We start from the raw sequence: 249,001 nt of genomic DNA, 5'->3' as shown, positions 1-249,001 counted from the left end.
TTCTAGCTGTGTAGACTTGAGAAAGTTCCTTAACCTATTTTAGCCATAATTTGTCTTAAAATGAGAGTAATACTTCACAGGCTGGTATGAGGATTATGGAGATGACACATGTAAACAGTTAGCACAAAATCCAACAATAAATGATAGTTATCGTTGTAGACCCCTGGATGATAAACCCGCTCAGACTTTTGTAGACATATCCACTCATTTCTTAGAATCTCAGAAATTTATCAGGGCTCTTGGCAGCAAGTGATGATAAACCTAACTCAAACTGGGTTAAGCAAAATAAAGATGATTTATCCCCTCATGTAATGAAAAGTCCAGGAGGTAGCCCTGGTTTTAGGTACAACTGGATCTAAATGCTCAAATTATGCCATCAGGATTCTGTCCCTGTCTCTCAGCCTGGTTCCTTTGTGTGGACTTCATGGTTACATGGGCTTTCTAGTTGGTGGCAAACGTGGATAGCAGCACCTCTAACGCGACATCCTACCAGCATTGCTTCTTCCCATTAAATCCAGCCAAAGCCCAAGGACTAATGCTAATTGGCTCCAAGGACAAGCTTTGGTCATTTGTTCATCCCTGAATCAATCACGGCCAGGAGAGACAGCATCCGGTATCCCAGGCTGGCTCACATCCCCTTCCTATGGAGCTAAAGCCTACCCAACCACACAGACTTCAAAGTTGGAAGGGTAGTTGCCTAAAAGAAAATGAAAGTGCTATATCTGGAAGCAAAACAACACATGCTACAAAGGCAAAACAGCTGATGCTTGCGTTAGCCCCCATTACAGTTTTCATTCCTACCAGTTTTCTAATGGGAATACCAGTATTGTTTACCAAAATGGGATATCACCCACCTGCCTGTCAGTTCTCCCCAGGTTATCACTATTATTACCTGCGCATTGTGAATCTCCTTGCCATTAGGTATCTTCTGGTCCAGGTCTCGGTGATGAGTCTGTGTGTGGGGAGGTGTGGGGAGGGAGCATGCATACACTGAAGTGCTTTACAGATAGATACCTGAGCCAGGTAAGGTTCCACCCAGTGAGACAGTCCTGCTTGTCTCCTATTTCTTGGCTTCCATCAAATCCTCTGACATCAAGAAGCACAATGTAGATGAGAAATGAAGGCATCACAGCATATTCACCACATTCTACTGCAATGTACAAATCACAATACAATCTGTCGCAATGTATGAATCACAGTACAATTCAAAATGATTTATTTAGCCTTTTTATAAACGAGACAAAAAGGGAAATGACAAATTATGAAAAATTGCCAGCTTCAACCCAGTCAATAGCACAGAAGTTTGCCTGACCTTGCCAATTAATCATGCATCTTGGATAGAAGGTGTTCAATGTCTGAGGCAGCTCTTGAGAGGGGAGAGCCAAAGTGGGGACCACAAACCCCCAAGTCATAAAACTAGGTGGCAGCAAGAAGAGAGATGGGAGAGTCTCAAATTCTCTCCTGAGCACCTGGAGGTTTAGGTCCGGAGAACTGCCAAGGGCAGTAGGCAGCATAGTAGCCTTCAAAAAGGTGTATCCACCCAGAGCGTCACAATGTGACTTGTTTGGAGTAAGGGTCTTTGCAGATGTAATTAAACTCAGGATCTCAAGATGAGATTATCCTGGATTGAGGGTGGGCCTTACATCCAACGACTGGTATCCTTACTAGAGAAAGTTCCTATTTGCCACAAGGCAAGGAACTTTACAAGCCACCAGAAGCCGGAAGAGGGGAGGAACGATTCTCCCCTGGAGCCTTCAGAGGAAGCGTGGCCTTGCTGACACACCTTGATTTCGGACTTGTGGCCCCCACAACTGTGAAAGATAAATTCCGTTGTTTAAGTTAACAAGTTGTGGCAGGTTTTTTTGCAGCAGCCCTCAAAAACTAATGACAAAATAGGAACTGAATTCGCCTTCGCTGCTTCAAGCTCAAGATGGCGGCCTCATGTTAGCAACTTCTAGCTGGCCATTGGCATTGACTAAGGGCACTGATGGGCCACTGATTCATCAGGTACTCCGCTGGTTTCTAGTCTCTGTGCCATAATGTTTCCTTAAAGGAAACTGGAGATATTTTTACCTAAAGAAGGGAATATATTCTAGGCAGGTAAAATCTTGGAAACAAAAAACAGTAAGTAAAAAGCCTGACAGGGAGTAAAGAGAAATGGATTTTTTTAAGTGTTGTCAAGTGGAAGAAGTTCTTTAATAGTTGTTTAAAATTAGCCATCAAATTTGTTGCCATAGTGCTGCCAGCCTCCTATACATTGCAATTAGATAATTTGTGAATGTATATTTCTAAAGATAATAAGTTGGGGGTTTGGGGGCACCTGGTTGGCTCAGTTTAAGTGTCTGCCTTTGGCTCAGGTTGTGATCCCAGGGTCCTGGGATCAAGTCCTGCACTGGGCTCCTTGCTCATCAGGGAGTCTGCTTCTCCTTCTGCCCCTCACCCTGCTCATGCTCTCTCTCTCAAATAAATAAAATATTAAAAAAAAATAAGGTGGGTTTTTTTTTCTTACATAGGTAACTATTTTTAGAAGAGCTTTGTTTGTACTGCCTCCTAAGCAATTGCACTTCAATGTGGGCAGTAATCACATTAATTTAGGCATTAATAATACAATTTATACTTATTAGAGTATGAGCTTTGAATTCTTACTTATAATGCAGAAAAGGGTTCAGGAGTCATTTAGACCAATGCAGTGTGTAGCTATAGCCAAAATAATAATAATAAGAAGAAGAATCTTTTTAAAGCTAATAGATTATTACATAAGAGAGAAAAGAAATACAAGGAAAAAAAGTGGTGCTACATTTGGAAAACCTATGGTGTGTCCACCTAGAAAACTGTTTCTTGTTCTAATTTCTATACCTCAAGAAAAGACATAGCAGAGGAGGGATGCCTGGGTGGCTCAGTCGGTTACGCATCTACCTTCAACTCAGGTCATGATCTCAGAGTCCTGGGATCGAGTCCCACATTGGGCTCCTTGCTCAGTGGGGACCCTGCTTCTCTCTCTGGCTGCCGCTCCCCCTGCTTGTGTGCTCTCTCTCTCTCTCTCTCTGACAAATAAATAAATGTAAAAAAATGAAACCATAAAAGTACTGGAAGAAAATGTGAGAGAACTTAATTTCATAATCTCAGAATGGGCAAGGACTGTCAAAAGATAATATAACACCTAGAAGTCCTAAAACAAAGCAAGCGTTGATAAACTGGATGATATTAAAGAAAAATTCTGCATAGAAAGTCAAAAGACAAATGAATATTTGCAACTCACATCACAGACAAAAGTGTGATTTCCTTAGCATTTGAATAACTGATAAAAGTCAAAAAGAAACTCAACAACAACAAGGGGCACCTGGGTGGCTCACTTAAGCATCCAACTCTTGAGCTCAACCTCAGATCTTGATCTCAGGTTTGTGAGTTCAAGCCCTGCGTTGGGCTCTATGCTGGGTGTGGAGCCTACTTTAAAAAAAAAAAAAAATTCAACAACAAAAAAGCCAAAAGATAAATGGGCAAAGAGTATGAGCACAATTCATAGAAGCAAAATAGTGTAAGATTAAATATATGAAGAGAATCTCAACCTTGCTTATAAAAAAGACATGCAAATTAAAACTACAATAAGAAATCACTTTTTAATTAATAGGTTAGGAAAAGTAAAAAATATTAAAACAGGGTGGTAGGAAATGTGTTCTTCACATTGTTAGAAGGACTGTACACTGGTGTGGCCTTTTTGGTAATTTGTGAATATTCATAAAAATTACATACAACAGAACAGTAATTCCACTGCTAGGAATTTAGCCTACAAGTATACTCGCACAAGTATAAAATGACATGTCATTTCAAATTGAGTATTGTTTGTAATAGCAAGAGATAAATGCCCATCATAGGGGACTGGCTATAAAGAAATTGCAACACTTTTAAAAGAATGAATCAGTTGTATATATCCTGATATGGAACCATCTTCAAGATATATTAAGTGAAGGGGCGCATGGATGGCTCAGTCAGTTAAGCATCTTACTCTTGATTTCGGCTCTGGTTGTGATCTCAATGGTGAGATTGAGTCCCGGGTTGAGCCCCCCCACACACTCTGTGGAGCCCCATGTGGAGCCCCACGCTCAGCGGGGCATCTGCTTCTCTCCCTCTCCCTCTGTCCCTCCCCCTGTGCATGTGCATGCACATGCACTCTCTCTCTTTCTAAAATAAATAAATCTTTTAAAAAAAATGTTCTTTGAAAAAAAAGTTAAATCTCTAGGCAGACTGTTTTTTTTTTTTTTTAATTCCAAATCCCCCGTTTGCTAGACATCTCCACTTGATGCTCCATAGGACCTTCAAACATACGATCAAATAGAATTCATTATTTGCTTTAAATCGAAATACACTTGTAGAAGCAAAGACTATCTCTGGGAGAATACACAAGAAACCAAGAGCTGAGTCTGCTATGCTCTGACCTCCCCTAGATGCCCTCTTTCTGTGCACAGGCACCACCGTCAACAAAGTCACCCAATCCGGAGCGCGGGGGTCATTCTTGAACTTCGTTATGAACACCGCGCCATACTAACAATCCTTGTAATGCATACATTTGAGTATGTTGCCCCCCTACTTAACGTCTTTCAGTGACTCCATAGCCTTCAGATTAAAGGGTCATCTCTGGGACGCCTGGGTGGCTCAGTCGGTTAAGCGTCTGCCTTCGGCTCAGGTCACGATCCCAGGATGCTGGGATCGAGTCCTGCATTGGGCTCCCTGCTCAGCGGGAAGCCTGCTTCTCCCTCTCCCACTCCCCCTGCTTGTGTTCCCTCTCTCGCTGTGTCTCTCTCTGTCAAATAAATAAAATCTTTAAAAAAAATTTAAAAAGGGTCATCTCTTCCGATTGCTCACAAAGCCTTCCCTGCTGCAGCTGGGGGTGGTGCCTCTAGGCTCACACACGCACCCCACCTTCTGCGCCGTGCACGAGCTGGTCCTTCCAAGAGGTGCCTACCATCTCTGCCCGTAACTGTCAGCCAGTGGTGCTGTGTTGGATTCAGTCTGCTACTGACACCTTCTCGGGTGTTGCCACCAGCCCCGTCTCCTGCTTCTGACTGCCGAGGAGCAAGCACACGGACCCACATAAAGATGGGTATTACTGTGTAGTAGACTCCGCTTCGTTTTGATGACGGAATCCGCTCCTCGATGAAATCATTGTCTTTATTTCATCTTTCAACTTTGAGGGACAGGTTCTTTCTACTTTCGTAGCTGACACGGCTTCCCTGGCAGGTGGGTTCCTACCGCTGTCATTGTCCCATTTGCTCCTATGACTATTCGGAGCTGTTCACTTGCTCCGTCCCTTCCCCACACCTGGATTGTGAGCTCTGTGAAGGCAATACCCGCTTCTTTATGAGTACCTATTTCTAGGGCCTAGCTGAAATGTAATGGATACCCAGGAAAGTTTGTGGGAGGGAAGGAGAGAAGGACGGATACATTAATGCATGGAGAAAGATGCGTTTTTGCTTCCTAAATGCTAGCAGTTAACACCTCGGTTTGGGATTTTTTTCCTGGAGGGTGAGGTAGAACTGGAAACGTCGGAGATACCACAAGGAGGCGCTAGAATTCCACCGGGGCTCTCTCTGCCAAGAAAAGCCAGATCCAACAGAGTGTCTCGACCTGGGCTGGTGCCTGGTGGAGGCAAAATAGGCCAAGAGAGATGATTCGAAAGGACGACAGTGGGGGAAATTAATGCAAGGAGGCTACAGCACCGCTGTGGCAAAGAGATGGATGGCCCCCCAGAGGGACTCTAACATGAAAGAATTCCCTCCTCCTCACCTGGACAACATCCCCTCTGCCCTGGGGAGCCAGATCCAGACAACAATATAGTGCTCCCTGACCCCAGGTTTCCTCCTCTGCTAATTAAGCAAAATACTGAAGCTCGTAATATGGGGATATCTTTCTATTGCCACAATGGGTCCCCACGGAATCCTTCCTTCCTTGTTCAATGATTGATGACAACTGTCATGAATATTGTTACTCCGCCTTTCCTTCCCCAGAGGTCACTGAAACTTTCATCTCAGACCTTCGAACCCTGGATTTCTGTGTAGGCTGGTGAGAGAGGGAAAAAAAAATCTTTTGAAATTTCAAATACATATATCTAACTCCTGCAAGGGACTGGGAAATGTAACCATGGAAACCAGAGCATGCCTGTAACCATGGAGACCCATTTAAACCAGCTGGGCCATTACTGCCTAGAAGCTGGTGGGGCTCAGCTGTTAGGAGAGTTAATATGGTCGAGTGATTTCAATTGTTTAGGTGAGAATTTTACAGACATTTTAAGCAATTTCTAGGTACTACCAACACTTTAAAATGTTCGAGAGAAAGCCTTTTAATAGGACTTCCTCTGGTAGACTAATTTCTAAAGGATCCCCCAAATCTCTTCCCCACCCCCTTACCACCTACAGAGCCATCACTTAATCAGACATTCATTCTGTAAACACATCCTAATCACCGGGATGTGCTGGGCACTCTGCTGGATCCTGCCATATATGTTTTCCAGATAATACACATTATCTGTTCTATTAGCTTTAATGCTGAGCCAAGTCCTTGAATAAAGGTTCTATTTATCAAAAGGCTTCTTGGGATGGGTTAGTCTGGTGATGAGTATTAAAGAGGGCACATTCTGCGTGGAGCACTGGGTGTTATGCACAAACAATGAATCATGGAACACTACATCAAGAACTAATGATGTAATGTATGGTGATTAACATAACAATAAAAATTTTTTTTAAAAAGGCTTCTTTACCAGAATCCATCAGAACTTGGCTTTGTGTTTCCAGTAAGTGACATGTGAAGTAGCCTTTTGTCATTTTGAAGGAAACTTCCCCTAGCCAATGTCCTAGAAGTGCTTCACAAACCCAGATCGTTCTGTTTATCCCATGTGCTTTGTGCTTTCCCAGTGCGAGCTACCCGCAACCTCGGCTTCAAAAGCCTGGTGACAGCGGCGCCTGGGTGGCTCAGTTGGTTACGCGACTGCCTTCGGCTCAGGTCATGATCCTGGAGTCCCAGGATCGAGTCCCACATCGGGCTCCCTGCTCAGCAGGAAGTCTGCTTCTCCCTCTGACCCTTTCCCCTCTCATGCTCTCTCTCTATCTCATTCTCTCTCTCAAATAAATAAATAAAATCTTTAAAAAAAAAAAAAGCCTGGTGACAGTCTGGTTTGTGAGCTGCTTTGTGGTGTATTTTGTACCCCATTATGGTTAAAAGATTGGGCGCTGGAGTCAAAGCACTCGTCCCTGCTGCTGACCAGCACATGCCCCTAGGCAAGTCACTGGAATTCTCCAAACCTCAAGTTTCCTCTTCTATAAAAGGGAAACAAAGCCTATCCCTTTAGGTTGTTTGAGGATAACTTCACATGGGCACGGAGTCCTCACGCATGTAGTCCATGGGCATGGACCCCCTCAAATGTCTCCTGTTCAATCCCTGCACTCGCCACACTAACCAACATCTTGTTCAGCACCTGTCCCAACAGCCTTCCTCAGGGCTTTTGAGGAAAGGATCAACTTTCCTCCCATCGGCCCCCCTCCCCCACGTCAGGTTCCCTGCTCCCCCAATGATTCCCTTTTTCCTGATCTTCAATCCTTCCTCTCCTTTGCACTTTCCTCTAAGCATGTCAGTAGCTCCAAGTCTCTCCCATCTTATTAAAATAAAAAAAAAAATGTGACTCTCTCTGCTTGTCATCCTCTCTCCTTTTCATAGCCAAAGACCTAGAGAGTTTTCTACCTTCACCTTCAGGCTTCCTGACTCAATGCTCTACTGCAACTGTTCTCCCTGTGGCCCCTCCAAATTCTAAAATAAATGACCTTGTGCCCTCCCTTCCTCCCTCCGCTCCCTTCCTTCCTTACTCCCACCTTCCTTTCTTCCTCCCAACACCCTTCACCTCCCCCCCTCTTCCTCCCTCTTCCTCTCTCTCTCTCCCTCTTCCTCTCTCTCCCTCTCCCTCTCTCTCCTTCTCCTTCCATCTCCACTCCTTCCTCCGTGTCTCTCCATCTGTACCTAAATAAATAAACGAATGAATAAACAAAACAAAAGAAAATAAATGACCTTGTTAAGGTACCCAGCCTGCTCCTCTTTGTAGCATTTAACTCCATTGATCGCGTTCTCCCCTGTAATACGTTCACCTTGGCATGACCTCCTGTTCTTCCCACTCTCTGGCTCCCCCTCCTCCATGTCCTCTGCTGGCTCCTCTCTCACTGCCTATTCCTTACATCTGGGTGTCCCTGGAGGTCCTTAACCTGTGTCTCCTCTCCCCAGGCACAGTCAGTGTTGTGTCTGTATGTTTAGCCACAACTTTCTTCCAAGTTTCAGAGCAGTAGATGAAAATGAAGATTAACCATTGTGACCTGAAGGGTCTGCAGGCTCCTTCTCCTCAGTTCACCACTGCCCTTCACCCAGGAGCCCATCACCAAACCAGAAGTTCATCCTCCAGTCTTCGCCTCTCACCCACCTCACCAGGACTCCTTACACATGTATCTTAAATACCACTTCTTCCTGCTCCTCATCCCAGCCCCTCCACCACTGCCTTGGGCCAAGCCCTCATCCTTTTCTGCAATATTAAAATTACCTCCTTACCTTACGCCTCAACCGCTATCAAGCACAATGATATCAGCAAGGTCTTTCTAATATACATATCAATCCTTTGCCCAAAAGTCCTCAAAGATCCTAAATGTCAACATAAAGAAAACGAATTCCTTTGAATAACAAGAGAGGAGTCCCTTCAGGACCTGACCCCTGCCTCTCCCCAGCCTTATCAGCTGCCTCTCTCTCTACCTCCCTAACCTCTGCCTCTCTAGCTCTGCAGGTGTAATACTGAACTCCAGATGTACTAATGGCCCCAAGCATTTCACTCACACTTCTTTGCTCTACACCTTCCGTCCCTTCTTTCTAGAACTGCTGTCTCAACTTGTTCATTGCCGCCATCAACATCAGAAAGCACACACCAAATGCTGTCAATAACTGAACAAAAAGAGTTGACCATCCAGCAGCAGGAGCCACAGGGATGTATTAATATAGAAACCCACACGTATAACCTAAACACACCGGCGTACAGACATCACCAACACCAGGTGGCGGTTGTACTAGGTGCTTTGGAGGGTCTCTTCCAAATACCAACATTCTGTGAACAAAGGCATGAAACCAAGACATCCAGTCAAATCAACCACTGTATGAGTAGCTATTATATGCAAGCTCTTTCACTAAATGCTATAATAAATGGGTAGGAATAGACACTTACCAGTATTTAGATCAAAGATAAATGTAATTAAAGGCCATTTGGATGTGAGATTGGGGTGATTAAAACGGGAAAGACAAAGGAGAACACTCAATTTGTTCAGCTAACACTTGTAGGGCCCAGCTCTGCCAGGTTCTGTGTCAGCAGCTGAAACCATGTGCTCTCTGTCCTTCGTGTGTTCATGGCCCGCGAGTCAGGCAGATAGACAACCAACAAATGCAAAAGGCAGGAGGGGAAACGGTGTGATTAATTCTGCCTGGAGAGAGAACACAGGATGGAGCGCAGACCTCAATAAATTTCCCAGTGGCATTTGGTATGGCTCTTGAAGGGCTAATGATTTTTTTTTCAAGTGGGGAAGGGAAAGTTCCTCAGCGAGAGAACAGAACGAACAGAAGAAGCACATAGAGTTCGCAGCTGAGGCACCTTGGAAACCATTGATTTTCTCCCAGACGCGCACAGCAACAGCTGAGCGACTTGCTCGGAGCCCCATGGGCTCTTCCGGGGCTCAAGCGGGGTGATGTGTAGTCCTGTGCGGCTGGGGCACGCGATGTTGGTTGGGAAGTGGGGAAATACAGCAGAGTCCCAAAAAGTGAACACACATTTCTTGGATATGCAGAAGGAAAAATAATTTTTAATTTAACCTATCACTGCTCTAGTCTTTCTTCTCTGCCCTACCCACACCTTTGCCAAGAATGGAAGTAACTAGCCAGCTAATAGAGCAATTTCACAATCCGTGTAGGTAACATGTGTCTCTCAGATAGCTCACCTTGCCCTCTGTTTCTCTTCCCAAGAGAGTGCTGAGGATCATGGTTTTTACAACCTCACGATGTCCAGAAAGCACTGGGGCCTTAAGAAGCTGTGACAGCCCTCTTTCCCTTTGGGTGCTGTCTACTATGCTGGCATTTGAGGCTGAACGTCTGTGGTTACTTTGGTCTAACTTAGCTGGACCCCGCCAGCCAGCAGCGCTGAGCCCTCACTGGGTCCCCCACAGTCTGAGGTCTGTGACTCCCCATCAACCCTCGCTTGGGCGCTCTTCCCTGCACAGGACTTTGCTATAGAGCAACATCTTCACCACATCTTGAGTTCCTCAGCTGAACCCTACATTTTACCTGTGCCATACTAGAATCAAGGACACCTTTGGCCGTTAAACATCAGAGACTCCCTCTGCCTAACCACGATGGGATGGTTGCACCCAGGAGCAATTCAAAATACTTAAAAGCCCTTGAAGAGATATCTGCACACCCATGTTCATAGCAGCATTTTTCACTCTAGCCAAGATGTGGAAGTGACCCAAGTGTCCGTGGATGGATGGATGGATGAATGAATAAAGAAAATGTAACATATACATACAAGGGCATGTTATTCAGCCTTTAAAAGGAAGGAAATCCTGTCATGTGCTACACAATGAATGAACCTTTAAGGTATCATGCTAAGTGAAATAAGCCAAATGCAGAAGGACAAAAACTCTATGATTCTACTTATATGAGGTATCTAGAGTAGTCAGAATCATAGACACAGAAAGGGGCTACAGGGAGGGAGTGATAAGGAAAATCTGTGTCCTGAGAGGGCCAACTGAGCCAGTCCTTGCCCCGGGGCTCTTCCGGGTTCTTCTCCCTGCCCCGCTTCGCGCACGCGCCAAAAGTGCCAAGTGTGCAGAAGTAGAAGTGTATAAATTGCCCCCTTTGTGCTCAGGGCTCAGACCTTTGGAGACCACTCTCCTCTGAGCCCGCCGTCTAAATAAACCTCCTATCCTCCAAGATCTCCGTGTGCCACTTGGTTCTTCCGTGGGGCGATCCAGTCCAGATTCCATAACATTTGGTTCCCCGACCGGGAAACCCAACCGCACTGGACCATTATTGCCACCGGTTTGGGGGCAACGGTGAGGCAGTGACGGAGCGAGGGATCTTAACAGAGAAGGTGCATCCTGCCTAACTTCGGCAGTCTTCTGCCCCAGTTGCCTCGGGCCGGCCCTGCTCCGCTGTTCCTGCCGGACTCGAGGAGACTTGGCAGGTGAGGACCTGGTCCCAACGTCTGATTCCGGTAAGGCCTGGGGCCCCAGGACCCAGACAGGCCCACCCCCATTGGGGTGGAAGGGGAGCCTGATCACCTCCCAGAGACCTGTTAGAGGTCTCACAGGTAGGGATTCCCGGGGAGGGAATGAAATAACTTCTGGAATGTGAATGTGTGAGTGAATGTGCAGTCCAACCTAGCTTGCTCAAGCGGACTGATTCTGTGACTCCATGGGCGGGCACGCTTAAGGTCCCCAGAAGCCTACGGAGTCTGAGTGGGCCCATCTGTGATTCCGTGGTGAACGGCTTATGGTCTATGGTGGCATCGGTATAGTTTCCGATCGTAAGTCACGACACTGAGACCTCTACGGCTAAACCTCCCCTAAGCTCCTTCGGGACATGGCCAGACAGGCATCTGATTGGTCTCACCTCAGGAAGCATCCCCCCCTTGGTCTGTCTCTGCGCCACCACACATGGGGACATCACCATGGGGTCAGGGCAGAGTAAACCTATGGTTCTAGAGACCACGATCAAAAATTTCAAGAAGGTCTGGCCAAATTGCCTAAGCCCGGTCATGTGTGAAATGCTTCAGAACACTTGATGGAGACAAAGCAGAGCAACCAAAATTGAGATCATGAGACAGGCCTGGGGGTCTGGAATTTGCGGAGGTCAGAGGACCTGGGGGTCAAGTCGGCCTTCTCTAACAAGGCAAGATCTCCAGCTGTTTAGGTCCTTTAGCTTCACAGAGCACATTTCCCTGTCGTCTCTGGGTGGTGGGAGGTTGGGGCGAGCATCCCCCAGGGATGGGACAGGTCTCAGGTAGGGAGAGGCAGGGGACACTGACTCTTCTGGAGAGGACTGGGGCAAGGAAGTCAGTGGAGGAACCCTACTAAAATGAAAACAGAGAAGAAGTCACATCAAAAGCCAAGCTACTACACTGTTCAAAGGCAGATTCCGGTTGTCTGTCTCGGGTAGGGCTGACATTGGCGATTTAAACAAGATACCCCAGGCCATACAGATCCTGCTGGTCCATTGGCCGCACTCTGAACAGCAAGGCTTAGACATTGTTTCCAAACATCCTTTATAAGAGTCACCTGGGGGCGCCTGGGGGCTCAGATGGTTGGGCATCTGCCTTCGGCTCAGGTCATGATCCCAGGGTCCTGGGGTCGAGTCCCGCATTGGGCTCCCTGCTCCTTGGGAGCCTGCTTCTCCCTCTGCCTCTCTCTCTCTCTCTCTCTCTCTCTCTCCCTCTCTCTGTCTCTCATGGATAAATAAATAAAATCTTAAAAAAAAAAAAAGAGTCACCCGGGAGGACCTTGTTAAAAGGCAACTATTTGGGGGATGGGGTAGCCAGGTGATGGGTATTACGGAGGGCACATGTTGTGATGAGCACTGGGTATAATACTATCCGGCCTATGCAAACCCACTGAATCAAAATGGGTGGGATGGGGGGAAATATCCCAGAAGCTGTGTGTTTAAAAAGCAACCCCCGGGGGCACCTAAGTGGCTCAGAAAAAAAACTGCCAGACTCGGGATACCGAGCCTCATGGAAAAAGGCACAAATCTGCCAACAACAGGGCTGATACCTCGGTTTCCTCCTCACCCAAGGGAAAAGAGAACTAGGGCTGGAGAGGAAAAGGGTCATCATCTCCCTGCCAGAGCCCCAGACAAAAAGGGGCCTGTGAGAATTCCTGGGGGCTACAGGATTCTGCCACATCTGGATCCCTGGGTTCTTGGCAATAGCAAGACCCCCTTATGATCTCTTAGTGGGACCAGATCAAGAACCCCATGCCTGGACTGAAAAGGAAAAAATAGCACTCGGGGTACTCACCCAGACTGTTGGACCCTGGCAATGGTCAGTTGCTTACGGGTCAAAGCAGCTGGACCCCGTGGCAGTGTGATGGCCACCATGCCTCAGGGCCCTGGCAGCCACAGTCCTACTCATCAAGGAGGTGGACAAACTTACCCTGGGGCAAGAACTTAACATCAAGGTCCCTCATGCAGTTGTGTCCCTCATGAATGCACAGGGACACCACTTCCTTTCCAACTCTCAGCTAGCACAATACCAAGGGCTGCTCTGCGAAAACCCGTGGGTCACCCTCGAAACAGTAAGGACATTAACCTTTCTCCCCACAGAAGCAGGGGAACCAGACCATGACTGCTCCGAGGTGACTGATGAAGTCTACGTGAGCCATCCAGATCTGTGGGATCAAGCCGTAAAGAATCCAGAGCTCACGCTCTTCAGTGACGGCAGCAGTTACCTACAAGAGCATGCCCGGAAAGTGGGTTATGTAGTAACCACAACCACTGAAGTTCTAGAAGCTAAGGCATTACCAGCTGGATGGTCAGCTCAAGTGGCTGAAGTATATGCCTTAGTCCAAGCCCTTACCCTCAGTGAAGTCAAGCGAGTCAACATCTATACTGACTCTCGGTATGCCTTCACTACTGTACATATACATGGAGACATCTGCAAGGAAAGGGGCCTCCTAACCGCAGCAGGAAAAGCTATCAAGAACAAGGAGGAGATACTGAGACTCCTTGAAGCTGTCTGGCTTCCAAAGGAAGTAGCAATCCTGCACTGGAAGGGACACCAGAAAGGAGATGACCCCATAGCATGGGGAAATTGTCTGGCAGATGAAGCAGCCAAGACTGCAGCCAGTGAGGACATGGACAGAGCCCCTTCCCTCACCATGGCCCTGACACCCCCAGAAGAAGTCCCTCTGCCCAGTTACACTAAAAAGGAAAAGGAATGGGCCGTAGCTGAGGGGGCCACCCAGACTGAAAAGGGATGGTGGATGATGCCAAATGGGTGCATCTTTGTTCCAACAGCAACTGCAGGGCATCTAGTCAAGGAACATCACCAACTCACTCATCTGGGAAAAACTGCATTAGAGGCCCTTCTCAAGAAGCACTACATCAGTCAGCTGCGAGCACTATGCCGAGCAACGAGTGAACGATGCATAACATGTGCTAAAAATAATGCTTGGTCTGCACCATGGCCCCCGCCAGGTGTCCAGAGGATGGGAGAAACCCTCTTCGAAGATCCAGAGGTAGACTTCACAGATGTGCAGCCTAGCAGGGAGTTCAAATATCTCTTAGTAATAGTATGCACATACTCTGGGTGGGTCAAAGCCTTCCTGACCAGGATGGAGCAAAGCCAGGAAGTAGCTAAAGTCCTCTTGCAGGAGATTGTGCCCCAGTTTGGCCTGCCATTAACAATCCATAGTGACAGTGGACCCGCATTTGTGGCAGACATTGTACAGGTCTTGACCAAATCTCTCAACATCACCTAGAGACTCCACACCGCTTACCGGCCCCAAAGTTCAGGGAAAGGGGTTTTCGGGAGCCTATGGAGTCAGGATGAACCCCGGCAAGTTGAGAACCCTATGTGAACTGGAATGGCCCACCTTTGATGTCGGGTGGCCTTCAGAAGGGACATTGGATGTCCCAACGATTCATTGAACATGGTGAGTCATAACAGGAGAACCAGGACACCCTGACCAGTTTCCGTATATTGACTCCTGTACGGAATTGCTCAGACCCTTCCCCCCTGGGTGCAATCTGCTTGCAATAGGCAGGGACAGGCCAGGGTCTTAATGACCTCATCCAAGTGACCTAAAGAAAATCAGCAAAAGCTCCAGTCTCCACAAATCCTGGCCGATGAGAGATGCGGGAACCGAGAGGCATGATGAAGATGGGATGGTCCAACCCAGCCATTCCATGATGTATTATCAGCCCTTCTCCACCACCGACCTCCTCAACTGGAAACATAACACCCGATCCTACTCTGAGAAACCACAGGCCATGGTAGACCTCATAGAATCCCTCTTCCAGACTCACCGGCCAACCTGGGAAGACTGCCAACAAAGTTACTCCGCACCCTGTTTAACACAGGGGAAAGGAGGAGAATAATGAAAGGTGCACAGCAGTACCTGGAAGAGCACGCACCAGCGGGAGTCATCGACCCTGCTCCCTGGGCTAATACAGCCACACCCGAAGAGCGCCCAGCATGGGACTTCACCACAACCGAGGGGCAGGCCCACATCCACCGGTACCAGGAGGCCCTCCTCCGGGGAATCCGGGCAGGAGCTAAGAAACCCATGAACATGACTAAAGTATCCTCGGTCACTCAACAACCAGGGGAGTCCCCCAGGGACTACTAGGAAAGACTATGTGAAGCCTACAGGATATACATTCCATTTGACCCCGAGGCACAGGAAAGCCAACAGATGGTAAACACCTCCTTTGTGGCTCAGGCCGCCCCAGACATCAGAAAAAAACTTCAGAAACTAGAGGGTTTTGCCGGGATGAGAACATTACCCAACTAATAGAGATTGCCAATAAGGTCTACATGAACAGGGAGGTCACAGCCAAACGGGAAGCCAACAAAAAGATGAAAAGGAAAGTCAGCTTCCTCACCGCCACCCTGAAAGAAAAGGACAACACAAAGACAGGGAGACCCCAACCACCGAAAGGGGGGAAGCCCAGAACCCCCTGGGCAAGGGATCAATGTGCCTACTATAAAGAGAAAGGGCATTGGAAAAACGAATGCCCGCCGCCATTAAATAAACCTCCTATCCTCCAAGATCTCCGGGTGCCGTTTGGTTCTTCCATCAGGCGATCCAGTCCAGGTTCCATAACAGGAGGAAAAGGGGAGTTTTGTTTAATAGATACGGAGTTTCATATTTGCAAAACTAGTAAGTTCTGGAGATCTGCCTTACAACAATGTGAGTATTTAATACTACTGAACTACACTAAAAAATGTTAAGATGCTAAATTTTATGCTACATGGGGTTTTTTGGTACCACAATTTAAAAAACCTAAAAAAAGTTAAATAAACCCAAAATATTTTAAAAGCCTGTAGAGCATAAACACAGCACAATCCACATGGACCCTGGTCCTTATAAACCCGATCAGACAACCAGAACAGGCTGTGAACCCCCAGAAGGGCTCGATTAGCGCAAACTGGCACAGGAGCACCCGCTAAGAGGGCCTCCATCCCCCCAGCTTGCCTACATCCTGTCCCCTGTCCAAGCACATTTTTGCCCACTCTGTTCTTTTTTTTTTTTTTTAAGATTTTATTTATTTATTTGACAGAGAGAGACACAGCGAGAGAGGGAACACAAGCAGGGGGAGTGGGAGAGGGAGAAGCAGGTTCCCCGCCGAGCAGGGAGCCCGATGCGGGGCTCGATCCCAGGACCATGGGACCATGACCTGAGCCGAAGGCAGATGCTTAACCGACTGAGCCACCCAGGCATCCCTGGTACTTTCTAGTTCTATAGTAGGTGCAGGCTGCGCTCAAATAGAGAAAAGGGCTTCAAAGCTTGTATGGCCGGTCTGGCTGGCATGCTCTAGACTTCCCTCACATCTTATTTTCCTACTACATAGTATTACTAGCCTGGCTGTCCTGGAAATTAGGGATAGGATTAGGCCAGACTTAGCAAATAAAAATACAAGATGCCCAGTTAAATTTGATTTTCAGATAAATAGCAAATAATTTCTTAGTGTAAGTATGTCCCATGCAATAATGAGAACATACTTATATTTTAAAAGTTTTCATTGTTTATCTGAAATTCAAATTTAACAGGGCATCCTCCATTTTATCTAGCAACCCTCCTTAGGCCTATCTTTTCTGTATGACACCACACTTTCCTATACTATACCAGGGCCTGGTTACTGAGTACACTAAAAATGCTAACGTGCAAAATCCATATTCAAGACAAGAGCATCATTGCCGAATCCTGGCTATAAATGCCCCAAATTGAACTTACCCAGTCTTTCTCTTTGCTTTCCTCCCATAACAGTTTCATCTCCTCCAAATCAGATATATGCCTAGAACCAACTAAGGGGAACATTATGTCTTGGGAAAGCGAAGAGAGAAGCACATTAATATTCTAAAAACAATTACCCAGGGGCGCCTGGGTGGCTCAGTCATTAAGCATCTGTCATCGGCTCAGGCCATGATCCTGGGGTGCTGGGATCGAGCCCCGCATCGGGCTCCCTGCTCCGCGGGAAGCCTGCTTCTCCCTCTCCCACTCCCCCTGCTTGTGTTCCCTCTCCTGCTGTGTCTCTCTCTGTCAAATAAATAAATAAAATCTTTAAAAAAAATAAAAATAAAAACAATTACCCAGTAGCAACAAGGAAAAGTAGAGTAAGCAGTACAGAAAGATTTCATGAATTTTTTATACGGGGCCCTCTCGAATTCTAGGACCTCAAGTTTACTATGACTCACACTTAACAGGGCTTTAATAGCAGGTGAAACGATGAAGTAATGAAATGGATTTTCATGTGCTGTATATGGAAATGAGTTTCTGAGTCAACGATTACTGTAGCTCTCACCTCCCACATGGCAAGGTGGATCCATTACCCAACTGCCAATGTGTTCCTTTGATGTGAAAAGGCAAATGATTTTCAAAGCTACCACATTTCAATGTATTATAGAAAATTATAGGCCTATTTTGTAATGTTACTTAAAATCATAAATAACACAAACAAGGCACACTTCGCCGAATTCTTCTAAGGCAACACACACAAAGACTTTACTCATTTACTCAGGTCTTACGTAAGGAATAGTTCGACTTTCCCAAATCAATGTCAGCTTTCTCTGAGCTGTCAGCTACACCACACTGGGATAGTTCCAAGCCACAGAAAATAAATGGCGTCTTTGAGAGCTGATGTGCACGTTAGAATATATTTCACTAGCCAGCCTCGGGCCCTTGAGAAGAGACCTGATTTATGTATTTGCTTAAATTAAACCTCTTTTCAATTCCTCAAACATGCTCGTCCCTCCCATTTCCGGGCCTCTGTGCACACTGTTCCCTTCTAGAGCCCTCGTCCTTGCTTCATCTAGTTAACTCCCTCGGACCTCTGTTCAAAATCATTGCCTCAGGAAAAGGTCAATTCTCTGTCCTCCCCCTCCCCCCGAATGCATCAGATTCCTCTTTATACTTTCAGAGTTCACTCTCCCATTTTGTCACAGTTTATTAGGATACAGTTCTGAGAGTTTGGGGTAAACGTCTTATCTCCCTGCCTTCCTGAGTAATGAAAGTTTTAGCGGGACACAAACCAGCCAGAGAGCATATTTCCCAGCGTCCCTTGCAGCTAGGTGTGGCCATAGGACTAGCGCCGAGCCAATGGGAAGAGTTCACCTTCTGAGCGTAGCCTTTTGAAGGAAAGAGCACGCCTTCCCCTTTCTTTTTTCTTCCTCTAACAGGCTGGAAGGCAAATACAGTGGTGAATGGCCTTCGTCTTGGCAGGGATGAAGAAATGAAAAGAACTTGAGTCTCCATCACCATAGAGCCATCTTGTCCTTCTGCCATTAACCAAGCATTTCAGAGATGAAGGCCCAGAGCTGAAGAATGGCTCTGAACCTTTACCTGAGGAGGAAACAATTTAGCTTTTTCTACATAATTTTTAACTTAATTTTTTTTCTATGCCACATATAATTTTACATAAATGCAAATCGTATATGCTTTTATTATTTTGGTACAATGTTTTTTCTTTTCTACTTGGTTTCCTCCTTCCTTTCGTCTCTTCCTACTCTCAGACACCAGACATTCCCACACCAGCCCACACACAAGCCGGATCACCAACCAACTGTGCGTTCTCCCAGATTTTCTCCTCCATGCTCACAAACTTGGGTATAGAGATTTGGAGGGCTTTTTATCTCTTTTTTTGCTTTACAGAAATGGGATCACATTATAAATGTTTTCTGCATTTTCTCTTCTCACTTAGCAGCACCTCATGAAAATCTCTCCAGCTCAACTGGTTTAGATTTAATTCAGTCTCTTTAATGCCTGAATAATAACTTATGGTGTTGTGTACTATAAATTATTCAGCCATGAGCTTTGTTTCCAGCTTTTTGTCACAAGTAATGCTATAATAGCATCCATGTACATGGGTCTTCTTGAACGAGTGGCTTTGTCTCTGTGGGATATTCCCAGGTTTAGGCTTTCAAAAGAGAGATGAATTTTTAATTTTAATAAATATTTTCAGTTGCAGTTGTTTGCTTGCCTAGAGCCAGCCTTCTCCCCCCTCCACTCCCTACAGTTCTCCTCCTTCCTCACTTCCCGGTTATATCCTTCCTATCTTTTATTTTTCCTAATTAAAAAGTTGGCATGTTTATTTTAGGTCTAATCTAATAGTCTAAGATGTAAGCTATTTCTGCTAATCTATGAAAATACAATATATTATCTTAAGAATCATCATCATATCAAAAGGCTCAACAGGAAGAAGCCCTCTTCCGCAAGGGACTGAGTGATTAAGAATGTGGCCATACTCTCCTTCTGCCCCTCCCCCAACACCTCCTCTCTCTCTCTCTTTCAAATAAATAAATATTTATTTGAGAGAGACAGACACAGCGAGAGGGGGAGTGGGAGAGGGAGAAGCAGGCTTCCCGCTGAGCAGGGAGCCTGATGCGGGGCTCCATCCCAGGACCCTGGGATCATGACCTGAGCCAAAGGCAGACGCTTAACAACTGAGCCACCCAGGCGCCCCATAAATAGAATCTTTTTTTAAAAAAAAAGTGCCTGGGTGGCTCAGCCAGTTAAGGATCTGACTTCAGTTCGGGTCATGATCTAAGGTTCTGGGATCAAGCCCCACATAGGGCTCCAGCCCCACATAGGTCTCCTGCTCAGTGGGAAGTCCGCTTGTCCCTCTCTCTCTGCCCCTCTCCCCACTCATGCTCTCTCTCTCTCTCTCTCTCTCTCTCAAATAAATAAATAAAATCTTTTAAAAATTAAAAAACTGTGGCTAAACGTATGTAATGTGATACTTATTTTTCTTCTTTTTCTATATTTAATCAAGATATATGTTCACAAATGCCCAAGCACTATGGTAACTAAATACTGTCAGTTGCAAATTATGCAATATCCTGCCAGTGATTCTTAGGTAATTCATTATATGGGGTATTGCTTTCCTGAGGCATACCTTGCTCCCCAAATCCCACTCCCAGGACTATTTATTCATTCGGCAAATATTTATGCAGTTACTGCTACAATCTAGGCACTGTGCTGAATGATGGGCATAGAGCAGTAAATAAGATGGATGAGATCCCACTCTATACAGAGTTTCTCTTCTAGCTGAGGGGAAAGATATTAAACAACTAATTACACACGTGTTTGCATAATATTTTTTTAAGTTTTTATTTATTCATTTAGGCAGTCTCTACACCAAACACGGGGCTCAAACTCACAACCCCAAGATCAAGAGTCACATGCTCCTCCAACGGAGCCAGGCGGGTGCACCCCCTGGATAATATTTTTAATGTGATCAAATATATATAACATAAAAATTAGTTAAGCCACTATGTTGTGTTTCTTATTAAAGTTGCCTATATCCAATGAATGCAGATTTAAACATTTTTAAGTGTACAGTTCAGTGGCAGGAAGTACATCTACATGGTTGTGCAACCATCACCACCTTCCATCTCCATAACTCTTTTCACCTTGCAAAACTGTAACTCTGTACCCATTAACCACAAACTCCCCATTCTCCCCCAGCCCTTGGCAACCACCAATCTGCTTTTTGTCTCTATGTATTTGACGACACTCATGTAAGTGGATCACACAGTATGTCTTTTCATGACTGGCTTCTTTCACTTATCATAATGTTGTCAAGGCTCATCCGTGTTGGAGCAAGGACAGAACTTCCTTTCTTTTTAAGGCTGGACAAATCTTATCATATGTGCAGACCATATTGTGTTTACCTAGTCATCAGTGGACACTTGGGTTGCTTCCACCTTTGAATATTTTTAAACTTTCTTTTAAAGAAGTTTAACTTCCACACTAGACTCAAATAAGCTTCCACACTAGACTGGTAAAGACAGGCAAATTATTTCTCCCACATAACTTTCACTATACATTCCCAGACAGAGTAAATATGTGTTTGAACTACTATTTTAAAAATATTAACCAAATAAACTCTCTTAAAAGAAAAAAAAATGATGCCTGGGTGGCTCAGGAGGTTAAGCATCTGCTTTCAGCTCAGGTCATGATCCCAGGCTCCTGGGATCCAGCCCCGCATCGGGCTCCCTGCTCAGCGGGGAGCCTGCTTCTCCCTCTGCCTGCCGCTCCCCCTGCTTGTGCTCACTCTCTCTGACAAATAAATAAAATCTTTAAAATAAAAATAAAATAAAATAAAAATATATTTATATTAACCAGTATTTTCCCTCTCTAGCTTTCCTTTCCTTGCTTTGTCCCTATTAAAATAGTGAAGCTGTGTTTATTGCTCCAGAGGAGGTGTGGCAAGGCAAAAAGTTTTTCCAAGGGTTTCTCTGGCTTCTGTTGTCCAGTGGCTAAGTATTTAAGGAAATAGAACCAGACTGGACTCTAAGTATCTTAACAAGACGACTTCATGGACAGATAACACTAAAGACAAAGTGATCATCCCCCAATACCTTCTTTTCCTCCTCTTCCTCCCTCCAACTATAGAAACCTAATCCTACATAACTAGAGAACACTTTGGGACCCCAAATATCATTTCTACCACCATGGTTGAAGGGGATCTTGAAGTATAAGTTAAGTTTCACTTCTTGCTCACCTAGGCTGTGGACTACGATCTTTACTTCTCTACACAGTGAATGATGTAACTACAATGGTGTTACATGTTGTCAAAGAAGGACTGATTCTATGAGAGCCTAGGACAGGAGCCTCATCTGGATGGTTGGGGGGCAGGCGGGGAAGGGGATGGCAGATGGCAGGCTAGGCTTCCTTAAATTTGAGCAGAGATCAAGGATGAACGTGAAGAAACTGCATGAAGGCAGTAGGCAGAAGTTGCATCTTCTCTTCAGTGCTGCTAGTCCACAACATTGTCATGTCCTCTTCCTGAAAAAACAATTCCCACCATTGATTTGTTACCAGGAAAACTTGTCCAGCACTCCCCCTTGCAGTAACCCTACTTTCCCAATTCTTATTAATATCGTTGAGGTGTCAGGGGCACCTGGATGGCTCAGTGGTTAAGCATCTGCCTTCGGCTCAGGTCATGATCCCAGGGTCCCATGACTGAGCCCCTGAGTCCGGCTCCCTGCTCAGCGGGGAGTCTGCTTCTCCCTCTGCCTCTACCCCTGCTACTTCTCTCTCTCTCTCCCTCACACTCTCTCACTCAAATAAATAAATAAAATCTTTTTTTTTTAAATATATGCTGAGGTGTCCAAAACTCCATGTGGATGTTATCATTTTCCAGGAGTTTTATATTTAGAACTCTCTAGACATTTTAAGATGCCATCTCAATCTTTGCAGCTTATCTTCTGAACATCCGAGCATTCTTCATATAACACAGACATATCAGCTCACACGTGTTTTCCCTGGCAGTATTCATATTCCATCCTAACACTCTATCCCTTTTCATACAAAACCATCACGTTGAGAAGCAAATAAAGGAAAAATGTCTTCCCACATCATTAATTACTCCATTTTTAAGCAGACACAAACACGCTTCCTCCTTGGATTTGAAACAGCAACTATGGTTGCCAGCTGGGACTCCTGGGGCTTTAAGAGTGTTAATCACCAGACTAAAGCTTTGTTCTTTAAGACTAAATTAAAGGCACACTCAGATATTTTCCCCCTGGTTAGAAAAGGCACAAAATTTGGTGACTAATTTCTCATATACTCACCAGTGATTTTTTTTCCAGTTACTATAATTTTAGTAAATTTCTATTGAAATATAGCCAAATTATAATTTAACTGTTTAGTCTCAATCTATTTTCTAGCTCCAAACTCATATCCAATTATCTATTACCTCTCCCCTTAAATATCTCATGGGCATCTAAAAGGAAAAAAAAACTTGTCTAGACTCAGGATTTTGACACCAAATGTGTGGGGTTTTTTCCACACCAAGAAATGTTTTTAAAAGACTTATTTATTTGAGAGAGAGAGAGAGTGCATGCGAGAGAGCGGGGGGGGGGGTGGGCAGAGGGAGAGAGAATCCTGAAGCAGACTCCCCGCTGAGCAGGGAGCCTGAGGCGGGGCTCCATCCCAGGATCCTGAGATCATGACCTGAGCCGAAACCAATAGTTGGATGCTCAATCGACTGTGCCACCCAGGAGCCCCGTGCCACCTGTATTTCTGACAGAGGGATTCTCATGACCCTCTTCTCTGGTTTGATGACTTGCTAGAATGGCTCACAGAACTCAGAAACATTTCACTCACTATTACTGGTTTGTTATGGAGGGACACAAGTCAGGAACAGCCGCATGGAAGAGATGCACAGGACATGGTATGGGGAGGAGTGTATGAGGGAGCTTCCGCGCCCTCTCTGGGTATGCCATCCTCTCAGCATCTCCATGTATTCGCCCACTCAGAAGCTCTCCAAATCCTGTTGTTTAGGGTTTTATGGGGGCTTCATTACATTGGCATGATTGATTAATTCATTGGCCATTGGTGATAAAGTCAATTTCCTTCTTCCGCGGGTGAGGGGAGATTTGAAAGTGCCAACCCTCTGGCAACCAGCCTCCATCCTCTAAGAGCCACCTCATTAGCATAAAACCAGGTGTGGTTGAAAGGGGCTTCTTATGAATAATAACCTCTCACCCTATCACTCAGGAAGTTACAAGGGTTTTAGAAGCTCTGTGCCAGGAACTGGGAGCAGACACCAAATGCATATTTCTTTTTACGTCACAACATCTCAAAGGAATCATATCCAAAACTGAAGATCGTTTTTTTCTGTTAATTTTTTTTTAAGTGGGCTCCTTGCCCAACGTGGGGCTTGAACTCATGACCCTGAGATCAAGAGTCACACACTCTACCGACTGAGCCAGCCAGGCGCCCCCCAAAACTGAAAATTCTTGATCTTTCTCCCCAAATTAATATTGTCAATATCCACCCACCCACCCAATATCTTGCGGACTCTGGGAGGCATTTATACATGCTGTCCTCCTCACCTAGAATGCTTCTCCCTACTCAATCCCTGATTGGCTTCTACCCAATTTTCAGACTTCTGCTTAAATGTCACTGTGTCCAAAGAGCTTTCCCTGACCCTCTCCCAGTCTAAATGACATTCTCTCCTGTTCCCTACACTTCTTGATAGTGTTTATCACAGTTTTTATTCATGTTTGATGATGATTTGTGTCCTGTCTGGCTCCCCAGCTAGTGTGAAGGTGTCAAGAAACTATGGTCCTTGTAGCCACAGACCTGTGTGCACAGGACCTGTGTGCGCCTCTGTCCTCCTGAGGCTGCTCCCCCTGCCGGGGATGAGAATTCTCACGTCCACAGCCTCTGCTCTCCCACGAAGGCTAGCCGAACAGTGGCCAAGGTTTACAAACATGGAATGTGGGGATGTGGGGGGCAAATTCAGAGAGCTAAAGAGGACCGAAAAACTTAAAGGAAAAAAAAAAGACCCATTTCCTTCAATAAGATAATGGTTAAGTAAACGATGACATATGCCTACAATCATAAACACAAATATAGTATGCTGTTAGTGTTAATGTTACGTTAAGTAAGTCATTCAAAAAAATATAATGCCATCCTAATTTTTAGTAATCAATATATGCATAGAAAAATGTCCACAAGGACATACGTATCATTATTAATAATGTTGATGTCTTGGGACTAAGGATGACTTTAATATTCTTTTTTAGGGTCTACAGTTTATAAAATTTTGACAACAATGCTCATTTTGTAATAAGAAAATTACTTCTAAAAATAAGAAGATGTACAAATAGAAAAAGAAAGAAAGAAAAAAACTCTGGTCCTGACTCTTCCTATGAGTGCCCAACAGAGTACTGCACAGTGACTGCCCTGTATTCATTGGAGAAATGAGCAAATTGTCTATATCTGTGTTTTTTAAAGTAAACCCCCCAGAAATTGTTCTCCTAGATGATAACATATGTTTCCTCAGAATGGTTGTGTGGTCAAATACGTTTGATAAATAACTGATTTAAAGGTAAGCAGGTTTCGGGGCTCCTGGGTGGCTCAGTTGGTTAAGCATCTACCTCCAGCTCAGGTCCTGATCTCTCGGGGTCTTGCGATTGAGCCCCACATTGGGCTCCCTGCTCAGACGGGAGTCTGCTTCTCCCTCTGCCCCTCCCCCAGCTCCTGCACGCTCTCTCTCTCTCTCTCTGCACTCTCTCTCTCCCAATAAATAAATAAAATCTTAAAAAAAAAAAGGTAAGCAGGTTTCTGTACTGCAGGATTTCTCAGAGCCTACAATTTGCTATGCAATACTATGAATATAGTGCTTCAGAGGGGAAATGAATGTGAGGTTTCTCTAACAACTTAAATTGTAGAACCCATACTTCACAAACTGTCTTTCAAGATTAGTGTTTTCTGGACCATATCAGGGGAAATTCTAGCAAACAGTAATTTAACTTAATAAATATTCTTTTTTAAAAGTATACAACTCGCTCATAAATGAAGGTTAAATTGCTAAGTTTGTGGTAATTTGTTACACAGCAATAGAAAACCACTACATGCATTTATTTTTTAAAATTCTTTTATTTTTTATTTTTTTTAAAGATTTTATTTATTTATTCATGAGAGACAGAGAGAGAGAGAGAGAGGCAGAGGGAGAAGCAGTCTCCCAAGGAGCAGGGAGCCCGATGCAGGACTCGATCCCAGGACCCTGGGATCATGACCTGAGCTGAAGGCAGATGCTTAACTGAATGAGCCACCCAGGAGCCCTACTATGTGCATTTAAAGGGAATAATAATAATACAAAAAAGCTTTCATGCCAGACATGCTACTGAATCACATGTGGAGCTGCATCTGTCTCTATGTCAAGATACTATATGTGCAGATAAAGGGCGTCTGAGCGGCTCTTGGTTTCCGCGCAGGTCATGATCTCAGGATCGTGATATCAAGCCCTGCATCAGGCTCTGAGCTCAGCTAGGAAGCTAGGAGTCTGCTTGGGATTCTCTCTTGCCCCGCTCACACACACACACACACACACACACACACTCTCTCTCTCTCTCTCTCTCTCTCTCAAATAAATAAATAAATAATCTTTTTTTAAAAAAAGCTATTTGTATATGCAGATAATGTGGAAGATTCTGCAAGAGTCTGTATTGTTGCATAATAAAGAACTCAGGTTTTGAAATCTAAATAACCACATTTAAATCATGACTTCACCTCTTATAAGTTGTTTGATATTCCATAAATTAGATAACATCTGGGGATACTGTGAAAAGTAAATGAAATGTACACGTGTAGTAGAACGGCCAAAATCTGGAACATGGACAACACCAAACACTGGCAAGGATCTGCAGCAACAGGAACTCTCATTCATTGCTGATAGAAATGCAAAATGGTATACAGCCACTTTGGAAGACAGTTTGGTGGCTTCTTATAAAACTAATAAACGTATTTTTTACCATACAAATCCAACAGTTGCATTTCCTAGTATCTACGCAAAGCAGTTGAAAACTTATGTCCGCACAAAAACCTGTACATGGATGTTTATAGCAACTTTATTTATATTGCCAAGACTGTGAAGCAACCAAGACGTCCTTCAGTAGATGAATGGGCAAATAAATTGTGGTCTGCCCAGATAATGGAATACTGGTCAGCACTAAAAATAAATGAGCTATCAAGCCATGAAAAGACATAGAGGAACCTTAAATGTATATCACTCAGTGAAAGAAGCCAATCTGAAAAGGCTACATACTGTACCATCCCAACTATATGACACTCTGGAAAAGGCAAAATAGTGGAGACAGTAAAAAGATCAGTGGTGCCAGAGTTGAGAGTGAGGGGAGTGATGAATATACATCTGATGACATCAGAGCACAGAGGATTTTTCTGGCAATTAAAATACTCTGTACCTTATAATGATAGATATATGTCATTATACATTTGTCTAAACCCACAAAAAGCACAGTAGACTGAAGCAAGGTGGACATCTTCAGCTTCATCCTGATTCTTGGGGATACAGGTCTATTTTTGTCCTGCTGAGAAATGACAAAGAACATTAATATTTATTGGAGTAGTGGAAGAAGAAGAGTCCGTGGAAGTACCTGAACAAGAATAAACAGGTAGAGGAAAAGCAGTTAAAAAAAATTTTTTTAACTTTAGGAGGAGAGAGAATCTTAAAGAGGGAGTAATTACAGTGTCTAATGCTGCACACCTAATGTGGCCATTGCATTTAGAAATTGCAGCACTACTTTCAGTAAGAAGAAACCACAAGGAAATTAGAAAATACTCTGAGATGAATGAAAATGAAAACAAATTTGAACTCGCATATTTGCTGCGAGGAAAATTAATAGCTCTAAATGCCTTTTCGAAAGAAGAAACCTTATTGAGAAACTTATTAAGCTAAGCTTTCACCTTATAACATTGGAAAAAGAAAAGCAAATTAAACCTAACACAAGCAGGGAAAGGAAATTATCAGAAGTAGAACAAAAATTAATTAAATAGAGAAAAGAAAAACAATAGAGAAAATCAATCAACTCAGAAATTGGTTCTTTGAAAAGATCGACATAGTTGACAAATCTTTAGTGAGGCTGGCCAAGGGAAAAGAAAAGAGATTCAAAGTACTAGAATCAGAAACGAAAGGGGATAGTATGGAGCTCCTGCGTGGCTCAGTTGGTAGAGCATGAGCCTCTTGATCTCGGGGTCGTGAGTTCAAGCCCCATGTTGGGCATAGAACTTACTTAAATAAATAAAAATAAAGACTGACATATTTAAAATTAAAAAAAAAGAAGAAGAAGAAGAAGAAAGAAGGGACTTGGGGCGCCTGGGTGGCTCAGTTGGTTAAACATCTGCTTTCAGCTCAGGTCATGATCCCAGGGTCCTAGGATTGAGTCCCATGTCAGGCTCTCTGCTCAGAGAGCAGCCTGCTTCTCCCTCTTCCTCTGCCTGCCACTCTGCCTACTTGTGCGCGCTCTCTCTCTCTGTCTAATAGATAAATAAAATCTTAAAAAAATAAATAAAATTAAAAAAAAAAGAAAGAGGGGACTTTTCTACTCACCCTCCAGAAATGAAGGATTGTAGGAGAATACTATGAGCAACTATTTTTCAACAAAGGAGATAACTGAGAAGAGATGGACAAACTCCTAGAAACACAGAAACTATCAAAACTGACTCAAGAAGAACTAACAGTGAGGCTAAAAGCCTGATGGGTGCCTGGGAGGTGAGGAAGGGCAGATGTGCATAGACTATTCTTTGAAGAAGTCTGGCTATGAAGGGAAAAAGAGAGATGTGGTTGCTAGTGGGGGTGTGGCCCACAGAGTTAGGGTTTCTTTTTCTTTTTCTTTTTCTTTTTTTCTGGTTCTGTTTTCAGGATGCAGAGCCTTTTTTTTTTTTTATGTTAAGTAGGCTCCACACCCAATGTGGGACTTGAACTCAAGACCCAGAGATCAAGAGTCACATGTTCTACTGACTGCGCCAGCCAGGCACCCTAGGACGCAAAAACTTGACCATTGTTGAACAATAAGGGACCAATGGAGATGAGACGTTGAGCACCTAAGAGGAGAAAGAGGAACAGGAGGTGGCAGGAGAGGGGATGGTATCCAGAAGAAGAAAGTCAGTGTCGTGTCTGCCCTCAGCCACAGGGACCATGGTATGGGAAAATAAATGGCCCCCTGGAAGGTCCACAGGGAGAGACAGGCTTCTGTTAAGGCAAGAAGATGCAGAGGGTACAGGCTGAGACTGTATTTTCAAATGAACAGATGCCTCAGAGCTCATAAAGAGAATGATTAAAACAGAGGCCGGTGGTAGGAGCAGGTGGAGGTACACTCGGGTCTGTCATCATAGAAGCCAAACAGAGCCAAACAGAGTTATATTACATTTCAACCCTGGGCAGAGTACTATTCTCCAAATCTTTCTCTTTCCCGGATACTCCAGACTAGGTGGAGTGACCTTCACCTACACACATACTACCCTGTGATACTTCTATTATAGAAGTTAATTGCATTGTATCATAATTGCATGTTTACTTGCTTATCTCCCCTCCTAGACCATGACAGTAATTAGTACAATCTTTACATAATAGTTTTTGTAGTTTCCTTTTCTTGCTTATGTTTTTAGACCTCTAAGTCAGTAATTATAAAGAATTTTTAAAAAAAATCTTTTATAATAGAAAATTTTAAATATATACAGAGGTATAGGGAATAGTATAATGACCCCCCTCATCATGCAGATTCAACAATTATCAGTTCATTACCATTCTTTCTTCATTTATGTTCCCACCCACTCCCCTACCCTGATTCTCTCTCTCTTAAAGATTTATTCATTTATTTGAGAGAGAGAGAGAGAGTATGCATGTGTTTTGTGCAAGTGAGGGGGGGTGGTAGGGGGCAGATGGGAAGGAGCAGAGGGAAAGAATCTCAAGCAGACTCCCACTGAGTGCAGAGCCCAATGTGGGGCTTGATCTCACAACCCCAAAATCATGACCTGAGCCAAAATCAATAGTTGGACACTTAATCAACTGAGCCACCCAGGCACCCCTCCTCTCCCCTGATTCTTTTGAAGCATATCAGAGACATCATAATCATAGTTCACCTAAAATGTTTTATTTTTTTTTTAAGATTTTATTTATTTGACAGAGAGAGAGAGAGCACAGCAGGAGGAGTGGCAGGCAGAAGGAGAAGGAGAAGCAGGCTCTCTGCTGACTGGGGAGTATGATGTGGGGCTTGATCCCAGGATCCTGGGATCATGACACAAGCTGAAGACAGACATTTAACAGACTGAGCCACACAGGCGCCCCTACCTAAAATGTTTTAGTGTATGTTTCTAAAAGCGAATTCTCTTTTAAAACAAACAAAAAAAACCCCACATGTTATTATTATGTATTTAAAAATTAACAAATTCTTAACATCATCAAATATCAAGTCAATGTTCAGATTTTCTCATCTGGCTCATAATAATGTGAATACTTTGTTTTTAATCACTGCAATTGGTTGATACAGCTTTTAAGTCTCTTTTTAATATAGAAATTCCCTGTCCCTGATACTCTATATAGAAAACCCAAAAGACTCCACCAAAAAATTGCTAAAACTATTACATGAATTGAGCAAAGTTGTAGGATATAAAATCAGTGTGCTGAAATCTGTTGCATTTCTATACACCAATAATGAAACAGTGGAAAAAGAAATCAAGGAAATGATCCCATTAGCAATTGCATCAAAAACAGTGAGATACCTAGGAATACACCTAACTAAAGAGGTAAAAGACCTGTACTCTGAAAACTATAGAACACTTATGAAAGAAATTGAAGAGGACATAAGAAATGGAAAGGCATTCCAGGCCCATGGATGGGAAGAACAAACATTTAAAAAATGTCTGGGGGTGCCTGGGTGGCTCAGTCATGAAGCGTCTGCCTTTTGCTTGGGTCTTGATCCAAGGGTCCTGGGATGGAGCCCTGCATCGGGCTCTCTGCTCCAGGGGAAGCCTGCTTCTCCCTCTCCCTCTCCCCCTGCTCATGTTCCTTCTCTTGCTGTGTCTCTCTCTGTCAAATAAATAAATAAAATCTTTAAAAGAAATGACTATACTACCCAAAGCAATCAACACATTTAATGCAATCCCTATCAAAATGCCACCAACATTTTTCAGAGATAGAACAAACAATCCTACAATTTGTATGGAACCGCAAGAGACCCCAAATAACCAAAGCAACTTTAAAATCGAAAAACAAAGCTGGAGGCACCACAATTCTGGACTTCAGGCTATCTTACAAAGCTGTAGTCATCAAGACAGTATGGGACTGGCACAAAAACAGACACATAGATCAAATGGAACAGAACAGAGAACTCAGAACTGGATCCACAACTCTATGGTCAACTAATCAACAAAGGAGGAAAAAGAATATCCAATGGAAAAAGAGAGTCTCTTCAATAAATGGTGTTGGGAAAACTGGACAGCCACATGCAGAAGAATGAAACTGGACCACTTTCTTACATCATACACAAAAATAAATTCAAAATGAATGAAAGACCTAAATGTGAGACAGAAAACCATCCTAGAAAATCCTAGAGAAGAACGCAGGCTGAAACCTCTTTGACCTCGGCTGGACCAACTTCTTACTAGACACGTCGCCTAGACTAGATTAGAAGATATATTTGAGCAAATCATAGCTGAGAACTTCCCTAATCTGGGGAATGAAACAAACATTCGTGTCCTAGAGGCAGAGAGGACCCCTCCCAAGATCAAGGAAAACAAGCCAACGCCCCAGCATGTAATAGTAAAACTCGCAAATCTTAGAACCAAGGAAACCATCTTAAGGGCAGTTAAGGGGAAGAGATTCTTTATGTACAGAGGAACATCAGAATAATGTCAGACTCATCCACAGAGACCTGGCAAGTCAGAAAGGGCTGGCAAGACATATTCAGGGTACTAAACGAGAAGAACATGCAGCCAAGAATACTTTATCTGGCAAGACTGAAGAATACTTTATCTGGCAAGACTGTCATTTAGAATGGATGGAGTGATGCAGAGCTTCCAAGACCGGCAGAAACTGAAAGAATATGTGACCACTAAGCCAGCCCTGCAAGAAATATTAAAGGGGGTTCTAAAAGGAGAAAGGCCCCAAGAGTGATATAGAACAGAAATTTACAGAGACAATCTATAGAAACAAGGTCTTCACAGGCAACATGATGACAATAAATTCATATCTTTCAATAATCACTCTCAACATGAACGGCCTAAATGCTCCCATAATACGGCACGGGGTTGTAGATTGGATAAAAAGACAGGACCCACCCATATGCTGTCTACAAGAGACTCATTTTGAACCTGAAGATATATCCAGACTGAAAGTGAAGGGATGGAGATCTATCTTCCATGCCAACGGACCTCAAAAGAAAGCTGGGGTAGCAATTCCTATATCAAACAAATTAGATTTTAAGCTAAAAAACTGTAGTTAGAGACACAGAAGGACACTATATCATTCTTAAAGGGTCTATCCAACAAGATCTAACAGTTGTAAATACCTACGCCCCCAACATGGGAGCAGCCATCTACATAAGCCAACTGTTAACCAAAATAGTCATATTGATAACAATATTTTAATTGTAGGAGACCTCAGTACTCCACTCTCAGCAATAGACAGATCACCTAAGCAGAAAATCAACAAAGAAACAAGAGCTTTGAATGACACACTGGACCAGATGGACCTCACAGATATATATATAGAACATTCCATCCTAAAACAACAGAATACTCATTCTTCTCAAGCGCACATGGAACTTTCTCCAGAATAGACCACATACTGGGTCACAAATCAGGTCTCAACCGATACCAAAAGATTGAGATTATTCCCTGCATATTCTCAAACCATAATGCTTTAAAACTGGAACTCAATCACAAGAAAAAATTTGGAAGAAATTCAAACACTTGGAAGCTAAAGACCACTCTGCTCAATAATGTTTGGGTCAACCAAGAAATCAAAGAAGAACTTAAACAATTCATGGAAACCAATGAGAATGAAAACACATCAGTCCAAAACCTATGGGATACTACAAAGGAGATCCTAAGGGGGAAGTACATAGCCATCCAAGCCTCACTCAAAAAAATAGAAAAATCGGGCACCTGGGTGGCTCAGTTGGGCGCCTGGGTGGCTCAGTTGGGCGCCTGGGTGGCTCAGTTGGTTAAGTGACTGCCTTCGGCTCAGGTCATGATCCTGGAGTCCCCGGACTGAGTCCTGCATCGGGCTCCCTGCTCGGCAGGGAGTCTGCTTCTCCCTCTGACCCTCCCCCCTCTCATGTGCTTTCTCTCTCTCTCATTCTCTCTCTCTCTCAAATAAATAAATAAAATCTTTTAAAAAACAGAAAAATCCTGGGGCACCTGGGTGGCTCAGTCGTTGGGCTTCTGCATTTGGCTCAGGTCATGATCCCAGGGTCCTGGGATCGAACCCTGCATCAGGCTCCCTGCTCCGCGGGGGGCCTGCTTCTCCCTTTCCCACTCCCTCTGCTTGTGCTCCCCCTCTCGCTGTGTCTCTCTCTGTCAAATAAATAAATAAAATCTTTTAAAAAAAAATAGAGGGGCGCCTGAGTGGCTCAGTCATTGGGCATCTGACTTCAGCTCTGGTCATGATCCCGGGGTCCTGGGATCAAGCCCTGCATCGGGCTCCCTGCTCAGCAGGAAGCCTGCTTCTCCCTCTCCCACTCCCCCTGCTTGTGTTCCCTCTCTCGCTGTGTCTCTCTCTGTCAAATAAATAAGTAAAATCTTAAAAATATATAAAAATAAAAATAAAATAGAAAAATCCCGAATTCACCAACTAAATTTACACCTTAAAGAACTAGAAAAAAAGCAACAAGTGATGCCTAAGCCACGCATTAGAAGATAAATAATTAAGATTACAGCAGAGATCAATGAATTAGAAACCAGAAACACACTATATCAGATCAACAAAACTAGAAGCTGGTTCTTTGAAAGCATTAATAAGATCAATAAACCACTGTCCAGACTTATCCAAAAGAAAAGAGAAAGGACCCAAATTAATAAAATTATGAATGAAAGGGGAGAGATCATGGCTAACACCAAAGAAATAGAAACAATTACTAGAAATTATTACCTACAACTATATGCCAATAAATTAAGCAACCTGGAAGAAATGGATGGCTTCCTGGAAACCTATAAACTGCCAAGTCTGAAACAGGAAGAAATTGACAACCTGAATAGGCCAATAACCAGTAACAAGATTGAAGCAGTGATCAAAAGCCTCCCAAAAAACAAGAGTCCAGGGCCTGATGGATTCCCTGGGGAATTCTACCGAACTTTCAAAGAAGAAATAATACCTATTCTCCTGAAGCTGTTTCAAAAAATAGAAACAGAAGGAAAGCTTCCAGGCTCATTCTACGAGGCCAGCATTACCTTAATCCTCAAACCAGGCAAACACGCCATCAAAAAGGAGAATTTCAGACCGATATCCCTGATGAATATGGATTCCAAAATCCTCAACAAAATTCTAGCTAATAGGATCCAACAATACATTAAAAGGATCATCCACCACGACCAAGTGGGATTTATCCCTGGGATGCAAGTGTGGTTCAACATTCACAAATCAATCAATGTGATAGAACACTTTAATAAGAGGAGAGAGAAGAAACATACGGGCCTCTCAATTGATGCAGAAAAAAGCATTTCACAAAATACAGCATCCTTTCCTAATTAAAACTCTTCAGAGTATAGGGATAGAGGGAACATTCCTCAAGTTCATAAAATCCATCTATGAAAAACCCACAGTGAATATCCTCAATGGGGAAAAGATGAGAGACTTTCCCTTAAGATCAGGAACACGTCAAGGATGCCCACTCTTGCCACTATTGTTCAACATGGTACTAGAAGTCCTGGCAACAGCAATCAGACAACAAAAAGAAATAAAATGTATTCAAATTGGCAAAGAAGAAGTCAAACTCTCTCTTTTCGCAGACAACATGATACTTTATGTGGAAAATCCAAGTCTCCACCCCCAAATTACTAGAACTCATACAGCAATTCAGTAATGTGGCAGGATACAAAATCAATGCACAGAAATCAGTTGCTTTCTTATACACTAACAATGCAACTGTAGAAGGAGAAATTAGAGAAATGATTCTGTTTACACACACCAAAAACCATAAGATACCTTGGAATAAACCTAACCAAAGAGGTAAAGGATCTATACTCTAGGAACTACGGAACTAAGAAGACACAAAAAGATGGAAAAACATTCCATGTTCATGAATCGGAAGAATAAACATTGTTAAAATGTCTATGCTACCCAGAGCAATCTATACCTTCAACGCCATCCTGATCAAAGTTCCAACGACATTTTTCAAAGTGCTGAAACAAACAATCCTAAAATTTGTATGGAATAAAAAAGATCCTGAATTGCCAAGGAAATGTTGAAAAAGAAAAACAAAGCTGGGGGCATCATGTTCCCAGATTTCAAGCTATATTACAAAGCAGTGATCACCAAGACAGCATGGTACTGGCACAAAAACGACATATAGATCAATGGAATAGAATAGAGAGCCCAGATATGGACCCTCAACTCTATGGTCAAATAATCTTCGACAAGGCAGGAAAAAATATGCAATGGAAAAAAGACAATCTCTTCAATAAATGGTGCTGGGAAAATTGGACAGCTATATACAGAAGAATGAAACTCAACCATTCTCTAACACCATACACAAAAATAAACTCAAAATGGATGAAAGACCTCAATGTGAGACAGGAATCCATCAAAATCCTACAGGAGAACTTAGGCAATAACCTCTTCAACATCGGCCACAGCAAATTCTTTCAAGATACATCTCCAGGGGCGCCTGGGTGGCTCAGTCATTAAGTGTCTGCCTTCAGCTCAGGTCATGATCCCAGGATCCTGGGATCGAGCCCCACATCGGGCTCCCTGCTCTGCAGGAAGCCTGCTTCTCCCTCTCCCACTCCCTCTGCTTGTGTTCCCTCTCTCACTGTGTCTCTCTCTGACAAAAAAAAAAAAAAAAAGATACATCTCCAAAGGCTAGTGAAACAAAAGCAAAAATGAACTTTTGGGACTTCGTCAAGAAAAAAACTTCTGCACAGCAAAGGAAACAGTCCACAAAACAAAGAGGCAACCTACAGAATGGGAGAAGATATTTGCAAATGACGCTACAGACAAAGCACTGATTTCCAAGATCTGTAAAGAACTTCTCAAACTCAACACCCAAAAAACAAATAATCAAGTCAAAAAATGAGCAGAAGACATGAACAGACACTTCTCCAAAGAAGACATACAAATGACTAACAGACACATGAAAAAATGTTCATCATCATTAGCCATCAGGGAAATTCAAATCAAAACCACACTGAGATACTACCTTACAGCAGTTAGAATGGCAAAAATTGACAAGGCAAGAAACAACAAATGTTGGAGAGGTTGTGGAGAAAGGGGAACCCTCTTACACTGTTGGTGGGAATGCAAGTTGGTACAGCCACTTTGGAAAACAGTGTGGAGGTTCCTCAAAAAATTAAAAACAGAGCCACCCTATGACCCAGCAATTGCACTCCTGGGTGTTTACCCCAAAGACACAGATGTAGTGAAAAGAAGGGGCACATGCACCCCAGTGTTCATAGCAGCAATGTCCACAATAGCCAAACTGTGGAAGGAGCTGAGATGCCCTTCAACAGACAAATGGATAAAGAAGATGTGGTCCATATATACAATGGAATATTACTCAGCCATCAGAAAGGATGAATACCCAATTTTTACATCAACATGGATGGGACTGGAGGAGATCATGCTAAGTGAAATAAGTCAAGCATAGAAAGTCAATTATCATATGGTTTCACTTATTTGTGGAACATAAGGAATAGTATGGAGGACATTAGGAGAAGGAAGGGAAAAGTGAAGGGGGGGGAAATCGGAGGGAGAGACGAACCATGAGAGACTCTGGACTCTGAGAAAGAAACAGGGTTTTAGAGGGGAGGGGGTGGGGGGATGGGTTAGCCTGGTGATGGGTATTAAAGAGGGCACATACTGCATGGAGCACTGGGTGTTATACGCAAACAATCGTGGATCACTACATCAAAAACTAATGATGTATGGTGACTAACATAACATAATAAAATTTAATTTAATTAAAAAAAGAAATACTGAAAAAAGAAAGAAAAAAGGGGGAAGCAACTTAAGTGTCTATCCATAGGAAAATGGATAAATAACTTGTGTAATAATCACACAATAGCCTGCTATTCAGCATGGGGTTGGAGGTAAGTAAGTGCAGGTGGAAGGATTGAAGATGAAAGAGAAAAGTAATTAAAACTATAACCAAACCAACACCAGTTCGCTCCTTGGTGAGTCACGGAAAAGGTACCAGGTGAGGTGTCGCACAAAGAAAACTTTATTTGCAGCAAATAAGGAGTCACAGCTTCTAATTAAAGTTTTCTTTGTGCGACACCTCACCTGGTGGTGTTTCTGTGACTCACCAACTCAGGTTGGTTCAGTAACAAATTTGGCGACTCAGGTGGGTGGGGGGATGGGGTAACCAGGTGATGGGCATTAAGGAAGGCACTTGATGTCATGAGCACTGGGTGTTATATGCACCTGATGAATCACTAAACTCTACCCCTGAAACTAAAACATACAAACAAAAACAAAACAAAACAAATTTGGTGACCCAGATGGATCTGCTGTCCTGAGGTTCTGCCCTCTGGTTCCCTGGTTTCCAACAGTCAGAGCGGCAGGCAGCAGAAGTTCGCTTGGGCTAAACCATCCAAGCTAGAAGGACCAGGGGCAGATTCCTCGGAGGGGACTCTCCCTTCTTGGTGCTTGTGACCACCGGCCTGCCATTCCGTCCTCACTTGAAATCCAGTGGCAAACTCAGATTACTTTTACTCAGAGGATGTCTGTTGGTATAAATTAGGCCAGGTCTGTGGCACGGCTTTTAGAGGTAAAACTAGAGTTGTCTCACAAAGTCTGCGCAAGACAGCCTAACAGATACTCTGGGTAAACAGGGCCTCTGGTAAACACCCTGGAGCACTGAACACTTGATTGGGGTCTAGCAGCTAGACATCCCCAGGTGACAAAAGATCACTGAACCCCGGCCATTCAGAGGGTTGCATGCTCCAGCCTGGTGAAACAGGAGTGATCTAACAGATGAGTTTAGGGTCTGGAAGACTGAAAGAAATCTCTGTCCCACCTAGTGGTTTGGTCTATTTGTGGTTGGTTCCTGTTTAGATCTCCACCCGGGCTGTTTGGCTCTTGTGTACCTCCTCCTTCCCTTACAACCCTGGATGAAGGAGACAGCAGCTCTTTGGGTCCCTGGAAGCACATATTGGGAACAGGTAAGAGCTCTATTTAATTGGTTAAAAGACAAGCACTTACAAAAATTGGGCATTCTGGGTGCCTCGGTGGCTCAGTTGGTTAAGCCTCTGCCTTAGGCTCAGGTCATGATCCTGGGGTCCTGGGATCTAGTGGCATCAGGCTCTGGGTTCAGTGGGGAGTCTGCTTCTCCCTCGCTCCCTCCCCTCGCCCCTCTCCTTCCTCCTCCTCCCCCTCCCCCTGCGCGTGCGTGCTCTCTCTCTCTCAAATAAATAAATAAAATCTTTTTTAAAAATTGGGCATACTAAAACTCAGAAAGATAAAAACTAACCCAAATGTTTTTCAGGTTCATGTGATCTAGGATAATCTTGGGTAAATTAAAATAGACAAGTCTTTGGAGTTATCAATATCAAATATAATTGATAACCAACTTTTGATCTACCTGAATTTATTAGTTGAATTCATATTGTATCTGTTGCAATTTGTCAGCAAAAATGACTTAAAACAATGGTTGATTTTTGTCGGTCTCATGAAATTTTCATGGGTAATTGTTAAGAACAAGTAGGTTGGGGGGCACCTGGCTGGCTCAGTCAGTAGACCATGTGACTCCTGATCTTGGGGTTTTGAGTTCAAGCCCTACCTTGGTGTAGAGATTACTCAAAAAAAAAAAAATCTTAAAAAAGAAAAAAAAAGAACAAGTAGGTTGAATAGATAAGAAGGTTTGTAGGTAAAACTTATAAGTAGCTTTCAAAATCTTTGGTAACCTGAAACTTTGAAATTTTGCCAAGTTAAATGATACATTGGGTTGAATTCATCAGATATTTAAGTTTGGGATTTTTTTTTTAAATAAGATAAAATACTACAGCATTAGAAACTGAGGATACTTGGGTCTGTTAGTAAATATGATTTATGCTTTATTGAAAGTTGTGCTATTAAGAAAACATGTTTCTGGAAATTGCAAGATATATTCAAAAAATTTGCCAATCTAAAGAATTCTAGTGTAATAGTTCACAATTGGTTAATACTTAGTTTTCACTACTTAGTTTCACTAGAAACTGAGGTTTCTAAAAGTAAAAATTCTGATCAATGTCACTGAGACTGCTAGAAATGCTAAGGAAAGCAACTCTGCAAGAAAAGATGTGTTTTTGGTAAGAAAGGTATAAGGAATGGGAATACATTTTGTTGAAGGAAAAAGAAAGTACTTTTGTCCTAAAATGAGACTGGTTATTTAGAGAGAAAAGGCTTAGAACAAAATCTGAATGAAAAAGAAACTTGTAGAATGTTTGTAAGGGGAAACTTGGGAAAAGAATTTTATGTGTGATCAGGACTAAGACTGAAATGAATGAATTTTAAAAGTACACTGGTATAAAGGGGCGCCTGGGTGGCTCAGTTGGTTGAGCAACTGCCTTCGGCTCAGGTCATGATCCTGGAGTCCCAGGATCGAGTCCCGCATCGGGCTCCCTGCTCAGCGGGGAGTCTGCTTCTCCCTCTGACCCTCCCCTGTCTCATGCTCTCTATATCATTCTCTCTCTCAATAAATAAAATCTTTAAAAAAAAAAAAGTACACTGGTATAAGATTGAAAATCTGCTTTCTCCCTCTGTTAAAAAGACAAAGTTTTCTTGGATTGTTGGTCAGCTCTTGATAAGATATTGTAAACAAAGTTTTAAAAACGTTCTTTATCTGCCGAGGGGCACCTTGGTGGCTCAGTCGGATTAGCATCAGACTCTTGATTTCGGCTTGGATGTTATCGCTGGGTCATGGGATTGAGCCCCTTCTGTCTCTCCCTCTTTCTCTACCCACCTCCCCCACACACACCCGCCAGGAGGCATGCGTGAGCTCTCTCTTTCTCTCTCTCTCACTGAAATAAATAAAATATTTTTAAATAAATTTTTTTTACCTGACCAAGAAAATCAGTTTTCATGCTTTGTCTTTATCAGGTCTTTGATTACTTAAAAAGGTAAAATTTCTTAATATTAAAGGAGCTAAGTTTTGCTAACAACTGTATAAACCTGGAGAATCTCTTTTGCCAACTTGGGTAAATAGATCATTAAATATTAAGTTTTATAATCATCTGTAATCCAATTTAGGCATGTGCTGAGATTGGGGCGCCTGAGTGGCTCAGTTGGTTAAATGTCTGCCTTTGGCTCACGTCATGATCCTGCATTGGTTACTGAATGTAGATTACTTTTTGGCTTCAAAAGTAATGTGGATCAAGCTCCGATGTGGATCAAGCCCCACATCGGGCTCCCTGCTCAGTGGGGAGTCTGCTTCTCTCTCTCCCTCTGCTGCTCTCTCTCTCTGTCAAATAAATAAGTAAAATCTTTAAAAATAAATAAAGAAATAAATAAAACCTTCTGAGATTTATAACAAAATTCCTAAGATACAAATTCTAAATTAAGTCTTTTTGACTAATTAGGCTTGTTCATATGGTATGTTAAATTAAATGGGAAGCATTGTCAAACAAATGATGGTAAACCTTCTTATATTATGTTGTTTGGGTAAATGCTATAACTGTTCTGGAAATTATACGAAATCCCCAAAGTTTTAATATGTCAAGTTGTCACTTGACATTGTAATTACTGAAATGTTCTATGTCATAGAAATAACTGAATTTCTTTGTCAACTACATTATAATGAACTCTCATCCATATCTGAGGGTTTTTTTTTTTTTTGGTCATTTATAGTTATTGTTCTGATCTCTTACAAAATGTTTCATCTTCAAGGAGATTCATAAAAAGGACTTTTTGACAAACACGTTTTTGATACCTTTAAGATCGTAAAACTAAGCTGAGTAAAAACATCTGAACTCATGGAAAAGCTGCATTCAAACAAACATGAATTAATAACATGGGACTGAATGAACTGAGGAAGATGATTATAGTTTTTGTGACTCTTGTTTGAAACATTGCTGGTTCTCTAATGTCTGCTTTTCCAACTTTAAAGAAACTTTCTTTTAAGATATCCATGATAGGGCACCAATGTCTGGCTCCATCGGTGGAGCATGTGACTCTTGATCTTGGGGTTGTGAGTTTGAACCCTACGTTAGGTGTAGAGATTACTTAAAAATAAAATCTTAAAAAAATAAAGATATCTGTGATGTACAAAAATATGATAAACTATTCCTTTGTGAACAAATTGAAGCATTTAACTTTTCTCCCTACCTAAGCCCTCCAGAATTCAGAAACTCTCATTGAGTATTCTTTCTTTAAGAATCTGTTCTGTTTGTAACAGGACACCATTGGAAACATTGGTTATTTTACCAATGCTTTGACTTGAATATCATATTTGAGAAAGACATGCATAGACTCAGATATGTACAAAGAGCCTTAAAGAATTAAGGTTGACTTTACAATCAGAGAAAAACAGGGTGCCTGGGTGGCTCAGTTGGTTGGGCGACTGCCTTCGGCTCAGGTCATGATCCTGGAGTCCTGGGATCGAGTCCCACATCGGGCTCCCTGCTCAGCGGGGAGTCTGCTTCTCCCTCTGACCCTATCCCCTCTCATGTGCTCGCTCTCTCTCTCATTCTCTCTCAAATAAATAAATAAAATCTTTAAAAAAAAAACAATCAGAGAAAAACATGTATCATATGACCTCACTGATACGAGGAATTCTTAATCTCAGGAAACAAACTGAGAGTTGCTGGAGTGGTGGGGGGTGGGAGGGAGGGGGTGGCTGGGTGATGGACATTGGGTAGGGTATGTGCTATGGTGAGCACTGTGAATTGTGTAAGACTTTTGAATCACACACCTTTACTTCTGAAACAAATAATACATTATATGTTAAAAAAAAAAAAAGAAGAAGATAGCAGGAGGGGAAGAATGAAGGGGGGGAAATCGGAGGGGGAGACGAACCATGAGAGACTATGGACTCTGAAAAACAAACTGAGGGTTCTAGAGGGGAGGGGTTGGGGGGATGGGTTAGCCTGGTGATGGGTATTAAAGAGGGCACATTCTGCGTGGAGCACTGGGTGTTATGCACAAACAATGAATCATGGGACACTACATCAAAAACTAATGATGTAATGTATGATGATTAACATAATAAAAAAAAGAAATAAAATAAAACCCCAAAACTAATGATGTAATGTATGATGATTAACATGATAAAAAAAAAGAAAAAAGAAAACCCATAGGAACACTAAAAAAAAAAAGAGTTAAAGTTGACTTTATGGACACAAAGGAGTCCTTTGGAAATGTTGGCCTGGTAGCTTGCTTACAAAGTTCCCAGCAGCCTTACCAGGTGAGTAAAGAATGTTACCTCCTGGCAGGTGCAAGAACCTCAGGATATTTTGGGGACCTCGAGAAGAGGAATTCGTCCACGTCTATAGATAGTGCAGGCAAATCTGATGGCAAGAATTTGGCTTAGCTTCTGGCCTCAAGAGGCTATTGAATCTAGAAATTCCTTATGAAAAGTTCTAGTAAAGCAAGTTTTAAAAATCTATATGGTCAATCACTATTCTTGCTGAGCTTATGTACATAATCAGGCCAAGGCTGTTAAAACTGGACTTGTTTTACAAACAAATTAGTATTGATTTGGCCATCCTTGGTGGAAATGAGGGTGATTTTAGAGAAAAATTGTGTTTCAATAATATGTCTTTGTGGATGTTAGATTCTAGGTCCGATTGTCTTAGTATTTTTTCTTTGCCTATAAAACTGGCCTAGATCCTGAATTCTAGTTTCCTTGAATTTCTGACTATGACTCGCCAAACTAAGGTTTCCAATTTTCTTTCATTTTCTTGACTTGGAATCAATGAGAACTAACACTGCCCCTCCCCTTTCTTCCTGAAACCCTGCAAATTGAAGCTAGGTAACGTAAAACCCTACTTAGGAAGGCTCCAGCCTTAGCATTTCCTGATTTTGACAAGCTGTTTTATTTGTATGAACATGAAAGACAAGGAATAGCTGTAGTGGTGTTAACGCAAATGCTGGGGCCCTTAAGGAGAACGATAGCTTTTTTTTCTAAACAATTGGACACAGTGGCCAAGGGGAGCTGTAGCAGCTACAGACCTCTTGATAAAAGAAGCAAAAAAACCCAAACAAACAAAAAAAACTATGAGCCAACCTATGCCTGTTTGGATCCCACAACAGGTTTCAAGGGTTTTCGGGAAACCTAGGGACATCTGTGGCTATCCCAAAACAAAATGTTACAACATCAGTCCGGGTTGATAGATACTCCCAGATACAGCTGCCGCTCTACTCCCCCAGTCATGAAGCACTTGATCAAATTTACTCTGGCAACAAAGATCTCCAGAGAGAACATCTGTCCAATGCAGAGGAAATCTGGTTGATGGACAGCAGCAGTTTTATGGGAAATGGTCTAAGAAGGGCAGAGTATGCAGTGATATTCCTAAATGCTTTCACGGAGGCTAAAAGACCAGCCCCAGGAATCTCAGCCCAAAAGACAGAAACAATTGCACTACCCAGGGCATTAGAACTGAGTGAAACAAGGTGGGAACTATTTATACCGATTCTTCAAATGTCTTCTCTGTAATTCATGCCCATGGAGCAATATGGAGAGGAAAGGACTGCTAAATGGTGAGAACAGAGACATTAAACATGGCAAGGAAATCCACAGGCTGCTAGAAGCCATACACCTAAGCCTAAAGATGTGGCAGTGGGTCAGGTTACAAAACCAGGAGGGGGTTTGCACCATCGAATGAAACCTCAGGTGATGTAATCTGCAGCTGAGTGAAATATAAGGTGAAAGGCAAGGATTTATTATGAGGCTGTAGTATTATTTCATGGACTGCAAGAAGAGCAATGTAATTAAGGCCAGCGAAGCTTCCAGGTGTCTTTCTCCATCTGTCATCTCTGCTTCTCCATGTGGGTTTGTTACCCTCTTCTCTCTCCAGGACGTATCTCCTCCGCAGCCTCTGCAACGTTCACAGGGAAGATGGCTGCCTCACAGTTGTTAAATTTTTAAGCTGCACTTCCAGACACATAATGAGGATGACCTAATTCTTCCTGGATCCCAATTAAAAATTTCCAGAAAAGAGAATTTTACAGGGTGTCAAGCACTAGCTCTAAAATCCTCTGATACAAATACAGCTGACAGAAGCCCACTCCTGTATCGACCAAGAAAGAAGTCACTGAAAATTTAATCAAACAAGCATTTATTGGGGCAGTTAGAACTGCAGTCCTGGAGACAAAGATTCAGGGAGAAACCGGACTCTGAGGAAGACAAAGAGGGGCAGGGTTATAAGGGCAAACATTCAGGAGTGCAGCTCTCATTTAAGTCCTCTGCCAAATACCCAATGAAACGAGCCAAACTGGGATTGATTGAGTTAGCGTGCAAACGAGGGGTTGAAACTTGTCAAATCCGGTTGGCTCCTTTAAGAAGTGAAGAATGTTAAGGATTCAGGTGTCCTGGTGAGGAGGGAGTTAAACCCAGGCTGACAGCTGCCGAGGGCGCCAAGTTTATGGTTCCTCCAATGAGGAGGGGGCATAAATTCCTCCTGGTTTATGGCCTCTAGCCCTATTTTATTTTATTTAAAGATTTTATTTATTCATTTGAGGGAACAGAGGAAGAGGGAGAAGCAGGCTCCCCACTGAGCAGGGAGCCCAATGCAGGACTGGATCCCAGGACCCCGGGATCACGACCTGAGCCAAAGGCAGACGCTTGACCGACTGAGCCACCATGGTGTCCTCCTAACCCTATTTTATTTTATTTTTTTAATTTAATTTAATTTTATTATGTTATGTTAGTCACCATACATCATTAGTTTTTGATGTAGTGATCCAAGATTCATTGTTTTCATATAACACCCAGTGCTCCATGCAGTACGTGCCCTCCTTAATACCCATCACCAGGCTGACCCATTCCCTCCACCCCCCTCCCCTCTAGAGCCCTCAGTTTGTTTCTCGGAGTCCATAGTCTCTCATGGTTCATCTCTCCCTCCGATTCTCCCCCCCTTCGCTTTTCCCTTCCTTCTCCTAATGTCCTCCATACTATTCCTTATGTTCCACAAATAAGTGAAACCATATGATAATTGCCTCCTAACCCTCTTTTAAAAGAAACTCTCTTAGCAAGCTTGCTTCTCCATTTTAACATCTCCTGTTACACCTGAGACCTATGGATCAGGGTGGCAGTTCCCAAAAGAGGGGAATCCTTGTGAGCTAGGCAGGTATCTACTTGTAAATGACCAATGACATTCATGAACAGGTCAAAGGGCAGGGAGGTTGGCTCTGACTCCCAAAATCTGGGTTTCCAAGCAGAATCATTTTATCTACAGCCCCAACCAATTCATTAGTTGGAATGATCCAGAAACCTTTTCCAGGCAGAGTGGTAGGGCCGTTTCGACAGGGGAAGCATCATTAGAAACAAGGAGGCACTGAAATGGGCATCCTAAATGAGGACTGGCAGGGCCCCTATTGTGGCTGTTGCAGATTCATATCAAGATCCCAAATGGGGGAAGACAAGCAGGCAGAGCAGGTGGTGTTAGATTGTGAAAAGCTTTGTATGCCAGAGTTTTGAATTTTCTCTTGAAAATAGAGGGAGCTACTGAAGGTTCTAGAGCACAGGAGTGTCATGTGTCATCCACAGCTTAGAAAAATAAATGTGGAGGGCAAAGCATTAGCATTGCCCCCAATGCTAACCTCCTAAAAACAATTATGGTTGCTGATGGAAATTATTTCTCGAATTGATTCTGGTTTTCAAGTTCATGTATATGTATTGGCAGATATCTCCAGGATAAATCAGAGAAGTTGTTAAACAGTCATTGACCCAGGCCAGTAAATATGCAGTTTATTCACAGAATCCTCCTCCTCGCCACCTGCAGAACAGAAGGCAAAACACCGCACCTTCACCCTCAGCGTTGTTGGAGGACGTTATAAATAAAGATTGCATGGAGAGGTTCATTGTGTCCCCCGGGAAGCCAGTGTATTGTGAATTCCAGGCAGCTGGTTGATGGACCATGAGTAGGAGATGCTCTGAAAGTAAGCAATATGAACGAGCCATACTTTACGCGAGATGTTCTAACTGTGCTGGACTTCTCTCTGAATGCCAGCATTTCATCCTAATCCATTTATGAAGGCAGCCTGTCCTCTCTATGCTGCTCCTCTTCCCACACTTCCGTATTTAACTGACATCTGGTTTCAATAAGGTTTCACAGCCCATTGACTTTTGACTGGCTGATCATGCTCCCAGAGGGAGAATACTACTTACGTAGGTATGAACTCTTCTTATAGTCCCTTTTTATCTCAACTAATATCACAACAATTCATGTGCAGTTGCTGAGGCAGAACTTGATTTAATTGTTGTATTCTAAGTAGCTGATGCATAGTCAAGTTTCATCCAAGGGAAAATAACCAGAGTGAAACCAACACACTGGTGGTTGGTGGATGAATATGGCAATTAAGACCCCTTTATACAGTTTGTCTCTTCTGCATGTGAGGCAGGAATGCATCTCTTCATTTCTCTTTCCCGGCTCCCTTATTTCCTCCTGTCATAGGCAGGAGGGCAGCTTATGGCCCCTTACATAGTGAAGAGAGTCAAGACATACAGATGTATTTTAAAAATAGAAGTAACAGCTTCCCTTCCCTCCTTACTGAGTTATTGTGAAGATCCAATGAGAAGTAGTTGAAATTCCTTTGTAAGCTGCAAAGGGCAAAATGGCTGCTGTCACAGCCTTGCCTAAAACCCTCCAATCTCTCCCTCAGGACCTCGGACTAAAGTCCAGAGTCTGTGCGTGGCTTGAAGATTCTTCCTGAGCGGGCTTACCTCTGCAGCCGACTCCTGTCTCTGAGCCACCTCCTGTTCTAGGCTTCACCCGGTTCACATCCCTCACTGGCTGTTCCCCACCGGCCTTTGCTCAGGGCTGCCCCCCCAGCCCCGCTTGCACTCTTTCTTGCCTCATGAGGGCTTGCTGCTCCTCGCTTCAGCAACTTGGGCACCCCCCAAGGAAGCATTTCTCAACGGCTGCACCACTGACGTTTGGGGCTGAATAGTTTTGTTGGGAGGGGAGGGAGCTGTCTTCTTTTTTTTTTTTTTAAGATTTATTTTAGAGATAATTTTATTTTTTTAAAGATTTTATTTGAGGGCGCCTGGGTGGCTCAGTTGGTTAAGTGGCTGCCTTCGGCTCGGGTCATGATCCTGGAGTCCCGGGATCGAGTCCCACATCGGGCTCCCTGCTCAGCGGGGAGTCGGCTTCTCCCTCTGACCCTCCCCCGCCTCATGTGCTCTCTTTCTCTCATTCTCTCTCTCTCTCAAATAAATAAATAAAATCTAAAAAATAGTAATAATAAAGATTTTATTTGAGATTAGTTATTTTAGAGAGAGCAAGCACAAGTGGAGGGGGCAGAGGGAGAAGGAAAGAGAATCTCAAGCAGACTGTGCACTGAGCATGGAACGTGGAGCCAGAAGCAGGGCTCGATCTCACAACCCTGAGATCACAACCTGAGCAGAAACCAAGAGTTGCTCACTTAACTGACTGAGCCACCTAGGCACCCCTTTGTTGGGGGCTGTCTTTAAGATTGTAGGGGATTTAGCAGCATGGATGGCCTTTCTCCACTGATAAAGCAGTAGCACCCCCTCAAGTTATGACAATCACCAATGTCTCTAGATACTACCACATAACTCCTGGGGAGCAAAACGGAACCAGAAAATCACTACTCCAACGTATTGCTTTTTGGGGGTCCAATTATACTCTAGATATAGTCAGATGCTCCAACAACAATAATAAAGCTTTCTTCATTTGCTAATGGGGGTCTGATCTTGCATTCAAGCCACCTTCACACTCATGAGAGATAACCCTTGATCTTGCTAATGAAAACCTATTCTCTTCTTGTCTAAAATCATCTTTCTCATTATGCGTCCATTGTGTGAAACATGAAACACTCTCTGAAACGTGATTTCGTGTTTACTTATGAGCAGCTGCTGCCCACAAGTTGTTCACTTTTGAGTAAATTAATAAGTTTGCCTCAGAACACATAAACATCCTAAAGGTTTATTTTGTTTTGTGCCTCAGGAGAAGAGGATTGGGGCTCCGATCTCAGGTCCGCCCTCTGCTCCGGATCCCTAGATCCACTCAGCTTCCTGCCTCAGCTGGGTAGGTGTTGGACTCGGCATTCTTTTAAGGACACTTGAAAACTTCCCAGTGTCTACCCAAAAAAGAGAGGAACAACATCCCCTTGCTCTAAAATCTCCCTAAAATTTTCCCGGTTAGTTAAAACCTCCTTCCTGGGGCACCTGGGTGGCTCAGTTGGTTTAGCGTCTGACTCTTGGGTTCAGCTCAGCTCATGATCTCAGGGTTGTGAGATTGAGCCCTTCTGCCCGCAGCATGGAGTTTGCTTGAGATTCTCTCCCTCTCCCCCTACCCCTCCCATACACACACCGTGCAGACGCGTGCTCGAGTGCACGTGCGTGTGAGTGCGCGTGGCACGCGTGCTCTCTCTCATTCTCTCCAACATCTTTAAAAAAATAAAATAAAGCCTCCCTCCTCTCCCAACTTAGGGAAGGACGAGGGTGAGGGAAGATAAGCCCATGAGTGTTACCCCCTCTTTCTTCTTCCTCTGCCTCTCCTCTTAAAACAAAATGGGCTTTGTTTTCCCTTTCCTCCCTGCCTGGAAGGAATTCCCCGCTATCATGACCTCCTCCTTCATACATTCTCTGTTTCCTGTCCCTACAAGTATGACAGGAGACCTGCAGTTGGAGAATCATGCTCACTGATGAAGGAGTGGCGAAAGGACTTAGTTCAAAGTACTTAATTCAAGGGCGCCTAAGTGGCTCAGTTGGCTGAGCAGCCAACTCCTGATTTCGGCTCAGGTTATGATCTCGGGGTTGTGAGCTTGAGCCCCGTGTCAGAGCCTGCTTAAGATTCTCTCTTTCCATCTCCCTCTGCATATCCCCCTCGTGCTCTCTCTCTTGAATAAAACAAAAACAAACAAAAAAAAAACCCTCTCAAAGTACTTAATTCAAAAGTACTATTCCTTTATTCATTCATCAGATAATAGTTAGTCATCTATTTCCTTGTTTGTGTTCTAAGCAGGGCAGGGTTGTGCTTGCCCTGTGGACCATTGCATCCCCAGAACTTAGCATGATGCTGCATAACATATTACCTGGAATGTACTAGCTTAAAATAATGCACATTTATTATCTCACAGTTTCCAGGAGTCTTGGCATGGCATAGCCGGGTCCTCTGCTCAGGGTCTCACAAAGCTGCAATCAAGGTATCAGCTCCATGAGATGGGGTCCCATTTGAGGCTCCAGGTCCTCTTCTAACCTTACAAGGTTGTTGGCAGAATTCATGTCCTTGCAGTTATAGAGCTCACAATGGCCTGCTTCAAAGCCAGCAGGAGAATCTTTCTGACACTTTCAAGGCTTTCATCTGGTTCAGATCCACCCAGAATAATTTCCGTTTTGATTAACTCAAAATCCACAGATTTGCAAAATCCCTTAAACTTTGCCATAATATACAACTTCATCACAGAAGTAACACTCATCATAGTCACAGATCCTGCCCACCTTGAAAGGGAGAGATTTTACAGAGTCACAGATCAATGGAGGTTATCTTAGAATTTTGCCTAATGCAGCACCCAAAAATATTGGTTAAGTGAATGCATGAAGGCAGGCATCCCATTTGTCTTCACAATAACTCTGGGTGTAGGTAGTATCACCATTAATTTATGGAGAAAGACATTCAATTCAGAGACAGAAAATGGTTTGCTTTTGTTCAAAGATGTCAAAATTGCAGGATGAGGCTCCAGACTGAAGCCTGAGTCCTAACCCTTAATGCAGTAAAACACTCCCTTACACTTCAGTCCTGCCCCCCATCTCTGGCCAGAGCCCTGGCACAAGCAGGTTCGACCTCTCTGCTTCTACTCAACTCGCAAGAGCAGGCCATGAAGTGGAGACAGAGGCCCGTGGGGCCAGGACACTTCCCATCCTTGCCATAGATGGATTCCCCAGCCACTGGGCAGCCCAACAGACTCCAGAGGCCAGCGCGGGCCACGCTGGGGCTTTGGGGCACTGAGAAAGAACAAAGATCCGTTTGCTCCTGCCCAGATATTTTGCCTCCAGTCCACACCCAAACCGTGGCACCTGTAGGCTCTTTTTGTTCCAACACTCTCCAAGGATGGAGAAAGGGAAGCTGGTGAGGGATGTTTTCTTCATTGCCTCCTTCTGCTTGCTCTAGTAGTAATGGAACATGAACAGTGGTCTCCAGACCACAGAGGATGAGAATCCTGGGAATACCCGGGAGAAGCTATGGGGCTAGTTTGCACAGCAATGATGGTGTTTTATGTAAGTAAAGAATTTGTGGGGCGCCTGGCTGGTTCAGTTGGAAGAGCATGCAACTCTTGATCTGGGGGTCTTGAATTCAAGCCCCATGTTGGGTGCAGAGATTACTTAAATACATAAACTTAAAAAAAAAGAGGGGTGCCTGGGTGGCTCAGTGAGTTGAGCGTCTGCCTTCTGCTCAGGTCATGATCCGGGGATCCTGGGATTGAGCTCTGTATCTGGCTCCCTGCTCAGCGGGGAGTCTGCTTCTCCCTCTGCCCCTCCCAGTGCTCTTGCTCTCTCTCGGTCTCTCTCTCTCTCAGGTAAATAATTAAAACCTTTAAAAAAAGAATTTGTGGGAAAACAGCAACAGATTAGGCTTTTCATTTCTTTCTTTTTTTAAAAAAGACTATTTATTTGACAGAGAGAGAGCACATGCACGGGGAGCGGCAGGCAGAGGGAGAGGGAGAAGCAGGCTTCCTGCAGAACAGGGAGCCCAAGGTGGGGCTCGATCCCAGCACACTGGGATCATGACCTGAGCCAAAGGCAGACACTTAACTGACTGAGCCACCCAGGTGCCCCTTTGGCTCCTCTTTCATCTGCTTCCCATTCAACCCTTCACTATGTACCTTTGACTGTGCACCAAATATTCTACACCTACATTGTGTCTGGCCCACAATGGCTTATTTTCTTCCCTGCCTTTCAATTTTTTTCTAGTCTATTTATGATCTTTAATAAGCAATACCCTTTCATCTGCCTTTGTGTTGACAGACTTATATTTTTGCCTCATGGAAACTCCATATTATGTATTAAAGTCCCTCCATTGTAGTAAAATATGCATAATGCATAAGCAATCATATCCCACCACACATAACCTCACAGCATGCCAGGCATAAATCCAAGGTGGAAGATGTTTGTTTGTATGTTTTCATAATCCACTTTAGGCTTTAATTACAATGAGACAATAAAAGAGAGATATGAATACATTGATCTTGTGGCTGGCACCTTTGTTAATTCACTTCATGTTGACAACTCCCATTGAAATTCAAGCATTTCTCCTCCTTAGCCCTATTCTCCAGTCTACAGAGAGCATTCAAAACAAATTATCTGCCGACTTATGAATATCCAGCTCATTCTGTCCTGCTTCCTTTTCCTGAGACACACAATAAAATAAAACTTCAGGATATTTATGTGCTCAGAGGCAAATTTATAATTTACTCAAAGGTGAACTTTTGCAAGCAGCTGCTACTCATGAGTAAACATGGAATCAAATCTCAGAGAGGAAATTTTTACATTTCACACAAATAAACCTTCTAACTGCTGCTTACATAAAGCCAGACAAAATGGTAAAGGGATTTCCAGAACATAGCTGGATTGTCCAAAAGAAGCTTTTACTGATGAAATACAAACATTTGGAACCAGAGAGCCTGTGTGATCCCCTCAACCTGTTTCCAACAACCACTCTATCCTGCTGATGTCCTTCCAGCATCCAACTTGATTAAAACTGAAAAGGGGGGGTGTCTGGGTGACTCAGTTTTTAAGCGTCTGTCTTCAGCTCAGGTCATGATCCCAGGGTCCTGGGATCGAGCCCCGCATCCAGCCCAAGCCCCGCATCGCATCGGGCCCCCCGCTCAGTGGGAAGCCTGCTTCTCCCTCTCCCACTCCCTCTGCTTGTGTTCCCTCTCTCACTGTCTCTCTCTCTCTCTGTCAAATAAATAAAATCTTAAAAAAAAAAAACTGAAAAGGGGGAGCTGCATATACAAAAGCATGGAGGCCTGGCAAACATTTCATCTGTGGAAATGAAAGCAATTAATCCCAACTTGAGGGCAGAGGAATAATGTAAAAGATGGTGGAGACACCATCAAAGGCCTTCTGTCAGAAAGTTTGTTCTGAATGGGCTGGTGTCCCCCCAAAAAGATATGCTCACATCCTAACCCCGGAATCTGTGAATGGTATCTGATTTTTAAAAGATTTTATTTATTTGAGAGTGAGCAAGAGAGAGCACAAGCCAGGGAGGAGAGGCAGAGGGAGTGGGAGAAGGAGACTCCCCACTGAGCAGGGAGCCCAACACGACATGGGGCTCAATCCCAGGACCCTGAGATCATGACCTGAGCCGAAGGCAAACGCTTAACCAACTGAGCCACCCCGGCACCCCTGCTATCTGATTTAAAAAGAGAATCTTTGCCAATATAATTGATTTAAATACCTTGAAATGAAATCATGCTATGCTATCCCGGTGGGGCCTACATCCAATGACTAGTGTCATTAAAAGCAACCAAAGAGGAGGAGGCCACAGAAAATGGAAGCAGAGATTAGAACGACGGGACACAAGCCAAGGAAGCCAGCAATCATCCGAAGGTGGAAGAAGCAAGGAAGGGCGTCTCCCCCAGAAATTCCAGAGGGGGTGTGGCCCTGCCAACACCTTGATTTCAGTCTCCAGGCCTCCAGCATGGTGAGGGAATAAATTTCTGTTGTAAGCCACCCAGGTGGTGGTCCTTTGTGACCTCAGCCTAGGAAACAGACACACTTGTCCACACTCTGGGCTTCGTGGAACTCTACCTTTCAGACTTAGCTCAGGTGTTGTGCTTTCTGTGAAGCCCCCCTCCCCCTGCTCTGGCCAGGCCAGGTTCTCTCTTGGCGGCAGCGGCTTGGTCACACTCCCCCTGTCATTTCTCCTATTGCTCTTGTTTCATTGTCTGGTGACACCCAGCCATCCTTGGTCTCCTCTTCAGCACTACACCTAGACCTTTCAGGGCCTGTCTGCAAGGACCCCCAGACGGTTTTCCACAAGTGTGAATAAACTCTTGGGATGCAGCTTCACATTTGAAGTGAGGGTAAAAACGGATTTCGCTTTGGTACCTGAAAAACAGTCCCTAGAGCAGGGCTTCGGACAGGCTTTCTCCGCTGTCAGTGGCATCTCCCTTCCCATTCTCCTGTTCCCGCTGTCAGAAACGGGCTTCCTGGCTTCTCTTCACCGTGCTGAAACCACTCCTGACAGCCGCACAGCTGCCTTCCTGGGAGAAGGGCCAGAAATAATTGACTCACAACATCTCTAACAAGAGGTTAAATACATATTCTGAGGCACAATTCACACAAAGAGAATGGAATTTTATGAACTCTAGGAAGTGATACATTCACTTCCAAAACCCCTTTCTACTTGCACTGCGTCTGGAGTTTCCCTCCCTGTCCTTCCCCATCCCAGGCTTATCATCACTGACTTCTGGGGTCTTCCTCTCAGAGGCCCCACCCCACCTGCCAACTTCAAATTCTCCCCCTCTGTAGTGCAGAAGGTTCAGTTCCAAGTCGGGGCTTATTCTGAAATGCAAGTTCAGCCACACCAGAAGCCCATCCTCTCTGGGGCGTTACTCACCTAACATCCCGGATGGTAATTGCCTTTCATCCAAAGCAGCCACCCATGTATGGGATTCAAACATCCACGGTGCCACCTTCCTAGATCAGGTGAAAGACATTTTCTCAATCTCCCAAAACATGTAACTTTTATAATCCGAAAAAAAAAAAAAAAAGAAATAAGATAACAGGTGTGAAAGTATGAATATCCTCCCTAGACAGAAATGAGTGTGATTAAGACATGGCCTCCTATTGATAGAGTTATGGCATCAGAACAATCTTTTAGGGAGTTTGCCGGGATCTATCAGTGTTTGAATATGCTTTCTCTTAGACCTGGAAATCCTCCTCCTAAGACTTAATGCTACAAAAAAATCTCCTCAGAAGTGTACTTGGATAAATGTCCAAGATGCTGGTGTAATAGCAAAATACCACAGAGAGATTCTTTACCCAATAAATAAGAAAATAGTTAAATACACAGCACAAGGCATACTGTCCATGGTGTTGTGATGGCGCTGCCTCGTGGCAGACGGGAGCCTCACTGGGCGGTGAGGACAGCGTAATGTAAAGGCTCGTCCAATCACTGCGCTGTCCACCTGAAACAAATGTAACATTGTGTGTCAACTGTACTTCAGTAAAAAAAAAAAAAAAAGAAAGTAGATAAATGACCGTACACAGACAAAGGGTGTGGCATCTGTGACAAAGAATGCCTTTGATGCATATGATCTCTTCTAAAGAACTCTCAGCATTTGGGGTAGCGAGAGTAAAAACAGTCCCAAGCCACAATTTTAACCCAATCCCATGACCTCCATAACCATTTTAGTTCCTCTTTCTCTGCTTGGGTAACTCAGGCAAATGCTCAGGCCTACTTCTCTCCGAGAGGAGGTCTGGGTCTATGAGGAGCGGTACGTTTTGGGAGACCTCCTGGCACAGGGAGGGGGCACAGGGGCCTGGCTTCCTGCTGGCTCTTGTGGGTTCTCATAGAGTGTCTGCCGAGGTGTGGTGTGTTCATTCCTAATCCCTGGGCCCTCTGCTGGCATCAAAGCCCTTCCCTCCGATCTGTACCTTCAATGCAGCCCCAGTGAGCTTTCCAAAAATGTCAATCTAATGATGCTGTCCCTTTGTATAGGAAAACTTACCCCTCTTCCCCCATTGCCTTAGGAGAAAGACACAAACCTGAACACTATCCAGGAGCCCTTACATGGGTCACCCCTCGCTTTCTCTCCTGCCTCAGCCTGTACAACCCACCCCCACCCCAATGCACATGATCCTTCTTTCAGTTCCTTGAATATATAAGGCTTTTGTACCTGCCATCTTCCCGTGTCCCTTTCGCTTTGTTAATTCCTATCATTCCTCCAGATCCTTTCCCCAGATTCATCTTCCTTGAGCAATCTGATGTCCTCAATTCTCCGGCAAAGCCCTGATCACAGTTGTAATTTTATCTTTGTGACACGCATGGTACCTGAAGCATAGCAGATGCTTGATAAATATTAGTTTCTCCTTCTCCTTCCTGGTTTATCATTTAGGCCTACATAACAGGTTGGTGCTCCCTGAGGAAATGCCTGTTATTCTGCCAGCTATTTCGCATTGCAGTTTAGTAAATTGAAATTTGAGTTTATAAAACAGTTGGTGAATTTGGGTTAGAATGAGTCAGCTTCCCAAAGCTCAGTTGCACAGGATACTGCAATGTTACATTGGTATTCTGGGGCCGTGTAGCAAATTGCCACAAACTTGGATGCTTACAACAACAGAAATTTATTCTCTCACAGTTCTGGAAGCCAGAAGACCAAAATCAATATGTCAGCAGGGCATGCTCTCTGTGGAGGCTGGAAAGGGGGATCCTTCCTTGCCCCCTCCCAGCTTCTGATAGTTCCTTGGCTCGAAGACGAAGACACATCGTGCAGTCTCTGCCTCCATCATCACATGGTGCTCTCCTCTCCCGATGGGTCTGTGTACAAATTTCCCTTTTCTTATAAGGACGCCGGTCATTAGATTACCACAATCCATAATCACCATAATCCAGATGACCTCACTTTAATTTGACTAATTACGTCTGTAAAGACCTTACTTCCAAATATGGTCACATTCTGAGGTTCTGTGTGAATATGATTTAGGGGACACTATTCAACCCAGTACAAATGTCCATAAGTCATCCTTAAATATGTCTCATTTTTAGGCTTTTTAACATGTTTACAACCAAAGGAATGATAACAATTTCTTCCCCCAGGCGCCCAGCATGTGTGAGGTAACAGGAAATAATAAAGCCGTGGAATAAACCCCCAAACAAACTGAACTCTCTTTTGGAACTAACAGCCAGAGCATTTTGTTGACATGAAGGGATGTTTATGAAACATTGCTCAGTGTTTGTTCCCCTGGGTCCAGGCTATAAATTCATTCTCCCTATACTCAGATCTATAAATATAATGTTATTTCATTATGTCCCATTAGTATATCTGGTGTAATGAACTCTCACCTGCTGCCACTATGATATATAAAAAAAGAAAAAAAGAAAATACTGAAAGAAAAAAATGGAAAAATATATCAAAAGAAAAAACATCTTCAGACTGCAGACTTTTTTTCCTTTGTATGAGTTGAATATTCATTATCTAATTCCTATGACTTGAGTTTTCCTGTTTGCTCTATTTTTAAAAAATTTTTAAAGATTTTATTTATTTATTTATTTGAGAGAGAGAGAGAGAGAGAGAGAGAGGGCGCACGCAAGAGCACAAGGGGGGGTGGCAGGCAGAGGGAGAGGGAGAAGCAGGCTCCCCACTGAGCAAGGAGCCTGATGAAGGGCTGGATCCCAGGACCCTGAGATCATGGCCTGAGCCGAAGGCAAATGCTTAAGGAACTGAGCCACCCTGGCGTCCCTCCTGTTTGCTTTAGATGTAATTTTTTATGACAAGCATATTTGTATTTAATACTTTATATTTGATCGATAAAGGACTTTTTCTTACAAACCCCCAGGACTAGTGTTTTCTTATTTGCATTGCAAACGAGAGAATCGAAGCCTAGAGAGGCGATGTGCCTTGGCTGGAGCCTGGCTGGAGAGATCTACCTGAAAAGCCAGGTTCTGAGTCATCTGTCCTGGTCTACACAGTTGAGGGCTTTTATTGCTGACAGAAGAATGACCTCGGGGCCTTTGGAACTTGAGCCAATTATTTCTTCTTGACAGACTCCCAAGGACAACATTAAAGAGTGGTGTTTTCTTACCACACTGTTTCTTATCATTCAACATTATGGACCGCTCAAGATAAAAAAAAATAGTTATGGGACAGAACAACTAGTAACAAAAGTCTGATTCTAGATTGAATCTTGGATATGGACAAATTAACTATAAAGGGCATATCTGGAAAAATTAGGGGAAACTGAATGCAGACTACACGTTAAATAATGTTAAGTTATTTTCGGGGGCACCTGAGGGTTCAGTCGGTTAAGTGTCTGCCTTTGGCTCAGGTCATGATCCCAGGGTCCTGGGATCAAGCCCTGCACTGGGCTCCCTGCTCAGCGGGGAGTCTGCCTCTCCCTCCCTATGCTGCTCCCCCTGCTTGTGTGCTCTCGCTCTCTCTGTCAAATGAATAAAAAAATTATTTTTAATTTTAAGGTGCTGATGTTATTTCAGTCACATAGGAAAATGTTCTTAAACTTTAAAGCAATGCATACTGAAATAAACAAAGAAATTCTTTTTTTCCTTCTTCTTTTTTTTTCTTTGCATAAGCTCTGGGCCCAACATGGGGCTTGAACTCACAACCCCAAGATCAAGAGTTGTGTACTGTACTGACTGAGCCAGCGAGGCACCCCACAAAGCAATCATTTTTAGGCAACATTTTGAAGTTCTAAAACTCAAATATTAACAAGTGTTATTTATGGTGAAGGGAGTAGAGAAGAGGCAAATTTTACCTTTTACTTTATATACTTCTCAGCTTGAATTCTTTGCAACAAATGTGTAATATATATATTTAAAGCTATTCCCTCAAGAAACATCCAAATAAATCCAGATTGAGGGGCACCTGGGTGGCGCAGTCAATTAAGCCTCTGATTCTTGGTTTCAGCTCAGGTCATGATCTCATGGTCGTGGGATCAAGCCCTGCGTTGGGCTCCTCAGTGTGGAGTCTGCTTGAGATTCTCTCTCTCCCTCTGCCCCTCCCACTCATGCTCTCTCTCTCTCTCAAATAAAAAATAAAATCTTAAAAAAATAAAAATAAACCCAGATTGACATTTTAAAAATAACTGGCTTGTATACTTCAAAAATGTTAAGGTTATGGAAGACAAAGACAGACTGAGGAACTATTAAGGGAGACTAAATTGGTTTGACAACGAAATGCAACTTGTGAGTCTGAATTGCATCTGGTTAAAAAAAAATTTTTTTTGTTTTGCTATAAAAAAACATTGGAACAATAGGCAAAATAAAAAGTCTGTAGATTAGAAAATAGTATAGTATCAGTGTTAGATTTCCAACTTCGATCATTGAACTGCAGTTGTGTGAGTAAAAGTCGTTCTTAGGAAATACACATCGAAGGGCATAGAAGGGGCATCATATCTGCAAGGTTACTCTTAAGTGGATTAGAAGAAAAAAATTACCATATGTGTGTGGAAAGACAGGGGAGGGAGAGAGAAAGAAAGACGGAGGGATAAAAGATAAAGCAAATGTGATAAAATGGGTGAAAGGTACACAAGAGTTCTTTGTACTCTTCCTGCAACTTCCTATGATAAAGTGTTATCCCCAGTTTTCCTTCTCTACCTTCAGAAAAGATCAGAAAAGTTTCCTCCTCATCTGGCAATAGATATAAATAATAGTACTTAAGCTCTTGGTCATGTGGTGATTAAATTAGGTCATATAGGTAAAGGCACTACCATGTTACAAGACAAAAATTGAACCGTCAACTTCCAAAATAGTTGAGAATAGAATCCTCTCTAGCTAGTTTAAGTACAAGCAGATTTATTGAGGAGTATAGCGAGCTCACAGAACCATTGAGAGAGGGGAAAAAAGGAAACCAAACCCAAAAAACTCAAAATCGTAGACCCCCAAACCAAAACCACACTAAGCAAACACCTGGTCTGCCAAGATGGCTGCTCCTCCTTGTGGCGACCAGGAACCTGCAGACTCAGGAAGCCACAAACACAGCTGCCGTCGGACTACACTGTCTCGCCATCCTTCAAACCAGCCAAGAGACGACTCCTAAGCCTGCCTCTCTCTCCATCGTCTTCATTCCAAGTCAGCATTTCGTTTGTGTTCATCTAATTTGGGAAGCCTAAAATATATCTAGATCCTACCTGCAAAGGATTCTGGGAATATGTTTTTGGTTTCCAGGCTTGTGGTATGGACAGCCATAGCAGCGGGTGGTTGGAATGGGTGTGGAAAGTACAACTGTAGCTTCTTTACCTCTGAAACGTCTCATACGTCGATGTCCAAACGACAGAGTACCTGCATAACCTAAATCTCTCTCCTTCTCCCCAAAGTGGGAAGCCCAAAGCTACATGAGTCCCTGCCTCTGTCTCTAGGGGATTTGTATTCCTCTTCTAGTTTCATCGCATCCCGTCTTGATATCCTGGGACCTGGGGACTAAATTAAAACTTAACTCAAACCAACACATTTATAAAGCAATAAGGAAAACTGGTGGCAGGAGAGGAAATAGGACAGGGCAGGGGAGGGAAAACCATATTAATACATACGAAAACATATGCCTAACAGAGTGAACAGATACACAAATCGGCTGAATGCTTAGTGGCCAAGTGTTAAAATAAATACTTTGACAAAGGCAAGACCAAAGCTAAATATTGCCAGCATAGGAGGGACTTCTTAGACATAAGAATCAATCCCAAATATTATCAAAATGTTTAAATTATTGTTACAAATTTTAGTGGCCCACTCGAAAGTTACCAAAGTGCACAACAACGTTCTCCAGGCCCTGGGTTACTCTCATGGCCACCATACTGCACATGAAGAATACTAAATCATCACTTGCTCTCAACTGTAGTTGGAAAGGCAGCAAGACTGTTTTTTTCTAGCTCTGCCAGAGGTCTTTGACGGATGGGATGTTACCATTGTAGGATGAAGCTTTCCTTCTTCTCTAATCACAATTGGCTTATTTGCAACTCCTGGCCTTGAAGAGCAGTAGATCATGATAATGCACTTTCCCTAGAGCAGTCTCACAAACTGAAGCTCTGTGCACTGTTTGGATAAGCTTGCTGCATAGTTTTAGAAGTAGAATTATGATTGTAGTCGTGATTCGCGCTCTTCTGTTCCTAATATTTTAGCATGCACTTTCAGCTTCAAACAATCACTCGAGAAAATTTTGTCCTTACATATTGGAAGTAGATATTTTTTAGTGGAAAGTACAATTCTTTGACTCGTGAGAACAAAATGTGTTTTCTCCACCCACCTTCTTCTCTTCTTCATACTTTGTCTATTCTTTATTATTCATGGATCACAAATGACAGTCATGCTCCGTGTGATTTTGGAGGGTTTTTTGCTTGGGAAATTTTGAGGTGGCAAAGTTGATATTCTACTTTAAAATTAAAATGCAGCCTCACAAAATGTGAAGAAATCTCTAATAGAACTTCAAACAAAAACCATGGCCTAAATTTAATTAAATACAAAAAATTATATAAATTCTTAAAGGAGACACGTTTGCCTGCCATTATGCATCAGCCCATTATAGAAGGGTAACATGAGAAAGAGGTAGTAAAGACAGAAGATAGTGAGACAGATGTGGGAGCGGTAGACAAACATCTACCCATGGGGATCTAAATGTTAGGAAGCAATGGGGTGCTGAGCTTGCACTTGAGACTAAGTGCGTCCTTAAATTTCAAGCCCTGAGCACCTTGCTTGCCTCACCCTGTGTTAGCACTTCTGAATTTCCATTAGTATACATTGAGCAAGGACACAGTTGTGAGACAGTGGTCTTCTGTGGGGCTTGCTGTGGTAGGTCAAGGTGACCCTACAGCAGAGTCTAGGGATGTGCTACTGGGAAAGTGTGTAGAACAAAGGACTTTGCAGAAATTCAGAGAATGATGGGGTACCTGGGTGGCTCGGTCATTAAGCATCTGCCTTCGGCTCAGGTCATGATCCCAGGGTCCTGGGATCAAGCCCCGCATTGGGCTCCCTGCTCTGCGGGGAAGCCTGCTTCTCCCTCTCCCACTCCCCCTGCTTGTGTTCCCTCTCTCGCTGTGTCTGTCTCTGTCAAATAAATAAATAAATCTTAAAAAAAAAAAAAAGAAATTCAGAGAATGAGAAGGGAGAGTGAGCCAGTGCTCCCCAAGAGCTCTTTTTTCTCTTAGATTATTCCCTCTAGTAGCCCTCCATCCTCCTGCTCCAATATGGACTAGTCTCAAGCCACATGTACGGTTATTATTGTGTGACTTTCAACACCTTCTCTCCTGTGTGGGGTCCCTTCTAACCTGATCTCATGGGTTTCTTCTTATTGGTGTACTACTAGGCTTTCTGAGAAAATGTTCATGACAGGTTCCTTTTTTTTTTTAAGATTTTATTTATTTATTTGTCTGTTTGTTAGTTTGTTTGTTTAGAGAGCATGTGCAAGCAGGGGAGAGGCAGAAGTAGGGGGAAAGAGAATGCCAAGCAGACTCTGCATTGAGCACAGAGCCCCACTCAGGGCTTGCTCTCACTACCCCGAGATTGTGACCTGAGCCAAAATCAAGAGTCAGACACTCAACTGACTTGAGCCACTGAGGCACCCCAGCAGGTCCCTTTTTGAGACTTTATATGGCTGGAATATTTTTTATTTCATCATCAAATCTTATTGATAATTTGGCTAGGAATAGAACGATGCATTGAAAGTTGTCCATACAGAATGTTGAAAGCAATGCTCTTCTGTTTCCAGTACGTACTTTTTCATATTTATTTTATTGGATAATCTGAGAATATTAATTAAAATATTTAAAGTTTTCTCTTAAATTCCTCTTCAAAAAAGTTATTTGTTTAGGTCTCTGTTTTTTATGTTGGAGACAAATCAAATAACTTGGTGATCCCAAGCTACCCATTTATGATAAAGAGTGGGGCACTAAAAATCTGACTGACTTCCTCTGTTCTGGCCACAGTGCAGTAACAGTGACCAGGTTTACTCCTTTGCTTAAAACAAAGACTTGTATACAAATGTTCATAGCACTTTATTTTTAATATCTCAAATGCCCATCAATCAGTCAATGGATGAACAAAATTAGGTATATCTGTATAATGTACTAGAACCCTACTCTGAGATATAATAAAGCAAATTATTAATATATGCAACAACTTTGTTTGAATCTCAAAATAACTATGGTGGATGAAAGAAGTGAGACTGAAAAAAGTACATACTGTGTGATTCCATATATATAAAATTCTAGAAAGTACAAATCAATTTGGTGGGAATTTGGTGGAAGAAATGGGAAACAAATCTGTAGTTTGATTAGTCCTATAACTTCCCTGCTCCTGGTCTTCCCCACCTGGTCCACATTCTAGTTTTAGAAATTTTTATAAATTGTGGGACGCCTGGGTGGCTCAGTCAGTTAAGCGTCTGCCTTCAGCTCAGGTCATGATCCCAGGGTCCTGGGATCCAGTCCCGCATCGGGCTCCCTGCTCAGCAGGGAGCCTGCTTCTCCCTCTGCCTGCCACTCCCCCTGCTTGTGTGCTCTCACCCTCTCTCTGACAAATAAATAAATAAAATTTTTAAAAAGAGAAAAATCTTTCTAAATTGCAAATCTTAACCATTGTTCTCATCTGATTAAATCTATTTGTTTTTGTTATAGAAGAGTAATAGTGAGTTGCCCTAAGACTTGAAAATAAGAGTTAAACACTACATGGAATGAATGTGATTAGCAATTTAAGATCCTAATATGTTTCGGGCAACCCTCTTGGGTCCCCTCCCTCTTTGAGAGCTTTGTACTATCGCTTAAACTTTGTTTTACTATCCCTCATTAAACCTTGCTTTGCTGCCCACCAAAAAAAAAAAAAAAAAGTTCTTAAAATGTTGCCCTGAAGGGAAGAATGAGCCCATCATCCCAGCATCCCCACCTGTGGAAACTCACAGGTGCAGAAAGCCACCATTGCTAATAGACATGTGTTGTATCCCTGGATGTATTGCAGATGAAATGGTGATTAGGAACCACCTTTTAAAGAGATTTGTGCAAAAGGGGAGAGGAATGGAGCCAAGAAGAGGTGAACAAGTGAAACATGTCAGTAATGAGCTTATTCTTTCACCTGACATGGCAGAGCTGGACAGAGTGGTTTCTCATTTGGGAAGAGTGAAAGGTCATAATAGTGATTGTGACTTTCACTGTGATGTGCTACCAGAGACAGACTTCTGCTCATCAGTTCCTTCCAGAATTACCTAAGCTGCATAGAGAACGGTGATGCCCCTTCTTCAGGAGCCCAGATCCAATAACTGGTTGATGAAGGGTGTCTTAGCCCGGACCATTATAACAAGTGCCATAGACTGAGAGGCTTACACAACAGATGTTTATTTTCTCACACTTCTGGAAGTTGGAAGTCCAAGATCAGTGTGCCACCATGGTCAGGTTCTTGGTGAGAGCTCTCATCCTGAGTTGTGCATGACTGCCCTCTCGTTGTATCCTTACCGGGGTGGGAAAGAGAGAGCTGTGGTCTTTTCTTCTTACTACAAGGACACACTAATCCCATCATGGGGCCCCACCCTCAAGACCACATCTAAACCTAGTTACCGGCCAAAGGCCTCAACTCCAAAACCCACATGCTGGCAGTTTGGCTTCAACATGTGAATTTGGGGAGGACACAAACATTCAGTCCACAACAGAAGGGAAAAAAAGGACTGGCCACACTAGCCCTATTTGGGACAATCCCGAAGGGCCATTCTAGCCTCAGAACTCACCATGGAACCCGCCGCAGTTGTTGTTGCTCTACTCATCCTGCTTCCTTCCGCAGGTGCTGAGCCTCAAGCCTCCTTAATAGACAAGATGGTGGTGAAACTCCTAAAGATGGCCAGGGGGAACCTCCTGTGGAACATTAACTTAGACCTGCTTTGCACTTTACAAGTAGCTTTTGACCACATGTTCCCATTATCTCCTCTAGTTCTCATGAACAACATCATGAGGTATCACTATTTTTCTGCTTTCAGGATAAGGAAACTGAAGGTCAGAGAGAGTACTTGCCTGGGGCCATATGTTAGAAACAGGGCTGGAATATAAGTGTGGCTTCCTGACTCTGACCTTTAGTGACTGGAGTGAGTAGCTCTGAAAAAAAAAAAAAAAAAGAGAAAGGAAGGAAGGAAGGAAGAAAAAAGAAAGAAAGAAACAAAGAAAGAAACAAAGAAAAATAAACTACAAAACAAGCCTTTGTCACAGGCCAGGTCAGAAAACTTGCTACCCACAGCCTGTCTACTCATGCTATTTTCTTTTCCTTTCTTTTTTTTTTTTTTTAAGATTTTGTTTCTTTATTTGAGAGAAAGAGGGGGGAGGGCAGCAGGAGAGGGAGAGGGACAAGCAGACTCCGTGCTGAGCACGGAACCCTACGCGGCCAGATCTCACAACCCTGAGATCATGACCTGAGCCGAAATCAAGAATGGGACACTTAGTTGATTGAGCCACGCAGGTGCCCCACTCATGCTATTTTCTGTAACAAAGCTGCACTGTCATTTCTGAGAGTATACTCATTTAGATGCCAACACGTTCACAAGTTATACTCCAAGGCCAAAGGCACTGAAAATATTAAAGATACCAGCAGAATCTTAAAATGTTGGCTCCCCTGACAAGTTTTCAGGTTTTTTTCTCTGGGAAAGTAACAGGCGAAACTGCTGTAATTCTTTCTAAGCAATATGGCACCTAGGACATAGAGATGCCAATAGTCTCCTTAGCAACCATGAGCTGCTAGAAGATGAAATCCTGATCTCTATTCATGCAGTGGATCACATGGGGTCAGGTACTGTTTATCTCTCTAGCAGAAACCACAAGTCACTGGGATTTTAATTGCATCCTTAAGATCAGTAAGAAAAGAAGTAAACGGGAGAAATGAGAGCAGTTACTAATGAGCATGTAGTGAACATAAAACATTCAGTTAGCTTCTTTGAAGCATGTGCTTTTGTAAAGTATGCTTCAGAAGCCATTGCTTACACACACACACACACACACACACACACACACACACACACTCTTTAGGTCTTCAAACACTGCCTTCTCTTCATTAAAATTCTAAACTCACAAACCAAGCTCATTAAGTGAATGTTTGGTTTGGGAGAATTTTCCAGTTACATAGCCACTTGACCATTATATGTTTGCCTCAGCCAGCATTGCTTTTAACAATCTTGCTTCCCCAAAGACCATAATATTGAGCAATCCCAGAGTCGAACTGAAGCTAAAGGATATAAATCAATGTTATCTCTTTTCATTAAAATAGCCTTGCTGAGGTAGCAGGTGGTGACTGGTCATATAACCAACTGCTGAGTCCTTGACAGATGGGGTCTAAATTACATTTTCTGTTGTCTTTCTGAACTCAATTTCATTTATTTATTTAACAAATATTTATTGATGTGCTCTTGATATTTATATGTATCAGGGCCTCATTAAGACTTAAAAGTTCTATACACAGTAGCATAATTCGTTTAACACAATTTCTCCACCAACAACTCATGTGAGCCGTATTGTTTAATCACATTTATGTAAATTTACAGGACTAGAGATGTTACAGCAGAGTAGCACCCTGTTTCTCATATGCAGAAAAGGAGTAATACTATTTGCAAGGGTCCAAAAAAGAGCGATTTTATAAAGTTGACAAAGTATCTTGCCTTACAAATCAATTTTTTCCTTCAACCTTTAAAAAGAGTTGCTTTGGAAATCTGACCTCTGAGGGAAAGGAAATGACATTTAAAAATAATAGCTGTAGCTTTTTCTTTACTGTCTGCTAAATGAAGGAGCCAGACCAAAGGCAGGCCTGAGGCACCTGGGACCACTAAAAGAAACAGGAGGTTAGTCCTGATGGTATTGTACTTCTCCCTTTTGTCTTTTCCTTTTATATGTTCTTTTATTTTCTTTTTTCCTGCCTAAGTTCCTATTAATGAAAAATTTTTAAAGATTTATTTATTTATTTGAGAGAGAGAATGAGCAAGAGAGAGAGCATGAGTGGGGAGGAGGGGCAGAGGGAGAGGAAGAAGCAGACTCCCCACTGAGCAGGGAGACCAGGAGCCCCGTGCAAGGCCTGGCTTGATCCCAGGACCCCGAGATCATGACCTGAGCCCAAGGCAGATGCTTAACCAACTGAGCCACCCAGGCGCCCCCTTATTAATGGAATTTAAAAGGTAAAAATCTTTCTAACTCCATGGCTGGTGGCAAATATCATTTTAGATGAACCTCTGCCACTTTTTCTAGCATTCTCCATGGGTTATTGTTAGAGATGCAACACTGGAAGACACAATAGTGGGTGCTTGACATGCTGTCAGATTCTTACTGTTTCCAAAATACTGTGAAATTTCCCAGGGATTTGTGGAGCAATTTTGAAAGTCAAGTCAGAGAACCTTGGAATCCTCATGCAGGCAGTTTGTACCGAGTTGTCAGGATGAGCAGTGGATGTTTTAATGTATGTGCACATACTTCTCCCATTTTAGGTATGGGGAGTTCTGATCTTAGGGGAACCCCCCCCTTTATCTGGCACCTGCCTTCCCATGAGAAGTTGAATGATTCTGCAACTACTATCGTATAATCGTAGCAAAAATCCAGAGAACAGTAATCCTACCTGTCAAGGAATTAGATTTAAAAAATATAAAACTTGAGTGCTGGAAGAGAATGGAAAGTGTTTGATTTGCCTTGTTCACTGCTCTATTCCCAGCGCAATGAATAGTCAGGGACTATTTATCGAATAACTTAAGGTATGAATTAACCACCCCCATTCTCAAAGTTTCATGTGCATATGAATCACCTGGAGATGTTAAAGTGTAGACTGATTCAGTAGGTCTAGGGTAGGGCTCTAAATTCTGCATTTCTTTTTTTTTTTTTAAGATTTTATTTCTAAGTGATTTCACAACGTGGGGCTCAAACCTGCTCTACCAACTGAGCCAGTGGGGCCCCCCCTAAATTCCGCATTTCTAACAAAGCTTTGAATTGATGCGATATTGTTCTCGGGAGGACCACTTTGAATAGCAAGATTCTAAACCCTAAATTTCAAACTTCCCATTGGTATGTCCATCTTAAAACATACACCACTGAATTTTTCTGCGGTAGCAGCTCTTTTGTTTTATTCGTTAGACTGGCAACGTAAAAATTGGATTGTGTTATAATTGGCCCAGTTGCATTACAATTTGGGGGTCTGTATCCTAAAGAAACGGACTTACCTAGTTGCTAAGGGCATAGTTAAAAGATAAAAGCATTCATCTGCTTCCATTGGTGAAGTTGTCATTTCTTTCATATACGACAAAATTATGACTGATTTAGTTTCTCAAGGTGCATACTACTCGAGGAGACCAGCTTATTTTCCCAGATGCTATCTCATTCACCTTTTGAGGGTTAAGAAGAGATTTTGAAGAAGCATGGAGCTGGGGGGTGTTTTCACCAACACCAATATGCCTGCGCGTTGAGAGGAGGAGCCTGGATTAGTTATCTATCACTGCCTGCCTCTGCTTTATGATGTCTGGGGTCTCAGCTGGAGAATTCAAAGACTAGAAGGCTGAAGCCTTCTCAATGCTTGACCAAGGCAGGAGGCACTGCTTCCAAGGGGGCTCACTCAGGTAGCTGGCTGCTTGGTGCTGCTCACCTGCGCCTCTTTATACATGAACATCTCTACCCAAGGACAGCCACAGGGCTGCTGCAGTGTTGATATGGTGCTTAGCTTTGCCCAGAATGAGTGAGCTGACAAAGACTAACACAGACCTTTCTCCGGTTTCCTGAGCTTGCTGACAAGGCAGACCTTTCAACACGATTCTTCAGCTTCCCATTCTCTGTCTCATGTTTGATTCGCTATAATTAGAATGGCTTTGTCCCCCTGTTACCAGCTCACCATAGAAAAACTTTTCCTTTTCAGATAACTGACTGAGACTTCTTCTCTTCGCAAAAAAAAAAAAAAAAAAAAAAAAAACCCAAACTCTAAATCTGTATCTCGTTAGCCCTCCCTATGAAAGTCTAAGATAAAATCATCCTGCTGAGACACTCTGATCTCAGATTTAGGGTGCTTCCCCTATTGAATAGCCTGAACAAAATAATTTATGTGTGTGTGTGTGTGAAAGAGAGAGGGAGAGGGAGAGGGAAGGAGGGGAGGAAGAAGGAGGGGAGGAGAGCGAAACAGGTGGAAAGTTATTCTTGTTATGAACTAGCCATGGTAATCATAGAACCACATTCTATTTGTTTAAAGTGAGTCAATAGGTGTAACCTATATCCTATGTCAAGGAAGAGGGGTACTAGGCTTTGCATTTTGAAGGCAAGAGTATCAAAGAATTGGAATATGAGAAAGAAAAGAAAAAAAAAAAGAAGGGAGGGAGGGAGGAAGGGAGGAAAGGAAAGGAAAGGAAAGAAAGAAAGATTTTAAAACCACCCCAGAGTTATAGCCAATGGCATCAGAGGGAGATGTCCAAGAAGATAGGCAGTGACTCATACCCAATAGTAGTTTGTTCAGGCATACTCTCAATGTAAGTATTATGGTTTTAATTTTTCTTGCCTGGTGGAATTTAAATAGCACATAGAAAGTTCATCTAGATTCAAATAGTACTATAGCAGGTGCAACATATTTGCTCTCGTCTGCCTCTTCACACCAGAGGATGTTGGTTACATCTGTCTGGATATGGAGAGGGATTTTTATCGTAGCATTTCTCTTTCCACCACCTGCCAACCCCACCACGACACCCAAGACAGAAAGTCAGGGCTGTGAAGTGTACTTTGTAAATCCTCAGTAACCCACACTTTATGCTGAAAAGAGAGAGGGGGCTTTAGTCATTGAGTGAAGAGATTCTTGGAATAAAGCCTCATATAGTTAACCAACATAATGAATAAGCTGAGTCAAAAGATTTGCAGTAATCACTTCATTTAGAAGATGTCAGAAGAAGAGGGAAAAAATCTATCGAAAACAAATTTGCATCAGAATTAAATAAAAAATTCCCAATTATAACTCTTGTAATACTAACAGTCAATTCTTCCTCTGGGTTCTTAACAGCTATTGGATTCATGATTTACGAAGAGGATGCTTGACCCCAGCGAAAGCAATTAACATCCCTTTCACCACAAAGCATTCATTGCTCAAGGTTTCTGAAAGCTGGGAGGAATTGTAAAAGAATCAATATAATAAAATCAATTTTAAAGTGTGATTTACATAATACTCTTTAGATTCAGGCAATACGAAAAATTCTGATTATCTTATTAATGAGGGGTTACAAAGGAACAAAAGAATATACAATGATAAGTAACTGCTAAGGGTTTTCTCTCCAGCCACAGTTAAATCTGAGCCTTGAAGCCAGAAAAACAGATAGCAATGGAGCAGAAATATCACCACTGTCTCCTCTCAGAAGTCATTCCATCTTTTTCTTTTTAAGATTTTGTTTATTTATTTGACAGAGAGAGACATAGTGAGAGCAGGAACACAAGCAGGGGGAGTGGGAGAGGGAGAAGCAGGCTTCCCGCGGAGCAGGGAGCCGAGCAGGGAGCCCGATCCCAGGACCCCGGGATCATGACCAGAGCCGAAGGCAGACGCTTAACGACTGAGCCACCCAGGCGCTCCAGAAGTCATTCCATCTTGATCAGTTCTGTCCTCCCAAGTCTAGCTTATTTACTAGTCCCGAGGAATTACAGAGATGTGTCCACATGGGCCAGCTAGTTACAGAGCAAAGACTCGTGACCCAGTCTCATTTATCCGCACCCAGAGCTGAAATTGTGTGCACACTGAACAGGTTAACTTGGTACTTAATTCTCTACCAATCACAGAAGAAAGATGGCGCCTTTCTCTCTGGATGCTTGACTGGCAAATGCTGTAGGAATCCATTATATACAGGAGTAAAAACAATTAGGCAATCAGCCAGTTGCAAATTTGGGGGCTCCAATTTTAATGGGCCATGCAGGCTCTTCTTGATGGGTGATCAAAGGATGTTGTGGGGAAAATAAAAAAGACTATGGCTTTGGGCTTGAGGGACAAAGAGCATATGAGCCTGGAAATCAGAGTATTGCAGGTGGATTGCAAGCTGCTCTCCCTGAGGTACTCTTCTAGTACTCAGGATATACGTTTTGTTTTTTTTTTTTTAAGATTTTATTTATTTATTTGACAGAGAGAGAGAGATCGAGCACAAGCAGCAGGTTGAGGGAAAGGGAGAAGCAGACCCCCGGTGGAACAGGGAGCCCAATGCGGGGCTCAATCCCAGGATCCTGGGATCATGACCTGCGCCAAAGGCAGATGCTTAACCGACTGAGCCACCCAGGCGCCCCCAGGATGTACTTTTTAATCCAAGTACTCATTGGCCTATTACCCAACCATCACATGATGAAAACCTCACTCACTGGCCTTCTCTCAGGTCTGTGACAAAATCAAGTTTTTATCTTTCATCTCATGTGAATGATGCTTGGAAATTTTTTTCCAAAGAATAAATGATAGAATTTGAATATAACAGTTTTGTAATCCCTAATGAAATGCTGGGTCTACAAATAATCATTAATGGCTGCCAACATCACACACACCAAAAAGAAAACTGGGCATGATATATCTCATGCTGAAAGTGCACAAGAGCCCATATGAAGGAAATAGTCTTCACCTCCACCAAAATAGAACCTGGGTCTGATTATACTTCAAGATCTAACTACCAATTTGTAGAAAATCAAAGGGAAGGAGAAATATCATAAATGACACCCTGTGGAGGATACAATCAATAAAATACAGAATGTAGAAAAGTGTACAGTTTTTATCTAGTTTTTAAAAATCTAGTTTATAAAAAATTTTTCTTTTTTTTAAAGTTTTTATTTATTTACTTGACAGAGAGAGACACAACGAGAGAGGAAACACAAGCAGCGGGAGTGGGAGAGGGAGAAGCCGACTCCCCACTGACCAGGAACCCGACACAACACGGGGCTCGGTCCCAGGACCCCAGGGGTCATGACCTGAGCTGAAGGCAGAAGCTTAATGAGCCACCCAGGCATCCCTAAAATATTTTCTTTTAAAGTTTATTTATTTTCTTGGTAATCTCTACACCAACGTGGGGCTTGAACTCACAACCCCGAGATCAAGAGTCGCTTGCTCTTCAGACCCAGACAGCCAGGCACCCCTAGTTTTTTTTTTTTTAATAACAATGAGAGAGAAAGAGAGAGAGAAAATGAAAGCTAAAAGACATCTCAACCAATCACAATGCATGACCTTTGGATCTCAATCTAGACTATAAAAATTTTTATTTTTATTTTTTAAGATTTTTTTTAAAAAATGCGTTTTTAAAGTGTTTTTCATAATTGCCGTAAAGGGACGCCTGGGTAGCTCAGTCAGTTGAGCATCTGTCTTCAGCTCAGGTCATGATCCCAGAGTCCTGGGATCAAGTCCCGTGTTAGGCTCTTGCTCAGCAGGGAGCCTGCTTCTCCCTCTCCCACTCCCCCTGCTTGTTCTCTCTCTGACAAATAAATAAAATCTTTTTAAAAATTGCAGTAAAATACATATGACACAAAATTTAATTTACCATCTTAACCATTTTCAGGTATACAATTCAGTGACATTAAGTACATTCACATTATTGTTCAACCATCATCATCCATCTCCAGAATTCTTTCACCTTGTAAAACAGATACTCTGTACTCATTAAATAGTAACTCCTCATTCCCTCCTCCTTTTACTCCTGGCAACCACCATTTTACCTTTTTTTCTACCATGTTTTATGAAGTTGACTACTCTAGGTACCTCATATAAGTGAAATTGCACATATCTGTCCTTTTGTGACTGGCTTATCTTGCTTAGCATAATGTCCTCAAGGTTCATCCATGTTGTAGCATATGACAGAATTTCCTTCCTTTTTTAAGGCTGAATAATAGTCCATCATGGGGTTTGTGTGTGTGTGTGTGTGTGTGTGTGTGTATTTGTGTGTGTCTGTTTATCCTTTCTTCCTCCCATGGACACTTGTGTTGCTTCCACCTTTTGGCTATTGGGAATAATGTTGCTATGAGAAAAAAATTATATTTTTTAAAGATTTTATTTATTTATGTGAGAGAGAGAGTGAGCACAAGCAGGGGGAGAGGCAGAGGGAGAGGGAGAAGTAGACTCCCTGCTGAACAGGAGCCTGATGTGGGACTCAATCCCAGGACCCTGTGATCATGACCTGAGCCGAAGGCAGACGCTTAACTGACTGAGCCACCTAGACGCCCCGAGAAAAAATATTTTTAAGATCTGGCCAAAATGTTGTATAATCTTTTTCCTCTTTCCCTTTTCCTACTGGTTGGAACATGCAGACATTGTGGTCCACCATGTAGAAAAGGGCAACACCCCAGAGATGGTGAAATAGTAAGATGGAAGAACCATTGGCCCCCCAACTACTTCATGGAACAGAGTCAACTCAGCTGTTTACATGGAAGAGAAGAAAAAGTTACGTTGGCAAACAAGCAAGAACTCTCCTTCCAAAAAGGAGCCTTAAACTAAATTTGTCTCCACTTTACCCATTAATGGGGGAAGCAAGTGCTTGCTTTAGCTAAAATTGTCACCTAACCCTCCCTGTGGAAACTACCCTGCCCATAATGTTTATGTATTGGGGGTAGGAAGTCTGATGCATCAATATGGAAACCCCTAGATCTTGCTCTTAGCAGGAATGTGGACATAATTCCTCATTGATATTCAGCACATGTGGCTTCTCTGGCTTTGAAATCTGAACACTAGTGAGGATCCATCTGTTTAATATGGTATTTTAGGACTTACTGTTATTTGAGATTTTTATCTGGGTACTTTGACCAAGTATTTCAGCGCTATTTCTTAAACATAATTTTATTTAATACATAAAGTATGATACAAAAGTTTTGGTAAACCTATATGAAAACAAATTGCATTTCATTAGAGCAATGACAAATTAAATTTTGTCATACTTTATTTAATACTTGATTCCCAGAGTAATCCCTATCGGACAATTAACTTGACTTACTGAGAAGGAGGGCTTCTCGTAGGCCACAGCAGCCGTATGTTACATCACACATGAGGCACTTAACACAAGCAATTCAACTGAATTATGTCATCTGTCAGGCAAAATACATCCAGAGTCTCATCTGAACTCCCAAAAGGAACAATACTTTGTGTGTACTCTGTGTGTTTCATGTTCTGGTACTAAGTTATCACTTGTCAGATGGTCTTATTCTGTTACACAGCAAGGAATCACTAAGCCCCGTCAGTTCTACCTCTTGAATCTATCAATATATGTCCTTATTCATCTATTTCTCTTCATCTCTGCGGCCACCTCCCTAATCCAATCCACTGCCCTCTTCCACTCGGATTAGTGCAAAAATGTCTGAGCTCGTTTCCTGGTTTCCATTCTGGTCCCTTCCAATCCACCTTTTTCCATAGCAGTTCGAGGAATCTTTTTAAACATGTAAATCCAAGGGGTGCCTGGCTGGCTCAGTCGGAAGAGCGTGGGACTCCTGATCTCCAGGTCATGAGTTTGAGCCCCATGATGGGTATAGAGATTATTTAAAAAAAATAAACTTAAGGGGCGCCTGGGTGGCTCAGTCATTAAACGTCTGCCTTCGGCTCAGGTGATGATCCCAGGGTCCTGGGGTCGAGCCCCGCATTGGGCTCCCTGCTCAGTGGGAAGCCTGCTTCTCCCTCTCCCACTCCCCCTGCTTGTGTTCCCTCTCTCGCTGTGTTTCTGTCTGTCAAATAAATAAAATCTTAAAAAAAATAAAAATAAATAAACTTAAAAAATGTAAATCTGACTATTTTGTATTCAAGCTTTAAACTTTTCTCAAGTTTGGGGCACCTGGGTGGCTCAGTCGGTTAAGTTCCCAGTCTTGGTTTTGGCTCAGGTCATGATCTCAGGGTCGTGAAATCGAGCCCCGTGTTGGGCTCCGCGCTCAGCATGGAATCTGCTCGAGGTTTTCTCTCCCTCCACTTCTACCCCCCCCTTCCTCTCTCTCTCTCAAATAAATAAATAAAATCTTTATAAATAAATAAACTTTTCTGCAAGTTTATATTTGATTTGAACAAGGCCTCCAGGGTCTTGCGTTGTCTGATCCCCCCATTCCCTCTCCAATGGTCACTGCCTCCGCACTCAGCCACTGAGCCCTGCCCATGGACATCCTTTCTGTTCCACAGACACAAACACACAGGTCCTTCTCCCGTTAGGGTTTGCAGATACCACTACCTTTTTCCAGAGCACTAAACGATTGAATACATTAACCACCAAGCTAATAAAAAAAACCCAAACTCATCACTTCTGAATGATTTTACTATTATCTGTGCTCTTGAACTTATTTATGTCTCATGGATCCATACGGTGAATACTGTTCAGGGGCATGCTACTATGCATTTCATCCAGCTCTGCACTACAAATCAGGCAAACACAACAAACCAGGGCTTTTTCCGGGGTTTAGGAGAAGCCAGTTGTGAAACTTTCACTGGCACACCACTGCTGTCTTAAATCCTTTTTGTGCTTCCTTTCAGTTATTTGACCCAATATAATTAATGCAGTTACCCAATAGTTTTCACAGTATAGTGTTAAATCCTTTTGATTTGTTTCCTCATTCAGTCATGTAAGAACTCTATCCTCATAATCACCCCATTTTATAAGCTAGGAAATAGGTGTAGAGATGATAAAATAAGTAGGCAAGTAGGCAGCAGAGCTATGACCTGAAAATATGTTTGACTCCAAAGCTCACGTTCAACAATATGGAAACTATTTTAGGGAGTATTTTTTTCTGATTGTGCATAACTGGGGAAACAAGGAATCTCCCAGGGAAGATGGGTATTCTGTGGAAGAGAGAATTGATGAGGTGAAAGGCAGCTCAGGGAGAATTTAGAGATGGGGTTTTAGGAGCAGCTGGCTGTCTCAGTCAGTAGAGAATGTGACTCTTGATCTCCGGGTAGTGACTTCAAGCCCCACATTGGGCATGGAGCCTCCTTAAAAAAAAAAAAACAACAAGAGATGGGGTTTTATAGTTTGGTATGACACTGAAACAAAATTATCTACCCATGACATCACTTTTGTAGGGGAAATCTAATTAATTACCACATTTCAAAATGCATTTGTAAATTTTGAATGAAAATCTTTTTTTTTTGTTTTGATAATTGGAACCACATTTTACCCTCCGCTTTTTTATTTAAATTCCAGCTAGTTAACATCCAGCGCAATATTAGTTTCAGATGTAGAATTCAGTGATTCATCACTTACATACAACACTCACTGCTCATCATATCAAGTGTACTCCTTAATACCCATCACCCATTTAACCTCTAGACTGTTCTCTGTAGTTAAGAGTTTTCTGTTTCTTGGTTTGCCTCTCTCTTTTTCTCCACCTATGTTCATTTGTTTTGTTTCTTAAATTCCACATATGAGTAAAATCACATGGTATTTGTCTTTCTCTATTTCCCTTCGCATACTACTAGTCTCTAGCTCCATCCATGTCATTTCATTGCAAATGGCAAGATTTCATTCTTTTTTATGGCTGAGAAATATTCCATTGCATTTATATATGACATCTTCCTTTTTTTTTAAAGATTTATTTACTTATTTGAGAGAGAGAGCATGAGCAGGAGGGGCAGAGGGAGAGGGAGAGAGAACCTCAAGCAGACTCTGCGCTGAGCACGACCCCACTGCGTAGCTGCATCTCACAACCCTGAGATCTTGACCTGAGCTGAAATCAAGAGTCAGATGCTCAACGAACAGTGCCACCCCAATATACCACATCTTCTTTATCCATTCATCAGTGGATAGACATTTGGGTTCTTTCCATAATTTGGCTATTGTTGATAATACTGCTATAAATATTAGGGTGCATGAAAATCTTAATATTAATAACCAATTCAGGGGCACCTGGTTGACTCAGTAGAGCATTCAACTTTTGATCTCACAGTTGTAAGTTTGAGCTTCATGTTGGGTTGTAGAGATTACTTAAAGAAAATAGGAATCTTAAAAAAAATAACCAATACATAGTAAGTTTAGTTTATTAAGGAGAGTTCTATGGTGGTGTTCTTTGCCTTGCTAGAATGTTTTTGTGTATGAACAAATAGAATCTCTGGCCTGGAAAAACACTGGGCCCATGTGGTATGGCCAGGGACAATATCTGCGAGTGGACTTACAAGCAGAAAGAGTTAGGGTCCCCAGAAAAAGAAAGACTTGAGACATAGCTTTCATGACATAAGCGAAGTCATTTTAGGTCCCCAGCTAGTTTCTGTGATCTATGCCTTAAGGCTCTACTTGCCTTAGCACACTTCTTGCAGAACTTCCTAGGAGGTGTCAGAATTACAAAGAAATGCACAAACCTCAGTAGTTAAGGATTTTTAAGGGAACAAAACAAATGCATAGATGAAGAGTCTCTACCAGGCCAGGAAATAACTTAACCGTATCAGAGACAATACATCAATGGTAAAAGTCCCAGTGCTGTTTCAAAAGTAAGCAAGACCCTGCATTCCTTACCTAGGAAAATGATGAGATGAGCCAAGGCACCATCTAGTTTGTACCACTCTCAGAGCATGTCCAAAGCCCCACAGTTACCTCTGCTTCATTATAGTGTTCAAGTCTCTGCCCAAGGAGGAACACAAGCTTCATTGACATAACATAGGATGCCTGCAGCATAGGCATGTTTTCCTGTGCAAACTTTTCCCGCCTTTACGTGCAATGACAAATCTCCCCTTTCTAAATATTCATCCCAAACCCTAAATAAACAGAACCCATTCACCCCTGCTCCAGGAGTCACAGCTTTGGAAGTTATTCCCCGTGATCTCCATATTTGTTGCTAATAAAGATTACATTGTGTAACAACTCTACCTGGTGTGGTCTCTACCTGTAACTCACCAAGGAACTCAGGTTAGTTTGGTTACAAGACTCAGCTACTGTTAATATTCTAATTCTCTCAACTCACTTGTAGCATCTCCTCTAATGAGAGTGTTGATTAGCTCATTGTAGCTCATGTAGCGCCTACATGATAGAATTGTGATGTTCTGAATTTACAAGGTCTGGCAGAATTCCCTAACTTCTTGGGAAAAATTTCAGCCAGCAGTGAGTTCTTGAGCCTTCCCTCTTTGGCTTGCATTTGTGCCTTAAAAGATTTAACAAGAACTTGACTAGTCAATCATCTGGGAGAGTAAAGGACTTTGGAGTTATCTTTTTTGGGCACTGAACCCTGTATCTCTGATGATCAGTTTTATCTGTCAGCTTGACTGAGCCTAGGATTGCCTAGATATTTGGTCAAACATTATTCTGGGTGTGTCTGTCAGGGTATTAATGAATTGATTAACATTTGAATCAGTAAACTATATAAAATAGATTGTCCTCTCATGTGGGTGGGCCTAATCCAATCCACTGAAGGCCTAATTAAAAAAAAAAATGTTCCGCGGAGGAGAATTCCCTTTCTCTGCCTTTCTTCAAGCTGGGACATTAGACTCAGACTGGAACTTACACCATTAGTTCTCCTGCCTCTCAGGCCTTGGGCCTCAGACTGGAAGTGTACCATCAGCTCTCGTGGTCTCCAGCTTGCCAACTGCAGGTCTTAGAACTAACTCTCGGAGTCCATAATCACATAAGCCAAGTCCTTATAGTAGGTCTCTATCCTTGTCTCTCTGTATAATTTAAATTAAATTTCAGGCCCAACAAGGAGTCACTTTGCCAGGCCAAGTTATCAAACTGGGGCTGAATACGTCACCTAACTGCAGTTTCAAACCCCCTCAGAAATGTAGTTTTAACTGATCAGTCAGGAATTTTTTGGTCAGCACCAATGAGGTAATCTGTCACATGAGCCCTCTCTATCCCCCAAAGTAAGATCAGGTGATAGACCTAATAAGACCTCCCTACCCTCTCCCTAAGGGAAGTGACTCGCCTGGAACCGGAATGATTCTTTTTTCTTTTGCTGGTAACTTCCTTGCTCTACCCTCCTTCCTATAAAAAGCCTTCCATTTTGTGCAACTCCTAGGAGCTCCTCTCTACTTGCTAGATGGAATGCTGCTTAATTCATGAATTGCTTAATAAAGCCAACTGACTTTACTCAGTTGAATTTTTGTTTTTTGTTTTTTGTTTTTTAACCGTGTGCGTGTTTGTTTCTCTGGAAAACCTCAACTTATACAGATTTTGGTATTGAGAGTGGTTCTAGAGGAACTGTATGTTTAGGATGAATTTTCTGAATTGGTTCTGGGTTTCTGGAATTGGCTCTCTAAAGGTTGATTGATTGATTGATTGATTTGGTAAGCTTTATGCCCAACGTGGGGCTTGAACTAAGAACTTGGAGATCAAGAGTCATGCTCTACTATTGAACCAGCCAAGCACCCCACCCTCTGTAATCACTTTACAAACTTGCCCTTTTTCTTCTAGCCTTTTCTTCTTTACCCATTTGTTCTCTCTCATTCCCTGTATACACATACACACACACACACACACACACACTCATTTTAAGTCTTCCCATGACCCACAGATCAAAGGTCTTTAAAAAAAAAAGATTTTTTTAAATTTATTTGAGAGAGAGAGAAAACACAAGCTGGGGGGGGGGAGGGGAGAGGCAGAGGGAGGAGATTCCCTGCTGAGCAGGGAACCCAATGCGGGGCTCCATTCCAGGACCCTGGGATCATGATCTGAGCCAAAGGCAGACACTTAACCGTCTGAGCCACCCAGGCACCCCTAGATCGTAATCCTTTAAAGTCCATTACTAGGGTGCTCCAGGCTACATTAATTCCCTTGTCTCATGGTCTCATATTTCAATTTATTCCTTCTGTTGGATCACAGCTCAAAGCAACTCTCTTCACCCTTTATATGTTTTAAGGCCTTTTTGTAAGCTGTGACACAAGACTGTAACCTTCCTTTTCAACCCAGGCCTGGCCTTCCATCTTTCCTATCAGTTTTCTCAGCTGATCACAGAAACCTGACAACTTTTCCTGGCTCTATGCTGCACAGACATGGAATTTCCTCAATTATGTGTATGGCTCTGATGTTTGATTCATACATCACTTGCCATTCTTACAATATTTTACTATTTGTTTCTCTTTCAGGAAATGTTCATTCAGCTAAAGCCTATTGAAATCTGACAGTGTGTCAAGTAGTGTACTAGCTGTTGTGGTACAACATGAATAAACATGTATTTTATTCATGTGGTCAACATGAATAAAACTGTATTTCCATCTAGGAGGAGCTCATAGTCTAGAAAGCAAAGGCAGCATGTAAACATGTATATAGTAGTGCAGGGTGATAAGTATCACACTGTGATGTGAAAAAAAAGCACTTCCTCTGGGGAATTTAATAAAAGGTTTTCTAGGAAGTGACATTTCCATAAGTCTTGAAACCCAAGTAGGAGTTTGCCAATCAGAGGACAGAGGTGAGAAGGAGGGTAAGGGGGGAATAGGGTATCTATCTATGAGTAAAGGGAGTGTGCAGATCTCTGAAATAATGAGGAAGATCCTGATGTGTTCGGGGAGGTCTGACGGTTCAGTGTGGTTCCATGTGTGATTAAGTGGCAGGGATCAAATGGAGAGGGCCTTCGAAGAGAGGATTGGGAATTTTATGCTAGAGGCAAGAAGACAGAGAGGAAACTGTTTAAGCCCGGGAGTTTGACAATCAGGTTTGTCTTACAGGTCTAAGGTTTGTCGTTGATCTGATTATATGGACTCTTGCGTTTTGGAGTCTGAAAGGGGTGTGCTCTGCTTGTTGAATTGGAAGTGCTCAAGATAGCCTCTCACCTGAGACCCTCCTTTTTTTTTTTTCCGGATCTACGAACACTGAAAATGTTTTCAGTATTCCCAGCGCTGCACTGTCCGATCCCAATGCCCAAGTGTGCTAATTCACTTACTCTTTTTATTATTCCGCACCCCCCCCCCGCCCCGTCCTCGAAAATGTTGTTTCTCTCTTCTTGGCCAGGGATGGACACATACTGACAGCTTTTGTCTCTCTGAACCCCATTTTTCTGTTTTGACGCTGCCTTTCTTCACTTATGCTGACCTGGTCTTTAAATGGATTGTGGACATTTTGTTTCATCCTGGCGGGTGTCTTAATCACTCAGACGCAACCGGCCACCATAACCACGCCCACTCAAGAATGTGCCTAACTAGGACGTTTGTCCATACCGGCGCGCCGTACTGACGGTGGCAGCGCGCAGGCGCAGTTCCCGCCTCCCAGCGGCCTGTTTCTGTTTCCGGGGATTCCCTATATCTTGGCGGGTGGACTCGGTTTCTTCATAGTCGCCGTGGCATACACTGTTCTGCGGTCCTTTGCACCGCAGGCCCCAGCTTCCGGGTCGCTGTTCTCGTCCGCTCGTCTCAACCGGCAACAGACCCATGGCGGAGCGTGGGGAACTCGATCTGACTGGCGCCAAACAGAACACCGGAGTGTGGCTGGTCAAGGTACGTTCGTGCGGCTCCGGCTTGCGCTCCTCCTAGTTTAAGTAGTTTAAGTGACTTGAAACTGTCCCAGTCCGTAAGCCTTTTAAAGTTCTCTACGGCTATCTCGTTAGAGCTACACATGTGCAAACTGGTTTGCAGGCGAGGCAGTTAGTTGAGGGACGCAGTCTTTGAGACAATTAAGAGTCCGAACCTGCCTGGAACGCATTCCTTTCCCCACTGTGTGGTTTTTCTGGGGTCTTGTGATGGCGTTCTCCGACTTGAGCGGTGTATTTTACCCCAGGCTGAAGAATTTCTGTATCTCCTTTTGGTGAAAGTGATTTTAGTCGTGAGTCTATATAAAGAAGTTGAGTATCTGCTTCATGTACAGTATTCTCGGCCAGAAAGTAGAACGGGTCCCTGTGTACCCTTAACGTGTTCTTTTAGGTTGATGGCCCTTATTGGAGTTCTCAGGAGAGCTGAGAGAGCTCTGAACGCACCAGAAGGAGAGGCCATTGAACTGGAGTGTTTTTTAGAGTATTTTTTGTAAAGGCAGCAATCTTGATTAGCCCTGAGTGAGCACAGTATTTGTCTTTAATTTTTCATATCGAGGAGTGTTGCCTCTTAAGGGACTTTCATGAGACCTGTGTACAAAATGTGATTATGGCAGTCTTTGAACTAGGACCTTTGGTTTTTTAATTTTTTTTTAACTTTTATCACATGGCTGAATTCTCATCAGTTAAATCTGAGGGGCGCTTCCTGTCCTCCTCTCTAAAAAAGCTCCCTTATGATCAGTTGCTAGCATTTCAAACCTGTATTATATTTTTCAAAGCACTTGTCACAGTCTAAAGTGATCGTATGTTCATGTGTTCAGTGTTGGTTACCTCCTTCTCTCTAGTGTGGGTGCACTCAAACACATTCTATGAGAATGGGATCCTTGCCTATCCCAACCAGAATTGTGTTTGACACATGGTAATTGCTCAACAGATATGGAATGAATGAATGAATGAATGATCTCTTATCTATTATTCTTCAACCTCAGCTTTACTCTCTGGCACTCATTTGACTTCTCACAGATATATCAGTATAACCCAAAAGGCTGGGGTGAATTTCTCCTAGGGTATTTCTCCTACCGCATGCCAAATGGAGGAGAATCATTAAGGAGATCTCCCTTGCAGATTGAAAGAGCTTGAAAAAATGGTGAAACTTGAGATGATGCATTAATTCTTGGAGCACAGTAAATGCTTAGTGAATATTGTTTGCCTTACACAATTGGATGGGTGGACAGAGGCATTAGCATAGTCTATTATGGAGAGTGGAACAGAAATGCAAGACTGAAAATGCATATTAACATGGTGTGTCCTGGAAAACAAAGGAGATTATTATGCCTAGAGCAGAGGGTTTGTGTAAAAAAAAAAAAAAAGTTTGGAACTATATACTCATATTATACTGTGAAATAGGGATGTCTTAACTTTAGTCTGCAAGAAGTGAGGAACCTTTTGTAGGGTTTTGAGTAAGGCAAGGATGCAAATAATGCAAGGGGGGGAAGCTTGAAAGGAAGATAACCAGAGTCAAAATTAGAAAATGATCACAGCATCATAGGTATGTAATAATGAAGTCTGGGGAGTTAGGGAAACTTTTTCAGTAAAAGTTGTTGGGATTTGGTAACTGACTATATAAGAATGTGAAAAAATGTAATCTAAAAAGAAGTTAAAAAATGAAGTTTAGTTCTTTCTCATGTCTGGGTATTTGAATACATTTTATCTCTTTGAAAAGAACTCAAGCCAATGATTTGTGCTTGTTTTGTAAAGGTAGTTGTTAGACTATTTACGGTTTACAGTATTACTGTTTCTTCTTACCAGCTTGGCATACAGTATATCTTTTTCTAATCAAAAAAATTAATAACACACTTGCAGATAGATCTTTCCAGGGTGTGAAAGGACTTTCTTACCAGTTCTTGTTCTTTGACAAATTTATCTCTGAAAGATGATGAGAATTGCTAGCAAATACTTTCTGCCCTAAAATCCACTCCTGTTCTTTATTTGACAACTTTTGTTTCTGCTCCATTAAAGGACACCCGATAGACAACGGGGTTTGATTTGCATAGCTGTCAGATAACTTGAACTTGTTTCATTTGCACTGGACTTGGTATTGAGTGTGATTTTCATGCCCATACTTGAGCATACTTGGATTTTCAACTCTGAATTATAGGAATAAATTATAGGACAGCATCAAATTGTAATAGTCAATTTCATTTTCGGCTTTCTTTGCATGATATTAAAATATAACATATTAGAATGTGTGTCTTCGTTCTTATCCAGTCAGAATTTGTGAACAGAATTACATACTGATTTCACGTCTTTTCTCTGTATGTTCATATTTCTCATTGTAGGAGCACCTGAGTCGCTCAGTCGGTTAAGCATCTGCTCAGGTCGTAATCCCAGGGTCCTGGGATTGAACCCCACATCCGGCTCCTTGCTCAGCAGGGAGCCTGCTTCTCCCTCTGCCTGCCATCCCCTGCTTGTGCTTTCTCTCTGTCAAATAAATAAATCTTTAAAAAAAATTAAAGGAGACCTCCCCCCAAAACCCCTATATTTCTCATTATAGATAATACTTTGAGTTCTGTTCTTTGAGGATCATTTGCTGCAAAATGTGTAAATTTCTTCTTAGAGTATCTCAAAGTTTATGGGCCATCTTGTACACATTAATTCCATCACTAGAAAGGTATAAAACAGAAGAAATACACTAAGGTGTAAGATACATGTAAGATCTCTGAGTGTTTTGAGCAGGAAAATAGTTGTTTTTCTGGCTGAAACAGGGAAGACTTCATGGAGAAGGTGACATTTAAGAAGAGCCTATGGAGTTATTAGTTAGGAAAAAACTCAACAGGGCTGGGGAGAACTAGAGTGTGTTCAAAAAAAAAATAGCAAATATAGTAGAAGATTGTGTCCCAGAATATCCAGTACCTGTACCTGGCTTATGAAAGGCCATTTCTGGGTTTTTGAGTATCTTAAATCTACAAGAGATTGATGATCCAAACGAGTTTTGATAGGTAATAGACATGATTGGATTTAACTTTATGATAGATGTCATCTGCTAAAACATAAAGTCACAGTTTTTACCTTGTCAGGGAGCTAGTCCTTGTAGTTTGCATTACCCTGTTCTGTTGTTCAGTCTGTGCCACTGTTAGGTTGCCAATTGGTCACACTATTACTACATACCTTATACCAAATCATGGTTTAAAAATTGTAGAATGTTTAAGAATATTTTACCATAGTTCTGTTGTTTGGTTTCCAATTTTTAGACTTCTGGAAAAATCATCTCTAGTTATGGTTGGCTGGAGGGTAAGGTACATATAGGATGGGGAGGAGGAGATAAAGTTAGCAAGGTTATTAGGAGGGGTGGGATTTTTCTAAGTAATGAATATCATACTGAGGCCTGATTTATAACAAATGCTACCTCTTTTTTGGGAAAGAACAAGTGGAGGTATTGAGAAGGGCTGTGGTAGGTCTAAGCAACAGCTTTCTAGCCAGTAAAAAGTTGTTTCCAACCCAGTCAGCCTTCCTCTTCTAGGCATTTTGGACTACTGTTTGTTGGAGGAGAGGGTCAGGACAGGAGACAGGCGAAAAAGGAACTTAGCTTTCATATGTACCAGGTATTTTATACAAAGCAAACCTGTGAAGAAGATACTAAATATCTATATTTTTTCAGATGATGAAATTGAAGCTTAGGGAGGTTATCTTACCCAAGTATGGAACAGTGTTTCAAATTTAGGTCTGTTTGGCTACACAGCTTGTGCCAAGAATAGGAAATGTCTTTTTTCCAGCTTAGGTCTCTTTCATGAGTTATCTCCCTGAGGAATAGAGGTGATGTGGGGACTTCATTTCTTTCTTTGAGAGAGAAAAAGCACAAATGTGAGGGAGAGGGAGAAGCAGACTCCCTGCAGAGCAGGGAGCCCAATGTGGGGCTCAACCCCAGGACCCCGAGATCATGACATGAGCCGAAAGCAGATGCTTAACCGACTGAGCCACCCAAGCACCCCTGGGAACTTCATTTTTGTGACCTTGGATCTTGTCAGTTCCATGTGGTGATGATCTTCAAGAAAACGTGGGAGTAAAAGCTGTGTGTCACAGATTGGGCTTCTTGGGAAGCTGATTTTGAGATGATTAGGTTTACCAGGGAATGCTCTTGGGATCATCACCTGTGGAAGGAAGAAGACTTGAACAGGACTGGTAAGAGGGTATGATGCAGTTTCAAGGAAGGCTGAGGATGTTTCCACAGGGAGTCTTACAGGTGTCCTGATTTGGGGTGAGGTATACCCTATGTTGACCAATCATTGCATGTTGTTTGTCCCAGGAAGAGTGTGATCTTGGCTAGAGGAAGGAAGAAAGAAAAAGAAATGAAGCCCCCACATCACCTCTCTTCAGTGAAGCCAATGCCAAAAAGGGGCTAACAGCTAGGGCTCTCTGTGGCCACACTCCCAGCAGCTGGGAGAATAAGACTTTCAGTCCTAAAGGGGGAAATGGGTGTCATATCAACAGTGTCCATTACAGTCCCTTAATTTGCTTGTATTCTGGGAGAAACAGGGTTTGGAGACTAGTAGTTGGGGAACTAGATATTCGCTGAAGCAAAGTTGGCAAAGAAGCTCAGGGGAATAACTGTCTATACATATGACCATAGCACCTTGGCTTCAAAGTCATGGTTGACCTTACTGCTCTGCCTGCCATGAGTGAACGGGTACGTGGGTTGATTCATCCCACAAGTCTTCAGTGATTGCCAGTCATTGTGCCAGGCTCTGAGTATGTTATGGTGAGCAGAAACAGACATGGCCCGTGCTCTGTGAACTAGGATTTATAGTCTACTGCAGGAGACAGACAGCCATCAAATATTAGTCCTAATGAAAGCAGTTACAGACTTATCTGTCTGGACATGGAAGCCAGGAATACTGTTCTGTGAGTGTGGATAATAAACTTGATCTAGTCTAGGGGGTCAAGGGAAGTTTCCCTGAGAAAGTAATGCTTAAGTGAGTCATTTTCTCTTACTGTCTTCAGAAATCTGAGAAAACATCTCCTGTTGTACCTATTATCTTGTCTCCATCTGATTTTCTTTAATGAATGTGGAGAGGGCGGAAACAACATATATCTCATAAGTGATATGTTGACATGAATGTTTTGGGAAAATTTACTAAGAGTAGAATTCAGGTATTCTTATAAAAAAGTATGTGAGGAGATGATATGTTAATTAGCTTGACTGTAGTAACCATTTCAATATATCAGATCATCATGTTGTATACTTTAAATATATACAATTAAAAAAAGAAAATGTTTTAATTAAAAATATCAGCCATTCAAAATAGTACTTTGGAGGCTTGGGACCATATATGCTATGAGTTTTTCTTCCTCATCTCCCTCCCTTTTTTCAGACTTAATGCTAATGGGCTGGAACTTCTGGGAAGCTCATTTCCATAAGCTCTTGGTGTAGAGAGTTATACGTATATGATTGACATACTATCCTCAATGTATTCAGTTTTTCATTGAAAGAGTATAGTATTTTGGCAGCCTTTTGAATTAAATAAGCTGGTAGGCTTCCCTGGGAACATATGACTTTATTATAATGATGATAATGCAGTGTGAGTTCCAAACTTATCTTTATCAATTGACTTCTGCAACATAATCTTTTTTGTAAGTTGTCAGTTGCTTGTAGTAGGTACAATTTATTGTAGTGAATTTGATTCTTAAATTTGTTTTAGTGTATGATACAGACTTCACTTAGAACTTCTGGTTGTTTGGTGGCTAAAATTGTAGTCTCCAGCAGTTTGATCGGAGACTCTTCTGACTTGGCTAATGTAGTGAAGAAGTGTGGTCTCCTCAAGAGTTCCAGTGCTCCAAAATATTCTTTTCTCTCGTTTATCTTAATAGCATCTCCAGGAACCAGCAATAAGTGGATGGAGGCAGACTGGAAAATAATGCTATCCATTATTGGCATTTTCCTCCTTCCCCCTTATTTTAAGGTAGATCTCTGAAATAAAGTTTCTCTCTGAGAATGCAGTGAGGTTTATTAAAATTAAATTCTGTATCCCAGATATATCCCAATAATGTCATCATTGTTATTACATTAACATTAGCTAATGTTTCCTCAGTATCCAGTCATTAAAATAACTTCCTGCTATGTGCTAGGCTATTCTAGATGCTAGGGATATGGCAGTAAACAAAACAGACAAAATACCTGCCTCCTGCAGATTACATTCTTAACGGGGAAGGAGAATAGACAGTAAATGAACACCTATATAGCCCATGATAAGTGCTCTGAAGAAAAATGAATAAGGTAAAATGTATAGTAAGTATCTGGGGATACTGTTTTAAATAGGGTGGGGGAAGGGCCTCACTGATAAGGTGGTCTATGATCAGAGACCTGAAGGATATTATGGGGGCATGCCCTCCACATATCTGGGGGGAAGAGTATTCCAGACAGAAGTAACAGCATTTCAAAGGCCCTCAGATATGAGGTGCTGGGAATGTTCACAGAACAGTGTGGTTAGAGTCAAGTGAGAGAGAGAAGGTAGTAGGAGATGAGGCCATGGGCTACCAGGGGGCTGAAACACGTCAGACATCATAGGATTTTTACTCTGAGTGACATGGGGAGGGAGTAGCCCTAGAGCAGCAACATGGCATGGTGATTATGGAGCTAGACTGCTTAGATTAGAATCCTGGCTTCACCACTAGTAATGTGAGACCTTAGGCAAATAACTTTTTGGTCTCATTTTTTAATCTGCAAAAATGGAATGATGATAATAGGGGTGCCTGGGTGGCTGGTCAGTTGAGCATCTGGCTTTTAGTTTCAGCTCAGCTTATGAACTCCCTGTTGTGGGATCCAGCCCTGCGTCAGGCTCTGTGCACAGTGCGGTGTCTGTTTCAGATTCTCTTTCCCTCTCACTCTCTTCTCTCAAATAAGTAAAATCTCTAAAAAACTGGGATAATAATAGAGTTTTTTTTTAAGATTTTATTTATTTGTCAGAGAGAGAGAGACAGCAGAGCAGCAAGCAGAGGGAGAAGCAGACTCCCTGCTGAGCAGAGAGCCCGATGCGGGACTCGATCCCAGGACCATGGAATCACGACCTGAGCTGAAGGCAGACACTTAACCAACTGAGCCACCCAGATGTCCCAGTAATAGAGTTTTTATGAGGATTAAGTGAAGTAACTTTTGTAAAGTGATTAGAAAAGTACCTGGCTTGTAGTAAGCACTATGTAGATGTCTATTAAATAGGCTTTGAGCAGAATAGGATTATTTGACTTATGTTTTAAGATGATGACTCTGGCTGCTATATTAAGAATCAACTAGACATGGACAAGAGTGGAAGTTAAGAAATCCAAAGGCTATCAGAATTATACAAAAGATGATGGTAGCTTGGACTAGGATGGTAACCTTGGAATTGGTGAGAAGGGGCTGGAGTCCTGATATAATTTGAAGATGTTGCTCACAGGATATATCAGTCGGTTGGATGTGGAATGTGAGATAAAAGTAGCTATTCAGGGTAACTGCACAAAGTTTCAGACTGAGTACCTGGAAGAATGGAGTTGACTTTTACTGAGGTATGGAAAATTGCAGGAGGAGCACGTTATGAGGGAGAAATTAAGAGTTCTGGTATGGATATTTTAAGTCTGAAATGTCCACGGAATTTTCAGATGGAGAGCTTGAGTAGGCAATTGGATATGTAAGTTGGAACCTGAGGGGAGAGCCTGGACTTGCTCTAAATTTGGGAATTGTTATTATACAGATGGTATTTAAAGTCTTGAGCCTGGATGAGATTACATAAGATTGATTGCAGGTAGAGAAGAGAAGAGGTCTGAGGACTGAAACCAGAACACTACAGGTGAGAGGCTGGGAAGACAAGAATCTAGATGTGTGGGGACCAAAAAGGAGAGTCCAGAGAAGTATGAGGAAAATCAAGAGAGATTGTGGTGACTTAAAGCCAAGTGAAGAAAGTGTTTGAAGAAGGAGGAAACAGTTCTCAAATATTGTTGATAGGTATTAAAGATGAGGACTATACACTGACTTGGCAATGTGGAGATATTTGGTAACTAGGGTCGTCACTTTCCGTGGAGTGGTAGAGAGGAAGTCCTGTCTAGAGTAAAAAGAAAAAAAATATGGCAGAGGAGGAATTAGTCAGCCAGCAGGGACAACTCTTTCAAAAAGCTATGCTGAAAAGAGAGGTGGAAAATGGGACAGTGTGTGGAGAATTATAGACTCTGCTCTTACTAGGTGTGTGATCTTGAGCAAATTTGCTAATTTCCCCATGCCTCAGTTTCCTCATTTGCAAAATGGAGGAAATAACAGGATTATGTGAAGATTAAGTGGTTAATATATTTAAAACATTTAGAAGAGTGCTTGTCATTTAATGTATCAGTTATCTGTTGCTATATTACCACAGACTTAGAAGCTTAAAACAACATACATTTATTATTTCATGGTTTCTGTGGATCAGGAGCCCTGGCATGGCTTAATTGGGTCTCCTGCTTCAGAGCCTTTCACAGGTTACAATCAAGATGTCAGCCAGGGCTGAATTCTCATCTGAAGTCGTGACCAGGGAAGATTGTTTCCAAGCATGTGTGGTTGGCAGAATTCAGTTCCTCGGGGTTATTGGACCCAGGGCCTAGGTTTCCTACCTGCCTGCTAACCGGAGCCTGTCCTTAGTTTCTTGCCACCTGGGCCTCCCCAACATGGCAGCTTACTTCATCAAAGTGTGCAGACTGAAAAAACGAGAGAAGCAAGATAGAAGTCACCATCTTATGTAACCTAATCACGGAAGTAACATCCCATATGGAGAAAAAGGAACTCTCTTATGCTGTTGGTGGTAATGCAAACCGGGCAGCCACTTGGAAAACAGCATGGAGGTTCCTCAAAAAGTTAAAAATAGAACTACCTGATGAGCCAGCAATCACACTACTGGGTATTTACCCAAACAATGCAAAAACACTAATTCAGAGGGGTATATGCACCCCTATGTTTATAGTAGCGTTATTTATAATAACTAAGATATGAAAGCAGCCCAAGTGCCTACTGATTGATGAATGGATAAAGAAGATGTGGTACACACATGCGCACGTGCGGGCACGCACACAGTGGAATGTTATTCAGCCACAAAAAAGAATGAAGTCTTGCCATTTGCAACGACATGGATAGAGCTAGAGAGTGTTATGCTAAGTGAAATATGTCAGAGAAAGACGAATACCACACAATATGAGTCATATGTGGAATTTAAAAAACAAAACAAATGAGCACAGGTGGGGGAAGAGAGAGAAACCAAGAAACAGACTCTTAACTATAGAGAACAAACTGATGGTTTCCAGAGGGGAGGTGAATGGGGGGATAAGTGAAATAGGTGATGGGGATTAAGGAGTGCACTTGTGATGAGCACTGGGTAATGAAAATAAAAACTTAAAAAAAAAGAGAAAATGGGTGCCTGGCTGGCTCAGTCGGTAGAGCAGTTGACTCTTGATCTCAGGGTTGTGAGTTCAAGCCCCATGTTGGGTGTGGAACCCACTTAAAAAAAAAAGACCTGGACAAATTTTATAGCCAAAAAATATAAATAAATAAAAGAATCCTAGCCAAAAGGGAAGGGGAGTAACATCCCATCACCTTTGCCATGTTGTATTGATGAGAAGCAAGTCACAGATCCCCTTCTCACTCAAGGAGAGGCGATTACACAAGGGTGTGAATATCAGGAGGTGAGAATCATTGGGGGCCATCTTAAGAGTGTTCTGCCACATGTAGTAAGCACTCTAGTGTTAGCAGTTATCATCATGGTCATCATTCTGATGGGGGGATGACTAAGTAGAGAGGAGAGAGGAGAAAAATGGTAGAATTGAAGGAAAGATGTCCTTGATTAGACTACAGGGGAAGAAATTAAGTGCACAGTGGAGAGATTGACCATTGTTCAAAGAGGAAGTCAGAGTGAAAGGCCTTAGCTGTGGCTGCATGGTAGCTGTAGAGGTTCTCTTTTGATCCTTTCCCTAGTTTGAAGAGAAGTCAGGGTAGCACCACCGAAGGAGAAGGGAGGGAGAGGTGCTGTTGGCTTGAGAAGTGAAGAGAACTTGTGACTCAGCTGTAGCGGGGGAATGGATTGACCAGGGAGATGGAGTTCAATTGCCAAGCATCTTGTGAAGGGCTTACTTGATGTTGGTAGCCATATATTTCAAGTGAGACTAGTTAGCATCACTGTGAATTTTTCTCCAGCTGCTCAGGTCCAGTGTGGAGAAGTAACAAAATGAAATCAAACTAATTAATTAAGTAGCAGTAGAGATGGGCTTTAATCGGGATTAAGGTTCTGCCAGGCCAGCATGATGAAGGAGGTAGGGGCAAGGGAATGATTGTGAAGACAGGACATACACAGCTTGGGAAAAGGGCAGAGATGTTAAGAGTCAGTGATTTGAAGGGGTGGAAAAAACTGTTGAAGTACTGAGGAGAGAGCCAGGAAGTTAGTGGTTAGTGTGATTGCTTGAAATACAAAATTACGGAAGGGATACCCTTACTGAAAGGGAGAAAGTCTTAATGGGTCTATATATGTAAAGGACTCATTTGAACCAGTAACTTGGAATGTGATGAAGAAAAGACACCATCTTTCTCCTATGGGCTTTATTAGGGAATATGACTAGTGTTCAATAATTTTGATGTAAAGAATGCATATGTAATTGAAGAAATACCATTAGAATTTTTTTAAACCTTTTGTTCGTGAATTTTTACTATAGCTAAACAAAGCAATGCCACTTGATAATCAAGTGGTTCTTTTTGCAAATGAAATCTTGGTTAATAGAATGTTTTTTTTCTTTCCAGCTTTGGAAGCTCTCAGTTCTACACTCATGTTCATGTTATTCCAAGATTGCTGAGGGAAATAGTAGTGACACCTGACATTCATTGAGTACTTGCCTTATGTGAGGTATTATGCTTCATGCTTTATCTGTGGTATCTCATTCCTCACAATAGGCTAACCTTGAAGGTGTGTGCTGATTCCACAGTTCATACTGCCTCTTAGAAGAAATAGTAGTGATTCAGCATATATTCTCTTTTGGGAATTAAAACCCTTCTGACTATATGTATCTAGTTACCCACACTGACTGGGTTTGAATCCTGGCTCCATCATTTACAGATTTATAATCTTGGCTAAATTATATAATCCCCGGGTATCCCAGATTCATAATTTGTAAAATGAGGGTAATTAACAGTACCTACCTCATAGAGACGTGAGGATTAAATGTGTAAATACATGGAAACTGCTTATAACAGTGTCAGGAAAGTAGTATTATATAAATGTTAGCAGTGATATTTAATCATTTATTTCAGCAGACCCTTTATCATTGGTCAGAGTTATCTTACAATAAAATTTAACTTTTGAAATCATCTTAAACTTGGTGGTATCTCTAAATAATATGTTAGAATATTATACTCCTGAGAAAACTTTTCTGGTAGCCTTTCTGATGTCTGAACTTTCATTGGACTTACTTGGGAACATAACACTTTGTTTTGTTAAGATATTTGACTCGTGTTAGTTATTGTGTCACCAGCTTGATTGACTTTAAGCTCTTTGAAATTTATTTATTTATTTATTTATTTTGTAAAGATTTTATTTATTTATTTGACAGAGAGAGACACAGCAAGAGAGGGAACACAAGCAGGGGGAGTGGGAGAGGGAGAAGCAGGCTTCCCGCTGAGCAGGGAGCCCGATGCGGGGCTCGATTGCAGGACCCTGAGATCATGACCTGAGCCGAAGGCAGATGCTCAATGACTAAGCCACCCAAGCGCCCCTAGTTCTTTGAAATTTAAAATGTTTTCTTGTATCCCTTATAGTGCAAAATGTATAATGGGAGCGTGATACTTAATGATTAGTTACTATAGGCAGAAAGTAAAATAGAAGCAGTATATGATTTTATGTTCAGGAAGTTAGCATCTAAAACATAGTCTTACTAGTGTTTTATTTATTTTTTTAGGTTCCTAAATATTTGTCACAGCAATGGGCTAAAGCCCCTGGAAGAGGTGAAGTTGGGAAGCTGCGGATTGCCAAGTAAGTTATTTCTATATTTTTGACATCTTAAAAAGCTGTTTTTTGAACATTTTATAAGTGCTTTAAAATGTAATAACAATTCTTTTTCAGATAGAGAATGTACCTGGAAAATGAGAAGTAATGAGCAAATCAAGACTTGTCAAGAGATGGTTAGGTGCGCTCTAAGGAGTTATGTGTGCTCATGGGTATTTCTGCATACGCATATAGATCCCTCTGCAGGCACACACACAGCCCCCTCTGTAGTGATAGGTGTAAATATAAAGTCAGATTTATTGGCAAAACTTATTGGCCATGAAGCAACAGAATATGTAGTTTCCTCATCTCTCCATTGTCTCCACATCTTCTGAGGCGGTATGCTGGGTTGGTTATGCATCCCATTAATTGCTTTGGTAGAAAGATTTTGCCATTGTGCCACCATGTCTATCTGTAGGGGGCATTGGAAAAGTGTAGGGAACACCTGGTAAGCAGTGTAATGGTGTAGTTTCCTGGTTGAAGAAATGGTCTTGTTAGAAAGGGAAGCCTCCAGAGCTCAGTTGGTATCAGCCAGAAGCCTTGCATTCCACTCTGTCCATTCATTCATTTTTTTGTTTTTGTTTTTTAAGATTTTATTTAATTGTTTGACAGAGACACAGCAAGAGAGGGAACACAAGCAGGGGGAATGGGGGAGGAGAAACAGGCTTCCCGCCAAGCAGGGAGCCCAATGTGGTCATGGACCCTGGGACCATGACCCGAGCAGAAGGCAGACGCTTAATGACTGAGCCACCCAGGCGCCCCTGTCCATTCATTCTTAACCCAACTCTAATCAGATTTTCATACGTGCTACTCCATTGAAAATAGCTTTAGTTTTGTCATCACTGTCTTTATCAGTTAGCTTTTGCTTCATAACAAATCACTCCAAAATTTAGTGGCTTAGAACAAGAACCATTTTATTTGCTTATTTTTCTTTGGGGCAGTTCTATTTGGGGCTGATCTGGCTGGTCTTCCTGGCTAGAATGGCCTCACTCATGTATCTAGTAGTTGGCTTGCTATCAGCTGGGGCAGTGGCCACGTGTGTGGTTTTTTTTTTTTTTTAAGATTTTTTATTTATTTGACACAGAGAGAGTACAAACGGGGAGTGGCAGGCAGAGGCAGAGAGAGAGAAGCAGGCTCCCCACTGAGCGGGGAGCCCGATGTGGGGCTCAATCCCAGGACCCTGAGATCATGACCTGAGCTGAAGGCAGACGCTTAACTGACTGAGCTACTAGGTCCCGCCATGTGTATTTCATCTCCAGCGTGCTCATTCACATGATGGTGAAAGTGTTTGCATCATGGTTGCCAAAGTCCTACTGAGGATGCAACTCACATAGCCAAGCCCAGATTCAAGTGGCGTGCAATAGACTCCACTCTTGGTGGGAGTCACTGCAAAGGATTTATAGTCCTTTTTTGCAGTCATTCATTTCTATCCTTAAACCCTTTTTTTTTTTTTCATTTCACTTCTGGGACCCCACTCTATTGATTATCGTCCCTAGCAGACTGTGCCTTCTCAGTCTATTGCTGGTTCCTTCTCATCTTCTCAGTCTGTACATGTTATTTGACCCTAAGGTATTTCTAGTTCTTTTTCTTTTTTTTAAGATTTTATTTATTTATTTGACAGAGAGAGAGACAGTGAGAGCGGGAACACAAGCAGGGGGAGTGGGAGAGGGAGAAGCAGGCTCCCTGTCGAGCAAGGAGCCCGATGCGGGACTCGATCCCAGGACCCTGGGATCGTGACCCGAGCCGAAGGCAGACACTTAACGACTGAGCCACCCAGGCGCCCTTTGCTCTTTTTCTTACTTACCTTTGTTCTGACTTACCTACATTTTGTTTTAACAAGGTATTGACTGGAAACAGGCATGCTTTTATATCCAAAATTCTAAAGTTAGATAGGGGCAAGTAATATCTTACTTTCTCAAGAAATGACTACACAATTAATAGCAGAACCAGGCTTGAGTTCAGGCCTTTGAATGGTAAGAAAACTCCAGTAGGTTTCCATTCCAGCTCTGTCACTTACGATCAGTGAGACTTTGTATAGGTCACTTCATCTTTTGAGTTTAGATTCCTTATCCCTAAAGTTGCCTGTTTTGCAGGCCTTTTTTTTTTTTTTTAGTCCCATATACTCTTTTTTTTTTATGTTATGTTAATCACCATACATTACATCATTAGTTTTTGATGTAGTGTTCCATGATTTATTATTTGCGTATAACACCCAGTGCTCCATGCAGAATGTGCCCTCTTTAATACCCATCACCAGGCTAACCCATCCTCCCACCCTCTCCCCTCTAGAACCCTCAGTTTGTTTTTCAGAGTCCATTGTCTCTCATGGTTCATCTCCCCTTCCAATTTCCCCCCCTTCAATCTTCCCGTCCTTGCAGGCATTTTTTATAAATCCAGTGACATAATACAGAAATGGTTGTCATTTATTTGTATATTTAACTTTATAAAATGAACCTCTTTCTGGAAAGTTGTAGATAAATCACATTTTTTTGTGAGTTGTACTTTTATTGAAAGAAAAATTGAATGCACACTTTTGCATACTTTTAATTGAAATCTGTGATCTTTTTGCTTTAACATGGAGTCCTTTGTAATGTAGATAATTACCTATTTTTTCTGTTTTGGACTTATAATTGGTTTTACTGAAAATGGGAGCCACTATCAAGATAAAATCTCAGCAATCTATGTCACTGAAGAAAGGCAGACTATAGGAAAAATGCATTTAAGTGATGAACCATGTGGTTTTATGTAATAACTAGACTAGAGCTCCAGACCTGGGGTCTAGTCCTAAGGGTCTCTTGAAAGTTGTTTGGCCTTAGCTTTCTTGTTTGTAAAATGTGGGTAATAATGCCTCACAACCCATAGAGTATTTATGAGACAAAGGAAATAGCTTAGGATTTATTAAAATGCTTTGTAGGGGTGCCTGGGTGGCTCAGTCATTAAGCATCTGCCTTCCGCTCAGGTCATGATCCCAGGGTCCTGGGATCGGGCCCCGCATTGGGCTCCCTGCTTGGCAGGAAGCCTGCTTCTCCCTCTCCCACTCCCCCTGCTTATGTTCCCTCTCTCACTGTCTCTCTCTCTGTCAAATAAACAAATCTTTAGAAAAAATGCTTTGTAAACTCAAATGTCCTTTTTCTGCCATGAATATTACATTCCTCAAAACCTCTGTGTGAAGAAAATACCTGGTTGAGGACTGTAAAATTTTTTTTTTTGGTATGGAGAAAAAGGGCCTAGTATGGGAAATAGGGTAAACACTGAGGTTCAGGGAAACCTCTGCAAGCCCTTTGATCCCTGAAGTAGAATAAAGACAGCATACTAAATAAGCAGCGGTGGGTGTGCCACAGTTTTTCTTTATCATCCTTTGCTGGATAGAAAATTTCAAGCTCTTTTTTTTCCTTATTTAAAGCAGATGGTTTACATGGTTGCATCTAATATTGGGTGGCCATCCCCCCAGGTTTGCCTGAACAGTCCCAGTTTACATGTTTCCCCGTGCAGTTATTATTAGTATCCCCTCTTTCACTCTCTAGAGTATCCTGATCATGACAGTAAGCTGTTTGCATTTAATGTTGTCAGGTGTGCATGTATTTTTTATGTTAGATAAAAGATCTAGCAGATTTTCTACCTAACATGATACGTAGTCTTGTCTTACAGATCTAGATCCTTTTAATGATAACAGATTCATAATAATTAGCGCCCTAAGATTGCTATGGAAATGCTTAAAAACAACTTGTTCCATAGTAGGTCTCCTGGCTGTCTATTTTTTTGTGCTATTAATTCATTTAGTTTTCATTCCCTTTTTTTTTTTAAGCTTATTTATTTTACTAATCGCTACACCCAACATGGAGCTGGAACTCACAACCCCAAGATCAAGTTGCATGCTCTTCTGATGGAGCCAGCCAGGGACCCCATTTTTCATTCCTTTTACTGAATTACTAAATTCACTGTTAAGCAAGTGTGGGATGATGAGGAATGGCTTCTCAGTGCATGTGACAGGTTATCAAGATTTTAGCTGATTTCAAGCTAAATATGAGTCATCAGGGTTATGTGGCTATAAACAAAAGACTCCATTAATAGATGTTTGTTGTTTAGAATGAAGTGGGATGATAATCCCACTCTGTTCTTTGCCAGTTAGTGTATGGTGCAAACATTATGTTCGGTTCTTAGTGCTGTACTTAAAGACATGGACAAATAAGTTCCTTTAGTAGAGTGAGACTAGGATAATGAGAAAACTAAAAAGCCCAGTGTCTTATGAGGAAATTATGAAGGTACCATGGCTGTTGAGAGAAGATTTAAGGAACACCAGGTGAAACCATCTTCAGATATTTTTAAGGCTAGGAAATACATAATCAACTATTGATTCTTTGAGGCAGATTAACCAGTTTGTGTATTATCTGTGTGGTAAAAAATGTATATTTGGGTAAAACATGAAAACAGCTAAGGTTTTTAAAAGCTAGTGTGGCCTACTGTTATGAGTATGGACTCAGGAGTCATTCACCTCTGGACTTGTCCAGACCTTTGTCACTTACTATCTGTGTGATTTTAGATGTTACTTCCCCTCTCTGTTTCTTCATCTATTAATAGTAATAATACTAATAAAAGGAGGTGGGTTCAATGCATATAAAATGGCCAGTAGTGTTCACCTACAGTCATGCCACATACTACACAGTATAGACCATTGGCCCAGCATTGTGTTTGATGTGGTTTGGGCATGGGCCTCCCTTCCCTGGCACATCTCCCAAAGATAAGCAGCAACAGCTTGCTGTGCAGGTGGCCCAAAGCTTGGAAGATCTATGTGGTGTGGTGGTTCATTCTGGCAGAGACAGGGCTGTGGAGTAGAGGAATTGAGAGAGGCAGAGGAGGGGGAGAAAACATGCAGCTGGGAGTGCAGCTTTCCCCAAATTTGGTTCTGTTTACACCTGAAAAAAGACTCTAGCCTTTTTTAACAGCTGGTTTTGTGCCATTTTTCTTAGGCAGCTTATGTGATGTTTCTAAACCATTGTACTTGGATTATTTTTATCCCTTTGGACATCTAATGGGTACTGCATTTTAGTTAGCTTATAGTTTTGCTTTAGGTTGTTTCAGTTTTTTGGGTTTTCACTCCCCTAGGTTGTGTAAGTTTTAAAACCAGCCTTCTGGGGCACCTGGGTGGCTCAGTCGATTATCTCAGGGGTCCTGGGTTTGAGCCCCGTGTCGGGCTCCCTGCTCAGCAGGGAGTCTGCTTCTCCCTCTTCCTCTGTTCCTTGCCCCTGCTCATGCCCTCTCTCTCTCTCTCTCCTTTCTCTCAAATAAATAAATAAAATCTTAAAAAAAAAACCCAAAACAAAAAAACAACCTTTCTGCATCATCACCATCCTGCCTCAGAAAACTTCAGTTTTTGAAATGCTTTATATATGCTATATTTTACTGACAGTCATCCAGTCTGTACTAGTAAGGCTTTTCTCAGAGACTTAATATCTAGCTTTATTTCTAAACACATGTAACATTCAAGGTCATAATAAATGTGCAAACAAAAAGTGAGATACAATTTTTCTGTTATAAAGTTGACTAAATTTAGAACAATCTTATACTGATGAGTTTAAGTCAGCACAAACTTTGTGAAGACCAGCCTGGCAACATATATATGCGTACATATATACATTACACAGTCACATGTACTCACACACACATTACTGCTCAGAACAAAATAGAATAATAATCCCATTGTTTTCTCTGCCAGTTAGCTCACAATGTAGTTTGTTCAGTTCTTGGTGCTGCCCTTATAGAAGGACACAGACACACTCATCCAGCAGAGTGGGACTGGGATAATGAGAAGGCTAGAGATATTAATAATAACATATTCATGTTCTTGACCCAGCACTTCCATGGAACTTACCTCATGGAAGTAATAAGTTAGTGATACAAAGATTGAGGATATTCATTTCAGCATTGATACAGATCCTTAGTAAGGGAATAATGAAGTAACCTGGGCACATTTTGAAATTATTTAATACTTTTATTTTAAAACACTCTCAAGCTACAGAAGAGTTAGAAGAACAGTATAAAGGGCTTTTTTTTTCTTTTTTACTACAAAAAGGATATTCTACATAATCACAGCACATCCCTCCAAATCAGTGGATTAACATCAAATAGTACTACCTAATCCTTAGGATATATTCAAGGTTTGGGAGTTGTCGCATACTGTTTTATAGCAAAAGGATCCAGTACACAATCTTGAATTGTATTCTGTTGTCAGGTCTCTTAGTTTCCTTAAATCTAGAACATTTGGAAGTCTTTCCTTGACTTGTATACTGTGTAAGTATCAACACTCTCCATTATTTTATGGAAATTTGAGTTTGATGTTTCTTCATGATTAGAATAGAGTTATGCATCTTTGGCAAGAATATCAATGAAGGTGAAGCTGGGTTCTTACTGTATTCTAGTAAGGTTTGCATGTTTTCATTTTGTCCCATTACTGGTGGTAACTTTGATTACTTGATTAAGGAGAGTCTTCTGTGCTTTTTCACTGTAAATTTACTCTTTTCTTCTTTGTAATTAATAAGTATTCTGTCAGGCAGTACTTTGAGACTGTGTAAATATTCCATTCCTCGAGGGCGCCTGAGTGGCTCAGATGTAAAGCGTCTGCCTTTGGCTCAGGTCATGATCCCAGGGTCCTGGGATCGAGCCCCGCATCAGGCTCCCTGCTCCACGGGAGGCTTGCTTCTCCCTCTCCCACTCCCCCTGCTTATGTTCCCTCTCTCACTGTGTCTCTCTCTGTCAAATAAATAAATAAAATATTAAAAAAATATATATTCCATTCCTCATCAAATTTTCCACTTTATTATTTTTGTTAGTATGAATTCACGGATTCCAGTTTTAGTTAATGGGTCACAATTTGTTACTATCATCATTTATTCTGATGTTCAAATTGTCCAAAATATAGACATTGGAAACTTCTCCTAAGCTGGTTCCCATGCCCCCTTTTTTCTTTATTGTGGTAAAAACACGTATAAAATTTACCATCTTAACCCTTTTCTCAGTGTACAGTTCAGTAGTGTAAGTCCTGTGGCCTTCTGACCTGTCTTTGCCATTCTTTGAGCACTTACTTTTTGTCACAGAAAAAAGGTTTAGACTCATCTTGTATATTTCTTTCTGAGCCTGAAGTTACGCATTTTTCTATGGATCCGACTTCTTTCTAGAGGAGAATAATATTTAGAAACTAAGATCTGGATACTACAAGTGCTCATTGTTGCTCCCAGACCCTTTCCGGGGGCAGAGTTAGGGAGTATATGTATACATACACATTTACATCTATATTAATTTGTATATTTATATATTTTGAAAATAATAAATTTACACCAACATCCAATTCTAGTCCAACACCCCTGAATGTTTCCAGTTTTCTCCCTTTTTATGTTTGGACCTCTTTTCTGAAAGTGAAGAACCTGGTTCCTGTTATATTTAATATACACTTATTTGTTCGGGCCTCTGTTCTTATTTGGTTAGACCCCCCTCTTCCCCACGAGTGTATGAACACCCTCCTCACCTGGCTTGGGCTATAGCAGCCCCCATTAGGCTGCTGCCTTTTGCAGTCCTCCACAGGGATGCTCTCCTCAGCACATTCAGATTGTCATCCCCTCCAGTCCTCATACGCATGCCTACTTACCCCTCTAGGATTCCCAACAGCATGCTTCAGGTTTTCTTCCCATGTGGATGTCCTGACCCTGCTCGTTCTAACACAGTTCTTGTTGAGCCATTCCTTTGTGGGGATGCCCTCCTTACCCTCCTGGGCTCAGACACCTTGCCCCAGGCTACCCCTTCTGCCCCAGGTACTTGCTTTCCATCCCATTTGGGCTGTGCTTACCTTACTCGACCCATTCTGCAGATACCTACCTTGCTTGGCTTCACCTAATGATTTTTGAGCTGAATTGTTCAAAAAGCGGATGAATGAGTAGGAATTAAAAACAAAACACAAACAAATCCAGGGATGCCTGGCTGGCTCAGATGGAAGAACATGTGACTTTTGATCTCAGGGGTTGTGAGTTCGAGCCCCACATTGGGTATAAAAGTACTTAAATAAAACTTAAGAAAAAAAAATGACACGAAGTAATAAGCACTGGGTGTTGTATGCAACTGATGAATCAGTGAATTCTATCTCTGAAACTAATAATACAGTGTATGTTAATTAAATTGAATTTAAATAAAAAATTAAAAAAAAATCCTGGAACACAGTTAAAAGACTTCATATTATTTGGTTGATTTTCTTACCTTGGAAAAAGAGGTGTTTTATTGGTGATCAGTGATTAGTGAAAAGTCTCCTGCCATTGGTGTCAAATCTAAAGTATTTAAAAATAACAAAAAGGAAAGACAAATGATTAATTTTTTAAAAAGGCAAGAGGAATGGGCTGGAGTCTAAAGAAATAGCTGTGGGGTATTGAGAAATGGACCCAGAGTAATGAAGGAGAAACTAACGGCACAGCCTTATGAGGCATTCAGTGAAAGGATGAGCTACATGTTTGCTTCATTCATTTCTGAAGATATTACTATGTTTTACAATAGTTGATGTTTATAATTTTAACCACAGGTCATCATGGAGAGGATGTATTTTATTGGTAATATTGAACAACAAAAAGTCATGTATACTTAATACATTTTTATACACCAAACAAAAGAATATGTAATCCTTTTAAAATAAGTCTTAAGTCTTCAAGGACTAGTTTTTATTCTGGAAAATGAACTCATCCAGAGTTTGTCAATCTCATCATTCCAGCTAAGATGATGTTATAAATAAATACATGAAAATAAAGTTGTCATCCCCTCCTGTGTTCCCTAATTGCATCTGGGTGATTTTCAAGTCCCCCAGACTGGAAATGTCAGCATGATCTTTAAACAGTCCTTTCCCCCTTGCTGCCTCCTTGCAGTCATTTCCGCTTCTGTCCGTTGTGACAGCTCAGATACCCTGCCACACAGTCCTCCTTCCATTCTACCAGTACCAGGTTCAAGCCTTCATTACTTTTTATGTGGGTTTTTGCATTAGCCTCATTCCAATTCAGTAAACGTTCTGGAAGTACCTTCTCTGCATCTTCGCCTTTGTTTTGACTGCAGCACCTATGTTTGGGGAAAGTTAGCTAAACTAAATGCCTCTAGAAACCAGGTCCAGGAGTGATAGGGAAGGGACTGCGGTGAATTCATTGCCTGACTGTGCATGTCAAAGGGATTGTTGTCATGCTGAATTAGGGGGTAGGGGAGGGCATTGCTGCCAAATCTTCCAGTCTTTTGAGAGAAGCTGGAAATGCATATTTTTATAGGAAATCTTAGAATTTCTTCACTTCTGTTCTAGGTACTTCCCTAACAAAGAGAGAATCAGCATTGCATTTTAATAAGTGAAAGACTGAGAAGTCCTGCCGGGAACAATTCTGTTTAAGATTCTGGACTCCTTAGTCTGGCCTAAGAGGCTCTTTACCACTTGACTCCTGCCTGCCATTCACTGATGTTAGAAAGAATGTGCTAGGGATGCCTGGGTGGCTCAGTCGATTAAGCGTCTGCCTTCAACTCAGGTCATGGTGCCAGAGTCCTGGGATCAAGCCCCACATCACTCTCCTTGCTCAGCAGGGAGCCTGCTTCTCCCTCTGCCTGCCGCTGCTCCCCCTGCTTGTGTGTTCTCTTAACCTGTAATGCCTCCATGTTGTTGACCTCATCCCTCATTCAATTAATCCTTGCTAGCTTTCTCATCTGCATTTTTATGACAGTATGTTGTACCTCTGTCATAAAGTTATTATCCAGTGTATGTTGTATATGGATTGGATCTTTTTTCGTTAAACTAGGACCTTCTTGAGCATAAAGACCTATGTTCATACTATACCATGCACTTGGCACAAGGCCTAATAGATGTAGAGTAGACACTTAATGACAGAATGAGTGGTTGAGCCACTGAATGAAGGCAGGTTGGAACTCAGCCTGGTGTTATGGAGAAACATTAGTATTCTAACTGGTCTTCATATCCATTTTATATATATTTTCTGGTGCAAGTTTCTAGGAGCATGTTTTGTACTTTATTTTTTTTTCAAATGAGACTTGTGGCTCTCCATTCCTTGAGAATTAGTAAGTCCATGCTCTGTACTATGATATTCAGGATACTCCATGGTCTAGCTTCAGTTCTCCTTTCTAGTTATCTCCCACTATTCCTTAGTTTGTATTCTCCCAGCCAAATAATGACTACATTTTCATGATCAGACTCCTTGTGACTTTGCTCACCTGATACTTCTGATATTATATTCCTGTCTCAGCCTGTTGAGATCCCAGTATCCTTCAAGACTTACCTCAGGTTTTCTCTCAACTCTGAAAATGGAAAAAGTGGGGTCCTATCTGATCCTGGCACATTGGGCTCTTTCTCTCTCTCTTTTTTTAAAAATATATATATTTATTTATTTGACAGAGACACAGCAAGAGAGGGAACGCAAGCAGGGGGAGTGGGAGAGGGAGAAGCAGGCTCCCCACTGAGCAGGGAGCCCGATGTGGGGCTCGATTCCAGGACCCTGGGATCATGACCTGAGCTGAAGGCAGACGCTTAACGACTGAGCCACCCAGGCGCCTCCCCACTGGGCTCTCTTAATTTAAAATTAGTTAAAATGTATCTCTTATCGTTATGGATGTAATTTTTATATCTTCTGGCTGAGGACAGAGATCTTACACTCAGTACTTTGCTTATAGTAGATACGTAATATATTTTTTTTAAATTAGGCTATTGCGTAGCGTGTAGAAATAAAGATAAGAATTGTAATGAGATCATTACTTGGTTAAAATATTAGGCAGGTTGTAATAGTGTTAAGTGATACAAACTCATAATATCGACACATGGGATTAAAGTGACTTTTTTTTTTACTATATGATTTATAAGTAGGTTAGTTGCGGAGAGCCAAGGGTAAATATTAGTTGATCTATGTAAATGTCTTATTTTATGTAAATATGATGTAGTGTTATTTCTTTTAGTTCTTAGTGTACATCTGAAGAAAACATGAAATCTAAATAAAAATTTTTCCTTTCTTTTGTAGGAATCAAGGAAGGACTGAGGTAAGATTATTTCTATGAAAATTTTATTTAAAACGTGAGATTATTTTACTGTGTATTAGTAATAGTAAAGAGAAGGCAGTGTTTGCATTCTGGAAAACTCCGCATCAAACTAGTGGCTGATGGTGAGGAGCACATAACAGCATAAATGCCACTTTTGTGTGAATGAATGGACTCCTTTTTAGTTGTTCATTCTTAGCATTTTTCTGCTTTGACCTAAACTATCCCCTCAGTACTGAGGCTTACTGTCGCTTCAGTAATACTTTAATATTATTTCAGTGTGGCAAAGGCATTTGGTCTGGATTTTTCAGGGCTTTAGGTTTTGACCCATTAAGTCCAGGACAAAATTGTGGTACCTATCACATGGTAGAGAAATATTTAACAAATGCTTCATAATCTTTCCTATGTGGTTGGGAGGTTAGTATTTTATGTTTATAAATCTTTTGATGTAAAATGTGATGTTCCTTTAGGGAGATCTAGTATATAGTAAAAATCCTTTTGAAAGAACAACTGCTGTTATGTGTTTTTATTCTAAACCTCAATGTTGCGTTATCTTTATAAATATTTAGTTGTGGGGCGCCTGGGTGGCTCAGTTGGTTAGGCGTCTGCCTTCGGCTCAGGTCATGATCCCAGGGTCCTGGGATTGAGCCCTGCATCGGGCTCCCTGCTCCGCGGGAAGCCTGCTTCTCCCTCTTCCACTCCTCCTGCTTGTGTTCCCTCTCTCGCTATGTGTCTCTCTGTCAAATAAGTAAATAAAATCTTTAATAAATAAATATTTAGTTGTATTTGTTAAAATATTCAAAAATGAAACAGCACCATGTACTCCTACAGTAGTCATTAAAACCTAAAAAAAGAAATCTATTTTCTGCTTATGGGAGTGTTTAAGCATTCTTAGTTAATAGCTCACTTTTTCCCCCTTTAAGTACAATTGCTTTCTTTTTTGTTTTCTTTTTTTTTTTTAAAGATTTCATTTATTTATTTGAGAGAGAGAATGAGAGAGAGAGAGAGCATGAGATGGGGGGAGGGTCAGAGGGAGAAGCAGACTCCCTGCTTAGCAGGGAGCCCGATGCGGGACTCGATCCTGGGACTCCAGGATCATGACCTGAGCCGAAGGCAGTCGCTTAACCAACTGAGCCACCCAGGCGCCCGTACAATTGCTTTCTTAATACTCTTAAAATACTCACTTATTCAGCAAATACTATTTTCCTTCTATGTGCCAGGCATTTTGCTGTATATTTATTTGTATTTGTTATATATTTAAATATATATTTAAGTATATGTATTCATAAGGATATAAATGTAACAAGACATGATCTCTTGAATTCACAGACCTTAGGGAAAAAAAATTATTTGTTTTGGAAATAGAATTTCTTCAGCCATAAACCAGAGAAAACATTTGAAAGCTGTCACCTATCTATAATGGTAGATTAGTCCCATTATTCTGACAAATGGGAATATGTTCTCTCTCTTTTTTTAAGATTTATTTTATTTGGGGTCAGGAGGGGCAGAGAGAGTCTTAAGCAGACTCTACGCTGAGTGCGGAGCCTGATGTGGGGCTTGATCTCACAACCCTGAGATCACGACCTGAGCCCAAACCAAGAGTTAGATGCTTAACTGACTCTACCCAGGCGCCCCAGATTCTCCTTTTATGACTAAGTATTAAGGATTTTTTTAAATAAGGTTTTAGATAAATGTTTAATAAAATGTCTAGAAACGAAGATTCACATATTTAAAGAAGTATTTGATTTAATCAGAATTTCTGTGAAAGATACTTTGAATACATAAGTCTGTTGTAATAAGCTCTTGTTAATGTGTCTGTTAGGTGTCATTTACTTTGAATGAGGATCTTGCAAATATTCACGATATTGGTGGAAAACCAGCTTCAGTCAGCACTCCTAGAGAACATCCATTTGTCTTACAAAGCGTTGGAGGACAGACATTAACAGTCTTTACTGAGAGCTCATCAGGTAAGTGGGAATAGAATTATTTAATATGATTCCCATACCTGTTGTATAGATCTTCTGTCTCAACATATATTTTGAGGTCATTACCAAGGCTGCTCTACCTGTTGTTCTGTCTACCTCTATTCATAGCATGCTACTTATTTCTCTAAGTACTTTCCTGTGATTAATGAAATTTTGGCTGTTATTCGAAGGGTTTAGTTTCCATTTGGGGCATGAAGAAATAGAACAAAGCAGATGGAAGAGTGTGGTGCATCAAGCTGTCTTCTAGGATGTTGAAGAAACACTAATGTGAGTTTTGCCAAGATAAGGCCATACTTGCCTGTTTTGGTAAACTGATATTCAGCAGTTATAAGTTGTGCTTAAAAAAAGAATACTGCTTAATATTAGGGAATATTTTAGTCTGAATTTTTGCTTTTGTGGGTTTTGATACTAAGAGGGCATTTTTAGTGCAGAGAGATGAACTGTAATGTATTTTGGTTTTGACTTCCAAGAAGCTCTGTGTTAAGTATAGTTTGTAAATTTTGTGTGTTTGCTCTCAGATATTTTACCAGTTCAATAAATCAGGAGCAGGTGTTTCAGTTTGTGAATTAAATACAGAGGAAGCTTTTTTGCAGTGTACATCTATGTTTATTTTCATTGTTACTTGATTTTTAACCTTACCTGAATTTAGAATATTACTATTAACGCAGCAGGGCTACTCATTTTAATGGAGCTAATTTCTCATATCTAATTTAAAAAGCTTAGGGGTGCCTGGGTGGCTCAGTCGGTTAAGCGGCTGCCTTTGGCTTGGGTCATGATCCCAGGGTCCTGTGATGGAGCCCCGCATTGGGCTCCTTGTTCAGCGGGGAGCCTGCTTCTCTCCTGCCTGCCATTCCCCCTGCTTGTGCTTGCTCTGTCTGTCTCTCTCTTGTTCTCTCTGCGTCAAATAAATAAATAAGCATAAAAAAAATTTTTTTTAAGTTTATTCGTTGTCTAAAGAAAATGATTTGTGATTTTGAATCTTCATTAAACATTACAAAGAAAGCTGTAAGAAATTATAGTATGTTAAGAATGTTACTGTTTTAAAAAATATGTGTTCAGATAAAATCTTTTGTGGTGTCTTAGATTACCAGTAGCTGTAAAAACTGATCTAAAAAATAAATCGGTTTCCCCCCCACCCCTTGGACATAGAATGTAACAAAATGGTAAATTATAGGGGCGCCTGGGTGGCTCAGTTGTTTGAACATCACACTCCTAATTTTGGCTCAGGTCATGATCTCAAGAGTTGTGAGATGGAGCCCCACATTGGTGGTGGTGGGGTTTCTCTCCCTCTGCCCCTTCCTCTGCTCTCTCTGTCTTTTTCTCTGTATAAAATAAATCTTTTAAAAAAACCAAAATCGTGGGGCGCGTGGGTGGCTCAGTCGTTAAGCGTCTGCCTTTGGCTCAGGTCATGATCCCAGGGTCCTGGGATCAAGCCCCACATCGGGCTCCCTGCTCTGCAGGGAGCCTGCTTCTCCCTCTCCCATTCCCCCTGCTTGTGTTCCCTCTCTTGCTGTAGCTCTCCCTGTCAAATAAATAAATAAAATCTTTGAAAAAATAAAATAAAATAAAAAACCAAAATCGTAAATTATAACTTTTCTATCATGTGGTTTAAGGTAACAGTTTTGTTTAATTGCATTATCCTGATGCTACAATAATTTGTAGTGTAGTATTATGGGAGGTAGAAGAAATTGAACACATGCATTTTCTCTTGGAGAGGATTCAACTGTTCAACAAATATTTATTGTATGCCACATTATGCAGGGCATAGCATAGGTGTATCCAAGGATTCAAATTTGTCTTGTGATTGGTAATATTCAGTAAGACCTATTGAACCTGTGAGGTTTTCTCTACTTTTGTGGTTGTCCATGGAGAAGAGGCATATGGCACCAAGACAGTAAACAGGAGGCAGAGCCTTGAACAAAGTTTGAACTACCTTTGCAGAGAAAGGTACCTTATTTCAGTTTTTTTTTCATTTTACTAAGTTGTTGGTTTTTCCAACGCGTGGTTTATTATACAAGAGTGATTTAGAAAGGTAAGGTTTCTACCAAAATTCATCTTCCATTTTTAATCTTATAAATCCTTTAGTTAGTATTGTGCTCTTTTTGAACATTTTGTGTTCACATTTCTGGTTACAGTGTACTCCAAAGTGAATATGGTATTACAAGGATTATCTTGGCAGGGATGTGGAAGAGGATCAAGATGGCCATCCTTTTTCTGGAGTTTGGACAATATGTTCTTTTTTGTAGAACTCTGGTAATACAAATGCAGATCTAAGTTGCTGTTAGATGCTGCACACTATAAGGAATTGTTTGCTTCTTAATCTCTGTAATTTCTGTTTTATGTCATTGTTCCTTGGCTCTTCTTGTACCTTTCTGTGCTTTAATTTTCCTTACTTGTGAAATGTAATAATAATTATTTACATTTATGTATAAATAGTAATTTTTTAAAACACTTAGAACAGTACTCTACATAATGCTCAGTAACTATTATTATTACTGTTATTAATTTCAGATCTTATTTTCTAAGATATATGGATATATGGATATATGTACACGTATGTATGTATGTGTGTATGTGTGTTTATTTTTTTTAAGTAAGCTCCAGGCCCAATGTGGGGCTTGAACTCATGACCCCAAGATCAAGTGTTGCATGCTCTAGTGACTAAGCCAGCTAGGTGCCCCTATATTAGATCTTATTTTTAAACACTTTAGGTTTCAAGTTTATTAAGGCATGTACATGCATTTTTAGCTCATCTGTGTGTATATCATTTGATGAACTTCAGCCAGTAGAGATTTTTATGTTCGGTGTTTTTTGATTGCCTCGATGACCGAGAAGAAAGCTCTGTAGAGTTGTAATTAACAGTTTATTTGCTTTTTGGAGGAGCATTATGTCATTTGCCATTTCTAATCTTTAAGGTCTCAGTTCTACAGCTGAGTTCTTTGAATCTCTAGGAAGTCATAAGTAGACAGCAGAGGCTCGGTGACTGCATGACATATTTAAAATGCTAGATATAGGGTTGCCTGGGTGGCTCAGTCTCTTGAGCATCCCACTCTTGATCTCAGCTCAGGTCTTGATCTTACAGTTGTGTGTTTGAGCCTCGTATTGGGCCTGCCACTGGGCGTGGAGCCTACTTAAAAAAAATGAAAAGATATATATGTATGCATATTCTTCTGTGGGACAGGACTGTAGCTTTCATTGGAGACTCAGAGGGGTCTGTGACCCAAAAAAGCTTCAGAGTCCACACTTTAGTATTACCTTGGATGATTAGGAACTGGCCAAAGTATGAATAACTGAGCCATTTTACAGTGAGTAAAGCCATTTATTTTACAATGAAATATACATAAAGCAGGCATTATCTTAAATATTTTTATGTTTTCCCTCAAGCATAGAGCTGTATTAGCTTATAAAAAATTGCTTTTTTAGGCTCTTCATTTTTTTTTAATAGTCCATAGGTCTGTAAAATGTAGAATTTATTAAGAAGAGTTAAAACCTCACTTGTTCAGTGTGTTGAGTTTAATTTTAATAACTTTATTCCTTCTATTAATACACATTTTGCTGGTTTTTGAGAGGTCCCCTTGAACCAATTTTTCTAATGATTCAGTTCTACATATTAGAGTATCTTTGTGGGGATGGAATTAGAGGGACTGATGATATCTTTTACATTGTCTCCTTAATTAAAACAATCTGCATTTCATGAGTGTTTTATGAACACAATTTGTTTCTAGTTGAGTATTCCTATCTGAGGGAACATGTTTTATTTTTAAGGACTATTTGGGGTTAGCCCTTTTTCTACTCCACATTTCTCTATGAAATTCTAAATCTATTTCCCTATTAAATATTTTTATTAGCTAGTATCCATATCTCTCTACCCTTGTCTAGGGAGAAATTCCTCATGTGTTTGGTCTTTATTTTTTTCCCCTTGGGTCTTTGGTTTAGTATTTTAATCTACCATTGGTAATTAAATAACTTAGATTTCTTTTATAATTTACACCCTTACCTTTGTTCAAACTTAGGTTTTCTTTATAATTGCAAATTCTAGACTAAAAGTTGTTGTTCATTCATCTGTTTAACAGATGTTTTTAATGCTAGGTCCTGTGTTAGAATAAGACTAGACTTGGAGTTGCCTGGGTGGCTTAGTTGGTTGAGCGTCGGCCTCTGGCTCAGGTCATGGTCCCGGGTCCTGGGATCAAACCTGTCGGGCTCCCTGCTTAGTGGGAAGTCTGCTTCTTGCTCTGCCCCTTGCCCTGCTTGTGCTGTCTCTCATTCTCTCTCTCTCAAATAAATAAATAAAAATCTTTAATAAAAAAATAAGACTAGACTTCTGTTCAGCTGGGCAACTGGTATGTGGAAAAAATACTACAGAAAGTGTTCTAATGGAGCTGTGTATAAAGAAGAAAAAAGTACTTTAATTGCAAGAACTGGGAAAGACTTCAAAAGTGGAGATAATATTTGAGCTGGACCTTGAAGTAAGCGTGCCTTGAATAGGAGGAAAGAAAGTAAAGATAAAATACATTTTTCTTTCCTTCAGATATCCTGTTCTTCACTTTGCTTTCTCCTACCTGTCATGCTTGGTCATAATCTATCTAAAATCCATTAAATAGTCCTGGTTACATCAAAGCAAAATAGCTCAGTTGTGTACTTGATAGTCTAGAGATGAAAAAGTTTGATTTGGTGCAGTGGGAGTGGAAAAGAGAATCCGGTTCTAGAGATAGTAGACAGTTTTTGGTAATGAATTAATTGGGGGAATTGGGTGAGTGGGAAGTCCAGAATGGTTTCCAGGCTTTTTTTTTTTTTTAAGATTTTATTTATTTATTTGAGAGAGAGAGAATGAGAGATAGGAGAGGGAAGAGGGTCAGAGGGAGAAGCAGACTCCCTGCTGAGCAGGGAGCCCGATGCGGGACTCGATCCCGGGACTCCAGGATCGTGACCTGAGCCGAAGGCAGTCGCTTAACCAACTGAGCCACCCAGGCGCCCGGTTTCCAGGCTTTTTGGGCTTGAGCATCTTGATAAGTGGTGAGACCATTACTGAGTTAGACAATATTGGAGGAAATGGGCAGGATTAGAGCTGATAGAACCACGGTGGTGTTTTTGCTCTAAGTTTTCATTATCTTTGACCCCTCTGCAGCAGTTCGTTAATTCAACAAACTGATATTTGTAGCTACTGTTTGCAGGACCTCTTTTATTTAGACTTGGGATACGTTAGTGAGCAAAATCCCAGCCTCTTCATAGTGCTTACATTTTAGTAAGAGGAAACACCAACAAATAATAAATGTAATGAGTAAATCGTATTGCAGTCTAGAAGGTGGTGAATTATCTGGGAGAAAAGCAGAAAGTGGGATCAGGAGTACTGGGTCGAAGGTGGGGCTATCAAGTTTAATATTTTATTTTATTTTTAAGTAAGCTCTGTACTCAGCCAACATGGGCTTCAACTCTTGACCCCTGAGATCAAGAGTTGCATGCTTTACCGACTGAGCCAGCCAGGCACCCTCGGGCTTGCAAGTTTAAACAGTGTTGTCAGCATGGGCCCATTGAAAGAAGATGGTATTTGAACAGCCTTGAACTCCTTCAGATGACTTAGCCATATGGAGTTAGTTAGCCAGCCAGGAGTTTTCAAGGCAGAGGGAACACATTTGCCCTAAGGTGGGAGCAAACCTGGCATGTTCCAGGAATAGCAAGGAGGTCGGTGTGGGGTGGAATAGATGGGCCAACGGGAAGAGGAATAAGCTATTAGTAATAGGAGGCTGGAGAGGAAGGGAGTTAGCAGTGGCAAATCATGAAGGGATTTGTAAACTGGAAGGATCTGGGATTTTATTCTGAGCGAAAGGGGGAGCCATTGGAGGTTTTGAGCAGAATAGAGATTTGATCTGATTTACATTTTTTTTAAGATTTTATTTATTTATTTGACAGGGGGAGAGAGAGCGAGAGCAGGAGCACAAGCAGGGGGAGTGGGAGAGGGAGAAGCAGGCTCCCCGCTGAACAGGGAGCCTGATGTGGGGCTCGATCCCAGGACCCCGGCCGGGATCATGGCCTGAGCCAAAGGCAGACGCTTAACGACTGAGCCACCCAGGTGCCCCTGATTTACATTTTAAAGACTGCCTCTGGCTGGCAGGTTGAGAAGAGACCAAGAGGGCAAGGGTGGAAGCTAGAGGCTAGGGCGGTAATCGGGAAAAATGACAGAGACATGGACCAGAGTGGTAGCTGTGACAAAGGTCTAGGCTCTCATCTGATGTCCAGTCCCATCTTTAGTTGTCTTAACAGGTAATCCGCTTGGATTGTTGATATAAAAATCATACTGATTTTCCCATTCTTTTATTCTCCATATGTTCATATTTCTGTCAGTGATATGTCATCATTCTTTTGTTCTCCTGGCCATTGATAAGTCTTAGTCTCCTCTTACTCTCACATTCAGTCAGGTGCCCCATTTGATTCTATGGTAAAAATCACATGTAAATGTTTAGGCAGTCCTCTGAAGCAGTCCTGTGAAAACCACCCATCCTCTCCACCCTCTCTGGTCCAATCTGCTGGAATCTCTTCTCTTTTACAGTAGCTTCCTGGCATCTGCCTCTGCTTTTCCCCTTGTTTTTCCCCTGTCAGGGATTTGTTTGCCTTTTTTAGCCAAAGCCACCCTTCCTTTACTGCTCTCGTCTTTCTTGATTCTTCCTTCATCTGGACTCTTGGCAGTAAGGTTTGTATTAGTCATTTTGCCCCTGAATTAAACTTTGTGGGCAGGATACTATGTCTCATGCTTATCTCCATCGTGTTTGGGCTAGGATTGGCCAATATTGGATGGGCTTGTTAAAGCAGAGGTGTTAAAATAGTTTATTTTCTCCTAAGAATTACTACTCTAAAGGTACATTTTAGAATGGTTTTTAAGTGAGATGGCTTATTAGTGACTTCCTTCAAAGTTTCTTAAGACAATTGAGGTTCAAAATTGAATATTAAATTCCTTTGTTTCTCACTTTATTTCTTGCTCATTATATTTTTATTTTGGCACAGTTGATTACTTTCTTTTTGCTAATCAGAGTAGTTTAGCAGTGTGTCCTGTAACACTTGGTTAACCACTGTACACATTATAATAAGCCCTATTCCCTGGATACTGTAGCAGCTGAGATAATTGGAAGTATGTGAGAATTTATTTGGTTGTGGCCTGCCTTATTTACTTTCAAGCCTGAATTCGGTAACATATACCAACACCTATTTGTCTTAGAATGTGTCAGTTTGAATTTGAAGAAAACTGTTATATCTGTGGGAATGCTCTTTGAAGATGCTGAATTACCAGTTATGTTGGAAATACTGTAGAATTTATAATGTGCCTTGTGTGGATTATCCGGCAAGAATGGTAAGTGAAGGATAAATATGGGTAGTATTTTTATTTCAAGTTGAATTTTTGTTAGTGGGAAACATTAACTTGATACATTTCCCCCATTTGTTGAGAATGGGATATTAGTTGTAAAATTTGCAGAGATTTGAATTAAGTTTTACTTAGATGTGTATGTGGTTCTTAGTGTTCAAACTACACCTGTTTCTTCTTCTTCTTCTTCTTCTTTTTTTTAAAGATTTTATTTATTTGTCAGAGAGAGAGAGTGAGAGAGAGAGAGAGAGCACAAGCAAGGGGAGCGGCAGGCAGAAGGAGTCCGATGTGGGACTCGATCCCAGGACCCTGGGGTCATGACTTGAGCTGAAGGCGGACACTTAACAGACTGAACCACCCAGGCATCCAAGCAGACACTTAACGGACTGAACCACCCAGGCATCCCAAGCTGTTTCTTCTTTTGTTGAATTTTTTTTTCCTATCATTGCCTTTAAACATGAGTTACGTTCTATTGCTTAAATCTGCACCATGTGCTTATTACTAGTTACCATGCAATGGGACTCAGATTTTATTTAGCCTTGTGTATCATAATTGTAATTATTTTATACTCCTTTAGTGCAGTGGTTCTTGAACTTTTTGGTTTCAGGAAGTAACATTTTTATGAAAAAACCCTGTTTTCAACAAAGAACTAGGGGGAAATGTGGCATTTTGCAAATCACATTAATGTCTGGCTTAAAAAGACAAGCTGGATTCTCCTGTCCACTTCTGCCTTCAATCTATACTGGTATATTAATTTTGGTTGAAGTAACTGACTTCTTACAAATATGAAGTTACAAAAGGGAGGAGTAATTAATGAAATTTTCTGATAATTTTGCATATTCTTTTGATATCACACCAAAATTCTCTAAGGGGTAGTTTCTTAAAGGTTTGTTACAGTATAAACTTTTTATACTCTGTTACATTGAAATCCATAGGTTTTGGGGTGCCTGGGTGGCTCAGTCTGTTAGGCATCTGCCTTCTGCTCAGGTCATGATCCCAGGGTCCTGGAATTGAGCTGTGAATTGGGCTCCCTGATCAGTGGGGAGTCTGCCCCCTCTTGTTCTACCTGTGGTTCCCCCTGTTTGTGCTCTCTTTCTCTATGTCAAATAAAATCTTAAAAAAAAAAATCCATAGGTTTTATCTAGTACTTTGAATGGATCTTTTACCTGTGCATGATTTTGTAACATCATATGTCCATCATTTGGAGAATGTTGGTTCACTGAGTTATGCACTTCTTCTACATGTTGATATATAATATCAAATTTTGCGCTCATTAACATCACTGAGAAAGTCTTTAGGTTTAAATAGTTGTCAAGCTTATGGTGGGTATACATTTTTCAAAACTGCTAATTTTCATTTTGAAAGTTGAATTTTATTAATGGCATCAAGTACTCTTGGTTGTTTCTTTGAAAAGTTGGGCTTAGCGGCACCTGGGTGGCTCAGTTGTTAAGCGTCTGCCTTCGGCTTAGGTCATGATCCCAGTGTCCTGGGATCGAGCCCCGCATTGGGCTCCCTGCTCCGCGGGAAGCCTACTTCTCCCTCTCCCACTCCTCCTGCTTGTGTTCCCTCTCTCGCTATGTCCCTCTCTGTCAAATAAATAAATAAAATCTTTAAAAAAAGAAAAGAAAAAGAAAGGTTGGGCTTATCCCATTCGTTTTTGAGAAAGTATCTTCCAGATACCTGAGTCTAATAACCATAGTTTGTGTGGCTGCCCCCAGGCTTTCCACTCTTCCTAATTATGTGCAAAAATCCCTGTAGAAGGAGTAAGGAAGCCAGATTTTTTGCTTACTCTTGAGTAACGGCCATGCCACTGAACATTTGGAATCATACCAGTTTCTGGCAATCTTATACTTCTCAGGAAGAGCAGATTGAACCAAAAATGTATGACTTTAGTGTTTTGTGTATTTCCTGAACTGCCACCAAGTTTTGTGGCTGGTTCAGCTTTGAAATTTCTACCAACTGCCTAAGCCAGGTCTACTCTCTGAAGTTAAACCTAATAGCAGAAAATGTTCCTTTATTCAGTGCCTGGAAAGACAGTAAAAGACATGTTTATATTCTTTTCATATTCAGGTATGCGTGCATAAATACATGTTTGGTATACACTGTAGATTTAATAATTTGGGGATGAAGGTGAGGAGAAAAAGAAAAAATTGGAATTGAAGGATAACATTAAGATTTAGAATCACAAATTAAATTCATTAAGGCCGATTTACTTTTTTTAATGAAATATTTCAAACCTATAATAAATTGTAGAGAATAGTATAACTAGTGTGTAACAGCTGTATTTCATAACTGTTGATATTTGCCATATTTGTTTTAAGGCTATAAAATGTTTTAGGTATAGTTGACATCCCATTTTCTTTCTCCTGGTCCCATCCCATCTCCCTATCCAGAGATAACCATTGTCCTGGAGTTTAGTGCATATTATTGTGACTCATTGTGAGAGTCTGCAGTCCCTTACAACAAAAATCTTATTAACAGTTTTACTAAAGAAAACAAAATTCTTTTTTTATACATAATAATTATTTTATTTACTTTAAGATTTTATTTCTATTTGAGAGAGAGAGCATGAGCAGGGGCAGTGGGAGAGGGAGAAGCAGACTCCCCGCTGAGCAGGGAGCCCGATGTAGGACTCGATCCCGGGACTCCGGGATCATGACCTGAGCTGAAGGCAGACACTTTACCGACTGAACCACCCAAGCGCCCCACAATAATGTATTTTAGAAATTATCACTTAAAAAGGAGAAAATAGAAAATAAGGATAATTTTTAAAATTGAGATATAATTGACTTGTAACATTGTAAGTGAAAGTGTCCAACATACTGAAGCAATACGTTTATTCTGCAGTATGACTGCCATTGTAGCATTAGCTAACACCTCTATCATGTCACATAATTAACATTTCCTCTAGTGCTGAGAACATTTGAAATCTAATCTCTTAGCAAGTTTAATGTTTACAGTAAAGTTTTGTTGTCTGTTGTCCCTGTACTGTATTAGATCTCCAGGACTTATGTATCTATTAGAAGAAAACAAAATTCTTTAGAGATAGTTTAAGCAGTGTCATCCAAATTTATAGCAATTAGGAAAGTTCAGTGCTTATATTGAATAGAGCTTTTTTTAGTGTAGCATATATCTTGACAAGCCTTTTTGTTGTTATTTCTTTTGTTTCTTTACTCTGTGAATTTTTTTTATTCCCTGGAATTTAGTATAAAATATGTGATCAAAAGTAATTATGAATGAGAAACTTAAAAATTCAATCCCATGTGAGAAATACTGATTTATCAGTGAAAAGTATAAGGATAGGGGCGCCTGGGTGGCTCAGGTGGTTAAGTGACTGCCTTCGGCTCAGGTCATGATCCTGGAGTCCCGGGATCGAGTCCCACATGGGGCTTCCTGCTCAGCAGGGAGTCTGCTTCTCCCTCTAACCCTCTTCCCTCTCGTGCTTTCTATCTCTCATTCTCTCTCTCTCTCAAATAAATAAATAAAAATCTTAAAAAAAAGGTATAAGGATAAAAGAAGACATTTAAGTGTTTTTTGTTTTGTTTTTGTTTTTGTTTTTTTTAAAGAGAGCATGAGCAGGGGGAGAGGCAGACAGGGAGAAGCAGGCTCCCCATTGAGCCAGGAGCCCGATGTGGAGCTTGATCCCAGGACCCTGGAATCATGACCTGAGCTGAAGGCAGATGCTTAACCATCTGAGCCACCCAGGCGCCCTGAAGACTTTTAAATTTTGTGTTAGCCTTGCCACCCATGCATTTTTTATTTTGGTAATGTAGTCTCTTCTATATCTGTATTGTGGTAATCACACTGTCAATGTTTTGAATATGAGTTAGATAATATTTATAGTATTATTCTTCAGAAGAATTGATCTATAATTTATGCAAGGAATATTAACACATTTGGCTGTCAGTTTTAGTCATTGCTATGAATTTGTTAAAGTAACCTAAATTTCCAGTTCTGTTATTCATAAATTCCGCTTAAATTTTATTGCCTAAAATCTCCTGGAAGTTTGGGTTGTGATTTCTATTAAATAACTAACTTTTTTTGAACCTCTGTCTTTTCTGTATCCTTGTTCGTGATTTTTATGGAGGATGTCAGAAAGCATCGAGTTTTTATCTTTATTGTATGTTTTACTTGCCTGTTCCTAAAATTCTGTGATGCTCATTTTTTTTTTTAAAGATTTTATTTATTTATTTGAGAGAGAGAATGAGATAGAGAGAGCATGAGAGAGGGGAGGGTCAGAGGGAGAAGCAAACTCACTGCTGAGCAGGGAGCCCGATGAGGGACTCGATCCCGGGACTCCAGGATCATGACCTGAGCCGAAGGCAGTCGCTTAACCAACTGAGCCACCCAGGCGCCCTGTGATGCTCATTTTTTATCATCAAACCTAATTTTCTGTTTTGTAAAGCCATTAAGAAGAACTTAGGAGGTTTTTATTGTACCTGGAGGGACTGATTGGCTGTACGAACATGTTTCTCTTTTTTCTTTTGATTTTCTATAGCTTCCAGGCTTTAAAGTTGGTTCTTTGTTTTGATTCATGTATACTTAACATCTTAGGAAGACCTTGGCTTCTTAACAAAACAAATACAACAGGGTAAAATCAATTTTACAGTGTATAGTACTTGAGGTATTAAAACTAAGTCTTGGAATGATGTTAATTTAAAACTATCTTAATTGTTTTAAACTATCTTAATTTTTTGAAAGTCATTTTCTTTGGCTGTTTCAAATAACTTTATTGCCATTATTTTTTTATTTAAACCTCATCCAAGATTGTTGCACAGAGACACGGTTTTGTCTCTAGTTCTTTGAGCATAAGTGTATTATTCTTACATCAAAATTTAAAATGGAGAAAATGCAGTGTAGCTGATTTTTCTTTCTCTGTTTCATAGCCTCTCATAGAAAGAGAAGACACATTACTTGGTTGGCTTTATACTTTTATTGCTTGAAACTGTATTCTGTTGATATGGTAATAGTACTAATACAGTAATTCCCTACAGAAAAAAGAATCTGAGACTTTAAAATTTATTACTTTAAAAAGCAATTCATATTTTTTTTAATTTTTATTTTTTTAAGTAGGTGCCTCACCCAGTGTGGGGCTCGAACTCATCACCCCAAGATCAAGATTCGCATGCTCTACCAACTGAGCCAGCCAGGTGCCCGTATACATGTTTTTATCTTATTTTATTTCATTGTATTTTAAACATTTATTTATTTGACAGTGAGCGCGCATAACAGAGGGAGCTGCAGGCAGAGGGAGAGGGAGAATCAGGTTCCCTGCTGAGCAGAGAGCCCAACATGGGGCTCCATCCCAGGACCCTGGGATCATGACTGAGCCACCCAGGCACCCCCTTATACATATTTTTAAAATAAAGAATATGAGGGGCACCTGGCTGGCTCAGTCAGTTAGAGCATGTGATTCTTGATCTTGGGGTTGTGAGTTTGAGTCCCACATTGGGGGTAGAGTTTATTTTTTAGAAAAGTACTGTCCAGTAGAAATAAGATGCAAGTCATAATATATTTGTATATTTTAAAATATATATAAATATGTATTTAAAAATAAACATGGATATGGGCGCCTGGGTGGCTCAGTTGGCTAAGCGACTGCCTTCGGCTCAGGTCATGATCCTGGAGTCCTGGGATCGAGTCCTGCATCGGGCTCCCTGCTCAGCAGGGAGCCTGCTTCTCCCTCCTCAGCAGGGAGCCTGCTTCTCCCTCTGACCTTCCCCCCTCTCATGCTCTCTCTCTCTCTCTCAAATAAATAAATAAAATCTTTAAAAAAAAAAAATGGATAGAGTACTGAAGGCTTCCATGTAAGAAAAAAAAAAGTAGCAGCCCCTTTCCCTACAGTCTCATTAGTCCCACTTTTAGGGTACCCAGAGCTGACAAAAAGCTACCTCATAACAGAATAGGAAGGGCTACCAAAATGAGTTTGAAGCCTACATTTGAACTATATTCTTGATTACACTGACCATGATACAAAGTGCCTAGTGTCATTTTATATTTTCGTAGCTATTTGATTTGGAAGAATTGAAGGAACTTTTTATTGAGGCGTAAATATTTATAACATTTATATCTTTATAGCTAACAGAAATAGGTAACCCACTGAGACATATTTTGTTCACTATTGTGAGCACTTTACATGAATTATTTCATTTATTTCATGCAATGAACCTGTGAGGTGTAGGTACTGTTGTTATTTTATTGATGAGAGAAATGGGGTTTACATAGGATATAACTTGACTAACATCGTGCAGCTTATAAGCTTGTGCCCTTGATCCTCATATTAGTTGTTTACAGTGTAAATGCAAGATCAGTTTTGTGATTAAAAGGCAGCATCAAAAAAAAAAAGGAAAGAGAATGGAAGAAATTTAACTTTTTATTTTGGATTTTACACATACACTGAAGTAGAATAATAAAAGGAATCCTGTATGTCTCCACCCAGCTTGAGGGATTTATGGTAGATTTTTTAACATTCTCTCAGTGATTAAGAACAAACTACTTATGTAAAAAGATATTAGGTTCACTTTATTCATACATATTTGCACTCCTCCCCCATCATTGCCCTGTTGAATTTTGCTTCCCCAGGCTCTATAAGGCTATGTACCCTTGTTACTGGTTTTTTTTTTTTATCACAGTGATAAATAGTTTTACCTACTATAAAGCTCAGTTCCTTCATAAATTACTTATTGGATTTGCCTTGCAGAAACAAAAATAATCTGCTCAGTTCCTTCATAAATTACTTATTGGATTTGCCTTGCAGAAACAAAAATAATCTGTCTAATCATTGTCTGCAGATGATGAATATATTTTTAATCTGCTGCTTTCTAGGTGTGTATCTTTATATAATTAGTGCAGTGGTTCCTACCTGGGGGCAACTTTGGCAGCTGCTGGAGACATTTTTGATTGTCACAGCTGACTGCTACTGGCAGCTAACTAATGGTCAGGAATGCCAATGAACAGCCTACCTGCACAGGACAGCCCCTCACAACAAAGAACTCCCCAGCCCAAAATGTCAGTAGCGCCAAGGATGAGAAACCATGGTCTCATATAAGAGAAGCTATTTTTATTTTTAGCAGACAAGCTATTTGATATAACTACTGGTGATATTAAAGTCATAAAATAAATGGGGTTTTTTTGAAGGTGCCAACAGGAGTGACCAAAACCTGTTTACCTCCCCAGTAATTGTTTTTGTTCTCCTCCTCCTCTCCCTTTCCTCCTGCTTTTCTTCTCTTATTGTGTCAGAAGAAATTTGTTTGCTTTTAGGAGACTACCCTTGAGGTTTTATCTTTATACGGATTTTTAAAAAATATCTACTCTTAAGCATCATATTTTTTCACTAGCCATTGTTTGTCACATTACTTCTTTAAAACAATTTGGGGTGTTTACCATGATCACAAAAGCACATTTTTCTTACTTTGTACAAGTTCTGACTGAAGAAAACTCTTAGAGCAAATAAATATTGTGATTTACACATGGCTTTTTATTGCTCATGAAAAAATTCTTACATTTAGAAAGATATGGCTTGTCTCCTCCTACCTTATCCACTTTAATTCAAGCTTGATTTAATTCTTCAAGCTTAAAGATTCATATTTAGTAAAGAGAAAAAGCAATATAAAGTCGAAATGTGGCTGATTTCTCACTTATATATTAGTATATTAGTAGAGCAGAATTATCTGTATTCATCTCTATTCATGGTAAAAGCTTACCAGGAAACGGTCGCCTGGGTGGGTCAGTCAGTTAAGCATCCGACTCTTGATTTTAGCTCAGGTCATGATTGCAGGGTCATGAGATGGAGCCCAGGATCAGGCTCTGTGCTGGGTGTGGAGCCTGCTTAAGATTCTTTCTCTCCCTCCCCCTCTACCCCCCTCCTCTCCTTATCTCTAAAAAAAAGAAAGAAAGAATAATAATGAAAGCTTACCAGGAAAGAAAAATAAACTTTCTTTTCCCTTCCCCCACCCCCAGTTTTTTCTTTAACTTTTCATTGTGGAAAATCTGTAAGCATATACAGTAGTAGAGAAGTAGTACAGTTAATCTTGTTTCAGCTATACCACAGCCACTGCCCTTTGTATCCCACAGGATGACTGATTGATTGATTAATAGATTTATAGAGAAGAGAGAAAGAAAGGAGGGGGGAGAGGGGCAGAGGGAGAGGGAATCTTAAGGAGGCTCCTCGCTCAGCACAGAGCCCGATGCAGGGCTCGATCTCATGACCCTGAGATGATGACCTCAGCCAGAATCACCAGTTGGATGCTTAACCGACTGAGCCACCCAGGAGTCCCATGGATCATTTTAAAGAAAATCTCACACAGTATATCATTCTGTCCTAAAATTCTTCAGGACATGTCTCCATAAGGATTCCTTTTTTAAAAGTAAACAACCAGAATACTATTAGAATACCTTAAAAAAAAACAACAGTAATTCCAGTATCATCATAGATCTAGTCAGTGGGAGCTATCATGCTCAAAATCCAATGTTCCTTGATTTTTTTCCCCTCTTCTGATGTATGGTTCAGTTCTATCTGAAATCACAGTGGTTTGCAGTTGCACAGCTCACAATGTTCACTTGTAAAGGTACCACTGGAGAAAATACAATTCATCAAGTCATTTATATTACTATGAAGGCGTGAGCACCCTCTGTAGAACTGTTTAAGGAATTTGGCTGATAAAGAAGTGAGAGAACATTGGGTGTCAACTAAAAAAAAAAAAAAAGACAAAAAGGAAATCATTTCTAGAGCTGTACTGAGGCACTGATGTCTAACTTGTGTCGTTGTTGATGGGGGGAGTTCCTGAGCTGTGTTTACTGAATGTATTTGGATTATTTTCAGATTGTATATAGTTAAAGTTAATAAATGGATGCATTTATGAAGAAGAAAATTTTAATGCAATATGACCAATCTCTAAAGAATAGAGGGCTTTTAAAACAAAGGTTAACAATAAAATAAAAGCAGGTGGTATAAGAATTTATATGATGAATGGAATAAAAAATGTTCATTAATTTAGATAGTTAATATGATAGGGACTGTATCACTATATGTCAATATAAACAATGGGGACATTATATACAATTTGTATACAAACCTCAATTTACAGTATTTCTTATTTGCAAAATAAAATAAATTGAGCAAGAAGGATAAACCTCTTGGAGTTTAAGTTTAAAATCTCTTGAAAGTCAGATCAGTTTATATGTCTTTAATGCAAAACAACTTAGTGAACGTTTTTAAGTTCTGAAATAAAAGTTGTCTAACTGGCCTGTCCAGAGGTGAAACACTAATAGAGAGCCAGCGTGTTTGAAAAGAAATGCAGCTGATTATTATTATTTTTTTAAGAGCTCTATGTAGGGTGCCTGGGTGGCTCAGTCGTTAAGCGTCTGCCTTCAGCTCAGGTCATGATACCAGGGTCCTGGGATCGAGCCCCGCATCGGGCTCCCTGCTCAGCAGGGAGTCTACTTCTCCCTCTCCCATCCTCCTTGCTTGTGTTCCCTCTCTGACTGTGTCTGTCAAATAAATAAAAAAATCTTAAAAAAAAAAAAAGCTCTATGTGTATAATCAGTCCACACTTTCTTGCTTATATTATATCATTAGCTATTCCAAAAGAAGAAGTGAACAAAAACCCCTACAGACACATTCTGTGTTTTCCCCCTCCCCCTCTAAAAGAGTCTTGTCTTGAGAATATTTTATGGTTAGAAGTTGCAGCCTTCTGGGGCGCCTGGGTGGCTCAGTCGTTAAACGTCTGCCTTTGGCTCAGGTCATGATCTCACGGTCCTGGGATCGAGCCCCACATCGGGCTTCCTGCTCTGCGGGAAGCCTGCTTCTCCCTCTCCCACTCCCCCTGCTTGTGTTCACTCTCTTGCTGTGTCTCTCTCTGTCAAATAAATAAATAAATTCTTTAAAAAAAAAAAAAAGTTGTAGCCTTCTCTGCTCATACAGAAAAACAGCACACCAGCTTCAGTTTCTTTTCTTTTTTTTTTTTTAAGATTTATTTATTTGAGAGAGCGAGAGAGAGAGTGAGTGAGAGAGCAAGCGCACACGCACATGCATGAGCGGGAGGGGCAGAGGGAGAGGGATAGAGAAGCTAAAGCCAACTCCATGCTGAGCGCAGAGCCCAATGTGGGGCTCAGTCCTCTGACCCTGAGATCATGACCTGAGCCAAAACCAAGAGTTGGTTGCTTAACCGACTGCACCACCCAGGCACCCCACAGTTTCGGTTTCTTTCGTATAACTACAAAAACCTTACTGACTATGAGAATTTGGTAGGTTTTTTCTTACTATGTAACTTGTTATGTACCATAAACAGTTTCTTGAGAGGAACACCTATACTGTTCAGCAAAGGAAAATGCCTGGTGATTTAGAGCAGTTTTTTCTGTAGCCTGTAAATGAAGGATTTTTCTTTTATTCCCGAGTTAGGAACAGACTCCCATGGATTAGGGATTGTGGCATAAATACCATGGATGCTTTCAGCGTCTGCCCATAGTCTTTCTGCCCTTGCCATTTCTGTGCATGCTGGCCAACTTCTAAATCTCTACATCTGTGTCTCTGTCTGAGCTGTTTCTCTGCTGCTAGCCACTCTGCCCTCCTGAAGGACAGGTCAGAAATGCTAGGATATTAACACTCATGCTGAGAACCACTCTCAACCAGTATCTGAGAGGATATGGTGGGTAAATACCTAGCTCCCTTAACCCTCATGTCCCCTCTGGGCATATGTCCTACAATGTCTTATAGAGCTCTGCAGCGAGAACAGTTTTCCACAGTGATATGTAGCTGGTACCAATTTTCTAAACTCATCTCTTTATTAACTCATTTCTTCCTGTCTCTTTTCCCCAGCCCTCTTCCAAAGTTTCCTGGGATCATCTCACAAATAAATTACGTAAACTTTAAAACTTTTTTATAAAGTCAGCTTCTGGAAGAATCCAAACCAAGATAGAGGTAGTAAATTGTAGCTCTACCTTTACTCAGAAAGTGAAAATGATGTCTTTATAGAGATAACCTTGACATATACCCCACCTTTTAAAAGAATTGCGGACCAAATGTATTATAATTCTTATTAAGTTACTTAATGCCATACTTTACAACCTACCACTCATAAACAAGTATTTTTGTGGGAGCACTGATGTGTTTGTTCTTTGATCCTCAGCTTTCTATGTGTCTGTGCATCCAGATGGTTTTAAACCCTACTGTGATTCCTAGGGACGCTGCACATAAAGCATGTTTTAATAGACCCAAATATTCTAAGACTGAGGTTCAGGAAGATTTAAAAGAGGAAGCCAAGATGTAGTTTTAGAACACATTGGTGTTTTTCATGGTTGTGTGACTGCCGACATTGCTTTCTCTCCCCTAGTCACCGCTTATTTCTACTGCCGTCTCAGTCAGCTGTTTTTTTGTTTGTTTGTTTGTTTGTTTTTAATTCATGAGAGACAGAGAGAGAGGCAGAGGGAGAAGCAGGCTCCCAAGGAGCAGGGAGCCTGATGCAGGACTCGATCCCAGGACCCTGGGATCATGACCTGAGCCAAAGGCAGACGCTTAACCATCTGAGCCACCCACGTGCCCTAAGTCAGCTTCCTGTTACATTCTGATTGACCCATCATCATCTTCCGCCCTGTCTCTGTTCCCATCCGGTATGACTGACTGTGCTGCTACTGCCTTCACTAGGCTTTCATTAGTCCCACTGATGGGACTCAGTCTCACTGGGTAAACATGTCCTCTCATCCCTGCCCCTCTGTTCATTTGGACGTCCCCAAAGCCTTCATAAACTCTTGTTACGATCTCAAGAAGGCTCTGTTAGATACCACCTCTGATTCTTTTTCTCACTTCAGCCTCCCATCTTTCATATATGCAGATTCTCTATTTCCAGCTTTTTGAAATAACTGCTTCAAAGCAATAGAACTTCTCCACTGAATACTTTACTCAGGAAGACAGTTGCAAGGGGAAAATATTCTGTATACACAGTGCCTCATTAGCTGAAAAAACTGTCATTTGTGAGAAACCATTTCATTCCAAGACTATAAAATTCATGAAAAGTAATTCACATAAATTAACTGCATCACTGATTCAGCTAACATTCACCTCCCCCAAAGCCTTTACTTGCTTCTAAGTCTTGTCAGAAAAAAATATTAAAATATGTTAAGTGGGAGAAAGAAAAATTAATTGGAGCCTGTATAATGGTACGTTTACCAGACGGTCTCACAAAGATAACCATAGTCTGTGTTAAGAAGAAAAGTAAGTAAAATTTTAAAATGCTAGAACCATGATTTGCTTATTTTTAACATGTTAGTCCTTAAGTTTAGGATTTCTAATATTGCAGTATTTCTAAATAATACTGGTTGTGGCACTGTGAGACTTATGCTTGAAAGCTAAAATAAACAATTATTAGAAAGGAAATAAGGTTCCTCGGTATATATAAGAGATTGAATAGAAAATGCTTTAATGGATGCATGAATTCCGAAAGCACAGCTACCAATGTTCTGTATTTTGAACTGAGTGATGGTTACAGGGATGTGTTCACCTTGTGAAAATTCATTAAAGCTTATAAACTCATAACTTGGGTACTTTTCTTAAATATAAGTTATATTTCAATAAAATATTAGCAAAGCACAAGAAAACACATTTTTCTAAAAATCCATCTACCAGATCTCTTAGTTGATTCAAGAAAGTTAATTATAGGTATTAAATCACATTGTATTAGTTTGCTGAGGCTGCCATAACAACAAGGACAGACTGAGTGGCTTAACAACAAATTTGTTTTCTCACCACGTTCTTGAGGCTAGAAGTCTAAAATCAAGGTGCCAGCATGTTTGGTTTCTTCTGAGGTCTCGCTCCTTAATGTACAGATGGCCACCTCTTTCTGCCTCTTCACGTGCTTGTTCCTCTGTGCACATATACCCCTGTGTGTCTCTGTGACCAGGTTTCATCTTATAAGGACACCAGTCACTTGGATTAGGGTCTACTCTAACTGTAGAGTACAGTAACTGTAGAGTTACATCTTATTATCCCTGATTTGGTTCGGATTTCCCCAGAAGCTCACCCTGTGTTTGGGAACCTGAGAATGACTCTGCAGCACAAGATGGCGTCTGTCCCATGGTTTGTGCAACGTTGGAGAGTGGTACATACACGGCTACTTCAGCCAGTAGAATCGTACTGGCCAAATTTATAGAATTAGAAGGAGTGCTGTTTAAATAGTAATTTACTCATGTTATTAGTGGAGGAGGAGACTTGCCTTTTGACCCAGATCATTTCTGAATAGGAGGAGAAAGAGAGAGAGAGAGAGAGAGAGAGAAAGAGTGTGTGTGTAGTGAGATATTGATTGGAAGAGAACTCATTTTACTAATCTGATATTAAAGATAGTGACTTTGCTGCACAGATAAAAGAGTATATTGGGAAAATGAAAAGTCATAGACTGTAGGTGGAGTTTTAAGTACTAGACCAAAGATGGTTTAGGACAAGATATTCAAAGATGGTGGTTCATTATTAGAGTAAAACAGGGGCTAGCAAACTCTGTTCTATTGAAAATGATCTCTCCCAGATGTAGTGTTCTCTGATTTGGAAAACATAGCTCTCATGGCTCTTTTCTTTGATCTTAATTTTAAAGGTAGAAGAGGAAGTGTGTAAGGATTATCAAATTTAGGAGTGAACTCAGGAGTATAACTCATGAATCTTTGTGTGTTATGGCTACTAAAATAGTGCTGGGGTAAGAAAGTAAATCCATCCTGCAGTCCTATTTTATTTGGCTTGCTTTTTTGTTTTTAATGCATAGTGATGATTTTAGGCAGGGCATTCATTCTTCAGATGGCCAGACTATAGCGTAGCCATTATTCCTTATTTCATATTCACTTGTTTTTTCATATACTTATTTTACCTACCCCATCCCTGACAACTTTTGGGCTTAAGACTGCCTGATTTAAGTCCAGTTTTCTTTTTTGAGGTAGCAGAGTTACTCTGAATGATTTTGAGAATAGAACTAGAGACCAGTTTCCTTTCTCTGTGTCCATGTCTTTCCTGCCATAGAAAGAATAGCAGAGAAGTGAAGACGTGATTAAAAAGCCAAGTTATACTTGTTTGGACACAGGACAGAATGATAATGTGCTCTGTAGTTCTTGCTTTGGGAGTCTAGACAAAACTAAAAGAAATAGGTTTAAGTAATTTGGGGGTCTTGAATGGCTGTTACAAAGCATTCTGATATGGTATACCTCTTAAGCAAATAATAAGGAACCATATTGGAATGCTATAGATTTTCCTTTCATTTGAAGTTAGGGGAGGGGAAAAAAAAAAACAGTTCCCAGATTGAGAATCTTAATATTCCTGAAGGTTACCAGACCCATTTTAGGAATGGAATCTCATAGCTTATTTGGTTAGGGAATTAAGAAATTCAACGGTAGGAACCAGTGGGGTGTTTGTATTTCCCCACTATAGTTTCAGATGAAAAGCAGTGTGATTCACTATCTAAAAGAGAAGTTTAGCCTATAAAAACATCATTTGTGGAATTAAAATTAAAAAAAATGTATGATAAAGCATCTGTACGGTGTGTTAACAAAATACTTCTGTAGTACTACCACATGACCCTCAAGAACTCTAGGAGGAAAAACAGGTAACATGATGTGGGTTGGGCAGATTTAATTTTAATTCTCAGGATCACTATGCCCTGAGAATCCAGTTTTTTGAAAAGATACACAGTTCCTATCCTCAAATAGTGTCTAAAAGGGGGGTAGGAAGGGATGGGGTTCAGTGGAAGCAACCAAATTATCCTGAATGAGACAGAAGCTTCACTGAGAACCTAGAATCAGAGTTAAGACCTGAAGTATTATTTCAGGGTCTGCCATAAGCAAGCAAAGCACGCCTGTTGCTTTCTGAAGCAGCATGTGCAGAGGTTTGAGAGCCTGATGGGTTTGGAACATTGCCAGAGTGTAAAGGCTGAGGCACAGAATGAGGTGACGTGGGACTAGATGTAGGTACGGACTGGAGAGGGAGTCACGCTGTGATGACGACTGCTTTCCACTGCTTTGATGAAGGAAAATGGTAACTCCTGAAAGTGCGTGAATCTCGGTGAAACTGCTCTGGGAGTGTTGAAGAGTGGCAGCATTTCACCGTCTGGGGGGTAGGGGCTAGGGTACGGGGCCTCTCAAAGACTGACAGTGCTACTAGAATAAAAGTTTGGGGAAAGGAGAGGAGAAAAGTAATTATTTCATCCTTGGAATTTGTCAGGCATTCATCTTTTTTGGGCTTCCATGTTCTCATAAGAGACTCAGTTTCATTTTGAAGTTAATTGTCACGCAGCTATAAATATTTTATATATGTTTTTATTTCGTCTTTTATTGCTCATACTGAAGAATGAGGAATGTTTTGATCATTTCTGGGTATAGTATTTTTTAAAAGACAGCTGTTAGCTTTATTCACTCTAGCAGGCAAATGCCTCATTCACTACTAGTGACTTTTTTATTCTCTCCCATTACTTTTATTCACACAGTACACAGTACTTCTCATACCTTAGCACTTGAATATTTGTCATTCTAAATTTAATTTGCTTTAAATAACTTTTGTGAAGGATCTTGCATTTTGTGATCATTGTTCCATGCAGTTACTCTTCAGTAGGAAGAATTAGCTTTAATAATGTTTATAATTCTGTATAAGGTCTTTTCAGTTGCATTAATTATTAGTCCTCACTTGCAGCCAACTGTACGGTGTTTTAGAAAGTACTTTTGTAGTACTACCACATGACCCTCAAGAACTCTGGGAGGAAAAACAGGTAACATGATGTGGATTGGGCAGATTTAATTTGACCACCAACTATGGGATCACTATTACACCATGCCCTGAGAATCCAGTGTTTTGAAAAGATACACAGTTCTATCCTCAAATAGTGTCTAAAAGCGGGGGAAGGAGGGGATGGGGTTCAGAGGAAGCAACCAAATTACCCTGAATGAGACAGAAGCTTCATAAGCGCAGACCTGTACCCCTGAAACAAATAATACATTATATGTTAATTAATTGAATTTAAATTAAAAAACATGGGAAAAAAATAAAGTTGGCTATACCTACAAAAAACCAAACCAAAACAAAACCCAGTGCTCGTTAAAGCACATACCCTCCCCCAATGTCCATCACCCAGTTACCCCATCTCTCCACCCCTCTCCCCTCCAGCAACCCTCAGTTTGTTTCCTATGATTAAGGGTCTCTTATGGTTTGTCTTCCTCTCTGGAGAAACAAATTTTATCTGCTTTAGATTTAGTCAAGTGATATATATTTAATACAAACCGTTAAGAATTTCTTTTATAAAGTGCACGGCCTTGCCTGGGTGGCTCAGATGGTTAAGCGTCTGCCTTCGGCTCAGGTCATGATCCCAGAGTCCTGGGATCGAGTCCCACATCCGGCTCCCTGCTCCTTGGGAGCCTGCTTCTCCCTCTGCCTCTGTCTCTCGTGAATAAATAAATAAAATCTTTAGAAAAAAAAAGTGCACAGCCTTGTTTTGGTTTTTGTTTTGTTTTAAGATTTTATTTATTTATTCATAAGAGACAGAGAGAGAGAGGCAGAGGGAGAGGCATGCTCCCCGCTGAGCAGGGAGACTGATGCGGGACTCGATCCCAGGACTCTGGGATCATGACCTGAGCCGAAGGCAGACACCCAACCATCTGAGCCACCCAGGCGCGCCATGCACAGCCTTATTTTGAAGGATACTCTAGTGCTGTGTAAGCTCTTTAGAAAATCAGATTTATTCGAAAATCAATTGCTATACCATTTCTTTTCCTTTTTTTTTTTTTTTTTAAGAGCAAGAACTAGAGTGAGTCGGGGGGGGGGTTTGCGCAGAGGGAGAGGGAGAGAGAGAATCTTAAGCAGGCTCCACGCCCAGCATAGAGCCTGATGCAGAGCTTGATCTCACAATCCTGAGATCGTGGCCTGAGCCAAAATCAAGAGTCAGACACCCAATCGACTGAGCCACCCAGGCACCCCAATCATTATACTATTTCTGTAGAACTATACATATCTTTGTAAAACTGATTTTATAATGTTTTAAATCTTTGGAAGTTATAATTCTTTGGAAGTTTGGTGCTTAAGGTTATACTTTGAATCTTTTAAATGGAAATTTTCAAACATAGTAGAGAGAAAAATATATGAATCTCCATATACTTATCTATTGCTCCTTTTCCTACCTGCCTTATCCACTGCTGGATTCCTTTAAAGCAAATTCCAGGTATAACACTTCATCTGTGCATAAGTTAGTATGGTTCTCAGATCCTACTCTCTCTTTATGGATTGCTCTTTTCTCTCCCCTTAAAAAGAATAATAATATAAAATCATAAATAGCTCCAAAATAAAAACTGTCTATTTTTTGCTTAAGCATAGTATTTTTGAATTTTTCATAAATCCCTATTTTCATTTATATTTTATTTATTTTTAATTTAAATTCAATTAGCTAATATATAATACATCATTAGTTTTTGGTGTAGTGTTAATGATTCATCAGTTGCATATAATACCCAGTGCTCATCACACCATGTGCCCTCCTTAATTTAAGCCCATCACCCAGTTACCTCATTCCCCCCACACACCTCCCTTTCCACAACCCTCAGTTTGTTTCCCGGAGTCAAGAGTCTCTCATGGTTTGGCTCCCCATTTATTTTATTTTTATTTTTCAAAAAGATTTTATTTATTGGGGCACCTGGGTGGCTCAAGTCGGTTAAGCGGCTGCCTTCGGCTCAGGTCATGATCCCAGGGTCCTGGGATTGAGCCCCACATTGGGCTCCCTGCTCAGCGGGAAACCTGCTTCTCCCTCTCCCACTAAACTGCTTGTGTTCCCTTTCTCACTGTCTCTCTCTCTCTGTCAAATAAATAAATAAAATCTTAAAAAAAAATTTTTATTTATTGGTAGAGAGCATGAGAGGGGGGAGGGTCAGAGGGAGAAGCAGGCTTCCCGCTGAGCAGGGAGCCCAGTGTGGGGCTCAATCCCAGGACCCTGGGATCATGACCTGAGCTGAAGGCAGACGCTTAACTGACTGAGCCACCCAGGTGCCCCCCCTTTTTTTCTTTTTTTTTAAGATTTTATTTATTTGACAGAGCACAAGCAAGGGGGAGCAGCAGAGGGAGATGGAGAAGCTCATAATTCCCTAATTTATCTATGAGTAAACTTGATATTATTTAGTGGTCTTAAAAATGAAAAGGAGTATTTGCATTATATTGTCTTTTTTTATATAACAGCTTTATTAAGGTAAAATTCATATACACCACACAATTTACCCATTTAAAGTGTACAAGTCAGTGGTTTTTAGTATATTCATAGAGACCTGCAGCCAGCACCACACTCTTTTTTAGAGCATTTTTATCATCCCAAAAAGAAACCCCATATGTAAGCAGTCACCTGTTAACAGTATTGTTTCCAAGCCATGAACATGGATGTCTTTTTATTTCTTTTAAAATTTTTTTGTGTTTTCTAATTTTAAAGTATAAGTTTTGGACTGTATTCTTTTTAAAAATTAAGTAATGACTTGTTATTTGTATAAAAAGAGAGATGTTGGGCACCTGGGTGGTCAGTTGGTTGAGTGCCTGCCTTGCCTGCCTTCAGTTCAGGTCATGATTCCAGGGTCCTGGGATCGAATCCTGTGTCGGGTCTGTTGCTCCACGGGAAGCCTGCTTCTCCCTCTGTCTGCCTCTCCCCCTGCTTGTGCTCTCTGTCTCTGATAAATAAATAAAATCCTTAAGAAAAAGATGTTAATTAAAAAATACATATATAACAGTACAGAAACATTCAGATCACCCAGAGTTTCCTTCACCAAGAAGTAAATAATTATTTGGTTAATATTGCAACTAGACGTCATAAAGGTACATAGATACAGAAATAAGAGAGAGAGTATGTGTTCTATTTTTTCAGTTACTTTGGGTAAACTTTTATTTTGAGATAATCGTAGATTCATGTGCAGCTGTAAAAAATACAGAGACCCTGTGTTTTCTTTACCCAGTTTCCGTCAACGCTAATATACTGCCAAACTATAGTACAATCTATTGTAGTACTGTACAGTCCACTGCCATCGGTATCCACATCCATTCAGTCCACTGATATTCAGATTTCCCCAATTTTACTTGTAGTTACTGATGTGTATGCATGCATGTGTTTAGTTCCATGCAATTTTTTTTATCACGCGTGCTTTCCTGTACCCACCACCACTCTCAAGGTACAGACAGTTCCATTCCCACAAGGATCCCTTGTTTCAGCCTTTTGTAACCATGCTACCTTCCTACTAGTCCCATCCCCTACTTTCCCCTACCCCATTTTTAACCCCTGGTAACCACTGATCTGTTTTCCATTTCTGTGATTTTATCATTTAAAAAAATATTATGTAAATGCTTTTTTTCCCACTTAAATTCCCTGGACATTCATCCAAGGTTTTTTATGTATCAATAGTTCATTTCTTTTTCTCACTGAGTATTTCCGTGGAATGGAGGCATCACAGTATAATCACTCATTGAAGGACTTCTGTGTTGTTTCCCATTTTTTGCTAGTACAAATAAAGCTGCTGTGAATATTTATGTATAGATTTTTGTTTAAACATAAGTTTTCATTTTTCTGGGATAAATGCCCAAGAGTGCATTTGCTGGGTCGTATGATAATTACATGTTAAATTTTATAAGAAACTGCCAAAATTTTCCAGAATGGCTATTTTTAAAAATAAGTATAGATAATTTAAAAAAATATTTTAAAAAGTGAACACTAACACATACAGGAAATATGTCCAGTCCGTCAGAAGCTGCTGGGTATTGTATCCTTCCTCCATCATAATGCACTCCTTCCTCCACGAAGGTAGCCATTATCATTGACATTTATGATAATCACTTTATTTTTCTTTCATAATTCTTAGCATTTAAGTCTTCATTCCTTTGCAATATATTTTTCTTCCTTTTTGATTGTTAAAAAGAATCATACAAAATGCACTCATTTTTAGCATGGCTTTTTAACTGAACACTATTTTCTAAGACTGATTCATGTTGTATATAGCAGTAGCTTATTAATTTTTTTTCTGTATTCCAAAGTGTGTATTTAACATAGTTTATCCATTTTTACTGTTGGTGGATATTTGAGGTGTTTATAATTTGTGGCTCATTACCAGTGCTGCTATCACATTTTTGTACAGTTGTCTCGGTTCATACATTTTTAAAAGGCATATTCCTAAGTGTGGGCTTTGTATTTATTTTTTCTTCTAGTTGATAATGCTAAACTGTTTTTTAAAGGAGTTATACCAGTTTATATTCCCATCAGCAGTGTGGGTTTTTTGTTTTAACTCTTCTCCAGTAGTATAGTCCAATTTTTATTTTTTTATTTTTTTGTTTTTTTTTTAAGATTTTATTTATTATTGACAGAGAGAGACAGTGAGAGCAGGAACACAAGCAGGAGGAGTGGGAGAGGGAGAAGCAGGCTTCCCGCTGAGCAGGGAGCCCGATGTGGGACTCAATCCCAGGACCCTGGGATCATGACCTGAGCTGAAGGCAGACGCTTAACGACTGAGCCACCCAGGCGTCCCCAATTTTTATTTTTAAGGTTAACTGTTAAAAATGGATGTGTAGTGATTCCTTACTGTGGTTTGATTTGACATTCCCCTGATTTCTAATGAAGTTGAGTCCTTTTCATTATTGTCCATTTGGATTTCCTGTTTTATGAAATGCTTATTGAGATCTCTTACCTATTTTTTATTGAGTTGACTTTTTCTTTTTGAGTTGTAATTCTTTATAAATTGTGGGTATAACCCTTAGTTATATGGGTTGCAAGTGTCTTATTCTGTGACTCACCTTTTCATTCTTTTAAAGGTGTCTTTTGGTAAACAGAAGTTATTATCTTTGGTGCATTCCACTTTTTAGTCTTTTATGATTTGTGCTTTGTGTGTCCCATTGCAGTGCCCAAAATCATAAAGGTATTCTCATCATTTTCCAGAAGCTTTTTTGTATTGTCTTTCATATTTAGATCTATAGTCTACCTGGAATTGTTTTTTCTGTATGGTGTGAGATAGGGGTCAAATTTTATTTCTCCTCAATATTGATGAATATCATGTACATTTTAGAAGACTGTCTTTTTCTCACTTACGCATTGCCACCTTTGCCATAGGTATTTATTGAAGCAGAAGTCTGTTTTTAGACTCCTCTATCTGTTCCATTAGTTGATTCATTTATCCTTATGCTATGCCAAACAATTGTATCTTATACTAAGTCTTGATATCCAGGACAGGAAGCCCCTTGCCATCTTTTTCCTTAGGAGTATCTTGGTTATTTTTGGCCTCTTTACATTTCTATGTATATTTTAGAATCAGCTTATCTTGCATAAGCACTTGATTGGTTTAATTTTTTATTGGAATTGTATCATTCTGTATAGCAGCTTAGGAAAAATTAACATCTTTTATTGATTTTGCAATATATGAACATTTGTGAGGTCTTTAATTTTTTTTAAAGATTATTTATTTTAGAGAGAGCACACAATGGGGAGGGACAGAGGGGGAGGGAAAGAGACTCTGAAGCAGACTCCCTGCTGAGCATAGAGCCCAACACAGGCTCCATCTCAGGACTCTTCAGATCATGACCTGAGCTGAAACCAAGAGTTACATACTTTTATGATTTCTAGATATTTGATATTTTTGACACTACTGTATAAAGTATCTCTTTTAAAAGATTGTCATCACTTTGTTTCTGATATATAGAAATACAATTGAATTTTAATATTGACCTTGTATTCTTCAACCTTGTTCAACTGCCTTATTCATTCTAATAGTTCATCTATAAATTTTTAAAAACTTCATACCTATGTAATCATAAACTCTGCAAATAAAACCTCAGTTTTGCATCTTTCTTTCCAAATACTATACCTTTTCTTTCTTTTTCTTGCCTTACTGTACTAGTTGGGGGTAGTGATGGGGTCATGTCTGTTTAACATTTCATTTTAATGTTTGCTGTAGATTCTAGTTAGTTGGTTGTTTTGGGTAGGCATTCCTCATCAGATTAGGGAAATTCCTGTTTTTTCCTAATTTGCTAAGCATGCCAATGAATGAATGATGAATTTAATCAAATATTTTTTCTGTATCGAGATCTGTTGATGTTATAAAATATATTTATGTGGAAAATTATCTTGATTTTTTAAATTGCTAATCAAACTTCCATTCCTGGAATAACTCTAACTTGGCTTTGATTTATAATACTTTAAATATTGCTAGATTCAGTTTGCTTATCTTTTGTTTCTATTTTTACATTTATGTTCATGAATTTAATTAGCCCATAATTTTCCTTTCTCCTAATGTTTTTATCAAGTTTTGGTATTGAGGTTATACTGTACTCATAAAATGAGTTGGGGAAGTGATCCTTTTCTTGTTACGAAGGTGGTTTTTGTAAGACCGGGTATATTTCTTCCTTAACTATTTAGCAGAATTCACTGATTAGTCTAACTGGAAACGGAATTTTCTTTGTGGGCAATTTTTAAATTATGGAGTTGGGGAGCAAATCTGTATAGCATTTCTACACCTCCTGTGACAACTTTTATCTCAGACTGTCCTTTTAAGAATGTATAACAAGCCTTGAAATACAGAAATAGGGTCTCTCTACAGGGCAAAAGTTTGGGGTTAGGTTTGTGGGCAGCCTCCATAAGAAATTGGTGGTTTTCTAAGCTTGGGGTTCCTCAGCTGTGATAACAAACCGTTTGTGTACGTATTATCTACCTGAGCCTCTTCTAGGTTGCTGCCATGGGCAGATAGGGGCAAAAGGAACTGGATACAAATGTAAAAATCATGCTGTCTGCTTTGTGGTGAATAATAAAATCCTTTTCCCCTGGCCTAGGAGTCTTTTCTCTTCTGTTGGCATCTATGAAATTGTGGCAGGATAACTTGTTAGTTTGTGAGTAACTTGGGTGAAATGTTAGACCCTTCTCAGTTCTTGACATGAAGTTGATTTATTTATAAGGACTATTTGTATCTCCTGTATCTTCTTGTGTCATTTTGGTGAATTTTGACTTTCTTCATCTTATCTAAATTGTCAAAATTATTGGAATGAATTTCCACTCGTTTTCTTTTAAAATGTCCATAAAATTTGTAATAATGCCTTCGTTTTCCATTCCTGATACTGGTAATTTGTGTTTTTGCTGAGTATAAAATTCTAGGCTGATAGATACTTTTATTCAACTCATTGAAGATAGTCACAGCCTTCAGTTGTTTTTGTCATGGAGAATTCTGCTTAGTTTTACTGCTGCTTCTTTGAAGGTAATCTTTTTATTCTCTGTGGCTACTTAAAATTTTTCTCTTTATATTTAATTTCTACAGTTTTAATATGGCTAAATGGAGATTTCTTTTTACATAAGCTGCCTGGGATTCACTGAGCCTCTTTTATCTGTTGATTGCTATTTTCCTGCAGTTGAAAAATTCCAGACACCATCCCTTTAAATGTTTCCTCTGTTCCATTTCTTTTTCTACCCTCCTTCTGAGATTCTGATTAAACTAATGTTTTAAATAGATGTTCAGCCTTTTCACTCTACCTTTTATGTCTCTTTTCTGATTTTTCCAGCTTTATTCTTTTCATGCTCTGTTGTGCTATGTTATATTTCAGCTCACTGAAGTTTTCTTCAGTTATGTCTAGTCTCATCCAGGGAGGTTTAAATTTTACTTATTTTTTTTATTTCTAGATGTCCTGTTTGGTTCTTGTTGAATTTCTGAGAATTTTCTTTATATAGGGATGGAGGAGTTTTTGGCAGTCACCTGCAGAGACAGGTGACCACATTTAAACCATGTTCAAGGCTTGACATTTTTCTGGTAGGGTAGCCAGATGATTGAAACCAGTTGATCATTAGGGTGACCATGTAACGTACCGCCCAACTGGAACATTTTTGAGGGTAAAAAGAAGTGTTATAAACCAGACTGTCTTGGGAAATTAGGACCTGTGGTCATCCTAGTTGTGATTCATCGTGGACTTTTCCATGTCCCGTTTACCCTAACCTCGAGGGTATGGTCCTTTGGGATTTTAATTTTTTATGGTAAGAGACTCCTGTTATGCTTTCCACCTTGTGCAGCTCTGGATTTTGAGTTCTGTTTATTTTCCCCACTGCTTTCTTTGGGAGATTGTCTAAATAGGGTATCTCATTTTCTCTGGATTGACCTATGACCTCACAGATTCTTGTTTTCCCTATATTTGGAGATTGGTGATTACTTATCTTGTGGTCTTTTTGATACTTTTAAGATTTTGTTCAGCTTTTATAGTTGTTTTCAGTGGGAGCTTTGATCTAAATAACTTAGGCCACCATTATAGGGAATAGGAACAAGTGTGGTTAATTTACTTGAAGTAACAGAAGAAAGAGAATGGAAAGAATTGTTCAATGTCAAACAAATGCTTCTTTTCCACAAAAAAAATATGCGTTCCCAAGAGCTGCTTCTGTAGTTGGGGAATGAGGCTATGGGTGTGAGAGGGGAGGAATTAAGGTGTTCGAGTCATTATGTTTGTTTTTAACTCCAGGTGCCACTTTTTGACAAACTTGTTAATTCCTTTTTATGAAAAATTAAGTTATTTCCCTCAAAATGCAGTTTCTCAATTTTTACCATTTACATTTTCACTTTATTGAGGCTTTAAAGGTTAACATTCTGTTCCACAGCTACTTCCACTGCTGTTTAGCCTTAGTATTAGCTGTAAATATTTTGTGCTTTTTTTCTAGTTTTCTGATCATGCCATCTTATTCCTGAATTATTTATTTTCATGTGTCTTTATATTGTCTAGATTTCCAAATTAGATCCCTTTATTTCTAAAAAGGGCTCATGAACGGCTTTTAAAAACTATGCAGTTTTTTTCCGGTTTCATTGTAGAATTTTTGTCTCCATTTTAGACTCAAGATTATGTGTCTTAGATATATAGTTATAATTTTATATATAGAAGATAAATTACATATATTTTTTATTCCTCAAAGAGTTCTAGGCAATTAATGAATGTTTACTTTAAAGCTGACTAAACACTTTTATGGAAGAATTGATTTACTTGTTGGACCACATTTTTCTCTCCATGCTTCTCGTCTTTATTTCCTCTGATGTTGAAATATAATTTTTAATAAGTACATTTTGTCTTAATTATAAGCTCTGATTTAATTTGGTCAGTATGGCTTAAATCATGTGAAAAATGATTGGTCATTTTTTTTTAGTTTTATGTGTTTGTAGTGAAGTGGATTGAATTATTATTTCTGTGTGCTTATATAATTGAGGCCTCTTAATTACTTTAATGTACTGCTTTAATAAATTTTTATGCAATAAAATTGTTCAATTGTTTTTTCACATTTTAATATTTTCTTTAGAAGGATATAGTGATGTGGAAAGCATGACTTTTTTAAAAAAAATATTTTTCTATTGGTAGATTGTCAGTCTTTTTAGTGGTCCTTGCCATATATAGTCATCAAAAAACAAAAGAGATATGGCATCAGTTCTTTATTTACCTCCTTCTCTTCTTGCTGGCTGCCTCAAAAAGGAAAGGGTCACATATTTCAACTAATGACAGCTTGGAATTTATTTTCTTATTAGTAGTGGTTTTAAGGAGAGTTGTTACTATTACTTCAGAATAAGAAATCAGAGGAAAAAAGCTTGGCCCAGAGAGGTTTCTGGGGAATCTTTGAATGAATAGCTGAGTGTTTTAAATGTATCAATTACTTACATATGTAAACATTTCTTTCTACTGTTGTTTTTATTTTTAAGATTTTATTTCTTTGAGAGAGAGAAAGAGAAAGAGAAAGAGAGCGCACAAGTGGGGGGAGGTGGGCAGAGGAGAGGAAGAAGCAGGCTCTCTGCTCAGCAGGGAGCCCAGTGTGGGGCTTGTTCCCAGGACCCTGGGATTATGACCTGAGTCGAAGGCAGATGCTTAACTGACTGAGCCACCAAGGTGCCCCTCTACTGTTCTTAAAAAATTTCCAGGTGAGTTGAACATCTTACCTCTGAATCACATTTATATTATAAGGTTGTTTGATGAACACTCTTTTTCATAGATGGAGGGGGGGAAAAACAATTTTCTACCTTTCAAAGCTAGGGGGAGAATTTAGATTCACAATGTTATGTTGTAGTAGTTGAGAGTGGGTTCTGGAACCTGACTGCTGAATTAAAACCCTCCTCAATCTCTCATTAGGAGGGATGCCTGCGTGGGTGGCTCAGTCCGTTAAGCATCTGTCTTTGGCTCAGGTCATGATCCCAGGGTCCTGGGATCGAGTCCTGCATTGGGCTCCCTGCTCAGTGGGAACCCTGCTTCTCCCTCTGCCTGCCACTCCCCCTGCCTGTGCTCTCTCTCTCTCTCTGATAAATAAATAAATAAAAATCTTTAAAAAGAAAATCTCTCATTAGGAGCTCTGAAACCTTAGACATACTTGGCCAAACTTCAGTTTCTCCATTTGTACATTAGACATAGCAATAAGAAAAGTGCCTGGCATAAGTTAATGCTTAGTAAACATTAGTGTCCTTTTATTCTTCCTTGTTTTATTCTTTTATTTTTATATTTATTATTTATTGTTACTATTTTTCATTTGTAATATGAGCTAGGAATTTGAATAGAGATGAACAGTAGACTCAAAGGTGAGAGTGTTAGGCTGCAGAGACAGTTTTTTTGTTTTTGTTTTTGTTTTTTAGGTTTTATTTATTTATTTATTCGACAGGGAGAGACACAGCGAGAGAGGGAACACAAGCAGGGGGAGCGGGAGAGGGAGAAGCAGGGGGAGCGGGAGAGGGAGAAGCAGGCTTCTGCTGGGCAGGGAGCCCCATGCGGGGCTCGATCCCAGGACCTTGGGATCATGACCTGAGCCGAAGGCAGACACTTAACGACTGAGCCACCCAGGCACCCCTGCAAAGACAGTTTTAAATAAATGTCCAGTTTTTAAACTAAGGGTCTAAGAAAGTGAATTGCTATGGTAATTAAATTACAATGTAACTTAAAATTTAAATCTATCATTAATATGAAGCCAAGCAGAAGATATTATTAATAGCAGCTTTAGTTAGGTGTGTGCTCAGTTCAGAAAGATTGACCAAGCAATGCCATTGATCCTATCCTTCTCTTTGATTTTATAAAAGATTGGTAGGGACTACGTTAGCAGGCATCTTCCTTGATTGCTTTATAATAAGAATATTTCTCAATCTGTCGTCATCCTGTTTGGTTATATTTAGTACATATAAGTGACCAGAAGCTAAAAGATGCCTGGGTTTCAAGGCAGTATTCGGGACTGTTTAACTGTATTAATCTTAGCTGACATCTTTTGTTTATTAGTTTGCCAATTTTCAAAATACTTTTTCCAGTGGACTCCTAATGTATGTATTCTTGTGTTTAAATCTTCTAAGGATTTATTAGTAATTTGCCTCTCAGATAGCTATGTAAAATAAGGTATTAAGCAACAATAACTTCATATTTTATCTTTTAAAGCTATATAATACAAAAACTATGTATTTAGAAGTAAATATAAAATCTATTAATATGTGAGTGAGTGTGTGTTGCTCTTAAAAGATCAACAGATCGTGTTGTATAACCTGAACAAAAACGCACCACTATTGGCCTTTGGGTCACTTTTTATCTGATTTTTTTTAGAAAAAGTATGTGAGCTTTAGCATCAGTGCTCTAGTATTTTCAGTGTAAAAAAAAGCCAGCAGTTGCTCTTCTTCATCCTTCTGTTGACATGTTCTTGGGGAGGTGTCTAATTATTTGAGTAGTTTACCACAAGTTTATTAATTTGGAAAACTGAAGATAAGAATACTAGCTCCTTAGGGAACAAATGGCTGCCCTGCTGGTTAAAGCCTCAGGCCCCTCTCTGTCTGGAGATAGCTTCTTATGTAACTCTTCATGCCTTACTGCTCCTAAGAAATTGGCCATGTTGGTCTGCCGGCTTCCACCAGTTCAGTTTTTCAGACTGTGTTTCTCCTTCCCAGTTTTCTTCACTTCCTCTCAAGACCCTAAAACAGAGCATACAAGATGCTATTTGATCCTAAGTATTTTTTTTTAATTGTTTGATACTACTGGGAAGCAGAAGAGAATTATGCTTTTCTCTGTCCACCCTCTTACTCCTCCTCTACCCCCTAAGTCGGGGTGGGGGTATAGTACAAAAGTTGACTATATCTCAGAAATTTGTGAAGTTGTTCCTTTGCTTACTTTATATAAATACCCTCTCCACCTCCCAACGCCCCCCCCCCCAGTTGTTTAAAGATATTCTACTTTTTCTTAGATGTTCCCATGGAAGAATTTTTAGTTCATTTTTAGCATTCAGTTTGGTGGTTATTCCCAGGGAGCTAGCTATTCTTCTGAATTACTCAGTGATTATTCTGTACCTGAATGAGGAAAATCTCTTGGCTCACAGAGGTTTCTTTCCTGGTTAGACTTACTCCCTGACCTATCAGTCACCTCCTTTCCTTTCTGTGGTTGTGGCTCAACATGTCTCAGTAATGGATTCTCTATCCTAGTTTTTTCTTGCAGCAAACTTGCCAGACTGGCTGGATTCCCTTTTGGTTAACTTGGGCATCTTCCAGTATCTTAAGCCAAGTCTTGGCCTAGTCTAATGAGAGGAGCTGCTAACCATCCTTCAACATTATCTTGCCCATTTTCAAGGCTGCGTTGTAACAAGTAAACATATATGTATCATAAATGCCTGTGGTTGTATATTTTGGTTTTGTTGTTTTATAAATTAATCACCTGTGACTTTTAGTTTCTTTGGTGTTTCTCTCCAGTAATCACCCAACCCTTATTAATAAATTATTCCTGTACATAGCTATAGTCTTTCCTTTTTCTTTCTGTAGGGGTTTCTATAAAAATATTCATGGATATGGGGCACCTAGGTGGCTCAGTTGGTTAAGTGTCTGACTCTTGATTTCGGCTCAGGTCATGATCTCAGGGTCGTGAGATTGAGCTCTGGGTGGGACTCTGTGCTCCGTAGGGAGTTTGCTTGAGATTCTCTCTCCCTCTGCCCTGCTCACATTGTATTTTTTTTTTGCATTGTTGGAAATTTTTAATTAAATGGAGGTCATTTACAGCAGCTTATGAGATTTATATCAGTGATTTTTGTTTGAGAGAAACTCTTGAACCATTGCGTGTTTTGGTCAAGAAGTAGGAACACCGTCACCTTTTCATAAATTATTTTAGGTAAATTTAAAATTTCATCCTAGATGTTTCCCTCTGCCCAGCACACTTTCCTTTATCACCACTCCCTTGGTGCTTGTTAACAGAAGCAAATTAATTTTAATATTAGCTTAAGCAAAATATGATTAGGAAGACCAGTCTGCTGCAGAAGTAGCCATATATATTTCAGAGCTAAATACAAATAATTTCTAAGTTGCATGCTGTTTTGGATAGTCCATGTTACATCTCTGCTTTATTAGGAAGGATAATTATGATTCAGATGCCCTAATTTTAACCTTGACTGACATCATTGCAGTTTAAGACATTTAACCAGAATTTATTAGATAGGGGTATCTCTAAGATTGTGTTATCACATATATTACTGCTGACTGGTTTTATACTGCTGATGAAACAGCTGCAATGATTATTTTGTTCTTGTAGATTTTGTACATGAAGATAGAATACAAAAGTCCCAGGAAACTCACCATATGTATTTTTAAACCAATACAAATGAAAACTGTGTTGGCCTGTAGCAATTTAAAGTGTATTCTTGTATTTATACTATTCATCAAAGTATTAAGTGTGCATTTGTTAAAAGTTCTGCATTCTGTTCATGTCTGAGTTGAAAGCCTAATTAATGTAAATGTGCATTTTTCTGCATGGTATTCATGGTTATGTCAAAGATATCTTTATACTGGATAAGATAATAACCAGTGCTTATTGAAAGTCTGTAGTGGGTGAGGCACTTTATATATAATTTAGAATTTCATTTAAGTCTTATAAAAGGTGTATCAACTAATCATTATCTCCATTTTGTTATGAGGATGTTGAAGTTCAAAGAAGTTAAGAATCTTGCTTACATCATGTAAGCAGGTTACTGGAGGTTAATTGGATTTGAATCCTGGCCTGACTCCAGTGCTCATGTGTGCCGTATTTTTTCTTCATAATATGTCCATTCTGCAGACTGTACAAATCCTAAAAAGTTAACCTCCTTTTCCGCAAACTTGATGAAAATCTAGATTTACTAATAGACAAATTTGGGATATCCTTTACTCTTGTGAGATGATTCATCTCATGTTCTTTAAATGACCCAACATGACATTAAAAATACTATTTGCTTTCCCATAGTTCAGTTTGTCACTCAACATTTATGAGTACCTGCATTGTGAGATTTTATCAAGTGAGGCAAACCTGGGTTTTGGCACTCTGTATTCAGCACATACTTCATGAACGCCTGTTTTATGCCGGGTTCTAAGTGTTAGAGATGTCAGTGGCTGGCAAAGGCAGACACAGTTCCTGCTGGCTCTGGAGCTAGTATACCTGGGTTTCAAGTCTTGGTTCCACTTTTACCTCTTAATAACTGTATGATCTTAGGTTCTTAGCCCTCGTAAGTCTCTGTTTCTTCACCTGAAAGAAGGAAAGATTTATAGTACCTTTCTTAGGGTCATTGTGAGGATTAATTGAGATAACGTAGGTTCGTAGTGTTGGTCAGGCATGTAATGAAACAATAAGCGTTACTTTTTTTTTTTAAGATTTTATTTATTTATTTGAGAGGGAGAGAATGAGAGATAGAGAGCAAAGAGGGAAGAGGGTCAGAGGGAGAAGCAGACTCCCTGCTCAGCAGGGAGCCCGATGTGGGACTCCATCCTGGGACTCCAGGATCATGACCTGAGCCGAAGGCAGTCGCTTAATATCCTCTTTAAAATAGCAGTTGAACTATAAAGAAATTTCTTTTAAAATAATAACAAGCTTCATTAGTATTATTAGCTTCAGTCTGGGATGGTAGTCATCTTTCTTACTTGCAAAGTCTCAGTAAGTGTTTCATTTGCTCTGCACACAGCCATATACATTTTAGAAATATAGTACACTATAATCTGTGTTTTCACTTTCCATATTTTAAAGACAGTGCTAGAGGCATTGCATGGGATAATTCCAAATACAAGAGTATGTATGTTTGGCTTGTGGCAAGTAAACTATTTTTTATTACTTTTCTTTTGGGAAAAAGAAAATTAAGAGTCACTTTGTGATTTATTCTGTAAAGCAATGAGAATAATAATTTCTGTGAGAAGAATTTTAAGGAAGAAATTCTTCATTGACTGCAAAGAAAAATATGACAACATCACTCTGACTTGTGGTTGACATTTTGTATGATTTCTTGAGTCTTTTTTAATGGAAAGTATTTCTAAATATTTTAAGAAATGGGAAAATTGAAAATGATATTTTCTGTATACTTAACAACACAGTATTTATGCACTTGGCTATGTAAATCCAAATGCAACTAGCTGAATTTAAAAAGGTACATGTATAAAGAGTTGTACAAGAGTAATTAATCTAGCCAAATATCCTTCTAGATTATTAAATTGTTTTAGAATATTATGATCTATCAAGAGTGTGAGGATGAGTTAAATGCATCCAGATATGATTTCTTTTAGAGACATACATTAAAATGAATGACAGATTTCTTTAAGTAGTAGTTTCCATCTGTAATAATTTGTTAGAACAGTTAAATTCTTTTTGTGAATTCATGCAAAAACTCACACTACCTCTAAGGAGATTTGTTCAGTGATATCTCCTGTAAAAAGATATGTCAGGGCTATTCTCATTATCTGCAATGAAATCTTGGTTAGACAAAATCTTGCTTTGACATTAAATCATTCTCATTTTTTTCATTACCGAAGTCCAAATGCCAAGGAAAAGTCAACTCACAAGCTGGAGAGGTATGTAAACAGTTCAATTACAGTGAACTGTTCTGAAGTAGATTTAAGTATATTTTTCCATTTTCATAGTTCCTTTAAAGCCTGATGAAGCCATGTTAAAGCACAGAAGAGATAATTTGATGTTTTGTTAGAAACATTTTTCCCGTTATACATAAAAGAAGATTGTGTGGTTGATATGGAATTTTGGTGTTTTTTTTTTATGTGGATTTTTAAAAGGACTTTATAATAGATTCTAAAATATTTACTATGTGCAGGCAACTTTTGCATTACCTCTGATTTTGTAAGTGGAAGTCAGTTCTGAGAATGAATATTAGCTTTGCTGCTAATTTATTCTAAGTTTTTAATGTGTAAGCAAACTTTTGGCATATATGCTAATTTATGTAACCTCAGTCAGGATTTAAATTTATTAAGATTAAGATTTAGTTACCTGTTTTAATGGTTAGATTTTAAAGGAGCAAATTTAAGATATAATTTATTCTTAGAAGCTAAAGAAAATGAGGGGCATAGAAATTATTTAGCTGCTCTTTGGGAGGGAAGAAATGCACTCAAATTTAGAGCTAAGTTTCTGCATTATTTCACTGAGAAGCCAAAATAAAACAATTATAACTTCCTATTTAGCGTGAGGTTAAAGACATTAACACAACTCAGTGAATTTGAGATTTGCATCAAAATAGGTATTGAAAAGAATAAAGGTCTTTCGTAAGAGTAATATTTAGTGGCTCATTTAATATTTTTGAGCTTGAAAAATGGATTCATAGGATGGTTCTGAAAATGAACTCCTTTATTATTTTGATACCACATAAGCTGTTAAGGCTAAGTTGTCCATGCTGTGTTGGAGCTCAGCCTGCAAAGAAATGAATTTACTGATTTTTGTCACTTGCAAGACCAGCCAGGGTTACTGTAGCCTGCCAGTTGACTGCATCAATGCATAGTACTGTGTGAAATCATCAAGTGGTACTCTTTGTTTTGAAAGTGACACATGTAACTTTTTATTATAACTATTAATACAAGCAAAGAAGCTAGTAGTGCTTTTATTTATTTTTTATTGTCATTACGCAGTTTTCTAGGAATGTTCAGCAATATGTCAATTCAGCTATAATTCTAGTATGAAATACAGGAACTATGAATAAGCTTTTGGTGTCTGCCATTAAAATTAAATCAATAACTTTAATACCTTCTTAACAATTACATTTGGTTTCACTAGAGCTCTGTCTTATTTAGTACATCTGCACATTTCTTTTGCTCTCAGTAGTTAATTTTTACCAGTTCAGTTTCTTTGTAGTTTTATAGAAAAGATTTTAAATCTTATAGCCCCTTAACATATTTTATTACCATTTACTTAAATGAATGATAGATAATGTACATGCTTGTTCATTGTGCAAGTACCCAAGACATTCTGATTGAAAGACAGCTTCAGGGGAAATAAACAAATAGCAAAAGCATTCAGTCTTTATTTACAATATATAGAACATCATTGTTTTCATTATAAGAGTCTGATCAGCAGGAACACCCTTGAGAAGGACATCTTTAGCAATAGAATTTACATACCCTTAGCTCACAGTAATTGATTAGCAGCAGGGCTCTGAGTACAGAGCTGGCCCGGCACACGTTATTCGGGATGCCTTTGATGCTGTGGTTTTCCGAAGCTTGCTGGCTGCATGCTTGTTGCCTTTGTTCATGACACAGGTAATTACTTGATAAAATGAAGTGCATCGCTGTGAACAATTGACCCTTTGGAACAATCCAGGCTGGTCAGCAGTCTAAAACCACACTTTAAGGCCATCATTATAGCCTCAAACTTAAGAGTTTCCAGGGTACAGACAAAGGTGTTGTCTTCCTTTAGTACTAGTCGAGTGCCATTTTCAGACTTTATGAAGTATTTAAATTGAATGATATTTGATGATATTGAAAACTCCTCTGGAAATCCATCCAGCCTGCTTTTGGACACCAGAACAATGCGAGATTTGATTTTTGATATGAAATCAGGAGCATTACAGAAAATTCTCAGTCCTTGTGAGCGATCATGGTTATCTGTTATTTCCAAGAAAGTAGTCTCTCTGGGTGTTAGCTGTTCTTTTTCCCACCTGGATTTCACTTCCTCCGCCAGTCCCTTGAGCTGAAAGAATTCTGCTTCTTGTGCAAGAAGTTGATTTTCTCGAAACCCTTCGGGCAGTAGAAGTTCTCCATTTCGTAGGAAGTTTAGGACATGCCTGAAGAGGAGTCCATCCCTGTCTATGAAATAATGACCATCAGCATCAAACGGGCAGAGGATTTTTCCATTTACTATACCTTCAAGGAAAGTGTCTGGGTACTTGGTCAGTGTTTGTTTTTGAGTAATGTATAAATATCCACCAACGTTGAGGGTCATCAGTGTGGATTTGCAGTTCTTTCCTCGGTCAGCATCTTCCAAGCTGTTGTGTTTCCCTTCATACTCCTTTTCTTTTTCTCTTCTGTTTATTTTACGCTCCATTTTTGAAAATGCTATTTCAGCCTGTTCTTCTTGGCTTTGAGATTTTTAAAAAAGAAACACTACCACACAAGCACGCCTTTATTCAGCCCCAGTCTGGTGATGGAATGGAAATGCGGGCAGCATCGCCTGCGCTGTCAGCTCGGTTTTGCAGTAGGTGGCGTATCAGCTATGTGTGCGGGAGCTTTCTGGAGTAAGACGGGGGAAAAAAAAAGATAATTTGCATTTAACTGTGTCGGGGAAGGAATTTGTTGTTTAAAGATTTTCATGTATATTCTTTGAAATAATAAGAGTTACTCAGAATAAATTGAATTTCCTCTTAGCAGTTAAGCAATTACAAACGTTTAATTCTCCAGCTGAGTTTGAGCGTGTTTCCATTTCTAAATGTCTTTGAAGTTTGCTCAATCAGGCAAGCTTAATATTGAATAATATTGTTAACTTTTGGAGAGTAATGTATATTGAATTAGTATCATCTTTTAAAGTAAATCATAAACAGGAAATCTAAAGAAAGGAAGTAGGTGTATAGAAACTTTTCTCCCATAAAAAGTCACATATTTCACAGGGGTGTAGTCATTTTAGAGACCCAAATGAGAATATTTAAACCTATTATTTGTGATATTGCACTTGAATTTAATTGGATTTGCATGTAATTCTGATTTGGGGATTTTTAGCATGTGAGAAAAAATTTTCTTAAAGCCCTTTAACAGAAGAGTCTATTAATGTATTAATTAATTAATTAATTAATTTATTTATTACCCTAAAGGGAAAACATCAAATATACAGGCTTTGCAGTAATCATTTACATTTCTTTTTGGTTAAGATTTCCTGTGGAAAATTCATAAGCTTCTTTTGCCCTAAAGCTGCTCCAGTGCTGAACAAAGACTTGGGCTGCTATAGGAAGTACTGTAACTGCGTGTGTACGTGTGTGCGTGTGCACGTGCATGTGTGCGTGCGTGCGTGCTTTCACACACGTGCATGTGTTTCAGAAGATAAAAGATTCAGAATACCTGCTATAAAATGGTGTCATGGTAAATTTCACTGTTTTTTTTTTTTTTTCCATTGTTGGTCTCCCCCCCCCCCCCCCCCCCCCCCGCCTTGTTCACAAAGGGGCCAAAGACAGCTTTTTTTTTTTTTGGGGAACTGGAACAGTGTTGAGTCTGGTGTTTTTCCCATTTCTTTTTTTTTTTCTTTCCTCCTTCCCTTGTAACTTGCCTTCCAAAAAGCATTTTAGAGATCTGAGCTTTTATTTCTAGAGTTTAAAGGCCCAGTGGTAAGAAGTGTGAACATTTTCTCCTGTACACTATTATTTGACTGGTCTATCTGCTAAATTATTCTGAGGAACTCTACATTATTATCAGAATTAAATTAGATTTAATATTAAATTGACTTCTATTACATTAAAGGTATTTTTAAATTATTCAGCTGTATGTTGGTGGAAATATTGGAGCAGAGTCTTCTAGAAATGCTTATTACCTTGTATTTTCTCTAAACAATGTTAGATTTTCTTCAGATATAAAAAATGATATCCTTAATTTTGGCAGGTAATATCTTGATCATTGAGATTATCAAAAGTCCATTGAAATTAAACTAAAATCTAATGCATAAACATTTTTAGAGCTGAGTTTTTGCTCAGAAACCATAAAATTCAACCTCCTCATTTTACCAAAAATAAAATTACATTCTAGAGAGTTTTTATTTAGTGTTTTATCTAGAACTTTACAGCTTGTTAATGGTAAGTCGGCACTTGAACTAAATCTTCCTCTCAGTCCTGCATCTTTTAAGAAGAGTTTACTCTTACATTCTGTTTCTCTTTTTTTAAGATTTTATTTTATTTGTCATAGAGCAAGCACAAGCAAGGGGAGCGGCAGGCAGAGGGAGAGAGAGAAGCAGGCTCACCACTGAGCAAGGAGCCCGACACGGGACTCATCCCACGACCCTGGGATCATGACCTGAGCCAAAGGCAGACACTTAACCCACTGAACCACCCAGGCGCCCCGTATTCTAACAGTTTCATGTGTGTGTTGATTTTGTTGTTTTGGATTCAAGTCTTTTTCTATGGGTCAGACTTAAGAAATATTGAATATATTTTCTTGGTACAACTTTGGAAGTGCATGGGGTTCATATGTTTATAGTCACTGCACCATGTTATAAGCAGAATCAACAAAGGCATAATAATTTCATTGATAGGCCTAGTCCTCTTTAAATGAACTTTATGAACATCAGAATCAATAGAACATAACTAGTACAGTAATGGAACCCAGGTTTTGTGCGTTTAAATCAGGTGATGTAGTAGAATACCATGTAATACTAGGCCTTCCTTACATCCTGTTTGGTCCATTTGTAGAAGCCGTCATGGGGGAAATAAAGCTAGTGCTTCCCAGGATGGGAAGGTGAGGCAGGGCTACTGCAGGTTGGACTGCTGCCTCTACAGTCATCACTCCAGGGCTGCCTTACACTTGCTAACTCACTTCTGGCTTCTGCTCCCTGATTTTTATTCTTTGTTTCTGCTGGCTTGCCTTGACAGACTGAGAACCACCCCAGTGTGTGCCTCTGACCCTTGTTTTTCACTCTAGACTTCACTCTGGTGTTCTTGGCTTCTGCACACCTGACATGTATGATTCGTTTGCCACCCCCATGGCCAGGCAACAGGAGTGTAACGGAGGCTTTGTCTTAGTGCCTGACTAGAAGTTGATAGGAATCCCTAGCACTTTTGTGTCCTGCTGCCCCCAACTTGCAGTCTTAGAAAAGACTTAGAAAAGACACATCATCCCCTTTAAAGTAACATGATTGCATCTTAGAGAAGTTGCAGGGGCTTGTTATCACTGCTGCCTGTTGTGGTACACCTGCCCCTTACAAGAAAGCCACGTTGTTTCTTTATTCTATTCTAAGTTTGTATTCGCCTGCTTGGGTGGGTGGAGGGTGGGGAAAGCTTGTCCTGGATATTGTCAGTCAGGTCCACATAGCCCTAAGAGTATAAAAATCGTGCTTTAGTACCTATGCCAAGGAAAACATGGTGTGATTATCTTTCTCCACATTGCTGCAGATATAAACTGCAGTTAATCAGTTCAACAGTTTCAGCAAAAGGCTTAACCCAGGGGCGCCTGGGTGGCTCAGATGGTTAAGCAAATGCCTTCGGCTCAGGTCATGATCCCAGGGTCCTGGGATCGAGCCCCATGTCTGGCTCCTGGCTCAGCGGGGAACTTGCTTCTCCCTTGCCTTCTGTCTCTCCCCTGCTCATGCTTGCTTGCTCTATCTCTGTCTCAAATGAATAAATAAAATCTTAAAAAAAAAAAAGGCTTAACCCACATGTCAAAGATTAGCTCACTTAGATCCACTTGACCACTGGACTTGAGGATTGTGTCTCCTTTGCAGACAGAAGGCTTTTTGTTTTTTAAGGGTAGGGGGGCCCTGCTTTCACTCAGCACCCTAGACCTTTATTAGAATTCGAGCACCTTTATCTTAAACATCTATAATCACACAAATAAAAGAGCCAACTTTGAGGATTTAAACAGTACCATTGTTACGTTCTTGGTATAAGTCAATCCATTAGTTAGGCCCAGTGCCTAAACGAATTCTAGCAAAATCTTCCACTAATATGATGATGCTAAATCCTCCACTACCTGCATGAGGCAGAACTTACTCCAGGCCAGTGGGAGGAGTTTCCATCTTATCTACCAGCTCCTGATGGAAAATGAGATCATTGTCGTTGCCATGATTGACACAGGATATCCTCATAATATATGCTTGCTTCATTTATATGCCATGGAAGGAAGTAGAACTTCACCAAGAAGGTAATCTCTCTTGGTTGGAAGATCCAAGATTTGATGATCCCCCTTTAAGCTCAACATATCACTCCTCTATGAAATTCAAACATTCCTTTTCAAGGAATAGGGTTGGTCTTAGGAGCTGCCTTTAAAATAAGAACATTGGGGGCACCTGGGTGGCTCAGTCGGTTAAGCGTCTGCCTTTGGCTCCGGTCATGATCCCAGGGTCATGGGATCGAGCCCCACCTTGGGCTCCCTGCTCTGCAGGGAGTCTGCTTCTCCCTCTGCCCCTCCCCCACTCGTGTTCTCCATACACCCTTCTCTCGCTCACTCTCTCAAATAAATAAAGAAAATCTTAAAAAAATAAAATAAAATAAAATAGGAACATTGTGCTTCTGCCTCCACAGTCTCCACCTATACCAGATCTTTTTGGTTGATTTTATCTCCAGGTGTTCTGCCTATCTCTTAAAAAAGATTAGTTCCCATTACCTTAGAAAGAAAGTAAAAGCAACTACAGCCAGTGCAGCTGCTGTCAATTTCTACTTAAATCTGGCACTCTGTGTCCTGGACTTTGCCACATTTTTTCAAGCTTATTGATCTGGGTCTGTCTTTCTCACTTGAATATGATGCCCACCTCTACCTGACTCCATGATGATAATTTAATCTGTTCATATTCCCAAATCTGGCTAACCCTTGGCCATCTTTTATGTCCTCTGATTCCTCTTTGCTTTGAACTGTGGCTTTCACAAGGTAAGTCTCTCTTTTTTAATGTGTGGCTTACCTCTTTTTCATAGTCTCCTGTTAATAGCATTTAATATGAGAAACATTTGTTTCCATATTCAGCTATGACTATTTTACTTTAGCCTCTGTGTTAAAAAATAAAAATTAATTGAAAATAAAAATAAATTACAGTGTAATGTATTAACATTTTAAGAATCAAGGATTTTTCCATGTTAATCTAATTCTGTTTGAATGCCAAAAGTTTAGTTTAGTTTCGAAATACAAAATCATCTGCATTAGATGTTGTCTGGTACTGGGATTGTACTAATACAAGGGCTGCCTCCCCTGCCTTATGGAGCTGATTGGCCACAGTATCTAAACAACCATGCAGGGTACATGAATCCCCCTAGGAATCTTTGGATATAACCTCTGATAGGAAGGTGATGTGGCTAGGTAATTCTAGTCAGATAAATATGTTTGTGAATGTTTTGTAGTGCTGAACTGAGTCTTCAGAGAAGCCCAGGAATCTTTGCTATATGGGCAAACCTTTAAGCCTCATTTGTGAGTATAGAAAAGAATAAAGCACTATGTATTAAAAGGAGCACAAATAAAAATGACGGAATAAGTGAGAACTTCAAGCAAAATTCCATCCCACATTGCTTTGCTTTTCATTAATTACAGAGATGACTTTGAAAACAACTTACAAATCCTATCAATTTATATTTTAAATATACTTTGTGAGATAAGTGTTTCAGGGAAAGCAGTGTTTTATAATTGCATAAGCAGAAGTCATTTAAGTTTTTTAAAATGAATTTTCTCTTTTTTGAGGGTAACCCATGCATTATTATTCACTGGAAAATTCTGTTGTAACCAGATGAGGACAGAGCAAAGCATTTTCATGAGCCATCAAATGAACATTGCAATTATATTATTGTATAGAACTCATTTTTATAGTGCTGTTTGGCAAAATGGAATTTTGCCTTCTCTTTGGAAAGAAGATTTTTTTTAAAGATTTTTATTTTTTTAAAGATTTTATTTATTTATTTGAGAGAGAGAGAATGAGAGACAGAGAGCACGAGAGGGAAGAGGGTCAGAGGGAGAAGCAGACTCCCCGCCGAGCAGGGAGCCTGATGCGGGACTCGATCCCGGGACTCCAGGACCTGAGCCGAAGGCAGCCGCCCAACCGACTGAGCCACCCAGGCGCCTTGGAAAGAAGATATTTTTAAAATGTTAATAACCACTGTCTACAATCTTAAAATGAGGGACATGACTTTGAAAACTTGTAAAGGTAATATTTTATGAAATCAATGACCAGGGGTGCCTGGGTGGCTCAGTGGGCTAAGCTTTCAGCTCTTGATTTTGGCTCAGGTCATGATCTCAGGTTGTGGGATGGAGCCCCCTGTCAGGCTCCCCGCTCAGTGGGGCGTCTGCTGAAGATTCCATCCCTCTCTCTCTGCCCTTTCCCCTTGCTTGTGCACTCTCTCTCAAATAAACAAATCTGTAAAAAAGAAAGAAGTCCATGACCAAAAAGGTCTCTTCCTAAGTGCTGTGCCCTTCCACTCACCATTCCTTTTTTAATCCTTTTTTCTTTAGATCCTCTTGGGTCTGTATGGGGAGGTGTGTGGAGGAGAGAGACGGGGGCCTGAGCAGTAGGACAGGGTAGGATAGTTCATTGGAGCAAGTGCAGTTTCTTAGGGAGTACAGTGATTGTAAATTAGGGACGGAGAAGCCTTCTGGGTTGCACATTTTTTCCCATTTCTAAAATCTTTTTTTTAAAGATTTTGTTTATTTGACAGAGAGAGAGAGAGCGAGAGCAGAAACACAAGCAGGGGGAGTGGGAGAGGGGAAGCAGGCTTCCCGCCGAGCAGGGAGCCCGATGTGGGGCTCGATCCCATGACCTGAGCCAAAGGCAGACGCTTAACGCCTGAGCCACCCAGGTGCCCTAACATTTCTAAAATCTTATGTCTTAAAATCATGGCAGTGGTTTGTTTTAGTGGCATATAAAATAACGTATATTATAGTTGATGCTGTCTTAGAGTTGATGAAATATTTGAGCAGTTCTGTGAGCTCTACTATCTTCATACCACCAGAAAATTAATAGAGATGCAGGGAGAGGAAGAAAGAGGGCCTGGAGGTGAGGAACAATATTAGGGCAGCAGTTTTAAACTCTGGCTACTGCGTATTAGAATTATCTACTGACATAAAAACACCACCATCTCTTGCCCTCCTCACAAGCCAGTTAGAATAGAATCTCTGGCTTTGGGCCCAGTAGTTTTTAAAAAGCTCCCCAGGTGATTCTAATGATCAAGCAGAGTTGAAGAACCACCATATTAAGGAAATCAATGAGTTCAGGAAAGGGAACTTATCTCAGAGGAGTTCTTAATGGTGGGTACATAATTTCTACCCTGTAGTTGTGAGGATACTTAACAAAGTATCTTGAAATTCATAAAGAACTAAACTAGTGTATGGCATCACTACTGTTACCAATTAAACATAGTGAAGAGAACAGGAGTTCCTGAAGCTGAAATTAATGAAACTTGAATCATATTAGTTGATTTAAAAATATGTGCCATTGGATCGTCTATAAGTATTTCATTAATATCGTATCCCTCAACTATATATTGCAGTCTTTCTAAGTGCAAGGGTCTGTATTTTTCTTCCTTGGTATCACTCATCTTAACCAGTACAGTGTTTGGCACTATTTAATAGTAGAGCATTATAGTGAAAGTCTGTTCTCTTTGGAGACTTAATCTTTCCTGGAAGGATTTGTTTTTCTTATCCATTTAATCACTTTTGCTATTGTTTTTAAATTATCCCTAATTTCAAGTGCAGCAGCCAAAGCTGGATTGCACCCTTTGAGGAAAGTCTAACTAAAATAAAATGTTATGGTATTAGGATTTTCCTGCCCTTTTCCATTATTACAACACAGCATTATTTCATGTTTTTTATAAAGCTGTATTTTATTTCCAGGTTTTATCCAGCCCCTTATTCTTAAAAGCAACTTTGAGATTAGGGGTTATGTCTGTTTATACATTAAAATGTCATGCCCACATCTGTATTCAAGAGGTTTTTGTATTGGGCGCCTGGGTGGCTCAGTTGGTTAAGCGACTGCCTTCGGCTCAGGTCATGATCCTGAAGTCCCGGGATCGAGTTCCGCATCGGGCTCCCTGCTCAGCGGGGAGTCTGCTTCTCCCTCTGACCCTCCCCCCTCTCATGTGCTCTCTCTCTCTCTCTCTCTCTCTCATTCTTGCTCTCTCAAATAAATAAAATCTTTAAAAAAAAGAGGTTTTTGTATTGGCTAATTATATATATGATGTAACAATCATAAAGGACACTGTAATCTGACGTATGGGAGGAGCAATAAATAACTTGTGGACTTGCTTTGTAAACATTAAAACAAAAATATTTGTTCTTAAGAGGCTCATTCACTAAGTTATTTCTTTAATTAAGCCTGTTATGGCTTCTGTAGACTGATAGAACAGTCCAGATTCCTTTGTGCCTTTAAGGCCTCCATCTTTTTTTTTTTTTAAGATTTATTTATCATTTGAGAGAGAAAGAGAGAGTGGGGGCGGTGCAGGGAGAGGTAGAGGGCAATGGAGAATCTCAAGCAGACTTCCCGCTAAGCCTGGAGCCTGATGCGGCTCGATCTTACGACGCTGAGATCATAACCTGAGCCGAAATCAAGAGTCAGATAGGCTTAACCGACTGAGCCACCCAGGTGCCCCAAGGCCTTCATCTTTGATTTTGTACTTTAGCTAACCAGTTTTCTCTCTACTCCTGGGCAACCACTCTTGTCAATCACAGATACTTTTTTATCAGCATTACAGTGTCCCTTGTATAGGAATGTAATACAGCCTTCTTTCTTCTAGTCCATAGGTGAACAGTTGAGTAGTACTATGAGTGAGGAAGTTGAGATGTTTTCTAAATCTTAGGTTTAGTCCTCAAAATATGGTTTCAGTATTTGGTTAGAATTGGGAACTTCCAGTTCTGCCCCCTCACTAGTGATGTATGGTGACTAACATAACTTAATAAAATTAAAAAAAAAAAAGAATTGGGAACTTCCAGTGTATTAGGCATATTTGTAATTTGAATTATTATATGAAAACATATTACATAGAGAGATAACTTTGGGTAATATGTATATGATTGCTCATTTGTTACTTTTGAGGTAAATAACCATGTAACCCTGTAGTCTTACTGAAATCTGAACATGATCTTTTATTCCTAAAGTTTTTGAAGGTTAAATGGAGATTAGAAAATCAGTTCACAAATTTGACTAGAATAAGGATCACCTTCTTAATAATAAAGAGATTGCAAGTTTGCCTAACTGGTTTGTTAAGATGCCAAGTAGTTTATATTGATAGGCCTTTTGCCACAGGCAAAAAACTAACATGAAAAGATTTTAAATGAAAAGATTGGAAACTAGTAGGAATATTAAAAATGGTTTACCTTTTAAATTCACCTGCTCTGTGGAAATATTTTTTCTTCAGTCATTTTCCAGATGATAGACACAGATGTGATATAAACGAGAACCACAAGTAGCTTCAAAAGTTATAAGGAACAGTCCAAAGTCTTGGTCCTAGCCCACTTATCTGTGTTTTAACTGGAGTTGGAAGTGTTCTTAAAGGCCTCCACGTTGAACTGGATCCAGATTGGCCTTGTGGAAATGAATGCCTATAATTTCCTGATGCCCAACATACCTGCTATCATTAATTACATGCCAATGCTAATAAACACCCTCCCTGCTTGTTTATTACTATAACTTGTTTCAACTAAGCATGCCTTTAAACTTGTAAAAAGTGCCTGTTATTTTTCTTGACTTCTTCAACATAGTCTATCTCAGTTGAGCAGGAAGGTCTAGCTTAGAGCAGAGGTTTCTCGACATTTTGTTGTTGTTGTTCCCAGAAAGTTTCTAATTTCTCTTTAAAGAAAATTTAATTATATCTAAGTCTTTTAGAAAATATAAGTGCAAAGTAAACACTAATGAAATGATAAAACATCTCCAGTTGGAAGAGAAGGCCAGATTTTTAAGTGAAAGAGAATTGGAACTAGATCTGAGATATCCCAGTAACTTCATTATGTAGATGCCAAGGCTGAGAGATATGAAGTAGACTTGCCAAAATGTTATCACTATTTAGAGACAGAATCAGAACTAGAAACTCTTCTTTTTTTTTTTTTATGGTATGTGTTTTGTATACTTGCCCTTTAAAATTTTCTCTCAATTTTTTTCTGAAAGTAGGCGATAGGGTATAGATAAATAAAATACTATTACCAGTGGTGTGTGTTCATACTCATTAAGATTCTTTTGGTTACAAGTAACAGAAACCAGTAAGTAAATGGATCTAGCAAAAAAAAGGCGGGGGTGGAGGGGAGAGAAAATTTAGAAAAGATTCTGGAATATTTCCCAGAATCCAATTCTGGTGTGGGTCCCTTAGTTTGAAATTCAGAGAGAGGGATAAACACACACAGAGAAAGAGGGAGGAGACAAAAGCTATTGTTCACTCTGTTCCCACCACCTTCAGTGTCCTTCTGTCTCACCTGTGTGTCTGTCTTACAACCCTTAAAAAATTTTTCTTTATGCAGTGGAGTCCCACAAGCCCATAGGGAAGAACCGTAGTCTGTCAGGTAGATTCAAAGTAGAGTATCATAAAATGATATTAATATGCATTCCTACTGCCTTAAACATTTTACCTTAAGGGTTAAGATGTATGTTTAGCTACCAGTGTACATGTAGGATAAGGCCTTTGATTTCACTATAATATGCCGATTGAGCATCTGCTTTCTCTTTCTTGGGAGTATGCAACCCGTAATCTAGATTTACAATTTTGGCTTCTTAGGAGCAAGAATTTAGACATGGAAACAACACGAATGCAGAATCCTTCTAGACTTTTATGTTTCTCTTCTAGTCTCCTGTTATCTCTCCAGTACCTACTTTGACAGTTTTTTTTTTAGCAACTTACTTTTATATTAAGTCTTGCCAAAGCATTAAGCCTGGTTTTCATAGAAACATCTCCTTCCCCGGTACTCATAATTAATGGGGTTATATAATATATAATCGAATTGCATAATTACTAACAATAAAACTAGCATAAACAAGTTCTAATATAGTTAGAGCAGAAGTGTGTGGGAGTACTAGAGATGAACCTAACTACCCACTATGGGCAAGCTATGGGCATCTGTCACTGTATTTAAAAGAGGGGACTTGAGAGCGTTGGTAACCTAGAAGTGGGGTAAGCAGAGGTCTATTAAAAGTGATTCTCCTGTATTAAAATGATTTATATACCTGTCATAGCTTCCTACTAGGCCAGCAGCTCTCAAAACGTGATCTGGACACTTGGGTAGAGGGATTCCTGAGACCTTTTCAAGGGGTCTATAAAATCAAAACTATTATTCATAATAATACCAAGACTTTTTGCCTTTTTCAGTTCTGATTTCTAAACATTTCTTAGTTTTATTTCCTAATATGATAAATAGCAAGAGATACGAACCCACATAAAAGCTCAGTGGGGGCCCTCAGTACTTTTTAAGAATCTCTGTCACAGAAATCATTTGAATGGCTGCACTAGACTCTGTACTCCTTAAGGATGGGAGCCATGTTTTATTCATCTGTGTTATTCCTGATGGGTTTCAAGTATTTGTGGTCTTTTAAACTGGGCCAACAAAGTGCTCCTATTCAAGATTTAAAGCGTTCACACACTTTTTAAAGCCTCATTGGAAAATGTTTTCATACTCTTTCCACTAATCATGCTTCTTTTCTTCTTCAAAACATTGCTTAAGAGTTCAGGGGAAAGGTATTAAAATACTGCATTATACCTTAAAGGCATCTGAAAGCACCCATTTGCACACCACTGCTGTTTATTACAGGCCATATTCATTAATAGATAGAACTTTCAGCTTCAGTGGAAAGACAAACTCAAATATAAGATTTGGGAAATTCAGATTTTAATCTCAATCTTACTAAATTCATTAACAAGAGGAAATTATTTTTAGACATTTAAATTTAATATAAAATAATTATGGCTTTGTTTCCTTCCTGACGTTTTGGTATAAGGTAGGCATGTTTCTCATCATTGCTTTTTCCAGAACTCTGATAGCATGTACTTGAGATTTGTTGCATATGTTGCATTGAGGGACTCTTCAACTATTGGATTACACATGCATTCAGAGTTATGGGCTACAGTAAGGAGTCTCCTGGACTTTAGAGACAAAATCAAGAACAGTCACCATTAGGAAGATTTTCTAATATAAATCATGTGGGTGTGGTACTATCTGCACTCTACATTTTGGTCCATTTATCTGTTTATCTGCATCTCCCCGCCCCCCCCCCCGACAAACTGTATGCTTCTTGAAAAGAGTACCATGTCTTACTCATCTTTGATTCCAAACACTTAAATGGTGCCCTTTACATAGTAGGCACTTAGTTAATGTTAGGGGAATGCATGAAGTCGTTTGCCCTGAAGAGATGAATCCTAAATGCATTGCTGATGAGCCAAAGGATTTCCTGAATCTCTTCTCAAAACCTGGGTGAATTCTCATGGAATTAAGACTGAACCATAACTTCCTAACCATAGTTGTACATTTCCAGACTGTAGGAGAGCTGGTGCCATCATGGGATAATATATGTACTATCAAAATAAGGTCTGTAAAGTGACTTTACCACAATGTTTGGTGCCTAGTAGTCATGTAGTAAGTGCTAACTTTTGTTTACCTTTTCGGTTTCTCTTGAATTTTGTGTCAGGGTCACCATAAGAATTCTTACTAATGGTAGGAAAAATTGCCCTTCTGTTTGGACAAATATCCATAGCAGTTAAAGTTCTAATTTGGACATACCCAAGTTAATAAATCTGCTGGAAAATAGAAGTCAGAGCAACTAGCAGGCAGAACTGGTACACAGTAGAGCCTAGACAATGACCTGCCCAGTTTATAGTATTTTCTAGACTAGCTATTCTAGTCCCAGTGTATCCTAGAATTTTATTTGCATACATGTGTGTGTGTGCGCTCACCCACACATACAGATATATATTATCTTTGATTTTAGTGGGTTAGACTAGCTGGGTTTTCAGAAGTTACTTCTCTGCCAAAGATATGTAGTCTCCACTCCCTTCACATTTTTGAAATTTGACTTTATGCCCTATTAGGCCACCCTCTTTAGAAAGAGATAGTATATAAAGGTTGTTATTGGCAAGGGGCTGCAGCAGCCCTGTAAACAAACTTGACAAGCTCAGTTTTTTTACTAGCCAAGAGTAAGGTTTTTCTCTATTCTGACTAATGATGCTACTATAAACTTACAAGTTTCCTTGGTTTTTATTATTACATTTAATTCTAATCATCATTACTGTGGCTACTATGTCAAAGTAAATTCTTGAAAATGATCAGTGTTATCTCTGAATACATTTAATTTTTTTTTCTTTTCCATTCAAGATAAACTTTCATTGGAAGGAATAGTGGTACAAAGAGCTGAATGCCGACCTGCTGCCAGTGAAAACTACATGAGATTAAAGAGGTTAGTGTTCTTTAACTTGAAAATAATACCTGATAATTCCTTTTGGGGATTGAAATGCATATATTAGATTGTTTATTCACTGTATGAAAACTGTGGTTATGTTGAAAGTGTTTTCTTCAAAGGCTGTTTTGTTTTAAAACTGAGTAAGAACAAACTTCTAGTTATAAAATAAATAAGTCCAGGGAATATAACATACAGCATGGTGATTATAATTAATATTACTGTTTTGCATATTGCAAAGTTGCTAAGAGAATAGATCGTAAAAGTTCTCATCACAAGAAGAAAATTTGTAAATATGGTGACATGTTAACTAGACTTATTACGGTGATAATTTTGCAGTGTATATATATTTCAAATCATTATGTTGTATATCTGAAACTAATATAATGGTATATGTCAATTATACTTCAATTATAAAGAAAAAAAAACCCTAAGTAAGAGTTTCTTTAGCAAGGGAACTTTCAGAACCTGGCCTGTTTATTTGGGATGTTTGAAGCTACTCTCTTAATATAACCTGGAGTCAGACTTTTTATACTTCTTTTTCTAATCATCTTTATAGATCTTGATTTTTTAAAGACCTGTAATAAGGTATTTGTACTATTTTATTTTTAAAGACTGTAATTTTCCCATAATGAACATTTCTGAAATACTCTACATTATAAAGCAAGTATAGTTGCTAGAATATCATCCTTTTCTCTTGATTTACAGAGAACTTTTTATAAACTTACTGCTTTGTTAGAGATTTCACATAAGGTCTCTCCTTCCCCACTGTTGTACATGGTCAGCATTTTGTAATTAATTTGATGATTGCAAATTCTTGATACTCCAAATTTTATGACTTTAAATAAAAGAGCACTTTTTTTAAATCCTGAAGAAAGGCTTTTTAAAAAATTTTTTATTTTAAGTACACTCTACACCACCTGTGGGGCTTGAACTCACAGCCCCACGATCAAGAGTCATGTGCCCTATCGACTGAGCCAGCCAGGCACCCTTTGTTTTATACTTTATATTGAATGTATTTCAACCCTGTGTACTTCAGAATTATAAGTTTGTTCATTCACTCAGCACTTAACTGTGTGAAAGAGTAGTGAACAAAACAGGCAAAACTCTCTGCCTTCACGGAACTTACATTATAGCTATACAGGGCTCATAATGGGGATTACACTGTTCAGTTGGTAGCAGTAGCCTGCCTGGATATCAGTGTTCTCACAGATAGAAGTGACTACTGGAGAGGCACCTGGGTGGTACAATTAGTGAAGCATCCAGCTCTCAGTTTCCACTCAGGTGGTAACTCAGGGTCGTGCGATCGAGCTCCACGTCAGGCTCCCCACTCAGCATGGAGTCTGCTTAAAGATTCTCTCTCCCTTTCTCTCTGCCCCTGTTCCCCCGCCATGCATGCGCACATGCTCCCCCTCCAAAATAAATAAATAGATCTTAAAAAAAAAAAAAAAGGTGGCTGCTTGAGCTGGATCCTCTCTAATGTCACATCATCTTTTTAATATCCCTCCTTTCTCAGTTAGATTAGAGTGTGTCTCTCAGGAAGGAAACAAAAAGACTGTTTTCTTGTCCAGTAATTCTTTTCATTTAAATGGCTTCCCAGGGCAAGGAAAAGGATGATAATCAAAATGAAAATTTTTTATAACTGAAAATAACTTTGGAACACAGGCAGGAGGTGTTTCTCTCTTTGTGTTTAGCCTATAAAGTTGATCAGACAATGTGTGTTTTTGAAGACTTACCTTCTTCAAATAACCACTGAAATTGCAAAATGCAAAATCTGGTTATTGAGCTGCTTGCCAAGATCTTTTTTTGTGGTCCTAATTTTCTTTAAAGGTTTCTAAAGATTTCTGATGATGAGATTAGGCAAGTTGCCTGTTGTGTTAATGAAATGGCTGCTTTTTCTTCTTACCAAAAGATACAAAAATTGTGGGTGCCTGGGTGGCTCAGTTGGTTAAGCAGCTGCCGTCGGCTCAGGTCATGATCTTGGAGTCCCGGGATCGAGTCCTGTATCGGGCTCCCTGCTCGGCAGGGAGTCTGCTTCTCCCTCTTTCCCTCTTCCCTCTCATGCTCTCTGGCTCTCATTCTCTCTCTCTCAAATAAATAAATAAAATCTTTAAAAAAAAAAAAGATACAAAAATTGTTTAGTCTTTTGAGTGTGCTAGGAGACCAGCCATTACATATTTCAGTTACTTAAGTGACTTAAGGAAACAGGTGATTCAGGAGAATGATAATCATGTGAGTTTCATAAAACAGATGATCCGTGACATGTCATGAGCCCTGAGATTTTTTTTGACCAAGTGGAGAAAGACAGGAGTAAGAACATTCTAAACAGAGAGAGATATGCATGCATAAAGCCTTGGGGAAGACATTGGGGACCTCTGTGTAGCTCTGCGAGCCTGGAATGCGGGATTTGTTTGAGGCAGAGCAAACAGAAGCTCCAGTCTAGACCTCTGTTTTGAGCTCCAAACTTGCATATTCAAAAACCTGGTTGAATGTCCAATAAACATTTTAAATATATGAAAAACTGTTCCCCCAGGCTTTCCCCCAAAACCGGCTCTACCAGTGGTCTTTCTCATCTGAGTTAGTACAAACTCTGTTCTCCTGTTTCCTTAGTCCAGAAATCTTGGTGACATTCTTGAGTCCTCTCTCACACTCCCATGCAGTGTGCCAGAAAAATCTTACTGACTGTACCTTGAAAGTATTACACATCTGCAGTCTGACCATTTCTCACCACCCATGTGATCTGCCATGAAGTCTCACCTAGGTCACTGCAGTAGCCTCCTAGTAGCGTTCCTCCTTCTGTCCCTGCCCCATCTGCTGCCAGCACAGCAGTCAGAGCCGTTCTTCCAAAATCTGTCACGTCATGCCATTGCTCTGCTCACTGGTCACATGCAGGGCTTCCTTCTTACTCAGAGTAAAATTCGAGTCCTTCCAGTTCTCTGCAGGGATCTATGTGATCACCCTCCTACTCCTTCCCACTTCTCCCCATCCTTACCTCCTCTCCCCTCACTCCCCCTTACTTACTCTTCTCTAACCACCCTGAGCTCCCAACAGTCCTGAGCACTCGAGGCACTTCCATATTAGGGCCTTTACACCAGATTTTCTTTTCTGCCTGGAGCATCGTTTCTGCAGATAAATACATGGCTCACTCCTTGCCTCTTTCAAGTCTCTTCTCAGATTCTACTTTTCCAAAAGGCCTCCCTGACTATACTTGTATTTTCTTATAGACCATGTCACTCTTAATATACTATATAATTTACTTATATTTATTGCCCACTTTGCCCTAGTGTTAGTTTAAACTTCTGTGGTTGGTTCTTTGGTGTGTATGTGTGTGCATGCACACAGTCATCTATTTTGTTCACTTACACACACACACACACACACCCCCCAAGTGTTTAGAATAGTTCATGACAGGGTGCCTGGGTGGCTCAGTCGGTTAAGCATCTGCCTTTGACTCAGGTCATGATTTCAGGGTCCTGGGATGAACCCCGCATCTGGCTCTCTGGCAGGGAGTCTGCTTCTTCCTCTCACTCTGCCCTTCCCACCCCCACCCCACAACCAGTGCTCGCTCTCTCTCTCTCTCTCTCTCAAATAAATTTTTTTTTTTAAAGAATAGTTCATGACATGTAGTAGGTGGTCAGTAAGTATTTATTGAGTGAATAAATGGCAGGAGATAAGGTTTAAAATATTAAAGAACTTTATATTCTTGCTAAATTATCTGTTAAAGAGTCTTAATATGCTTTAGTAAGAAATTTGGACTCTGTGCTTTGGCTGTTAAGGAGCACTGAAGAATTCTAAGCTCTATGGAAAGCAAAGGGATTTCTGTTTTGGATAGGTCATCCTGGCCATAATGTAAGACTGAATGCAGGGAGATAAGCTAGAGGCTGATGTAATAACCCAGGTACAAAATGTCTAAATGACTAAACAAAGTGGTTCTAGTCAGAAGGGAAACAAAAGACAAGGTTTTGAGAAAGACAAGGACTTAATGAACTCATCTCCTACTTAAGTGGTTGTGGGACAGGGGATTTCTCTAGGACCAGACTGATGGTGGTGGCTCTTGTGTTGTGGCCTGTGTCATTTCTGTTATGAATCCTCAGACTGATGAAGGGAGAGGGATAGGAGAGGCCTTATAATTCCCATGTCCATTTTAATGTAAATCCTGGTTGACAGTTTACATTCAAACTTAAAAAAGCAGAAAGTACTTAAACTGCAAGAAGAGTACTGATGGGTAAATTAATCAAAATAGGAAAGTAATATAAGCCATAAGTTGTATCTCATGTACAGTTGACACTTGAACAACAAGGGGGATAGCGTTTCAACCCACAGTTGAAACTCCACGTATAACTTTTGACTCCCCAAAACTAATAGCCTGTTGTTGACTGGAAACCTTAACCAATAAACAGTTAGCACATATTTTGTATCTTATATGTATTATTACTGTATTCCTACAATAAAGTAAGCTAGAGAAAAGAAAATGTTAAGAAAATCAGAGAGGAAGAGGAAATGCATTTATGGTACTCCACTGTAAAAAAAAAAAAAAAAATCCACGTATAAGTGGACCTGTGCAGTTCAAACTTGTGCCGTTCAAGGGTCAACCTGTATTTTGTTTATTGTTATTCAACATTTTCACATGCCTAATGTGATCACTGAGGTAAGGCTTAATTTTATCTTTTTATTTTTTTATTTTTTTTTAAAGATTTTATTTATTTATTTGACAGAGAGAGACACAGTGAGAGCGGGAACACAAGCAGGGGGGTGGGAGAGGGAGAAGCAGGGAGTCAGACGCAGGGCTCCATCCCAGGTCCCTGGGATCATGACCTGAGCCGAAGGCAGATGCTTAACGACTGAACCACCCAGGAGCCCCAAGGCTCAATTTAAAAAAAAATCACTAGTTACTGTTCTTGCTCCATAGAGTTTACAGTTTTTGAACATGAAGGAGAAAACACACACACACACACACACACACCCCATCACTAGTTACTGTTCTTGCTCCAGAGAGTTTACAGTTTTGGAACCTGAAGGAAAACACACACACCAGATTGTCTAAAACATCTATTTACTGACCATATAGTAGGAGGAATAGAAATATGGTGGTGCTATTGATCAAATGGAAAGGCAGATTTCCCGATGGAGGTGACATCAAAGTAGAAGTGTTTGAAAACAGAATTGGCAGGTCAGTACTTAAGATATCCAGCATCTGGATGTTTCACACATACGTTCCAGGGTTTTCAGGGCCTCCTTCTGACTGTCTGATTCCATTTAATGATATTTGAGTTTTTGGATAATCTGCCTTACTTTTTGGCTTTATTTTTAGCTGTTCTCCTTTTGACAGACATCAGCTGGTTCTATCACACTACACATTGTTATCCTGGATGTGCTGGGCACTTTTAAGTTTTATGCTGCATCCTCTACGTAGAATACCTCATCTACCTTCTGCCAGGATCCTTCTGAGCTTTTCAAACCAACCTAGGTGTTACTTACTCAGTGAAACTTTCTCGTATCTTCCACTCCCCATTCCCCACTCCCCACTCCAGTTAGGATCTGCTGCTCCCTCTTCTACATTCCCACATATTTATTTAACGGTACATATAAATGTCTGTTTTCTGTTGTTTAAGCGTGCATGGTTGCATCTTCTACAAGATTATGAACTTAATAAGAACAGGGACTGTGGGTTTATATTTTCTTTTTCTTTCTTTCTCACTCTCTCACTCCCTTCCTGTTTGTATTCTGAGCACTTTGCATAGTGCATTACAAATGATAAATACCCAGAAGTATTTGTTGGGTTGAAATAGAAAGGAATGGCAAAACTAGGTATAGAAATGTGGGAATCCGCAGCATTCAGCTTCTTTAATTTTTTTTTTACTCAGAGCTGCACTTGAAACGTGGACCAATTGATTTTTCAGTTCATATACACATGCGTATGTGCACACACACATGCACATTCATACATACATACCTCCCTTTGAGAAGGGGAAAGTGATGATAAAACAAATACAAAAACATTTCATCAACAACAAAAAGTTTTTCAAAATACAAAGTTAGAATTAAATAGTTTTCCATTTACAGAGGACTGGAAGAGAAAGCCTTTTTATCAAAGAAGACCTTTCCCTAAGTCAATGACGTTTTTTTCTTTAACCAATGTGTTTTTACTGTATTATATTTGCAGATAGTGGCAGAACTACACTCTTAGCAATATAAATGGGTATATTTACAAAGTGTATTTTGTATTTATATACAACAATCTTTAAGAATGATTAGTGCTACTTTAGTGGGAATTTGATTTTAGTAATAAGTGCTTATAGCTGTCTGCTATTAAATTTTAGCTGATGAATTAGCCACATGTTATGAGAATTATAACTGCCATATTAATCAAATATAAGTAAGATTCTGCTAATTTGTAAGATTCTGTTATTTAGATAAAGGTGGAAATAAGTATTGCAACAAGACGAGGAATAAGTGAACCCTTCAGTCAATAAAATTCAGGCCAAGAAAGAAATTAATCCTATGCTGTAATTTTCCTTTGTCCAATCCCATCACATAATATAAAATCCGCAAGCATCCATTTAGCCATCAAGAAAACTTAAAACACAAAAGGGAAAAAATATTACACTCCTTCTATTACTTTTTCTTTATCTCTATAAATTTGGTTGGATCTAATGATATTAGGAAATTTATTTTGAATTGGTAAATGTAAATATATTCAATATCAACTCACATTTGATATACTAATTAAAATTTATGGGGCACATGGTTGGCTCAGTTGGTTAAGCGTCTGACTCTTCATTTCGGCTCAGGTCATGATCTCAGGGGTCCTGGGAACAAGCACTGTGTTTTGGGCTCTGTGCTCTGTGAGGAGTTTGCTTGAGATTCTATCCCTCTCCCTTTCTCCCTCCCTCTCCCTCTCTAAATAATTTTTTTAAATTATTTAATTTGTGTTTTATTAAGTGTAACTTTAAGCATCTTGAGGGTTTTGTTTTGTTTTGTTTTTTTTAAACTGATCGCTGTGTCCACCATGGGGCTTGAAATCATTACCCCAAGATCGAGAGTTATATGCTGCACCGATTGAGCCAGCCAGGGGCCCCCTTGAGGCTGTTTTTAATAGTCAAATGATAAATTATATATTCACCCCACTTATAATTCATGTTGTACTCTTTTTTTTTTTTTTAAAGATTTTATTTATTTGACACAGAGCGAGAGAGGAACACAAGCAGGGGGAGTGGGAAAGGGAGAAGCAGGCTTCCCGCCAAGCAGGGAGCCCGATGTGGGGCTCGATCCCAGGACCCTGAGATCATGACCTGAGCCAAAGGCAGTCGCCCAACCAACTGAGCCACCCAGGCACCCTGTCATGTTGTACTCTTTAAAATATAAAGGGACATAAAGATAAGACAGTCACCCTAATGTGTGTTTTCTTGTAGGAAAGTCCTAGTAATGGGAAAATCTGTGGCTTTTTAACTTCTGCATGTTTATGTCACCAACTCATCTAAAAATACTTGTCTCAAAAGTTTTTATTTATCTTATTTTTTTAAATTATTTTGTGGGCTTTCATCAAAAACCTAAGAAAAGCCATTCTCTTTGGGAATAGAACATAGACTGTGGAAAGGTGGAGAAGAGAAAAATCAGGCTTTTTTCTGTGCAAAGACACCAGATAGTAGGAAGCAAGTTGTGATTCACTTTCTTTCTTGGGGAGAGGTTACCAGGCTATACCTACCTAGATTCCTGATGTTTCTACATATTATGGTAAAAGATGTCTTAGAATGTGTTATTATAAGGGAAGAGGAAAAGGACTTCCTCTCTCAGTAGATCTTTATGTAATTTGTGGGTGATGTGATTCATGTGGGTGAACTAGATTCAGGCCCAAAGAAGTTTCTGCAAATAAAATTTTTGCTCAGTGCAATTACAACACTGAAGCATTTTCTTTTTACCACATTTAAACCAGTATGTGGATATATTTAGTACTTGTAATTTTGACTCTTCTCTGTATATAAATTTCATAAAGAATAATTATTTTAAGTGATTTTTCTTATATATTAGGATGATTATCTTACAACTATGTCCCTTTATATTTAAAAAATAAATACAGGATGGGGCGCCTGGGTGACTCAGTCGGTTTAAGTGTCTGCCTTCAGCTCAGGTCATGATCCCAGGGGATCGAGTCCCGTATCGGGCTCCCTGCTCCACGGGAAGCCTGCTTCTCCCTCTGCCTCTCCCCCTGCTTGTTCTCTCTCTCTCTCTGTCAAATAAATAAATAATCTTTAAAAAAATAAATACAGGATGAATGACAAATAGGATAATCATATAATTTATCATTTAAAACAGGATACGTTTGGGAAAGAAAGCAGCCACTAAACAGAGAAGATGACACCCTGAGTGAGACAGCAGTGTAAACTGTCCCAGATATAATTGGGATGTAAGGTCAATATGAATAGGCTGGATACACTGAAATGCTAACCTTTTCAAATGGGAACTAAAAGATTAGAGTCAAATAATGAGAGTGCTGGCAGTTAGGAAATGTGTACAGTACCATGTACAGTACCAGGAATTCTAGACAAGGTGAAACTGCTATGGCTGAGCATAAACTCTGCGTGCTTCCCAGAAGCCACCCAAAGTTGGGCATACAGTGGTGCTGTGTTAATGTTTTCATGTAAATTTTTATATGAAGTTTATTAAACAGAAAGTCGGTAATAAGCTAAAAATGGTTTTATTAAAGCCATTTTTCTATTAATCCTCAATAAAATTTAAGGTCATAACAGCAACTCAGAATTCTATAAAGATAATTTCATGACCGGGGAAATGTAATACTAGATTTTAGCTTTCTGGTAGTCTCATTTGAAACAGTTTTTGGTGAATATTGAGGTTAATGATTAATATACTTGCATCAGGATACTGTTAGGATACTCTCATTTTCAGGTACCAGAAAACCCAGTGCAGACTGGCTTAAAAATATAAGAAATTCATTGACTCACATAAAATCCAGTGGTATTGTGGGCTTTAGCCATGCTTTATCTAGAAGTCCTCAACATCATCAGTTCTGTAGCTCTGCTTCTAATGTTCTTGGGTCTTTCTCCAGCTTGACTGTCCTAAGGCACCCAGATGTGTGATTTTTAAAATGTGGAACTGTATATCTTTTTTAATCAAAGAATTTTTTAAAGGGCCAGGGAATAGGAAGTCCTGAAGAGCTAACCCAAGAAGGCAGCTGGCCTTCTTTTCCTTAAGCATGCTGTTACCCCTGTACTCCTCCTTTTTAATTATCACTTTAAGTGAAGGATTATGTGAAAGGGGCTGATGTCATCATTTAAATACAGTTTTTAAATGCATTATAATAGATAGCTGTAGTAAAAGTACAAAAATACCAGTGCAATAATGAAACTACCCTAAAAAGCTAGGCAAGGTGTTTTACCTAGAATTTTTTAAAAGACTAATTCAGTTCCTCATAGGGAATGTTATTTGGTGCAGGAAGACTTCTTAGTCCATGATAAGAATCTTCTTTAAAAAAAAAAAAATCTTAGGGAGATTGATGGTAAGGATGCCTCCATTTCCTCTGAAGAGCCAGAACAGCTTTCCTCCACGAGCCTTGAGCTATGGACTACACCTGAAGATTTAGTATTCTGATGAAAGAAGGATTTCCAAATGATTGTAAAAAGCTATTGGGAATACATACAAAGCATTGGCATAATTTTTCTTTTATTTTTTTATAAAGATTTTATTTATTTATTGGAGGGAGGGAGGGAGAGAGAGAGATAGCATGAGCAGTGGGGAGAGGGAGAAGCAGGCCCCCCGCTGAGGAGGGAGCCTGCCCTGTAGGACTCGATCTCAGGACCCTGGGATCATGACCTGAGCCAAAGGCAGGCGTTCAACCGATGGCAGACGTTCAACCGACTGAGCCACCCAGGCACGCCCGCATTGGCATAATTAAACAACAAAGTTTTCATATGATTTCTTTCTTTCAAGTTCTCTGGCATTTTCACTGGAAGAAAGAGGAGAGGGACTTTCTGAGTATCTGGGTCTTGTCTCACCCTAAGCATCTCTTGTCTTTGGAGTTCCATACCCCCTCTGCCTGTTCTCTTGGTGTTCCTTGGGGTTCCGGGCTCTTCGTATTCTGCCATTCCAACTCAAGTGTGCACTGTATCAAAACCGGTCACTTTCACGCTTCCCAGATGTGTCCTGTTGCATTCTTCTCCCACTGTCTGCTGTGCTCTGTTCTTGGTTTTCTGCTTGCCAAATCCCTATTTATCCTTTTAAGATTCAGTTCAAATGTGAAATGTCACCAACCATTTTTCTCCACGTAGGATAATCACCATCTCCACCAATCTCCTGCTACACTTTTTTCTAATAAACCACTAATCACATTTTGCTTTTTATTTTACTTTTCATTACTTTTATTTATCTCTACTAGATAGTGAGTTTCTTGAGGTCAGGGAGTATATCTCATTTATCTTTGTTCTAACAGCTTTATGTTCAGTAAATTCTTATAAGTGACACATCAAAATTTTAAAGTTACGGATTTATAGCTATACCATGATTAATGAATCTCTTAAGAATTAATACTCTTTTAAAAATGCATTTAGCTGTGTTTAAATTTAAATTCTAAGTCCTGAGAAGCAGTACTGGCATGTGGTGGTGTTTGTACAAAGCCTCACAGCTTTGCAGGATAAAAATACCTCAGTACACAATTTGTCTTTGTTCACTCACAGTTGAAAATCAACAGGGCTAACCTTGGGTAAAACTGTGAAGTGGGGAAAGTTTATCTTTATTATCCAGGCATCTCCTTTTATCACTCCTTTCCCCCTTAGTACTGTCTATCTTTAGGCACCCACTTTTTATCATATTCTGATCTTTTCTGTTCTCTCAGTTCTGAATCATTTTAAGAATGAATAGGCATCAGTCAAGCTGGGTATTTGATTTTAAACCTTTTATTACTACATGTGAATAATAGCCAGTAGATTACCTGTTCAAGGTATTTGAGTGGGAACATTTTTTTTTAAATGGGAAAGGAAGAAAAGTTGTTGAAATTACACCGTGTATAGGTTGGCCCTAAACACAAAATTTGAGTAGTCCTTTTAGTTTGTGTTGGGACTTGTCACCAGGACAACCATCTCTGCTTGCTGGCCGAGTGGGTAGATCTGGCCTGCCTACATTTGTTGAAGATCTGTTCCAAGGATTTAAAACTTGCTTCTGAATGTGACCCACGGAAGTGGCCAAATTCCCTTAGCCACGATTAGGACCATCACTAGTCCATATAGTGTCTTTGTACAAACTTGTAAAAGGTGACCGTTCCTTAAGTGTTTTTATTTTTGTCTGTCAAGGAATCATGGCGATTTACATATTTTGTTGAACAAGACATTATTACCATCTGCCAGAGAACTGTCACAAGAATTATACAGATCTTTGCCATCTCTTTGTGCTCTGTCAGTGTGACACTATGGTGCACTGCAAAATGGGACCAGCCTGGGAATGAACTGCATTCCCTTGTTTGCTGCAGGCCTAGTTGTCCTTTTTTCTTATGAGTTGGCTTAAAATCTAAGTTGCTTGTCTGGTCCTTGTAGGCACTGAAATTTTCAACCCTTGGTCTGTGGTTTCCTGAAGCACTTGAAGAATAAGAAAAGATATCACATGTTTCTTTATTAGGGAACCAGGGTCCCATTTACCATTTAGTACATTGAATCAGCAGGAATGATGATAAGTCTAACTTACTACTAGGAGGGACTAATTTAGACTTTGGGATGACCAGGCTTCAAATATTCTTAATAGTTTGTAAAGTACAAGAAGACCTTACTTATAAACATCTTATAGACTATCCTTCTTGCTTGAGACTCTAATGAAGCTGCCATGGGATGTATTGTAAAGAAAACTTGAGTTTTGGGGCGCCTGGGTGGCTCAGTCGTGAAGCGTCTGCCTTCGGCTCAGGTCATGATCCCAGGATCCTGGTATCAAGCCCCGCCTTGGGCTCCCTGCTCAGCGGGAAGCCTGTTTCTCCCTCTCCCACTCCCCCTGCTTGTGTTCCCTCTCTCGCTGTATTTCTGTCAAATAAATAAATAAAAATCTTTAAAATAAAAAAGAAAAAGAAAACTTGAGTTTTAAGAAAGAATTCTAGATATAAGTAGAGAAAGAGAAGACCGTGTTTAAAAATTTTTTTAAAAGACTGCCTGGGGGGAAGGGGACATGTCTGGGTGGCTCAGTTGGTTAAGCGCCCAACTCTTGATTTTGGCTCAGGTCACGATCTTGGGGTCATGAGATCTAGCCCCACAGTGGGCTCTGCGCTGGGCATGGAGCCTCCTTGGGAGTCTCTCTCTCTCTCCTTCTGCCCCTCCCCTATTCGTGCACTTTTTTTTCTTTTCTTTTCTTTTCTTTTCTTTTGTCTCTCTTCTCTCCCTCACTCTCTCAAAAAAAATTTTTTTTTAAAGTCTGCCTTGGGGAACTGATTTTCAGGCAGGACAGCTCAGCCTGCATGGTAGGCTGCCCACTCTTTTTTTCTTTTTTTTAAAGATTTTATTTATTTATTTTAGAGTGAGAAAGAGCATGAGAGGGAGACGGTCAGAGGGTGAAGCAGACTCCCCATTGAGCAGTGAGCCCGATGAGGGACTCAGTCCCAGGACTCCAGGATCATGACCTGAGCCGGAGGCAGTCACTTAACCAACAGAGCCACACAGGCGCCCTAGGCCGCCCACTCTTAAATGGCTTCACATTCTATTAGATGTTCAATTTAATTCTTTTTTTTTTTTAATCTTCTTTCCATTTTCACAAATGAAAAAACTGAGTTATAGTTAAGTGATTTGCCCAGGCTCACAATTTGTGAATGGCAAAGCTGAAATTTGAACCCAGATTCAGTCGATTCCAGTGCATTAGATGACCGGCTACCTCTCTGGCCTTGATATTTTCAAGAGATTGCCTGGCTTATCAGTAGGAAAGGGAAGGGAGTTTGTTCTCTTTCTCTCTCTCTTGTATAGGATGATCCTTGTCCTAATGCCCTGCAACTTAAACTGATATTATTAGTACCATGGTTCTGTTACATTATAAAATAAATAGGGTAACATTTTTAGGATTTATATAAGATATGTAACTGCTTTGTTGTTTCATTTTAGAATTTTTATCAAACTTCAGATCCTAAAACTTAAAGATGAACTTTGATAGCATAATTTAATTTCAAAGCTCTATATTATCTGCAGGAGAGAGGTAGAATATTCAATGATTTTACATGTCTGTGGAGTTTATTATTTTACTTTTGGGAAGTTTATGTAAAATCTGTAATACTTTGGGTAGTTTTGATGTACTAATAATTGTGCTGTTTTGAAGATGTAATTCTCTATAATATGGCCTAATATGACAGTGGTCACATACTGTGTACTGATTTTTTTTTTTAGGCCTTTGAAGGCCTCAGAATATCTAAAACCTCTTTCTTATAATGTTTTATATATTTGAGGAAAACTGGAAGGATGGAATTAATAATAATGATAATGTTCAGGCAAAAACTTTTCAGACTGAAAAATAGTAGGTATGTAGGGAAAACAGGAGAGGAAGGTGTGGGCTTAATAAGCTTATATAAAACAAAACATGCCAGTGAATGGTATTTCCACTAAACTGCAGCTCTCTGAGGACAAGACTTTTTGTCTACTTTATTGGCTGGCGTATCTCTAATAACTGGAAGAGTACCTGGCACCTAGTAGGTGCACAATAAATATTTGTTGAATGAAGAAGGAATGAAAGGTAAGAGACTTAGGTTTTATGCCTTTTGTCGTGCAGGTTTTATGCCTTTTGTCGTGCAGGCTGCCCAGGACTTTGATCACAATGAGTCATTTCTATTTAAGCTGTTACATGCCAAGTTGATTTATCTACTTCTGTTACTTCCCCATATTTCATAATTTCAAGGTGTTATTTGTTACTCATTTGTTCAACAGATCTATATTAGGCATCTGATACATCTATTATACTAAGCAGTGTAGCATTAAAAGAAAACCAGAGCTTATCTGTTTTGGGAATTGGATCATAGATGGGTATTAAATAATAATTTAGGATAGTATATTATTGTATACAATATGAGAGGTTGTCACAGGCGGTAAATACCAAGATTTGGAAAATGCTGATTTGGTGAAGTCAGGGAAAAGAGTCATAGGCTTTGAATAGATAAAGAGCAGGAGGGAGAGATTCTAGGAGGAATGGGTACATCACAGCCTGGGATAAGTTAATAGGAGTGTTTTAGGAAACGTAGTCAATCAGCCTGGTAGGCTGAATAGACAAGAGGGCTGATTGTAGGATGTTGCAGTGTTAGACTGAACAGGTGGATGATCCAATGAGTCACAGATTGAGCATCTTTCACTCTGATGGAGATTCATAGGTGTCCTTCAGGGTTCTGTCTTTAGCACATTCTCTTCCGTTGGTTACTGTGATCCTCTTTAATTTTCCTCTGGACTTAGTAGTCTTTGTAGCTTCTGCTTAGCTCTTGAACTCTAGCCCTACTCCGTTGTATTGCTAAGTGATCCCACCCTTTAAAAAATACATATACAGATACACAACAACTCTGGAATTTGTATCTCCAGCTCAGACCTCTCTTTGGACCTTCATACCCATATATTTACGACAGTTCACTTGGAAGCTGCCCTTGGATTTTTCACAGGCCTCTTAACATCGCTGAAATTGAATTCTTGGTTGTTACCCACCTTCCCACCCCTAAGGCAATTCTTTCTCCAGTCTTCCCCATTTCCACTCAGTTACTCAGGTGTAAAAACAACCTAGGAATTATCCATGATTCCACTTTTCGTGACGGGACACATCCAGTCCATCTTCCAGTTCTGTCAGCTGTCCCAACACTACACATGCTGACTGACTTATCACTGCCGCTACTACACAAGTCTAAGCTGCCTTCTTCACTCACCTACATTTAGGACCAACTACATAGTTTGTAGGGCCTGTTGCAAAACGACATTCCACAGTCCCTTATTAATAGATTAAGAATCTCAAAACAGTGACAGCATTGCATCAGATCAAGTGTAAGACCCCTCAGGGTGTGGGCCCAGTGCCCCGTAGACTGCTCCTGCCCCTGCCGCTGGCTCTGCTGCTGCATTCACTCCTAACTAGTCGCTCCTGGCGTCCCCCTATGGGCCATTCTTCACATAGCAGTCATCAGCATAGATGAGATCATACCCCTTCCCTACTGAGAATTTACAAGATCTGAACTGCGGGTGCTCTGACCCCGAGGCTTCTTCATCCTCTTCTCCCACCACACTCCTGTTCTCGTTCACTAGACAGCAGCCAAAATGGCCCCTTTTTGGGCCCTCAGAACCAGAACAGCCCCATCTCCAGGCTCCTCTTTCAGTCTAAGCACAAGCCTTTCACCAGATCTTAGCCTCCTTTCCATGAGGCAGTTCTCAGGTCATATGTCACCTCCTCAGACAGGCCTCTCCTGACCACTCCTAGGTGAAATAGTGTGGCCGTATCCCCACCCACCCCCACTGCCTAGTTACTTGGCATGCCGTGACTCAGTTTTATTGTATTTTTAGCATTTATTACTGTGTGGCACTATCTTTATTAATCATTAATTATTACTTATTGACTGTATTCCTGTCACCTAGCATGATGCCTGCCGTTTGATAATGATGAATAAATAATTGTTTCATGAATAAATGTTTTTCATAATCCTTTTAGCCTCTTATATTTTGGAGATTTATCTGAAGAGTGACAGGGGTTTATTTTTCCTTTGTTAGATTCTAGTAATCTTTTATTTGTTGAATTCTTACAAAATTGAATTACTTATATTTAATTTACCAATATTCCAAGGTTAATTTTAAAATATCAAAATTATTTTCTCTTTAAAATGGCATACTTCTGGAATGACACATATTTACATGTATTGTAGCTTGGACAATAAATTAAAGAAGCTATTGCCCACTGAAACTGAAGTTAATACTAAAGAGTAAGCAGAGTTCCTCTCCCCCGCAATCAGTATTTTACACCATAATACCAAAGGTTTCACAGCCCAGAGCTTCACAAATGTCTGTAAATCCATTCATTCAGTAACCACTGAGCACCTATCATGTACCACACACTCAAACAAAAAGTGCGTAAGACATTTTTCCTGCCCTTGAGTTGCTCTCTGTAGATAATTTGTTCTTTGATATGTAGCATTCGGTGTAGTTTTAAAAAGAAAAAATTAGTCTGCTTCATGAACTATACTTGATCTTCTAGCTTTTAAAACTAACGCATAACCAAAATAATTCACTTGTTATAGGAGAAACACTCATACACATAAATTTTTTTGAGGCTAACATGAACATGAAATACTGTAAAATTTAATTTACAAATCTGTTGTTTACCAGTACTCTCTGGTACACACAACAGTTTTGGAGAGGGTGGGTGTGGTGACGGCCAAATGCTCTTGTTCACAGAATTTGCAATACTTACCACATAATTACGTTGAGTGCCATATGGCATTTTATTGTGGCTCATTAAATTACAAGGAGTTTATACTTCTATTTGTGTTCTCTTTAGTGCCGTTCAGTAGCACTGTTTTTTGTACTGTATACTTTAGATACCCCTTTTTCATAAAAAAAATTATCTTTCAAGGTGAACATAATTTATAAAATAGAGCACCATGACTTTTCTAGAAATAGTCCCCACGTGGATTCTAAATGGTGACTAAATGACAGTGTATGTGCTATATAGTCCCCTGAATATAGAAAATAAGAATATTGCTAATCATACCAACAAAGGGGTAACTGAAATTATTTTTTTCAAGAACATATTGTTTTGAAAATTGTCTTTTGTTAGTTTGGTCTTTTTCCTTCCTGGAATGCTAGAGGAATGAGTTGCTTACTAATAGTTGAGTTTTCCAAATAGCTACTACTCCATTCTTTTTAAAGTTTGTGGCTTTAAACAATTTTTTAAAAAGATTTATTTATTTGAGAGAGAGAGCATGTAGTGGGGAGGGATAGAGGGAGAATCTCAGGCAGACTCTGCACTGAACATGGGGCCTGACGCAAGGCTCGATCTCACGACCTTGAGATCATAACCTGAGCTCAAGAGTCGGATGCTTAACCAACTGTGCCACCCAGGGTGCCCCACTTTAAACAGTTTTTGATTAACTTTAATGAATGAAAATCTTTCTGAAGTATGTTACATATTATACCTACATCCATACCTCACATACAAAGTCTATTGGGAATGTAATCTAGCCTTCTCTTTAACTTCGTTTTTCTTTTGAACACTTGTTTTGAGTTCTATAGTAGATGCCTTCAATCCTGTCAAAAAGAGTGGGATTATTTACCCTTTCACAAGATGACCACAAAGTATTATGCTTCGTGAGTTCTTTTGCTTGTTTTATATATATTCTTCACTCCCCTCTTAGCAGCTCTCATTTTTGTCATGTTAATGGTATTACTATCTGTTGCAGCCCCTCTCTCCATTCTGATTTAGTGTTTTTAATTTCCTGTGAGCCAGGAAACCAGTTTTAAAATTCTATTAAAATGAATAATGTGTGCAAAAGTAGACTGAATAGACTGAGTGAAGGTCTAATGGGCTTGACTATGAGTCAAGTGCCCAGAGCTGTCATGCTTGGCCTTGTGACATCTGTTTTGGTTGCTCAGATGTTCTTTTTTGCATCTTTGCTAGTTCTGGTTAGGGCAGACAACACTACTTAATAAATAGAAAATATGTAGAATATCTCATTTGGGGACCTTTCCTTTGGGTCACTCGGTCTTTGTTAACATGATACACTTGTAGCATCTATCTGAAACTCAGATATATAATCAAGTATTGCTAATTAAATTCCCTGACATCTTTCCAAGTGCTTTGCTATGAAACTGAGTCATGCAACTAAATGAACTTTATTAAGCTGTTAATTGCCAAAGCTTGTTTCTCTGCTCTTTATTCAAATTTCTGTCACGGGTGAAGTGTACAGTTTAAAAATCAGTTGAGTGTTGACAACATAGCAAGATATTCTGCAGTCAGTCCCAACGTACATTCATTAAACCTTCATATATTCTGTCATACCTTCTTTGTCAGGCATCGTGCTAGGTACTATGCCTACGATGAATAAGACAGGGTTTCTGTGGTTATGACTTTAAATAGTACCCGGTCTTTCTTAAACTTTAACATGTGTATACAGATCACCTGAGAACTTCATTAAAAATGTTGGGCCAAGGCCCCAGAGTTTTTGACTCAATAGGTCTTGACTTGGGACTAGAAATAAGCCCTGTTAACGTGCAACCTGATGGTTCTGAGGTAATGGTCTGCCGAGCACATTTTGAGAAATTCTGGTCTCGCAGATGAGGAATTCCTAACAGGGAGTACAGTTTTCAAATAACGTATGGACACAAACTATATAATGCTGTATTTAACCTGATTGCTATTTCATCTGTAAACTATCTCAAAAGTATTTTTTTAATCATTGGCTTATGTTTCTACTTACTACCTTTATGTTGAGATGAAATGATTGGAAACTATGATTAAATCTAAGCATGGTAATTTATCTCTTAAATAACCCACCAACAAATTAATCTTTTCCATAAGAATAACATTGCCCTATGGCAAGCTGTCTCCCAAAGACCCAGATATTTGACAGCTACAGCAAAGGCAAAACATTTCCTTCCAACAACTTCTTTAAAAATGAAATGTCATAGAATACACAAGAAATCCTTATCAGTGTGCCTCGGGGAAGAAATATCTAGATGTCTGGGGGAGACTTAGTTTTAATCCTGTATGCTTTTGTACCTTACACATTTTATACCATGTGACTGCATTACCTAATCCAAAATAAATTTGAGAGTGTATGTCATGGTGTTACCATAGGTCTAAAAGTATACTGTTGGTTACTATTCACTATAGATGTCTCTTAAGCCTACCTTTCTTTTTGATACCTTCCCTATCAGCATATCCTAGAGGGTGGAGTCTTTCCTCTGCCGAGCTCTTTATTTGAATAACTCCCTTCTTCAGAGGTTTGTGCTACCACCTTATCATAAACTTCATTCTTACACATCCTAGAGTCTGTTTCTACTTCATTGTTCTAGTTTTATATCAGAAAGGTACCATTTTAATTACTGTGGCTTAATAGTGTGTGTTAATGCCTAGAATATTATGAACTGCGCTATTATTCCTTTAAAATTTTTTCTTGATTTGGGATGCCTGGGTGACTCAGTCGGTTAAGCATCTGCCTTTAGTTCAGTTCATGATCTTGGGGTCCTGGGATCGAGTCCCCCATGGGGCTCCTTGCTCAGCAGGGAGCCTGCTTCTTCCTCTCCTCCATGTTTGTTCTCTCTCATTGTCTCTCCTTCTCTCTCTCTCAATAAATAAATAAAATCTTGAAAAAAATTTTTTTTTCTTAATTCTTCTTACCCATTTGTTCTTTCATGTCAGTTTCCAGTAAATCTTTTTTTATTTTAAGCCTGTTATTTGGGAAGAACCAGCTTCTTAGCATAGTTAAGCTTCCCGTTCCAAAACACAGTTGTCTTCTTCCATTTATTCAAGTCTTCTTTTATATATTTCGATAATAATTTGTAGTTTTCTTCTTAGACGGTTGAACATTTTTGGCAAGGGTTGCCCTGTGTATTTATATTTTCGTTGCTACGGTAAATGCTTTTTCTCAAAAAAATGTAGTTGGACTATAGGAAGGCTACTCTTGTATATTTGCATTGTTTCTAGTCTGTCGTTTTCTTTTTTTTTTTGAAGTACATAATTATATTGTTTGCACATGTATCCAGATATATAAAAAGTACTCAATTAGCATATGAAATTTAGAAAAGTATTATATAAATGTACATATATATATAGTTGTTATTCTGTTAAAAATGTGAAATAAAACTTATGTGTCCTTAAGTTCCTGAGCTTATTGATCAGAGACACACAATAACTTTAAAAAAAAATATTCAATTTGGGTTTATTAAAACTCTTCCATGGAAAAAACAAAGTTGAGCGTTGAGGAACCTAGGTTGTAAGTCTGGGCAGTTTTTCTAAAACAAGTGTCACATGGTTGCACAGGCATATGTAAACCTTATCAAATTGTGCACGATAGAGATCAGCTTCCTTTAAATTGGTTATACCTCAGTAAAACTGTTTTAAAATATCACAAAACTTTTACTTGAGTTAGGTTTCCTCTCTGATAGTCTTGCCTTTTTTTGCTTTCATTGAAGATTTCTATTAATAGTTTTTGCTAGTGGGCTTTAAAAGGAGTGTAGATCAGTAGTTAACATAGTACCTGACAGGTAATAGACACTCTGAATGTCTTCGATGGACTGTAATTGAGTAACATATTAAATTGTTTTCCTTCTTGAACACGACACTTGCAGCACTGGCTTTAGGTGGCTGTGGGAGTACTGTAGTCCAGTGAGAGCTGCTGGAGAGAGAGATGAGGGAAATAGAGCAACCATGTAGGGAGTAAGGGGCTGCTTTGCTTGGGAGGTGATGGCCCAGGGAGGAATTTGCCAGGCACACTGGGAATGAAGGGTAGAAAAGAAGGTGGCACATTCCAGGAATGGTGAGGAATCCTTAGAAGTTCAAGAAGCTCTGTGTTCTGGTATTTGTCTTGCCCACTCCACCAGCTTGTAGCTTTTTCATGTTGCTTTCTTTCACAGAACGTGGTTCTGGGTCTGGCTTGTATTAGGTCTCCAGAACCCTCTGGAATTCAGCATCATAGGTACACTTACCATACGCACATACCATTCTGCCCTTCCACTCACTGGTACCTGGTACTGTGTAGCTTCTCTTCATCCCTTGTTTTATTGTTCTCCCTGACACCAGTCTCTCCTTACCCTGGTTCATTCTCCTTTTTGTGGTCAGAGTTAGTTTTCCTTTTAAAGTGAGCCCTTTCCCATGGTTCCCCAGTTTTGACAGCTGACTCCTAATAGCTTAGTTTGGCATAAGCTGTAGCCTGACCTAACCATCTTTTTACCACTTATTTTTCACCTCTTCTTCCTCCCTCCTCTCCCTCATTATCCCCCTTCCGCCTTCCCTCCTCTTCTCCCTCCCCCACTTCCTCCCTCCCACATCCTCTCCATTCTTGGAATTTGCCACCTTCTTTTCTGCCCCTCAGACTGCCCCACTTTTTACAACAAACTCTAGCTAGACCTTCACCTCCCCAGAAAAGCCTTTCCCTACTCCTCCAGGCAATTGCCCTATCTTCCCCATGTGCTTTATTCTAGCTTTTACTGTACACTGTTATTTACCTCTCTGTATGTTTGTCTTCTCCGTTAATTAAGAGCAGGCGCTTGTAGGCTACAGAGTGACTTGCCTCTGACGGTCAGTTGAGAGATGATAGGGATGTGATATCACTTTGAAATAGAGGCTTTTGTTGGGGTTGGAAGGTGGCTGGTGAGAAGATAGTGTAAACATACATATTTAGCAGAAGTTGGAGATACTGTTTATTAATCCAGTGTGAGGAAGAATGAAGGAGGGGTGAGAGAGATTTATGTGTTAACATCAGAATGTTGAAGGTGAGAAGATGTTCGAGAGCAATTGGTGGAAAGGAACCTGGTCAAAAGGGCAAACATAGTGATGTATGGAATTTTTTTGGTCATCTCTTATTTTAGGAAAAGAACACCTAATTAGATAGGATTCTGAACTATACAAAGATAGGTGTGTGGGATACAGGCTACCCCTCCCCAAACAGACAGCTTTCAATTTGACAAGCAAGATAGATACATAAATGGGAGTAAAAAGTTTAATAATGGCAATGTGTGTGTGGTTGGGTACCTTGAGTATGGTAGGTAGAGGTAATTCCAGTAAGAATTTGTATGTCTTAACCAATGCTGATTGGTTAAGAGCAAGCCATTCAGGTAGGAAGTAAGAGAAGAGTCTGTTGTGGAATAGTGTGTTAGAAGATCCTAACAGGAATTTGGGAGGATAAATTGAGGTGCTTAGTAAGTAACACTAATGTTCCTTAACACTAACGTACATACATACGTACCTAAACACTCTGATGTTTATGCTGATCAAAACAAGGACAAAAACAAGGATAGCATTTAATATTTAATAGAAGTCGGACAGTTTTGTATATTGCTAGTCTTTTTTGTTATAATGGTAGTTTTGCCAAAAAAAAAAACACAAAAAACAAAAAACAACTAACTGGAGCCAGTATTGCCAGGGTCCTTGTGCATCTTGAACTGCTGTAATTGTTCCATAACAATATGCTGTACACAACTAGCTACGTGTCTTGTAATTATAATACTTTACTTTGAACTAGGACTTTATTGTTGTGGCAGTGTGTCATCAAAATAACTGGCATCATTTATATAACAATTATGTAACATAACAATAACATAACTGACATTTTATAACAATATTAACATAATATTTATATAATTAATAACATTTAAGTAGATACTAAAACTTAAGCATAACTTTGGTTAGTTCCTATATGGTTTGTGTCAGCTACAAGTTCTTAGTGGCAGTGTAAATGTATGAGGAAAAGATAGCATTTGGGGTTTTTTTAGTTTCTAGCCTTTGATTTTATGAGGTTGGAGGAAGAGTATATGGAGTGTTAGATAAATTTAACTTCTTTGAGAGAAGTCTAATTCTAGCATTGATCTTTTGTCACTGTACCACAGAAGTTTATATCTAGCTTTCATTATCATTCTTGAATGTAAAGTTTGAATTCTTCAAAGTTGAAACATGTGCAGAATTCTTCTTTCAACCCCTCTATTCATCCTCTTGATGGAGAGAAAATGAGACCATATGGCTTGAAACCCCATTCACAGTGGAGAGTCTGAAGCAGTGAATCGATAGGGAGTCCTTCCTTCTCCCTTTGCTGTCCTAAAGGACAGTCTAAATGACTTACAGTCTCTGATATCAATATCAGTATCACAGCAGCTGGTCCAAAATGGAGCATTCTCCCTTGAGCCTTACCACTCCTGTAATCTTTCCCCCCCGGCTTGATTTGGTTTTAATTAGCACCAGAATCTCTCTTCTTAATTTTTTGAAGGTTGCTAAAATAGCATATTGAAATACACCTTATCTTTTTTAAAAATTGTTTATTGTTATGTTAATCACCATACATTACATCATTAGTTCTTGATATAGTGTTCCATGATTCATTGTTTGTGCATAATACCCAGGGCTCCACGCAGAACGTGCCCTCCTTAATACCCATCACCAGGCTAACCCATCTCCCCACCCCCCTCCCCTCCAGAACCCTCAGCCCGTTTTTCAGAGTCCATCGTCTCTCATGGTTCCTCTCCCCCTCCGACTTACTCCCCTTCATTCTTCCCCTCCTGCTACCTTCATCTTTTTCTTTTTTCTTAACATATCTTGCATTATTTGTTTCAGAAGTACAGATCTGTGATTCAACAGTCTTGCACAATTCACAGCGCTCACCATAGCACATACCCTACCCAATGTCTATCACCCAGCCACGCCATCCCTCCCACCCCCCACCACTCAGCAACACTCAGTTTGTTTCCTGAGATTAAGAATTCCTCATATCAGTGAGGTCATATGATACATGTCTTTCTCTGATTGACTTATTTCACTCGGCATAACACCCTCCAGTTCCATCCACGTCGTTGCAAATGGCAAGATCTCATTCCTTTTGATGGCTGCATAATATTCCATTGTGTAGCTATACCACCTCTTCTTTATCCATTCATCTGTTGATGGACATCTTGGCTCTTTCCACAGTTTGGCTATTGTGGACATTGCTGCTATAAACATTGGGGTGCACATACCCCTTCGGATCCCTACATGTGTATCTTTGTGGTAAATATCCAGTAGTGCAATTGCTGGATCGTATGGTAGCTCTAATTTCAACTTTTTGAGGAACCTCCATACTGTTTTCCAGAGTGGTTGCACCAGCTTGCATTCCCACCAACAGTGTAGGAGGGTTCCCCTTTCTCCACATCCCCGCCAACATCTGTCGTTTCCTGACTTGTTAATTTTAGCCATTCTGACGGGTGTGAGGTGGTATCTCATTGAGGTTTTGATTTGGATTTCCCTGATGCCGAGCGATGTTGAGCACTTTTTCATGTGTCTGTTGGCCATTTGGATGTCTTCTTTGGAAAAATGTCTGTTCATGTCTTCTGCCCATTTCTTGATCGGATGATTTGTTCTCTGGGTGTTGAGTTTGATAAGTTCTTTATAGATTTTGGATACTAGCCCTTTATCTGATAAGTCATTTGCAAATATTTTCTCCCATTCTGTCGGTTGTCTTTTGGTTTTGTGGACTGTTTCTTTTGCTGTGCAAAAGCTTTTTATCTTGATGAAATCCCAATAGTTCATTTTTGCCCTTGCTTCCCTTGCCTTTGGCGATGTTTCTAGGAAGAAGTTGCTGTGGCTGAGGTCGAAGAGGTTGCTGCCTGTGTTCTCCTTTAGGATTTTGATGGACTTCTGTCTCACGTTTAGGTCTTTCAAGCATTTGGAGTCTATTTTTGTGTGTGGTGTAAGGAAATGGTCCAGTTTCAGTCTTCTGCATGTGGCTGTCCAATTTTCCCAGCACCATTTGTTGAAGAGACTGTCTTTTTTCCATTGGACGTTCTTTCCTGCTTTGTCAAAGATGAGTTGACCATAGAGTTGAGGGTCCATTTCTGGGCTCTCGATTCTGTTCCATTGATCTATGTGTCTGTTTTTGTGCCAGTACCATACTGTCTTGATGATGACAGCTTTGTAATAGAGCTGGAAGTCCGGAATTGTGATGCCACCAGCTTTGCTTTTCTTTTTCAATATTCCTCTGGCTATTCGGGGTTTCTTCTGGTTCCATACAAATTTTAGGATTATTTGTTCCATTTCTTTGAAAAAGGTGGATGGTATTTTGATGGGGATTGCATTGAATGTGTAGATTGCTCTAGGTAGCATTGACATCTTCACAATGTTGGTTCTCCCAATCCATGAGCATGGAACGTTTTTCCATTTCTTTGTGTCTTCTTCAATTTCTTTCATGAGTATTTTATAGTTTTCTGAGTACAGATCCTTTGCCTCTTTGGTTAAATTTATTCCTAGGTATCTTATGGTTTTGGGTGCAGTTGTAAATGGGATCGACTCCTTGATTTGTCTCTCTTCTGTCTTGTTGGTGTATAGGAATGCCACTGATTTCTGTGCATTGATTTTATATCCTGCTACTTTACTGAATTCCTGTATGAGTTCTAGCAGTTTTGGGGTGGAGTCTTTTGGGTTTTCCACATACAGTATCATATCATCTGCAAAGAGTGAGAGTTTGACTTCCTTTGATTTCTTTTTGTTGTCTGATTGCTGTGGCTAGGACTTCTAATACTATGTTGAATAGGAGTGGAGAGAGTGGACATCCCTGCCGTGTTCCTGACCTTAGGGGAAAAGCTCTCAGCTTTTCCCCATTGAGAATGATATTTGCTGTAGGTTTTTCATAGATGGCTTTTATGATATTGAGGTATGTACCCTCCATCCCTATACTCTGAACAGTTTTGATCAAGAAAGGATGCTGTACTTTGTCAAATGCTTTTTCTGCATCTATTGAGAGGATCATATGATTCTTGTTCTTTCTTTTGTTAATGTATTGTATCACGTTGATTGATTTGTGGATGTTGGAAATACACCTTATCTTTTAAAAAAGTCTTTTTGAATCTCAGCACACGTTTGTGGCCACACCCTGTTAGATGGGAACATCCATTATTCCAGCATTTATACGTTTCATGGAGTCACTAATGAAGTAGCCATTTGCTATATTTGCTTAGTCACCATAGCAACAGGGTCTTGGTTGGTGTACCTCTGGGTAACTTCCTACAGTTTGACATGATATGCTGCTAATAATTCTGATTTCTACTCAGAAGCAACTGGAATTCTGCAGAATGGAATTTTTAAATTTGCTGAATAGAAGTTGTTTGATCCCACTGGTATATTCTCTTAGCACCCATCACATAGTCATAGGATCATAGAAATTTTAATTTGGAAGAATGATTCATACTTGCAGTATTTATCACAGTGGCTGGCTAGAGAAACATTGCTTCTGTCACCATAAGCAGCTTATTTAATCCCTAGCCTGCATATTTTTAGGAGTCAAAGAAATTGATCAGAAGGTGAGCAGTTGGGACTGCTTGATAATCTTTGGTGCTTAGCTTTAAACTATTTTAAAGAATTCTGGTTATAAGCCTTCAATTTATAGTATAACAAATATGAAAATTGGAAAGTACTTCTTGTCACAGTCATTTTTCCAATCTTTTATTGTCTAATTTCTGTTAGGTCAGCCTCTTCGAACTACATTACCTCACTCATTTCCCCTTCTATACACTCACTTTAAGTTCCTTTACTCACTACTTAAAATAACAGTTACATAAATTTATTTTCATTTTTAAAATGTGTCTCCTTCAGATTTCATATACTGTGAACATGTACCTTACAGAAAATACATATTCTATAATATACTTTATTTGGAGAAGATAGGATAGCCTGTTCGTGGTAATAGAGTTCGCAGTTTTAAGAATCGGATCTAATCTTACAAGATATAAAGATTGTTGCTGTACCATCTGTTATTAAATATGTAAAGGCTCATTTAAACCACCAGGTTCATTTCACATCTAAATTGCTTTTATCAAACATACTCCATACTTTAACCCCTACCTTGTGTATGAATTAAACCCACAGACGCCTACTTCCCTTTAGTCATCTATATTCTCATTTTGATCTGTATAAAAATACAGCAAGCTCAAATCCTATTAATTTATTTCTTGGCTCTAAATATTGAACTGGGAGAAACATAATGTGGGTGTGTTTTTAGAATGTGTTCATCCAAATATATATGTATAGATACATACATACGTACCTATTTTTTCATCTGTTCCACAGTTGTTGAATGGATAGTGCTGAGAGACCAAAGTCATAGGGTCCGTTGCCATTTGAGTGTATTACCTTGGACTGTTCCATGGACACAGCTAGCTTTCAGCTAGCAATACTAGAGGGAACTGGGGGAAAGAGCTTGGTATCAAACCATTACCACAGCTGGAAAAAATAACATAGGAGTTTATGCTTTCTTACTGGTACTCATCCTCATCATAATCTTACTGGTGTTTGGCCTCATCAAAGATGTCTACCAAAGTGATGTTTACAAAGATAAATGACCCAGATTATCATATCAAAAGCTTAGCAAAATGAAGTGAATTTTGTTCATCACTTTCAAATATGCATCATGGCCAAGTAGCGTATCTAATAATTTGTACCATCCATGTGTGTTGATGCGGAAAACATTTTGATACATTTGTTTTGGGCCCTAATAGTAGTCATTCTGTGACTAACCAGCGCTCCATGAAGAATAGTCAGATATCCCTAACATCTTGTAGGAATTACAGGCTATAAAATCAATGACTAAAAGATGAAGCTGCTTTCAAGTAGAGCTAACAGTGCAAATAAAATAACACACAGTCTAAATCCGTAAAGCATCAGGACTATTTTCACCCTCATGTTGTTTAGAAACCCTTTCCCTATATGCCAAGTTTGTTGTCTTTGTACTTTGTACTACCAGCTGTTAAAAATCCTCAGTTTGAATTGAACCAGATAGTATTTTATATATTTAGAAAACCCAGATTAAAACATTTCTATAATGCCTTCTTCCCTCTACTAATAGCAAGAAAAAGAATTTATATTCAAAATGATATATTCAGTTCTTAATAAATCTATCCATAGGCTTTATGTAAAAGAAAATTTGCTTGATGGCCAGGTAACTTTATGTCAGTGTTGTATAATACCCCACCAAACAATAGCAAATCAGAAACCTACTTATCAGTCAATGGATAAACAGTTTTGGGAGCTTCCAAAAAATTCGGGAGCTTCCAAAAAAGTAGTTGGAGTTGAATGCCTATTGAGAGGGCTGGCAACATGAACAGATAAAATTATGAAAATAGAAAATCTTAGTGTAATAATTACCCTCAGCACTTTCTCAAAATGGTGAACATATAAGCATTAGTGTTTCTGTTGTGAAACTGAGTTAATGTTATTACATTAATGGTAATTTCTAGCAATTTCTCTTCTAGTTTTGAAAGAATTTTATTCACAGAGGTAAAACCTGTGTGAGGCTTGAAGCTCTTAAAATCAAATTTCAGCCTTAAATTAAAGAATACATCTCAATCTTTAATGGAAAGAAAAAGCTTTTACATCCTATTGATTAAATATTTTTAAGTATTTTCGGGGCGCCTGGGTGGCTTAGTCATTAAGTGTCTGCCTTTAGCTCAGGTCGTGATCCCGGGGTCCTGGGATCGTGCCCCGCATCAGGCTCCCTGCTCAACAGGAAGCCTGCTTCTCCCTCTGCCTCTCCTTCTGCTTGTGTTCCCTCTCTCGCTGTCAAATAAATAAATAAATAAAATCTTTAAAAAATATATATTTTTAAGTGTTTTCAATCAAGATATGTATGATGTGATTCGAGAATATTGAAGGGCTTGGCAGTCCCAGTATATCACATTAAACTGCCACAGTGACTGCTTGGCCTGCAGTTCTCTCATCCAGTCAGTCCTCTGAGTCATACGTCATTGTGGGAGTCCATAGACTCTTGTACGTGGGGAATCCACAAGGAAGCAGAAGGCTGGAGCCTGTTACTTAGCTGGGTGGGAGAGTTTAAGCAGCACGAGCCTCTAGAATTAGTACTTAGGCAAAACTCAGTTTCTATTTATGAAAGTAATCTGGGAGAAGAAATGGATAGTGAAACCTGAGTTGCTTGAGTAAAATGGTGATGTCAAGAAGATTTCTAAGAGCTAAGTTAACCCACCGCATAGACAAAAGTTTATGAGGGTCAGTGTAGTTAAGTGTTGGGCAAAGAATCCTTTAGGATACAAAAATCTAAACTAATCCTTAGAGATTACGGGGTGGAAAGGGGCCTAAGTGTTACTGTTTCATGTTCCTGAGGCTAATGCCTATTTGGTCATCAAGGTAAAATAATGTATATGAAATAATCCAGAGCTAGATAAAAAATCTAGAGAAAATCAGCTAAAAAGGTCAAGGAAGTAAAAACAGGGACACTAGCCAAAGTAAAATAGACACTGATGATAAAGGAAGGAGAGGAATAAAATCATTACTCCATGCAGTTGTACCCCTTGTGCAGTTTTTCTAAAGGTGGCCCTGTCCTCTGGGAAGAAAATTAGAAAACCTCCTTGAATCACATTTAATATGATGAGTAAGATGGGGAAAGATAATTTTTGAGACTGTTTAAAAATGGCTATGAGTTATCTGTGTAACTTAAAGAGATGTTCTGCTCAAATGTAGTTTTCTACTTAGGTACATGTTCTAGTCACTGCTGGGTGAAAGTCATATATGAGACATTTATTTGAGTGCCCTGAAGATTAAATCCAAAAATATTTGACTAATAATTCAGTGAATTTTTAAAATCAGATGTATAGTTACCCAAAACTGTAAGCTACCATATTTTTATGTCTTTTGGTGCTGCGGTTAAGTTATAATTAGTTAAAATTAGCACTTCTGTGAGCATTACATGTTTTACCTGATGCCAAATGGCATTTAGGAAGAAATTTTCTTATCCTTGAAAACATCAGAGGAGATCAGAGAAAGTACTTTTAATCTGATGTAGCCAAATATCCCTTATTAGAATAAAGGATAAACACAGATTCCATAAGTCTTGATTTTAAAATCCATTTGGTAAACCAGATAATTATTAAAAGTTGTTTTCAAATAACTCCCATACATTTCTGTTCAGTGTGGCTACTTGAGTAATAATAATTATAATAGCTACAGTGTACTGAATATACACTAAGGGACAGGGTTTTATAAAGATCATCTCCCTTATTTCTGTTCTTACAATCCTCGGTTTTTCCCATGAGGGTACCAAAGTGTTAAAGAGGTTGACTAACTTGTCTGAGGTCATACCTAGTGGTAGGACTGGAACTTAAGACCAGTCTGGTTTCAGACCCTGCCATATCATGCATGGTATGGTACATTCTTTCTAGACTAAACATTGTTCAAGGTCTTGCAGTATGCTTTTAATCTCTGATTTTTTAAATGCAAAATATTGGCATGAATCTGAATACAAAAGATAGTTCTTCGTTGCTCTTTTATATATTGAATTATAAATATTAGTGGTCCTTTTGATAGATAAGCTTTCGCCCACACCCCTGGGAACTATACCAGGTTATTTAGGTTTTTTACTTTGACTGGAATTTGGAGAAGGGAAATAAAATGAAAACTTCTTAAAGAATGAAATTTAAGTATTTTTGTCATTCATCATCCATTGGAGTTTAGGATAATTTCATTTCTAGCATAGGAAGAATAGCTAGCTGGTGATGTATTGAGAAGTAATAAATGGTCCCTGATTAGGTAACCTTTTTTTCCTTTCATGTATTTCTACTTTATGCCTATACTAAAATAGTGACTAGAGTATCTGATTAACAGGAAAAGCATAAGCAGCAAGAAGTTTCTTCCAGTAAATGCCATCCCTTCTTTCTGCCTCCCCCTTCTTCCCTTTCCCCATCACACACACACTTAAATTGGAATCCAAACTTTCCAAGGTGAAAAGAAATTTGCTTTAATGAGATGGTATAAAAAAGCATGCCTGACTTGGATTAAGGAAAAAAAAATATCATGGATAAGTTGCAGATGACCAAAATTGATAATTATTTGAACAAAACCTTCAGGCACTGCATACCTTAAGACATCCTGTTGTTTTCTAGACTCATAAGAACTTGTGTGTGCTGTCTTCCTGGCCCCCTTCCTCGCCCAGTGTGGGTGTCTGCTGTACTTGCATGCAATCAGAGCCCTAGTGACTTAGAAGTAATACCACTGCTTTGGGTAAAGGTATCCACTGAACGAACTTGCCTTCAAGTTCGAGATAATAAGTATTTACATAAGGAAAGAATATAAGAGAAAGGAGAAACTATGTAAGATGATGATGATGTTTTGGCAGGAGGCAAGATATTTATATTTTGGACTGTTGAGTGGGGATTTTGGATTGGTTAGTTAGCAAGGATAGATACTCTCTGAAATGCTGGTGACACACTCTTCCTGGAGAAGTGAAAATTTGTTAATAGATTGGCAGTCTTACAGTGTTTCAGTGAAAAATAGAAATTAGGCAGTAATTAAAAAAACAAGAACAAGACCCTTACAAAATGTCTTCATTACACTAAGTGTCATTTATTTTACCTTACTCAACACATATCCAAAACTTGTCAGTGGCTGTTGTTTCTATAAGAATCTAGGAGAAAACAGAGTCCAAGTGTTAGTCATTCACTTGCTGATTGTAGGCTCCTTCTGAATACCTTGCTAGCTAATGTAATCAACATATTTTGGGACATAGTATATTTTCTCAAATAGCTATAAATATTTTAAATTGGGATAGTATATATATGCTTACCAACTTGAGACATCTGGATTATTTCATTATATTTCAGATGTAATTATGATATAAGTGAAGAGCACTGGACAAGGAATCTTGAATTACCCCCTCTCCCCCTGCTTCTGACAGACTATATGATCATGGGCAAGTCACCATTATGATAGGACTTAATTAGCAATTTGAGTTCTATTCTCATGTAGAAGAATTCAGCTCAGTGTTAAGTCTTTCATCTAGTGGGAGCTCTTAGGTTGAATCATATGAAATTGTTAGTTTTATAAAAAGCCAAAAACTATCTAATTTCTGTATTGTTTAGGAGATATATTTTGATTATTAGTCCGATTACTGGCTGGAATGCACTCCCCAAAGAACAATCTAGGAGAGCCTATTAGCCAGTTCAGGGATTCTCCCTAGGATAGGAACATGGGATTGGAGTTGGAGGGAACTGCTGGTCCTTCAACAAAATTAGTCTTTTGTTGTGTGTGTGGGGGGGGTGGTTTAAAGATTTTATTTATTTATTTGACAGAGAGAGGGAACATAAGCAGGGGGAGTGGGAGAAGGAGAAGCAGGCTTCCCACTGAGCAGGGAGCCCGATGTGGGGCTCAATCCCAGGACCCTGGGGTCATGACCTGAGCCAAAGGCAGACGCTTAACGGCTGAGCCACCCAGGCGCCCCAAGACTAGAGTCTTGGTTATGCAAGTGGTTATTACACCTTCTGTCATGACTTTCCTACTTCTAGTAATAATTCTTAATTCTTTGCTGCTGCTTTGCTTAAAACAAAAAGCAAACAAAACCCCTGGGATCTAGAGGTCAGAGGGCTGCAAACTAGTGACCTGGTATAGCTGGTATATGTTTTTTGGTACTGAGGGGTTAATTTTGTTTGGGGGGTTGGGGTTTGCCTTTTATAAAAATTGAATTACTTGGCAGTGTTTAAATAAATGCTTTCACACCAAAATCTGACTGCATTTTCTTGAGTAATTAGAAGATCTGGTAATACTCTGCCTGTTTTCCTACGGACTAACAGTCAAGTAAGTGCTAAGGACTTATTGCCCACTCAGGATGGAGCATGTGCTCTATTTCCAGTTCACCACAGCCCCCATCTCTTACTGGTACTTCCTACTTTACTTGACAAGTTCCTGTAGATTTTTGGGTTTGTCATTCTCTGATTGAACTTCTGCAATGATAGAAGTGTTCTTTATCTGTTTTGTCCAATATGTTGGCATTAGCCACATGTGCCTATTGGGCACTTAAAATGTGGTTGATGTGCCTGAGGAGCTAAGTTTTAATTTAATTTAAATTAATTTAAATAACTGCATTTTGCGTGTGGCTACTATATTAGGCTGCGCAAGTAGATATGGAGAGTCTGTGTCCTACAGAGTGAAAATTAAACCTTAATATATTTTACATTCTCTTCTCTCAAATGCCAAATCTAGATGTTAGCGTATATTGCTACAAATCTTATGATTTGATGGCCAGATTGCCATTCTCTGATTGAATGCAGCCTAAAACTTTTCTTCTCTCTTATTTTCTCGTTTACTCATCACAGTTATACTGCATGCCTATTCTAGGCCCTAGGGATATGAGCAAGGTTCCTGTTTTCATGAAGCTTACAAATAATTAATAAATATTTGTAAGAGACACTTAAATTACTTAATTTCATATTTGCTATCTTTAATCCTTCCAATTGCCCTGCCAGATAAGGATATAATTCAATTACTAGTCAATTGCAAGATGTAAAATTTCTTCATTGCCACTCACATCCACATTCTAATAATGTGTGCTGCTGTTACAGTTCCTCCAAGAAGCTCTCCTGTCCTAGTCTCAGAACATTGAAACTTCCTGTAAGTGGACTGTGTTAAAACTAATTGTCACCAGACCCTTTCATATTAGTAAATCAGCTCCACGGGCACCTTGTTATTACCACACCTGGACTTTCTCCCAGCCTCTGTCTGCCTGCTTCCAAGCTGGGCTTTCTTCTGAAACTTCTCTTTTGTCACCTGACTTTGGGCCAACCGTACGTGCTCTCGCTCATAGGCAGTTCCCTTGCTCCGCTGCTGTTCCTGCTTCTCCTTGCCTTGAGACCTTTCTTTCTCTCACCCTGCAAAATGTCAGCCTCCTTCTCCCCCCCTGGAGGCACTGTTTACTCTTTCACTGCTTTACTTTTCCCTTTAAAAATGAAATAAAAATCTTAAGAAAATACACATTCTTTTGTGAAACCTATCACTTTTAAGAGTAGCATAAATTGCAATCAAATGCAGCTGTAACACAAATGACTCCTACATTGGCAGTTGCTGGTGGAAACATTTGTTGTTCAGTGTTTTTTTGTATTGTTTAATTCTATAGTTGATAACCAGATTAGTCAAGGCAGTGTTACTTAGGGTTTTCTGCTTAAGCAAATAGCCTGCATGTATAAAATCAGGGATTAATGTGGGATTTCTTAATATGGGTTTTGCCCTTTTCCTTTGTGATCTCATTGTCTAATAGTGGTATCATTTGTTCATTTGCTTAACAAATATTTATTGAATTATTTTTACATGGGATGCACTGTACTTACCAAGGAGGTGAATGGAGGATCTATTGACTAAAATTTGTAGACTTCTCTTCTGCAATCTGCCAATATCTTTAGAGCAAGAGAATTTGACTTTTTCCCATTTTGTTAGATTTTACCAGTGTTCATCCTTTAAAGTATTTTGGAGATGCTTATGCTACTATTCTTTTATTTTTTTACGTGGATTTTGTATTTTTGAAATATCCTAAATAATTTAAAAATCAAATTCCCAGTATAGTACGTAAATCTTAATAAAGTATAATGAAGAAGATCTTTAAGTGATTTTGATAGGAGTGATTATGGACCATGATTGTAGCCTAATGACTCATGACATTAAGTTAATAGGAATCTTTTTTTCAGTGTTGAAAAGGGAAATGTGCCCTTCTGTATGTATGTATGTAATTGGGCTAGGTGTAGGCAGATTGATTAGTGTTAAGGAGAATTACTTATTTTGAACTAAACGCGTAAGTTTTTTTTTAATTTTTATATCAATGAGATTTTAATTTGAGGTTTGATTCGGCTATATGGCCTTTTAGGAGACTGTATAGAAGAGACCGTATGCTGTTAAGGACTTTATAGATTAACTGCTTGGAACGTGAGGTAAAAGGGTGGGGGGAAGATCTGAGTTCCAGTTCCCTTTTTGCTTACTATAAGGAAAAAGTGGGATTGAGATAAGGAAAAAGTGAGATTGAGATAATATAGGTAAAACTTTTAACACAGTTTCCAGCACATAGTAAGTGCTCTTTAAATGTCTGTATAAATTTGTTATTGTTTTGTTAGTATTTCAGCTCTTAGGTCACATAGCCTTTGAGCTTTTTCTTTCATGGGAAGAAATAAGAGATAAAATTGGCTCTTTAGATAATAATTCCAGAAAGACTAGTAATTTCTGAGATGGAAGTATAGTCTAAATTGTCCTGAAGTGATGATAGTAATTAGCACTAAGTATTTTTTTTAAAGATTTTATTTATTTGTTTGTCAGAGAAAGAGCACAAGCAGGGGGAGTGGGAGAGGGAGAAACAGGCTCCCCACTGAGCCTGGAGCTGACGTGGGACTCTACCCCAGGACCCTAGGATCATGACCTGAGCTGAAGGCAGACACTTAACCGACTGAGCCACCCAGGCGTCCCATAAGTATTTTTTTTTTAATGGTTTATAAAACAAAGGTAAAACACCTTTTTTTTTTTAGGTGTTTTTTAGGTGTTTGGCTGCACCTAAATAATCACAGTATATGATTTTTGTGTTGCAGTTTCTTGAAAATAACACCATATTTAAAATTTTTTCTGAAAAAGTTAAGACCCATTTTTTTTAAATGGTCAGGACAGTGAAACTTTTAGATTGCTCTCAGTCCAGCCTACAACCTCTATATGTACTTTGCTGTTCAGCTTTACAAACCAAATATTTCAAAATTTTATTATTTTGCATGAACCCAGATAAACCTTATTTTGACTTTGAAGGCATGTTGAGGTCAGTGATGTTTAATTAATAATAAGTACATTGTTCAGTGGTGAAATGGAGTTGCAAATTGTTCTGACACTTCATGAGATAATGTTAAATGAATTTATTTGTATTAAGTAAAGATCCCTGCTAACCTATTTTAAACTATTCAAAGTTTATTAAAGTATTTTAAGATTTAGTTCTTTTGGGGCGCTTGGGTGGCTCAGATGGTTAAGTCTGCCTTCAGCTCAGGTCATGATTCCAGGGTCCTGGGATTGAGCCCCGCTTAAGGCTCTCTGCTCAGCGGGGGCCTGCTTCTTCTCTGCCTCTGCCCCTCCCTCTGCTTGTGCGCTCTCTGTCAAATAAATAAAATCTTAAAAAAAAAAAAAAAGATTTAGTTCTTTAAAAATGTCATAATTTTCAGCCCCAAGATTAACCTTTTGAGTTTTGAATCATAAGGTATCCTCTTTTAGTTAAAACAAAACTCTTGAAGTTGATGTTTTAAATCCATAATATGAAGGTTACATTTTTATATGAGCTCTTTATTTTTAAAAAGTTAATTCAGTGTTTTCCTTTCTAAATTTATAAAGATGAGCTACTTTGAGGATAAAAATGGCATGACACTATGGATGACAGCATTGGCTTTTAGAGCTGTTGCACTAGAATTGAAAGGAAATGAAAGTATGCCACCTGAACCTGAATCAGGATGCAGTGCCTGCAGATGAATTCAAGTGTAAGAGTATGACAAGAATAAGTTACCACTTATAAAAACGCACTTACCGAAATAAACGGAAACCCCAAGGAATTTTCAAATTGTGAAGTAATAGGAACAATCATTTAATGTGGAAGGAAGGAGCTAGTACATGCCTCCCTCCTTGAATGTCTCATGTGATCAATTTATGGAGTGTGATGATTGAAACAGGGAAGATAATTTAGTGGAAGCATAACAGATAGATTACCATTTAGAAGGCCAAATCCCTGAGAACTGATTCCGGTAGGGGATAGGGCTAAGATTAGAACACAAAGAGGTGTTCAGAAACAGGCTTCCACTTGGTTTTTTTTTTTTCCCCTCAGGGAGTTGTACATGCTTAGTTCTAACCCTTTGTAAACATTCCTACACCTGTCTTCACTCACTTTTTTCTTTCTTAGTCACCTTGAGATGTCTTTTCAGCTTGGAGGAGTCATTTCTACCTGATCTTTTTGCCCCACCTGTCAAAAGCATGGGCAGTCCTGCTCCAGCTTACCCTGAAGTGGACACACACCAGGGTTAATGTTTACTTCATAGCAGTATGCCTTCGGTTGTCATAATACCAACCCCCTGCTCCTTTTTAGTTCTGCAGTTTATTAGTTACAGATAAGCATTTGTTTAATGTTTGTCTTCCACTAAAGCAAGTCTTTTCTTTATTGCTGCATTCCTAACCTCTGACCCGGTGCCTGGCAGAGATAGGCACCCAGTAAACATTTGTTGGATGATTGCCAGCAAGAGGCTTCTGCTAAAATCTGGTCATGGCACAGCTGCGGTCTGAAGCAGATGTGGGAGAATGGTGGATAAAGCTGGAGAGATAAGCAGGGACTAGATCCCAGAGGGATATGAATTCATGAAGGAGCTTGTGCTTCATCCAAGAACAGTTAAGAGACCACTGAAGGAGTAAAAGTCCAAGTCCATCTTTGGGTGGACATCTCTAAGATGTCCCCAAGACCTCTTGCTAGTACTTTCTTTGTGGTTCACAGAAAGTATATTTGGCTCATGAAAAGCAAAGTAACATGGTCTGTATGATTTATAATTACATATACAGTAAGCTTCTAAAAACATTTCCAGAGTACTTATAATCATTTTATGTGTTGAAATGTTATGGATTTATAAATAATTAGAAGAATCTAAATATGTGGGCACCTGGGTGGCTCAGTTGGTTAAGCGACTGCCTTCGGCTCAGGTCATGATCCTGAAGTCCCGGGATCGAGTCCCGCATCGGACTTCCTGCTCAGCAGGGGTCTGCTTCTCCGTCTGACCCTCTTCCCTCTGTGCTTTCTATCTCTCATTCTCTCTCTCTCTCAAATAAATAAATAAAATCTAAAAAAAAAAAAAAAGAATAAATATGTTTCAACACAGGAATGACTATACTGAATTTGGGGATCACAGTAAAACCAAAACCTGTAGTATTTATAACTTTTACATTTAAAAAAGCGTTTGCTATATATCTAAATTCTTCTGAGTATTTTGGTGTTACATACCTGAAAATAGGCAGGAGCAAATAGATAATTAGCTTCATGCAAGGAATAAAATAATAATGTTATAAAAACAGGTACTTTTTGGGGCGCCTGGGTGACTCAATCAGTTAAGTGTCTGCTTTCAGTTCAGGTCATGATCCCCAGGGTCCTAGGACCGAACTCCCCCTTCAGGCTCCCTGCTGAGCAGGGAGTCTGCTTCTCCCTCTCCCAATGACCTTTCCCCCCTGCTCCTGCCCTCACAGGAGCTTTCTCTCTTTGTCTCAAATGAATAAATTTTAAAAAATTTAAAAAGGTATTTTTTATACTGCAAGTTGGGCTTTTTAAAGGAATTTTAAATGAAAATTATTTTTAGTTCCTGTTCTATTGAACAAGAGAATTTAAAGTAATATGTTTATGGCTTTTCCCTGGAGGTGGTATTTTGAGTTATATTTTAATTTATTTTTTTAAAGATTTTATTTATTTATTTGACAGAGAGAGAGACAGCAAGAGAGGGAACACAAGCAGGGGGGAGTGGGAGAGGGAGAAGCAGGCTTCCCGCCGAGCAGGGAGCCCCATGCGGGGCTCGATCCCAGGACCCTGGCATCATGACCTGAGCCGAAGGCAGACGCTTAACTGACTGAGCCACCCAAGCGCCCCGAGTTATATTTTAATTTAGATGGAGGTCTGCAATAGTTCCATACCAATGCTGTCCAATAGAAGTTTATTTGATGATGGAAATGTTCTGTATCTGTGCTGTCCAATAAAGAAACCATTAGACCTGAGTGTCAGCATATTATCTCTTATCAAGCGAATGGAATTTTAAATTAATAACTTGATTAGGGGGCGCCTGGGTGGCTCAGTTGGTTAAGCAACTGCCTTCGGCTCAGGTCGTGATCCTGGAGTCCCGGGATCGAGTCCCACATCAGGCTTCCTGCTCAGCAGGGAGTCTGCTTCTCCCTCTGACCCTCTTCCCTCTCGTGCTCTCTATCTCTCATTCTCTCTCTCTCAAATAAATAAAAATCTTTAAAAAAAAATAACTTGATTAGGTTTATACCATATAATTTAAGATAATTCATTTTTACATGCAGATTTTTTTCCAGAAATTTAAGGCTGATTAGCTTCGTTGGTTTTAGTAATTAAGACTTGACTGTACAGGCTAGGATTACAAACAAGTCATAGAATTATAATGAGATAGTTTATATGTTTAGCTTATGCTATGGTTTCTGCATTATAGTCATATACATTCAGTGTGTTTTTGAAGTATTAAAGTTGGTAGAGCTTTTGAGCTTTTTATATGTTAAGTATTGAGTAAGAAGAATTGTAGGAATAACTCTTCAGGTTTCACTCTGATAAATAAGTTTATTCATAATGCCTTCTGTTTGGGCGCCTGGGTGGCTCAGTTGGTTGGGCGACTGCCTTCGGCTCAGGTCATGGTCCCAGAGTCCTGGGATTGAGTCCCACATCCGGCTCCCCCTTCTCTGTGGGGAGCCTGCTTCTCCCTCTGCCTCTGCCTGCCACTCCCCCTGCTTGTGCTCACTCTGTCTCTCTCTCTCTCTCTCTCTCTCTCTGTCAAATAAAAATAAATAAATAATGCCTTCTGTTTTTCAGATTACAAATAGAAGAATCTTCCAAACCTGTAAGGTTATCACAACAACTGGACAAAGTTGTGACAACCAATTATAAACCTGTTGCTAATCATCAGTACAATGTAAGTCTTCATGTCTTTTTTCACTCTGTTATATCTTTATTCTTTTCTGTATCATAGACTCTTAGGTTTTAAAAGGACCTTAGCCACACACCTGCTATTAAGTGCTTGAGTTATCTAGACTAAGTAAGGAATCTGATGATTTACGAAGCGTGAAGAAGAGTTCACTTTGTATCCTAAGTTAAACAATGAGAAGAAGGCAACCACTGTTCAAACTACTCTTGATAAATTTTTCAAAGAAATAACACACTTCATTTTCCGGTGTTTTTAATGTTTTAAATTATGATGTCCTTAATAAATTCTAGTTTTAATATTTTTTTCATTTTTCCATACCTTTATAGCTGGGGATATTTAATGTATTGACAAATTTTATAAGTCTGGAACAATACTAATTTTTCCCAGTGGTTATTACGATTGCTTTGCATAGTTTCAACTTTCACAGGCATTTTTATGGTCTCACATTACCATGCAAAGTGAGGACTGCCTGTATAGGTATTTAACCATTTTTATTGAAGTATATCTTACATATAACTATATATATTATAATATACAATACACACATATATGTTATATATATATTATGTGCCAGGCACTGTTCTGAGTGCTTCATATGATGCATTTAGTCTTCATACCTACCCTATGAAGTAGCTACCACTATTATCCTCATTTTGCAGATGGAGTAACTAATAAGGACACCGAGAGGTTAGCTTACTTAAGGTCACAGAGCCAGTAATTAACCAATCCAGTTGTTGAACCCAGGTAGTCTGGTTTAGGAGTCATGCTCTTAATTAACCACTATGCTGTGTTGCTGCAGGTCATTAGAAATACTAAAAGGGCTAAGGATTTGGGGTCTTGAAATACCTGTAATGTAAGGAAAAATGTGATGATTTTCTGAAAATACAGTGAAACCTGAGTTAAGTAACAATTAACAGTTGATATCTTGTGTCCTACTTTGTTGCTTAATATTCCTCTTGAAACAGTGTTTAGGAAGAAATAATTCCTTTTTAAGACTGGCCTTGAGTATCCAGATTTAGGTGTCACAGATTAGTATCTGTCAGACCACTACTTTACGATATTTGAATTTCTTACGGTTATTTTACATGAGAAGTAGCAAATGCCTACAGAGCCAAGCAGGCATCTTTGGTGAGCAGAGTGCTGAAATTTAAGAAAGTAAAATGGAAGGGACTAAGATGAACTGGAGTGCACATGCCCCTTAAAAATATTCAGATTTTTTAAATTGCTGTGCCATGTGGATTACATAAAGTGAATCAAAGTTCATTTGCATCCAGCCAGGCTTTCATTTTACAGCCTCTGGTAAAGATAAAAGTCTACCTTTTTGGCTTCTTCTTTATCACAGTAAGGACAAGAAAGACCATGCTTTCCATAAACTATAAAGAGATACAGCCTTTCTGGAGAGAAGTTTAGTAATTTGTGTCAAAAGCACTATAAAGAATATATCCTTGACCCAGCAGTCTTGTATCTAAGAATGTATCACAGAAAGACAAGGGCCCAAAGGTAGATATACAGTAGCATTTCTCTCTGTTGTTTAAGACAGGCAAAGATTGGAAACAAATGTCCAAAATTAAGGTTAAATACTTTAACATTATTTTTGGATGATAGGAGCTAGAATGATTTTATCCTAATTTTCTTCTTTATAAAGTCTTTTTGAATTGTTGGAATCATCATAGTGAATATGTATTGTCGAATTGTTACAGTGGGCAGTAAAGCTTTTTTGTTAGAATAAGAAAAGTAAGAAAGCTAGGAAAGAGTGTTAGTGCCGGGCCATGATGAGCTGCTCCCACCATTGATGAGGCAAAAGGAAAATCTGTCGTGGGTCAAGCAAAGCTGGCATTAGCTAGTATTAGAGTCATATTCTTAGTGATCCTCGCACACTATATCCAGTTGGCAGATGTAGAAGATAGACTCCAAATCTCATATTTTTAGGATGTTTTATATTTTCTTTTTACTACTAAAGCAAGTTTGAATACATTGTATTCTGAACTCTGTGTTAGGATGTAACACTATACCATCCACTTTAAAGATTTTTTAACATTAAGTGGCAGGTTAAGGTTGTCATTGCATCAGTGAGTCACTAATGTAGTTATTAGCAATGAGCCATATAGTAATCTTTGGAAAGATTTTGTTTATAAAAATAAAGATTGACTATAATCTATCATATTGCATTATTTGAATGTTTTGTGAATTTTTTCCACCGTGGGAGTATATCAGAATGAATGGAGGCACCTGCATAGCTTTTAAAAAACATATTCACTATTATAGTGTAATATCAACTATAGAAAGAGTATAAAGCTTTTGTTATTTTTATCAGAAGGAGGCTTTGATTTTTTAAAAGATTGAGAAACATCAACATAATTCAATGAGGATGACTTAGAGGTTACATAATCAAGACGTTCTATAAAAATTTTAAATCCGGGGCACCTGGGTGGCTCAGTCGTTAAATGTTGAAATGATTTCAGTTTTACCAGGTGAAATATATAAAGCCTGGTATTTCATTGCAACAGTTGAGGTTCTTTGAATACAATGTTTAGTATAAACGTAAGGAAAAAAATTTCTACAAAAATTGAAAGAGGGGATGGAAAATAGCATATGTATTTGTAAAACTATATCTCTGCATTTACCCCCAAAACCTTTTCCACTCACCTATGGCACATAAATAAATTTACATATACAGTTGACCCTTGAACAGTTCGGGGGTTAGGGTCACTGGCCCCCCAGCTTACACACACACACACACACACACACACACACACACACACACACACACAGTCAAATCCATGTTATAACTTTTGACTCCCCAAAAACTTAATTGGAAACCATTCTGGTAATATAAACAGTCGATTAACACATTTTAAATGTTATATGTATTATATACTATATTCTTACAATAAAATAAGCTAGAGAAAATAAAATGTTATTAAAAAATAATTCTCTTATATAAGGGAGAGAAAATACATTTATAGTATTGTATTGTGTTTACTGGAAAAAAAAACATGCTCGGCAATAAACTTAAAAAATCCACACAGTGCAAACCTGTGTTGTTCAAGGGTCAACTGTATGTAGAATATATATGTAATCATCTCTTAATATTTGAACTCCCACTTTGTACATGGAGCTCTTCTAAGCATTAAATTCAAATTTATCTCTTTAGTTCACAGACTATCTGGAATGTAATACCTACCATACTTGCCATTCAGAAAGTATTTATTGGACCAAACAGAATATATGATTAGCATTTTATTTTAGAATGCTTCTTCCTTGAAAGCTTGGCCCTGAAAATTCTTGCCTTACCCATAGGATATGACCTGTTAGGTTTCTCTGTAAATGGTTTTCTTCTGCCTTAAATCTTCATTACATTTCTGAAACTACTGGTTCATCTAGGTTAGCATTTACCAAAGTAAGTTTTGAAACACTAATCTTGGGGCACCTCGGTGGCTCAGTCAGTTAAGCATCTGCCTTCAGCTCAGGTCATGATCCTTGGGTCCTGGGATTGAGCCCTGGGTCGGTCGGGTTCCCTGCTCAGTGGGGAATCTGCTTCTCCCTCTGCCTCCCCCTGGTTGTGCTCATGCGCTCTCTCTCTTTCTCAAATAAATAAATAAAATCTTAAAAAAAAAACAAACACCAATCTTATGAGAGTCTTCTTGAAAAAAGGAGTTAAAAGAACTTGTAGATTCTGATTGTGTCCTCTTCAAAATGGACACTTTAATATGTTGAAATTAGGGACCTTGGAATTTGTTTAATCCTATATTTTGCAAACATTTGAACATTAAATTCCCCTTCCCCTATCCTTTGTAGTAGTAAAAGCAAACTTTGGGAAATAATGGGTTGTCAAAGTAGGATTTTCAGGAGGACCCATTGAGTGAGGGGGGAAATATTGGAACTGGTATTTACCTTGTTTTTCATGTAATAAAAGAAGGAAATTAAGCTTTAGAAATATTGTGTGGATTGACCTTAGCACCCTTATGCAGCCCCTGTGCTAGTCAGCCATTTTCAACAGAAGAGTAGAAATTTTGCAGCACTGATGGATTGACATTGGTACTTCCAACACCTCACATTTTCATTAGCTTTTTAGGTTTGGTGCTAAAATCAGAGGTTTATAGATTATAGTACCTATTATTAGCTAAATTCAATCTTAAAAAAAGAACAAATGATTTTAAAGGTTCCTGCAAAGAAACTGTAAAGATAATATATTAATAAAGCAAATACATGTGAACAAGAAAGTGGAAAAACTGACACTTCTATTCTAAAATGACCTCTTTTTCAGTCATTGTGTGAGGTAGAAGCAGTGATGGTGTAATCTGATGTGACAAGTACTCTTGGCCCTTCCAAAAAGGAAATTAGCAATCTCATTTTAAATGTGGCTTGTCATCCCCTGTCTTTAGTGATGATTCAGTTAGTGTCTATCATGGAAACAAAAACAACTCTAGATTTTCAAGCAGAAAGGTATTTACCGTAGGGAATTGGTTACACATGTTTATGAATACAAAATGGAAGGGCTGGAGAGGAAGATTGGTTACCAGAAATGAGGAAGCTGCTGCTGCCGGAGGTGTACAGAACGCGCACAAAAAGCAAAAAAAAATCTCCTTTCCTCCTACTTTCATTCTCCCATTGGCAGAACCCCAGCTGGAAACCAGCTAGGAAGGGAGTCTTGGAAATATAGCCCGCAGGTCCCCTGCTGCCACCACCGCCAAGGCCTGGAGGCTTGGCTTATTGAAGATAACTGACATAGTGACCCTTAACCTTTTGTGTGTGTTGGACCTTAAGTCATATTAGCTATTGCTGGTACAAAGCTACTACAGTTTCAATTCACTTAAAAACTAAGCATCCAGGGCGCCTGGGTGGCTCAGTTGGTTAAGCAACTGCCTTCGGCTCAGGTCACGATCCTGAAGTCCCAGAATCGAGTCCCACATCAGGCTTCCCGCTCAGCAGGGAGTCTGCTTCTCCCTCTGACCCTCTTCCCTCTCGTGCTCTCTATCTCTCATTCTCTCTCCCTCTCAAATAAATAAATAAAATCTTAAAAAAAAAAAAAAAACTAAGCATCCAGAATGTGAAGCAGATTGCTGTATTTTGAGAACAAAACTAAAATGTGTTTTGTAATTTTGACAAATTAAAACTTAATGTTTTATTTTTATTTCATCTCTTTAAAATTTTTTGTTTGTGTGTGCTTTAAAATATCCGTGCGTATAAATATAGAAGTACCTTTTTACAGTTTACATATTGATATACATAGAGATAGCTGATGTTTAAGATTCCTTCCAACTCCCTCCATCTCCGATTACAGGTAAAGGTGCTTCTGTATGTGGTTTTGTTGGCTTTGTGTACATCATCATCTAGCATGCATAAATTTCACAGCATTCTCATATGTTGTCTACACTCTTAGGACTTTACTTATAAGGAATTCTATCTTCTGTTATCTAGATAGTGTTTGTTAGTCCTAGCTATACACTAGAATCCCCTGGGAAGCTTTTTAAAAAGAAAAATAACCTCCAGGATTGATTTTATTTCTTATTTATTTTTTTTTTAAGATTTTATTTATTTGTCAGAGAACTCAAGCAGGGGGAGCGGCAGGCAGAACAGGCAGAACAGGCAGAGGGAGAAGCAGGCTCCCCGCTGAGCAAGGAGCCTGATGCAGGACTTGATCCCAGGATCCTGGGACCATGACCCGATCCGAAGGCAGTCGCTTAACCAACTGAGCCACCCAGGCATCCCCAGAGATTGATTTTAATTGGTCTGTGGAGGCCAACTATCTTAAAATTTTTCAAGTTCCCTGGGTAATTGTAGCATGCAGCCACTGATGCAGAAATGGGAACTTCATAGTTCTGTCTGCCATCTTGTTGGGGGTGGGGGCAAAAACGATACCTGAGAGGAGACCAGGAAGTCTCTTTCCACCAAACCTAAGGTTTTTAAAAAGAATTAATATTTTCTTGTCTTTATCATCCTTTCTGTCCTCTAGCTTTAAAAAAGATTTCTCCTTCCCTTCCTTTTCCTGGCAAGAACTCTTGGTCAGAAAGTGATAGAGAATTAGAAGAGCTTAACTAGAATATTATTGTTGGTGGGAGTCGAATGATTATATAAAATCTTGAGGTAAATCTCCAGGAACTAGACAGAAAAAAAATTTTTAAGGGAGGTTTTCTTTTTCTTTTCCTTTTTTTTTTTTTAAGATTTCATTTATTTATTTGACAGAGACACAGCAAGAGAGGGAACACAAGCAGGGGGTAGTAGGAGAGGGAGAAGCAGGCTTCCTGCAGAGCAGGGAGCCCGATGCGGGGCTCGATCCCAGGACCCTGAGATCATGACCTGAGCGGAAGGGAGACGTTTAACCGACTGAGCCACCCAGGCGCCCCAAAAGAAAATTATTTTGATGCACACTCTGTTTCCTCCAGTGTGGCAACCAACTTTGTTAGTCTTCAGAACAAAGGTTGTTGGGTTTGTTTTTGTTGTGGTTTTGGTCTTTTAGTATATGTATGTATACATTTGGAATTTTCCTCAATGAATAATAGATGCCTACAGGACTAGATCATAAAGGTTTTTCAGCAATATTTGCCTAGTATTAGTAGAAGTATGCTACGTGCTTTGTCCATTTGAATTTGCACACCAAGAACTCAGTGACTCTAAAGAATTAACTTCCTCCCAAAAGTTAACAACACACTAGGCAGAAATAGAAGCATTAGGGGTGAGGAGGATCTTTTGTAAGAATTTAAATGCAAACCATGATACTCAAGGCTGTCATGCTCCTTTCAAAAGTTAAAAGCTTCCACAAGGACTGCCTTGACAAAGCAATCAAAGTATTTCTGCAAACAACAATCTAGAAATTTACAGACATCTGTAATACAATATTTTAATTGGCAGTGGGTGGCTTTTATAATTTTAGTCAGTGATTAAGTTTTTGGTAATTGATGGTTGAGTATCTCTATACCACACCACAATGAATTTCAACATTTAGTTGCATTTTAGTCCTGAATAATTTGTTTTTTGTTGTGAAAGAAAAATTATTGTGTATGATAGACTTTTTTGGATTGTAAAATTTTTAATTGAAGACTAAATTTAAAGTCCTTTCTGAATTGACAATTATTTCTGTGCAGCTGATTATGCAGTTGATCTTTGGTCACTGGGGCAGATATAATAGTGATAATTAAAATTCACATAGCCATTTCTAGTCCAATAACTATCCTACTAATATTTTGTGGTGGCTGCTAAGAAGTTAGATATGTGACTGTTTTGAGTAGCATCATTTCCCTACCATGCTGGTGCACCAGGACAAAACAAAATGCCCAAAAGGAAAAGAGCTAAAAAGAGAATTAACATTATCGCAACACTGTAGTCTTCTCCTTAATAAACTAGTTCATATCACTTGTAGTTTATTTGTAGAATTAATTTTATCAGTAGTACAACATTGTAAGTACAATATTAAGATGACCATTTCTATACTGTTTAGTTTTAAAAAGAAAAGCTACCTCAGGACCTTAGTTTTTTTCCTAAGTATAAGGTTAGTCATTAATAATTTAATGACCATTGTTAAATAGTTATGCATATATACATATGTGTGTGTATGTATAATTTTAATTATACATATATCCATTGGAACTACTTGCTACTACAGAGCAAGTCTGCCTTGGACATTATCAAAAAATTTAATGCTATACTATAAAAAATTTTGTTTTAAAACAGTCTTTTCTATAGGTTATCCTACAGTATGGGCCCTGAGGACATCAAATTTTGCCATTTGCCTTTTGTTTTTAAATAAGTGTAGAATTAAATTTCTAGTACAGTTTCTCTAATAAGGAATAATACTGCCAATTTGTTGTTGCTGTTATTATTTTGTATGCCTGGTTTTTCATATTATACTTTTAAGTGTTTTTATTCCACTAATCAAAAGTAAAGTTAGGTTGCACTGCCCCCAGGAATTGAGCCATCAACAAACACAGTTAACACAGAACATTTCTAGTCTGCTTTCCCCCAGATTTTAAGTAGGAAAGCACCAGTGTTGAATACAGTAATTTTGAGATTGAAGCAAAGTTCCTTTCCAACTTATTCTAAATTCTTACCTTTGATTCAGGCCCTCTTGGATCTGGCATCTGGCTCTGGGGTTGGACAACTTGATAACAAACACTTGGAAGGCTTTTCTTTCCACTACCCACTAGAGTGTATGCCCTCTCTGAAGTGGGCCATCTTGCTTTATCAGCAGATTTCTTTATAGATCTGCCTCAATTTTTGGTGGGGTTTCAGTCAAAATTGAAAATACCGTAAGCCAAAAATGCATTTAATACACCTAACCTACCAAAACACCATAGCTTAGACTAGCCGACCTGAAATGTGCTAAGAACATTTACATTAGCCTACATTTGGGCAGAATCATCTAACACCAAGCCCATTCCATAATGAAGTGTTGAAGATGTCACGTAATGTATTGAGTACTGTTCTGAAAGTAAAACAGAATGGTTTTAAGTGCACGGGTTGTTTGGTGGCAGCATGGCTGGCCGGGAGCCACAGCTGGCTGCCACGCACATGAGAGAGCATCGCACAGCACATTGCTAGCCCGGGAAAGGATCCAAATTCAAAACTCAAATTACGGTTTCTACTGCATGCATACTGCTTTCGCACCATCATAAAGCTGAAAAATCCTAAATCGAACCATCGGAAGTTGGGGATCATCTGTATTTGGAAACATTTTTCCTATTAATCTTCCTAGCTTCTCCAAGCATTTCACACAAGGAAGAGTCTACTAAGGGTGGAAGCTGAATATACCATCGGTTTTCTTTACTGTTTCCTGAATTTAACTCTTCCTCCTTCTCTCAGCATAAATTAAAGCTGGGACGGGAGGACACACAGAATATCATACAACCGTGGCTTCATGCAGAGTATAAAAGCCTAACACTGGACCTTTGTGAGGTCCTCACTTCCTTTGTATTATTTTTCTTGAGGCCCTGTGGCCTCTGGCCCACACCCCACTTAAGCCTGTGGGAAGGCTGTAGGCTTTCCCTACCCTTCCTTAATCTGATTCTGGCTCCCTTTATTTTTCCAAATCCAAGTTTTTCTTATCCCACATCTGACTAGAGTAAAGGGTTGTAACAACTTCATCCCCTGGTCCAAACTTTTCTCTCTCTTTCTCTCTTTTTTAGCAGTCGCCTTTTCTGGATTGTTCATCTTAATACAAAACATGAAACTATTCAAATGAGGTGCAACAGTGGAAGGAGGTTTCGGAATGCAAACTAAATTCAATTGTAAACAGCGAAAATATGTATTTTAGATATTGGTCAGCAAAGCAGGGCTTAAAATATTAATCCCTTAAAGCATTCCATGATATTTATTTAATCCAAAGACCCTCCTGCTTGGATTCGTGGGTTTTGTCCCGGCCTATCATGCTTACTTTCTCCCTGATGTTCTCTTGCTTCTTTCCTTCTTCTTTTTCTTTCTTTCTTTTTTTTTTTTTTAAGTAAGTTTTACACCTAACATGGGGCCTGAACTCATGACCTCGAAGTCAAGGGTCACACACACTACCGACAGAGCCAGCCGGCCACCCCACTTCTATCCTTCTTTTGACCGTAGAGAGAGAAAATTCTTGAATGGACCTTAGGTCCATCCCTTTCAGTCTTTGCTATCTCTTCAGCCTCGTCTCTCACTGAATTGGGACAGCCACTCTACTTCTGCCTTCGTACTTAAATGCATGTATTCATTTGTTTTTCAATCTTCCCCACATTGGGAAGACTTGGATTTTCTCCTCGGTCATGGGTTGCTCTGGTCTCTCTCCTCTCCAGTCTTGCTTCTAGCTCTTGTAGTCACTCTGCTTTTCTCTAATAAATCCCCTGGAGCTGTCCATGTTGTTTCTTTCATGCCACCCAGAGAAATCTTGGGTCCTGCCACATTCCTCCCCAACAACACAGCCCTTTGTCATGCATTTGCACCTTTCTCAGCATCATGATCTTGTCCAAAGGTGGCTCTGTGCTCTGCTGTTACTATGTTTGCCCCCCTCTATATATTTTAATATAAGAACCCTAAGAAAGGGCTGCCTTTCAAAAGAGACAAGATCTTATTTCGCCTATATTTTAGTGCATCCGAGTACACAGTCCATGCTTAATCTGTTGAGATTAATGGATTTTGAGTTTTACTCCCAAGATGCATGTATCCAAAAAATCAAGACAATTAAGTTCTTTCTCCCTATCTCCTAATTTTATTTTTTATTTTTTTATTTGAGAGAGAGAGAGAGAGAGAAACAGCATGAGAGGGGAGAGGGTCAGAGGAGAAGCAGGCTCCCCGCTGAGCAGGGAGCCCGATGCGGGACTCGATCCTGAGACTCCAGGATCATGACCTGAGCCGAAGGCAGTCACCCAACCAACTGAGCCACCCAGGCGCCCCTTATCTCCTAATTTTAATTGAAGGATACTCACCGTTTTCCGTTATCTGTGCCACTAATTTGAAAGTCTCTGATTATGTATAAGATATGTTTTTAGTTTTAACATCAATAGAAACTGAATTTTATCTCTTTTATAACAAATCTCTATTGTTAAAATACAGAGAGTAAGCCTAACTATCAGGCTGGAATTATTGCAGTAATTTAGTTGTAGTTTTGAAGTGCATTTTATTTTTTTTGAAGCTAGTCCCTCGATTATAGTTAATTCCTATGCATTTGATGCACAGGAGATTGTTCTCTGGCAGCTTTCACCCAGCCTTCTGATGCTTTATTTACTAGGTGGGCTGCTTCAGTTTATATGTATTTCCTCTAATATACTTTATGCTTTATCAAAATGAAGTGTTTCTTTAAAAATTAAAAGCTTAACCAACTGGAGTGAATATAAGTTGCATGTTTGCAGTGAAAAGTATGTTTTTAAAAAAGTGTTCTATTTTAGTATAGTTGACATACAACATTACATTAGTTTCAGGTGTACAGCATAGTGATTCACTTTCTCTGTACATTACGCTGTGTTCAGCTCACCACAAGTGTAGCTACCATCTGTCATCATACAACGCTATTACAGTATCATTGACTGTGTTCCCTGTGCTGTGCCTTTTATTCCCATGACTTATTCTGTAACTGGAAGCCTGTATCTCCTACTCCCCTTTGCCTTTCTCGTCACCCCTCTGGCAGCCATCAGTTTGCTCTCCTGTATTTATAGGTCTGATTCTTTTTGTTTGTTTACTCATTTGTTTTTTAAATTCCACATGAGTGAAATCATATGGTATTTGTTTTTCTCAGTCTGATTTATTTCACTCAGCAATAAGGCCTTCTAGGTCCATCTGTGTTGTCGCAAATGGCACAATGTCATCCTTCTTATGGCTGCATAATGTTACATTACACACCACATTTTTCTTAACCATTTGTCTATTGATGGACTCTTAAGTTGCCTCCGTATCTTGGCTATTGTAAATAATGCTGCAATAAACGTAGAGATGCATATATTTTTTTGATTTAGTGTTTTCCTTTTCTTTGGGTAAATAGCCAGTAGTGGAATTATTGGATCATATGGTATTTCTGTTTTTTTAAAAAGATTTTATTTATTTATTTGAGAGAGAGAGCACATGAGAGGGGGGAGGGTCAGAGGGAGAAGCAGACTCCCTGCCGAGCAGGGAGCCCGATGCGGGACTCAATCCAGGGACTCCAGGATCATGACCTGAGCCGAAGGCAGTCGCTTAACCAACTGAGCCACCCAGGCGCCCGGTATTTCTATTTTTAATTTTTGAGGAACCTCCATGCTGTTTTTCACAGCATACTAATTTATATTCCCACCAGCAATGCGTGAGAGTTCCCTTTTCTCCATATCCTTGCCAACACTTGTTATTTCTTGCCTTTTTTATTTTAGCCATTATATTTAGCCATTCTGACAGGTAGAAGGTTCATTGTGGTTTTAGTTTGTATTTTGCTGATGATTAGTGATGAGCATCTTTTCTTGTGTGTGTTGACCATGTATTTTTGGAATAATGTCTACTCAGGTCCCCTTCCTATTTTTTAATCAGATTGGGGTGGGGTTTTTTTGGTGTTAAGTTTTAAAAGTTCTTTATATATTTTGAATGTTAGCTCCTTATTGGATATATAATTTGCAAATATCTTCTCCCATTCAATAGGTTGCCTTAATAAAAAGTAAATTTTTTTTTCAAATGATCAAATCTCTGGATCACGTCTCTAGGAGAGGGTTTATACATTCTTTGAGTGCCACTGCTTTCAGTGCATAAAGGTACACAAAACTACAGGACAAATACCACTTGCTCCTAGAGTGTCATTTTTATTTGAATGAGAGATATTTTATTTATTTTTTTAAAGATTTTATTTATTTATTTGACAGAGAAGAGACACAGTGAGAGAGGGAACACAAGCAGGGGGAGTGGGAGAGGGAGAAGCAGGCTTCCCACTGAGCAGGGAGCCCGATGCGGGGCCCGATCCCAGGACCCTGGGATCATGACCTGAGCCAAAGGCAGACACTTAGCAACTGAGCCACCCAGGCACCCCTTATTTTTGTATTACAAATAAAGGTGTATTATGCAAGTGAATTTAGAGTTCACATGAATTTTTAAGATAAAACGGGGATTTTGGAAAAACAGTTTGCTTGTGCCTGCCTGAGTACTGAGTATGTATTTACCCTTTTCTATTAGTAAGCTTCATGTTATAGAAGAAACAAGTTCAAGGTCACACTCTGTCGGGAGGAGAAAATGCCTCACTGCCCTTGTTCTTTTCCTTTTACCAGTGCTTCTCAAACTTTGCACTTCCTAGAGAACCTTTTTTATAACCTGCCCTCCTTTTAATCCCTGCCTGTCCCCAAAAAACCTTAATTTTGAAAGATGTCACCTACCAAACCGCATCTGTTAGAGAAACTATTTTACTGTATTTGGGGTAATCAAAAACCAAAGAAACTGCAAGTTGGACTTTCTGATCAATATGACCTAATCAGTAGCCACACTGAATTGTTGTAATTTGGCAAATAAAAGCTATTTGGGGGCAAATGGAGACATTATATACAAAGCCTGAGAAAAGAATGAAGGTGGTTTATGGGTAGGCTTGTTAGTACCTTCGTAGATCCTTCAAGGTCTGAGGAGCCCCGGGAACAGTGAAGAACCAGGTTCTGAACCCACTGACTGCTTTTTAATCTGCTGCCTTGCAACTTGAAATTAATCATTTTTTGGGGGGGTAACTAAAAAGAGAATGCCTGTATTTCAGAGTGAGCATGTTGGATTGATGCCTTTATTATTTTGCTGTTTGCACCTAGATTGAATATGAAAGGAAAAAGAAAGAAGATGGAAAACGAGCTCGAGCTGATAAACAACACGTTTTAGACATGCTATTTTCTGCATTCGAGAAGCATCAATATTATAATCTTAAGGACTTGGTGGACATCACAAAACAGCCTGTGGTATGTATTTGCTCACATTGATCCTTTAAATATGTTCTTCAGGGGGGTTGGGGGGATGGGTTAGCCTGGTGATGGGTATTAAAGAGGGCACGTGCTGAATGGAGCACTGGGTGTTATATGCAAACAATCATGGAACAGTACATCAAAAACTAATGATGTAATGTATGGTGATTAACATAACATAATAAAATAAATAAATATGTCCTTCATTTAGAGGATGTTACTGAAGAGAAGGGTATCATATATGAAGTAGTTCATATGCACCTATGCTAACGTCAGGGTTTATTTTCAACACTCAGAAAAGATATCTTAATACTGATCATTGACATTAAGCCTGAAGTCTGTGTTGATATCATTTCTAGTCTTTATTTTGTTCCCCTACCTCCCTCCAAAAAACACTCAACTTTTATTTATTTGAAAATGTGCCCCCTACAAGAACTGTATTCTTTTGAGAGCCAGACTGATCTGTCGTGATGAGGGTGTTTATCCCTGTTATGTGGGCTATTTGCTAATGGATTTTTTTTTTTTAATCAGAATTTACCTAGCACTAGCATTAGGTCCATTTCAACTTGAGCTGTACTGCCCCACAGTGCTTGTTGAGGTGGTTGGGATTTTTAAGGAAAAATTTAATAAATTGATGTCTTAGAAAGTTTATAGTTCTATAAATGATCAATTTTTATCCCTGCGCCAGACTTCTGTGCCTATTTGCTAACAATTTGTTATTTCTAATCCATTTAAAATACTGGTAACAAATAAGGGATCTAAACCCCTTTTCTCCAAGCTCCAAGTCACATTTGCTTCCATTCAACTTTCTTAACCTAACATTAGCAAAGCAGCGAATTAAATTATAACAGTATTTATTTACAGGGTTTTTAAAAATTAAATGGAATCTCTTTTATTTTCTGTCCTTTTATCTAGTTTTCTTTATCATTTTGTCCACTTTGCTTGTATACTCAGGAATATGTCAGTTCTAACTCCTCCATTTATTTCCTTAAGAATATGTAACAAGATAGCCAGTTTTTAAAAACATTTTAACATAACCAAATAACAGTTTATCAAAGAGCTTGCTGTATGTTTTTTCTGATTTATTCAAAGCTTTAGGAAATGATTTATGAAACCTAAGTATTGTACAGTTTCCCACTTCTGTAGGAATTTCTTTACTGTTATACTTTTTTATTAAGAAATTAAATTTCAGGGCTCCTGGGTGGCTCAGTTGGTTAAGCGACTGCCTTCGGCTCAGGTCATGATCCTGGAGTCCCGGGATCGAGTCCCACATCGGGCTCCCTGCTCAGCAGGGAGTCTGCTTCTCCCTCTGACCCTCCCCCCTCTCATGCTCTCTATCTCATTCGCTCCCTCAAATAAATAAATAAAATCTTTAAAAAAAAAGAAATTAAATTTCAAAAGATTTAAGTACTTTTTTTAGTAGAAAAGAGCCAAGTGCTCATGCTGCAGTACTATCAACTCCTCTTAATGACTTACTCTCTTCAGTATCAAAGCCTTAGAAACAGCATTTCAAACTAGATTTTTTAAAAACTTGAAATAGAATAATTCATTAGGTAAGCCGTGTTTTTTCTGCCTTTAATGAAGTTTATCCTTGTGAATGTAAACTTCATATATATTATATATATGAGTGTGCATGTGTGTGTGTGTATGAAAAGGCCATTCTGGAAACTGAATGCAAACAATATATTCTTATGGAATACCGTACACACAAAAATTAGATTTGGGGGCGCCTGGGTGGCTCGGTTGGGTGACTGCCTTCGGCTCAGGTCACGATCCTGGAGTCCCGGGATCGAGTCCCGCATCAGGCTCCCTGCTCAGCAGGGAGTCTGCTTCTCCCTCCGACCCTCTTCCCTCTTGTGCTCTCTATCTCTCATTCTCTCTCTCTCAAATAAATAAATAAAATATTTTTTAAAAAATTAGATTTGGGAAAATAAGTATTTGTAGAAGGGACATTTAGATGATATTAGAGAAAGCAATTTCTTTGCTTTCCAATTTCTTAACATGGAACTACATATTGTTTTTAAAGTTTATTCATTTTGCATCAAAGGAAAGGGATAACTAGTATTTCTCTCAACTTTGGTTTTTCAGATAATTTTTATGTAGAGGTACACAGTGAATCTCTCAAAATAGAGCTTCTTAACTCATGGTCAGTAGGTGGGTTTTATGAGATCCAGTAATCTCCTGAATATGTGAAAAAATATGTGGGTTTTTCTGGGGAGCAAATCCATAGTTAATATCAGATTCTCATAGAGGGCCTGGGAACCTCAAGGAGCTTATTAACCACTAATCTACAAACTAAATTATTTTATAATAGTCTTACTATTTAGAGGGCGCCTGGGTGGCTCAGTTGGTTAAGCGACTGCCTTCAGCTCAGGTCATGATCCTGAGGTCCTGGGATCGAGTCCCGCATCGGGCTCCCTGCTTGGCGGGGAGTCTGCTTCTCCCTCTGACCCTCCCCCCTCTCATGCTCTCTATCTCATTCTCTCTCTCTCTCAAATAAATAAATAAAGTCTTTAAAAAAAGTAGTCTTATTATTTAGAGACTAAATTGCCCCAGCAAGCATAAAGTTCTTGAAGACAGGGTTGTATATTAGTCATATCCTTAAATATTTATACATTCTACATCATAAATGTAGTAGAAATTCAGTAAATATTGGAGGAATTGATTTGATAAAAAGGAAATGGTCCCATCCTCATTATCCAAGGACTACCATGTTTTACTTGGTTGGATTCAACAGGATTCAAAACACTTATGGCAGGAGAGGGGGACAGAGAGCCAGTCTCAAGGAAGTGTGGAATGACAGGGTTACAGTTATCTCCCCCCAGAGGAGGGGGCAGGAAGTGGTCAGCATGGGTTCAGTTCTGCCATTTACCTACCCCATTGGAATCTGAGAAAGTTCCTTCCATTCCTGAAATTGAGGAAATTGGACTGTTTAATTGTTTTGCTCCCTTCCAACCCTAAATGTGTGATTCTCTCCCTCTCCCATTTCATCTCCTCTTGTTTTGAATTGAATTGGCAAATCTCACCTAGAAAGTGGCCAAAGGCCAGCTCTACTCCATGTAGGTAAATATCCCCTTTAAAATGTTCACAGGACATAAGTGAGTCTATATTCCTGGTCATCAGTACACCCTTACTAATTTGATTTTAATCTGAGCAATACCAGGAGAATGAAGGAGAGTAGAGCATGAAGATCAGTGATCCAGGAAAGGGGCTTCTTGGTATGATGGAAAGAGCAGTGGATTTGGATTAATGGGATCTCAGTTCAAGTCCCAGTCCTGCCAGTTAGATGGATAGTCCTGAACAGGGTATTTAAATACATTTAATGTTTAATACAAAGAAATTTTTGAGCCCCCATGTAAAAGAGAAAAAAAAAAGATCTTGTTTGTATTAAACACTTCTTTAGTGTATGTATTTAATGACTTTCTCTCATTTTCTGGTGGTCCCAGTGCCCCCTTTGATAATAGATTTCTAACCATGAAGTCTATCGCTTTAACACATCCTCTTTGTCATTAACACGAGTACTATAGTCTTAAGTTACCATCTGCTTTCTGACCTTTAGAATGTCAATTTTTTTAAAGATTTTATTTGTCAGAGAGGGAGAGAGTAAGTACAAGCAGGGGGAGTGTCAGGCAGAGGGAGAAGCAGGCTCGCTGCGTAGCAAGGAGCCCGATGCGGGACTCAATCCCAGGACCCTGGGATCATGACCTGAGCCGAAGGCAGCCGCTTAACTGACTGAGCCACCCAGGAGTCCCTAGAATGTCATTTTTGACACTTTCTGAGGGAACCTGAGGTATTATTCTTGTTTTTGCAGTTCTTTCCTCTCTGTATTCTTCCTAAAAACCTTCACTTCTGTAAGCAAAATTATTATTGATCAGAGAAACTGTCCTTATGGGCAGACTTTTTCCTCTCATTGGTCAGTATGTGACTTGCATAAACAATCAAGGAGTTAAAGTTACTCATTAAGGGCAAATAAGCTGATTCTAAAAGGCCAAGCTCTGATAACTGATGTAAAATCAGAAACATGATACCCATTTAAAGGGGTGTTTTTATGGGGCACCTGGGTGGCTCAGTCGTTAAGCATCTGCCTTTGGCTCAGGTCATGATCCCAGGGTCCTGGGATCCAGCCCTGCATCAAGCTCCCTGCTCGGCAGGAAGCCTGCTTCTCCCTCTCCTGCTCCCCCTGCTTGTGTTCCCTCTCTTGCTGTGTCTCTCTCTGTCAAATACATGAATAAAATCTTTAAAAAAGGGGGGGGTATTTTTATGTGATTTAAATTTGGGCTTTTAAGCCCTCCTTAATGTGAAATACCAGAAGAAGCCCATTATTTCTCCCCTGTAGTCTTTGATCTTTCACCTTGAATTTGTTATGTCTAGTCTTATATTTTATTATATCTGGAAAATAGAAGCATACACAGCATTTCCTTCAAAACTTAAATCATTCGAAACTTCATCTAATTGATCCCTTTGAAACACCAAACTGCCAAGACCACTTTGAGCCCTGACACCCTGTTCTCTGGCATAGCAGCCATTTCTAGTGTTCCTTAAACCACATCTTCCTGCTAAAAGTATCATTGAAAATTAGTCCTGCTTATACGCAAACCACTAATTTCCTTGTATCCACCCAATTTCTAGGCATGATCCAGGGAAGTTTATATTTAATTATTGATGATCCTTTTAAGTGGACAATCCCCTATCATGTGAGTCTCTCAGACCCATTGCTTAATTCAGATATGTAATTGAGCAACTTGCATGCTTCTTATTAAAGTAAGTTCAAATTAACAGGAAAAACTAGGCAGAGATTTGGGTGGCTTTGACTTTGAAGCAATTAGTGTCCATACGTGGAGCCCACTAGAGATTCATTCTCTCTCTCTCTCTCTCTCTCTCTCTCTTTCTCTCTTTCTCTTTCTCTCTGTCTCTCCCCGCCACCCCGTCTCTGTCTCTGTCTCTCTCTCTCTCATAAAAAGAAAAAAAAAAAAATTATTGGCTCATGTAGTTAGGGAGTTCAGGAATGCATCTAGCTTTAGCAATGACTAGATCCAGCTACTAATATTATTTAATTAGAACGGTCCCTTCCCATCTTTCCATATCTCTCCTCATTATTCTTTCTTGTGTGTTGTCTTTACTCTTAGGCAGGATCCTGCCATGTGGTAGCTGAAATGACCTCCTCAGACACCTCACAGCTAGCAACCCCTAAGCAAAAAGAGAGTATTTGTCCTGTTTTTTTAAATAAAAACCCCAGAGAAGATTTTAATTGACCTGGTAGGGGTTGATATGTCCATTCCTGAACCAAGAAGATGGGGTTAGGGGTACTCTGCCAGCCAGGGCCCACCGCCTTTCCCACCTTTGTGCTGTGTCGCCTGGTATGGAGTTAGCACCTAGTCAGTGTTAGTCATTTCATTGTTATCTCAAATTTTGTATGTTCAGAACAGAACTCTTTATTTCTCTTCCTTTCCAAAGACTTCCCCCAGATTTCCCCATTTCAGTAAGTGACACCATCATTCCCTAAATTGTTCAAGCCAGACAACGGTATTCCTGTTTCTTCTTCATGACATAGATACTACAAATTATGATACGTATATATCATATAAATTATATACATATATACATATATCTGTGTATGTGAGTATATCTGACTCAGGATCTTAAGGTAAAAGTGATCTTAGAGATTATCTAGTCTCTCTCACTTGTAAACCCAGAGGAGTTGCCTAGTGACTTGACCCCACTTGTGCTGACTTCAGTCTAGGAATATCTCTTACTACATTGCCTCTTATGTAGTCAGACATGTGCATGTATATGTAGATAAGCAAGGAAAATATTTTTCTGACAATAGAAATCCCTTTTTAATAGGAAAAAAAACTAATGTCTCTCTCAGCAGGCTTTCTCATTAAGAATCATCATTGGGGTGCCTGGGTGGCACAGTCAGTTAAGCATCTGACTCTTGATTTCAGCTCAGGTCATGATCTCAGGGTCGTGAGCTTGAGCCCCGAGTTGGGCTCTGTTCTCAGTGCAGAGTGTGCTTGAGATTCTCCCTCTCCCTCTCCATCTGCCCCTCCCCCTGCTCATGCTCGCTCACTCACTCTCTCAAATAAATAAAATCTTTAAAGAGAATGGGATCTAAGCTTTATCTTAGCTCATTCAGTTCCTAATCCAAAATAGGTATTTTTAATGTTTGAAACTTATTCCCTAATTTACTACTAAATAAGTGGTGTTTTTAATATGATGTGTTGTTCTGACATACACTTTCCTTTCTTCATTTTTTTTTCTTTTCTGAAATCTTTATCGTTTCCTTTCTGTTCACTTAATCCCTTTTAGTTCATTTTTCCTATAAATGGAAGTTTTTATTTTTGAATGATACTAGTAAAAAAAAGACCACCAATTTCTCAACAGAACATATTAGTGACAGCCTTTTGTGAAACTTCTGTCTTAAAAAATAATTATTTGTGGGGCACCTGGGTGGCTCAGTCGTTAAGTGTCTGCCTTTGGCTCAGGTCACGATTCCAGGCTCCTGGGATCGAGCCCCTCATTGGGCTCTCTGCTCAGCGGGAAGCCTGCTTCTCCCTCTCCGACTCCCCCTGCTTGTGTTCCCTCTCTCTCGCTGTGTCTCTCTCTGTCAAATAAATAAAAATTAAAAATAAATAATTTTTTAAAAAACTGATTATTTGCTAATTAATGATGTAGAACCTGATTTATTGTTAAGCTTTAGGATATGAAATGTCATACTAAAATAAATTAACTATTTGTATTGAATATGAATGGATGAGATTTAAACACATGAAATTTTAGTAATTACCTGTAGAAGATTTTAATAATAGATCTACTACCAAGTTTAATATAGGATAGTAACATTTCCTTCTTTAACTTATATGCTTTGTTTCACCTTTTTTCCCTCTTTTTTTACCATATTTCTAAATGTAAAATTTGAGGTGCATTTACTAACATAACCAATTGAGTCCAGATTTTACATGAACTATTATGTAGATAAAAGCAATATTTTTAACATAAGCACCAGGTAAAGAAAATTGGGCATTTATTTATATACAAAGTTTACATAGAATTTTTTTTTAAGATTTTATTTATTTGAGAGAGAACACAAGCAGGGGGAGAAGCAGAGGGAGAGGGAGAAACAGACTCCCTGCTAAATGCAGAGCCTTAAGTGGGCTTATCTCAGGACCCTGTGATCATGATCTGAGCTGAAGTCAGACACTTAACCGACTGAGCCACCCAGGCACCCCAGAATTTTTAATTAAGCAGTAGGCCACAAAATTTATATTTAATCTGAAAAATGTCATTAGTTATAAAATCTTCCCTGCCTTCCAGCATCGTTTGATTTGAAAAAGGCTAAAGTAAGTTTTAAGCTTATTAACTGCTTTCTGATTTCTTTATTTAGTCCCTGAACAAGTTAGGAGGACTTGTTTTTAGGCTTGCCATCCTTATGGAAATTATCTCAGGAAAGATAATTTTCTTTGCATTGGTCTCAGCACTAGAGAAAGCATGACTCTGTGGATTAAGATAAGTGTTCACAGCTTCCCAGTTTCTCTATCTCACAGGAGAATCGAGATACCAGAGGATAAGCCTGTTGGCAGAAAACCTTGTACTGTCAGTTCTGTATTGCAGCTTTACAGAGGCATTCCTTCTAGAATGTCCCAAGGTAGATATTCTAATTCCATCATACTTTCCAGTACATATGGACCGATACACAGAGCTAGCCACTGTTTATTGGAAATGTTACCATCATAATTTGGTAATAAAAAAATGGTGTTTTTCTTTTTTTAATGTCATATTCTATACGGACTTTGTTACAGAATTTAGTTTACTTTCCAGTTTCCCAAAACCTTTTATTATTATTATTATTATTAGCATATAATGTATTATTTGTTTTAGGGGTACAGGTCTGTGATTCATCAGTCTTACACAACACAGAGCTCCCCACAACACATGCTCTCCCCAGTGTCCATCACCCAGCCACCCCTTTCCCCCCACCCCTGCCTCCAGCAACCCTCAGTTTGTTTCCTGAGATTAAGAGTCTCTTATGGTTTGTCTCCCTCTCTGGTTTCCTCTTACTTCATTTTTTCCTCTCTTCCCCTATGATCCTCTGCCTTGTTTCTCAAATTCCACATATCAGTGAGATCATATGATAATTGGTCTTTCTCTGATTGAGTTAAAATGGTGTTATCTTAATTTGTTGTTATGAGCTAGGTAGGTCTCCCCCCACCACCCCCACCAATTTAAAATCTTTATTTTCTGGGGCACCTGAGTGGCTCAGTCAGTTAAGCTCAAATAAATAAATAAAATCTCTTAATAAAATCAAATCTCTATTTTCAGTTATTGTTACTATATTACAGTTCACAGGATTTTAGTACATTCACAGAGATGTATGACCATCACCACAATCAATTTTAGAACATTTTCTTCACCTCAGAAAGAAACCCCATACCTATTAGCAGTCAATTCCCTTCCTTCCACCTCTACCCTAGGTGAATACTAATTTATTTTCTATCCATGTAGATTTGCTTACTTTGGTCATTTCATATACATGGAATCATATACCATGTGAAATCTTATGACTGGCTTCTTTCATCTAGGCATAATATTTTCAGATGTCATCCCAATGTGGCACATATCAGTATTTTGTTGCTCTTTATTGCCAACTTATATACTGTTAGAGAGATACAACATTTTGTTTATCCATTCAGTCATGGATAGACATTTGAGTTGTTTCTGCTTTTTGGCTATTATGAATAAAGCTGCTGTAAACTCATTCATGTATAAGTTTTTATGTTGTTTTTTTTTCTCTTGGGAGTGGAATTGCTGAGTCACTTCATAACTCTGTTTAACCTGAGGAACTAACTGCCAGATTGTCATCAATCCTTTTTTAATCCTTAGCCAGCAAAAACTTTTATCTGCTGTTGTCCTAAGGTAAAACTTTACTTTCTATTCCAAATATTTTAAGGATGAATAATACTTCAGCATTGGGAGTGCTAGCTAATTTACAGAAAATTCTCTGTTGGTAAAATATATACCTAAGGTCTCTTTGCTTACCATTTAATTTCTAGCAATATTTTCAAATAGACTAATAATAACTATGCCAATTGATATCTTCTTATTTTTGTACATTTGAAACTATACTTCACACCAGATGCACTAATAGAGAGTTGCCATGGTTCTAAGTGCAAGAATTCATATTTAAGTTACTTTTTTTTGCTTTTTCTATTTATTTGACAGAGAGAGAGCACAAGTAGGCAGAGGGAGAGGGAGAACCAGGCTCCCCACTGAGCAGGGAGCCCGATGTGGGGCTCCATCCCAGGACCCCGGGATCATGACCTGAGCCAAAGGCAGCCGCTTAACCGACTGAGCCACCCAGGCGCCCCTCTATTTTATTTTTTATTTAAATGCAGTTTAATTAATATACTCTATTATTAGTTTCAGAGGTAGAATTCAGTGATTCATCGGTTGCATACAACACCCAGTGCTCATTACTTCAACTGCCCTCCTTAATACTCATCACCCCAGTTACCCCATCCACCCAGCCACCTCCCCTCCAGCAACCCTGTTTGTTCCCTATAATTGAGAGTCTCTTATGGTTTGCCTCCCTCTCTGTTTTTTTCCTTCCCTTCCCCAATGTTCATCTGTCTTGTTTCTTAAATTCCACATATTTAACTTTCAAAAGGAATTTTAGTTTTTGTTACTTTGTTATATTTTGGATATTTCTGATTATATTTTCCTAATTATAACAGTTTCAACATTAGCTATATATGTATACACTTTTCCCAGTTGAAAGCCATCATTTCTTGGGCGCCTGGGTGGCTCAGTTGGTTAAGCAACTGCCTTCAGCTCAGGTCATGATCCTGGAGTCCCGGGATCGAGTCCTGCATCAGGCTCCCTGCACAGCAGGGAGTATGCTTCTCCCTCTGACCCTCTTCCCTCTTGTGCTCTCTATCTCTCATTCTCTCTGTCAAATAAATAAATAAAATCCTTAAAAAAAAAAAAAGCCATCATTTCTCAGCCTTGGAATATCTTGCAGTATTCCAAGGTTAAGTTATGTTTAGCATACAAATAAACAAATACAGGGCTTTTTTTTTTAAGATTTTATGTATTTATTTGAGACAGTGAGAGAAAGAGATCACAAGCAGAGTGGAGGGGTAGAGGGAGAAGCAGACTCCCTGCCGAGCAGGTGCCTGATGCAGGGCTCAACCCCATGGTCCTGAGATCATGACCTGAGCTGAAGGCAGGCGCTTAACAGACTGAGCCACACAGGTGCCGTTAAAAAAAAAAAAAAAAATACAGTTTAGAAAGCACATCTTTAAACAAATAGTTAAATTAAAAGTTTTGGCCCAAAGGAGGTAAACTTTGTTCATCTGATATATGCAAACATAGGAATCATTTGCCATTGCTAGGCAGATGAAGTATTAATAAGAGATGATTTACCAGCACACAAATATTCATGCAATAATAAATTGCTTTTCCAGAATTTGAATTAAGCCGTAAGATAGGGCTTGTGCCTCGACCACTTCATTACCCATTGTCTCTGCTTCTCAGAGTTTTACATGGGGAGGAATGCAGCCTGTGTGAGCGGAGAGACGGATGGGGAGTGGGGTCTAGTAGGAAAGTGGGGTGAAACCAGAAGGAAGAGAGGATAAAAATCCGGACATCGCCCATGTCCCAGAGAATCCCCAACGTCCCCTTCCCTCTCCTGTTTGCAGTTTTCTCTGTCTAAAGGAGTGAAAACATATGTTGCCTTTGTTAACAGCTTATGCCTAATGTGTAGTTTGTTTTTTTAATGAAAGAATTTTGTGCCTTGGAGCCACTAACATCTTTATCAAGAAGTCCTCTGTTTTAATCACACAAATCATTTGAAATTATACAGAATGGATAATGCCCCACTTTTTTTTTTTGGTACTATTAATTGGGTTTTATTGTTATGTTAATCACCATACATTACATCATTAGTTTTTGATATAGTGTTCTGTGATTCATTGTTTGTGTATAACACCCAGTGCTCCACACAGAACGTGCCCTCCTTAATACCCATCACCAGGGTAACCCATCCTCCCACCCTCCTCCCCGCTAGAACCCTCAGTTTGTTTTTCACAGTGCATCCTCTCTCATGGTTCATCTCCCCCTCAGATTTCCCCCCTTCGTTCTTCCCCTCCTGCTATCTTCTTCTTTTTTTTTTTCCTTAACATATATTGTATTATTTGTTTCAGAGTTACAGATCTGTGATTCAACAGTCTTGCACAATTCACAGTGCTCACCATAGCACATACCCTCCCCGATGTCTATCACCCAGCCACCCCATCCCTCCCACCCACCACCACTCCAGCAACCCTCAGTTTGTTTCCTGAGATTAAGAATTCCTCATATCAGTGAGGTCATATGATACATGTCTTTCTCTGATTGACTTACTTCGCTCAGCATAACACCCTGCAGTTCCATCCACGTTGCTGCAGATGTCAAGATCATTCCTTTTGATGGCTATATAATATTCCATTGTGTATATATACACAATGGAATATTATACACACCACATCTTCTTTATCCATTCATCTGTCGATGGACATCTTGGCTCTTTCCACAGTTTGGCTGTTGTGGACATTGCTGCTATAAACATAGGGGTGCATGTACCCCTTCGGATCCCTACATTTGTATCTTTGGGGTAACTACCCAGTAGTGCAATTGCTGGATCATATGGTAACTCTATTTTCAACTTTTTGAGGAACCTCCACACTGTTTTCTGATAATGCCCCTCTTGCCTTGTTGGATCACTTTATAAAAAGCATATAATGACTTCCTTTAGTGACTGGCATTAACCAGTGTCATCTTTGGTATAGATTGCATATTGTCTATTCAGTCCAACCTTTCTGGGGAGATTTTCTGACTAGACATTTAACAGGGTCATATTATTTGCTCACCTAAAGCATTAATAGTTGGTGATCAGCTCTTTGTCAAGATACATGGTTTTGACCAATTTCTAGGAATTTAGATACAGTTAGTTCATTATTATATACGTAACACTTAACTGAAGTTGCTGGTTTGGGAATTGGTTGGCAGAGCAGTAGAGGAAAAGATGATACGAGAAATGGTGGGGGTGGAGGGAAAGGGTGTGGGGGAGGAGAGAGGGAAAGACTGCAGTAGTAGGCTCCTGTGCCTTGTGACTCTACGTAGGTTTGTTGTGATTGGGGGGCGTGGATAGGAATTTGATCTGTGGATTTTTGGCTTTTGGGCCACCACAGTGTTATCTTGACCCACAAATATGCAAATCACATCCTAATCACTTGACCTCTTTGGTCCGGTATTTGCTTTGCCTTTTCCTTCCAAAGAAGCTGTTATGCTCTATCCCTTTTTTCTCTGCAATTCAGACTTGCTGTAAATACTCTCCCACACATCCCTTTGATGAAGGGTTGCTGGACCTGAGCCAGTTTATTATTTCAGGTCTTGTTCTGCAGCACTGCACATAGCAGTAATGTGAAATCTCTCCAATCCCGTGCCACCTAAAGGTGATCTACTGAGGTCTAGAATCCTTTGTTTAAAATGCAGGTGGCCAGGCAAAAGATTAAATTGGAAAGTCATTGTTTAGTATGAGAGGAGAAGAACTAGTATCTCCTGATCTCCGCACAGAATTGCCATTCAATTCAAAGGATCAAATACACATCCTCAAAACCTAAGATCATGACTCCGGCTGGGTTAAATGCCCCTTCTCAGTGCTCCCATGTTATCCTGTATATATAATGTCCTTATTTCTGTGCTTTAGTTTGTGATTGCCTGCTTCTCTGCCTTTGCTTCCCACTCACACACCCTACTCTTAAATCATGAACTCTTGAGGATGAAGACTGACTGTGTTGCCACTCTGTCTGGCCCATAGTAGGTTCTAAAATAAATATTTGTAGAGTATATGAATTTTTATAGAAGGAAAGTTAGATTGCCAATTGATCTTCAATCCTGTTAGAATATTTAAAATTTCCCCCTCAGATGGCTTTGTTCCCAACAATATTTTACCACTATAATACAGATTTTTAGTAATAAATGTCATTCAGATTCAGATAATACAATTTAATCAGTCAACTTGTATTTCTCATTGCCCTGTAAGTTAATTAGAGCCTGAGTTCTAAAAATGAAAAGAACTAGAGTTTAGTCCTCTGGACCTTCTAAGTGATCTTACCTCAAACACCTCCCCCACTAAATCCTCTTAGTTCCCTTGTTTACTCTTCAGCATACCCTATTTATTCAGTGTAAGTGCACTGAGACTCTGATGTGCAGGCAGCCACTGTATAGGAGCACATGGTTTGATGGGAGAGAGGCATATGAGTCAAGGGTTATAGTGTATGTAGTATGAGGGCTATCACTGAAGTACATACAGTGTGGAATGTAGATCTAAGAGGTGGGACTGTTAGGGAAAGGTGGTCCGAGAGAGTGACATTCATGCAGAGTCTTCAAGGATGAGGAGTTGAGATTTGAGGGAAGGGGATAAGCATGACAGGGAAAGGGAATAGCATACGGAGAAAACTAGAAGCATGTAGACACAGAAGTGACAAGTATATATTCAGGGAATTCTTAGAAGATGAGGCCAAAGGGAAAAGGCAGGCCTGAATAGATGCCTGTGAAGGAGTATGGAATTTAACCTGTAGGCCAGAGGGGAAGTCATTAAAAAATTTTCAACAGGTTGTGTCTGCTTTCAGCTCAGGTCACGGGTCCTGGGAACGAGCCCCGTGTCAGGCTCCTTGCTCAGCGGGGAGTCTGCTTCTCCCTCTCCCTCTGCCCTTACCCCCACTTGTGCACGTGCTCTCTTTCTCAAATAAAATCTTTAAAAAAAAATTTTTTTTCAACAGAGGAATGACATGATCTCACTGTTCCCTACCTGTGTCTTTCCTTCAGGGACTTTTGTGACCTGTGTTACCCTATCATTACTATTACTTTCTCTACTAATGAGTTATGCCAAATTAATTCATTTGGTTAGAGTAAAATGACTTTAGGTTGCAGTTTAGAACATTCTAAAACAAAAAAAAAAATTCTAAAACTCCAGAAATGTCCCCTTCCCCACCTTCCACCAAAAAAAAAAAGAATTCTGTACCATGGCTAGATACTGTGAGCCTAATCCCATCTCGTTACCTGACAAACTGACAGACTGAAGATCTCATTCTGTTCTTACTGTTGGAAAGGAAATAAAGAGTGACTTTTCATTAAGAAAACAGAATATTCCATAGCCTTATACTAATTTAACAAAATGAGTATGGACTATACATGAAAGCAACTGAATTTGTACACTTGAGACTTCACTATCTTGTGTTTAACCCTTTTGAGGCTTTTCATGTTCTGTATCTGGCTTCTGAATGGGCATGCTAGACTTGAAGTCCAGAGAGCTCCTGTCTCACAACCACAGCACTCCCAGCAATTGCTCTTTTCAGTTTTGACCCAGAGCAGTGCAGCCAGTTGTTTGATTATTTATGTCCAGGTTCATAGCCAACCTCACAGTAGATCATCCTTTGGGATTTTACAAAGATGTCATTCTTGGCATCTAAACTGAAAGCCCTTTGTGTTCCAGCACATCATTTTCCCTTTATGAATACTGTTTAATTAGAAAGTAGCTTATGAACAGTGTCTCATTTTAAAAATGTGATTTGAAGTGGCAGATAGCAGATGTGCATATTACCTGGATGGCTTGAGCCTTTATGCTTACTCATTGGCACAGATCCCTTAGTGAGGGCAACTGCAGAAAGTGTGGGAGGCAAGCAGGCTTCTTCCTGGGGAAACCCAGGCCTCATTTGATTCATTGCTGCCACCTGCTGGGCCATGGCTGCTGGAATGGGAAGGCCACACCGGTAGTCCTGCTAAGCCCATCCAGGGCTGTGTAGTTCCAGTGTTAATCAGCTGTTGTTTCTAGGTGAAAACCCACCCCTAAATGAAAGGATCTAAACAGTAGAGCATTGGGCGCCTGGGTGGCTCAGTTGGTTAAGCGACTGCCTTCAGCTCAGGTCATGATCCCGGGGTCCTGGGATCGAGTCCCACATCGGGCTCACTGCTCAGCAGGGAGCCTGCTTCTCCCTCTGACCCTCTCCCCGCACCCCTCAAATAAATAAATAAATAAATAAAATCTTTAAACAGTAGAGCATTATACCAGTCAGTGTAAGGTGGTATTCGATTGTGTTTGTTAACACAGAATCCCCAAGCAGTTGTGAGGCTCATAGAACTAAGCAACACTTCGAGGACTCAAGATCCTAGAGTGTTAGAGCTGGATGAACCCTTAAAGCAGATGCATTGGAGCTATAGTGTAGTTAAATCAGAGTCTCTTAGAGGCTTGTGAAAATGCAGATTCCCAGGCCTGGCCCCAGAGATTTTGATTCACTAGGCCTAAGATGAGAGGTTTATTTAACAAGTTTCCCATGAGGTTCTAGGGCAAGTAGTCCAGCCCTAGGAAGAGCACTGCCTTAAACATTATCTCTGTAAGAGCTTCTCAACCATTTTTCTAATCAGTGCCTCATTTCAATAAGTAAAAAAATATTACATCTCCTATCAACAGGGTGAGTCACTGGTACTTTAACTGGTTCTCTGAAGCATATACACAAAATATTACTAGACTGGTTCTGCAGGGGGAAAAGCACTTTTTAAAAGATTTTATTTATTCATTTGAGAAAGAGTGCATGAGAGAGAGAGGGACGGAGGGCACAAGCAGGGGCAGGGGCCGATAGAGAAGCAGACTCCCTACTGAACAGGAAGCCCAACCACGAGGATGCGGGGCTCGATCCCAGGACCCCAAGATCATGACCGGAGTTGAAGGCAGACACTTAACCGACTGAGCCACCCAGGAGCCCCAAGAAACACTTATAAATAATTAACTTTTCTCTCTATCGCCAAGCAGGAAGTACTATAATTTAATGGGTTAATTTATAGTGGAATGCTTTTTGGCTTTGGGCATTGGCAAGTAAAGATAGGGTTTGGTATTATATTTATCACAGTCATCATTTCCCTGAATATAGTAATCATTTGGTTAATGTGTATTGAATTTTGAGGGACCTAAAATGACATAAAACAGAGTTCTGCCCTATGTCATTGCTCACCTCTTTCCTCTGGAGGAGCCGAGCCTGAGAAAACTGCAGGCCCCATGGGATTTTAGTATGTCTTATTATCACTTCTTATTCCTTACCCTGTCTTAGCAAGCTTGGCCAAGATCAAAACGATACTAAAGACGAATAATAACCTTCCTTATTACACAGGAAAAACAAGTGGCCTGATAGCAAATTTGGAAAGTCACCTTAGAATTGAGAATTCTGGATGCCTGTCATGTGCTTGCTTTCTAGAATATTATCGTCCCAAAAATATTTGTTATTTTTTATATATGCTCCTGCTTCTGAAATGACTGGCTCCAATCCAAGAATAACCCTATCCAACTGTGAACTGAGTGAGGCCACTGAATTCAAGGGAAGATCACACATGGTATACTGTGTCATCTTAGTAAACAGTGAGCACCAGTAACTTCCTAGTGTATTTTCCTCTAGACTTCTTTTTCAAGCTCTCAGGTCATTGGCATTCCAGACTTCCAATCCCTTTAATGCAAATGAGTGTATATTTAACACAGTTATCATGTACTGCATGTATAGAACCAAGAGGCAGTTTATTGAACATCTTTATAGAGAAATCTTGTTGAGCTTTCAAGATCATAATTTGTATTACTCGTGAGTGTGGTTTGGTGTATGGTTTTATTTTAAATTTTGTTTCGCCTTCATAGTCTCATCTTGGGTTGTTTTTGTTTTTGTTTTTGTTTTTGTTTTTAGGGATACCTAAAGGAAATCTTGAAAGAAATTGGCGTTCAGAATGTAAAAGGGACCCACAAAAACACATGGGAGCTGAAGCCAGAGTATAGACATTATCAAGGAGAAGAAAAGAGTGATTAAGAAGACTCTTAGCCAGCATGCTAACAGAACAACTAAAGGGCGATGAGCTGAGGAAGCACCACTGATACTCAAATACTTGAGTACCATCTGTTGTAGGGGTAAAATGACTGGAACTTTAATTTCCCTAGGTAAATTTTTTAAACAATAATTCTTGTAAAGTTACTCAAGTGTTTTTTTGAGGAAAAAATTTATTTATAGGCTTGTATTAAACTAGATTATTCAGAATGGGGTGAGGGGTTGGGGGGGTTAAGAAGGTTTTTTTTTTTATTGACTTTTAAATGTAAAACTAGGAAATGTTTTCTAAATGAGGACTCTCTGTCCTTGTTTTATCTCTGAGGATCTGAGGTAATACAAATCCAAAGTGAATGGCAAAGCAAGAAAAAAGTAGTCAACTACAGAAAGTCTTAAAAGGAATAAAAAACCAAAGTTCCTTATTCTGAAATTGTCAAAGAACAAAGCTGTCTTTATTTATTTATTTTTACAGGTGATCATGTTTCATAGTTACACCCATTAATAAAGAAGAGAGCATTTATGTTTGTACCTAAGAGAGCAGTTTTCATCATTAGCTTGCATATTTTGCCCTAGTGTTAGTGACATGAGAAATGGAAAAAATCTTGGCCAATGAGTATTTCTTTTATTTGCTTTTATTTATTTTTTAAAAGATTTATTTATTTAAGTAATCTCTACACCCAGCATGGAACTCAAACTCATGACCCCGCAATCAAGAGTCGCATGGTCTACCGACTGAGCCAACCTGGTACCCCTCTTTTATTTTGCTTTTAAAGGAATTAGAAATTAAATATTTTTCCAGTAATTCAAGATATGTCTCCCCTGTCCAGATTATAAGCTTCTCAGAAACCGACTTTGCTCCAGAATTTTGCTGCATACTCAACTGGCAGGTATTGCGTCGCCTGACAAATGATGTTGACAAACTAACAGAGGTTGTAGGGGTGAGGCTGATACGTGTTAGGCAGGCACAGAAACAAGCATCCCCACAAACAAGACCACCAAAACAAAAGAAGCTTTAACAAATTAAACACAAAAAGTTACTTTTTATTTGTTCATTTTGTCAGTTGCTTCTGTATGCTTGCAACCAAGAAGTAGCAAATGCCAAAAATTTAAGAAAATGTTATATAATTAAAGCAAATCAAGGAGAAACCTATCCATTGAGATAAATATTTTCCGGTATTATTTGATTTTCAGCAGAACACCAGCATACTGAGGTTGAGTACTACTGCAATGAGAAAATGTTTATCTTTGCATTCCCACTGTGAAATAAAATTCTGGTGAGGGAGGGTGGTCTTATTCTACTTTGTTCTGGTGCAGGAACCAGATATATCCCCCTTACCTTTCAGTTTCTGGCGGAGACTGAGTGTCAGGAAGCAGATGGATAATGGTGTGACAGATCTGTAGAGAACTGAGAATCTTGGATACCTGTCATGTGCTTGGTTCATAGCATGTATCTTCCCCCCAAACCTTGTCTTTTTTTGATGTTTGGTCCTGCCCTGAAACAGACCTCTGTGTCCTCTCCCTCTGTCTTTACTTTTTATGGTGACAGTGGCTGCCAGATTGAACTGTGTAGCTGCTAGCCGAGCTGTGTCTCCTCTGAGGCTCTGCTCTGGTATTTCTGCAGATCTGGTGTCTTCAGCTTAGTTTAGGTATCTTGTACCTCATCACACCTGACAGTATCTGCTCGAGTCTCTTAAACACTTGTTACCTGTTCAGTGGCATAGCTAATCTAGGCGGTAAACTGGTACCATTCCTGATTAGATTTTTTGAAATTGCTTTCCCATTTGATACTAAAATGTGGCTACTGGTAATGAAGGAGACTCTCTCTGGGTTCCTTTATTCTTTTATTTCAGAACTCTCTTACTTTATAAACATGCTTTCGACAGCCAACTATCAGGAAGGAGGAGTCCTAAGCCCTTATAACCACTGTGAGATCGAGAGAGGAAAGCTAGTAAGAAGGATACACATCTGGTGAGATGTCACATCATAAGAGCACAGGAGGGCCATGTTTCATAGGTGATTTAAACTCCGCTAGTTGCACACACTTAAGGGATGTTTTAACCAACAAATTGTAATAAATATATTATGGTTGCTGGGCATTGGAAAGATTTGAAATTACATGTTGCCACAGTAACTTCTAAAATGATAGATCTTAAAAAAGAAAACAGTTTTGCTCTGTTGTATCAAAAGCAGCCCTTAAAGGAGTTCAGCAGAGTTGGAGTTGTTCCTAAAGGTCTATGAACAAATTTTCTTTGGAGCTTATTTTCATCATTGTTGGTACTTATCAGTGAAATAAGAATAAACACTTATCAGGCCCTTATGTGGCTGGCAGTGTGTTAAATGCTCTAAAATATCTCATTTTATCCTCAGAAATAGCTCTGAGAGGTAGACAATGACCGTTTTATAGAACCATTTCCTGCCCAACACACTGTCATGAGACCTGATCCGTCTTTGAGGAGAATTCTACCTTTGGGCCAAAGTGAATACCAGAGTTTACTTTTCCAGAAACCTTCCCCCCCACACACAAATCCTCCCCTCCAGGAAAATGATGCAGACCCCAGAAGAAGTTGTGAGAGCAAAGGAGTTTGTCTTTGGCATCTCTAATACAAACACAGGATGAAAACTGAGCTCCCTCCTTTAAAGTCAAGATCCCCCTGCTAAAATTTTCCTCCCTACTACACTTCAAGTACCCAGGTGGGGTGCACACCTTAAGAATGGCCTTCTTCGACCTCCATAGGAGTTAAGGACCCCTGTGGAATGTGATAGGAGGCTGGGGCACTGCGCTGAGGGGCACTGCCTTATAGTCAGCCTTCATGGGGCTGGGCACCCACCTTTCATCCCAATACGTTGGCCATTTTCCCTAGCATTTGTGTCAGAGTCCAGGAGATGATAAGCTGGTTTTCTTTTCAACTCAGTTTTCTTTCTGAAGTGGGTCAGAGCAGCTTCTTAAGCCTAATATTTTCATGTGTAGGAGGAATCAGAGATTGCTTTTTAATCTTCCTTTTCTTCACGTATTTCCATCTTTTCTTCTTCCTACTTCCTGGTCTTTGAGCAAGTACCACCATCCATAGTACACTAGTACCATGTAAATCTGATTGACGGCGGCATAAGCCTTTAATAGTTTATTATAAGAAAATCAACAGCTTTTATCTTTGTTAGAAGTCATCTAAATTAACAAGGACATTTTAGATGCTTTAGCTTCCAGTTTAAACTAGATTCTGTCAGATCAGTTAGTCTTAAATTTAAAAAAATTTAGCCTAAAATTTTTTTAAGATTTTATTTATTTGACAGAGACACAGCGAGAGAGGGAACACGAGCAGGGGGAGTGGGAGAGGGAGAAGCAGGCTTCCTGCTGAGCAGGGAGCCTGATGTAGGGCTCAATCCCAGGACCCTGGCGAGCTGAAGGCAGATGCTCAACGACTGAGCCACCCAGGTGCCCCAAATTTTAGGGTTTTAAAGAACGATTTTCTTAAAGTGCACCATATTTTTAAATGTTGAAATTTGTATTTAAAATCTTAAGATACGAGATTTTTATTGTCTTGTGGAAATCTAAGTGCACCAGAAGATATGTTGCTGGACTAAACACCGTAGGGTGGCATGGTCATGGAGCACAGTGGTGGTTTATTGGCAAGTATTTACCGACCACGATTATATCCCAGGCACTGTGGATACTAAAGTGCTAGACATAAGAGGCGTTCACAGTCTAGTGGGAAATAGAGAATGTAGATGGATACAACAGTGTGTGGGTAGAGAAGTGTGAACTGAGTGTTGCAATCAATCAGAATATTCCAGTTAATTCATTGTTGCCATTTATGTTCTACATGAATTTCCAATTTTTAAAGCATTTGAATGCAGTAATATATACTTAATTTTAACTTCTTTGAATATAATTTGACCATTGAAAATTCCTAAAACACAAGGGGATTTGTACAATGCCTAAGGATCATTATTATGAACACATACAGTGGATGTCTGTAATACATCGATCTCGTTAATAGAATGCTAAATTGAAGGGCTCACGGAGCTAGTCCTTGTGACATGTAAGCCTTATTTCTACTTCATACATTTCTTACTTACATTTCTACTTCTTATTTCTTCTTCTTACATTCTATTTTCTCTCCTTGATGAACAAAAGCCTGGGAAACAAAAGCCTCGTTCTGTGAAAACCCACTAAAATGTCCCCTGTGTGCCAGGCACCAGGAGCAAAGGTTGATGGGTGTCTGTAATAATGTGCCTTACATGCCAGCAGTTCTCTGCCTATGTTACTAAATAAGCAGGAAGAATAATAGCTTTTGTTTAGTGGACCTTTGCTGTATGCCAGGCACTGTGCTAAAAGCATTTGACTCCTATTCCTCATTGAATCCTCACAACAGCGCTAAAATATGGGTCTCTTTCTGCCTTTGTTTTATAGATGTGGAACATCAGGTCCTGAAAGGTTGAAGAACCTAACCAAGGTCATAACCAAGGTAGTCAGGGGCAGAGCCAGATTCAAATCCCAGAAGAACACTCAGCAGTGCAGGCTCTTAGTTACTATTATGTGTATGAAGTAAGTGTACTTTTATGGGTCCCATGCTGCTGATTGCCCTTAGCTGTAATTCACCTGCCCAGAGTCTCCCGTTTGGTTTTTTGTTGTTTGTTTTATTGTTATTAATATTACTGAGGTGTAATTGACCTATAATTCTTTTGTATTTGACTTCTTACGAATGGGTAGCAAAGTCTCAAGTTATCTTTCTTGAATCTAAAGAGAGTTAATTCTGGATTCTACCTGAGTTGTTTTGCCTTTAGAGGTTAGTTTCCAATTTTTTTTTTTTTTTAAGATTTTATTTATTTGACAGACACAGCAAGAGAGGGAACACAGGCAGGGGGAGTGGGAGAGGGAGAAGCAGGCTTCCCGCTGAGCAGGGAACCCGATGCGGGGTTCGATCCCAGGACCCTGAGATCATGATCCAAGCCGAAGGCAGACGCTTAACCAACTGAGCCACCCAGGCACCCCTAGTTTCCAGTTTTTGTTGAGGTTCTGGAGTTTCTTACGGAATGATGTTCCTTTTTTTTTTCTCAGCTCTAGATGCAGATGAGATTTTTCCCAGGAATGACTGCAGATGGCCAATGTACTTGATTTACTTACATTCTAGACCACCCAGGCTTATGAGAAAGTTGTGATTTGGCTGGTCACAGTTGAGGGTCTCTGCCATGGCCTCGTAAGCACACAGGAAGTCCATCAGTTTGGGACTGCTCAGTAATGGGGATACAGAGCTCAATACCAACAGGCCCTTGCTTCCAGACACTCCCAGTATTGGAGAGGACTTGGAGGCAAACAAATAGCCAACATAGTGTATCAAGTGCAGCAATAGAAACACATGGCAGAATGTTTTAAGAGCTACATGGATTCAAAGTAAGTCACTTAGAGCAAGTTGTTTGCTTTGTGTTCCTCTTAGTTTCATCATCTGTGAAATAGATAAAAGTCTACCTCACAGAACTGTGGTGAAAGTTAAATGAGTCAACATATCAGCGCTGTATTTAGACCTGTGCATGGGAATTTTCTTGGTGATGCTGTAGTGCAGAAGAATTGCTGGCTCTTTCTGTTGGACAGCTGACTTTGTGCCATTCTACTGTTGCTGTATGGGGTTAAGGAACATAACTATATTTTTTTAAAAAAGAGTCAATATATGTAAAGCACTTAGAACACTGTGTGACCTGTAGAAAGTACTTTATCATATACAAAATATGTAAAATATGGAAGTATCACAGAGAATGAAATGATTAATTACATCTTTGGGGAGTCAGGAAAGCATTCCTCGAGCAGCCCCTGAAGTGGGTTTTGAACAGGGGTCTAGGAGTTCAGCAAGATTCAGGGAGCAGAATGTACAGAAAGAACAAGTGCATGCATCTTACTTCACAAGGTGGTTGGAGTGAGAACCCACACACACCTTCAGTGCACTCCTAGATACAGCTTGGTGTAGTTGAGTGTGGCTCAACATGTCACATCCAGTCTTAGTCTGATAGAAGAATGTGGAGGGCAAGTCATCGCTGCCTGGGACCAGGTGGAATGGATGAGCAGCTAGGCAGGACTAGCCTCCTTCGGTCGAACACACAAGTTCACAATGATGCAAATAACCTAACTGCTCCCTATTTGCAGCATGCTTTTCTACTTTGATTCATCCCTGAATACATTTCTTTAATATAGTCCAATTGAAGTGACAGTGGAAACCATTAGTGAATTACATGTTAGAGGTTTGAAGTCCCGATCCTTTATCCTTCCACCACTGCAAACTCTAATTAATAAAGATAAATAGGGAGCTGGAGCTAAATGAGGTCAGATGCACCTTACTAACAGAGGCCCGGTAACTCCCAGCTGGACTAGAGGACCTAGCTAAGAGCTGAAGAGAGAGTTCCTTATCCTTCTCCTCAGTTGGTGATGACTGGCTGACCACTGGTAGGCAGTTGGCCTAACTTATCATTTGCAGGTGAAAAACCTGGAACAGCTGGGAGAAGACATCCAAATGGCCAGCAGGTACATAAAAGATACTAAATATCACTAATCATCAGGGAAATGCAAATCAAAATGACAATGAGATACCACCTTACACCTGTTAGAATGGCTAAGGTCAAGAAGACAAGAGATAACAAACGCTGGCAAGGCTGTGGGGAAAAGGGAACCTTCATACACTATTGGTGGAATGTAACTGTTCAGTCACTATGGAAAACAATATGGAGGTTCCTCAAAAAATTAAAAATCTACTTATTCCACTTATGGGTATGTACCCAAAGGAAATGAAAACAGGATATCAAAGAAGTGTATGCATGCCCATTTTATTGCAGCATTATTTACAATAGCTAAGATGGAAACAACCCCAGTACCCATCAACAGATAAATGGATAAAGAAGATGTGAGATAGATATATGTTGATAAGAAATATCTTCAGGAATATTGTTGAGCCATGAAAAAGAAGAAAATCCTGCCATGTATGGACCTTGAAGACATTATGCTGAATGAGATAAATCAGAGAAAGACAAATAGTCTTAAATGTGGCATTCACTTTTATGTGGAATCAAAAAAGTCAAATTCATAAAAGCAGAGAGTAAAATGGCGGTCCCTGGAACTGGGGGCAGTGGGGGGATAGAAGAAATGTTAAAGGGTACAAACTTGCAAGTACTAATAAATAAGTCCTAGAGTTAATGCATAGTATAGTGAATGTAGACAACAATATTATAATCATCACATTTGCTAAGACATTAAATCATAATCCAACCATAAAAAATGAAATAATTCTGTGATGTAAGAGGTGCTGTTGCTACAATGACCGTCATCTCACAATATATAAATAATATCAGATCAGGTTGTATACCTAAATTAACAAGATGTTAGACGTCAAATATATTGCAGTTAAAAGAATAATAAAATTATTTGTCAAATGTGGATCTCCAAAGAGATACCAGGGTAGCATGAAACTCCTGATAGCACTTCAGAAATAACGATCATCAGTGATGTTGAAAGGGAGCCTTTAAAAATCCCACAGAAAAAATATTTATAAAACACATATGAAGGATGGGGCGCCTGGGTGGCTCAGATGGTTAAGCGTCTGCCTTCGGCTCAGGTCATGATCCCAGGGTCCTGGGATCGAGTCCCGCATCAGGCTCCCTGCTCAGCGGGGAGCCTGCTTCTCCCTCTGCTTCTCTCTCTCTCTCTCTCTCATGAATAAATAAATAAAATCTTTAAAAAAAACACATATGAAGGTCTTATATCTAGGCTGCATAAAGATCTCTCAAAGTTCAATAACAGCAACAAGGCAGTATAAAAATTGGCAGTAAATGTACATATACACATCATCAAGAAGATACGGATGGTCAGATAAGCACATGAAAAGCTACTCAACATCACTATTTGAGGGAAATGCAAATAAAACTGCAAGATAATGTTATATACCTATCAGAACGGCTACGGTTTCCAAAGCCTGACAGTCCCAAGGCTGATGAGCTTGCAGAACAACCAGAACGCTCTCACATTATTCACAGGAATGCAAAATCATACAGGTACCTTGAAAACCAGTTGGGCAGTTTTTTGTAAACTTAAACATACCACCCTACAACCCAGCAATCTTACTCATAGGTATTTACCCTCGAAGAAATGAAAATCATATGTGCACACAAAAACCTGTACACAGATGTCTATAGCAGCTTTAATCCTAATAGCCCAAAACTGGGTCCCGCCCCCGCCCCAGCAATGTCCACCAGCTTGTGAGCAGATAAACAGTGGTGCAGTCCTGCACTGGAATGCCCCTTGGCCATGAAAACGGAGGGCTTGCTGCTATGGCCATCTGGATGAATTGCCTCTGCACTGTGCCAAGTGAAAGAAGCCAGACTCCTAGGGCTACATACTGTATGCTTCCATCTGTAGGACATTACAGAAATGGCAAAACTAGGGGGATAAAAACACAGGTGGGGGGGAGGGATTGACTACAGACACAAGGGAACATTTTGGGTGATGGCAGTCCTGACGGTGGTGGTGCTTAGAGGACTGTGTGTGTGTGTGTGTGTGTGTGTTTTGAAACTTGCACATTTAAAAAGGTGACTTCTGGGCACCTGGGTGACTCCGACGGTTAAGCAGCCGACTCTTGATTTCAGGTCATAATCTGCCAGTTGTGAGATGGAGCCCCGAGTCCGGCTTCAAACTCAGCAGGGAGTCTACTTGAGGATTCTCTCTCTCCTTCCAGCTCGTGCTCACCTGCTCTCTATCTCAAATAAATAAAATCTTAAAAAAAAAAGTGACTCTGCATATAAAATATACATCAATAGACCTAGCTTAAAAAATTAAATAGAGTGAACACTGGAAACAAATGTCCCAACAGGGAAAAAATAAACTATGACTCATCTGTATTATGGAATGTCTGCAACAGTTAAAAATTAGATGAATATGTTGACTGGAAAGGTTTCATTAAATATAAAAAGTAAGTTTCAGGGGCGCCTGGGTGGCTCAGTCATTAAGTGTCTGCCTCTGGCTCAGGTCATGATCCCAGGGTCCTGGGATCGGGCCCCACATCGGGCTCCTTGCTTGGCGGGAAGCCTGCTTCTCCCTCTCCCACTCCCCCTGCTTGTGTTCCCTCTCTCGCTGTGTCTCTCTCTGTCAAATAAGTAAATCTTTAAAAAAAAAAAAGTTTCAAAACTTAAAAGTAAGGTCCTTTTTTAAAAAAAAAGATTTTATTTATTTGAGAGAGAGAGAATGCACATGAGAGGGGGGAGGGTCAGAGGGGGAAGCAGACTCCCCACTGAGCAGGGAGCCCGATGTGGGGCTCTATCCCAGGACTCCAGGATCATGACCTGAGATGAAGGCAGTTGCTTAACCAACTGAGCCACCCAGGCGCCCAGTAAGGTCCTATTTATATTAATAAAAACAAAATAATTTTTTTAGTAGGCTCCATACCCAATGTGGGGCTTGAACTCACAACCTTGAGATCAAGAGTTGCATGCTCTACTGACTGAGCCAGCTGGGCACTCCACAAAATAACGTATTTTTTTTTTAAGATTCTATTTATTTATTTGACAGCACAAGCAGGGGGAGCGGCAGGCAGAGGGAGAGGGAGAAGCAGGCTCCCCGCTGAGCAGGGAGCCCAACATGGGGCTCAATCCCAGGACCCTGTGGGATTGTGACCTGAGCCGAAGGCAGACGCTTAACGGACTGAGCCACCCAGGCGCCCCCAAAATAGGTATTTCTACATGAGCACATACATCTATAACAGAGGAAAACATCAGGAGGAGACTAGGATAGGGAGGCAGAGCAAGGGGGGATTTCCCCTTATGTATACATTTTTACAAGGACGGTATGTTAATGATTCGAATGTTTATAATACATAGGTGAAATATATATAATATATATGTGTGAAAATCAAGCCCAAAGGGAGAGCACACCTTTTATGAAGTTAAGGCCACTCCAAAGATGCATAATGCTCCAGTTCTACCCCCTGGGTACCGGTGTTAAGACCTTCAGTCCTGCTGGCAAGGAAGACCCTCTCTCTAGAGGACTCTGTGTGGGAGAGGATGGACTGCATCAGGCCATAATGAATGTCACCCCGCTGCATCTGGGGCACCACCCTAGGTGCTGGGGTCTGGTTGCCAGGGAAGATGGGCTGCCTGCGCCACACAGCCGAGGAGTGTGCAGTTTGCTCCCGTCGGGGAAAGGTGGGAATGTGCTCAGAGCCTGGTAACAGTGCTAGAGGCCTGCTCTGTTGCCCTCACAAATTCTCCAAGCGTTAACAGAGGTAAAGTCCATCTCTGAAAGAGAAGAAAATTCCCAGTATGTACAGCACTGGAGGCCTTGAATTAAATCCATTGGCAGAGGGTCCCCAAAAAGCCATCAGTGGACTGAGTCATTTATATACCCACCACAAACTCTGGGAAGTGAGTGTCCCTGAGGAATGAGAAACCCATCACTGATTGGCTAAATGTTTGAGAAAGCAAGTTTGAACAACGATTTCCTGCTGGAGTAGGGGAGGTAAGAGATCTCTATTTTAAAGCAGAGAAAACCAAGGTAAGTTCTTAACTGTGTCACACTGGAACTGTGGCTAGAACTCAAGTCAGCTTTTGCTAATGTTGCTAGCCCCACATTCCTTGGCTCAGTCTCCTGCCCTTGGATGAGGAGTCTTACTCTTCATGGAGCCAAGATTGGAGAGGAGAGTGAGTGTGCCTTTCCCGGGCTGTGTGCTGTGCTGGGTGCAGGCCAGCCTTGCGCTGAACTCAGGCAAATGGACCTTCAGTGGCAGCTTGTGGAGGCAGGGAGTCCTTATTATTCACCAAGCCTTTATGTCCTCTGAGAAAATAAAATTCTTAATCACCTTCAGACAGCATTGTCAAGTGAAACCTTAATGTGTCAGACATCTCTGAGATCACGTTTGTTAACCACCTACACAGAGACTCACCTGTAAGCCCACAAACCTTAGCCTGCAAGCTTAGTATGCTGAAATGAAAGCACCTCGGCCTGTGGATGTTAAGTAGCATGCGATTGCAGACGGATACCAAGTAATCAACTAAGAAAGGACAGAAAAGAAAACGGGATTGTTTCAAATCACATTAAAACAAAACAAAACCCCATCAGTTGGGGTGTCCGGCTGGCTCAGTAGGAAGAGCGTGCAACTCTTAATCTCGGGGTTATGAGTTCGAGCCCCACGTTGGTGGTAGAGATTACTTAATAAATAAATCTTCAGTTGGGCCAGGTTGATTTCCTCAGAAAAAATTGAGTATGTCGATCAGCAAGGGCATCGCATATGTTAGAAAAGTACGAGTCAGCATGTTAGAACTGGGTTCCACATTCTCCATCACACCTAATACTTACTTGTGCCAGGTCTTTGTAGGCAGTTGCTGTCACCAGTAATCTAGGGTGGAGAAATTTGTTGCGGTTTAGGGGTGGTGGCTGCAGAGAGGCTGGTCAGCAGAAAAGAGAGTATCTGTACTAGGTGAGAGGTTGGCAAGGGTGAACCCTAATGTCCTTTCTGGTTTTAAGATTCTATCATTCTAAGCCGTGAGCCTGGCCAGGCTTCCCTATCCATCTTGTCCATATCCCAAGACTGGACAGAGGTTTGCTTTATTCTCACTTGGAGCTTCTGTACCTGGCACAGACCCACCTACAACGCACATGCTGAGATGTACGCATAAGCATCCCGCTGTGGACAGGCCTTTGTGTTCTGGGGAAACACCATTCACTTCTTGGCTTCCCAGCATCACCTGCCCCCTGCTGCAGGCCCACCTGCTTCTACCCACGCTCTTGCCTGCACCCGGAAGTACTTGTCTGGCACCCAGTTCTTACCCGGCTCCCTCCTACTAAAGGCTGTTTCAGTGGTAAGAAGGAGAAAGCCACTTAAGTCTGCTCAAAGGCAGAAAGGACAGCCCTCCCAGGGACTGGACCTTCTTCCGTTCCTCTCTCAGAAGCCACATGGTCCTTGCTGTTGGCTTGCTTCTGTGCATCTGCTCCATCCTGTTCTCTGCAGACTGGCTTCCCTGGCTTCACAAGGTCATGTCCCGCCAGAACTTCAGCATGCATTTTGCTCTGTCTTAACACAGTGCCGGCTTTGGCGTCAATTTGACATGACTTTCCACCTCAGCTTCTCACAGCTGACTGACTCTAATTCTGGATCCCATCTCCAGATTTCCCAGAAAAATCTGATGGCTGCCTTCCGGTCAGGCATCCACCCCTAATCTGATGAGTGGGGGGAAGCATGAATGGCAGTCATAGTTGCAGGGACAGGGGGTTTCCAATGGAAGGGCTGACGTTTGGAAGGGCTGAGTAACCACAGTACCCTCCAACTGGCTCAGTTACTCACGAATGCACATCTGGTAATATAAGAATCCTGAGGTCATCGTTTCATTGTTATTTCTGTAAGATTCTGGGCCTTGAGTTCCACAACTAAAGAAATAGAGCACTGGGGAAAAGCCCCACCAAGGGATTTCAAGGTAATGGTGAAAATTAAGAGGAAGAGGCCCTTCCGGTTCTAAAATTCCTAGGATTCCCATGGAAAGATAGAATACTGAGCCTATAGAAGAAAAGAAGAGCGTCCTGATACACAAACCCGGCTGTATAAAGGACTCCTCTATTGGGTGCGTCATAAGGGGAAAGAACCTACATTGCAGAGAGAGCAATGTGATCTACCATTTTACACATACTATCAGCAACAATTTAGATTTGCTCTCCAGTTCTGAGAAAGTGAGGTGATGCTTGTACTTCTGCATGGCAGTGAGCGTGGAAAAAGCACTTTTAGCATCAAGGACTTCAACAGCGATTGCCATCGCCATTCTGCCAACAGAAAACAAAGGCACAGAAAGGTAAACGTTCACACCACACAGCCTGATAGTGGCTGAGTTGGGGCCAATGTGCACTCACTGCCGGCACCACAACCTCTCTCCAGCCCCAGGATTCTCAGGATTCTCAAACTCACCTAGTCATCGGAGTCAAGGGGATTGGGTGGGGGGGTGGTGTCAGACATGGTAAAAAGCAGATTGCAAGGCACTACCTGGGAGAACTGAAACATAGCCCTTGGGAGGGAGCCCTAGTTTTGTATTTTTATAAAGCTCCAAGTTATTTTTTTTAATATTTTATTTATTTGATAGCACAAGCAGGGGGAGCAGCAGGGAGAGGGAGAAGCAGGCTCCCCACTGAGCAGGAAGCCCGATACGGGACTCGATTCCAGGACCCGGGGAACATGACCTGAGCCAAACAAAGGCAGACGCTTAACCGACTGAGCCACCCAGGCACTTACAGGGGAGGGGCAGAGGGAGAGGGAATCTCCAGCAGACTCTCCGCTGAGTGAGCAGCCCAGCACGGGGCTTGATCCTGTGACCCAAGATCATGACCTGAGCCAAAATCAAGAGTCAGGTGCTTGACTGGCTTCACCCACTGAACCACCCAGGTGCCTCTAAAGCTCCAAGGTATTTCTGATGATCAATCAGGTCTGGGAACAATTGCACTCGTCAAAATTTTCAGTTGCAAAAGTAACTGAGAAGGATGGTGGTGTTTTCCTGGCCATGAACAGTGTGAAGGAAGGTGTCAGGCTTTTCCTGATACACAGTGGTATCTACCTATCACGCTTTGCACCCCACAGCCTACCCTGAGAACCCGAGAATGAGTCCACGCCAACAGTGTGACCGGACACCTTGTGAGGCCTCCCTGCCATCCGCCGAAGCCCAAAGATGAGGATGCACACTCCCAACAGGGACTGAAGGGTTAAGTGAGAAGCGTTTGTAAAGTGGCTCCATGCCTACCACATAGTATATGTTCAATAAAAGTTTCTTGTTGACCGTGTTTCCAGAGCGGCTGTCACTGATAAAAGCAGACTGCATTTCTCATCTTCCATTGCTAGCCATTTCACAGGAAAGGTCCAAAAGCTGTTAACAGGGATGAAAAGCTGAGGACAGAGGAAAACCAATGTGGAATAATGGCAAATTGCTTTTATCAAACAGACCAAATAGTAACTCCAGTTTGGGAAAAAACAAAGGTAAATATTGGCCGGCCCTAGAGCCCTTGAACTGTTTTAGAGCTGTGGGATCAGACCCAACACCAGGTCTCTCACCCCCAGGTCACCAGAGCTGGCAAGCAGTGCTGCCCACCCCCAGCCCAGCGAGCCCTAGACGCCGCCCCCGCCACCTGCTGTCAGTTTTCCCGATGAGGTTCCAGTCCTTGGGGTGAGTGTCCTGGTGTAGACTATGAGAGGAGGAAGCAAGCACTTGTCACCCCAGTGTGCGTAAACTTACCTTCAAAATACCAGTCCAGTCACTTGGGATTTTAGGTCCCTTGGTTTCTTCTCTTACAGTGTCTGCCCTGATTTCCTTGCCCTGAGAGGTCTGGCTCCTGCATCTGAGGAGGTAAGAGCACAAAGAATGGATGGACAAAATGCCTCTTCATGGTCACTCCAGTCGCACCCTTGAGTCCTACACGGTTTGGGGTAAAGTAGAAGGCTGTGTGACGCTCAGAGTTCTAACTGGGCTGTGCCTTAATTAGCTTTCATGACACACGACATGTACACCTCTCTAAACCAGTGAGACCCTCACCTTGTTCGGTAACGAGGAGTCTGGGCACATTTTTGTTTTTGGTGCAACAGTTGGTTTCTCAGACCTTGAGGCAGCTTGATAGGAGAACTTGTTCCAGATTTCTTTAAATGATGAATAAACCTTATTTTGAAAACAACTATTCGCTGCCTTCCATCATCAGATAAAATGAGTGCACAACTCTGTCATTTATCAAAGTGGAGACTACACCTACTCAAGATCTACTTTTGGGCTTGGAGAGGGTGGTGATGCCACAGCTCATGAAGGCTCCCTTGCCAAGTTAATTTAAATTGGGCTGAATAGCAATTCTAGCATGCTGGCTGAACACACTGGGACTGACCTTGGAGCCCGGGTTGGTGAAAAATCGCATTATACAGTTGAAAGCAAGCAGTGGGGTCAGCCTGGGGGCGGTCTTTTTAAGCGTATTTTTCGAGGACCTGACGAAATTTAGAAGCTCTGTCAGACCTGCGGGAATGTCAGCCAGTTCTCCTGGCACTGTCCCCTCACTTGGCTGCTCAGAGACTTGATAATGGGTGAAGAAACAGCTCATTCCTTAGAGTGGGGAAGGAGAAAGGAAAGGAGGGAGGGAGGGGTTTGCTGAGCTGAGAAGTTAGCCATCACCTTTGAGGCTTTTGACCACTTGTATGAAGGGAGGTCTGAGGTCTTGCAACATTTCTTCAGGCCCCATTGTCTAGAATTTGCAAGAAATTAGAAGGACCTAAAGAAATTGGACAATGGAAGTATTCAAATTAATGATTGCCGAAAACAGAACTCTTAATCCACTGTGACTCATGCGATTGGTCTTTTGTGCCATTTATGCGTGATCCATGTATCATGTATAAGCAACGTGAACCACACCCATTCTCAGACCATCCAGGATGACTTAAAGCTTCCCATGCAGGGGAAGGGAGTTTGATTGGAAGGAGCATAGGCTCTTCCGTGGGAACATGGGCTCAGACTTCAGCTGTTTGGGGACAGCTTCTGTTTCTTTGCATTTTCGTTTCTTCTTCCTGGTAGAGGGTAAGACCAAAGTGCCTGCCTTGCATTCTTTATTGTAGACGTGAAAACACCATTTTATAATCTGTAAAATAATATGCAAATGTTATTTTATTACTGTGGGCCCTCAAAGTTGCAATGACAGAAAGTCAAACTGGCTGAAGCAAAAAATTGGATGACTCCGCCCCATGGAGCCGGATATAAGGGATAAAAGGGCAGTGGTGTAATGCTGTGGTTTAGACCCATTTCTTGAGCACTCATTCTGCGGTGTTATGATTTATTGAAGGCTTATCAATCAGGAACTAAGCTCATGCTCTGCAGAACTCCACATTCTGAGACTGACTCAGTCCAAGTACCGAGTTTGCAGAACCCGTAGACCTGGTGATTATTGTGTCTCTTTCGTTGTCTTTCTCCAGTCTCCGAGCTTTAGGAGCCCCGTGTCCAGTGGTTTCGCCCTGCCAGCAAACAGGCTTTAAGGGGACTTGTGAGAATCCTTCTTGCTGATATTTTGAGTTTCCTCTTTTAAGAAAGGTGCTAGAGTAACCATTCAGAGGAACGTGAAAATTACGCAGTGAGGGCACTGTTAAAACTCTCAGGCCCTTGGGAAGAAGTGTATGGTGGGAACTGCTCGTGAAGTGAAGCACGGACTGCCTGGCCTGGCCGGTCAGCGGGGTGTGGGAGGCGGGGAGCTGGTGGGGAGACCCCATGCTGCCATGTGTGAGGGCCGCACGGCTGCTGCTCTTCCTGCCGAGGTAGAGTTTGGAATCAGGGTTTGACTCTTTATCTAGCACAGCGCTTGGCACACAAGAGACGTTCAATAAGTATTTGTTAAGGGGGCGCCTGGGAGGGCTCAGTTGTTAAGCGTCTGCCTTCGGCTCAGGTCATGGTCCCAGGGTCCTGGGATCGAGCCCCGCATCAGGCTCTCTGCTCAGCGGGGAGTCTGCTTCTCCCTCTCCCTCTGTGTTTTCTCCCTCTCTCTCTCTTTCAAATAAATAAAATCTTAAATGAATAAATAAGTGTTAAGTGAATAAACTGATACTGCCCAGGCTCCTCCTTTTAACAGCTTCATGGGACTTATGATATGGCTATACCTTGATTTGACTGAAATGTTCCACTACTAACATACATGTAGGGTGTTCCTGGGCTTGGGTTTTGTTTTCTTCTGCTTCACTTTATACACAGTACTGCCCCCAGCATCCTTGCCCATAGATCCCTGTGCTCTGGGCAACCAGATATAGTTAGGGGGCCCTGGCCTTGAGGGAGGGGCCGGCGTCTTCATGAGCATCAGGCCATAGCAGTCACGGTGTGTGCAGGCCTGATGTCACCCTGGTTCCACTCGTACTTCCAGAGCTGGCATGTATACAGTGTGCAAATCTATGAAAACTCATGAGGAGCCAGGCTTCAGTAAACATGAGGGATCACCAACCCCTCTACCCCAGAGTGCCCACCTTTGTTTCAAATACACATGCAGTGAATTTTCTCTGCCTTTAAAGATTTTTTTTCTGATAACTGAACAGGTTTATTTCTACCTATTCAAGGTCAGATTTCTACTTTGTGAATTTTCTTCTCAGAGTTTATGTGTGCTCTAAGTCTTCCTATTCCTGGTTGCCTGTTCCTGTTTTGCTTCAGAATCTTGCTGTAGAATCAACTCCTGCATGAAGAAATCAGCTTCTCCCTATCTCAACCCACTCAACTCTGAACGCTGAACTCCCTAAAAAGATTATACATACATACAGATAAAAATATTGACATCAAAGCACCATGTCTGTGGCTAACAGATCAACCAGCAGAGAGGACTTGGAAGGAAAAGCAAAAACTACCTATGCCATGTCTACCTCCTCCTTTCCAGTCTCTCTTCATCTGGACCATGACTTTCTTCTAGAGTTTTTTGTTTTCCTGGAGTTTTTTGTTTGTTTGTTTTTTAAGATTTTTTAAAATCTTTAAGTAATCTCTACACCCAACATGGGGCTCAAACTCACAACCCAAGATCAAGAGTCACACACTCTATTGACTGACTAAGCCAGCCAAGAGTCCCTTCTGTTTAAATATACATTTCTTCCCCCTCTGTATCTTTATGTAGCCATACCTTTATTTATACATTTATCTAGGTGTACCTATATTTGCTGGCTGTCCATAGCTGTCCATACATACACTCAAGTTTTCTCAAGTTCTCAATAATGCTAGCAGTACTATAGAGTTCCCCTTTCCCCTCTGGAAACTTCAGTCATCTTGCTTTAAACTGGATTACATGTCTGTCATTCTGGGAGTTCTCTTACTACTCTTTTTTTTTTTTTCTCCTTCATTTTTGAGGACTACAACCTCAAATAACTTCCTTTTTTTAACATTTTATTTATTAGAGAGAGAGCGCGTGCACAAGCAGGGGGGAGGGGCAGAGAGAGAGGGAGAAGCAGACTCCCTGCTGAGCAGGGAGCCCAGTGTGGGGCTGGATCCCAGGACTCTGGAATCATGACCTGAGCCAAAGGCAGATGCTTAACTGAGCCACCCAGGCGCCCTCAAATAACTTCCTAAGAAAGGAAATATAGGAAGTAAGTGTTCCCCATCTGAAATGCCTGAAAATATCTTTTTTCTCTCTCATATTTCATTGATAATTTGGCTGGAGATAGGGTTCCGGGTTGAAATAATTTCCTTCAGAAATACTGAGGTATTGAGCCATTTTGTCTCAGTATCCAGTATTGCTGGAGAAATCTGCACCTCCTCCCTTGTGGGTGAGGTGTTGCGAGCCAGTGTGTGTAATGCTTAGGGTGCAGGCTCTACCCACAGACTGCCCACGTTTCCAAACCTGGCTCTATTGCTATTTGCTGGCTCTGTGACTTTAGTTTCCTTGTCTGTGAAGTAGGAATGATGATAATACCTACTCACAGGGCTGTTGTTAATGAAGCAGTGATTTAATAGAATAGTGCTTCGAAGAATTCCTGGTACATAGTGTATACTTCCGGGGACTAGTATTAATATTTTCTTTATTGGAGCTTTTTATTTTTCTTCAGTGTTCTGACGTTTTACTAAGTGTGACCCCATGCTAGGACACATCGTCATATCTGATATGTAATAGTGAAATACCTGAAGTGTCCTAGTGTGGGCCTTTTTACGTTTCCTGGACTTAACACTCAATATTGCATTCAGTCTGAAGGCCTCCCTTCTTCTCAGGGAAATTATTTGTTATATTTCTTTCAAATATATTTATTCTCTCTCTTTTGAGCTACTATCGATCAGAGGTTGGTTCCTAGATTGATTCTTTAAGTGTCTAATCTTTTCTTTCAATTTTTCATTTTGCCTTATAATAAAATTTGTTCCAAAAAATGGCCCCATTTTTATTTTCTAATCCTTCAATTAAGAAGATTTAAGGGGCACCTGGGTGGCTCAGATGGTTAAGCGTCTGCCTTCGGCTCAGGTCATGATCCCAGAGTCCTGGGATCGAGTCCCGCATCGGGCTCCCTGCTCCTTGGGAGCCTGCTTCTCCCTCTGCCTCTCTCTCTCTCTGTGTGTGTGTGTCTCTCATGAATAAATAAATAAAATCTTTAAAAAAAAAAAAGATTTTAAAAAAATTTTCTAAAGTAAGCTCTAGGCCCAACATGGGGCTTGAATTCATGACCCCAAGATCAAGAGTCACATGCTCCACCAACTGAGCCAGTCAGCCACCCCCAATTAAGAAGACTTTTTTTTTTAAGATTTTGTTTATTTATTTGACAGAGAGAGAGAGACAGTGAGAGACGGAACACAAGCAGGGGGGTGGGGTAGAGAGAAGCAGGCTTCCCGCTGAGCAGGGAGCCCCATGCGGGGCTCTGAGATCATGACCTGAACCGAAGGCAGACGCTTAATGACTGCTTAATGACGCTTAATGACCCAGGCACCCCCAAGAAGATTTTTAATTAAAATTATTCCATCTCCAAAAGCTCTGTTCTTTGATTTTTTATTTCATGGCATCCTTTTTAGATGCTCTACCTTTGTGAATTTCTTTTCTCTGAGGATACTAATTAGAGGGTATTGTTTGTTGTTGTTCTTTTCTGTCCCCTGAATTATTTCTGGTTTCTGTTTGTTGTGAATTATCTCTCTTTTGTGCTGAAGGCTTTCTTGATGATTCTTGCCTATTTGTTCACATTTTTTAAATGAGGGAATTGGATGTTTGATTAGAAGCTCTATGCGTGGGCAGGACTTGTCAAATAACAGACTTTGCTTTGTGGTGAGCAGGTGGGAACCTGGCCATGGTTGTGGGATCCTGAAATGCCAGCGTGTGGAGGACCTAAACTTGGGACATCACATATTCTCATTGCCCTAATTTTTCCCCAGAGTTTATTCAGTTTTTTAAAGAGAAAAATGCTATGTAATGTCATGTTATGTTTTAGATAGATCAATTGACTGATGGATCGGTCACCTCACAACTACCCAGGAAGGTAAATACAATTATCTCTGGATTCCAGAGGATTGAACTGAACCATAGAGAGACTAAATAAAGTGCCCCAGGTCACACAGCCAATGAAAAGTGACAGGAGAATTTAAACTCAGATCTCTCTAACTCCAAAAACGATATGCTCCTAATCACTATGATAAACTGTCCTGGATGATCCAGTAAAATGGGTACAAAGGCTTCCCCACCCAATCCTCACAGAAGGATCTTTGTTACTAGTC

At 40.2% G+C, this 249,001-nt stretch overlaps 2 protein-coding genes and 1 non-coding gene across 3 annotated transcripts; 2 read left to right on the top strand and 1 right to left on the bottom strand.

The window, feature by feature from the left end:
* The first annotated feature begins 79,662 nt into the window (after positions 1-79,662).
* GTF2F2 (general transcription factor IIF subunit 2) lies at positions 79,663-230,121 on the top strand. Its single transcript, XM_028103254.2, has 8 exons — positions 79,663-79,862; positions 91,820-91,893; positions 102,930-102,948; positions 104,768-104,912; positions 159,412-159,493; positions 198,492-198,591; positions 211,800-211,943; positions 228,707-230,121. The coding sequence occupies exons 1-8, from the start codon at positions 79,797-79,799 to the stop codon at positions 228,824-228,826; spliced, it is 750 nt and encodes a 249-aa protein (XP_027959055.1). The 5' UTR covers positions 79,663-79,796; the 3' UTR covers positions 228,827-230,121.
* Positions 145,730-146,509, bottom strand: KCTD4 (potassium channel tetramerization domain containing 4). The gene has a single exon (XM_028103245.2). It carries the CDS (start codon positions 146,507-146,509, stop codon positions 145,730-145,732), a length of 780 nt encoding a protein of 259 aa, XP_027959046.1.
* A 4,221-nt stretch (positions 230,122-234,342) lies between the features above and the next one.
* Positions 234,343-234,473, top strand: LOC114212988 (small nucleolar RNA SNORA46). Its single transcript, XR_003610094.1, has one exon. It is a non-coding gene; the product is annotated as a small nucleolar RNA SNORA46 (small nucleolar RNA).
* The last annotated feature ends 14,528 nt before the right edge of the window (positions 234,474-249,001 follow it).

Source organism: Eumetopias jubatus, unplaced genomic scaffold (assembly GCF_037043125.1).
Source record: "Eumetopias jubatus isolate StellerSeaLion01/CBP00866 unplaced genomic scaffold, mEumJub1_p1.0 scaffold_3, whole genome shotgun sequence".
NCBI lineage: Eukaryota > Metazoa > Chordata > Mammalia > Carnivora > Otariidae > Eumetopias > Eumetopias jubatus.
The sequence above is the reverse complement of the archived record's forward strand: the minus strand, read 5'-3'. Positions and strand labels throughout refer to the sequence as shown.

What these genes read in the sequence shown, in the direction of transcription:
- GTF2F2 (XM_028103254.2), top strand. Translation starts at nt 79,797, where the DNA reads ATGGCGGAGCGTGGGGAACTCGATCTGACTGGCGCCAAACAGAACACC. An exon ending in CTTTACTGAGAGCTCATCAG is followed by an intron (nt 104,913 to 159,411) that starts GTAAGTGGGAAT and finishes TTTCCATTCAAG; the next exon opens with ATAAACTTTCATTGGAAGGA. An exon ending in ACATCACAAAACAGCCTGTG is followed by an intron (nt 211,944 to 228,706) that starts GTATGTATTTGC and finishes TTTTGTTTTTAG; the next exon opens with GGATACCTAAAGGAAATCTT.
- KCTD4 (XM_028103245.2), bottom strand. Translation starts at nt 146,509, where the DNA reads ATGGAGCGTAAAATAAACAGAAGAGAAAAAGAAAAGGAGTATGAAGGG.